This window comes from Oreochromis niloticus, linkage group LG2, assembly GCF_001858045.2.
Source record: "Oreochromis niloticus isolate F11D_XX linkage group LG2, O_niloticus_UMD_NMBU, whole genome shotgun sequence".
Lineage (NCBI taxonomy): Eukaryota > Metazoa > Chordata > Actinopteri > Cichliformes > Cichlidae > Oreochromis > Oreochromis niloticus.
In genome coordinates this window covers 6,407,320-6,694,169 of record NC_031966.2, presented here as the reverse complement: position 1 = coordinate 6,694,169, position 286,850 = coordinate 6,407,320, and the positions used below count along the sequence as shown (strand labels likewise).

The 286,850-nt window shown below is 42.5% G+C and overlaps 2 protein-coding genes and 2 long non-coding RNA genes across 8 annotated transcripts; 2 read left to right on the top strand and 2 right to left on the bottom strand.

The window, feature by feature from the left end:
- The first annotated feature begins 122,889 nt into the window (after nt 1-122,889).
- Nucleotides 122,890-246,921, top strand: glra1 (glycine receptor, alpha 1). Of its 5 annotated transcripts, none has more exons than XM_005453220.4 (11): nt 122,890-123,534; nt 146,977-147,101; nt 147,394-147,405; nt 157,158-157,196; nt 177,629-177,696; nt 192,972-193,195; nt 200,272-200,354; nt 201,668-201,805; nt 215,548-215,762; nt 222,211-222,357; nt 242,258-246,921. In XM_005453220.4, exons 1-11 carry the CDS (start codon nt 123,464-123,466, stop codon nt 242,540-242,542), a joined length of 1,407 nt encoding a protein of 468 aa, XP_005453277.1. In that variant the 5' UTR covers nt 122,890-123,463; the 3' UTR covers nt 242,543-246,921. The 5 variants fall into 5 exon arrangements, with proteins under 5 accessions (XP_005453277.1, XP_019218834.1, XP_005453278.1 ...); XM_019363289.2 differs by having other exon boundaries at nt 242,234-246,921; XM_005453221.4 differs by lacking the exons at nt 147,394-147,405; nt 157,158-157,196.
- LOC102078058 (uncharacterized) lies at nt 239,000-242,337 on the bottom strand. Its single transcript, XR_003221312.1, has 2 exons — nt 242,198-242,337; nt 239,000-240,909 (listed from the first exon to the last, which is right to left on the bottom strand). It is a non-coding gene; the product is annotated as an uncharacterized LOC102078058 (long non-coding RNA).
- A 7,801-nt stretch (nt 246,922-254,722) lies between the features above and the next one.
- On the bottom strand, nt 254,723-264,487 carry g3bp1 (GTPase activating protein (SH3 domain) binding protein 1). Its single transcript, XM_005453218.4, is given in 13 exon segments — nt 254,723-255,709; nt 255,712-255,819; nt 255,915-256,024; nt 256,104-256,229; nt 256,429-256,546; nt 256,937-257,041; nt 257,134-257,377; nt 257,557-257,650; nt 257,852-257,942; nt 258,039-258,212; nt 258,493-258,574; nt 258,699-258,815; nt 263,781-264,487. Coding segments are annotated over 12 exon segments (1,485 nt in total). The 5' UTR covers nt 258,794-258,815; nt 263,781-264,487; the 3' UTR covers nt 254,723-255,571.
- Nucleotides 262,170-264,413, top strand: LOC102077793 (uncharacterized). Its single transcript, XR_001224644.3, has 2 exons — nt 262,170-262,629; nt 262,729-264,413. It is a non-coding gene; the product is annotated as an uncharacterized LOC102077793 (long non-coding RNA).
- Nucleotides 264,488-286,850: the final 22,363 nt, after the last annotated feature.

Genomic DNA, 286,850 nt, shown 5'->3' with positions numbered 1-286,850 from the left:
ACACAGGGCTGAACGGTCACACAGAAACAGATAGGGCACATAAGGCCAAGGCAGGAAACAAGGCAACAGGAAGCAGCAACGCATGAAACACTTTCAAAATAAAACAAGAAACTGGGAACATCTTAAACTTCACTAAATCAATTCAAGTTTTCAACATAATTTTATTTATGTTGCACCAAATCACAACAGTTGCCTATGGGTGCTTTGATTGTAAAGGTAAAGCCCTACAATAATACAGAGAAAAGCCCAACAATCAGATGACACCCTATGAGCAAGCTCTTTGGCAACAGTGGGAAGAAAAAACTCCCTCTTAACAGCAAGAAACCTCCAGCAGAACCAGGCTCAGGGAGAGGCAGCCATCTGCCACCTCCAGCTGGTCGTGAGTGGAGGAAGACAGAGGGGAGAATTAGAAAATGTATTTCATGAATTTCTGTCCATGATTACATTAAAAGTACAAAAAAATACAGAAAATTGTCTTTTTAATGATGAAATGAGTTTGGTTGTAACAGCTATACCTTAATAAATGCAAACCCATTATGGTATTTAACAGATTGTGGATGGAATATTAACAATTATGTAAGAGAAAAATAAGAGGCTGAAGAAGAGGTGAAAATGAAGAAGAGGACCAGAGGATCCTTGAAAGTGTTTGATGAACAACTGCAGCCTATTTTCAGCTTGAGACTCTTCACGGCTCATAAACTCGCGGGAAGAGCAGAAAACATGTCTGTGTTCTCACTCAGGCCATCCCGTCATCCCTCAGACATGCCCACTGTCTGTGCCCACCGATGGTTTTTTCCTCTTTTAATTTTTTGCATAAAAGAAGTGATATGGCCTTCGTTTCATTCTTTTATTTTATTACTTTCATTTTCTTGTTTTTATGTGTTCTTTTCTCAGAGGAGTTCGATTCATCACAATGGAGGAGAGCAACAACAAAACCCAAACTGGGATGGTGGAGGATGATTTATCGCTTCCCTCTCTCTCTCTCTCTCTCTCTCTCTCTGCTCCACTTCTCTCTCTCTCTCTCTCTCTCTCTCTCTCTCTCTCTCTCTCTCTCTCCTACCATTGCTCTCCCGTTCCCAAACCCCTTCCCTTTCTTGATTGTTCCAATAGAAAGAAAGCATGCACCCTGGAAGTGTGGTAAATGAGCTCAGCATAGTAAATGTAGATAGAGAAGCTAAAGCAAAAGGAATAGAGACACTTCACATTTCGCTGCCAGTAGGGGTGGCTGCAAAGTTTACATTTACACCTACATTTTGGGGTTGATCATGTGCTGTGATTTACGAGGTGAAACAACAAAAGAGGCAGAGGGCTTTCTTTTTAACAGAGCACATCTGGTCTAATGTAGTAATACAGATAAATATACTGTTTCCCTGCTTGCTCCTACTCTCTGGAAGTCACTCTGCACCTCCCAGCCTTACACAGAGGCTGGGCTTTGTTGTGAGGTCAGACAAACCTGGTTGATGTGATGCAGACGGTGTCATGTATGAGGCGGTGCAGAGATGGTAAAAAACATTGACTGTTTGGATTCAGTCACTGAAGCTTTGTGAAAAATGTGTTTATTAGTGTTGATGATGCTGTTGTTGATATTTCATTGACATGGAGAGCACGCTTGTGCTCAGAGATTTCTTCAGATTTTTGAAATCTTTTGATAATATTATTTATGTTAATGTTACATGATGAGATGTTCAAAGTTGGGGGGTTTATATTGTACAGTAGATCGCACAATAATACATACAGAGAAAAACCCAACAATCATATGACCCCCTATGAGCAAGCACTTTGGCGACAGTGGGAAGGAAAAACTCCCTTTTAACAGGAAGAAACCTCCGGCAGAACCAGGCTGAGGGAGGGGCGGCCATCTGCTGCGACCGGTTGGGGTGAGAGAAGGAAAACAGGATAAAGACATGCTGTGGAAGAGAGACAGAGATTAATAACATATATGATTTGATGCAGAGAGGTCTATTAACACCTAGTGAGTGAGAAAGGTGACTGGAAAGGAAAAACTCAATGCATCATGGCAGCATTTTGGATTAGCTGAAGACTTTTCAGCGAGTTTTTAGGACATCCTGATAATAAAGAATTACAGTAGTCCAGCCTGGAAGTAATGAATGCATGAACTAGTTTTTCAGCGTCACTCTGAGACAGGATATTTCTAATTTTAGAGATGTTGCGCAAATGGAAGAAAGCAGTCTTACATATTTGTTTAATATGTGCATTGAAGGACATGTCCTGGTCAAAAATGACTCCAAGGTTCCTCACAGCATTACTGGAGGCCAAGGTAATGCCATCCAGAGTAAGAATCTGGTTAGATACCATATTTCTAAGATTTTCAGGGCCGAGTACAATAACCTCAGTTTTATCTGAATTAAGAAGCAGAAAGTTAGTGGCCATCCAGGTCTTTATGTCTTTAAGACATTCCTGCAGTTTAACCAATTGGTGTGTGTTACCTGCTTCATGGATAGATAGAGTTGCGTGTCATCTGCATAGCAGTGAAAATTTATGCTATGTCTTCTAATGATGCTGCCTAAGGGAAGCATGTATAATGTAAATAGAATTGGTCCTAGCACTGAACCCTGTGGAACTCCATAATTGACCTTAGTGTGTGAAGAGGACTCTCCATTTACATGTACAAATTGGAGTCTATTAGATAGATATGATACAAACCACTGCAGCGCAGTACCTGTAATACCTACAGCATGTTCTAATCGCTCTAATAGGATATTATGGTCGACAGTATCAAACGCAGCACTAAGGTCTAGCAGGACAAGCACAGAGATGAGTCCACTGTCAGAGGCCATAAGAAGATCATTTGTAACCTTCACTAAAGCTGTTTCTGTGCTGTGATGAGCTCTGAAACCTGACTGAAACTCTTCAAATAAGCCATTCCTCTGCAGATGATCTGTTAGCTGTTTGACAATTACTCTTTCAAGGATTTTTGATATGAAAGGAAGGTTGGAGATTGGCCTATAATTAGCTAAGACAGCTGGGTCTAGAGATGGCTTTTTAAGTAAAGGTTTAACTACAGCCACCTTGAAGGCCTGTGGTACATAGCCGATTATTAGAGATAGGTTGATCATATTTAAGATTGAAGAATTAATTAATGGCAGGACTTCTTTGAGCAGTTTTGTAGGAATGGGGTCTAAAAGACATGTTGATGGTTTGGAGGAATTAATTATTGAAGTTAACTCAGAAAGATCAATTGGAGAAAAAGAGTAACTTAACATCGATGGTACTAAAAGTTGCTGTAGATAATATTACATCTGTGGGATGATTATTGGTAATTTTTTCTCTAATGATAAAAATTTTATTTGTGAAGAAGTTCATGAAGTCATTACTAGTTAACGTTAAAGAGATTGTTGGCTCAGTAGAGCTCTGACTTTTTGTCAGCCTGGCTACAGTGCTGAAGAGAAACCTGGGGTTGTTCTTATTTTCTTCAATCAGTGACGAATAGTAAGATGTTCTGGCTTTGCGGAGGGCTTTCTTATAAAGCAGCAAACTATTTCTCCAGGCTAAATGATGATCCTCTAAATTTGTGACAGCCATTTCCTCTCCAGCTTACGAGTTATCTGCTTTAGGCCACGTGTTTGAGAATTATACCACGGAGTCAGGTACTTCGGATTTGAGGCCTTAGTTTTCACAGGAGCTACAGTATCCAGAGTCGTATGTAGTGAGGAGGTAAAATTATTAACAAGATAATCAACCTCTGTTGGAGTAGCGTTCAGATAGCTGCTCTGCTCTATGTTGGTACAGGGCATTGAAGATGATAACAGTGGGTGGATTATATTCTTAAACTTAGTTACAGCCAGTGTTGGGACTAACGCGTTATTAAGTAAGGCGTTACAGTAACTACGTTATTATTGTGGTAACGAGCACGGTAACTAAAACCAGGAACGCGTTACTCGTTACTGGGATTTAGATAGGCTCGTTACTCGTTACTTCGTGTGGTGGATATCGCGGAGCTTCCACAGATTCAATAACATTAGCAAGTGGTGGAAGCCAGCAGGTGGATGAAGGAAAAGGGAGGCAAGAGGAGAGACCCGAAGCGGCCGCCGGTCCGCGTGTCAGGTGAACTGAACTTCTGGTAAGAAGTTATGACCTGCAGTCTATCTGAGTCAGATATAAACCAAGTTTAGGTGGAGTTTATTTTCGGTATGCTGACATTTTCGTACTGCGTGCTAGCTAGCATGACGGAGTTTCTATACAGCTGGGTGGGTGCTATGTTACTGATGTTGAACTTTATTTTGTTCATACGGTTAATTATTAGAGTTGCCAACCGTCCTGTAAAAAACAGAATCGTCTGGTATTCAGAGAAAATATTACGCGTTTCGTACTGAGGTGAAAAGGAACACAGTTTGTCCCGGACTTCAGCTACAATGAAAAAGACACAAAGCTGAAGCTGCACAGCTGCCTCTTCTTCTCTCATTCTCTCCTCTCCTGTTTCTACTTCAATCACGAAACTGATCAATGATCAGCTGATCGGCTTTTCTCTCTTGTTTATTTATCGCCCACTTTGCGCCAGAAAGAGGAAACCAGCGGATGTCGCGTTAAACAACAGCAGCACGTTTAAGCTTGATCAGCTGTTGTTAGAATTTATTTAATATTAATTTCTAGTATCAGCTGATGTTTGCTGGAGCCACAGCTGTAAAGCTGCTGGTCATGATATCGGTTTGGTTATCTGGTGAGAGGGAAACATGAAGATGAAACCAGGAGATGTCCTTACTGAATCATCAGAGCTGAACAGGTGATGGAGAAACAGGTTTACCTTTTAGGTGACATGAATGAGTTGAAGGGAAGTTATGAACTGTTTCTGAGAGACAAATAACACCAGGATCCTTTTCTAAGTAGCTGACAGCTGGTAACTGTGCAGGGGCGGATCTAGCAAAGTGTTGCCAGGGGGGCAGGTAGGGCATTAACAGGGAAAGGGGGGGACAAGGAAATACTTTTCTTTATTATTCTCATTTAAAATGTCTCGCTTTAAAAAAAAATCATTATCTGAGTCTTACAACAAACAATTGATAGATTGATACATATATACCATCAGAACAGTGTACATCACTGTCACAACAGTGTTTGTTTTCATTCAAAGGCTTTATGATTTTTCCTATAATGGTGGGCCGGTCTCTAGTCAAAATGCCCGGGACGATTGTTTTGTCCCAGTCCAGCCCTGGATGCAGCTCATCTGCAGTCTGGTGTTACCTACATCTTCCTATTCAGAAGGCAGAATTTCCAAGTTCTGAGTACAATCAAAAGCACCACGACTGCAGTTTTTGTGTTGGATGTAAAAAGTAGGCTAGAATCATGGCGGCGGTCAACGACGGTCCAGGCGTGGGATTTCTCTCGTGGAAATGTGCACATTATTTTTTCCTTTCTATTGGTAGGTGGCACAGTGCACTTGTGGCATGTAAGCAAGCTAGAAGACTGACAATCTTGCTGGGTATCCAGTTACGGAAGCAACACATTAATAAGAGAATTCTGAGTAAAACCAAAGTTACTTTCCCTAGTAACTAGTTACTTTGAAAGTAACGAGTAACTTGAAGTAACTGAGTTACTTTTTTAGAGAAGTAACTAGTAATGTAACTAAGTTACTAATTTAAAGTAACTTACCCAACACTGGTTACAGCACTTTCAGAAAGACATCTACTTTGATAAAGTCTACTCTCCACTGCTGTGTAATCAATTATTGTAAATGTGAATGTTATCAGGAAATGATCAGACAGCAGAGGGTTTTCAGGAAACACTGTTACATGTTCAGTTTCTATGCCATATGTTAAAACAAGATCTAGAGTGTGATTAAAGTGGTGGGTGGGTTCTTTTACATTTTGAGAGAAGCCAATTGAGTCTAATAACAGATTAAATGCAATGTTGAGGCTGTCATTTTTAGCATCTACATGGATGTTAAAATCACCCACAATAATTATTTTATCTGAGCTGAGCACTAAATCAGATAAAAAGTCTGAGAAATCAGAGAGAAACTCTGTGTAAGGCCCAGGTGGACGATAGATGATAACAAGTAAGACTGGTTTCTGAGTTTTACAGCTGGGGTGGACAAGGCTAAGCATCAGGCTTTCAAATGAATTAAAAGTCTGTCTTGGTCTTTCGTTGATTAATAGGCTGGTGTGAAAAATTGCTGCCACACCGCCCCCTCGGCCTGTGCTTCAAGGTTTCTGGTAGTTAGAATGACTCGGGGGTGTTGATTCATTTAAACTAACATAATCATCCGGCTGCAACCAGGTTTCTGTAAGGCAGAGTAAATCGATTTGTTGATCAATTATTAAGTCATGTACTAACAGAGACTTGGAGGAGAGAGACCTAATATTTAATAATCCACATTTCACTGTTTTACTCTTTGGTTCAGATGTGGATACTGTATTGTTCTTTCTTTCTGATTTTTTATGTTTAAATTGTTTATTGCTGGTTTTTAGTTTGTTTTTTGTCTGTTTGGGAGCTGACACAGTCTCAATGGAGATGGGTTTTTGGGGGGGTAGCAGGAGGAGAGAAGCTGCAGAGAGGCGTGTAAGACTGCAACTCTGCTTCCTGGTCCCAACTCTGGATAGTCATATTTTGGGGGGTTTAATAAATTGGTCCATATTTCTAGAAATGAGAGCTGCTCCATCCAAAGTGGGATGGATGCCGTCTCTCCTAACAAGACCAGGTTTCCTCCAGAAGGTTTGCCAATTATCTATGAAGCCCACATCGTTTCCGGGACACCACTCAGACAGCCAGCAATTTAAGGAGAACATGCGGCTAAACATGTCACTCCTGGTCTGATTGGGGAGGCGACCAGAGAAAACTACAGAGTCCGACATTGTTTTGGCAAAGTTACACACCGATTCAATATTGATTTTAGTGACCTCCGATTGGCATAACCGGGTGTCATTACTGCCAACGTGAATTATGATCTTACTGTATTTACGTTTACCCTTAGCCAGCAGTTTTAAATTTCCTTCAATGTCGCCTGCTCTGGCCCCTGGAAGACAATTGACTATGGTCAAGAGAACAGAATCACCAATTACCAGAGTTTGATCCCCGGCGGGTGTGTCGCCGAGTGGGGAAAAACGGTTAGACACATGGACAGGTTGGTGGTGTACCTGGGGCTTCTGTTTAAGACTATGCTTCCTCCTCACCGTCACGCAGGCGCCCTCTTTCCCCAGCTGCTTGGGGTCTGCCGGGGAACAGCTAGCGGGGCCTACGCTATCTTCGGCTGCACCAGCTACAGGGGCCTGGCTAGCTACGGGTGAATGAAGGGTGCGAAGCCGAGTCTCCAATTCAGTAATCCTGGCCTCCAGAGCTGCAAATATGCTACATTTGTTACAAGTATCACTACTGCTAAAGGAGGCCGAGGAGTAGCTAAACATCTGACACAATGAGCAAGAAAGTGCAGGAGGGACAGGTGAAGTAGCCATGGTGCTAACGAGTCTGCTACGACCTAAGCTAAGCTAGCAAAACAGTACAGAGACAGTGAGTGAATACTTTGGCTATAAATTAGGTAGTGAGTACACAGAAAGGGTGCTTCAGATGAAGCACGTGAAGATTATACTATGAAAAAGGAATGTATCTAAAAGATTTTAATTAAATTGCTAAGCAGATAAGCTACTCAGAAACACCACTGTGTTTGAGCAGGAACAGGAAGTGATACTCTACCACAAAGCGAGCGAACACCAAGTGACAGCGCCACCAATAATTAATTCCATAATGTGTTCCCATCTCCTGACATTTTTTTTTTTTAGAAATGTTCCTATCAAAATTCAAAATGAGCTCATATTTTTAATGAAATAATAAATTATCTCAGTTTAAATGAGCTGATGTTTTATCTGCTTTGTTGTGAAAAAAAATGGGCTAATGAGATTAGTAAATCATTGCACGAGATTGTCTTATTGTAATCTTTGAAATATGGTATCTAACCAGATTCTTACTCTGGATGGCATTACCTTGGCCTCCAGTAACACTTTGAGGAACCTTGGAGTAATTTTTGATCAGGATATATCCTTCAATGCACATGTTAAACAAATATGTAGGACTGCTTTCTTCCATTTGCGCAATATCTCTAAAATTAGAAACATCCTGTCTCAGAGCGATGCTGAAAAACTAGTTCAGATATTTCCTCACATACAAGGTCTTGAATAATCAGGCCCCATCGTATCTTAATGACCTTGTAGTACCATATCACCCCATTAGAGCACTTCACTCTCGCACTGCAGGCTTACTTGTTGTTCCTAGAGTATTTAAAAGTAGAATGGGAGGCAGAGCCTTCAGTTTTCAGGCCCCTCTTCTGTGGAACCAGCTTCCAGTTTGGATTCGCGAGACAGACACTATCTCTACTTTTAAAATTACTCTTTAAACTTTCCTTTTGCTAAAGCATATAGTTAGGGCTGGATCAGGAGACCCTGAATCCTCCCTCAGTCATGCTGCAATAAGTGTAGGCTGCTGGGAGATTCCGATGATCCACTGGGTGTTTCTTCTTCGGTCACTATGTGTTAATAGACCTCTCTGCACTGAATCATACTTGTTATTAATATCTGGCTCTCTTCCACAACATGTCTTTTATCCTGTCTTCCTTCTCTCACCCCAACCAGTCACCCCTCCCTCAGCCTGGTTCTGCTGGAAGTTTCTTCCTGTTAAAAGGCAGTTTTTCCTTCCCACTGTCGCCAAAGCGCTTGCTCATAGGGTGTCATCAGATTGTTGGGTTTTTCTCTGTATTATTGTAGAGTCTTTACCTTTAGTAACATTTAGTAGATTTTTTTTAAATTTATTTACATTTTCAGGGTTTATTTGGAGATACCACCTCACCAGTCTCTGTGTGGAGCTTTACTCTCAGCCAGTCATCCTATCTCTAAGGATGAACCTAGACATCCTTCATAGGAAACACATTCTGAAGGAATATTTTCCATGTTTGCAAGAAGGTAAGACTTTCTGTTTGACATATCTAACATCACATATCTGTTTGAATCGTGTAGGAGGGACACACAGTTTGGTTTTGGGTTTTTTTTTTTGTTTGTTTTATTGTTCACTGCAGAAGCTAGCAAGTAAACGAGACAAATGATTGTGATACCAGAGGCTTACAGAAACATTGGAGTTGTCATCACTTTAAACAATAGGTTTTTCAAATGATTTATGAGGTAGAACATGTAGGATAACCACTCTACATTTTTGTCACACACTTTAAACTTTCCCCCAGTGCTGAAAATTAACAGCAAGCTTTCTATAAGAGCCATACCTGCCACCCTTCAAAATAATATGAATGATTTGTTCTCCCTTGTTTTCAATTTAGCAGACATATTATGAACTTTCAAGGAGATTTTTGCCCGGAGACCCTGCTAATTCCTGTCCCTGATTCAGTACATGCTTCTGCACAAAGTACAGTGTGAGATATCAGTGTCCATCTCTGGAGGGCCATTGTCCTTAATTAGAAGTGTGGTTATCTCCTTCGTTCTGCCCTTCATCATTAGCAGCTCCTCTGCTTCACACAGATGCTATGGTTCACTTTCAGTTCAGTCTATTCAGCTGAAGATGCAAAAAAAGAATCTCCTTTAGTTCAGCTGCTGATTTGTTGGTGGTAGGAAAACCCCGGGTAGCTCATAAGAAGTGTTAGCAAACTGCTGTGTACCTGCAGTGTTTTGTAAAGGAAAAGCAGCGTGAGGCCTACTCACTGTCAAATAAATATTCATAAACACAGAGACGTGAGAATATACCGGACTATTCAAACAGGACCAGGACACACCATTAATCTCATCATTACACACCACACTGTGACTTTACGTGCTGACTGGGCTACCAAGTGTCTGCAGATGTCTCTCTGAGGCTCCCACCATGAGCTGCGCAGCCAGCGTCCAAACGCTGTGCCGCACCTGTGACCCTAACATACCTGCACAGGCTCACAAGTGTTTCCAGTTACTCTGACTAATTAAACCCTTCCTGAGGCCGACGTTGAGTGAAGCTGTAATGGGAACTGGATGAGCAAGCATTTTGTTTCCTGCTACTCCGAGCAGAAGACACGGTGTGGACAGCACCACAGTTCGACTGTGGAGGACCACGTGACGTGAAGTTCAGGTTTGGACTTGGTGAACCTGAATACACGAATTTGTGCTGCTGTCACTTTGCAAACATCTTGACAGTACAGAGCAATGCCAGCAGAACTCTCCTCTTTAAAATGTACCACAAATATTAGTGGCCACTGTACTGCCTGCTCTGTTAGTGTGTGGTACAGTGTGTGTGGCAGTTCAGGCGCAAAACTATCCTGACCTATTAAACACAGGGAACTGAAACTACAGTTAGCACCTTCTCACTGACATGCAAGCTATCATTAGGGAGCATTATATTTTAAGCTCATAGAGCCTATAAGTTTATCTAAATGTCAGGAATGTCAGACCATACACATTTAAGACCAAATATAGTTCTTCAGAATCAGATAACACAGTCTTCAAATCTCATAGTTTGACTGCAACAACTCCTGCTTTCTGGAAACTACTGTTTTTCTCAAATGTAAACAGCAAACTGAGGGTACAGTTTAAAAAACGGGAGTACATGAGCTGAGATAGATACTCTGTTCATACCCAGCTGAGACGAATAACTCATCAACAGTAGATGGCGTCTCTCAGGGAAAAGCCACTCCAGCGATGTGGTTATACTGTAGGAGGAGCTCAACCTAGTCAACCAATCACTGCTCTTGGGTTTCCCATAGTCTTTGATGAAGCCATTAAAATGCCTGGCTGAGGCCAGATGGTCTGTCATTGTTGAGAGAGACAGAGGAGGATGGAAGGAAGGTGTGGAAGGAAGAAATCTCAGCTGGGAAAAATGGAAGGAGGGAGAGGGGGAATGAAAAAAAGAAGGAATAAAGGAGAAACAAATGAGGTCGTGTTTGAGGAGGGATGTCAACAATGGGGAAAGAAGAGGAAAAAAGAAAATAAGGACATATAGTATAGGCAGAAGTATAAAAGTTGTACATGAGATTGGGAAAAACGGCTGGAGATGGAAGTGTAAGGAAAAAGAGAAAATGAGATGTAGAGCAGGGGAAGGGGGAGGAAGAGGAAACAAAAAGAGTAAAAGGGAAGAAAGTTCCAAGATGAAAAATGTGTATGTGGAGGAAAACCAGTAGGATGTAGTTTAGTAAAATGGCTATTAATCAACATTTGCTAGTTTTGTACTAGATATGTTTCTTCAGTTTTTCATAAAAGAAAACAAACTGTACGTGGCCGACTAAATAAGAAAATGACCAAAGAAAATTGCTCCAGCTGCATTTCTTTGTAAAGTTTATTGGTATAATAATGAAATATGCTCAGAAAAGCAAGAAAAAATGCAATCACAGTCAAATATCACAAAGAAAACATGAGGAACTGTTTAGCAAAGCATTATGGGATGGAGAATTTTAAACTGGCCGTCTCCTGCACTGAGGAGAACCCACAGGTATCACAGACCACTGCTATAGCACAGTCATCAAAAGGTACACTACACCAGTCACCACCAATCACATGGTACACCACCAAAAATGTCACAAAAAGCATATTGATCATTTTTCCCCACGCAGCAGCCATTGTGGAATTGGCTCAGTTTGTCTTCAGTATACATTTTTGCTTTCTTCTGACCACTACTCAAGCTAGGGCCTTCATCTGGGTCAGAGTTTTCTCCAGGACCCAGGTCAGACTGGCTACTTATTCTTTTCAAATATTTATCTATTGCTAATATGCGCTGTTGTCTCACAGCATCACTATTATGTAATTTCTTCGTCTTCTTCTGTTTTACTGGCAGTTGGCAACCCATTTAATTAGAGCAGGTAGTTGTACTGCCCTCTACTGGAAGAGAATGTTATTGTTCTGCGCGTGATTCACACTGGTCGCTTAGGCTACGTTCACACTGCAGGTCTTAATGCTCAATTCCGATTTTTTGATCAAATCCGATTTTTTTGTCTGCTTGTTCACACTACAAATAAAATGTGACAGCAAACACGCTCTAGTGTGAACCCTCAAAGCGGCCCGCATGCGCAAAAGAAGACGTCACACACAAGGTGCTCTGTTTAGACCCAGAGCAAACAGTATTGTTTGACTGATATAAAGACTTGTTTTGGACTTTGTGTTTCCCAATTTTGCTTTAAGCTGTAAAGTTACTTTGTTATTTACATATGGCCTAATAATGATCCTTATTGCTGTTTGAGAGAGGAGCGGTGCTTCAAAGGATAGTTGCAGATTTCTGTCAGAATCTGCAGATTATACAGTACAAATAAAATGTTCACGTTTCTCCAATGTTGTCTTCCAAACAGTTTCACTGACATCTACACGGGATGGCCAGGAAGCGTTCGCGATGTCTTCTCAGGCGCTTCTCCGGCGCTGATAATTGGCGTCTGTCTTGTGTCAGTGACGTAAAAGACAGATTTAATGCGACATGACCGTTCAAACAGCAGTCGCTTTCTAAAACATCAGCTAGTATCAGATTCAGTACCACATACAAGTGACCCAGATCGTATTTGAAAATATCGGATTTGTGCTGTTCACACTGTCATACCATGATCGGATATGGGTTGCATGGCATCAAAAAAGTCAGATTTTATGCACTTTCGCCTGCAGTGTGAACGTAGCCTAAGAGTACTAATCAGGTGAAACCAGATAAGCTTTCACGGCACACCGGTTGGGAAACACTGCACTATACTGCCAAAAGTATTTGCTCATCTGCCTTCACACGTATTTGAACTTGAGTGACATCCAATTCTTAGTCCACAGGGTTTAACGTAATGTCAGCCCACCCTTTGCAGCTTTAACAGCTACATCTCTTCTGGGAAAGCTTTTCAAAATGTTTTGGCGTATTTATGGGAATTTTTGACAATTCTTCCAGAAGTACATTGTGAAGCCAGACACTGATCAGAATCAGAATCAGAATCAGAATCGTGTTTATTGGCCAAGTATATGTGCAGACAAATACAAGGAATTTGGTTCCGGTAGATGGTGGCTCTCGAGCACAGCAATGTAAATCACACACAGACACACACACACGTATCTATATAAACATTACACATGCATACACATACATACATAAAGCTGTGTAAACCAACTATAAATAACTAATATAAACGTATATACATAAAATACAGAAATGAAATGAGGTGGAATGAATACTACAGAATGTACATAAGGTGCATTTGCAGTCTTGCAGTGGGAGCAGTGTGACAGGTCAACTGTTTAGAAGGGAGATGGCGAGGGGAAAGAAACTGTTCCTGTGTCGGGTGGTCCTGGTCTGCAGGCTTCTGTACCGTCTGCCAGAAGGCAGCAGATCAAAAAGTCTGTGTCCAGGGTGCGAGGGGTCTGTGATGATTTTCCCTGCCCGTTTCCTGGTTCTTGAGAGGTACAGATCCTGAATGGAGGGCAGGGGGGCGCCGATGATCCTTTCTGCTGCCCGTACAGTCCGCTGCAGTTTGCACCTGTCCTGTTTAGTGGCTGCACCATACCAGACAGTGATGGAGGAGCACAGGACAGACTCAATGACCGCAGTGTAGAACTGGATCAGCAGCTCCTGTCGAAGACTGTACTTCCCCAGTTGTCTCAGGAAGTACATCCTCTGCTGGGTCTTTTTGAGGATGGAGTTGATGTTGGTCTCCCACTTCAGGTCCTGGGAGATGGTGGTACCCAGGAACTTGAAGATCTCCACAGTCGACACAGGGCTGTCTGATATGATGAGGGGGGGCAGAGTTGAGGGATGTCTCCTGAAGTCCACTGTCATCTCTACAGTTTTAAGAGTGTTCAGCTCCAGATTGTGCTGACTGCACCAGAGTACCAGCCGCTCAACTTCCTGCCGGTATGCAGACTCATCACCATCCTGAATGAGGCCAATGACGGTGGTGTCATCTGCAAACTTTAGGAGTTTTACAGCTGAGTTCTTGGAGGTGCAGTCATTAGTGTAGAGGGAGAACAGTAGTGGTGAGAGGACACATCCTTGAGGGGCACCAATACTGAGGGACCGAGTTTCAGAGGTGATCTCCCCCAGTCTCACTTGTTGCTTTCTGTCTGTCAAGAAGCTGGTGATCCACTGACAGGTAGCTGGAGACACGCTGAGCTGGGAGAGTTTGGAAGAGAGAAGTTCAGGCACGATGGTGTTAAAAGCCGAACTAAAGTCCACAAACAGGATCCTGGCATAAGTTCCCGGGTGGTCGAGGTGTTGCAGGATGTAATGCAGCCCCATATTCACTGCATCATCCACAGACCTGTTTGCCCGGTAGGCAAACTGCAGAGGGTCCAGCTGGTGGCCTGTAATGTCCTTCAGATGGTCTAACACCAGTCGTTCAAAGGATTTCATGACCACAGACGTCAAGGCAACAGGTCTGTAGTCATTCAGTCCTGTGATGGTGGGTTTCTTGGGAACAGGGATGATGGTGAAGCGTTTGAAGCAGGAGGGAACTTCACACAGCTCCAGGGATCTGTTGAAGATGCGAGTAAAGATGGGAGCCAGCTGTTCAGCACAGGTCTTGAGGCAGGAGGGTGAGACACCGTCTGGTCCGGGGGCTTTCCTGGGCTTCTGTTTCTGAAATAGTCGGCTCACATCCTCAGTGTGTATTCTGAGTTTCAGGGAGGAGGAAAGGGGGGTGAGAGGTGTGATGGAAGTCGTTGAGTCTGGATTGGAGAGGGTGATGGTGGTCGTTGAGTCTGAAATGGGGAGGGTGGTGGTGGTCGTTGGGTCTGGATTGGGGAGGGTGGGGGTGGTCGTTGAGACTGGATTGGGGAGGGGAGGGTGAAGGGGGGAGAAGTGGAAGGTGTGTTGGGGGTCATTGTCTGAAGCAGTGTCTCTGGGGAGGGGAGGGTGAGGCGTGGGAGTCTGTCCGTCTCAAACCTGCAATAGAATGTATTTAGCTCGTTGGCCAGGTCTTTGTTTGCTTCAACAGTGGGTGGGGGGCGTCTGTAGTTGGTGATTTCCTGCAGGCCCCTCCACACTGACGCAGGGTCGTTGGCTGAGAGCCGTTCTTCCAGCTTCTGGGAGTAGATCCTTTTAGCTACTTTGATCTCCTTGGTCAGTGTGTTCCTGGCTTGCTTGTACAGGGCCCTGTCACCACTTCTGTATGCGTCCTCCTTGGCCTTACGAAGATGTTGGAGTTTAGGAGTGAACCATGGTTTATTGTTGTTGTATGTGCAAAAGGTCTTTGTTGGCACACACACGTCTTCACAAAAACTGATGTATGATGTCACAGTGTCCGTGAGCTCATCCAGGTTATCAGATGCAGCTTCAAAAACAGTCCAATCAGTGCAGTCAAAACAGTCCTGTAGTTCCTGCTTTGGCCAAGAAACACACACACACACACACACACACACACACACACACACACACACACACACACACACACACAAAATATAAATACAAATTTGTGTAGACAAATACACACTGTCTGGTGTATTTGTACGTGTGACTCATCACTCTGATGCATTGCATTGAGCTTGATGATGTAAGGCTTTGATGCAGTTGTTCCATTCCATGACTCGATCTACGCACTGTTCTTGAGCTAATCTGAAGACCACGTGAAATTTGGAGGTCTGTAGCTACTGCCTTTGCAGAAAGTTGGTGATGTCTTCACACTACGCGGTTCAGCATCAAATATTGTAATACCACTAACAGCTGACTGTGGAATATTCAGTAGTGGGTAAATTTCACAACTGGAAGTGTTGCACAGGTGGCATCCTATGACGGCACCACACTGGAATTCACTGAGCTTCTGAAAGTGAGGATCTACGATACAATATAAAGCGCCTTGAGGCGACTGTTGTTGTGATTTGGCGCTGTATAAATAAAATTGAATTCAATTGGAATTGAATTGATATAGAAGCAGTCTGCATGTCTAGCTGCTTGATTTCATACACCTGTGGACATGGAGGTGACTGGAACACCTGAATTCAATGACTTGGATGAGTGAGTGAATACTTTTGGCAGTATAATGTATGTAGTGCCCCATTACCCTAATTTCAAAGCTGAGGCCCCCTTTTTTAATAATATTAATATTAAAAATAAAAAGCTTAATAAATATTATAAGCACTATTTACTTACTTTCGTGGTTTAAACTGGCATCTTCATTTAGATCTGCGCAGCTTGGCGTCTGTCTTTTTAAAGGCTTTTGATTGGCTCAATGGTTTGCTCCATTTTCTTCATTAGCTCAGTGTGAACAAAAGAGGAAGAAAGCTGTTTTTCATCCACTGCTGTTCACTGACTGAACACACACACACACACACACACACACACACACACACACACGGTTTATTTAGCACGCATGGATACATGGTAACTGATGGGGCTTTGCACTGCAGTCTGTTTAGCTGTCTGAGTGTGTAAACAGCAGAAAATATAGCCCTGCATCACAGATATGACAGCAGCTTCGTATTACAAGCGTGAAAGGATTATCAAGAGACGGCGTGAGTGAATGAAATTACATTAATGATTTAGAAAAAAAAGCTTAATGATTGCTGTAGGGGAAGATGGAGCTTGTGTAAATTAATGAACTGAGGTCTGAGGATTGAATGATTGGAGGTGTGTGTTGGACATCAGGTGACCTACAGAGTGAGGTACTTCATGTTTGTGTTCGAGCAAACAAATCAGTTCATGTGTTAGTGAACTGATGAATAAGCTGAGATATAAATTAATGAAAAAAGAAATGAATGGGGATGCAAATGATAAACTGCTGTAACAGGTAGCTGCTGTTCAAAAGCAAGAGAATTATGAGTCTGTAAGTGGTTAGAATGATGATTTAAATGAATAAACCGAGTGATCGGAGGACTGATGTATGACTGATGCTCGAGCTGCATCACTAAAAGTCTTTTATTTGAATGTAAGGTGGAAGCTGAGTTCAGCTGGAGCTTAGTGAAATTGGAAGTGGAGCAGAGGTCTGTGTGCCCGCTGTCAGCAAGGCCAGACGATGCTTTGCTGCATCAGGCAGGTCTGCAGGGAAAGGTGATTCAAGATGGGTGAAAAATGATTCTTTTAACCTCCTGTTAACTTTTCTCCACCTAGGCAGGGGCGGGGGTCTCATCTGCAGCCAACCTGGGGCTTCTGCTATCGCACCCTGAAATGTATATATGTCAGCGCTCTCTGTGTCCCCACATGGATGTGACCCGGATACATACCTAATCTGTCGTGGATCCACGAGGTTGAATCATGTGGAAATTATGTTACTGAGGTTACTGTGCTGCAATATTCCTGGGTAAGTGTGAACTAAGGTACCCTGTTTCACATACAAATAAACTCTAAATTTGTCTTTTAGAGTTTATGTGGATAAATTTGGAATGTGATTGGTTTGTTCATTTGTTTTAATGCTGACCACACCCCTGTAGGAGCTGAAACTTATTAGTGCTGGACCCCCAAGAAGTTGATTCTGTTCATCTGGACAGTTCATCCAAAGTTCAACTCTCCTTGCCAGCATCCTGACGTGTCAGTGGGATTAAGGAGGTCCTTGAAGTATTCCTTCCACCGCCCAACAATATCCTCAGTGGAAGTCAGCAGCACTCCACCCGCACTATACACAGGGTAGAGCACCACTTTCCCCTCCTGAGTCACCTCACAGTTTTCCAGAATCTCTTTGAGGCAGTCCGAAAGTCTTTTTCCATGGCCTCGCCGAACACCTGCCACACCCGTGTTTTTGGTTCTCTTCACCTCTGGTGTCCATCATCTTGGGGGTTACCACCATACAAACACCTTGCAGTGGTTCAGCAGCTTCAGCAATGGAGGTGCTGGACATGGTCCATTCGGACTCGATGTCCCCAGTCTCCCTCGGAATGCTTTCGGAGCTCTGGTGGAGGTGGAACGACCTCCTCATCTACAATCTTTTTGTGTTTTGTCTTTTAGCATCATACTGCAGTAATATTAAATATTTAAAAAATACATCAACCATCTTTTTAACAGAAAACTGGAGGAGATGACACAGCTGTTTTAAGCTTTTTGAGCTACAATACTGTGCAAAAGTCTTCAGCCACCGCATTTCTTCATCACATTCCTTCAGCTGGTCCATCTATTGTGATGGAGTGTTAGAGCCACATTAAGAGAATAAACCCATAATGTGGACTTTAAAGCTGTTCCTTCAAGTCAAACAACTGCTGTGGCTGCTATATACTCCACGATGGCTTGTGTAAATGAGTTAGTGAAACAACGTGATGTTGAGCTGTCTTATTGTGTCCTTATACAACATCATACCCCCACTGTACTGCGTGAGAGTGTAACCATGGATATCCTTGCATCTGTCCATTACCAGCTGTTTCATTATGTACAAATCTAGCCAACTCCTCCAAGTTTCTGTTTTTTCTTCTGTCTTTATCACCACACTGTGTTTATGTGCTAAAAGGGAAGTCATTTCCTCGATACTAAAAACAATTCTTAAGTTTAATTTCACTACACGAGGCATTAGTGAGATATAGCAGGCTTGGCTGTTGTTTAGACTGAAATGCCAACTTTAATCTCCACATTTTGACTTTATTCTTAAAATAAACAATAATAATCCTTCTATTTTCATTTTCTTTATATGGGCCTAATTATCTGTTGTTATCTACTGTTCACTGAAGCTTTATCATACATGGTCTCAGTGACTGTAAAGAAGGCATTCTTAATTTGGGGAAACAGGGAGAAAAGGCTGAGGTATAAAAATTACACACAAACTGGACTGATGGAGTGATGAATCCAAGTCATGGTCAGCATGTATGGAGGAGGTCCAACAGTGAGAGTCTACATCTGTAAAACACGTTGGAGCTCTGTCATGGTATGGGCTGATTTCAGCCCGTGGTGTTGGAGATCATGTCAAAATTGATGGAATTATGAATGCAGAAAGACTTTAGTCTGTATGTGATCATTAGACTTTTGTTCTTTTCAGTATGTCTTTGATCTGTTATGCAGAAGGCACTCTGACATTCGAATATCTAATATCCAAATATATCCAAAGACCCCACCCTCTGGGATCTTCATCAATATCAAAACCAAGATGTAACATCTGCAGATCCTCTAAGCGTGTGCTCCAAAAGCTTTTTTTGGTTCTGCTCTTTGGTGCAGAATATTGCTACAAGTCACTGTTTATAATCTGTGACTAAAAGTGGACCGGGAACTATGCGACACACAGGACACTCAACACATAGCCAATTAGTTTGCCATTCAGTCGGACCCACGACTCAGACTGCTGTCATATTTCACTTTCATTTTCTATTCTCTTCAAGTCAAATATATGCAGAGGACTGGAAAAAGCAATTTAAAAAGAAACCATCCTCACCTCAATCTCCATACTGTGGCGAGCTCAGACAAGGAGGAGACAGAGGTATCGTTTGGTCTTGCTTCCCGCAGAGTTATCCAGGGAGCACAGCCGTTTATTTGCATTCACCAGGAGAACACTGCCACTAGCCCAACTGCTCGGCGCAGCACTAGCATAACAACAACAACAAGAAAAAGGCGCTCTCTCTCTCTCAGAAAAACACACAGGCCGGAAGTGCGAGGCTGTGAAATGGGACGGTCTAGCCTTCAGATTTGTGTCACCACTGTGCCATCTGCCCCTTGCTATCTAAAATATAACAGGACACTGGCGTAAATTATCGACCATCTCACACTTCTGTTTAATCAGTTTTCTGGTTGACGTTTATTCAGCTGTTGGAAAATCCCGGAGGAACCCACCCGATGGATTAATATAGTTTTATTTAATCTAATAATCTAATAACTTTGATGTCAGCCAAACGGATTTACTCCGGAACAAATAAAACACAGAAAAAAGCCAAACAATTACATTTTTAAGTTATCCAAGTGACTTGTATATCATGTTTAACCTGAGTAGCGACAGACAACGGGGGTCTGAAAACGATGAAGCCGGGAGTCCGCTGCTCTCACCGGCTCGAGTGACCATTGAACCCCCGGCTTGCTATCGAGTGGGTGGGTAACGGACGTCTCCGAAAACGTCAGAGCACTTTTGCAAATATGCAATGTCTTGATAAACCAAGCAGATATTTGAAGTTTACACCGCTACTTTCTCGCCTGAAAAGATGTTAAAAGTTTATTTTGTGACCCAGAAAGATTAATAAGAGCAATATTAAAACTTAGTAGTGGCCGCCATTGTTGGAAACTGAAATTGGTTGGGTCGCGCTATGAATTCTGGGATATGGTGGGCCACGAAGGACACACCCGACCCATCCTTCAAATGCGGGGAAATGAAGGACGCGTTTGTCGGCCGCATTTGAAGGAGTTGGGGCAGCCTTCGTCGCCTGGCTGTGACGTAATCGGCCTTGAAATGCAGCCTCCGAAGGATGCAGCCTACGTTTTGGGACATAGCTACAGTTGCAGAGAGAGCGCGTCACATGGTAACTATGGCAACATAACGCTGCCGCCTCAAATAACAGAACACAGCTGTCAACAAAACCCAAAAAGCAGGCATCCACCTTCTGTGGCAGTGACATACATCCAATGGTGATTTAGGAGACACTCAGACTCTAAACGTCATCCCACCACAAGGAGCCAGCTGAGATGGTTCTCTATTGGGCCCCGAGGCAGATCCAGGGCACAACGGAGAGATTATATCTCTTGGCTAGCTTGGGAACACCTTGGTGACATTCCAGAAGTCATGGAAGAGAAGGCTTGGGTGCAGTAAGTGTGGTTAGTATATTGCCCCCGTAGCAGTCTAACAACCAACAATCAATAAAGCCCATAAACAAATATAATTGACCTTCTATAACTTTGTCTCTAAAAACCCTGATTCTGCATATAAATCCATGGAAATTTAAGGCAAGGGAGTGTTTGTGCAGAATTTGGTGACATGGAAGTGGGTAAGTAGTTGAAAGAGGACAACAACAGTTGCCTCAAGGCGCTTTATTAGACAGATTGGCAAAAGTCTATCAGATACTGTCTGCCAGAGACTTCTCTCTTTTAACCAAATGTTCTCAAATGTGTGCAGCAAAGTTTTTGAAAAACTGTCCACTGCCCAGACTGACGGTGATTGAAGAAACAGCTAGCATGTGCTAAAGCAAACAATGCTTCTATAAACCCTTTGTTGTTTGTCATTCAGGACGTCCACCACAGCCACTGATTGTTTATCAAGCCTGGAATGATGGTGGAATCTCAAATGGCCTGGAGACCTTCAAAAGGATGATTGGATCTTACTTATGAATCCGATTAAGACCAGCAACCTGTGATGAAGTTCAACTCATTATGACATTTTCCCATCACCTCTTCAAATCCCACCCTGAGTGATCAGATCAGCTTTTATGGGACTCCGTATTTGTATACAAAGCAGCTAGGCATGTTAGGAAGGATGGGATAAATTATGACCTCATGAAAAAATATTTTGCAGAGTAATAACTTATCGATGAGTGTTTGTGTGGCTTTCTGTTTATGTGAGTATTCATGATTAAACTGACCTTTCATGCATGTACACTTGAATATTTATATAGTTTTAAAAAAATGTGCCTTTTCACTACACAGGTCTGTTTGAATAAGTCTGAGGCTGCACACAAAGTAGGATATGAATAAAAAGAAAGTAAGAAATACTGTAGAGTATGCTAATGGGATCGTCTGTTTATGAAGGAAATATGTATTCAGCAAAAGCAGAAAAGACTCTTTGCTTCTATAAATTACTTTGGGGGCTCAGCGGCCTCTCTCAGGGATGCTGATACATCAGACAGAGATGGGGAGAGAGGGTTTGTGCAGAGAAAATGATAGATAAATTGAGAAAACAAGGCAGCCAACGAGAAAAGAAACCTCTATGTAGCTGATCTGTTTTTAAATGTTTTATATATATTTCATATATTGTCTTTCATAAGACTCTCTGTGCAATTAAAATATTATTTTAAAGAAATGCCTCCAAACAACACACTGAAGTAAGATGTTGTTGTGACTCACGTCAGCAGGGAGCAGAGGAGGAAACCAGCTTGTGTACAAAGGAGGAGGTCAGGGTGGATGGTTGGGTTAACCAGGAATAGACATGAATGTGAGAGAATGGTGTTCGTTTCTTGTTGAATAAGAACATTTAGTACTCACTAATGAAGTAATGAACATGATCCAAGCCAAAAAATTTCACACTTTTTGATCAAAGTTTTACCTTCTCAACTTTCTATTTTGGTTTCAAACTGTGATGCTCTGTGCACCGTATCCAAAAGTCTTCTTCACACTTTTCCACATTCACAATTTCCAACACCTTGTCCTGCTTTACCTGCTGTGCTGTTCACTCCTCTGAAGCTCCAGATGACCGAGTCATGTGCCCGCTCAATCACACTGACGTGTCAGCAGATGTTTCAGCCTCACAAGGACGGATAAAAACAGTCTTACTTTCACTTTTAAAAAAGCTGGTGGTGTTTGAGCTCCAGCTGACTCCAGGAATAACGTGGCAGAGTGGATGTGCAACAGCTGGCTACCAACTCATTTATTATAGCTGTTTCTCACCCACATGTAGGCCATGATGTTACATTCTTCAGTAGGAATGGAAGGTAATAATATTGCAGTGATTACTGAATACTGTACTAATGCAATATATTGTATACAGTTTCAGACACAGCTGGTATTGTGTTTCTCTGAGCAGATACTGTCCTCTGTCTTCTGCCAGAAGGCAAAGGGTCGCTGTATTAAAGCCTGCCGACTCTGGCCCAAGTCAATAACTTTCTCTACCTCTCAGAGAGAGGTAGAGAATGTTTTAGAAAATTCTGATGCTCTAAAATCTTCCACATTTGGTCTATTTTTTCCTCTTTGTCTCTGTATTTTGATTTGTCTATCTAATATTTAATATGTTGTCACAGTCCTGCAGTGCTCCTGGTCTGAGTAACCTTTTTATGTGTTTGGCCTCTTTAACGCTCTCTCTCTCTCTCTCTCTCTGTCTTTGTGTGTGTGTTTTACCACACCTCTGTTTTCAGGGGCATGATCCCTTTGAGATTCCCGCTCTTCATTCCAGCGCACCTGGAGTTAATAAGCACACCTGTGCTTCATTGGCTGTACCCCAATTCAGGGTCTGCAGCCTTAAAGGCTGCATTTTAAGGCCGATTACGTCACAGTGGCGCGCCGAAGGCTACCCCAATTCAAAGGCTGCTCAAAATGCGGCCCTCAAATGCCTCCTTCATTTCCCTGAATTTTAGGGCTGTGGCAGTGTAGACTTCGTGGCCCAACATATCCCACAATTCATAGCGCGGCAGTTGGTGTGGATAATTTTGCCGCAGACTGCAGAAGCAGAGCGGCCGAAGAGTAAACTGTGAAAAGTAAGTACTGAATATTATGTCACTTATTTATGTGCAAATGTTTAATAATGAGGAACATTAAAACATTACTGTTGGCCACATGTCGGCAAAGTTATTTGCCATTAGCGATGTTTGTACGTTCAGCTTTTACTTGCTTTTAAAGCCTTTAAAATATAATAATATAATAGTCGACCTTAATCTTACAGAGAATGTGATGATTTTGTGGATAATTAACCTCCTAAGACCCGAACTCTTCCACGACATGCATTTTTAATTTCTCTTTGATATTTGGGCATATTGGGGCCCGATGAATGTAAAAACAAAGAATTTCCAATTATTTTTTTTTTTTTACCTTATTTTTGGTTTTAAGAAAAATGAGAGCCACAAATGAGGATATTCATTTAAAATTTTGATAGAACAGTAGTATAATGTCCTCATAAGTGGATATCAGGGCCATGTAGAGCAAAACTGAGTATTTTGGTCAAAATGACCAAAAATGTGATGTCCACATATGTGGACGGCAGGTCCTAGGAGGATAAAGTCAGTCATATATCCACAAACACAACAAGCTGAAAGTCAGTGAATGCTGCTCGGTTTGCAGTCCTGAATATCACGGCACAAGCAGGATTCACTGCACTGTTAATGTTAGCTATGTTATATTGCTGCCTCTGTTCGGTGGTGTCGAGCCAAACGGACTTTAACGTGTGTTTGAACGAGCTGACAGTTCACTCGTTAAGCTGAAAGAAAGATGCTTTAATCACAGGAGTCACACATGTGTCCACTGTACCATCTTGGAACTCTTCTTGTTTAGCACTCGTAATAACACAAACACTAAATCCTCCTTCTCGTGTGCTGTTTTGTAGCAGTGTATACACCTGAGACTGTCACCTGTCTGTCTGTCCTGCACTCTCTCTCTCTTTTTCTTTCTCTCTGATTGTGTAATAAAAGTATGAACATGTATCTATAAGTTACACTTGTGTTTGAATCCTGCAGCTTATCACACATTTGATTTCCATGTGTGACAACTGCAAGTGTCCAGAGTGAGGACAGACTGAGGGACCCACTGCTGCACATCATCTGTGAGGCTTTGCACCCCTGATGATCCACCAGGACAAACTCAGCAGTGTATGAGGAAGAGGAGGAGGAAGAGCCAGCAGCAGCTGACAGATGGAGAGAATAGACAAACTGTTCCCTGTTTGTGAAGGACTGCTAGGAAAGTTTAAAATAACTAATTGTCTGTCCTGAATCAGTCTTATTAGGTAATGTTCAAATAATTTGATCATTCCAGTGTTTTCAGTGTGGGAGAAAGTACTCAGGGCCTTCAAGTTACACACTATGAAAGGCAGAAACAAGTTTAATATTCAGAAACCTAAAGTATGGATCAGCAGCAGAATGGACCTAAAAATAAATGTTTGTTTCAGTTCTATGAAGCTTTGAGTATTTTGGATTAGTAGCACTGCTGTGTTTGTTGCATCATATTGCTGTAATTGTTTATATGCTTTATATATTCTGAGGTAAGTTGATCTATAGTGTTACATCATATTCTATAAGGATGTTATGTGTTTGGATACCTTCTGCCCAGTTTGACCCATTTTAAGTTCTGTATGACTTAAAGCAGTTATGACATGATCTGATTTTCTCACCCAATAAAGGAATATTTAATATATCAGTCTACTCTGCATTCTATCAGAAACAGTTATCACAGCTCGTACATTTGCTTTTGTCAAAGAATTGTTTCAGCAGGCAAAGAAAGACACAACTCAAACATGTATATACATGGGTGATCTCAGTGGAGACTCACTGTTACGTCCCCCCCCACCGTTGAGGAGGCAAAGGTAGGAAGGGGACAGCAATACCGGACAACCACAATCAATGAAGGAGGAGGACAACAGGACAGTTAAGAATCAGGCAGGATTTATTGCTTGCTTGCCTTGATAGTCAACTTAACAGAAAGGTGGGGGGAGGACTGGGCGGTTGAGCCAAATCAAAGAAAGTAATAAAACAAAAAGAGGTCGATAGCTTCCAGAGCCTAACTAAAACAAAAAGGCAAAACAAAAGGCCTACCTAGCTGCTCGACAAAAAGTCAGTGAAAACATACAAAAGTGGCATCAACCGCATAACCTGGTGTGTCTAACAGTTTAAAACCTGCAAGCAGTGTATAGGGTACCCCAGCTTACCTGTCCAGCCTCCCACCACACACAATACAAAGAAGCCTGTTTGCAAATGTTTGTCACAGCAGAAGCCAGCAGCCACCAGCTGGCCAGGGAGCTGCTCATTTATAGTGGTCCTCGGCGTGTGATTGGCCAACTGGGCCCAGTCCGGCCAATAGACACATGCCAATCAACTTCGAATTGGCCAATAGGAGGAGGCTTGACACCTGAAAGATAAATAGAACACAACAGCAAAGCCACATCTCTTGGCACGTAACACCCCCACCCTTTAAGAACCAAACTCAGGGTTTGGTGACATCTCTAAACAGCACGGGAGAGTGCGTCTGCCACAATGTTTTCTGAACCTTTTTTGTGATGGATATTGAGAGTATAATTCTGAATAATCAGTGACCAACGCATAAGCCGCTGGTTGTGATTATACATTCTAGAGAGGAAAACTAAAGGGTTGTGATCTGTGAATACTTGAACTGAACTCTGACCTGACTCTATATAGACTTCAAAATGTTGCAAGGCCCACAACAAAGCAAGGGTCTCCTTTTCAATGGTAGAATACCTGAGCTGATGTTTATCAAACTTCCGAGAGAAGTAACTCACAGGATGGTCAATGCCCTGGGTATCCTCCCGGAGAAGCACCGCTCCGGCCCCAACTGCGCTGGCATCTATCTCCAGCTTGAATGGTAAAGAGAAGTTAGGAGCAGACAAAACGGGGGTGCAACAAAGTAAGCCCTTGAGGCATTCGAAAGCCTGCTGGCAACTCTCAGACCAAATAAACGGCTTTGAGGGACTGGTTAAGTCCGTCAGAGGGGCAGCAACAGAAGAGAAATTCTTACAAAATCGTCGGTAATATCCTGTCATCCCAAGGAAACGCCGCAGTTCTCTCCTGGTGGCCGGTTGGGGGAACTCCCTAATCGCAGTGACTTTGGCATCTGCAGGGCGCACTTTTCCCAGGCCAACTTGCTGGCCAAGGTAGAGGACACTGCCTCTAGCAAAATCACATTTGGCAAGGTTCAAAGTGAGAGATGCGTTTTCCAGGCTAATGAAGACTTCTTTCAATGTAGCCATGTGGGTTGACCAGTCACCGCTATACACAATGATGTCATCCAAGTATGCTCTGCAGTTAGGGATGTTTCCCAACACTTTATTGACCAGTCTCTGAAATGTTGCAGGGGCATTGCACATGCCAAAAGGCATAACTGTATACTGCAGGAAGTGGTCAGGAGTGACAAAAGCTGAAATGTCAGATGCTTGCTGTGTCAAAGGCACTTGCCAATACCCTTTTAACATATCAAGTTTAGTGATGTATTTTGCAGGCCCAATTTCATCGATACAGTCATCGATAAGAGGTAAGGGATGTGCATCTGGTACAGTGACAGAGTTCACCTTTCGGAAGTCAGTACAGAATCTTGGACTCCCATCTGGCTTTGTGTCTAGGAGACATGGTGAACTCCAAGAGCTGGAGCTTGGCACCGCGAATCCATTCTGAAGAAGATACTCAACTTCCTGTTTTATGATTTCCCTCTTTGGTGGACTAACCCGATAAGCGCGCTGTTTGATTGGTGTAGGGTTAGTCAGCACCACATCATGTTTTATGACAGTGGTTTGAGACGGGATGTCATTGAACAGAGATGGGAATCCCAATATGAGTTTTATGATATCATTGCTCTGTTCAGCAGGAAGGTGGGACAGGTATTGTGGTAGTGTTGACAATATCACAGAATTACCTAGTCGAGCACTTTGAGGCTCAGCACCCCTTAACACCAGCCCATCTTCATCTGGAATAATCTCCACCTTGGACACAGAAGCCATCGGGGATGTAACCACTTGCTCTGGGACCACAGATGGCACAGTTGAAGGTTCACGAGAGTTGTACAGCTTCATCATGTTGACATGACACACCCGAGTAGGACGTCTGCGATCCGGGGTCTGAATAATGTAGTTGGTCTTGCTGAGTTTTTTCTCTACAACATAAGGACCAGAGAATTTAACGGAAAGAGTGGAGCCAGGCACGGGTAGAAGAAGGAGCACTCTGTCACCTGGCTGGAATGAACGGTCGACTGCCCGCTGGTCAAAGTGTCTCTTCATTTTTGCTTGTGAAGTGGCTAGTGCATTCCTTGTTAGGGAATAAGCCCTCTTTAACCTGTCATTTAGTGTTTTCACATACTCTGGAAGGCTTTTGACGTTGTCAACCGGATTAGCCAGCCTCTCTTTAAAAACCTTTAAAGGACCCCTCATCTCACGCCCAAACACAAGTTCCCCGGGACTAAACCCCAGAGACTCTTGGGTTGCTTCACGACAGGCAAATAAAACAAGAGGAACACTTTCATCCCAGTCCCGTTGAGAACTATAACAGTGTTCCCTTAACATGGACTTCAAAGTCTGATGAAACCTCTCTAGTGCCCCCTGACTTTCAGGATGGTAAGAACTTGAGGTTATGTGTTCAATGCCCAATGTTTTCAGGGCTTGGGCGAATACTCTAGACTTAAAGTTAGTGCCTTGGTCTGTTTGCACAACCTTGGGCAGACCAAAGGTTGAAAAGAATCTCAACAGTGCTTTGACAACAATCTGAGCTGTAATCCTTCGTAGTGGGATTGCCTCAGGAAACCTAGTTGAAACGCACATGACCGTCAACAGAAACTGGTTTCCAGTTTTAGATTTAGGTAAAGGCCCCACACAGTCAACAATCACTTTTTGAAATGGCTCCTCTACTACTGGGATAGGACAGAGAGGAGCTGGTGGGATTATTTGGTTTGGCTTGCCAGCCATTTGGCATACATGGCATGTACGGCAGTATTGAACAACATCAGATTTCAGTCCTGGCCAGAAGAAATGTTTCAGAATTCTGCTGTATGTCTTGTTAACCCCCAAATGTCCTGACCATGGGTGGTCATGTGCTAAGGACAATACCTGGGTACGACAGGCAGTAGGTACAACCACCTGATAAACGGCAGAGCAGTCCGCGTCTTCTGAGACCTCACTCGTCCATCTGCGCATCAGTAGACCTTCATCTAAGAAGTAAGCCAGCTTTTTCTTCTTGGCATCCTGGTGACTGAGGATAGAAGAATGACACTTGGACAGGGTTACATCATTTTTCTGTGCAGTAATGAACTCCTCTCGGGAGACTGGCAAATTCAGGATTGGTTGTGTTTTGTCAGCAGGTGGAATTTTGGCCTGACCCTTAGATCCAGAGGTAAATGTGATCACGTCACCAAAGGGATCCAACCTCATAAAGGAATCGGCCAAGTCAGGGCCATACTTTTTTGTCTGGGCCCTCGTAACTACACAAGCTGGAAAAATGGCAGGCTGGTCTTGGGCTGAGTCAGAGTCCAGACTTAGCTCGGGTCTGTCTAACACTTCAGGAACGGGCATGACCTTGCCTCCAGCAAGGTCATTGCCTAGGATGAAGTCAATACCTGGGATAGGCAATGCAGAACGAATAGCCACTTTAACGATCCCACTGACTAAGGAAGACTGAATGTGAACAGCGTGCAAAGGGGCAGACACAAATCCGAGTTCCACTCCCTGGACAATAACACTAGACTGGCAAAATGACTCCTCTGAAAATGGTAAGACGTTTTCTCTAATGATGGACTGAGAGGCCCCTGTATCTCTCAGTATTTTTACTGGCTGTTGATCTTTTAGATTCTCAGTCAGAGAAACCACTCCCTCTAGAATGAATGGTTTGAAACAGGGATCAGGGTGGTTATTGTTCGGTTGAAGTGCCCTCCCGCTCTCTGTAGCTTTAATCAGTCCCATCCCTTTTGGTTGTGAGGATAGCTGCTGTTTATGCTTTAATGCCTGACAATCTGCAATGAGATGTCCCTTTTTGTGGCAATAAAAGCATTCACGCTCACCATGGGGAGGGGAAGGTAGTCTCACTGGCCTCGCAGCAGAGCGACCAGACTCAAGCTGTGCAGAGCGAAAGGCTGTGGGTCTATCTGGACGAGAAATAGGTGAAAAAACATTCTTATGTGTTAACACAAACTCATCGGCCAACACAGCTGCTTTTGACATTGACGTCACCTTCTGTTCATTTAAGAACCTTATGACCCTCTCAGGTAATGAATTTTTAAAATCCTCCAGAAGCATTAACTCGCGCTGAGACCCATAATCATCACCAACTTCGTTAGCAGCACACCACTTATCAAAAAGAACCCCTTTTTCATGTGCAAACTCCACATATGTTTGACTGCTGGACTTCTTGTGGTTCCTAAATTTCTGCCTGTAGGCCTCAGGTACCAGTTCATAGGCACGTACAATTGTTTCCTTCAACACTTCATATTTCATGCTCTGCTCTAGCGATAGTGAAGCTACTACCTCCTGAGCTTTGCCCACTAATTTACTCTGAAGTAAAATAGGCCACATGTCTCTTGGCCATTTCAGAGCAGTAGCCACCTTTTCAAAAGCGTTGAAATATGAATCTACCTCAGTCTCACGAAAGGTAGGTACTAGAGCAATATGTTTGCTAACATTAAAACTTTCCGGGGAGACTTTTGAGATTTCTTTAGTGGCATGTGTTTTCTCCTCTGAGGAGATCTTCAGTGCTTCTACTTCAAGCTGCTTTAACCTGATTTCTTTTTCAGCTTCTATCTCAAGCCTACGGATCTCCAGCCGGAGATCATAATCTGCTTTACGCACCTTATCCTTCTCCTGTGCCTCCAACTGTAAACGTAATAAACGAACCTTAAGCTTTGCATCACTGCTAGATGTCTGGGATTCTGGAGAGAAAGGCTTAAAGCGAGGCAGAGTTTGGGGAGCCGCATCTGACTTAATTTGGGCACCCGGAGGTGTAGCAAGTAGAGCTTGCTCTTCAGTTCTCTCTGGAGAAGCTGGGTTAGCAGAGGCTCCAGGGGAAGCTAAGGGGTCCTGAGAAGGTACCTCAGTTATAGCAGGGCTACTTAAGATACCCAACTCGATTAACCCCTCCAACAAAGCCTGCTTAATATCCTTCTTCAGTCCATATTTTGGTACGGAAAGTTTATACTGGGCAGCAATACTTAACAAGTCGTCTTTGCGACACAAGTCAATTTTTTCAACGCTAGGTTGATTAACAAAATCAAGCAGGTCAAAACTCATCTTTACCCGCAACCATGAAACACAGCCACCCTGAAACCACAACGCACTTTCATCAATTTAGGTTGTCCACAGCATAAACAGATCCCGGACGAGCCCCCACTTGTGTTACGTCCCCCCCCACCGTTGAGGAGGCAAAGGTAGGAAGGGGACAGCAACACCGGACAACCACAATCAATGAAGGAGGAGGACAACAGGACAGTTAAGAATCAGGCAGGATTTATTGCTTGCTTGCCTTGATAGTCAACTTAACAGAAAGGTGGGGGGAGGACTGGGCGGTTGAGCCAAATCAAAGAAAGTAATAAAACAAAAAGAGGTCGATAGCTTCCAGAGCCTAACTAAAACAAAAAGGCAAAACAAAAGGCCTACCTAGCTGCTCGACAAAAAGTCAGTGAAAACATACAAAAGTGGCATCAACCGCATAACCTGGTGTGTCTAACAGTTTAAAACCTGCAAGCAGCGTATAGGGTACCCCAGCTTACCTGTCCAGCCTCCCACCACACACAATACAAAGAAGCCTGTTTGCAAATGTTTGTCACAGCAGAAGCCAGCAGCCACCAGCTGGCCAGGGAGCTGCTCATTTATAGTGGTCCTCGGCGTGTGATTGGCCAACTGGGCCCAGTCCGGCCAATAGACACATGCCAATCAACTTCGAATTGGCCAATAGGAGGAGGCTTGACACCTGAAAGATAAATAGAACACAACAGCAAAGCCACATCTCTTGGCACGTAACACTCACACTGAGACATCAGTTCTCTCTTTATTTATACCCTGCTCCTTCCTAAAATATGTCAGGTCGGCGCCCCTTGTGTGTAAAACAACTCCTTACAAGGTGATAAGCATGAAACATTCTCAAACTGTTAAAAATAGTAACCGGTCAAGCTTATCTCAGCAAACTCAGCAAGGGTGGAGGCACCTGTGGTATTCTCTCATGCAAGCTTTGTCATGAAACACCGTAAAATAGGAGATTTAAATGAAGCTAAACAACTAGGGGTTTTTAACTACAATAAAGCAGAATACATAAAAAAAATCCTATAACATTCCCTCCTGTTTTAGCTCATTTAAACACGTTTCACACTTTATTTCCAAACATGTTCTCTTGCTCCTAGCATTTTCAAATATGTCATCATTATGTGTTACTTATATTGCAATCTAGCTTCACAGGTCGTCTTTAAGATTTTCTTCTTACACATAGACATCTTTGTCTTCAAAGTTATCTTCACTGTTACTCAGATCATTTTTGTCATCCAGTGGTACAGTAACATAAGCTGTCAATGATGTGGAAATCATTTTGGAAATCATCTTCCTGAGACAAGGGAGAATACATGTGGAGAATACACACAATAATACAAGTAAGAGTCCTATGAATATTAGACCTTTATACACCAAAACAGTCCATGAGCCATTTAGCAACCATCTCAACCAATCTGTACCCCCGTCTACATATTCCTTTGACTGCACATTCTGAAGCCTTTTTAGAACTTTTAATGCATCCGTCATGTTACTAGAATGTATGTTGTCAGGTATGTAAGTGCAACAGGTGGTGTTAAAAAGCACACATAATCCTCCTTTTTCAGCCAGCACAATATCAAGCGCCACTTGATGTTGCATGACCATTATTCGCAGGGCATCTATCTCCTCGTTTTGCTGGTCATTGACTCGACATGATGTATTCAGGAACAATCCAAATCGATAGTTCAATGTCTCGATCCTCAGCGCATTTTTCCCTGTGCCTACCCACGGAAAGAGTGAGTGCAGCACTTTCTGTCCTGTAGTCCAAAGCTTGAATTCCTGTGGGACGTCAGAGCCCCATATTGGGTCATGTGGTTTCGGGTCTGGAGTGTCAACTGATCTCTTCCCTCTTTTGAGTGATGTATCGTCGGAGTTATTTTAAACGTGTGATCAGATATGAAGATTGGAGCACACATACCCGTCCAGTTCTGGGGGAGAGTGAAATAGTCCCGCTGTCCACATAGCCAGGCCATTCCCTGCACCCAATAGGTGCCATTGGAAATGTCATTGTTCTTCACTGGTCCTCCAAGAGCATGCATCACTACTGCTTTGCAGTTGGTGGTGTTTCCCATGTCTATAGTTCCCTTAGACTGGCGGTAGCACAAGGTATGATCCCAATTTCCAGGGTTCTCGAGAAAGACTGGAAATGATCCAGCCTTGTTCCTTTGTTTCACCTTCAGGTCGACCCAGAACCATTCATCGCACGTGCCATTTCGTAATCCTATTTTCGAAGGTTTGTTGTGGTTGATCACAATTCCAGAGTACTGATACCCGAGACTGGCGTAGCTTGCTGCACACTTCACCTGAGTCATGTTCATTGCTTTGCCATACAATGTTGCATATTGTGTTGTTGGTGGCATATGTGAGCAGACATAACAGTCTTTGGTGGGTGTGCTGTCATGTATGTACCGATACCATGCGTTGTTCATCCAAGGGTGGATATTGTCTTGTATCATTGTATAGTGATGTGAATTATCATGTGTCCAGGCTCTTTTCTTGCGAGGTCCATCGTTCTTCCTGAGCAGTATTAGACATCCTGCGACCAGGGCTGCCAATGTCAGTGAGATCAAAAGCAGCTTCATGATGACCTAATACACCTGACCCCTCTGATAAGTAGACCAGAGGCGAGAAGCAAAAGGGCGGGATATACCCAATCAGCCCATCCTCCACCTTTTGGATCACCAGAGGGCAGGGGCGTCGGCGTCTAGTTAGTCTATGCTCTCACTCACTTTCTTACAGTGGCTTTGATGTATCCAGGATGGTCGCTCCACGATCTTACATGCTGTGGGAGTGGTTAGAAGCACTTGGTAAGGTCCTTCCCAACGGGGTGAACTCCAATTTTTCCTCTGGAGCACCTTGATTAGGATCCAATCACCTGGCTTCAACCTGCAACACACTGGAGAAAAGTCCTCTGGCAGTTTGTTATTCAGAACAATTTCTTTGTTTTCTAGCAGTTTAGTCATCCATTCTGCTAATGTGGTTTCTCTAAAAGATTTAGTTAAAGGTTCACTCGTTATAGGTAGTGGAAACGGTCTACCATGGATGATCTCAAACGGTGTGAGCTTCTGGGATCCTCATCCACATTTTTACCAGGCCTACACATTCAGGCCACGGTCTTCCTGTTTCTTCCATACACTTCCTTAGTCTCTGCTTGATTGTACCATTTGTTCTTTCTACTAATCCTGCACTTTGTGGATGATAGGCACAGTGGTTTTTGATATTAAATCCTAGTGCTTCTGAGACTTTGTTAATTACATCATTTACAAAATGGGTCCCATTGTCTGATCTCATCAGAGTTGGGATGCCATAAGTTGGAATAAAGTGGTTACACAAACATTTAGCAACTGAAATGGCATCTGCTTTCTTTACTGGATAGATTTCAGGCCATTTTGAGAATACATCTATGATCACTAATGCGTATTTTGAGCCTTGACATTCATTTAGTTCAATGAAATCCATGTATATTGTATGAAAAGGATGAGGCGGTGTAGGGAAATGACCTCTTCTTGGTCTTAAATTCCCTTGTGAGTTATGTCTTTGGCAGGTCATGCATGTTCTTACAAATTCTTTTGCTGAAGTTTCGAAATTTATAGTATAGAAGTGTTTAGTGACTATAGTCACTATCCCTCCTGTTGACACATGAGTAACTCCATGTGTCACCAGGGCCGCTGTTTTATGTAAGGACTTTGGTAGTATTGGTTTTCCGTCGCACATCATCAGGTCATCTCGTAAAATTGCTCCGCACTTTAACCATTTCTTTTGTTCATTTAATGGAGCTGATTTTTGTTCATTCTTCAGAATGTCTATTGGTATCTGTGTGTTTGTTTCCACTGTTAGTGCACTTTCTGTTTTATTTGCAGCTGCCTTCACTGCTTTGTCTGCAAAATTGTTTCCTTTGGTTATGTCTGACACATCCGTTTGATGTGCAGCACATTTGCATAAGGCTAGTTTGCTCGGTAAGGTTATTACTTCTAGCAGTCTTTTAAGTAAACTTCCGTGTTGAACTGGGCGTTCTGTTGATGTCACCATACCTCTATTCTGCCATATCTTGGCAAAATGATGTACAGCTGAATAGACATATTGGCTATCAGTATGAATGTTGATATTCTGTTCCTTATGCAGTTCACATGCTCTTATTACAGCTGTTAATTCTGCACTTTGTGCTGAGTGTGAGGAAGGTAGTGGTTTCGCTTCTATGATGGTGTCACGAGTTGTCACAGCATAGCCTACACAGTTCCGACCAAAACTATCTTTAGATGCTGAGCCGTCTACAAAAATGTCAAGGAAGCCAGGCTGTGGTGTGCTATAAATATCAGCTCGTGGTTTCGTTTCCTCATCTAACTTCTGCATACAACAGTGCGGTTGGCCATCATCTGGTGTAGCTAAAAGTGTGCTTGGATTCAGCTGTCCAGACTTTTCTATCGTTATGTGGGATTGTGACAACAGAATGCCCACATATGATAGTTGTCTGGCATGTGTAAGGTACGACAGGTTTGCTTGTAGCAGTTTTGAAGTTACTGCATGTGGTACTTTAACTATCAGAGTATGTCCTAAAACAATGTCAGCTGATTTCCGCACTGCCTCTGCTGCAGCTGCGCAGGCCTGTACACATGTCGGGAGGCCAGCTGCAACAGAGTCCAGCTTTGATGAATAGAATGCTAGTGGACGCTGTTTTTCACCGAATGTTTGTGTTAAAACTGCTTTCATATAACCTCCTCCTCCATCTACATGTAGATAGAACGGCTTATCATAATCTGGCAAAGCTAAAACAATATTAGTTTGCAGCACGGTTTTCAAGTGTTCAAAAGCTATAGATGCTTCTGTTGACCAGGTTACTTTATCTTTTAATCCTAAATCTTTTCCATAAATGATGTTCTGTAAAGGCTGTACCTTTAATGCATACTCAGGTATCCATGATCTGCAAAAGTTGCAAAGTCCTAGGAAACTCATCATTTGCTGCTTAGTCTGAGGTTTTGGAGCATTTTGTACTGCTAGCTTTCTTGAGTCTAGTAGTTTCTTTCCCTGTCCTGACAACGTATGCCCTAAGTATATAACCTCTGTTTTCCATAGTTGCAACTTATGTTGAGAAACCTTGTGACCTTGCTCGGCTAAATGATGTAATACTGTCAATGTATTTGTTTTGCAGCTCTGTTCTGTGTCCCCGGTGATTAGAATATCGTCTACATACAACAAATATTGGCCTGGAACTGGCAACTTGCATGATGACATTGATTTTCGGAGAGCTTCAGCATACAGAATGGGGCTGTTCTGAAACCCTTGAGGTAGACGCGTGTACGTATATTTCTGTCCATTAAATGTAAATCCAAATAAGTGTTGTGAATCTGGGTGTAGAGGCACAGAAAAGAATGCATTTGATAGATCTATCACTGAGAACCATTGTTCTTTGGGAGTAATCTGATTTAAAATTGTGTGTGGATTAGCTACAACAGGCGGTACCTGTTCCGTTATCTCATTAATAGCTCTGAGATCATGCACTAGTCTATACTTCCCTGTGTTTGCTTTCTTGACAGGAAATATTGGAGTGTTGCATGTTGAACTCGTTGTTTTTATTAAAATCCCTGCTTTTAGCATGTCTGTTATTACTGGTGTAATGCCTTCCTTAGCTTCTGAAGTAAGAGGGTACTGAGGTTTCAAAGGTCTATACATGGTTGTTGTTTTTACTCGTACTTGATCTGCCGTTTTAATCAGGCCTACATCTGTTTGACTTGTGGACCATAATGTTTCAGGCAGCTGTTTCAGCTCAGGGTATGTCTCCACTGTCACTGCATATCATTCAATGCTGGAGCTTAATAAATGAGAGTCCGCACAGTTGATAAGGTGTGTTGCAGGTTTAGCTGTCACTACCCAACCTAATGTGTATCTCATACATCCTGTTCTACAACCTTGCAACCAACCTTCATGTATGTCCTCAGTTTTTTCATATCTATCTCTCTCTACTTGAGTTAGTACATGGCCCAAATGTTTCCAATCAGTGACGTTGTTTCGTGCTACTGAGACATGTGGTTTTGCCATTCGGTTTAACTCTTGTGTTTTATCGTTCTGTATTACAGAGCATACAGCATTGCCGCTTTTAGTTACATATAGGTGTTGTAGAGTTAGTCTTTGTGGGCCTAGTCTGTGCACTTCTTTGTCATATGGAGGATCAGGACCTGGGCTTTGTTTAAATCTCAAAGTGTTATGATAGTCTGTGCACGCTAGTTGTTGAGAGTCTGGTGGCAAATATTTTTCTGCTAATCGCTGCAAAGGTTCTAATGGTGGCAGATCTAAAGTCCAATAGTAATGGGGCTCACCATTCCCTTTGCAGTAAAAAGAAGATTGGCTTGTTGATTCCTCCCCACACAACATTAACTCTGCATGCATACCGTTTTCACCAGGTACTACTCCTATGTTTAGTTTTTCTAAACTATCTCTGCCTAACAGATTAACTGGGCAGGATGGATCATAAATGAACTGGTTTTTGCATTTTCTACCACTCTTCCTTTCTTCCAATGTTAATGGTTCTGTGAGAGGCTGTACAGTTGTATGTCCTGAGGCTGACTTTACAATTACGGTGTCTACTGAAAATTTCAATCCCTTTGGTTTTTCATGTAGGACTGTTCTACATGCACCAGTATCACATAACATGGTCATAGGCTGACCATTTACGTGAATAATTATAGTAGGTTTATGCTCTGAATCTAGAACTAATTGTTCTATATTAAAAATGTCATCCTCTGCTTGTTCTTCTTCTTGTCCCTTTCCTAGTCAATCCTGCTGTTTCTCCCCTCTATTCCTGCAATCTCTTGCAAAGTGTCCCTCTTTACCACAGTTCCAACAAGTATTATCTCTCTCTCTGTCACTCTCTCCCTTTCTTCGATATCCGCCCCCTCTGTTTGCACTTCTAAAACCTCCTCTATACCTTCCTCTGTTCCTCTGCTGTCCCTGCCTTGGGCCTCTATATCCTCCTACAAAGGCTATGAATCCTGTTTCAGGATCCACAGAAAAAACGTTCCCTTTAACACACGAGTAGCGTGTTCTGCATATTGTAATGCATCAGGCAATGATCCGATGTTCATGGTCACCCAATGCTTCTCTACATATGCTTTTACAGGTGGCAAAAGGCCATTTAAAAATGCATTTTTTAAATGTTGTTGATATGGGGTGTCTGGGCCTTCCTCATAATTTAATCCTGAATGTTGTCTAAAAACTGGACGTAAGTGATCGAGGAAGTCGGATGCTGTTTCAGCTTCCTTCTGTTTTACTTCTCCTATTTTAGCATAGTCTGCTCTGGGAGCCAGTCGAACTCTAATCCGCTCATACAACTGTGTCATGGCAGTTTGTAGGTCAGCAGATCCAGGACCTAGGGCCCTACCATTTTCTCCTGATCCTGTGAAGTCTCCTCTAACTGTTCCCATTTTTAATCCTAACAGGTCTTGTATTACCTGAAGCATTTCATGGCCATTCAAACACCACTGTCTTCTAATTAACTCGACAGCATCTCTCCACTGTATGAAACCTTCATTTAAAGGTGGGACATCTTTGAGTACATTCTGTCTATCTTTTTGTGACCATGGTCTAAAAACAAATATATTTGGATCCTCATCTCGCTCATTATTTTCACCACCAGTTGGCTGTCCATATCTAGGATTGGGTTTGGCTATCATTGGAAACAGACCTGAGAGGCCAGGTGGATCTACACTGCCCCCCGTGTCTCTCCCGTATGGGTCTTTTCCTATGTCCTCCTGTGGGTTTCTACCTACAGTTATACTTTTTAACATGCTTTGAGCTTGAGCATAGGGGTTAGTTTGGGTGGTGAATGGATTTTTTGATTGTGGTTCAGGTGACGACGGCATTGGCACATAAGGAGGTGGCTGTGGTTTTTGTAACATCGTTTCTTTTTTCTTTTGTCTTTTCTCTCTATTTTCACTTCTCCTTTCTTTCTCCTCTTTCCATGCTTTAAAATATTGCAGTTCTTGTGAGTGTTTTATTTTCTTTTTTGGATCTTTCTCAGTATTTATTTCTGCTTGGAGGGTTTCTTTTAATTTAGTCAATGCGGAGGGGCTACATTTTCCCTCCCATGTGGGACATTTAGTTTTCTTTGGGTTCCTCCATCTGCATGCACTAATTTGTCCGGCGCCTGGACATTTTTTCTCTAGCCACAGCTCGTCAGCAGTGAGTTTCATAGCTTTATTACCCATTACGACAATACTGCAGAGCCGTCTCTGATATTAGAGTTAGGAGTGGTAGTTGACACGCCCTTCGACTCCAGCTATTCATGGAGCGGTGTCATCTTTACGTGATGAAACACGACCTTTCTCCCTCCTCACCAGTACTTTAGCCACTGACAGGAAATAAAATGACAAAAACAAAAGAGTAATCCAGCAGCGTACTGTGCTGTTAAAAATGATTTACTCTTCACACACAGAAAACACAAATATATAATATACAGTCGCGCAGATCCTTTCAGCGGATCAGTCTACCAGCCCGTGCGGTGGGCAAGCCCTAAGTTTTCTACCAGCCCGTGCGGTGGGCAAGCCCTAAATTTCAAATCCTTTCGGCGGATTAGTCCTATTTTAGATCCGTGCAGTGGATCAGACTCTCCAACCCTTTCGGCGGGTGAAACCTATCTTCGTTTTACGTGAGTGTATATGTGTGGGTTTCTTTACCTCACTGAAACGTCGCTGCAGCCGGTTTCGTTAGATTGTTCCACTGAATCCCACCGCCGTGGACCACTGATAAAAACACTGGCCAAGACCCGAATTTTTTACGCTCTTGGGCTTTCACCTCTACCTAGAGAGGGCTGTCGACAGACTTCAGTGCGGGCTCCCCACGGCGTCAGGAATCAGTGTAGATCTCTGGAGTCACAACAAAACAGTTGTTATTTTCCCATCCGGCTCAGAAGGACCAAAAATTATGTCAAAGAATTGTTTCAGCAGGCAAAGAAAGACACAACTCAAACATGTATATACATGGGTGATCTCAGTGGAGACTCACACTGAGACATCAGTTCTCTCTTTATTTATACCCTGCTCCTTCCTAAAATATGTCAGGTCGGCGCCCCTTGTGTGTAAAACAACTCCTTACAAGGTGATAAGCATGAAACATTCTCAAACTGTTAAAAATAGTAACCGGTCAAGCTTATCTCAGCAAACTCAGCAAGGGTGGAGGCACCTGTGGTATTCTCTCATGCAAGCTTTGTCATGAAACACAGTAAAATAGGAGATTTAAATGAAGCTAAACAACTAGGGGTTTTTAACTACAATAAAGCAGAATACATAAAAAAAATCCTATAACAGCTTTTTACACATATATGTAAGCATTGAGCCAAATTTAGTAATGCCAATATACTGACGGAACAACATTTGTCTGTTATATATAATACATCTATATATACACTGTCAAAGATACTTGAGTGTCTTTGAGTGAAGATTTAAGGTGATAGGAGATATAAATAACTGCAACTTGAATCTTTACTGAAGCTCAGTATTTGACACAGAGTTCACTCACATGAATTTCACTCACATGTGCTGTACCAGTGTACCTGCACATGTGATGTGACAATAGAAGTGATTTGATTTGAGAGTTCAAACTCACTGCTGTAATAACTAATAATGATTAATATAATAACTATAATATTGGCCATATCATATTTACACTGACTTTAGTCTCATGAACAACATTAACTATTTGTTATTTACTAGCTAATCTTATATGACTGTTCAGTACAGATATGAAGCCCAACAATCATATTTTACAGTCCTGTGGTCTCAGCCTCAGATACTTATTAAATCACACAAAGCTCATGTAGAAACAAACAAACGAGCAAAATATGTTCTCCTTCATTTCTGTCAACCACACGTTTCCAGCTATCATGGTTGCTAGGCAACCTGGGCAGCGCGATGGAGGCTAGACCGTCCCATTTCACAAGCCTCACACTTCCGGCCTTAGCGGTCTTTGAGTACGCGGCCCTTGAGGACCGTTGAGGCTGCGTACTTTAAGGCTGCAGACCCTGAATTGGGATACAGCCATCGTCTCATTCCACTGCCTCTTCTTAAACAGAGGAAGAGGAAGGAAGCCTGAACTTTTGGCTCTTGGTGTGAGAGAATGTGTTTGTGGATGAACCCTGTTTGTTGGATTGTTGTTTTGTGAATTTAACAGACAGTGTTTTTTTTCTTTAAGATATTGTTGCACATTTCCTGTCTGTAAATAAACTGTTGTACTTTTATTCTAAGAGTCCTGCAATTGAGTCCATGTGCACCATTCCTCTTGACAATCTATATACATCATCATCGTTTATTTATATAGCACTTTAAAAACACACCTGGTAGACCAAAGTGCTGAACAATACAACTATAAATAATAATATAAGAACTGAACAAAACAAAGAAAATAATAAAAATGTCAGTCACCCACAGAGTTAAAAGCCAGAGAATAAAAATAGGTTTTTAATCTGGATTTAAAAACCCGGTACTGATGTAGTTTGTCTAATATGAAGAGGAAGATTGTTCCAAAGCAACGGGGCCACAGTAGACAACGCCCTGTCTCCTCCAAGTTTCAGCTGTGACTTAGGGATTGAAAGCAGCAGTTGCTCAGCTGACCGGAGGGAACCAGTGGGAACATTAGGCTTCAACAAATCGGACAAATAAACGAGTGCCAAACCATTTAAAGATTTAAAAACCAATAAAAGAACTTTAAAACGCATCCTAAATTCGATTGGAAGCCAATGTAGAGAGGCCAAAACCAGAGTGATGTGGTCGAATTTCCTTCTACCAGTTAAAAATCGAGCCGCAGCATTTTGCACTAATTGTAAGCATGACAAAGTGCCCAGCCCACCCCCTATTAAAATGGAATTAAAATAATCCAGGTGTGAAGTAATAAAAGCATGAATTACAGTTTCTAAGTTACGTTTGGAGAGAAAGGGCTTGACCTTCGATAGACGTCTGAGGTGGTAGAATGCTGATTTTACCACCCCATTCACGTGGTCAAAGGTGTCAGGAGTTTTCCTGTATTGCAACTCAGGTCAGAATAAAAACGCTCAGACAGGTTTAATGTGTACACGGGTGAGACTCAGGGAGACTCGCACCCTGCAGTAAAAAGAAAGAGTCTTTATTCAGAGAGCACATACAGGAAGAGAGAAAATAGAACTGCAGGCACAGAGTGTAACTTCCCCATTTAGGAGTCTGCACAGAGTGTGACTTCCCCATTTAAGCTTAATACTGAAAGAGCAAACACATTTAGATAAAGAAACGTACTTTTAAGCATAACATAATAAAAAAATCCTAGAATCCTAAAAAATCTCTTAACATTCCCTCCTGTTGTACATATGTATATGTACATAGCAACCACTAACAGTGTATCAGCCTACAGCCACTTGTAAACATTATTAGCCAAGACATCATAAAATAGTGGGTTTCGTGAGTATGTTATATCCAAGTGTCTATCTCATTATCACCTTCTTCATTCTGTGACAGGGTGATGGTGATGCAAGCATGAATTGAAGCAGTTACCATTTTTGATACCATGTTCTTCAGACATGGTATGACACATGAAGTGAAAAGACACAATAACAGTATTATAACACCAACAAAAACAAGTCCTTTAATCAGCAGGGACTTCCAAGAGCCGCTTAAAAGCCACGTAAGCCAGTCTTCTGTGTTTGTGGCATAGTCTCGTTGTTGTGCATCCCGAAGTTGTCTGAGTGTTTTCAGAGCATCAGTCATGTTCGGTGAGTGCACATTATCTGGAATGTATGTGCAACATGTGTTGTTAAAGAGGACACCTTTCTCGGCGAGAATCATGTCCAATGCTACCCTGTGTTGCATTACTGCAATGTGCTGAGCGTCAATTTCCTGATCCCGTTCGTCGTTGAATTTTCATGAAGCATTCAGAACCTTTTGTCTTTCAGTCCAAAGTTTAAATTCCTCTGGGACATCGGAACCCCATATGGAATCATGCTGCTTGAGGTCTGGGGTGCTTCGTCTTTTCCTTGTTGTTGACGTTGATGTTAACGTGGCGTCCATGGTTATCTTGAAAGTGTGGTCAGATATGAAAATGGGAGCGCACTGACCTGTCCAATTCCCAGGAAGGATATCCCAGGCCATCCCTTGCACCCGGAAGGTGCCATTTGAGATGTTGCTGCTCTTCACGGGCCCTCCAGGAGCGTGTGTCTGTACTGCTTTGCAGTTGGTGGTGGTGTTTCCCATTGGCGTGGATCCGTTCTCTTGGCGGTAGCATAAGCTGTGGCTCAAATTCACATTGTTTCCAAGAAAGACTAGGAATGATTTAGCCTTACTTCTGTGCTTCACTTTCAGGTCAACCCAGAACCATTCGTCACATGTGCCATTTCGCAGTCCTATCTGGAGAGGTTCCTCATGGTTGACCAAGATTCCCTGGAATTGATACCCAAGGCTGGCGTAGCTTGCGGCACTCTTTGCTTGAATTATGTCCATTCCCTTCGCATACAAGGTGGCGTATTGTGTCGTTGGGGGCATATAGGAGCAAACATAGCAGTCTTTTCTGGGTGTGCTGTCATGTATATATCGATACCATGCGTTGTTCATCCATGGGTGAATGTGGTCTTTTGTCATGTCACGAAGATGTGAGTTGTCATGTGTCCATCTTGTCTGCAGGTGGTGTTGTTCATCTTTTTTCTTTCGGGTGAGTGTTAATAAACTCACCAGGAGTGCAACATTAGCCACTAGGAGGACGAGTGTCTTCATGATGACCAGACACACCTGTGACCTCCGATGAGTAGACTACCGGCAAGAAGAAGAAGGCGGGGTGTACCCGATCAGCCCACCCTCCACCAATAGATCATTATACAGGAGTTAGGGGTGTCGGCGTCTAAACGTTTAGGTTGTCACTCACTTTTTTGCAGGGGCTTTGATGGATCTAGGACGGTCTTTCTGCTATTTTGCAGGCAGTAGGTGTGGTTAGTAGCACTTGATAAGGACCTTCCCACCTTGGTGAACTCCAATTTTTCCTTTGGAGTACTTTGATCAGGATCCAATCACCTGGTTTCAACCTGCAAGACACTGGAGAGTTGTTTAGAACAATCTCTTTATTTTCAAGTAATTTAGTCATCCATTCGGCTAGTGTAGTTTCTCCTATTGACTTATCTATGGGCTCACTTGTAATGGGTAGTGGAAATGGTCTACCGTGAATGATCTCAAAAGGTGTGAGTTTCTGAGAACTTTGTGTCAGTCTCATCCACATTTTTACCAGGCCTATACACTCAGGCCATGGTCTCCCTGTTTCTTCCATGCATTTTCTCAGTCTGTTTTATTGTACCGTTAGTTCTTTCCACTAGTCCGGCACTTTGCACTTCCAACAGTGCACAGTGATGTTTGATGCTAAATCCTAGTGCTTCAGAGACCTTACTGATTACTTCATTAACAAAATGTGTCCCATTGTCTGATCTTATCAGAGTGGGGATGCCATATGTTGGAATGAAATGGTTGCACAAACATTTTGCTACTGAGATGGCGTCTGTTTTTTACTGGATAGATTTCTGGCCATTTTGAGATCACGTCTATGATCACTAGAGCGTATTCTGAGCCTTGGCATTCATTTAGCTCAATAAAACCCATGTGGACTGTATGAAAAGGATGAGGTGGTGTGCATTATGGGCATTATGTGCATTATGTTTTTGGCAAATCATGCATGTTCCGACAAATTTCCGAAATTTTATCTACCACTCCTACCCCCCCTGTTGACAATAATGCTGCTGATTTGTGTAGGGACTTTGGTAGTATTGGTTTGCCATTACAAGTCATCAAACCACTTTCTAGCTGTGCTCCACAGTTTAACCATTTCCTTTGTTCCGTGGTTGGTGCGACTTTTCATTCATTCATAAGCACATCAAGTGGTATTTGCATTGAGGAGACAGACATTAATGTGTCTATAGTTTGTTGTGCTGCTGCTTTTGCGGCTTTGATCTGCGAAGTTATTGCCTTCAGTGACCTCTGAGCAGCCTTTCTGGTGTGCAGCACATTTACAAAATGCTAACTGTTTTGGCAATATAAACACTTCCAACAGTGCCTTTAAAAGATTTCCATGTTGCACTGGGTTGCCAGTAGAGGTAACCATCCCCCTATTCTGCCAGATTTTTGCAAAATGATGCACAGCAGCAAAGACATACTGGCTGTCAGTGTATATGTTTATGTCTCGGTCTTCATGCAGTTGACAGGCACGTATGATGGCCGTGAGTTCTGCACTCTGTGCAGAGTGTGAGGAAGTTAGTGCTTTTGCTTCTAAAACTGTGTCTACTGTGGTTACCGCATAACCTACACAGTTCCGCCCAAGGCTATTTTTGGACGCTGAACCGTCTACAAAGACATCAACGACACCAGCCTGTGGGGTGCTGTGAAGGTCAGCACGTGATACAGCATACAGCAATTCTGATGTGCGACAGTGTAAGCAAAATGCCTACATAGGAAAGTTGTCTGGCATGTGTCGAACTTCTGAGTTAGGAAAAACCTTGCATTGCTTACAGTTCATAGCTCACAGCTCTAAAACTAGGCATCAGCAAATCATATGCCCAAATCATTATGTGTCACTGTGATCCACAAGTATGATCACAAATTTGTTTTCCAAACTTACTAAGCAAACAAAAACAAAACAAATTGCCTATGGCATCAAGGTTTTGCGTTCATATTAATTGAGTGTAAGCTGCTTTCTTCATTGCAAGTGTTTATTGCAATAAGGTTTAATTCATGCATCATATCACTGAGTTCTAAATTCAAATTATCTCTTCTGACCCTTCCCAAAAATAATTTCACATATAACAATTTGAGTATGTGTTGTCTGTTCATTAATATAGTTGTCAATTATTTCTGTCATTATTTTGACTTCTTTTGTTTATGACATGGCGGACATCTCTAAACAATCATGAGTTCAGCCTTCAATTTCTGATTAGTGTAGTTAATTCCTTATTTTCTTCATCTCATATATCATTGTACTGAGTTTGAGCAAACCTTAAGCTTGATTTAGACTACTTTCAATCTTCCACCTCACATCATAACTGACTGAGATGCCTCTTCTTATTAATAGTATGTCATTATTAATGTTATCATTGTATTGTTTTTCCTTTTTTATAACAGCAAGAGTATATTACAATACACTACTTTACTACTAATATACAATAGTATATTAGTTTATATTTTATTATGTATCCATCACGGGTCTGTGTGAATCTGCAGCTTCACACCTTCCCAAGCTGGAGACATTTGCTTTTCCTTGGCTGAACAATGACGCAGCCGTAATATACCTTATGCATCTCTCTTTTTTATTTGATATATTTTCGTGTGAATTATCTGGTTTCATGCATTCTATTCATTCTAGGCACGGTCGTCATGCCAACTATGTTTCATTGTTAATACCAGTTTACAGGTTGTTAACCTTCCTATTATCATGTTGAATACACTAGATAAGCTCTACTTTAATTTAAGTTAACCTTAATTTAACCTTTTGTTTATTCCACTTCATTCCTCTTTCCATGCTTTAAAATATTACAACTCTTGTGTATGCTTTGATTTCTTTTTAGCATCCTTTTCAGTATTTATTTCTGCTTGGAGGGTTTCTTATAATTTAGTTATACATTTTCCCTCCCACGTGGGACATTTAGGTTTTCTTTGGATTTCTCCATCTATATGCACTAATTTGTCCGGCACCTGGACATTTCTTTTCTAACCACTGCTCGTCAGCAGTGAGTTACCCATTTTAATCCTCTTAATTTTAATACTTTACAACTACACAACTGCGGCACCTTCTCTGGCACGAGAATCGAGAGAGGTAGTTGACACAGCCTTCTACTTTCAAGCTATTCTTGAAAGCGGTGTCACCTTTACGTGATGAAACACGACCTGTTTCTCTCTTTTCACCAGTACTTGGGTAGCCAACAGCAAACAAAATAGTGGAATAGTTCAGCCTCCTTATTGTGCTGTAAAATCAACTTATTCCACCAACAAAAATAAGACAACAACACCTTTTCAACGCGTACTACGTCTTACGGACCAGGTTTATCTTAAATAGCTTCCAGCCCCTTCCAGGCGAGCGTTTACTTCTAGAAACCCTTCTAAAATAGCTTCCAGCCCCTTTTTCAGGTGAGCGTTTACTTTTAGAAATCCCCCTAAAATAGCTTCCAGCCCCTTTTTCAGGCGAGCGTTTACTTTTAGAAATCCCCCTAAAATAGCTTCCAGCCCCTTTTTCAGGCGAGCGTTTACTTTTAGGAATGCTACCAACCCCTCTGGGCGAGCCTAGACATTTTACGCGAGGTGTCTGAGTGTTAATATTCACCTGGTTGCTGATTCACTGCCGGTCTCTCAGGTCTACCTCATCGACCCCCACCGCCGTGGACCACTTATAAGAACGCTGGCCAGAACCCGAATTCACGTCTCTGGACTTTATCCTGTACCTGGACAGGAGCTGTCGACAGACTTCAGCGTGGGCTTCTCACGACGTCAGGACTCAATGAGGCTTTCCTGTGGGGTCACACAAAAGTGCTGTGTCCCATCCGGCTCGAAGGACCAAGAAATGTCAGGAGTTTTCCTGTATTGCAACTCGGGTCAGAATAAAAACGCTCAGACAGGTTTAACGTGTACACGGGTGAGACTCAGGGAGACTCGCACCCTGCAGTAAAAAGAAAGAGTCTTTATTCAGAGAGCACATACAGGAAGAGAGAAAATAGAACTGCAGGCACAGAGTGTGACTTCCCCATTTAAGCTTAATACTGAAAGAGCAAACATTTAGATAAAGAAATGTACTTTTAAGCATAACATAATGAAAATCCTAGAATCCTAAATCTCTTAACAAGAGGTAAGTGCAGAATCGATCTTTACTGCAAGATTTGTGATCTAACTCTTCAAATTAGGGGTCAGAACAGCGAAATCAACATCTGGAGGGTCGGAAAATCGATTTGGGCCAAATAAAATTGCTTTCAGTTTACGATCGTTAAAATTTTAAAATGTTTGTCATCCATTACTTAACATCACTAAGACAGTCAAGGAGAGGTTGAATTGGGAAGGTATCCGCACGACTAAAAGGGAAATAAAGCTGGCAGTCATCAGCATATAAATGAAATGACACTGTTTTCGGAAAAGCGCGCCAAGAGGGAGAAGATAGCGAAAATAAAAGTGGCCCAAGAATAGATCCCTGCGGCACATCCCAATGCAGAGGGGCAACAGAGGATGAAGACCCCAACATAATGCAAAAACTCCTGTTAGACAAATATGATTTAAACCACAACAGTGCCAATGTCAAGTATCGCTGTGTGGCAGGCAGGAGTTGGACCCAAAATGCAGGCTCTCAGACATCAGGGTTGAACACAAAAATCACAGCTTTATTGTTGGCGTGGTAGGACACAAATAACAATACAAAACTAAACTGGGAAAAGCACAAGGAGACAGGGGAGAAAAATCACAGCTCTGAGGGACGACGCAACACTGACACAGAAACACAAGGCTTAAATACACTGGGGAGTAATGAGGGAATGACACAGGAGAGCACAGCTGGGGGAAATCAGAACTGGCGAGACAAGGAAGCAAAGTAGGATACACTCACATGAGACACAGACCTTCAAAATAAAACAGGAAGTATAACACCGAGATGTGAACTTGACACGGTGGAGAGAGCAACTAAGAAACACAGAGACATAAGCATAAGGCAGAGAACTCTAAGAACCAAAAGACTAGAGATGATAAATAATACACAGAGGGAAATCCTAAGCATGGAACACAAGAAACTAGACTCAAGGGAGTAACAAAAGACCAATAATGAGAACATAATTCAAAATACAGAGCGACAAAAAACACAGGAAACGCAAAACACTTCTGTCTGGAGCCCCCCCCTTGAGGGCTGGCTCCAGACAGAACAAACGAAAACAGAAAACAACCCGACCAGGGCGGGCCAAGACAGAGGGCTCGGAACAAAACAGGAGCACCAAGAGATCAAAAATGAAAAATCCACAAGAAACATTGGAGTTTGGGTCACAGTTTGAAAACCGTTCAGGAGACCGACCCGGAGGACAGCAACAAAGGGGTCTAAAGCAGTTCAGTTCAGGGGGTCGACCCGGGGAATGGCACAGGTGACAGAGCTGGCCCGGAGGCCGGCCGCGCGGAAGGCAGCGGCAGCGACGCAGGCGAAGGAGATCCGGAGGCCGGCCGTGTGGAAGGCAGCGGCGGAAACTGAGCAGGTCCGGAGGTCGCCCATGACGGCGATGATGCCCAGCCAGTGGCCTGGAAGGCGGCCGGCGATGTTGAGGCGCTGGGGCGACGGCGTGGAAGCCACAGGCGGAGGCGCTAGAGGCGACGGCGTGGAAGCCGTAGATGGTGGCACTGCTGGCTGGATAGATCCCTTGGACCCTCCGGTGGAGACCGAAGGCTGACGAGGTCCCTAGGACCCTCCGGCAGAAACGAAGAAGTGCTGGCCGGGCTCTCCAGAACCCCCAGCGGAAACAGGCTGCTGAACGGGCCCTCAGACCCTCCAGCAGAGACAAGGACGTGCTGGCCTGGCTCTCCAGAACCCCAGCGGATGAGGCAGGCGGCAGCGTGGGAGCTGCAGAGTGCTGGATGGGCTCACCTGAGCTTCCAGCAGGAGCTTATGCGGGGCCAGAGGGTATTGGGACCCCTGGCTGAATGTGTAGCTGTCCAGGGCACGGCTACAGGGCACGGCTACAGGGCACTGCTACAGGGCACGGCACTGCTACAGGGCACTGCGCTAATAATCCAGGTGCAAACGGAGCTGCTGATGACAGAGCTAATGGCTGAGCTACAAGTAGCGGGGCCGAAGGCTGAGCTACGGGCTGCAAAAGAGGTTGTGAAGATGGTTGTGGTGAAAGTGGAGCTGGCAGCTGAGTAGATGATAGAGCTAAGGGCGACTGAGTGGCAGAATGAGCTGAAGGCGACTGAGCTGCTACGAGGAACTGAATAGGCAAATGAGCGATGGACTGAACAGGTAAGTGAGCTATGGAGAGAATAGGCAAATGAGCGATGGACTGAACAGGTAATTGAGCTATGGATTGCATAAGTGGCCGAACTAAAGGTTGAGCTGAACACTGATTAGCAGACTGGGCTAATGGCAATATAGGAGGCTGAATAGCAGGCTGAGTTAATGGCTGAAGTGATAGCTGAGGTGAAAATGGAGCTAGTGGCGGAGTAGATGACTGAGCTGCGGGAAACACTAGAGACTGAGCTTCAGGCTGGGCAGCTAACTGAGCTTCAGGCTGGGCAGTTAGCTCAAAAAAAACATGGTCTCGGAATAAACTGTCTCTAAGTCAGGAAACTCTTGATTATTGTCTCTTTCACTCACCACAGCCGGCAACTCAGAAGTCTCGGGGTCCGGCTGTGGTGATGGGCGTCGTCGGCGTGATCGCTGCTTCCCTTTTGATGACAGCTCCGATGGGCCGGGCAGCTCCACGTCCGGCCAGTCGGGCAGGTGAGCAGTAGCAGCTGGGGGATGAATGTGGAGCTCATTTAGGATTAAATCCTGTTCAAGCAGGTGGGGCACACCTAGTAGCCAAGGAAGACCGGAAATTAAAGACTGCAGCTTTGTTTCCACAGTGCAATGAAACTCCCTCCCCTCATGTTCAAGCCAGAGTTGAAGGAGTTTCTCCACAGAGTAAATAATGTCCTGGCACAGATCTTCTGATGGGTTGAGTGCCACTGGGTCCATGTCTGGTCGCGTCGTTCTGTCAAATATCGCTGTGTGGCAGGCAGGAGTTGGACCCAAAATGCAGGCTCTCAGACACGAGGGTTGAACACAAAAATCACAGCTTTATTGCTGGCGTGGTAGGACACAAATAACAATACAAAACTAAAGCACAAGGAGACACAGGGGAGAAAACTCACACAGCTCTGAGGGACGACGCAACACTGACACAGAGAAACAGGGCTTAAATACACTGGGGAATAACGAGGGAATGAGACACAGAAGGAGAGCACAGCTGGGGGAAATCAGAACTGATGAGACAAGGAAGCAAAGTAGGATACACTCACATGAGACACAGACCTTCAAAATAAAAAACAGGAAGTATAACACTGAGATGCGAACTTGACACGGTGGAGACAGAGCAACTAAGAAACACAGAGACATAAGCATAAGGCAGAGAACTCTAAGAACCAAAAGACTAGAGTTGATAAATAATACACAGAGGGAAATCCTAAGCATGGAACACAAGAGACTAGACTCAAGGGAGTAACAAAAGACCAATAATAAGAACATAATTCACAATACAGAGCGACAAAAAACACAGGAAACTCAAAACACTTCATCAAAAAACCCAGGACCCTGACAGCCAAGTCAGAAATTCCCACACAATGGTGAAGGCGGGAGATCAATAGATCGTGATCCACTGTGTCGAAGGTAGCGGTCATGTCCAATAAAACCAGCACTGCATATCTACCACGATCAGTAGCTAGCAGAACATAATTCAAAACTTTTACAAGGGCTGTCTCCGTGCTGTGAAATGGCTTAAAACCTGATTGAAAAATTTCAGACAATTGAAAGTCGTTCAAGTAGTCCATCAACTAAGTATAAACAATCCTTTCCAAGATCTTACTTAGAAAAGGAAGCTTAGAGATAGGTCTAAAATTTGACAAGACTGAGGTATCTAAGCCAGGTTTCTTAAGCAAGGGATGTATAACCGTGTGCTTAAACTCACTAGGTACTTGACCAGACAGAAAACTAGTGTTAATAATGTTCAGAATGTGAGGTCCAATAATAGGAAATACCTTTTGGAGAAAGCAGGGAGGAACCACATTGTTCGGAGAACCACACGGTTTAGTATTTAACACTAGTTTCTCTAAATCAGGCAGCGCAACTGGTAGGAAGGCAGAAAGCAAACATGAGCAGGAAACATGCTTAGAAGGGTCGGGTATAGAAAGAGTTCAAGGTCTTACAGTGTGTTCACACCGAACGCGATAGAGGCAGCCAGAGTGTCAGGTTTACATGTAAAGTCAATGTAGAAGCGCGATGACACGCAATTGCGGGTCAAGTCCTTGGCCAATGGCTTCCCAGGGCAGCAAACATGTATATTAAAATCACCAAGCAGAAGGATCTGATCATAGCGTGATGCACAGTTGGCAAGCAACTCTAAAAACTCAGCTAAGAACTCCTTATTATATTTAGGGGGCAGATAAACAATTGCACACAGCAACGAGGGCCAGTGGCCCAGGTCACACAAACAGAGTTTGAAGCTGGTGTGGGCAGTCAATGTGGATAGCTGCTTAAACTCAAAATGTGTCTTAATGTTGCAGCTTTAAGGCAGGGATGACTCCGGGAGTTGCTTCCTCACTGCATATGCTTTATTTCAAAATCAGATCAATGACAAAAACATACAGCAGCTCCTCTTCAACTCCTAGCCCTTGGCTGCGGTGGAAAAAGAACGACTCCAGTCCCCTTCGAGGAACATACCTACAAAAGAGTTTTTCTGACACACCAATGGGGCGTTCAATGCCGTCTTGTAAATATGAGTACTCTGGCAGAATAACAGTTCAAATGAAAAATACACCAGAACAAACAAGCAAAAAAATAGAAGTGTGGGGTACCTTTGAACCAATGAACAAAGTATAACAATTTGTACTGTTTAACATAACCCGACCCCGTCAATATCTGTATCTCTCACACTCTCCCCCACTCGAGAAATGTTGTCCCGACATAAATGTACCTTTCAATCTACAATACATAGAGAACAATAGAATGGCATGGACTATTTACCAGGTTACATTACCCCATTTTTCTTTTAAAGTTACCCAAACTACCGTGCACTGTAGTTGTGTATACTCCTGATATAATCAGTATAGCTTTTTTTAGTCCAACATTCAATCTATCAAATTACCATGCTATTTGTACTCTCCTGTTAGGGCGAGGACTTTGTCCACATCTCATCTGAACACTAAGCATCTTCCCTTTACTCATACACATGTTCGGCCTGCAATCCATGTGTCACAATATTACAATCAACATAGATACATTTATTACCATCTGAAATAGGGGTACAAAGTGTAAACATTATATCTTCCTCTTTTACCAAGGTCGCCAGTAACCTTGAATATTCACACATTTGGTGGCCACTATTCTTTCTTCAAGACTTGGTTGTCCAAGTTTACTATAGGTCAAAGTCTGTGGTCTCCTCCTTTCTCTCTTTGGGTATGGACTTGTCTGTTCTGTTTCCAAAGCCTCTTCGACATCAGAGCTGCTGTCCACCTCCCCTGTACCCACAATAGCCACGTCCTCTGGTTCCATATTATCCATCTTCTCATCAGTTTGAATAGGGTCCCCCTGGCCATCTTCTGACATGTGGGGAAACTCATTTTGCTCACCTCCGTCCCTTCGTTGCATAAACTCTGCCGCTGTGGGGTCCAGTGTAGGTGAACACTGAGGCTTAGGATAAGGCCAGGTGAAAACCGCATCAGAAAACTCATCTGTGTCCTCCTCCTCACTCCCCACTTGTGACTGAGTCATGCATCTTTGTTTCCGTTTGTTATAATGTCTTTTCCTTGTTTTAGTACTAGTTACAGTTGCCTCCTTATCTGCTGGGAGCGGAAGAAAATCGCAAGGCAACAACATATTCCTGTGCAAAATCCTTGTCCTGCCTTTACCATTCTCTGGCTCTAACTCAAACACAGGACTGTCCTCCCCCTTTTGTCTTTTAATGATGTAGATGTTGTCTTCCCAATAGGAGCGGATTTTACCTGGCCCACCCCTCTCCACAACATTTCTAACAAGGACACGACTCCCTATTTGAAGTGATGGACCATGCACACTTTTGTTGTAGTGCCTTTTACCTCGGTCAGCTGACTTAGCTGCATTTTTGGAGGCGACAGTGTAAGCTTCAGCCATTCTCCTTCTCCATCTGTCAACATAGTCCTGGTAGGAGCCTGAAATGTCCTCCTGCTCAATGCCAAAGAGAAGGTCGACCGGTAACCGTGGTGACCTACCAAACATTAGGAGAAAAGGAGGGTAGCCAGTGGCCTCATTAACAGCAATAGTAGGCATGTACCACTTTATGGAGGTGGCTTTTCCAGTCTCTTTTCTGTTCCTCTGTTAGTGTTCTTAACATAGAGAGCAGGGTCCTGTTGAATCTTTCGGTCTGCCCATTTCCTTGTGGGTGATAAGGAGTAGTGTGTGACCCTTTAACACCAGCCAGTTCTTTTAAATGGTGCAATAGTCTATTCTCAAACTCTCGCCCCAAATCATGGTGTAATTTTTCTGGAAAACCAAACCTGAGACAATAATCATTGAATAGTTTTTCTGCTACAGTCTTAGCTGACTTATTTGTAGTTGCGTAGGCCTGAGCGAAGCGGGTGTAGTGGTCCATAACTACAAGTATGTATTCACCCCCCCCTTGCATTGCTCTAGGTGCTAAAAGTCAACTGAAACCAACTGAAATGGGTGAGTGGTCTCTATGCTCAACATAGGTGCCCGTGCCTGCCTGTTTGGCTTCCTCTGTTTGTGACACTCACAAACATTACTGACGAAGTGTTCAATGTCTCTTTGCATCTTAGGCCAAAAGAAACGATCCCTAATTAAATTTAGGGTCCTTTCTGATCCCAAGTGACCCATCTGTTTGTGTAGTTCATTGAGTACTAGTGGGTGGTAAATTGAGGGGAGAACTAGTTGTTTTTTGTGTCGAGTCTCTCTGAACATAGTTCCATCCTCTCTGATTTTAAGTTTGCTCCATTCTCTAGCCAATGCTTTAAACTCAGTGCTCTCAGTTTTAATTTCCTGTGTGGTGGGCCTTTTGTTTTGCACTACAGACTCATACATTTTACCTATCACGGGGTCTTGCCGCTGTGCTGCACAGATTTCCTCTCTCGGTATTGGCTGAATCATGTCCAACAGTTCCTCTGCTCGTGTTTGATGCTGAAGGGTGTGGAAGGAGACAGCGTTAAACGTCAGAGCTTCTGTTTGCTGCACTAATATGCCCTGCTGTGAGGCTGCAACCACGTCCTGGCTAACCGTTTGTGTACAGCAGTTCATATAGTCCTCAAAATCGAGGGGCATCCTGGATAAAAAATCTGCATCTGCATTTGTTTTTCCTGGCCTGTATTTTATCGTAAAGTTGAAATCTGCGAGCTCAGCCACCCAACGTTGACCTGATGCATTCAACTTTGCTGTTGTTAACACATAGGTGAGTGGATTATTATCTGTATAAACCACAAAAGATTGCGCATGCAGCAAATAATCTCTGAAGCGCTCACAGACAGCCCATTTGAGAGCTAAAAACTCCAGTTTGCCAGCATGCATATGGTAATTATTTTCTGGCGGTGTTAACGTTCTAGATCCATAAGCTATAACTCTTAACTTGCCATTACTGTGCTGGTAGAGCACTGCTCCTAACCCTGCTTGGGAAGCATCAGTATGAAGCAGGTCAGGGTAGCCTAGGATCGGAGGACTGGCCAGTTTATTGACTAAGTAAGAAAAAACCTGATGGTGTGACTCTGTCCATTTCACAGGGGCTGATGAAGGCAACTGTCCTTTAGCCTGTTTGTTTTTCTCCTTCCTTCTCTTGTTCTGTGTTTTTAAGTCTTGTGGGCTACTTTTAGCATTTGTTTGGACTGCTAGCAGTTCATACAAAGGTTTGACGATACATGAAAAGTCCTGTATATAGGATCTATAATAAGATAGGAAGCCCAAAATCTGTCTCACTTCCCCCACTGTACTAGGGTGTTTCTCTTTAAGTGACATCACGGAGGCGACCTCTGCTGGATCCATACTATGGCCATCTTTTGACACCACTCTACCCAAAAACCTGACCTTAGGCTTGAACAGTTCACATTTCTTAGCAGTATGTTTGACCCCATGCTTCTGATACCTTTGTAGCACGGCTCTTACATGCTCAACATGGTCCTCAAAAGATTTACTGTGGACCAAATTGTCATCAAGGTACGGTAGACAGATATCATCACGCAGACCCCAAAGACACTCCTCCATGCTCCTCTGAAACTCTGCTGGGGCGGAGCTGAGTCCGAATGGGATTCTAACCCACTGGTATAAACCCCAGGGGGTGATGAATGCAGTGAGTGGCTGACTGTCTTCGTCTAGGAATCCTTGATGATAAGCCTTTCCCTGGTCTAGTACTGTAAACCAGGAGCTACCAGTAAGGCTGTCCAAAATGTCCTGTATCCTAGGAATAGGATGTCTGTCAGGCACCGATTTGCGATTAAGTTCTCGATAATCCACACAAAGTCTGAGGTCACCAGACTTTTTCCTAACACAGACTATTGGTGACGAATAAGGCGACTTGGATTTTGTGACCCACCCTCTATTGATCAATTCCTGCAGGTAAGCTTTTACTTCCTGATGCAGAGGTTTAGGCACACTATTGTAAGTCTTTTGAACTGGTGTTTGGTCGTTGAGAGTGATGAGAGTTGAGAGTCATCCGAAGGCTAGGAATGCAGCCTACATCATTCTCATCTTTGGCAAAAGCTTTACATTCCTCCCTGAGCATCATCCTCACCGCCGCCTGTTGCCCGCTCGTTAGATGGTCCAAAACTACAGGAGGATCCCAAACACCGCTTGTGTCACCTGTGGGGGCTAATGGGACTTCAACACCTGCATCGTCTGCTGTTTTAGTTGTTGGAGTTTCTACAGGTTTTAGGGCAGCTGGGTATATTGCTTTTACACCCTCAATGTGCCCCAGGATAACACGCGGACCTACAGTAATATTATGGCATGTGGTGTTTGTGACAGATACTGGGACTGTGGCTGAGTTGCCCCTTTTTACTTTAAACAGTACTTCCTGCAAATGAAGCCCCTCAGGCAGGCTGGGGTTCAGAACAGGACAAAATAACATTACAGTGTCCTTGTCAGCCTGTATGCGTGTGCGACAGTGAATGGTAGTAGCTTCACTAGGGCCTAAGACAACTTTACTCCGCCCTGTCTTGACTTGGATCTCTTCCGAGGCTGTTCGATGTGTCTCTATCAACTGGATAAAAGTCTTAGCAGATCCCGCATCAATACCAAAAGCACTACTCACAATGTTTGCAGCATAGTCACTGTTTTTAATGCCCTGTTGTTTAAGTTGCTCATTGATGACTTCCTCTATCACATTATATCCAATAATAGGATCCTGAGCTACATTTGGGTCACTAGAGACCAATACAGGCACTAGGAGGCTAGAGCTGGCTGTCTCCACCCCAGTCAGTCTAAACTCTACAGGGATCCACCCCATAATGGTATTTCTGTCTGATTAGCTGCAAGCCCATTTAATGGTTCTGATCCTAAGAGTTCATCTATCACCCTGATAGTGGTGTGCGGTAAGTGCTCAACTCTCCAGCTCTCATTTATTACTGTAGCCTGTGCACCCGTGTCCCACAATGCAGTGACTGGTACATTATCAAAAGTGCATCTCACCATTTTCCGCCTACCAATCAGTTTCACTAGTTTTTGTCCTTGCTTATCTGATAGAAGGTCAGAATATCCCATGTATGACAACCACCCCTTTTTCTCTCTTTCACTCAAATGTTGTTCAACTAGCCTCATCGCTTTACATACATGTTTGTGATGGTGCCAGTGTTGTCCCTGACAGGCTTTAGAACAGTAACTGACAGATGAGCAGCCTGTACACCTCTGGAGTGGGGTGCTGACCGACTCTCTCTGGTGGCAGCAACCGCAGCGGCGGGACTCCTGATGTGGTGGTGGGGTCACTGCTGGTCCTGTGGCAGTGGCCCTCTGGTGTTTCCCTGCAGTTGAAGTGGAGCTCGGGTGTCCGCGGCAGCATCGGATGTCCTCTTTGTAGTCTGCGACTTGCCAGCATTCAGGGAGGCAAGAACCATCTGCCTCACCTCTGCAACCTCGTCCCTCAGCTCTTTCACCAGGTCGTGCATTTCGGGTGGAGGATGATTTTTCTTGTCTTCCTTGGTGGCGGGGATCTTTGAGCTGCTGTGTGGTTCATCTCTAGTATGTAGCTCATTGATTCTTGGTGGTTTTGTATTGTTCCTCTTTAACTTGTTCAGTCTTTCTGTCTCAAGATTGGCAGCTTCGTTTAGTTTCTCAATCAGCATTTCATCAGTCACATCTGGGTTGTCAAGAAGGGCTTTAATCTGGAACTTTATGTTGTCATTTTGCAGCCCAGTAATCACTGATCTCAAAAACTTCCTTTTTACCAGGTCCCGACTGTAATTTTCTGCTTCTTTATCCTTGGATGCGTACAGGAGGCGATCTTTAAGTTCAATGACTCTGAATAAAAAGTCTTGAGCTCACTCTTTTGGATCTTGAGAAATATTTATCAGTTTTTGGTACAAATCAGATGTGTCATCTTCTCTGTAATGTCCTTTCAATATTGTCTTTAACTGTGTGAGTGTCAAATCAGTCTTTATTTCAAGCATATCACGCAGTTTGAGACCTGGATTGATAGCTCTTATCACTGCTTCAATAACTTCTGACTCACTGTGGCCTTTGCGGAGTCCATTTTCCATCTGATGCAGCAGGTTGGTATAGGACAGCCGATCGCGCTGCCCTCCCTCTCCTATTTGGCCACAGATGCGAAACTCCCTGCGAATAGTCACCTCCGGTACTTTAGAAGATGGCAGGTTCTGGCCGAGGCTCGGAGCAGCACCTGCCATCTTGAGTTTCTGCCCTATCGCTCTAATTTCTTCCTGCAGCTCGTCTCTTTCGTCTGAAGGGCGGGAAAAATCACTCTTGGCCGCATTGTCTTTAGCTTTGTAGTCGCCCAAGAACGATAAGAGTTCTTTCACAAACTGTACAGCATCGTCTTGTGTATAACTGTTTTCCACCTCGTCCAGTTTATGTTCTATAACTTTCATCAGGTGGCATCTGGAAGTGTCTTTTGTGGGCTCATCTAGCGGTGTAGCAAAGCCTTTCACATTATAACCCACTTGTATGAGCTGATCACGACTTAGCTGGCAGAGTGTGGCGGTGATCTTATCTCGTAGGGCTTCTACCTCCATTGTGGGTACTCACAAGGTTGTCTTTAGTCCGTCAGATTTCAGGTCCGGTGCTTGAAGAAAGGTTTTTCTTCAGCGGTGCGGTAGCGCTAACGTTAGCCGCTGATGGCGCTAACCAGGCCTCTGCTTCACTCACGCGCTGGAAGTTCTTCAAACCTTCCTCCTGGCTGGCTCGCCATGATATGTTGCAGCTTTAAGGCAGGGATGACTCCGGGAGTTGCTTCCTCACTGCATATGCTTTATTTCAAAATCAGATCAATGACAAAAACATACAGCAGCTCCTCTTCAACTCCTAGCCCTTGGCTGCGGTGGAAAAAGAACGACTCCAGTCCCCTTCGAGGAACATACCTACAAAAGAGTTTTTCTGACACACCAATGGGGCGTTCAATGCCGTCTTGTAAATATGAGTACTCTGGCAGAATAACAGTTCAAATGAAAAATACACCAGAACAAACAAGCAAAAAAATAGAAGTGTGGGGTACCTTTGAACCAATGAACAAAGTATAACAATTTGTACTGTTTAACATAACCCGACCCCGTCAGTATCTGTATCTCTCACATTAAAAACAACAGCTAGTCCTCCTCCACATCCAGAGACTCGAGAAACATTAAAAAAAGTCACAGCCAGCCGGCAATAGCTCAGTGAAGGCGCTTAAGTCACCGGATGGAATCCAAGTTTCAGTCAGAAAAAGAAAATCCAGCGCATGGGAAGTGAAAAATTCTTTCAAAATGAAGGTCTTACAGATCTGCCATTAATTAAACATAACCTGAGGGGAACTGGGTCGGAAACTTCCGAAGCAGTAGCATCCAGATCCACCGGTTGAAGGTTAGTCTGCTCCACTCTGCGCCAACGCAGATGCTGAAAAGAAGGGGATTTTGCAGGACTCCTCTCGAAAGTTCCAACAACAGGAAGCATCCAGGGGTCCACCAGGTCCAAGGCACGCATTGGCACCAAGAGTCGCGGACAAGATCGACAAATGGAGCAGAGCTTATGTGGAAAATGAGAAATCCAAATCCTCAGCTTGACGAGGTAGCCACTACGGTTACCCCGTCTCCTGCGTTGCTTCCGCGAATCCGGTGGCAGTGGTAAGGAGCGCCAGTGTGGTGGTGTTACTACCAGATAGGGAGGCAGAAAGCCTTGGCTGTTGTTTCCAGGTGGATCTAAGATCTGCGTGGATTTCCAATAATGTCTGCCAATCATAAGACAATGTTGGGCTGACACGTTGCATAAAGTTAGCTAAGAACAATAAAATAAAACAAATAAAAGAGAGCAATAGGCAGCTTGCCAAACACACAGGCGCCATCTTGTCCAAAACATAAGCATCCTCCACATATATACTATATAATAGAAATACATATTACTGTGAATGCTTTTGTATCATATCTTTTATCCTGTCTTCCTTCTCTCACCTAAATCAGTCGCGGCAGATGGCAGCCTGCTCCTGGTTCTGCCATAGCTTTCTTCCTGTTAAAACTGAGTTTTTCCTTCCCACTGTCGCCAAAGTGCTTGCTTATAGGGGGTCATGTGTTTGTTGGGTTTTTCTCTGTATGTATTATTGTATGTCTACCTTACAATATAAAGCGCCTTGAGGTGACTGTTCTTGTGATTTGGCGCTGTATAAATAAAATTGAATTGAACTGAATGATTATGACTATATTTAAAACTAATGTAATAAAATATTAATGTTTCATGAAGATCGCTGGGCATAAAATCAAGTCAAACACGTGGAGCTTCCCACTGTGGCAAGGAAGTAGAGTACCTTAGCTATTTGCTGAATAGTTCTTAATACCAAAATCCAATATTGTTTTTAACTGAGAGTTAAGTTTCGGAATAAATCTGACCACTGAACCTAATCGGCCTGAGTCTGTCTGAACTAAGACCTGTATCCAGTGTTCCACCCACTTCTTCCTGACTGCTGTGTTCAGGCTATTACTGTCAACCCTTTTCTACCCTGTTCAAAGGTTCTCTTTAATGTGGTCTGATAGTTCTGTTTGCATGTGGCTTATTGAGTAAAGTCATCATGTGGGTCGATATCTCACCGGAGTGAAACACTTCAAGACAGTCCGGTTGCTGAAATATGTGTAATTCATTTTTCAACTGTGGCTTCTCATCTTAGATTGGAAGTGTTGGATTTTGAAGTCACACAAAATTCAACAAAAAATTCACACAAATCAAAGCACACACACATTTTTTGTAATTTGTCTTTGTTTATTTCTGCCTGCACACTGTAGTGCGTATCAGCACACAAACAAGAGCAGAATGGAAGGAAAGCAGCTCTTGCAAGCGTTTCTTTGAATGTGAGAGGAAGCCTAAGGAAGAGACACAGGGGTCCAGGTAGCCATCAGGTAGACTAGAGATGGAGCTGCCATCCTCCTTTGTGAGAGATTTCTTATTCCTATTGTTGCTTGTACTCTCATTTCGTAAGCACATTTCAGATGTGGGATTCTCACTCTGATGCTGTCACATTGACAGAAAAGAGAACAAGTTTTTGCTGCACTTTCTTATTTTATTCCTTTATCTCCCACCTATTTCTCATTTGGCTCACAAAATTGGTTTTGAGGGGGTTGATGTATCTTGCAACATTTCCATGATCATAAAAAGGGAATCAGCAAAGCGGACTAATACATTTTTTTTTTTTTAGTATTTCAACTCAGAAACGGTTAGTAAGGCAGAACAAAGTTTAGTTCGGTAGAACCAAGCATTATAGCAGTTTTCTTTTATTCCATTGATAAGTGAATAAAAATAAAAATAAAAAACACAAAATTAAATAAAATTGAAATCATTAAAAGGTTTTATGTTTTTTATAGCATGCTGCTGATGCTCTCATTTAAGACTGAGACAGTAATTATTGCCAGATTGATCATTTGATTACACTGATTCCTTGAGTGCTGATGGTTGGTTAAGTGTCTAAACCCATGATGCTTGTCCTGATCTATTTGACCTCTTGTTGTTGTCTGATGAGTGAAATCACTGCTTTGTTTGTAGTCTTCAGACTCATTATGTTAAGTGGAAGCTACCAAGGTAAAAACACATATCTTTTCACCTGAAGGTTTCAGCTGAGCTCAGGGTCCTGAAGCACGCTGTTCTCTTTGCCTTACTGTTGTGTCACAGGATCAAGCCTTCCTGTGCTGCCCTCATCCACAAGAACACACACACACACACACACCCAAACAAACAAAAAAGAACACACACACACACACACACAAGCACCACCGAAGGCAACAAATCTCAGAAAAATAAAGACAATGTTTTTTTGAACTCGAAAACAGACCGGCCACACCAAGACACAGTACCAACCAAACTGTCTTCCATCTAACAGACAAGAAACAAAATAGGTTTTGATTTGTCTGAATGTGGCCTTTGGCCTTGTTACTCTGTATCAGGAACTCTGTGACAGGCTGCTGAAAGAAAGGGACATTTTATCATGCTGTAGCTGACTGCCAGGGACAATGTGACACAGCAAGATAGACCAAAAGATTTTAGAAAGTTACAACTGGTTTCTTAAATGACTTTGGGAGTCATCTGAAACTCTACTATAGTAAAGTCAAACAGAAGTTCTATTTTAAAAAGTGCTGTGTCCCAAACCCTTACCCTAGTACAGTGCATCTGGAAAGCATTCACAGCCCTTCACTTGTTCCACATTTTGTCATGTTACAGACAGAACTGTATCGAGGCACAGATACAGAAACACTTCTGCAGCAGTGGCCGCCATCATCCATAAATGGAAGAAGGTTGTATTGCAACAGCAGCATCAAGCCTGAGTATGATACAACAACCTTGGCACATCTATTTATGGACAATCCATCCGGTTGGATGGAGAGCATCTGTGCACAGCCATTTTCAGCTCTTTGCAGAGATGTTCATTCGGGTTCAGGCCAGGCCTCTGGCTGGGCCACTCAAGGACATTCACAGAGCGGTCCCAAAGCCACTCCCTTGCTGTCCTGGGTGTTTGCTTAGGGTCATTGTCCTGTTGGAATATGAACCTTTGCCCAGTCTGGGGTCCAGAGTTCTCGTGGTCTGAAAGTCCTTCCACTGCCTTTCGACAAACTCCAGGCAGTCTGTCATCTGCCTTTTACTGAGGAGGGGCTTACATCTGGTGACTATGCCATAAGTTTTGGTTGGTAGAGTTGTGCAGAACTTTCTAGAAGGTTCTCCTCTCTGAGCAGAGCAACACTGAGGCTCGGTCAGAGTGATGATTAGCTTATTGGACACCTCCTTGACTGAGGTCCTTCTACCCCAATCAATGTTGAAGGCCACTGTGCTCACTGGGACCTTCAATACTGCAGAAATTTTTCTGTACCATTCCTCAGATCTGTGATACAATCCTGTCCCGGAGATCTACAGACAATTCCTGGACTTCATGGCTCGGTTTGTGCTCTGATAGAAATTGTCAACTCTGGGACTTTATATAGACAGCTGTGTGCCTTTCCAAATCATGTCTAATCAACTGAAATTACCACAGGTGTACTCCAATCAAGTTGTAGAAATATCTGACAGCTGATTGGTTGAAACAGGATGTACCCAACCTCAATTTTGAGTTTCGTGGTAAAGGCTGTAAATACTTGTGTGCTTGATATAGTTTTTTATTTCAAGCAAACTTTTTTTATTTTGTCATTATGGGGTATTGTGTGTGTAAAATTTTGAGGTGAAAATGATTTTTATCTATTTTGGAATAAGACTGTAACATGACAAATATGGAACAAGTGAAGTGCTGTAAATACTGGATTTAAAACCTTTTATTATTGTCAACAGCAGTTAAAGGAATCTCTATTCAGCTGTCTGTATTTTTTCTGGGACTCTACTGTTTTTTCTACTGACCACTTGTAGCCTTTACATGCAAAATAATTGTTGGCGATGTGCAGTGGGTATGTTTGGAGGGTATCAGCTTTCAGTTGAAATGCTGATATGGACTCCTGGAAGTGAAGGATACTACTGATTGATTGTCTATGGCAGTTTCCATTCTCCTATAGCAGATTTCCCATGTATCATATCTCATTTACACATGGTGGTAAATGGATTGTTGCTTATAGAGCATTCAAAGAGCTTTATACAACATCTCTCATTCACACAGGCACCTTTTTCTAAATCTAAGAGTTTAGGTATAATATTCACAATCTGCATTGGGAGCAAGGATGCTTTGGCACGCAGACTGGAGCAGCTGGGGATCGAACCACCAATCTACCAATTAGTAGATGCTCTACCTCCTGAGGCACAGTCACATCCAGTGTCATTGGCATAGGAGAAGAAGAATGCTTTGATACCACAAAATGGTTTCCCCATGTCTGCTGGATTAAGTACAGAATAAAAATTGTTCCAGCCCACCTTAACCCATGGATGTTACCAGGGACTGGTAAAGAATGAATGTTCCCTTAAAAAGGTGAAAAATCCATGAAAATAGATGGATGCGAATGTAACCTTAACAACTTTACATCCACCAGATTACATGTGAGTTTTAAAGCACATCATTAATTTCCACACCTGCACTGAACTAAACAGCTTGATAATATTTCCACTTCTTTTGTTGGTGCTTCTTATAAATATTAGTTATTCCACCATGTGTTGTCATGTCACCATAATGTAGACAACTTGCTGTTTTTTGGGGGGCATCAGGTGATACTTTTTTACTTTACTTTTTTATTTTTCACAGCAATGTTAAAGCCAGAGAATGAGGTTTCTAAATATCAGGTGCTTCTCATATCCAGCTTCTAACAAATGTGAAACACGAGAGCATACTCCTGAAAACACTCAGCTCTTTTACAAATAAGTTAATTTAAATGTTAATACTGCATGTAAATAAGTAAAGCCTGAATACAACGCCACCTCCACGGGGTAAACATTGCTCATATTTGAGCTTTCCACCTGCCGGAGGTTTCACCCTGCTAACGTGCAGAGAAGAAATTACATGTCAGCCACAGTGTCAGAATGATTAATTTGCCTCTGCATCACGGCATAGTAATCCTCCTCGCAACGGTGCGATCAATCACACAACACCCGGCGGGTCGCCATGGCACACGCCGCACAGCCCGACTGAATGCTGAGCTGAGATGGGTTCCTCCCATAATACAGTAACAACAAACAGCTTGATAGAGTGTGGTTGCCTGGTAGAAACAGCATCAGAGAGAGCCACGATTCGTATGTTTAGCTGGTTTCTGCTTCATCATACGTATAAAAGGAAAAGTTGAAAACAAGTGTCTCAAGATGGAAGGAGCTAGAATAACACCTATCTGATATCTGAAATTATAAAGAAGAAAGATGAGGAGGCACAGTGAGGAAAAACTGGGAACAGCTGAGAACTAAAGTGTATTTCTTGCTTGGAAAAGCAGAATACAGCCAAATGCTATATGACTACATAAGGAACAAATTACCAACTGGGAAAAACATCCAATATTTGATGAAAAAATACTGTTGGCTCTCAGCCTCTTAGTAGATGCTTAGATGGTTTAAATGGAAAAATCCTAGCTGACCTTCTCCTTGAATTATCACAATTCTGAAAATGACCTTGAGGTCAAGCTCACTGAAATTTGGACTTGTCTGAGATTATCATTTTTGATGTTGCCTCATTCTCAAGCTGTCGTATTCACAAACCCAAGTGTCCATGCCACCTGCCCACACACCAGCCCGGCAGGGTCACATCAACCTTTTAGGGCTGAGGGGTAAACATTGTTTATCATGAATCCATCTGTTTTGCATGTAAAGTGTCGGTCTTGCAAGAGCCTGACAAAAATGTTAGTCCAGTGTTTGTTTCTGAACACCAGAGAACGAATCTGAATTAGAAAATTCAGCTGAATTTCTGAATCAGCTTGGGGCACAGTGACAGTGGTAATGCTTTATGGTGGTAACCTTTTAGTGACTTCTGTTCACAACACACAAACTCTGGAATTAAAACAATAATAATAATTAGGACTGCATCTATCAGTGTGAACATTTCTGACTTGTTGCATTTTTAAGTATTTTCTTCATTTTATTATCATCTTGGTTTGATGGATTAATGAGATCTTGATCATACTGAAATGTTGCTCCATGTCAACATGGTTGTACCTATGACTACAGAAAACAGTCACTGGGTTGTACTTGTGCCTGCACGAAGGCAGGTAAACAGATGTTGCCAGAAAGTGAAGGGGTTCTGTGAGTGTTTGTATGAAAAAAAAAACCCTGTTGTGATGTTTTCCTTCGGGTTTCCTGAAGTTGAACAGTGGAATGGTTAGTTGGTAATTCAAACCAATTTATAGAGATCTAATAAATCAGCCTTCTTTGGTTGATGGAATAGCTTGCTAAGCACTAACTACAAAGCAATAGCAAACTCATTTACAAGTGGGTCAATAAATGGCTGTTAGAGTCACACTTTTTCCGTTTTGACTCATTTATCTTGTAAAACAAAAATGTAATGATTTAACTAATTTGACCTTTTCAGCAGAACACTACTAAGACTGGTCCAAAAATAAAACTTCTGCCAAACTAAATTATAACAAACATAAAAAGAGTCAAAGTGCGTCTGGATCAGGCTGTAAGCTCACAGCACACCCCCATTATTTAGGAGCGCAGGGCATCACACTGCTAACACATTCATTCACAGTACCTGCCTGTGTCTGTGCTATGACATACCAACACACACACACACACACACACACACACACACACACACACACACAGAGGAAAACACATCCCAGCTTGCACTAACCAGCCCAAGGCAATACTCAGCTTTACCACCAATAAATGGCATATTGATCTGACCATGTGGACGGGCGACTGGGGAATAAACTGAGCAGCTGAACTGACTATTGAGTTTCTGCAAAAAGAGATTATCGAATCCCTGCTGGTCTTCTCCACCTATCCAGGAATATTTCTGCGAGTTTTCAAGAGAAGTACTGAAGTATTTCTTTCAATAAAGTGTAATTCACTGGCAGAAGATACATTTAGATTAAATAAGTTAAAGTAGAGTACGTGCTTGTTTTGGATTCTGCTGCAAGAAAAAAAAAACAGCCAAAATGTTCTGCATGTAAACCTTGGTGTTGCTCCCGTATAGCCTACTTTACAGTGTTGATGATTAAACTGGTATTTTCTTCATTAAACGCTGAAACACATTTAAACACATTTGCGGAATAAGCTATGCCTTACTGTCAGAGGTGCCTCTGCTACAGTGTGAGGTTCAGACTGCTTCTGTGTTGGTTGTAAATCTTAAGCTTATTAGTGAGATTGTGAGTCTCAGTTTTGCCTTTTCGTTGAGGTTCTTCGCCACAAAATGTTACGTGAATAACACTAGTTGTCATTTCATGCAGGGCTTGTTTTCCTCTGCGTCTTCATTGGACCTGCATGAGAACACCAAAGAGTTGCGGTAAGATTTAATCATCACGTAAAACATAAAATATTCTTCACTGGGATTCAGGTGAAAATAAAAAATGCAGAAACAAACAGCGTCTGCACTCCTGTCTGTAACTCAAATGAATCAGAAGTTTGCACTTAGCTTGTTCACAGTCATGAGTTAACTTCTAAGTGAAATACTTATTGATCTATGCTTTCTGTAAAATGAACTAACTTGTGGGATTGCTTCTATGATGCCGCAACACTGAGGCACTTGTGTTCAGCACATGGTCAACATGGCTGCCATGCATTTTCTTAAAAAAAGGAAGTGGCAATGTCATGTGATACCTATAAATAAAGCTGCTTTTTACTAAAAAAAACTCTAAAAAACCATCCATTTTTTCCGTTAAATAGAATACACCATTCAAACAACACAGTTATTTAATTCTTAAATAAAGAAAAATCATTAATTCAACTTCTCTGCTTAGGCAGCTGGCCCCATGACCTGGCCGCAGATAAGCGGAAGAAAATGAATGGATGGATGGATGGATGGATGGCTCTACATAAACCTTTCCTCAGATGATTTGCTGTAGATGAACATGGTGTTTCCATGTCTTTGGTTCAGTAGCTTAGATTACTGATCAGTCTGTTGGGTATGCAGTCCTGCCAGCACGTGAGCCAAGTGAGATGACTATTTCTATTAGCAGAGCAGAAATTATGAACAGAAATGTGTTTCACTGATGTTCAGGTAAATGTTTATATTTTGAAAGAAAAGTAAAAGTTGATCTAAAAAAGCTTTATTTTGGGGTAGCTTTATTTGAAGATGCTGCAAAACATTGATTTTTTTTCATCATTCACTGAAAAAACCCCCAAAAACTCCTCCAAACTGAGACCTTGAATGTTACTCTTTATCAAAGTCAACAGTGTGTGTGTGTGTAGGTGTGTGTTGCTACATTAACAGCCACACATTTATGTTTGTTGCTGCGTAAAAGTGTGTCTATGTATGAGTGCATGTGTGGCTTAATGTGCCGTGCGTATAATTATGACCCACCTTGCCAAAGTGTACTTAAGACATCATGCTGCTCACCTCATTCGCAGGGATAATATGATTAAGAGCCACCTATGGCGCCTTGTGAGTGAGTGTGCTTGTGTGTCTGTGTGAAGGGGAACTGGTCAGCTGCCAAAAGCACCATCTTAATACGAGCTTCCCGCTCGTGCCCCTGCAAGGCCGAAGCAACACGGTGCCTGCGCCACACCGAGCCTGGCCTCCAACACGAGCCAAATCATCAACCGACTATCACCCTGTACAAGGTTACATTAACACTCTGAGGCGTCCAATCACATAATAGACTTCACACACTCCGGGGCCTGAGATTTCATGTTCTCGTAGGACAGAGATTGCCTTGCAGTCTGCTACGTGGCATTTCCCTCTGTGTCCCCTGCCTGCATGCTTCTGTGACACTCATGAGGTGAATCTGCATAAAGCCATCAACACTGGTACTTTTAATTCATTTGCAGGGATATAAAACATGAAAAGTTTAATATTAAATACCATAATACTAAAGATGATATACCAGCATATAAAATATTCAAGACATTTAGTTGGTTAAGAGCCCTAATGATAGAGAGCTAGGTGTGAGCCATTCCTCCTAATAGATTTTAATCATTAAAGCTTTAATGAGAGACAAGGAGGAGGTGGAGCGTCAGAAGGCGTTTTAACACAGCAGTTTCATATTATTGGGGCTTATTTTGAGTCTCCAGTAAAAAGAAAAGCATCAATCAATATGAATTTAATACTTGCGTCTGCATTAAAAAAATAGGTTTGAAACTTTTTAGCTCAGTGTTACACAAAACAAGGAACAAGAATCAGCCACTAATCATCAAACACACAACATGTTTTCTTGAACTTTTTCCATTTCGAGAATATCTTTGCAGTGTTGAGGAGACTTCGACATCCCTTGAATATTTTGCTATGAAGTTGTTATGATGATGGAGTGATTGAATTTAATGGAGTTTTATTTATATAGCACCAAATCCCAACTACTGTCACCTCAAGACACTTTATACTGTAAAGTAAAGACGATACAACAACAGAGAGAAAACCTCAACAATAAGATGACCTGGTAAAAGTGGAAACGAAAAACTTGTTTTAACAAGAAGAAGCCCCCACCAGAACCAGGCTCAGAGAGAGGCACAACCATTTATTGAAACATGTGCAAACATAAATGAAAATAAACTGGAGTTTGTACTGTTCTGACAAACTGCATGATGGATCAAATTCTGACGGTGTTTTTCTTCTGTTCTCATAATTTCAGCGGTTTTAACAGGATCTCCAACACCACCAAACCATGACACAGCCTCCACCGCGTTTCACAGATGGCTGTACACACTCACTGTTCTTCCTCTTTCATGACCTCCTCTGGGCATACTGATGAGGATTTGGACAAAAAAATGTAATTCTGATTTTCAGTCCAGTGTTTTTGTAATTTGGGTGCAGATTGATCAACTGAAAGCTCCAATCCATCTGTCAAGTCTTTGCTGATTCTTTTTTTCCTACTTCTTAAGGATGAACTTTCAGAGACTGTCCATCACACCACAGGCAACTAGTAATTAAGTGCCTTGTTTAAAACAGGTGCATTGCTGGTTTGTCCCATGAATTAGGAGACTTTTTAATGAATGATTCAAAGGTCTGAGTTTAAGTGACTTAACAAAGAAAACAAACATTAAACTGGAAATAGTCAGGAACAAAGTAAAACCTTAGAAATAAAATATAAAGAAAGAGAATTAGAAATAAACAAGGCTGATGTTTTTTCTTAGTAGTTTATCTAACTAACTTCTGCTATTCTGCTGTTAATATCATTTTTGACTTAGCTAGTTACGTAATTACCACCAGATAAAGCTAAACAAACATTTCAGTGCTTTTCTGTTTCACTTCTTACTGATTGATTGATTCTGAATGACTTTATCACTGGTGTTGCTTTAGCAGAGAGAAGCTAATTGGATCATATTAACATTGCGATTAAATAAAGCGGTGAGGTGCATGCCTGGCCTAAAGTTAATACAGTCACACCAGTCACACACAGTCACATACTGTGGAGTGTTCCTGGTCTGTAGGGGTCAGTATGTGTCAAAGTGGTTGAAGGAAGGAGCAGTGGCGAACCAGTGACAGGGTCATGGGCGGCAGAAGCTCTCTGATGTGCCTGGGGACCACCTGGCACCAGGATGCAGTATTGGAAGAAGGCAAGCCATCGAGGTAAACAGTATGTTCATTGACGGTTGGAGTGAAGGCCAACCTTAACTGCCCTAGTTTAAGACCCATTACAGCTAAGGAGAGAGAGTTTGGGCCATTAAATGCATGTACAGAGTACATGAAGATGAGTCTGAAGCAAGTCCTTGTAGCTTAGGATTCATCATACGGACCGGACAACCTCCTCCCCTGTAGACTGGTAATTTTCTCTGCACTGTCACTCTGAGACAAAGGTATGGTTTCTCCTTTTTCTTTTTGTGAACCATGAACTGGAGTCTTGGTTGGTCACTTTGACTGCTGTAACTCCTGTCAGCCTAACAGACTCAAACCGTGAAGTCACCTCCTGTCAACTATAGGACACCAGACAATGCACCATTAAAATATCCAAAGGACACTTTTGTGTTAGCCAACTATTAAAAATTGGAGCCATTTTCTTGTGAACATTGTGAATCTTGTGATATTTGTGACACAGTGTTAACCGTTCTAGAGGGGGAAGTGAATTAATATCATCTTAAGACTTTTGGGGTTTAAAGAGGGGTTTCATGTGGTTTGGTTCCCGTTCTGTTTGTGCTCTGAGAAGAATATGGTCTTTAAGTCTGACGTCATGGGTCCAAAGTCTACTTCAGGTCCCAAAGTCAATTGAACACTGCGGCATCACTGAGAGTTACTAAATTTTTTCATCTTTAATAAAATGATCAGTTTGTAACAATTAAGTTTAACATCCAGGGTTCCATGAAAACAAAATTTCTGAAGTTTAACAGAGTTAGAAGTTAGCAGGGAGTTAGCTCGCTAGTTTACATCTAAAGATGGTACACCATGTTCTGATGAGGGATTTCTGAAAAATGAAAGCTCTGCTATCAGTTCCGACATAAATGAAAACAGAAAACTAAACAGCAGTGACGTTTGTAGGGTTATAATGATGTGCTACATGGTGGCTAGCTACACAGCTATGGTTAACATAATATAAACACAGTGAAGCTGGAGGATGAACGCTAACTTTTTTCCACTCAATAAACGTTAATGCGAGGGCTTCCAATGGTTAGGGACAAATGCAATCGCATGGCAGGATCCTGTAAATGGACCAAACTTCAGTCAGGAATAGTGATGTGCGAATCATGAACGAATCGTTCAATACTCGAGAATCACTTTACTGACTCGTGAATCATGATTCACAAGCCCAACTGACTCACTGACTCATCCCTGTTGCTGTTAGCAAACTAATTTCATTAGTAGAAATATATCTAGCTTAAAATTAAAATTGTGGGGGAAAATACAACAGCCAGTTTCTTAACAAAAACATTTCTTCTCTGAAGTGGAAAAAAAAACCCTGAGTAGAAAGCTCACATCAAGACAATAGCTTCTCGGTTCACAGTAGCATCGCTCAGCTAACATGCTAACAGCACATTTGAGTCACCCCCTCCCTCCTGTGCTGAATCGTAGCACGAACGAATCACTCAGGACTCACTCACCCCCTCCCTTCCTGTGCTGAATCGTAGCATAAACGAATCACTCAGGACTCACTCACCCCCTCCCTCCTGGCTCACAGCTCCTCCTTCTTCTTCTTCTTGGTTGGCAACCAATGTTAAGACGCATTACCGCCCCCTGGCTCACAGCTCAGTGGACATTTAAATATATATAAAAATATATATTTGACACATTTGAGGAAAATACAAATAAAATAAAATAAAAATAAATAAAATAAATCTTCCCTTTAGAAAATTTTTTTTTACTCTTTTTTGCTCTATAAAAATAGTTGTTTTTCTTTTTCAATCACTCATCTTAGCAGTAGGATATACATGAAAAGAGAAATAAATTAAGTTTGAGTGAAAATGTACATTTTTTGCACTCTCTGGGCAACTGACTCAGTGACTCAAATGACTCAAAAAACCCGATTCACTTTGGTGAGTGACTCATTCAAACTCGATTCAGTAAAAAGAATCAAATTTACCATCTCTAGTCAGGAAAACAACTGAGAAAATCCATCCACAATACGAAGTTAGTCATTAATATACTGCTGCATGGGCTGGGCTGTAGTTACATTGTAAGGTTTTAAAAAACTGAGCTTTAAAATGAACAGTGGTAATAAAAACTGAGAGAGGCTGACAGTAATCACTGACTTTTTTTAGGGGCTTGTTCAAATTAAATAGAACAAGATACAAAGCATCAAAACCTGGTAAAAACACAACAGCCTTAATAAATAGTAGTTTGGACCCGGAAGCAGGGTTCATACATCATGACTTAACAACTGGATTGGCATCCCGCCCATATGGTTTAGCAAAGAAAATCAAAGGATTGTGCCAGACTAGGTTTCTGTCTGACAGCACAGTCCCCTCCAGGCAGCCACTGTATCTCGCACTGAAATCCTGGAGCCCCTCCTCCATACCCGCAGCAGTCGGACAGTGGTAGGAACCAGGGTCAATTGCACTAGGGAGGTCACGGACCCAGATCTTATAATCTTTCAGTCATTCACGGTAGCTTGTACCTTCCCACAATTTTACACAGTGAGAAGGATAGGTCCTACATAAGCACTGTTGCAGACCATGTACACCCTTTCATGGACACTGTACTCCCTGGTGGCTGCTACCTCTTTTGGCATGGTTTAACGAGCATATCAGTCAGTTTGAGGTGTTGACTGGGCCTCCACATTCTCCAGATCTCAATCCAGTCAGTCATCTGTGGGATGTGCTGGACAAACAAGTGTGAGCCATGGAGGCTGCACATCACACTTTACAGGACTTAAAGGATCTGTTGCTAACATCTTGGTGCAGATACCACAGCACAAAATCAGGGGTCCAACAGAGTCCTAGATGAGTCAGGCCTGTTTTGGTAGCAAAAGTGTGACCAACACAATATTAGGCAGGTGGTCATAATGTTGATCCTGATCTGAATAATATAAAAATATTATTAAACATAATTTTAGAATATCTGACAAAGGTCAGGTATGTGAACATAACCATGTCCAAACCTGAAAGCAAGAGAAGGTAATGATTATTGTTCATAAAAGCAAAATGCTATAATATGTCTAGCCACAGAAGTCTGTGTTCTGACTCTGCATGCACATCAAGCTGTGAAGCTTAAAGAGGAGACTTTGAAACTGTGAGCTGAAGTTTGTACGCTTGCTCTGACTTAGAGAGAGTCTGCATTGTGCTTTGATATAAAGGCATGTTTATGTATAAAAGGCTGAGACTCCAAAGTAGAATTACAGCAATTATCTTCCAGAGAGATGCTGCTCATTAATCACAGATGGAATGACCCAAAAAAAAACATTTAGTGAGAAGAGAGCGTGCTTGTACAAAATCACTAAGGAACAAAAATGGAGGCCGCCGCTGAATTTCTCAAGGTTACGGCCAAAGAAAAATGCAGTTCTATTTCTGTGGCATCCTTGTGCTCAGAGTGGATCAAGAACATTAGAAAAGACAAGAAGAGTCCTTGTCTCGTTTATTACGAAAGCTTTTTTGTCTGAAAGCGTCTCATCTGACTTTATGTTCCGCCTTCATGCTGCCGTTGTCCTCTAACTCGTGCCTACGTCAGTTAAAGGGCGACACTATTTCATGTGGTCATTTGGTGATGTTCACTTTCTACATTTAGCTTCAAGGATATTTCAGGATGTCTACCATCAGTTTGATGTGTCACTTTAACAATGTGACAAATCTCATGCTTATAATAACAATAATAATAGAAATACAAAAAGACAAGCAATGACAATAAAATCATACCTTGCTGAGGCTCTGTGCCTTTGAAAAATGACAGAGGGACATAGCTAGTAACTAGCTGACAAACATGGTGAAGCTTTTAGCTGCTGAAGAGCTGGAGATTTCCCTCAGGATTCAGGAGGAACCAAAGTTGAGACCAAAACATCTGAAAGAGAACTCCGGTGTGTCCGTATCATGATTACAACCTGCTTTTGTGAAAGAAAGAATAAGACTTTTTTTCAGAAGCAACTTTTTCCCAGATGTTCCTGCTGTTAGATGACAGGCTTTCCCGCAGTTTGTGTTAAACGAGTCTGTGTGGTTAAACACCACTAAAAGAGAGAAGGCAGGAAAACGGATGGAAATGAGTCTTGATGCATGCTCAATCATCCACGTAAGTAAATCCCCAAAAGCTGCTTCTGTTCATCTGGTCAATGAGCTTTGATTTTGGTTGTTGATCAATGGTCATGAGAAATTGCATATTAATGATCAAGGAACTGACCTCCCAGCCCATTGTCCCTTCAGTGGTGCTGGTTTCAGTCATTATGCAAATGTACTGTTTATTAGGGGTGGGTTTTGATTATCGATTTTCCAATTAAAATCGATTCTAGCTTGAATTACGGGAGATCGAGTCATTAAAATCCTGAATCGACTTTTAACAAAATTTATTTTCCCCGAAACGTCAGAATCTCAGGTTTAACCTTACAAAATTTCGACAACCACCAAACAGCTAAAACAGTAAATGAGAGCAGGTACACCTATTCCGCAGCAAGACGTGAATAAAAAGTGCAGACCCGCATCAGAATCAGTGAGATGTTGGCTTTCTCACCCGACGGCACGTACAGGGACACGCTGTCAGGGCTGATCGTCGGCTGGTCCGCGCTTTTTATTTACGTCTTGTTTTTGTGCTAGATTCTCAGCTGCAGTTTCATCACTCTCCAACCAAAATTGATTGAACCAGCAGCAAAAGAAGATCCAAACTACGCTTCACATTTCGCTTCACATAAACATGAATTCCCTCTTACTTTTGCTGTATTGCTTCCACCACAGTAAAATGACACTTCATGCACAGCTCTCTCTTTCTGTGTGTGTGTGTACTTTAGAACAGTTTCCCATCTAAAAATCTCTGTTTTCTGCATTATTCGCTTGCTTATTGCACAGGTCTACCATTATGTACAGCGCTGTCGGCCGCTGTTTTTTTTTTTTTGTTTGCTTTTTTTTAAAATTTAACTGACTTCCGAAAAGAAAATGTCATTGCTGTTAATTACTGAAGAAATTTAAACTTTTTAAAATAATGCGAAATTGCAAAATGCTTAGCTGTGTCTCTAAACCTCTGCAACTTTGCTCTGCTTCACTTCAGCAGCATCAGGAAAAATTCATATGTTCATTCATTTCTTCAGTTTTGGTTCTACTGCAGAATATTTTTAAGGTGGTTATCTGCTTTAAAAACCCAAGCCAGGAAAATCTCCTTCATGTGTTTTATGCTCAGTTACTTTACCACAAAGGCATCTGCTGTGATGCTTACCTTTGATAAAGTCTCAGAAGTGTCAGTACTGATAAATGATCAGAATTATAATATTTCTGAATTATAATATTTCTGGAAATTTTGCCTCTGTCTGAGGCAAAATTTCCCCGATTCAAATAGAATCAATCGAATCGAATCGTGGATCGAATCAAATCATTCTAGAAATGAGTGACGATACCCAGCCCTACTGTTTATAAGATTGGGGAAACATGTAGTCAGCTGAGACTGAATAAACGTTTCTCCTCTGAAAACGTTACGCCCAGATGAACAGAATCAGCTTTTGGGGATGGAAATTAGGTGCTGAATATGCAACAGTCCCTACTTTAGGAATTAAAAAAATCTAATTATTTGTCCTGCAAATGCTGATTAATGGGCGTTATGGGGGGATTCCCTGGTGTCGAGTGAATTTGTGTTATTGATAGAAATGACTTCATTTCTCATTTAATATCGTCTTTGCTGAGTCAGCACACATACAGACAGGTTTTCTTTCCATTTCCATTTTCCTGTTTGTAGAAGTGAGCCAAAGTTTAATGGGTTGATAATTCTGTCTGAGATCACCTGTTTGGTTACACTTCTAACAGAAAAACTTTATTTAAATATATCGGACACTGGATGTTAATATCCCAGATATAACTCATGTTCAGAACTTTGCACATTTAGAACATTTGTACATTTCTGTTTTGGGAGGATTTTTCAGGACTCATGTTCTCACCTTGTTCAATAAGGGTGGCCAGTGACAAGGAAGAGAAACTTTATCTTAGTTTAGAAGTCAGCATATAAATGAACTAAACTAAAAAATGCAGTCCATACAATCCAGTAGCTCACAACATTCTTGTTTTTCAGACTTTGTGAGAAAAAATGTTCTAATATCAGACCTCCTCCTGCTTTTCCTTCTGGCTCCTCTATGGTTATCAACCTGCCTGCGAGCTCACAGTGCCAGAGGAAATGTTGTGCAGCTGCTGACTGAGATCACAACAGTGTGTGTGTTGGAGATAATTATGTTTACCACACAAGATTCATAGGCTATATGAACTCATAATTCATATTTTGGGACTAAAAAAGCCCCATTGCTGGAGAAAAAGTACCGACCCCTGTTGGAGTGATTTCTCACCGAGTAATGTTATAGTTTGTTTCTTTTTTTCTGAATAAGTCCTCTGCTGCCTTCATGCTTTCACTGGGTGACAAATACTGAGGCAGCATGTGTCCTCTGTGTCCACACCTGCACATGTGGGCTGACCTGCAGTGTGTGATGTTTGCAGTTTACAGAAATCGTAAACTAATGCTGTTTTCTAAAATTCCTGCAAATGACTGTAAATGATGCCTTGGTATAAATGAAGATATATGTATATTTGTTTCACTGAGGAGAGACTGGCTTCAGAGTTCTCAGAGTTTTCTCATAACAGAATTCTTATAACGGAATAACAGAGGAGAGCAGCAGAAGTTTAGCACGCAGCCGCTCGCTGTAAGTTTGCATTTCTCTATATCTGAACTGAGGAAGTCTGCAGACTTGTGGTGTGAAATTAGGAAGAAATGAGTTTATCCTACTGTAAGTTTGAGGTCAATAGCTTGAGGTTACATAGATGCTCCTGTGCATCCCAAGTTTAGACTAGAATTAACAAAGTTAAAAAATACAGTCGTGCATAAGTAAACTGCCCATCATTGTTATCGGAGTGAGTTACTAATGTTTCCAGTACCAGTCAATATCTAAACTGACCTTTGTATGGAGGACAGATTATCGAAGCACAATGAAAACAATGCATTATGCAGAGAATAATGAAGACCAGTTTGTTCCATTTGAAGATCACCCTAAGGCCAAAACAGCAACGTGATAAATAGTTTTGATTTGGTCAGTTTGGCGTATCTCCCATTGTTCATTTGCATGCATGTTACTATTTCCATCTCAGTTTGTATATTGCAGGATATTCTTTTTATCTCCCATGGACTGGATTAAATTGATGCTTTTTCTTGTCGAATACAGTTTCACCCTCTGGGTAACTGTTTGCTTTATCTATCCCTGATTTGTGCTGACTGATGATGACATTACCTGACCTTGTGCTTTTTTCTTTCTTGCATTTTTCATTCACTTTGTGCAATAAAGTGTCAGAATCATAGACCTGTGTTCTAGATTTATTTTATGGTTTCTCATTCCCTCCATGAAGCTCACACTGAGACCAGCATGGAGTGGACATCAGTAGTGTTACTGTCATGTGTGTCATGGACAGTTATCTGCCTTTTTGACAGCAGATGGGCATCAAACAGGAAAAGACAGGAGAAATAAAACTGTTGGAGTTTTAGAGCCCCAACAGCTGCTGAAGTCAGGAGAGAAATTATAGAGTTGCCATGTCAACAAATGCATTCTTAATTAGCATTTTTACTCAAGCACCAGATGAGTGCCATTTGGCGGAGACATTTTCAAAACATGTGTGACTCCCAGACAAACATAAATGCACTCATATTCACTGCAGTTCTTTCTTTCCACAGCAAAAATCTTCCTGTTTAATTTGGAAGTCTGATTTGGGAAACACTGGACCTCTTTAAACCTCACATCACATATCCATCCAGCTTCACGCGAACATGAAGCTGTTCATTCGGGGCCACATTCAACTGTTAAACTGACCTCTGCATGATCACAAGAACATACTTATTCATGCACCAATGATTTACTACTAAATTCAGTAATCACATTACTGTTACAATCACGTTACATGTGTTACAAGCCTTCTTCAGTTATCTGAAGTTCGTGTGCATAGATATGAATATTACTTTTATATATTTTTATTTTGTACAAAAACTGAGAAACACAACTACATCCTGCATAGGACACCTGCACTATACAGCTAACACAACATCAACTCTTTGCAAGCATCTGCACAGACAGCATACTAACACAAAGCTGAGTACATGCAGACCCCAGCCCAGCAGCCAGAGCCTTCGTTTCTACAGTAGAATCACCATGATGACCACTGTGAAGTCTCTGGATTTCATCTTTGTTTTGTGTTCACATGTAAACACTAATAGATCATATGTGACCTCATTAAGATATTAGGATCAGTGTGTGCAACTGTAGGATAAGATTTATATTAATAACTATTAATTATGTAATAGTAATTATGACACCAACAATGCTAATAACACGACCGCACCTTCAACTCCTCAAAGTTTTAATGTCACAATGAAGGTGCATGTTTGCATTGTGTCCCAATTGTAAACACACATTGGAACACAGAGCTGTCCTCTGATTGGATCACTCACACCACATGTCTATGCAAGGTGTTTCAGGAGGCCAATGAGACATTTAAGATGACGTTTTTTTAATTCTGCCTCGTCAGTATTTCAGTTCTGCACCTTCATTTATGTGACTGTTGTTTCCCAGCTTCTTCCAGGTTTTCACAAATAAGACACATGAAGTAATAGTGCAGGACACACAGTAGAAAAGAGAACTGTGGTTGTTCCTGTTGTTAGCGGAGGGATGAGTGGGTAAAATATAAAAATAGTGTTTTAAGATTGCATCCGTCAGGCCTTCTTTAGCATAGATGCAGTATTTAAAGAAGGAATAAAGTCAAATCCCTTCGAGCGTTTCATTCCGAGGGATATTTAACAGTATGGTCATGTGCTGTCATCTCTTTGCCTTCTCTCCTTTTTTCCTCCCTCTTGAAATTGTCAGGCTTCTATTGCTCGCTTTATGTCCTCCAAAAAGCAAATCCAGAGCCATAAAAGGGAACAACAGCAGCATTTTACAACGCAGCAGATGTCACTGTGTTTCTGGGATGTGTCCTCATTTGGCAGCTCTGAGCACAGAAACTCTGCAGTGTCATTCTGTCCATCACTCGCTGTCTGGGAAACAAATGAGCAGGCACATTTCACACATCTAAAGCTCGACACTGTGATGGCTCCATTTACAAAATTCCTGCTGACATATAAAGTAAAAAAGCCGGCTCTAGCTGGCACTAGAGGCTTGTCTTGCTCTGAGTTGGTTGCACCACATTACATTGTAGGATGTTTTTTTTACTGCCACGGTGAAAGGCACGAGGAACACAAAAGCAACGCGGATCATTACTGGTAATAAAAGCAGCAGAAGGAAACCTTGGTTTCCTGGTTTCCTTTAAACACTATTAAGAAGTAAATGTTGTTAGAATGGACATCAGTCAGCACACAGTAAGTTCTTAGATATCTCCAGACATTAAAAAATATACCACAGCTGAGGGGTTTTTTGTATTTTATATTCAGATCTACAAGTTTTCGGATACAACACATATTTGTGATTTTGCCTCTACAACACAACAGTGGATTTTATGTCATATAATAAAGACGTGTTTGCAGTGCAGACTTTCAGCTTTATTTAAGTGGTTTTAGCATGATTTAACATGTTTGTAATTATAGACTTATGGAATTAAGCTTTATATTATACCCATTTTCAGAGGTTCACAAAGTGATTAAGGAGGGGTAAATAAAAACGTGTTTAGTGTAAAAGGTCAAATGGTCTGCTTGAGTAGTTTCTAGTTAAATATATAATATTGTTTAATTGTATTTTAAAACATTCATTTTCAGCACCACAGACAGCTCAAAAATAGCAGTGTGAGTGCGCTTAAAGTACTTTATGTTTACCAGAGAACCAATCATCTCTGTTTCCATGTATGTTTCAATAAATTGCTGGACTTATCTCCTAGTTTCCTTCAAAATAAGTAAAGAAATGAGGGCTAGCTCAAGAGTTTTGTAAAATACTCTATTTCCACATAACAACAAACTGAGATTTAAAAAAAAATGTTTGAATGGAAATAAAATCTAATTTAAATTAAAATAATGTAAGAAAAACATGTTGTTTCAGAGTCCCTGGATCGAATCTCGATGAGACACCACCACGAGAACCACAGGAGCTGATTCACATGAGATCAGTGGTGTGTCTAGAAAATCTTTGTTGGGGGGGCCAGGTAGGGGCACAGATTTGGAGAAGGGTGGCAGATGTAATTGGCAGATAATGTTTAAAAAAAAAATCTACCAACCGTTAACCATAATTCAATAACCCTATAAACCTAATAACCGAATGCGCTTTTAACTCTTATTAGAATGACATTTTGACCACTACGGTGCAAAGTTTTTAGATACTGCATTGATAAAGTACAAGAGATACAATCAGTGCGTTGTCAGTGTTTATTCAGCATTCAAGGACAGCAATATTTGCATAGTGTTTTTACTGGCATATAGTGCACATATGTTTTGGGCAAAAACATTTTTGAATATTAAAATACGAACATTTTTAACATACAATTGGCAAATTAGTCTATGCAAAACTTTATCTGCCAATTAAAAAAAGAAGATAATCTTCTTACAAACTGGTGTTTGATTTTGAAACAGGAAAAAAGTGCGGAAACAAATGAAAAGACTAACTTTTGAATGAAACCTGAAAGCAAGTAAATACTTTCTATGCTGCCTTATGGTAAACTTTGGTAATACTGATGTATAAAGAACAACACTGGCTGATGATGAAATACAGTCAGCTGGCATGGTGACACTGCCAGTATTAACCTGCAGGGCTGGACTGGGACAAAAAATCGGGCATTTTGACTAGAGACCGGCCCACCAGGTATTAAAGCCATAAAGCCTTTGAATGAAAACAGATGCTGTTGTGACAGTGATGTACACGGTCTTTTTGGTATATGTATGATTTCTATACATTTTACATCAGATAAAAACTTTGGTTGTAAGACTCAGATAATTATTTTTTTAAAAGCTAGACATTTTAAATGAGAATAAGAAAGGAAAGTATTTCTTTGTGCCCCTCTTTCCCTCTTAATGCCCTACCTGGCCCCCTGGCAAAACTTTGCTAGATCCGCCCCTGCACAATTACCAGCTGTCAGCTGCTTAGAAAAGGATCCTGGTGTTATTTGTCTCTCAGAAACAGTTGATAACTTCCCTTCAACTCATTCATGTCACCTAAAAGGTAAACCTGTTTCTCCATCACCTGTTCAGCTCTGATGATTCAGTAAGGACATCTCCTGGTTTCATCTGCATGTTTCCCTCTCACCAGATAACCAAACCGATATCATGACCAGCAGCTTTTACAGCTGTGGCTCCAGCAAACATCAGCTGATACTAGAAATTAATATTAAATAAATTCTAACAATAGCTGATCAAGCTTAAACGTGCTGCTGTTGTTTACCGTGAGATCCGCCGGTTTCCTCTTTCTGGCGCAAAGTGGGCGATAAACAAACAAGAGAGAAAAGCCGATCAGCTGATCATTGATCAGTTTCATGATTGAAGTAGCAACAGGAGAGGGAGGGGAGAGAATGAGAGAAGAAGCGGCAGCTGTGCAGCGTAATGACAGAATAACTCCAGCTTTGTGTCTTTGTTTCATTCTAGCTAAAGTACGGCACAAACTGCGTCTCTTTTCAGCTTAATGCGAAACGCGTAATATTTTCTCTGAATGAGGGACCATTCCATTTTTTAAGGAGCCGTTGGCAACTCTACTAACTAACCTTATGAATAAAATAAAGTTCACTATCAGTAACATCACAGCACCCACCCAGCTGTATAGAAACTCCATCATGCTAGCTAGCACGCAGTACGAGTTATTGTAACTGACTGTAAAAAGTCAGCACAACGAAAATAAACTCCACCTAAACTTGGTTTATATCTGACCCAGATAGACTGCAGGTCATAACTTCTTACCTGAAGTTCAGTTCACCTGACACTCGGACCGGCGGCTGCCTCGGGTCTCTCCTCCTCCTGCCTCCCCTTCCCTCATCCACCTGCTGGCCTCTGTGGAAGCTCCGCCAGAGCCACTACCAAACAACTGAGTTATTTTTACACATCGACCAGAATCTGGACAATCCACCACTTCTCATTGTTCATGCCGTTACAAAAAAAATAAATAAATAAGTCATCAGCCCACTGGGCAAATGCCCGGTATGCCTGATGGCCAGTCCAGCTATGTTAACCTGATACTAAATCTGCAGCTCCATACAGCATTGTTACAACTTAGATTATATCTTATAACTCATAACTCTTATGTTAGCTCCCCCCAGTAGCCTACTGTCTGAAATATTCGATGGCTGCAATAATTCTTTAAGTGTTATTTTTTCCTTGGTATTATAATTTCACCGAAGTTTACTAAACTCAACAAACTTAATATTACTTACCGGGACATTTATTCTGTCCTCATTTTCTTTCACCGAAAAATTGTTTTCTGCGATGCTGTCTTTCTCCTACCTTTGCTAACGTGATGCACATAGTGCAGAAGCCGATGCTGCATTCACTTACACTCGGATGTCTGAGCTTCACCGTGAAAACATAATCGTACATTTGATATTTGATTGAATTTTATTGTTTTAGCTTTGGGGTGGCACCTGGGGTGGCCAGTCTGGTTGGGGGAGTGGCCACCCCGGTGGACACGCCACTGCATTAGATAGTGCTGTAAATAGGGATGGGTTCTGACATAAACCATAGTAACCAGATCCGAAAGCAGCGCACATTTCGGTGCTTTTTTTCGGTGCTTTTTTTTTCCTGAGCCAATTCTAGCCAATCATTTTACGTTTCCGAGGATAGTAGGCGGGGCTAGGTACGTTCTTTTATAGCAGAGCTACAGATTAAAAATGCCCAAGGTGAAGTGATTAAAAGTCTGGCTGTACTTCACAGCAAAAGATGCAAACTCAGCAGCCTGCAACAAGTGCTTTAAGCTGATACTGTGCAAAGGAGGTAACTCCTCAAATCTGATGAAACACCTGGCGACGCATAGCGTTTTTTTAAAAGCCGAGAAATGCACCGTATTTGATAGCTTGCTGCGAGACCTCACACCGTGCACATCTACTGCGGGTGTGGTGCCTGTTATCGGACCCGGAGTTAGCAACATCCCCCAAAAACCCGAAGAGGAGAGTCCTGGCCCCTAGCCCTATCAGCGTAGCAGAAATGATGATGGATGATGATGGCAGCAGCAGCCGTTCTCCTCTGCGTGAGTAGCTTCATGTTGTTCGTGTGTAATTTACGTTGAGTATGCTAACCACGTTATTACATTAATGCATGTAAGGTGAACTAGCAAACACTGTCGTAGTTACATGCGGCTGTCTTCTTGTTTGATGGCAGATACTCCCTTCACCCTGGCCAAAAAGGCTAAAATGACCAAAGAAAAAGTGGAAAACAGTTAAACATGAGAGGTTTTTGGACAAAGTTTGTATTTTTTCCATTGTTTAAGCACTGCTTCCAGCCAAGAGTGAGACCATATATGCCCTATAGCTGCACAAAAGGCTAACATTGTTATCTTTTTACAAAAAAACAGCTAAACATGAGAGGTTTTTGGACCAATTTTGTGTTCTCCATTCTTTAAGCACCGGTTTGAGCACCGTTTAAGCACCGGCACCGTTTCAAAAGTACCGGTTTGGCACCGGTATCGGATAAAACCTAAACGATACCCATCCCTAGCTGTAAATATTCATTGTGATGTAGTCGACGGTCAAACTTCTTTTGGAAGATTTTGAAAACATTCCCTCTTTTTTCCCAGAAATGGCAACTCAAATTGAGTTTTAGATCACTGATGACAAACATTCATCTGTCATGCAAAAATACTAAGAAGTGTTTTAAAAAATGTTTTTTGTTCAGAGAAGCAAACGTAGGTATTTACAGACAGTTTGCTGTATTCTAAGCAAACCTCCATCTCTCTCTCAGCTCTGATCTGAACAGCCATGTGTGGTTTGTAAAGTCTTGGCTCGGACTTCGTGCACGACTAGTTCTTCCAACCTCAACATTTTATGAATATACCATCGTGGTTGCAAAGGGACTATTGTTATACATCCAGCATTCATAACAAACCGCCGGGGTAAGGTCTGCAGAGTTTCAGACGGTTTATCATGGCTAATACTTTTCTCCTTCTTCAGCAGTGCTGCTCACCATGCATAATTCAATTAGTGTCTCCAGCAGATTTTCCATATGTTTGATTCATGTCTTTTTTCTATCTTTCTGGTTCATTTCTACCCTCTTCCTTCTGTTTCTTTTTTTAATTTCTCCTGGTTTTCACTTCACAAGAACAAGTACCTGGGTTTTGACATCTTTCTTGGGTTTTTAGATGAGAACTGTAAGTCATGGTACGTGGATGCAGACAGCTGTTTGTACAATGTACAATTTTCCAGCAGACAAGTTCGAGCCACAGCGGCGGCTAACAGGGTACCCACTTGGCAGAGCTGATTGCGGTGTAATTCACTGTAAAAATGTGGCGATAAGAAGGAGAGAGAAGCAATCTGCTCAGTAAAGTCACATCCCTCGCTCCTCTAAATCAGCCCCTCAGACTTTGTCCTTTCCTTGCATGTCAGCTAGCTTGTTTTTCAGTGAAGAATTCCCACCCTGTTGCTTGCATCCATATTGCTGCATCAGCTGCTTCTTTTACCTTTTTACTGTTTGTTCTACAGCAACACCAGAGGAAAACATGGAGATGTTTGGTTGGATGCAGGTCATCTGCAGAGGGCAGATTCGAGTTTGTTTGCTGGTAACAGCTGCCTGACTTGTTTAGACCAGTGGTTAACCTCAGCCATAGGTTAAATAAAGCACTTCACATCCATTTTTGATTAACCACGGGGGGAGTCTTCCCCAGCTGTAAAAGGGTGAGAGGTGAGGTATGCCATGGACAGGTCACCAGCCCATCACCAGGCTAACAGAGAGACAGACAACCACCTACATACAATTTAGAACCACTAATTAACCTCCCATAGAGTACATGTCTTTACACGTTCTCCCTTTATGTGCGTGCGTTCTCTCGGGCTTCCTCCCACAGTCCAAACTGCACACAGAGGTCCACTTTAAAATAGCATATGTGCAAAAATTAAAGAAAAACTTAAAGAAAACACATCAGATTTAATGAAAAAAACTCATGCTGGCTGTCTGTACTGCTATGGACTGGGTAATGTGTTAGGAACAAAAGGATGCCAAATCAATTGATGGAAATGAAAATGATCATCCTACAGAGGGCTGACTTGAAGTCAAAAATGAAAGATGACGCAACAGGCTAGTCCATTTTGCCAAAATTTCACTGCAGCGACTCAGGATGGTGCTCAGTAGTTTGCACGGTCCCTGTGAGCTTGCATGCTTTTTTTTTTTTTTTTTAAATCCTGTTCTGTTTGGTAACTTCAGCTATCAGAATTGTGATCTGGATGCTCTTTGGTGCCAAACACATTTTCCTTTTGCAAGAACAGCTATATAAAATCTCTGTAGGCTCCTATTGTTCATGTGAATATTTTATCTGTTTATTTATTCATTTCTGTTTGTTTTATTTGAGGTATTACATTATATGAGGTATAGCATGATGATGTCTAAGGCAGGGGAAAATAAACAAAGGGTCAAGGGGATTGGGAGAAATGTAATAAAAGGATAGAGTACAAATAGAAATGCACAATAGAAATGTATCACCAACTGCTGCACCTGTAAGAAAAAACAACATATAGCACCTGTATGGGGTGGGGTCACCGCGCAGTACAGCCAACAAAGCCACATGAATAGCCTTACACACTGTAACCAATGTGACCTGTGCGAGAGTAGACTGGCGTGTGCACCACAGTAGACATCGTTCCAACAGACACACACATTAAAGGGACGAGCCAAACTGGTCTGGGTCTGAGACAAGCTGCACCCAGCAACGGTTGTTCACTCACCTCGATGCCCCACCCCAACCATTGGGCTTAAAGCCACCCACGAGCTCCAGAGGCACAGACCGCTGAACTGCTTTCAAGTTCGATATTTCTTTGTGTTTCTTGATAATGTTCTGTAAACAATATTTTACTTGTTTCTGATATTGTTTTTTTCTTTGACTCTTTGTCACTTCTCTTTTTGCCTGAACACTTTGACGTATGTGATCCCTTTGGATTAGCTATTAACTAAGCTTCATGTCCAGGGTTTGGGTCCTGTGCACCAGGGGAGTAGTAAGAGTAATGTGTATATCAGACCCACACCATCCACCCCATCCACCTAACCAACCCTAACTCTATTCATAACTCTATTCATTTATGCCGTCCTTTTGGTTCTTCTTGACGAGCTTCACTTAAAGTTGCTTGTTGTAATCTTGGTGGTTGGAGCACGTGAGCCAGAGTTAATCATCAGATTATGAAGCATTGTGATGCTGCCAGGAGACGCTGGGACATGCCATCACCTCCTCCCGCTCTCTGTGTGTTACTGTCTGTGTCTCAAACTTCTGGCTTCACACTGACTCATGTTTTATTCATGTGTATCACTAAGTGTATGTACACTTTTGTTCCATATGAGATGAGCAATTGTTTAGATGTTTTTGTCATTTTTTATTGTTTTTCTTTGAAAGAAAGAAATTATTAACAGTTATATCTCAATATTTGACCCCCTGCAGCCTCTGCCCTCGTACAATTGATTCCTGTGAGAGAAACAAAGCTCACTGTTTTGGGCAGATTTAGAGAGAAACATGAATAAGTGCAGTCTTCAGGAAAGTGAAATGCACAGTATGTAGATGTCTGTATCATTGTCCACATGTTTAACTATTATGTTCAGGATAGATGGGCGATAAATAAATAATAACAGATTTTTTTAAAAAGGCAATAATGAACCTTGAGAGAGAAAAACTGAGATTTATTTATATTTCCTTTAATTCATGCACACTGTTATGTTGTTAGGAGATCATTCCATCCCTATAACACAATTTCATTTTCAAAGAGCTTTTTCTTTTGAACATTGTTTTCAGGAGCCAAACTGTGGACTCAGAGAGCAGTGATGGTAATTCAAATGGTCCGTTAGTTGCTAAGCTACTACTGTTTTTAACCACTTAATACTGGAAGTAATTTTAGTGTCCTGCAATTAGCTAAATCAGACTGATCTTCTCTCTGGAAAATAATATAATTACTGCAGTTTTCATTCCATCAAGGAAAAATACTTCCATTTATCAGCTGTATAAAAGGGTTATGATATTATTCCTTATCAAGAGTCCATCCCAGGAACTACTGAATTCTGTAGTCAAGGATGAGAAATTGTACTGATGATAAAGACGTGATCCTCAACACCACACAGACTCCTTAGGACACATTAAAATACTCTGAAATGTTCATAAAGTAGTGACACTTTAAAAACTTGGATTTTGCACCATGAATCACTCAACAATCATTTGTGTATACCTACAGGCCAATTTATTAGGTACATCTTGCTACAGCTGCTTTAATTCTTCATGTCATACTCAAGACGCTGCTGGAAACATTCATCAGAGACTTTACTCCATGTTGACGTGACATCGTCACACAGTTGTTGGCAGCATCCACGATGACAATCTCTCGTTTCTCTGCATTCCAAAGATGCTCTGTTGGACTCAAACAGGTTTCTTGAATATGACGGTGAGTTCGCTGTACTCAGATGTCACCAGATCTGATATGTTCTGAGATTTCTGACATGGTCCACTATCCTAAAAATGATCCTGAAAATCTCCCCCACCATCATACCAGCAGCAGCCTGAACACTGATACAGGCAGGATGGATCCATGCTGTAAACAATGAGACAAACATTTGTTTGGACTTCAGCAGGTCGTCTTGACCATGTCTACATGTTTTAAATGGATCAAGTTGTTGCCGTAGGATTGGCTGATTAAATATAGGTGTTAACTAGCAGTTGAACAAGTGTACCTAACAAAGTGTCCAGTGAGTGCATATTATATTTCCATGAAATTTAAATAATTTTTTGTCCTCTGAGTCACTCAAACAGTGCAGGTTCTCTTTTGCATTTTGCAGAGCTGTTGCTATCTGACATATAGATGTAATGTGTGTTTCATAGGAGCCACGAACACACAGCTCAAGAGCCAGCGTCATCTGTCATCTGTCATCAGCTTCACTGTGTGCCCAGTCCTGCATCAGACTTTTTACTTTCTTTATATCTACAATAATGCAAAGAAACAAAAGCTTGTTTCCAGAAAGATGGAGCATGTGTTTATCTTCCTTTGAGGAGCCACAGAGTGCATTTCCCTGTAAACATGCCTCACCCTTCTCTGAGCAACATATGGCTATTACTCAGAGGCTCCCATTGCTTAAGCTGAATAGACAGCAAGAATTACATAACAGGTTAACTCACTGTTTGTGTGTTTTATATAATTTTACATCTGAAAAGCCACACATACACACACACAAACTCATATATGTAAGGGAGCTGTGTTTGTATTTCTGAAGGACGATATAAGACGCTCATAAGCTGAAATGTATCCTAACTTTTGCCCCTGACAGCTGTGTTTAACAAGCAGAGTGGATTTAATAATTTGTGCTAACAAATGGCTCCGTCGTCAGTCGCTGGCAGCTCTCCTCTGAAGAACAGCTCAGGGTTTGCCTGCAAGATAACAGCTGTTAGACGGTGTAGTCATCTAACTGGACATTAATGCAGTAAAACACCAGACATCCTTTAGACCTTCTGTGTGTGTGTGTGTGTGTGTGTGTGTGTGTGTGTGTCAGTGGTAAAGTTTCACTTAATCACTCGTCTCTATAAAGAAGACACACTGCATGATGACAAATAAATGTCTGCATTTACAGTTTTCTCTCTGTGCACCTCTGGACTGTTTCTCATGTCCCTTCTGTATTTCTTTTCTTTAAATTTCTCTTTGGAAATCTGGTTCTGACCACAGACGTGGAACTGACTACACTGAGATCAAACATCAAACATAGGACAAAGGATCTTCACGGATGATGACACCAAACAGAAGTGACATTCCATGTCCCAATTGCCAGTCTTGGTAGCCGGGGATTGGTCTACCAGGGCCTCCATTCCTAGCCGCCACCCAGGTCACAGTGCACCCGACCCTTACTGTGCCTCCTGCGGGTGGTGGGCCTGAAGGAAGATGGGCCCATGTCCCTCTTTTGGGCTGTGCCCAGTTGGGCCCAGTGGACTAAGGCCTGGCCACCCGAGGCTCACCCTCGGGCACCCTCCCCGGGCCTGGCTCCAGGGCGGGACCCCGGTAACCCTATCCTGGCAGGGTGAACTGATAGTTGTTCTTCTCATAGGGGTCGCCAATAAGTCCACGTCTGTCGCACACAGACTGCAGTCGGCTGCAATCATTGGACTTTGTCGTTTCCAAGCAAGCCTGCTTGATGAAGGTTTGATTACAAGCTGAAACGCTGCACGTTTGGCTTGCATGTCAGTATTTTTGTAATTAATTGAGTGGACTACAATTAAAAGCGATCATTTATCACATGAAAAAGTAGTATGTGAGATCCGCTAGCATAGAGCCCCTTAGCATTAATTAGCAAAGGTAATAGTGTTTACAAGGCTAAGCTAAGGCTAAAGGCTGGACCTCAAACATGCCCGCGTGGTCCAAGGACGAGCCATGGACTGTGGTGGAGCAAAGGAGAACGCCGTAAGAGAGACTGCGAATGGATGGCCGGAACATACAGACAGAAACCATCTGGCCGAAACAGCTACTCGTCCCGGGATGGGCGGAGAACCTACAAAGAGATGAAGGAGAGAGAGACTTTTTCCAACTGCGGCAGTGGAACTGGGGTGGAGAATCGCCAGTTGCTGACTGCTATACTGCCCAGTATGGAGAATGGCCCTGGTGGGATTGGAGATTTGAATGAAGGTAAGGCCGAGAAAAACAGTATGTAAAACCCATTTGGAGTGAACAGGCCAGACCTCCAAAGCACAAAATACAGTCAGATGATCCAGACTTTTCTGCTAAAGTTCGCATCATTCATAGACTGATTAAATCAGTGCATCATCTGAAAAATGTCTGACAAGAAGATTATCCTCCTTCTTTGAGCAAAATGGCCCAAAATTTAGCAACGGTTATCAAGCCAGCCATCCCCAATATGGAGACACAAGCTCTGATCGAGGGGAATGCTAAAAATTGGGCCCACACAGCCATATTAATCCTCCATGAACACTATACCCAGAATATAGAGGATGAAGTCCTGTATATTGGGAGGACAGGACTGGAGAATATACAGAAATGCATGTGGTGTAGATTGGCTATAATCTAATCTTCTATAAACCACCATCTCCCTCTGGATGCAGTTAATAAGGTGTGACAATAGTTTAATATTACTAGTTTCTTTTTTTCCCAAACAGGACTGGAGGTCTCCTTTTGAGATAGCATCATCCTGGGCCAAAAGGAATGTGGGCAGCCGTCTCCAGCCCGAGTCACTGGACCAGACCCAAGCTGTCATCATAGCCAAACTAGCAGTCTTGATCCCAGCCACCAGATCAGCTGAGCAGGAGGACACAACCAGTGAACCAGAGCAACATCCACAGGTTCATGCCCCACCTGCAACATGTGCCACATCCAAAAACACAGCCTCAACTATGACTGATCCCATTGTGGGGGACTGGTCACCCTTCGTAGACAGAGAGGAGGGGAGTGAGAGCAGCCTGATGAACACCTCTCCGACTAACTCACAAGAGACAGACCCCAACCAATCAGCGCCAAGAGACCAGAGGGCGAAAAGAACTCCCATCATGCAACACAAGACTTCAGCTGAGGAGGGATTACCTTCCCCTGCCCAGCCACCCCAACCTCTGGTGGAGTTGAGCAACAAGGTGGTGGATCTCACGGAGGGAGAATCCAACCCCTTAGAAACCATTTGGGGGCAAAACAACAAAAGTGTCCCAACTGCCTTAACTTTTAATTGATTTTTATGTCTGACTTGTGAAGGGAGCACATAAGTCTTTCAGCCACTGAAAGATTTAAAATTAACATGATTTAAAATTTATGTGTAGAAATTAGTGCTCTCAAAATTAACGTGTAAACGCAAATTAATCTGCCATCATGGTCAATGCGATTAAAATTTTTAACGCAATTAACGCATCTGGAGTACAGAATGACTCAAAATCCCTCAAATTTTTCTGTCAGTGCATTTGGGGCAGTTAGTCCAAGTAGAGTTACCTTCACACATGCGCAAATGGGCAGTTGATCTGGCAGTGACAGGCAGCTGAACCAATCAACTCAATATGGAAGATGATAAATGCACATTGGCCCTCTCGATGGGAAATTTGAGTATTAAAAAAATAATGGAACAGTCGACCGACAAAGCATTATGGACATTGTACCAGAAGGAATTTTCTTTTCACCGAGGCACTTCCAGCTTAAACTATCACACTGATGCGAAGCATACGTTAGCCGGGCTAGCACTTTGGCTAATGCGTCACCCAGCTTGCGACAAACCGCTCACGGAGCATCGGGGACTCAGTAAGTCTACCTCGGAAATATTGACTGACGCCAAGTGGATTGCAACAAACTGCAGACCTATTAATATCGTTGAGAACACGCGGTTTACATAGCTTTGTTTCCTCATTTCAAGGACTTGAAGTGCCATCCCAACAGTGACAAAGAGAGAGTGGAAAAATGTTTACAGAGTTTTTTGTTAACATGAATGTTCAAGGTGTTCAATAAACATGTTAAGTGCGTATATTTTCCCTTTTTTCTTGAGTCTGTTTGCTCATGCAAAATGAAATGCGATTAATATAGATTAAAAATGAATGCCTACCTGACCGCTTCATTACCATTTTCCAAACGCTGTACCGCAACTCCAGTTGTTGCGTCTGAACAGAAAACGGCATCACGGAATATTTTAACATCAACATGGGTGTGTGACAAGGCTGCGACCTATCGCCATTCGTCTTCAACATCGCCATCGACCATGTCATGCGCCAAACAATTGGACCAAACACGATGGGAGTCGCCAAACGCGATCCCCTGCAGCAGTTCACGGATTTGGAATTTGCAGACGATATAATCTTACTCGCACCAACGCTCCGGGCTCTTGAGCAAACAACCTCATCTTTGGAAAATGAAGCAGCCCCGACAGGACTCAGGATCAGTGGTGAGAAGTCGAAGATTATGCAAGTTGGTTACGCTGCACCATCAAACATAGTGGTCACTGTGAAGCAGCAGCAGCAGCAGCTAGAAGAGGTGGACAGGTTCGTGTACTTGGGTTGCACTCTCAGCAGTGATGGGGACGCGGAGCATGACGTCAAGTGCCGAATTGGGAAAGCATAGGCAGCCTTTCAACGATTACGACCTATATGGATGACCACCGCACTGCCCTTACCAACCAAGTTGTGGCTCCTGAAGACCATTGTTATACCGATGGCACTGTACGCAGTGGAGACTTGGAATTCGACTGCAAAGATCAACCACCAATTCGACGTCTTGCAACAGCGTTACCTTCGACGGCTGCTCAAAATCCCATATCTGGATTGCGTTACCAACGAGGAAGTATATCGCCGTGTGGGAGTAGAGCCGCTCCACGTCCAAGTCACCAAGCGTTGGTTCAGATTCGCCTGTCACATCCTTCGGCTACCGGGCCTGAGACCCACCCGCATCGCGGTTCTGTGGAACCCAAGGAATGGAAAGAGACAGCGAGGAAGACCCAAAATAACGTGGAGGAGTACGTTCCTTGAAGATTGACGCTCTGTCGAACTGTCATGTGATGAAGCAGCAACCGCCGCGATGGACCGAGTTCAATGGCGTTTTCTTGTCCCCCAATGCGATCGGTATGGGAGGATCTAAATCTAAAAAAATTATAAAAATGAATGATATTTAATCGTTATTAATCAAAATGAATCCACAGTAACCCTGTGATGAATCTGATTAAACATTTTAATTGTTTGACAGAACTAATAAATATTATGTATTAGTGTATACTAACCCATTAGTATTTAGGGTTTTTTAAAGTTGTATTTCACAGGAGAGAATCTTTGTTAAAAGACTGAAGAAAACTATTCAAATTCTCTTTGAATTTAAGCATACATTCTTTGTGTTTATTCTGCATTTACTTCATTATATTACATAAATATCTGTTACAAGCTTAAATATAAAGTTGAAAAAATGTAATTGCAACCAGGCTATTGATCAAGTAATTGCGATTAATCGTGATTAATTACAGAAAATTGTGAGATCAATTAGTTAATTTTTTTTTAATCTATTGACAGCACTAGTAGAAATATAAAATAATGGGTGAAGTCTGCTGGCGTTTAAGTCATATGGTCGACTACATGAACAGGAAACACAATCAATAACTCATAACTTGAACATTACTGGCAGCATCTATGGCTCATGTGAAACTTGAAAGCAGGATTTCAGCTCTGATTTCTGTGAAAGGACGATTTCTCACATGTCTTAGACCATCACCAGGATTTTGCTGGTTTGTTATTTGCCTGGCGTCTGCGCTGTTGGCTACTAGTTGGGGAAAGAAAGATTGCAAAGTTGTGATGTGAAAGAGCAGCTAATAAATTGTAATGGTGAGCCGGAACAAACCAAATGATTCAGCCGTGCAGGGGTGAGCACTGCCTGAGCTGCAGCACAAAGAAGCAGAAAACAAATTCCAAATGATTCTGTCAGTAACGCAGAGAGGCAATTCAGCAGAACTATCTTTAGCCTGCAAGAGGCTTACTGTACAGTTTTGCTACTGTAAACATGTTGAATGTGTGTTTGTGTGTGTGTGCGCGCATGTGTGTGTGTGTGTTTCCATGAATGCCTCATTTCTTTCTTTCTTTTTTGTTCCCGACCATTCAGCAGTCACAGCCCTCCTCTGTGCAACAACCGAGCCTCGAATTATAATTAAGGTGATACCTGTGGGGGTGTTTGTGTGTATTTGTGAAAGTGTGTGTGTGAGTGAGTTAGAGGGAGGTAGGAGAGGGTGGAAAGGAGAAATCGCTGCATAATTGTGTCCAGAAAACGTGTGCTTTTGTGTGTGAGTTGATAGCTTAGAGATATGGAAGGAGGCAAAGTGAACACTCATGTGCAGATTGCATTTTCAAAACTGTGTGTGTGTGTGTGTGTGTGTTGTTGTTTGTGTGTGTTGGCATCACAGCATAGGGGAATCCATCATCGTCAGGCTTCTATTGATGTGAATGTCGGACTCGGTGAGGACCAATCACACTGAGACGTTCCACAAAGCACTCACTATAATTAGGCACACACACACACACACACACACACACACACACACACACAAACATGAACTGTATCCCAGAATCTTGAACAATGTGCGCATGTACAAAATTGTTCAAATACACACACACACACACACACACACACGCAGGTCCTGGGTACACAGCAGTGACATCATTCATGTCAGAGTGACTCAGAGTAGTTCGTCATTTTAACTAAAATAAACTCAGAGCTGCATCCAAAGTCACTCTCTGCTTGTTATTTAGAGCATCCTGTTCACCTTCCAGCTCTCTTTTCATTTCAGTATAACACCCTGAAATCTTCCCATGGTTTAAAAAAATGTTTTGTGATATATTCATCACCTGTAGGTCGTCTCTGATATCATCAAACAGGTCTGATCAAAAGGTTCGGAGGGTGCATCTGCTGAGCACAAAAGGAGCAAAGCAGGATCCTGCTACAGACTGTACATGAAAGATGGAAGTCCTTGCTCTTACTGACGAATTGAGGGATGCTCGTACTGTAGCAGCTTGGCAGTCATGCAGTAAGTCGTACCCTGCTTTATCAACTTTCTGGAAGCTGATGGAGACCATAGTTTACAAAATGAAGCTCACGATGAATCCAGTGAGATCTGAAACAAGTGACTGATGATGAGCTCATCAGGAAAGTGTTACCATGGAGACAAAGTTTCCACTGATTTTTACACAAGAAGACAGGCGTCATTGGTCAGTCTTCTGGTCAGTAGAGACAAATACAAGTTTCAGAAACTTCCACATTGGCAAAAAAGCTACGTCCCTCTTTTGTATACAGTCACATGTGCCAGTGTTAACCTTTGAGTCAGGATTACACATCTGCGCATGATCAACATCTGCACCTGTGTAACACGTTTTCATTCAGACTGTGTTCTGGAGCTCGACTGTAACATCCTGAGGGAGTTATCTCTGCAGGGCTGTGAGTCACAGAGGCATGGCTACTCTGAAAAAAGTCCTAAATTATTTGACTGAGTGTGTCGTTTCATTTTCAAGGAATTAAAAAAAAAGTTAGGGTTAAAAATGTAAAATACTTAACTCTCACATGAGTCACCTCAAGTGCTCTGGCCAGTGTTTATCTGTAGTTAGTGTCAGTCAGATCCCCGTTTACTCATAATGCCGGGTGTGAAGCACTCACACTGTTTATCACACTGAAAGTGTGATTTTTAGGACACACCGCCCGAAGTGGAAGTGACTTTTCTTGTTAAAATAAGTTCTTTAAAAAACAAAAAATGATTGAATATGAAGGCAATATGAGCACAGAGTACAAACATGCTGAGCGGTTAGTTCAGTGAGAGAGTCAAAAACTAATGTGTACACTTATGTCTGCAGTTTTATTTTGTTAAATACGAACGAAATGATAGCAGAAGTGCTGCCACGTGTCTGGACAGACAGAGAGGACCAATGTGTTTATTTGGTAGTTCAATGAAAGGCTTCAGTCAGTTAAAATCTGCGTTCATGTTTGCAGTTTTGTCTTGTTATACATTATTTGAAATTAAAAAAACAAACAAAACGCTACATTTTCAGAAATATTTGTAGGTGTTTTCTTGTTTGTTCGTTTATTTGTTTTGTACTACTTGAACACTAAAGTGGCTAAAAGATGCTTGTATTTTCTCTTCCTGTTTAAGTTTTATGTAACTGTAGAAAACATTCAATAAAGAGGAAAATGATTTGTTTCCAAACATGTGACTATTGTTGTGTCGTTTCTCTTTACACACAGACAAGAAACTGCAGGGAAGCAACTTTTGAAGACCCCCTGTCCCGATCTTGATCGATTATTATGAATGCTCTGATAATTAACAGTAAAAGACTAATGCTTTGTTCTCGAGGACAGTTTTAACCGCTAACACTGGCACCGTTCAGCGTGCTCCAGACAAGTCCGTTCAGTGACTTCCTCTTCTCTCACATGTTGTTATTCTCTGTCTGCAGGTCAGAGCACATTCACACGCTACACACTTACAGACATCCACGACTATTCTAAATGTTTTCCACAGTTTTAAAGTTTGTTTCTGTGTGTGTACTCACATTACTCTCACTGTGGGGGACATTATTCTTTTTGCAATATTTGATGCCAAGATAAGTCTCCAGGAAATGACTGTATGTCAGTGCAATATCATCTGAGGTGATGGAAACACAGTGCGTGTGTTTAATTTAATTCATATGATTGTTGGGGTTGTCTTTGTATTATTGTAGGGTCTAAAAGTGCCTCGAGGCGACTGTTGTTGTGATTTGGGTCAATCTAATTAAACTGGATTAACATTTTCTTACATCACAAAGGAGATCCCGTTTTTAAAAAATGCCAGCAGTCAAATGAATATTAACACAGTCGACAGTCAGCTGAGAGTTGAAAAACACGATGAACTCTTTTTACTGTTGAATCAGTTCGACACGATGATGCTCCATCTCTCCAGGGGAAGTATTAGCATATGAAGCTCAATACTGAAACATACAAAATGTCTTGTGGAGCATAAAGCAAAGAAAGAGGAGGAGGAAAGTGACTCATAACATCATAACATGCACAATGAGTATTTGTTTTTATGTTTTATATATTTCCTCATTTTCCTACTTTTTTTTGTAATTTGAGAGTCAAATTTGCAGGAGGCAGCCGGGCTTTGCTTGTTCATGTGAGCCTTTTCCTCTGCACTGCCTACATCTGTTCGCTCTGCCCCACGGGAATACAGCTGGGCTTCAGCCTCCAAAGGACAATACGGAGAGAGGGAGGCACTGAATGACAAGACAGAGGGAGGCAGCGGGAGGATGAGGAGCTGAAGTGCATGAAGAGGAAAGAGAATAATTTCTGCTTTCATAAACTTCATCTATCCTGTACAAAGTCCCAGAAGTCAGTGCGCTAACGCTGTGGTAACTTAGATAAACACACCACAGAGCTGGGTGGATGTTTGCTCAGATAAACTGAGCTCAGTGTGATTATTTTAACCAGGAGTTGGAGAAACTGGCTTTAAATACAAAAGTGGAACAATTACAAACCCATGATCAGCAGCTGTCACTCAATTAAAGAAAAACAAACATCCTAATGAATAAAAGTCTTAAAAACACTTTAGTCATCATATGCAGAGCTACCTTCGAGCTCCTTCATGGGTAAAATTCGGTGGTGCTGGATGCACAAACTTCAAAGTGTTGTCATGTTGGTCAGAGCACTTGTATCGCCTGCAGAGGACATTTGATTCCAGCTCCTCGGTTTTCAAAGCATAAACTTTTATCCTCGTGGCACCGCAGGTACAAGGACACTTCACTTCTTCTTTGGCTCAGAGAGCAAACTGAGCAGAAAATGCTTACGACAAGAGGAACTGCTGGTCGCTACAGTTCATGCCCGAGGTCGTCAAAGTTTTGACTTAATCTGCCAAATGTGCACAGGAAGGAGAACCACACTAGACAAACAATCTTATGGTTATAGATATGGCTTCAACATATTTTTATAATGGCTTTTAATTCATATAAAACCGCTCACAGCTCTTCTGCAGGTGCTGACCTCCTCTTAAATCCATACAAAGTGATGTTGCTGATGACTTTCACCATCATCATGGCCGCTGATGTTTTCTCTAAGCTACTGTACATTTACACCACTGCATCAGAAATCATGATCACAGGGGGAGGTGATCAGGCCGACACTGAGCAGCCTTTGGAACGTGAGCGCAAATGACATCAAAACACAACACAGCATGTAAATGTTGTAAATATGACATGGCCTTTCAGTCATCAAACAGCAGCAGTTTTCAAACATCCTCATTATAACTTGATTATAAAACCAATAAAAAGATGGAAACACAACTATTTCTAGTTTTTTTTTTTAATTAAAATACAGAAAATGTTTGGGTTTTACATGATGGCCATTTAAAAGTTGTTATTTATTTTTAATTTGTGAAATTATGTTATGCTAATATTGTGACTTTAGTTTTACAGTTTTTTAAAAATAGAAATCACGTTTATGTTAAGTTCATTGATAAATGGGTGAATGACATTTTTCATTTGTCATATGCTGACAGCTGATCAACAGGTGAGATTCAGAGACTCACACGGTTCTCACAGTTAGTGTGAACGTCGCCCATATCCTTCCTAGTTCGACTTTTGTCTGTGAGAGTCGCAGTGACATGGAGAGCAGCTCATCTGGGCTGGACTGAGATTTTAGTCCACAGGATGTGATGTAACTCCTTGCTGAGCTATATCGGATGAGCCTCAAGGAAGAAAACCTGGCCCGCATGTGGAGGGAAAAGTAGATGAGCGGGGATGTGAGGGTATATAGCATTTTTATAACTTGTGCTGTAATTTGCATTTATTCAGCTTGACGTCATTGGACAATAAACACAGTGTGTTGAGCCTTTGTGTCAGGTCTTATTATCATCTCACTGTGTTTCAGCCAAAGCAGATATTCTAAAGAGGGTAGCATGATGTTTTTCTACCATATGACTCATGCAGTATATGTTGTTTGTCGGCCTCCTATTTCATTCTGTGAGTAGCACTGACCCCTTCTGTGTTTGCAATCAGCAGCAGGTTTGCATGCAGCCCTGCAGCACAAAGTTGGCGTGCTCTGACAGTGATGAGGTCAAAGTTCACTTCTCACTGTTCTGTTGTTTGTCTCCATCCACAGAAATAAATCTCAGTTCTGTTCTGATTTTTAGTCTTTCAGCTGAAGGTTAATAGGTGTTCTGTGAAATGTTGGAAGTGTAAAGTGATGTGCAGAAACAAAACCGGCCAATTAAGAATAAATAAAATTAAAAATATATTTCAGTTCATGCATGCTGCTATTCTCTATAACAGTACCGCTTAGTACAAGGTCACATAACACAACAGGTTCATATTTATTTATTTATTACATTAAATGTTATCTTATTTTTCCTGTTTAGGTATCTTTGCACAAGCTGACAGTGCATTTCGGGAATGGTTTTTAGATTGAGGCATCTTCAAACCTTCTGATCTGTAGCTCTCCACATTCACCCAGGAGCTCAGCTATAGTGAGAAATACATAAAAGCTGGTCATAACCACAACAGCTATGGTGAGGGCAGTGTGCCACTGCCTCCTGCTGAGCTGCTGTTTGCTGAACCACAGACATGTGCTGTTTGTGACTTTGCCTGTGTGTGAAGTTCCACAGCAGGTCAGCTGAATCCCAGGAGTGTGGTCTGTTTGCCAGCGGCTACAGGTGGTAAGTAGAAGGTGACACACTGCTGCAACAGTTAGCACTGTTGCTTCGTAGCAAGAAGAGCCGCTGGGGTCTGTCCACGTGTGCCAGCCTCCTCCTACAGTCCCAGTCTGTGTGCAACCTGTCCAGGTGTACCTCAGCTCTCACTCTACGACACCTGGGATAGGCTCCAGTGTGCTAAAGAAAGTTGATATGATAGTAACGTGGAAAAAGTTTAAAAAGTGATGGACACACATCCAGAAACTAATTTTTGTGAAACTTGACTTAATGTTTAAATATTAAACATTAATAAACAAAAGCAACACAAACAAAATGCTTTAAATGTTAACCCTTTAATAACTGATGATTGTTTCAGTTTTCTGACATGTGACGAGGTCAGTGACGTTCAGCGATGCATTCTCACATAGAAAACAATTATAATTAATGATTATGTATGGAAACATTGGCTTCCCACTAAATGATACCAGACCTTTTAAATCCTGAAGCTCATGTGTTGCACAGAGGTATAGCCGAAGGTACAAACACACTATTATCACCACGTTCCACAAAAGCACAAAACATTTGCAGCTAAAAAGGTCACAATAAAAACTTACAATCTGTTTTAATTAAGTCCTTATCAAGCTGTGCAATAACTTCACCCTGCAGTGTTGGAGTGTGTAAGCAAGAAAACAGCCACACAATTACCGAGAAGAGATAAGATTTGTTCCCCAGACAGCCAACAAACTGCACATTCATCCGGCTTCATATATTTATTTTTTTTAATCGTGTCTGCTTTTTTTTCTTCCTTCCTTTGCTTTACTTTTCAGCTCTCGAGCACCTGAGGGAAATGTAATTGCACCTTCCTCTTGGCAATAATACAAGCAGATTGGCTTTATGCATAATTCATGCTGTCTAACATGGCTCGTTGGATTTTAAAATTAGAGGTCATCGCGTGTTTTGACTCTGTGGAAATAACCTGCTCCACACATGCGTGTGTGTAAGTATGTGTGTGCGCATATGCACAACATATCAGTGTATTTATATGTGTTGATGTGCTCCAAACTAGAGTGTGTGGATTTACTGTGTATTTATATTTTTGTGTGTGAGCTGTTCGTTATCTCCCCGGTGGGATTAAAGCTTCCCTGAGACTGCACCTGGCAGCAGATGGCTCTGTGACCCGACTCCTGCCAGAGTTCAGTGTCACAATGTCAGGTCGCGTTCTGCTAATCTGAGCAGTCTGGCCAGGCCACAATTTAAATATTGGTGAATAGAACATCTTCTTTAATATACTTTTAATATAAAATAACTTAACTGTGTACTATTAAGACTGCATTTCAAGATCTACTGCTGTGGAGGACTCTGATAATTCAGGTCCAGTTTAAAAGAGAAAAGCTCACAGTAATCATTCGGGTGTTTTATGCAAGTTGAAGGTGGATAAGACAATGAACTGATATTTTTGTTCTTTATTTTACAGCTTGTTGTATTTGCTCACTGCAGCATCACAGCTGAATAAAAATTATTTTCTCATTTTTGTGGCAAAGAATTTCACGTTAAAAATACTCTCCATGTTTTCTTTTACAGTACTTTTAAATAGAGATACATAACATTCAGAAATTGTCATTAACTGTTGTCATGTGAACTTTTTTAATAGTGTGTGCTTAGATATGGGACTTTAAGGACAGCTTTCAATGTTTTAACATTTCCACCAGCCCGTACTCAGACATGTTTGGAACCTACAAATTACAGCTCTGAAAGAGACTGAAAGCTTCCGTTTTTTATCTTTAAAGTTTTTTATATATTCATGTTCAAACACTGCGGCAGGTTTCGGTGTGCTAAAAAAACGGTCTGAAAGTTGGTTGATGGACAGCATTTATTCTTTGTGGCCAATCTTTGGACAATAAACTTTTTATACAAATGATTGATGGGTGAGCAGAAGGCCCAGGTTGGTTTGAGATGGAGATGCATGTTTTCCATCTGACCCCGTGCTGTCATTCTCCTCAGGCACGCCAACCTTCACAAGCAAGACACTGTCAGACGCTTCACATATTACAACAACATAACGGATTCATGGTAAAAGGATCCAAATAACAGTATCTGGTGCATTGTTTTATAGAAATACAACAGAACTGCAGATAAAAATAATACAACTTCTAATATTTGTGCATAATTTGTGTTTGTGTGGCTTTCCTTTAAATAACGTGGAGCTGGGTGTTTGTTGATGTGCTGCTGATAGAAAAGCAGAACTCAGGTGTGAGCATACATGGGCTTTTTGCAGGAAATTCAACCAAACAGACAAAAAATATATATTGTATTCCAAACATTCAGTGTAAAATCTATATTTTAATGGAGCGTTGTGGTTCTTCCCAATCTTAGATGCGGTCTGAAGGAGTCTGTGTGTCCCTGTCAGTCAGTGTCACTGTTTAAAACTGAAATGAGCATTGTGAAGCCAGCGAACACACAAAACGTAGCATGTCTCCAAAAGTTGAATCTGTTCATCTGGACGTAGCGTTTTGTGGGAGAAACGTTTCGTCACTCATCCAAGTGACTTCTTCAGTCTCAGCTGACTGCAGGTTTCCCCAAACCTTATAAACAGTACATTTGCATAATGACTGAAACCAGCCCACTGAAGGAACAATGGGCTGTGAGGTCAGTTCCTTAATCATAATTATGCAAATTCCCATGACCATTGATCAACAATCACTGACCAAAACCCACTGATCAAAGAACACTCGGTGGACCGACACATCAAATTCACCAGGGAGGATATGAAAAGTGGCAGGTTAGCCTTCTTAGACTGTGAGATTTCCATCAGTAATGGGGGACATCTAAAAGCTGACGTGTACCGTAAACCTACGCATACGGATCAGTATCTAAGGTTTGACTCTCATCATCCACTGGAGCACAAACTGGGTGTCATCAGGACGCTACAACACAGAGCGAACACCATCCCCACTGACACAGCGGCCAGGGAGGCAGAAGAACAGCACATCAAGAAGGCCCTGAGTAAATGTGGTTATCCCAGCTGGACTTTTGTCAAAGCTGGGAAGGCACCTAAAGAAAGCTCCAGCCGATCCAGGAGAGAAGGACAACCGCTGCCCAGGCGAAAACCTGTAGTGATCCCATATGTGTCAGGAGTATCGGAACAGTTGAGACGCATTTTTTCTAAACACCGGGTCTCTGTGGCTTTTAAACCCCAAAATACGCTGCGCCAAAAACTGGTCCACCCCAAGGATCGGGTCCCCCGACACAAACAGAGTAACATAGTGTACGCTGTTAAGTGCCAGGAGGATTGCCAGGATTTATACATCGGGGAAACCAAACAACCTCTAGCGAAGCGGATGGCACAACACAGAAGAGCTACCTCATCAGGCCAGGACTCTGCAGTCTATTTACACCTACAGGCCAGTGGACACTCTTTCAACAATGAGGATGTACACATCCTGGACAGGGAAGAACGCTGGTTTGAGCGCGGAGTCAAGGAGGCCATTTACGTGAAAAGCGAAAGGCCATCTCTGAATCGAGGAGGGGGCCTAAGGGTACATCTTTCGCCATCTTACAACGCTGTGATTGCAGCCATTCCCCAACTCTCTGTGAATGGTACTCATGGCCATTGATCAGTGTTCTTTGATCAGTGGGTTTTGGTCGGTGATTGTTGATCAATGGTCATGGGAATTTGCATAATTATGATTAAGGAACTGACCTCACAGCCCATTGTTCCTTCAGTGGGCTGGTTTCAGTCATTATGCAAATGTACTGTTTATAAGGTTTGGGGAAACCTGCAGTCAGCTGAGACTGAAGAAGTCACTTGGATGAGTGACGAAACGTTTCTCCCACAAAACGCTACGTCCAGATGAACAGATTCAACTTTTGGAGATTTACTTTCCTGGATGATTGAGAATGCATCAAGACGTTTTAAAAACGTAGCATGAATATACATCAGCCTTCATCCCTGCTCGACATGAATTCACACAGATAAAAGCGTAGGTGCTGTTCAGTGAGTACCTCAGCCCTGGATCTCACTGTCCGTCCTAAGAAGTGAAACCACAACAGTGAGCATGTAGCACCGCAGGGTGCAGAGATAAAACACCTGTACGCTCACCCACAGCTTCTCCCGTGTCTCAGCTCACCTGGCGAGACAGCAGGTTTTCATGCCAGGCCTCCAAATTGAGTCCTGCTCTAATATTTTATTTAAACTTTCAACTTAGCATTAAGAAGCCAGCAAGCGAGTACATACACACACACACACACACACACACACACACACACGACAAATGAAAATAAAGGTTTTGATCTCCTGCAGTAAGGAGTCTGCTGGATCTGATGGGGCATTTTTGCTGGTATGGCGATGGACAGTCTCAGAACAGCGAAGCCCTCAATCAAACTGAAAGATTTGTGCATGAATATTATGTGAATGTATTTTTAACCCAACATGTCTCTCTACCACCAACATTACATCCTAAAATATAGGAATATCTTTTAGAAGAACGATGTTCATCCGCTCAGTGAAGTTCCAGAAACTAGTCATGCTCACTTTACAATCAGCCGAGTCCCTGCAGGCTGTCATATCCAGTAACTTTTTCCCTGCTTAGAAACGCAGCATCATTACTCTCTCATGTGTACAATTTCATATTTGCCTATGAAACAAATAGCCACATTTCACTGAAGGGTTTTATGTGATAACAGTGGTCATAATTGAGTTACCAGGAATAAACCAATTAAAATGTTGGAATTGTGCACACATATTGTGATGAGCACTAACTGTGGCATACTGTAGCCCTGCGGTGCACGCCAAATAAGAAAAAAAAGGTTTCATTTCAAACCTTTCTTGTATTTTTTTGTTGTTGTTGTTGGCTTCTTCTGTTACAGTTAAAGTTGCAGAATAAATGAGTGTCTGACTGGCCACCTGCAGCTGAACGGCTAAAAACACACGTCACAGATACAAAAACTAAACTTAACTCTTAAATCAGTGAATACGTTTTTCTTCATTTGCATCCACAGACGTATGGATTCCATCTCTTTAATGCTGCACTCTTCCTCCATCCCTGCTTTCCTCTCTTGTCCCTCTCCCTTCTCCCCCATGGAGCAGCCACTGTGCAAACCGTGATGTCAGGCCCTCCTGCTGCTCGTCGATCATGATTTTCCTGGTGGAGCTCTCAATAACTCAGTGGGCCCTCATGCACCATGAGAGTGCAATTAGGTCGACTGACAACTGCATTTTTCTCCTCCGGAATAAAGTGCCTCAACCCGTTGGCATTAATCTCAATGGAGATTTTGACTGATGTAATGAAAGGATGGTTTCCTGCTGAGCTGATGCTGCTGTACAGGCACCTGCTTCTCTTTAACCTAAAGGGGGAGAGGATCTTAAGAGGTTGCTTTATTTCTTTTTTAAGAAAGAAAAATGTTAAAACTGGGTCAGCTGTACTTAAGGCTAGCTCCACAGTGAAGTAAAGGTCACACCTTCTTTTTTTAAAATGTCTATGACATGAAGGCAGACGATGAAAAATGAGACCGTAGTGAAGGTGCTGCTGTGGAAAAGCGAACCTTTCACCGTGTTCCCTTTCAACTATATGTGCATTAAAATGCTGATTCTGCAGTTTTCACAATGCTTCTTTCCAGGCCTAATGCTATAACCGGTATATATCTTACCTAAACTATATGTCTTTTTTCGGTATATGTTAGTGTGCTCACAGTTACAGCCACGAGGCATGTTCTACTTCTGTTTCCTATTTTCAGAAGTTCATTTCAGGGTTGTGATGGCAACTAGGGAAAACAGAGCTAACCGGGCCCCCTGTCTCCAACAGCAGGGAAAAGGTCTTCAGCGGGCATCTTTATCAGGTATCCTGCAGAAGCTCCACCCAGCTGACCATCAATCTCACTGTCCATTTGCTAGGATCATTAGACAGTTGAACTCCTCCACCCAGGACCGGCCGTCCTTCAGCTGAAAAGGGCATGCCATCATTTTCTGGGATAGAACTATGGCCTCAGCTTTAATAGTGATGACTCTCATTCTGGCTGCCTCACACTCAGCGCTCAGTGAACGATAGAGGACCTATTGTGATGATGCCAGAAGGACAACAGAAGGCAAAGACATCACCTCCTGATCCCCCATCTCGTCCATGAAAATCCCAAACAGGAGGTCTAGCTTTAGGAAAACCCAGCACCCACCCTGAGCAGGTTGGAGTCAGAGCTGTGTTTGGATGCTCGGCACTAAGTGTACAAACAGCACACAGAAGCAACCCTGGGACCCAATACTCCCAAAGCACCTTCCACAGTATCCCTAGGGTACCAGTCCCAGAGCCCCCTTTGGTCAGAGCATAAGAGCGTAAAACTCACTATCCTAGAGCCTGGACTGAGCTTGTGCTGTTCCTCCTGCATCAGGGCTCGATAGTATTGATAATATTGTTTTCAGCCACTTGGGCATTGGTCACGGAGCCTTACAAATGAAATAACTGGCAATACCCCCTTCTTAAAAATCCACTCCCATCCTTGAGGTCCATGATATGTTGCATAGGTGTGTGCGCAACATATCATTGGCTGTCGTCAAATTAACAGGCTATAAAGTAACAGGGGACATCGGTTGGAACCTCTAACTGTTCAATAATTCAATGATGATTTTCATCATTTTCATCCTACAGAAACTACCTCAGGTATTTCTTACAATGACTAAGACAGAACCAAAACGCTCTAAACTGGCATCAACTCAGTGTTGGTGGAAAAGTTCCCTGTTATGTTCCCTGAAAAAGTCCAGGGGATGTGGGAAAGTAACAAAAAGGTTGAAAAATAAAACAAAGAAAAACTGTAAAGAAACAGTTTTTATTAAGAGTTAAACTGAAACAGACAGCTCACTATCACCATCAAAAGAGAACTGAGAAAATGATCGCTGAACAAAAGAGTAAGAATACAGTGACCTGATCAACAGCTTCCTCTCCACAGAGTGCACAGCCATACTGAAGTTCCCGAAAGAACAATGGAGTCTTGGTTAGGATCCTCTGAGAGTCCTGCTCTGTTAACTACAAACAGTTTGTGTTTGCAGTCCAAACGAGGATGGACAGAAGTGATGTCTTTATGATTTCTAATCTAAACTTATCCTGTAGGCAGTATGTCAGCATTGTACAGGGCAGTGAGAGTGCTTGTGTCAAAGTCAAAGCTGTTTCTGTTCTAAATGTTACAGGATGACCACATTGTTCTGTCCTCATGAGACTCGGCCATTGTTCTCCATCCCCTCCAGAGGACATTTGGCTTTTGATGCTGTTCTCATGCTGCTCAGGCTGTAGCCACTGTACTTGTTGTACTCTGAAGAGAACATTTTCAGCATCTCAATGATATGAGCCCAGAGGCAGTGTTTAGTCTTTTAGTTTTACAAACTGCACACTATGTAACAACAAACTATGATTTCACACTGTCTGTGCATGTTTGATGTTAGTTACAAATTTATTTGCACTGTTCTCAGGCTTGATTTGGTTTTACTTTGTTTAGATAAATCAAAGTTTGGAAAGAGGAATATATTAATGTGTATTTTCTAACCCTTTGTGCCAAAAGCCACCAGGAAACAACACCTACACCAACCAACCAAAAGGTGTGTTACATTAAAAACTGTGTTGTGTAATTGCAGTTAATGTGCAGATTTAACACAGATTCTTCGGTTCAGCCTTTAAGTGGAGATTAAGAATCGGAATTTCAGGACCACGCCTCCAAACACGCTCCTTCCGGTTCTCATCTATATAGGTTCCCCCAGTTCTACAAGCTGTTCATTCTCGTTTATGTGCCGCCCCCCCCCCCCCTCCCCTTTTCAATTCTTTAACTTCTTAACTTCTATTTAGTACATGCGGATCTGACAGGCCCGGGAGCCGCCGCCAGTCCCCTTCGAGGCTTTCCCCAAACTGCAGCTCAATTCATGTCCAAGCCATTCACCTTTACCTACTAAAATGCTGTCAAACTTAAAATAGCTAGTGAAACTTGTCAGCTTCCAGAATAATGTGCTTGAATTCAGGTTTGAGTATCACTTGAATTCGAGCAGCTTTTTTTAAACCATGATGTACATTTGATTATTAAATAATAATCAAACGACTTCCGAGTTTATTGAAGTGACTTCTGATAAGAGGATACTAACACAAATGCAAAGCAGGTAGTATCATCAAAGAGGTTCAGAGTTGATCTGTGGCAGCAGTGAGCAGCTGCTGCTTGTCAGTAATTATAGGCTTCACTCAGCGCAGCTGGAGGAGCCAATCCTGCCAGAGAAATGTTCTCAGTGACCAGTTTTACTCAAAAAAGAGAACAAAACTGGACAGGTATCGTCACTTTTATTACTTCAATATGTCTAAACTTTCTCCCAGAATACGCAACAGAAACAAGGAAAGATTTTCAGTCAGCCTGTGAAGAAATGCAGCTGTCTGATATAGCCTACTACTTTGATCCTGTAAAAGAAAGAGAAATTATGGATTAACACTTTTAATTTTCTTAACCTTTAGCTTTTGTACTAACTTTCACTCTTTTCACTCACTTTAAATTCTTTTCAGTGTTCATGTTCTGGGTTCTTGTTGAAATTATAAGGTGTTCCTGTAATTTGTGGCATTATTGAAAACATAGGTTTCTGTCTAAACTAAAAGCTGTGTAGTATAGAATAAAAAGATAAAAATAACAGAACATAAATGGTCTCATTTTCTGAGTTTATTTGCTAAAAGAAACGGTAAACCAGGGTTATATTAAGAACCTGCACAAAGTTCACATTCAGCTATTTTACTGAGTGCATTAAGTTCTTATAACTCGCTCCTCTTACTTTATTTTTAAAATTATTTTTCAAGGCTTTTTTTATTTTTATTGGGGTTGTTTGTTTTTGTAAGTGAAGCCGGTTTATCAAAATGATGGGGGACATGCTTTTAATCAGATCAGAATAAGGAAGGATCACTAACACAGAAATCATTCAAGAAAAGTCGTTTTTAGTCATTTGATCATTTTAATTCAACATAAGTGAAAATTAATACACAGTAGCAGACTTGCAGGCTAAACAAATCTGGCATACATTTAAATATTAATAATCCATCCATCCATCTTTATCCGCTTATCTGGGGCCGGGTCACGGGGGCAGCAGCCTAAGCAGCGAAGCCCAGACCTCCCTCTCCCAGACTACCTCCTCCAGCTTGTCTGGGGGAACACTGAGGCGTTCCCAGGCCAGCTGAGAGATATAATCTCTCCAGCGTGTCCTGGGTCTGCTCCGGGGCCTCATCCCAGTGGGACATGCCCGGAACACCTTACCCAGGAGACGTCCTTATCAGATACCCGATCCACCTCATCTTGCTCCTTTCGATGTGGAGGAGCAGTAGCTCTACTCTGAGCCCCTCCTGGATGGATAAACTTCTCACCCTATCTCTAAGAGAAAGGCCAGCGACCCTTTGGAAGAAGCCCATTTCTGCTGCTTGTATCCTCGATCTTGTTCTTTCGGTCACTGCCCACAGCTCGTGACCATAGGTGAAGGTAGGGACATAGATCAACCGGTAAATTGAGAGCTTCGCTTTTACACTCAGCTTTCTCTTCATTATGACGGACTGGTACAGGGTCCTCATCACTGCAGCCGCAGCACCAATCCGCTCGGCCAGGAGCAGAGGCCCTGGCGGACCAATCCCCGACTACCAAGACTAATCTATTTATAATATTTTACGGTCATATCACATAGGATTTGTGCTGATGAGTATAAGAGGATGGATGAGTGAATGACTATTCTTGGAGTGTCACTGTAGAAATATAAACTCATAATGAAGTTTGTCCACAATCATGTCGCCTGCATGAAACCTGGTAAAGCAAGTGGGCTGAAATATCTACGATGTGATGCTCCGTCTTTGGAACATTGATTCTTCACTTGTTTCCTGGACTTTGTGAAGATGTCCTGGAAAAGAGATGATGTAACTGTGGTCAGGCCAAGGGTATCTGCAGAACATTCAGGCTCCAGCAACTAGCTCCATCTAAAGGAACATGAGACAGAGGACGACAAGCAGAGGCAGAGAGACAAAAACCAAAAAGTCAAGAAGACACAAATCTGAAGGGGTTAGGGAGAAAAAGAGAGAGGGGTGAGAGAGGTAGGCTTAAGGTGCTGAAGAGAGAGCAGAGCAGGAAAATTCATCAGTCTGGCTAAATTAAGCAGATTACTGAGTGTGGTCCCCTGTGTCGATATGAAGGAACGCGCCTCCTAATGTGATTGCCAGTGACGGCCGCGTTGTAACTCGAGGTTGAGTTTGGATGATGAGAAGGGGGTTGTGGAGGATTATACGAGGACATTTACAATGTGATGATGCCAGGAGGACATTGAGAGGACAAGCTCAGCCGGTCAGCAGCTTCACCTGAAGACAGAGGAGTTGGGCGGACGAGCTAACAGCTAACAGTAGGAGCAGCTTCTGGGATCTGCCTGCAGAAAACATTGAGTTTATAGCACCACTCAGGTAAAGTTATATTTCCATCTGTGTTCTTACTGCAGCACCCATACGGCGTGCTGTTTCTGGGTAGCAGCACAGCCTTGGTCTGTGCGCCCCCCCCTTAACGTTGAAGCCAATATTAGAATTAAAGGTTATATGTTAATTCATTCTGTGTGATGTGAGCTTTTCTAGCTGTAAAAGCACTAAAAGTCATTTAAGGTTGAACTACGTCAGGTCTGTGCCTTCCAAGTGTCTTTCTACTGTTAAGCTTAAGCTGAGAACTCTGGTTTTCTGATAAAGCTCAGGGTTGGCTCTAATGACCTTTAATCATCTTTTAGTTGTGCTTTTGTAGGCCTCAGGCTGCTGCTGGACCCATCGCCATACTCTAAGCACCTCTCCTCTAATCCCCTCTCTTGCACTCTCCATGCATTCATGTGCAGCTCTTGCATGCCAGTAACTGTCTCAGTGTTGTTTCCCTTCACATTTCTGCAGGTTCTGTGAGCTGCCTGTTTCTGATCTGTGGTTGCTGCTGTGCTGACCTGAGTCTGTTTGTTCCCGCTCGCATCTTTGCTCTCTGCTCTCTTTTGTGATCTCGGGGGTTGAGACATATGACCCACCTGCCCTGAGGTGGTTCTGTTGGATGTTTCTTCTTGTTAAAAAGGAACTTTTCTCCCTGCTGTTGCTAAATGCTTGCACGAGGGAATTACTGGGGTTCTTTCCGTAATACCGTGTGGTCATCACTTTACTGTGTAAAATGTTTTAAGACAGGAAAATCTATAAAACGGATGAAATTTATGGAATTCCCATCAAATCAAACTGTAACATTTTTTTTATTAACATAATGAGAAAACATTATTAAACAAATTTGGCAAGTCCAAAGTCCATCATTAGAGTACGAAGCACCTTGAGGCGAGCGTTTGGTGCTATATGAATCAAATTGATTGAAATGAACTTAAATTGGGTCAAATCCATCTACAGGTTACAATGTGAAGGAAGGATACTTCAGGCAAGGAGAAATGTTTTTTCACACTTAGGCCTGCAGTGTTGCACCAAAGTTGTTATATAAAATAGATTAAAACACATTTTGAATGTTTGTTTTTCATTAAGAATGTAGAGTAATCTAATTTATAAAAGGTTTGGGGCAGGCAATTTAAACTTGTTTTAGAGTGTGGGCCATATCTAAATGTCTTAATCTAAGAGAAGTGCCACTTGAGCAGTATGCCTCAGTTTTACTATTTGATAAAGAAATACTGCTGTAGTAAACAAAGGTGTCACGACTGCGGCGGAAATGGTGAGAGAAGGACGCAAGTGCAGGCGCTGAGTTTACTGCAAGTGAGCTTTATTTACAGTGAGTGAGATAGAAGCAGAAAGTGGCAAAACTAAACAAAGAGCTAAACTGGGAGGCAACTACAGAAAGTAATACAAAGGAACCTGAGAGGAGACATGGCACACGGGACATGAACGCCTGAGACATGAACGCCTGAGACGAGGAACATGGACGAAACACAACAGACAAAGACACAGTGGTTAAATACACAGAGGGATAACGAGGGAACGAGACACAGGAGGAGAGCACAGCTAGGAGTAATCAAACATGACAAGACCAACAGGAAGCAACCACGGGACTATGAAAGTAAAACAGGAAACATAAGACAGGCACAAAGACACGGACTTCACACTGAAAAAAAGAGACATGACTGACAAGGGAGACAGAGGGAACATGGGTCACAGGAAGAGCACAGAAACCAAGAGACTAGAAATTCTAAATAATAATGAAAGCAAATAATAATAATAATGCATTGGATTTATATAGCGCTTTTCAAGGCACCCAAAGCGCTTTACAATGCCATTATTCATTCACGCTCACATTCACACACTGGTGGAGGCAAGCTACGGTTGTAGCCACAGCTGCCCTGGGGCAGACTGACAGAAGCGAGGCTGCCATATCGCGCCATCGGCCCCTCTGGCCAACACCAGTAGGCGGTAGGGTGACCATGGCTCAGGGGCAAAGACTATTAATAATTCAAAACACTGGGTCACCGACCGGGGACCGTGACAAATCTGTCAGCATGACTGAATGCGAAAAATTACACGTCTTTTATACTGTGGACACTGTACGAATTTAAATTTTTTTAACTTTTACATTTATTATTAGTTAATTTGTGCCAGATGAACGGCTGTCCCAGAGGTCGTTATCATTAGAGAAAAAAACTAAACTGCAGTTCACATTTTCCAAAGCCTTCGTGTGGGCCAGATTACAGTCATTGCCTGACCAGTTCTGGCCCCTGCACCTTATGTTTGATATCCCTGGTTTAAGATTTTATTTTTAAAAAAAGTCACACTCCCTCGTTTTTTCACCATGTTTCAGGAACTACATCCACACACTTTCATACGGCTGCATTTATCAGAATTTGTCTGATAATTGTCCAGAACTCAATTAGTGACTTGTTAAAAAGTCACAAAGTGGGTTTCAAAGTCAAAGCTGTGGACTTCTTGTTCCAATCAAAGGAATAACTGTTTTCTGTTCTGGCTTTGCAAATATTTTAGCCGTCATTCATTCAGTCGGCTTCATCCACTATTCTGTCATCTTCTGATCAATGGAAGCAATGCTTTGAGCCACCAAACTTACCTGGAGTTACGATCCAGACATCTTTCCCACCTCGTTGCCTGATTTACGATGAGTAATTAAGAGGAATGAGCGCATGTTGCTCTTTAAAGCACTAACAGTGTTTTGTTGTTGTGGACTCCCTCACCTTTCGGTCATGGTTAGCCTCTGTTATCAGAAAGGAAAAACGAACAGCAGAGATTTTCAAGAGTTCTTACACCCTGATACGACTGTCTGCCCCTGAAAAGCTTGACATCGTATAGTGAGTCAAAACTAAAAATAATATAGTGATCTATGGTTTGATGTTCATTTTAAAAAGGTTTTTGCCTCATTTCTCTCTTCCTGCTTTTCTCCTTTATCAATAATTTCCTTCCTGTCTGTGGGTGTGCTCGTGGTGCACACCCACAGACAGTTCAGAGTGAAACATCACCAACAGCTGGAGAAACTTTAAGGTGAACCTCAAACATGAAAACAAAGTTGGGGAAGGACGTGCTGAGTTGTGGAGGTAATGCAGGCATGCTGGTCATGATGTAAGTCTGCTGAGTCCTGTGATGTCTTCTGCTGCATCCACAATAGCTGCAGGCTTTTCAGTGTATTCACCAAAGAAGGCTGTTCAGAACTGGTGTGTGTGTGTGTGTGTGTGTGTGTGTGTGTGTGAGAGAGAGAGAGAGAGAGAGAGAGAGAGAGAGAGCTGCAAAGCAAACACTGCACCCTGCAAAACTATTTTTTCATCTCTCAGGCTGTGTTTTCTTTATTTACTCTCCATAAAAATATGCAATATCTCAGATATAAAAGGAAGAACAACTCCATGGCTGTAAAACCTGTTTGCAAGCTGTAAATAAATAAAACTTTGTTTCATGATGAAACAGTCAAACATAAGCCTGAAATAATTTTATACTGGTTGAATTTTTTTAATTGATGATTATTTTTTGTACAATACCTTTTTCTGTTTAATGAAGATATTGAACATTTTTTAATTAATGACACATTTTTCCCAGATCAATTCCACATCATCTAAAACATCTTCCACCATTAATAGACATACTATTGTTCTTCTACTCAGTGCAGTCCAATCACTTTTGTTTTGTAACTTCCTGTTAATTACTAACTTTATTACCATTTGCATTCTAAGCTTGAACTTGACCTGCTGTATTTAATTAATGTGTATGATGTGGACGAACAGGAACAAGTATTGATTTTCTGATCATTTACTGGAGAAAACTTAAAAACTGCATTTTCTTTGATCACCCTGTAGCAGAAGTGGCAGAGTGACTGCTCAAAACTAGTTAGAGCTTATGAAACTCTCCTTTTTACTTTTTACATTTTAATACCAAGCTGACCTTCCATTTGTTTCTAACTAATTTTCTTTCTGGATTTAAAACTGATGTGGTTACGGTTTTTAATGGAGCTTAAATGTGTTTTTGAAAGTTTAATGCAGATACTTCCTGTCAAAAGGTGTGAAATTTCAACCTGTCTCTAAATACATACAGAAATGATCATTATAAGATATTGCACATTGTATTGATGATCTTTCTGAGTTAACTTCAGTAATTAGTTCCTCCAAACCATTAACGTGTCTTTTAGACCCCATTCCTACAAGACTGCTTAAAGAAGTTGTTAACACAAACTTAACAACGTGGTGTATGCTGTACAGTGCAGCGAGGAATGCCCAGACCTCTACATTGGAGAGACCAAACAGCCACTTCACAAACGCATGGCACAACATAGAAAAGCCACCTCCACAGGACAAGACTCAGCAGTTCATCTGCATCTAAAGGACAAAGTTCACTCTTTTGAGGATGCCAGTGTTCACATTTTGGACAGAAAGGACAGATGGTTTGAAAGAGAAGTAAAAGAAGCCATTTATGTCCACTGTGAACGACCATCTTTGAACAGAGGCGGTGGCTTACAACACCAACTGTCTGCCATCTATAATCCAGTGTTGAGATCCCTTCCCAGACGCCTTAACACCCACTCACATACTGGGCCATCTGACCTCAGGAAATCACATGATAGGGTGGGGCTAGGTTTCACAGTGGGTTCACCCAAAACCTTGGCTGATTGTGACCTACACCAGTTTTCACACCTGGGCTCATATGATTAGGTAGAGGATCATTAGGGGGTCCATTGTCCCTCTTGGGGGGACACTCCCACAGGGCTTAAATCTGGGACTCTCCACTATTTGACCCTAGAACTGAAGAAGCTTCTCTGATGAGAGATGAAACTTCTTCAAGCAACTTAAAGATGTCCAGACGCTTTTTCTTTCCAAGCTCCTTAGACTGTGACTTGGTGCTCTATGGATACAGTTCAATTGAACTTGCTTCCTCCACAGTTTGAGGTTGTGAGAGCTCACATCTGTCTTCCTGCTATCCTTCTTGCATTTAGCAGGGTTATTGCTGTAGTTTTCTTTACAGAGGACAAAATTTCTTCTGACAATGTTGTTGTTTATCCTTGTTGTTTTATTTTATCCATATTACGTTCCCATCCAAATGTAATGAATTGAGAAAATTGGCAAAATAAATTGAATGCACATTTCCATCGACTACTGTTATGGAAATATTAGGAGCCGGCTTGTTGAAGTTAGCAGTTGTTGACACTATAATTTTCCAGCTGGGTGCCATTAAACCATTTTATAATAAAAAAGCACAAGATGACTTCATTAGGAGAAAACCAGTCAAACCCCAAACTGTGAAAAATTATATAAAATGAGAAAACATGATTGAAATTATGTACACCAATCAGCCACAACATTAAAACCACTGACAGAAAAAGTGAATAAAAATAATTAAATTGTAATTATAATACACTGTTCTTTGATCCAGGCATTGGGGCAGTAAACCCCCCATTAAGTAAAGAACAGCTCAAGAAAAGACACCAACATTTAGACCCAGACCTCCAACCTCCCCACATCCCAGACCGATCAAGCACTCATGAGATGTGGTGGAGGAGGCTAAAGCCATATAGCGTCAACTCCAAAACCAGAGAAAACAAAAAATCAGTTTTGTCAGTGTCCCAATCAAGACCTCACGGGACACCCCACCACGTCCTGTCTTCATGTCCCCTAGCAGCACCTTTAACAGCTGATCAGAGGACCATTAGAGTGTAATGACTTCATCTCGTGCAGTTTTTTTTCCCATGTCTTCCTGTTGTTAAAGTCACACGAGTCATGTACATCATCACTGATTTTTAAAAAATTGGTTTCCATTATAGTTTGCCCCTTTTTTCTTTTACATACAATGTAAACACAGTGAATTCAATGAATATTGCATCAAAACTAAAAATAAAATAAAATGAATTTAATATTTCTTTGTAAACTACATTCTGTGTAAACCATCTTGGTATCAAAAAGCTAATACTTGTGAGACTTCCTGAGCATCACAGCACATGCCATCGTGTCCAAGTAACTGGCGATGGAACATATTTTATTTCTATTTTATTGCCTTTGACCCCTTCTGCAGTTCTGCAGTAGACCAGAAACTCCAGACAACCATGAATCAACATTTGGACATTACTGGTGCAAAGATCTGCTGCACCAGAAACAGAACAAAGTTACAGAGGTTCCAGTAAAGACATATGTGTTCTGCAATTTTGCACTTTTCGGCACCATCCATGCAGGTTGAAAGTTCTAAGATAAATAAAGTGGAGAACAACACTGTACACAACGGCAGACGAAACAAGCAAATGAGACAGAAAACTGTGATTTTTTTTATTTATTTTTTTGATGGGAAACTGCTCTCAAAGCACGCAGGGACATGGAGTTGTTCAGCCAATGCTGTTTTATCCTTGTGGATTTAGGTTTTGGAGGCAAGACAGCAAAAGAAGGAAGAATTCATGACAATGTGTTTCAAACGAAAAGAATGGTTTTAGTCTTCTTTTGCTGGTTAAGATCATTTTGGTTGGAAAATGATGAAGGTTCAGCAGGTTAGAACTCTCTCTGCATCTCTCCATCTAATACACTGTACACACTGCAGTAGTCACACCCATTGCACACGCTCTACAGTAAAATAACAAATGACAAAGTTTCAAGGGTAAGAGTTAAATGCCAATCATATATATTTCACCTCTGTGATATTCTTGATATTTATATATTTAATTATATTTATCATATTATTTAATTAGTTTAGTCTGTTACTGTCTTGAAGCAACTGTAACTGCATACTTTCCTTAGGGATAATTAAAGTATTCTGATTCTGCAGTTTAGAAAATGTTTAATGAGTGTGCAGGTTGTGACTGGCCCATGTTTGATGAACGCACTATCCGGAGTTTGAGGCTAACGGCGTTCTCTAAAGGATTGACAGTCAGCGTCAACAACTGTTTTTTTCCCCCCTTTTCTTATTTATTCTGTTTTTGATCTAATATGCTGTATTCTTAAAGTTGCTGCCTTGTCCGATGTGACTTTGTTGACTGGCCCAAGATATGCATCTCATAAATACAAATCAAATAATCTCATTTTATATGGAAATGACGCAATGTAGGTGATTACTTTCACTGCAGTCTTTTATTTTGTAATGTATTTTAAGGATAAAAATGTAAATAGAAACATGCTGTAAGATCTGAGGACAAGATCAGTCGCACAAAAGAGCAGCAATTAACCAAGTTAAAGAAAGATCATTGTCATGGATAAAATAAATCAATGGTGACTTAGTTTGTATGCTAACCATCCAGCTGGACCTCGTCTCTGAAAGGATCTTTATGGCAGACTGCATACAAGGTGAATTCAAAGAGATGATTCAAACATTCCCATTTCCCAAACTGCCTCCTCTCACCTAGCAGGATGGCTTCTGTGTAATAAGAAGTGTATGTCAGTTGTATGAGCTCTACTTTAAATATAAAGAAGAACTGGAGAGCTACACAGAAGAATGATGTTGCAGTGGTGAGCCCATGGTGAGTGGATAAATCTGTCACACTGTGGGAAGCTACCAAACTTTTTGTGGGTTACATGGTAGAAGAAGTGCTGTCAAAATAAAGTGCCTATGCAATGAGGTTAGCTCACTGCTTCCCTTCACACTTCTCAAACTGCTCATCCTCATGTCCTCTCCTCTCCTTGTGTCTCCTCCTCACGTCCTCTGGAGGGAGGAGCTTAGACGTGAGGAGTCTAGGCAGCAGACACTACACAGAATGAAACATCTTTGCCTCGGAGACTCATTTTAAAACCATGCCAATTAAAAATGACCTGAGGCTCCGCTGGGTCATAAATAGCTTTGTCAAAGCCGCATTATTTTATGGTGGTTGTGGTATGTTTCATATTTAGGGCCACTGAAGTAAATCTGAAGCAGTGTGGCAGATATCGGACTAGTTCTTAATCACTGACAGGCAAAAAGAACAACTTCTGAATCCAAACCAGAAGTTATTTAATTTTTTACCCCTGAACGCCTACTAGGAGAAACTATTGAAGCACTTTTCTGAACTGAATGGTTTCTGTCATATTTTAGGCTTGTTTGTAGGACAAAATGCCTGGGTTTGCATCAGAGGTTAGCAAAGGTGGTCTACACCTGTGCAGATAATTTTGGAAAAGCCCAGAAACTAAAACCAAAACTTTAGTGATAAGATATCAGAAGTCATCATTAACATCAGAAAATGTCATCTTTATGGAGGAAAGAGTTACAGAGTCCTCTCTCCAACACCTGAGCATCTTCCACTCCGAGACTCTGAGATTGAGACTAATGCTGACTCACAGCAACGCACGCTGACGGGGATATCCAGACACAAGTAAATTCAGCCAAGAGGAAGGCAGAAAAGCATGAATGATACAAGGAACCTAAAGCTGCACAACAGGACACAGGTATCAGTAATTTTAATACTTAACCTAATATTTAACTTTAATAAAAACGGTCACCAGTAACACATGCAACCTTATTCATGGTGATGGAGTGTGCAGCTTCTGACTTCTGAAAAAATGAGATGCATGCAATAAAACATTTGCAAAGTGATATTTTTAAGAACTCCTTTTCTACCTTTTCCCATTACACTGATGCATGGTTTGCTGAGCTGCTGTTTGTGCACTGGATTTCAATCCAACTTCTTAAGAGATGATTGAAAAATGAAATATAAGACTTTCTGGGCAAAGTTTAGTTCTGAAGCTAAAACAAATTATGGAGATACAAAGATGGAAAAGTGGTGTTGAAAATGATGAAACAATGGGGAGAAACACTGCACAACATGGTTTTTTTTTGTTCATTTTTGTACATTAGAATCTGCAACTTATCCGCAGACCTAAGGACTCTACTTGGATTATTTTTCGTTAAAAACGTTCATAGGGAAACTGGAGCTACTGATCCGTCCTGCTGCTGAACATCAGCCTCACTCAGCGCACCTGTTCAGCTTGCAGCAGAAACAGTTAATGTGGTAAATGAAGGCCTTTGTGGATGGTAAAAGAGCACAGTGAACACACAGCAAATATCAAATATCAGCAAATATCAAAGTATAGCATATTGTACCTTGTAGAGTACAGCTGTTCTTGGGCTGCTGCTGTCAGACTCTTCACATTTCTCAGTGAATCAGAACAACTCCTGGACTTCAAAAACACGACTCAGCGGTGAACCTTTGCCACTACGGCCTTTGAATCGGGAGACTTCTTGTTTTTCCTGCAGTAACTTCACCTGCCAACACTGAACACCGGCTCCTTCTAACCAGGAGCTGAAGTTTGACAGGCCAAATTATATCCAGTCTCTTTAAATTGGGAGGTTTTCTGTTGCACTAAAGGATGTCTCGGTTCTAGCGGTGAGTTCTTATCTCAGGGGATCAAATTCTGCTGTTTTGTCAGAAGTGCTGTTGCAGAGATACACACAAGATGGGCTTCAGTGTTGGAATATATCACAAGTTTTTTTTTAGTCTTCTGTCAATTTTAGGACCTTTTTTTTGCTTTTTTTGATTCACTTTTTACTCTCCTGTTTGTGGTTGGTTTTGCAGTCTACTGCACATCATCAGCCCTGCATGCTGGACAATTATGCCAACTGTGTGTTTAATCATGGCACCAGAAGGTTCTTTATGTCCCTGGTTACAAAGTGAGAACCATCTCACTACTGCCACAACCAAAGGACACCTTGGCCTTATCTGTGAAAGGCAGGCAGCAGGTGAAATAGCAGTACTTGACACCCATGAATGACAACACACTAAGTATGTAAATACTTAAGATGTAGTGAGACACAACCATCAGGCGACTGGCATGACAGAGGGAGTCAGAGGAGAGGAAAACATGATCTACTGCAGGAGCAGCCGTGCACAGAAGAACAATCATATGTTTTATATTCAGTTTAAAACAAATGCAAATGAAATCAAATTTTCTTGAGCCCATCAGAAATAGTTGTAAATGTTGGCTGCGACTGAGCAAACACTGCTCGGAGATCTGTGCTGGGAGACTTCGTCTCCTGGGGTTAAATGTTTGAAGAGTTGATTAACTCTTTATTAAGAGTTCATCAGTGAGGGATTTAAACCTGGAACCTTCCAGCAGCACTGCTGTGAGCCACCTTCTGCAGGGACAGGTCAGCTGGGTTGGTCCACACACTTCAAATAAGAACAAGAGCCAATTACAGCATGCTGTAACTATAAATAACCACCACAGCACTTTACTCCACATTTACATAAAGAGCTATAATGGCTGTGTAATGGCTTAAATATTCATCATGTTTCCTTTGCATTCCACATACTGCTGAATTATAAAAGGAAAACTGTACTGATGTGAAGCCCAAAGATGTTCTGCAGAAAATCTACAGTATGGATGATAAAACCAAACAAAGCTATATGAAGAAATTCTATTTCTTCATGTTCAGCCTCCAGTCAAGACCACGCTTGATTCCACCTGATGTGCCGCAGCACATTTTAGGAGTGCCTGCAAGTAGCTCTCCTCTCTGCTTAACTTAAAGCAGCAGTATTATTACTGCTATAGGTTCAGTTTTTATAGAAGGCACATGACACAGAACAGATGAGATCAACAGGAAGTCAGACACAGAAAATTCAAAATAAAAGACCCTGTGCAGACTAAATGAGGTGACACCAACTGAAGGCGAGAATAAAACATCAAAAACAAGTAGTAAATATTGCCACAATCATTGCAATGATAATGAGACAATTGGCAGTAAATGAAGACCAGCTGATCTTTGTTATAATCTCTCCATAATTCTGTCAGACTCATGTTTCACATCTCAGCACTCTCGGTGTGAGTTTGAGCTTTGTTTGCTGTATACATTATTCATACTCATATTTAGTACAAAGTGTTGTGTTCCAACCTGTGTGACACATCTGTCTGTCTGTCTGTTTCCTTTATTTAGTCAGAAATGAGCCTGAGGTAGGAGCCCTGCAGACCGAGCAATTTTCCCTTTACACTAATGAAGACATCATATTCTTGTGTGTGTGTGTGTGTGTGTGTGTGTGTGTGTGTGTGTGTGTGTGTGCCTGCTCTTCAGTCACAGTATCGCTCAGCCTTGTGATTCCTTCAGTGCCTGCAGACATTAGAATCACAGTCACGTTCCAGCGGACACTTCGGACAAAATGGTCCTGAGGAGAGAGAGAGAGAGAGTGTGTGTGTGTGTGAGTGTGAGTGTGTGTGTGCGTGTGTGTTACTCTAAAATCACAGAATACATTTTTGGAGTGCCAACATTACAGTATTACACTGCACAGGATTAAAAACGCTTCAGAGTATCTTACTGACTGTATGACCACCCAGGTAGGCCTGCACTCTCTCTGCTGGTAAATTATAAGATCATTCTGAAAAAGCCTCTAATTTATAATAATTCTTATGTAAAACAAAGTGCCAATACCATGAGATGCACTATGTCATAAAAATCACAGGCGGTAAACAACCTGCTGCTAATGAAGACTCACTACAAGCAGTATTTAAGTGGCTGAATACTACTACTACTACTACTAATAATAATAATAATAATAATAATAATAATAATTGGTAATTTACTAACCCTAAGTGGAATTCATTGTATCCCATTTGTGTACGAATTTGGTGTATACAGCCAGTGCAGGCAAGCTTGCGTGCAGTCCTCTAAAAATGAGCTAGACTGACAAAGAAACTTGTTGTGTATTCTGACTGCGGTCTTCTCTGAGGCAAGAAGAAAGCTACATTTGGAAGCTTTCCATTAGCATCTGAAGATGTTTTGAGGGTCAACAACTGGCTGGAACTGAGTCCCTGCAGCTCATTTATAGGTATTAAATTCTTATTTGGTGGCATCTTACTCAAGGCTTCATATAAAGGGGATCGTCTACAAAGCCTCAAAATCTGTGTTTGGTCCTCCTGGTATCTGAATGAAAACAGACATAAATGAATAACCACCTTAGAAAAAGAAAAAAGTAACACATATTACAGTCAGCCCATAAAAAAGATGATCCCACGATGCCCCTTCACAGTTGCCTCCTCATGCACCTCTGACCTCCTCCACTTCAAATCTCTCCAATTTCATCTCGAGTTGCATCAAAGCCACGTCACAGAATCAATCTCATCTAAAAGAGTGAAGAGGAGTTCATCAAAGCTGCAGCACTTTATGATAAATAAGGAAACACTAAACAAAGACAAGTATTTGGTACTAAAGTGTTAATAAGTCATATTCAGACGTGACTCCATTCAATTCAACTTTATTTATACAGCACCAAATCACAACAACAGTCACCTCAAGGATTATATTGTAAGGTAGACCCTACAATAATACATACAGAAAAAAACCCAACAATCATATGAGCCCCTATGAGCAAGCACTTTGGCGACAGTGGGAAGGAAAAACTCTCTTTTAACAGGAAGAAACCTCTGGAAGAAACAGGAAAGTTAATCCTTTTAAACAGTGAAACGGATGCACTGTGATGACCCTTCGATCATGATAAGAACATAAAAATGAATCAGATTAAAACTTTGATCTCTTCTGCTCACAGATTTGCTTCATTGATTTGTGAAATCAGACAGTGTGCGCTTTTGCCTCCTCCCTCAGTTCAGCAAGAGCAGCTCGGTGTGTTTTAGTGAGGGCTCCTCTCCCTGCCCGTAACTCAGATCACAGACACGTGATTTATCACTTTTAGGAATATTAAAGGTCTGTGCGCTCAGTCTTTAGTAAGTTCGCTGATATTTCCTCAGGGGATCCGCGTATGAGGGGCAGAAGCTCATACCCAGCTAGTGACACCTCCCCCAGCCAATCATCGGCGAGCTTCAGCCCCGCGCAGCCCAATGGAGCGCGCTGTGGGCGTGTCCGTGCGCGGTGAGGGGCTTTTTCGGAGTTTGGTAAATGACTGCAGCAAGAAAGCAGACCGGAGCGCACGAGATTGTGTCAGCCTCCGTGTTTCACCTCCGTGCACGTGTGCGCGCGCTCTTCCGCCATGGAACGGGTCCACACGAGCCGGCGAGCACGTTAACGACACTCCGACGGGATTGCTTTTTGTTCTTTCTCTCGGTTTAGCGGAGCCGGCGTTCCGGTGCTGGTACTGGGGCGGGAGCGCAGCGGCGGCCGCCGGTGAGTCTCCAAGTTGAGCGGCAGCGGACAATGGGAGCAGCCGAGCTGGGCTGCTGCAGAGACCGCTACTACTACTGCTCACCCCGGGGAACCGCCGCCGAGCAGCAGGAGGAGGAGGAAGAGAGGGAGAAGAGGAGGCACACCTGCTCCACCTGCAGACCCCCTCTCCGAGCAGCAGCCCCGCGCGGGTCCGGGACGTGTGTAGGATGTGCGTGAGGAAAGCTGCGGCTCTGTCCTCGCGCTGGATTTGGGGAATATAAAGCGCACGTGCACGCTTCTCGAGCCCTCCTGAGAGCGCGAGCCTCCCGCAGACCCACAGCTGAAGGAACCGGAGGGGATGTGTTTCGTTCCCGCTGTTGGCGCCGCGGACCGCACGCGCTGGACTTTAGAGTGATTGGATGTAACTGTGGCTCAGTTAACAGGATCCCGTGATCTCGTCTCGAGACCCCCACCCACCCCCTCCTCTTCCCCTATTCTTCCCCTTTTCCCTCCCTCCCGAACCAGAACCCGGACGAGCTCCGTACCCGCTGCCCGCCTCTGTCCGTGGTCCTGAACACAGTCTCCTGGCGGATTTAGTGGATTGTTCCCCCCCCCAAAAAAACCCCTGCGTGGAGGCGTGAGAGCGGACATCAGCATGATTTCATGGAGACTGAGGTCATGAGCATCCCGCGGCTCGGCACCGGCGACTCCGGGATCTGAAACACACACACACACAGAGACACACACACACACACACACACACACACAAAAGGTAGAACATTTTCGGTTCACCTTGGAGGTCATAAACCAGAACCGCGACCCCCCCTTCCCTCTCACCCTCATCTTCCTCCTTCTCTTCTTCCACTAAAGGCTTTTTTTGGTCCTTTTTTTTTTTGGAGGGGACTTCATCCTCTCCAGAGTGTGACCCCCCTCCTCCCTTCCCACCACCTCCACACACCCCCCTCCCCTCCGAACAAAATGAGACTGGCAAAAATGTGCCGACTAAACGTGCTGGGGATCTATTTGTGGCAAACGGTTGTGTTTTTCAGGTAAGCAGAAGCATGAAATGGACTTCATGAGTGCAAAATAACGACGTGTGTGTCATTGCTTTTCAGAAAATGGAAAATATGAATTTGCATTTTTATTGCTTTGCCGCCCTGCTGTGGGGGGGGGTGTTTATGTGCAAATTTATGAAAGTTGTCTTTGGGTTGCGTGTCTCACGTCAGTCTGCATGTAAAAGAAGTTGAATTAAGTTGCAGTGAATCCAGGCAGGACTGTAAAAGAGGAAACAGCGACCACTAGCGGGCGATGTGTGTTTGTGGTGTCAACGGTCATGTTTGGGGAAAAGGCGCCTGTCGGAGTCACGTGCTCTCTGACACTCATGTTAAAGCAGGTGTTGCTCATAGCAGACAGTATGTGGAGGGGACATGGTGAGGTTTGTGAATACCTCAAACGGCTCAGAGCAGCCTTGTATCCTGGAAATCCACATTCCCCTTTGTCTCACTGGTTCAATAAGACAATCGCTTATTGTGAGTTTTCTTCTTTGATTAAGAGACAACCAGTAATCGAGCTCCTTGTACGTAATACAGCCAAAGAGGACAAATGCAGGAACATTGTTTCTGTTGATGGGATAAAAAATATTCAGAGACAGTGCTTTGTCAGCCATTCAATGCAAACATATTTTTTCATGTAGATTTCGAGGTCATCTCCAGGCCGGCTCCCTGTTTGTCATTGTCCCCCTTTCACAAACCTGCTAAATGATCCTGTAGCTGACCAGAACAGGAAGTGACAGCCATTGTTTTGGTGATGCAGATGATGACACTCTGTCAGCTGATGACATGGAGGTGATGATGCTCAGATGTTGTTTTTTTTAGATTGAACAGTTTTACTGAGGCTGAAAAACTTCAAACCAGTCTTCACCCTCCCTCCATTATATAATCGTTATTATTTGAATGACTGCTTTGGAAATATTGTTGACCAGATGACCAACAGATTTTTTTTTTAGGTTGCCAAGATGAGTCCAATTGTATAGAAGTCTGTGAGAAACGAGCCCACTGCTCTGTTGCTCTGTGAGCTCAGTAAAAATGGTCTCAGCAGCTGATTTCAAATCTTATTCAATGCAACAAGATATTCATTCTCCAAAGTTTGATCGCCACAGGGGTCAAAAAGATCCATAAAGCAGGTCATGCTTTGAGATGATTTTAACATGATGACTGACCAGTTTGTAGTCATGCTATATACGTAGATGATACAGTAGTTTCTGCAGACAGTTGTGCAGAGCAGAAGTACGAAGCGCCTTAGCTGCTGGAAAACATAAGAAGTGCTTCAAACTGCACTCTACTTTCCAATGTCACAGTTAAACGAGCCGGCTTTCTGATTCTGTGCAGCATGTTGGAAACTGAAAAGGAGCCTATTTACAGTCACCAGCTGTTTCTTCCAATTTACACTGAATGCATATTATAATATTATCTCTCAATATTATTTGCTGACGTGTTTGGGTCCTGTGTGCGTTCCCAGCCTGCAGGTTCCTGCACGTTTCGTTTTATTGCATCACACGTGGATCCCATTTCCCTGCACGTCGCCGGGATTTCATTATGTCAAGTATCACAAGTGTTTTTCTACCTGCTGTAGTGACTCCTTCCAGTGAATAAGGCGGCCATTTACCATGAGGGACATGGTGCTTTTGTAGGAGGGGGCTGCAGGAGTTTTGCATTCAGTGCACACTGTTTAGTTAATGAAGCAGAGTTGGGATATTGCCGTCTCAGCTCCTCACGCCTGGACTCTGCAGTTCCCTGCTTAATTGATATCTCTTTCCTCCATCCTGACCCAGACCCCCCCCCCACACCTCATTCCACATTCAGCCTCATTACTAAACATTGATTAGCCCGTCAATGGCTGGGGCCAGACCTGATGAATACACATTTAATGCCTGCACATATCTCGCTCTCTCACTGGCTCTGTCCACACTCGTAGTATTCATCAAACAGGCAGCAGAGGAGAGCTAGGAATTTAGATTGGACCCGCAGGAAACGTTCATCTCACGACCTGTTTCATCTTGCATTAGGCTCAAATCTGAGATAATGTCCTTTTTCCCTGAAAAAGTCTCCTTTTTAAAATCTAATCATTTGACGTTTTTAAGAAAATCGGGACTAAAATGTTTTTGGAAGAAACTATTTTACTTTGTCAGTGGCAACAGCAGCTACAACTGTAAACCCGTGAAGGTTTATCCAGTCTAAGATTCGGTTATTCCTCATCTCATGAACAATTCATTGTTTATATTAGGTTCTAGAAGGTTCTAGAAATGACAGTCAGTACCAACACAGCGTAGCTCGGATATTAATGTGGACAGTCGGCACGAAATTTATGATAGAAAAATTAATTTAAAAAAAAGAAAGGATTAAAGACTCAATAAAAACATTTTAAATAAAAGTACAAACAGTCTGTTTAAAGTGCACAGGATTTGCTGTCCAAGCTTCCTACATGAAGAGCAAATTCATGCAAAAAAAGATATATTTAAAATAATAAATGATACCTTTAGTCTATACTTCATCCAGAGCAGCTTCAGATTATTCACATTAATTGAACTGCTACTGTGGATGAGAAGGTGCAGTGCTACATTATCAGCCAACGCTCGTTATCTCATTGCTTCAATAAACTATGCAGGTGCAGCGCATGAACAAATACCTATTAATTAACATTATCATTAGTAATAAAGTCATGCTTCACTTATACTAGAGCAGAGTCAAAGAGCCTATTCATTGGCTACAGCTGTCAATCAAACCTTAAAAATAATCTAAACTAGTAAATTATTGTTTGTACATGTATGGTGTGTGCATAGTTGTTATGAAGGAATTAGAGATGTATGGAACTGAGTCACTGCTGGAGCCCCTGCTGGATGTTTGAGAAACTGCAGTTTAAACGTAGCAGTTTATATAGCTTATGTAGTAAAAGTACAACATACTGTAAATGTCCACAGTAAGGCTGACATTTCAATCTGTTATTCTCTCTTATGAGTTACAGGTTTATCAAAATCATTTAAGGTTCGCTTTCTGTCATCACAGTAATCTCATAGAGATGCTGAGCTACTGCTGAAAGCTCATTCATAATTTCTTGCAGCACGTTTTAGGACAAACTGCATGAAGTGAGCTGTAAATTTTGGATTCAAGCAAAGAGATTTATGCCTGGGGTATGTTCTTAATATTAAATAGCAGAGAAGAAAATACCAACAAACTGATAAACAATATTCTCACATATAACCCTCAAAAAATACTTGTATTTTTATTCTTCTATCAGCATCACTCCATCATTTAACCCCAATAACAAAAATATATTTCCCTTTAATTTCTTGATTTCTGTATGGAAATGAGCTCAGAACCTCCAGCAATGTCGCTGTGCGTTACCCATGACCGATCACACCGTATCTGACCCTGAATCGCAGGAACAGACTTAAAGTGCATGAGCTGAACATCACATGCTCCTCAGTCCTGCGGCACATCGTCTGCTTCTATTGACCGCTCGAGCAGGAACGATTAATCAAACGGGTCATTGCTGCATTTAGAGAATGCCAACGCACAAACCAGCAGGGAATGCCAATCAGTCACTCACAGTGATTGACAGGCATCGAAACAGCCGCCGACATGTCTGCCGTATCGGTTTTCTACCAGGCGGGAGGTCACTGGAACAGCAGAATCTTATAGGAAGCTCCGGGGACGGCTGTCCTCTGTCCACACATATCGATGTGTTTATTTTTACAAAAGGAGAAGCCACTCATCCTAAAACTGGAACATGTGCACAGTTTGTCATGAAATCTTCTCGAGAGAAATTTATATTTGGTTTCAGATGCAGTTATACAGTTATTTGTGATCTTAAAAGTGTGCTGGAGCAGGAAAAGGGGAATTAGATGCTTATCTGTTCAGAGTTTAGTTATATAAAGCCAATCGGGCATCTGTGGTGATTTGCAGGAAGGGTCGCTCTGTTTTTTTATGGCTTCATTTGCTGAATCGCTGCTGCAACAAAATAACCACCTTCAGGTTTTCAGCTTCTCAGAGAAACAAACTGCATCCCTTTATTTTTTTGATCAGCTGCACATCTGCCTCCCTGTGATAACACAGACTGATCACCTCCGTCGTTTGCGGGTGCTTGCACATGTTGTTATTATGTACAAAGGCAAGCGCCAGCCTTCAGTCTCTATCCTGAATGAAATGTGCAGAGAGTGACCTTTTCCTCTGTGCATTTCTGTTTTCAATAAAAATCTTTTTTAAATGGAAACACCGAGCAGTGGATTTAAGCATGAGTGGAAACAGTCACCTGCTGCTTGAAGGTAACCTTGAGCTGGCCTTGACGAGGCGGTCGTATGTCGGTATCTCTCCTCTTTGGGAGCGGGACGTACTCCGACCTGCTCACCTCCTTCATGTCTTAGAGTAAATTAAATCCGACTCTGTCAGTTCATGAAATAAACTGATGTTGAAATCTGGCAATTTAGAGAAGGTCATTCGATGGCTTCCTTAAGTGATTTCAGGCAGCAGATGTCAGACTGATATTAAATTGAAGTATTTTAAAGGGGTAGAGTGGAAACTAGGAGAGGAGGGACATTTTAAAGAGGACAGACTGACCCCGGTGGTTTGTTCATTAAATGAAAGGTCAGCTTTCATGTAGATGGCCAGAAAAACAAAGACGTGACAGAATGACTTGCACGAATGTCATGTTACCTGGGGTGATATTTCACTTCAGTCTAGTTCTGGCTTTCATTAGCTGTGTAAGTGTTGTGACTCAGTGCCGGCTGTCATCTGTATTTACAGTCACATTACAGACCTCCCTGCGAGTTCCTATAACAAATTCTGAGCCTGTCTAAGAACTTAAAGCATGAAGAGCAAATGAACGTCTGCCTGGGTTCAAGTTCAAGGTCGAACTTGAAGTGAAAAAGACGGGATGCACTGTTCATGAATATAATGTACATTTAAGTGGATACTTAACCTGATTAATGTGAATGAGATGCAGTTTTGACTCTCACTAAAATTCTGATGCAAATACATTTAGACCATTGGGACCTATTTTATTCTCTAATGTTCCAGCAAAAGTACGTCTTTATGCGGATGATACTGTCATATAAACACATGCTCCCTCCAAGTTCTTGTGTCCAGACAGCACAAGAACTTCAGACTGCATTTCACTCATTTCAAACTGCTTTGCTGCAATTAATTAATTATTTAAAATTCATGTTCTTCATGTACCTATGCCCACCACTGATGCTATTATGTTAAAAACTTGTGTTAAAAAAAAGAGAAACATTACATATAGGCTGTTTGCCAGAAATGTTTTAATTTCTGCTGCAGAAAAAGAGTGCAAAACAAAAATCCAGCCTTACTATGTCATGTTGATCAATATTATTCCAAAGAATACAACATTGACTGGTTAAGAAGATTTGATTTTTATTTTTTTATTTTATTTTTTTGCTTATTCCTAAGGATTAGAGATTTGGTTTAAATAAATCAGTGAATGGTGTTGGAACGCTCTGAAAAATTAAAAGGGTTAAAGAGTCAATCAATAAAAACATTTTAAATAAAATTGCAGAAACTATTTAAGTGAAATATATTAATTAGAGGTCCTAACAGTCTGTTTAAAGGAACATTTAATGTCTAACTCCAAGTTTCCTACATGCAGAGCAAATTCATGCAACTTTAGACCATTGGTCGTTAAGTAAAACCAAAAATGCAAAAGATATATTTAAAATAAATAATACCTTTAGTCTATCCTTCATCCAGAGCAGCTTCAGATTAGGATTAGGATTGTATAAATACAGGGTAACGAAATACAGTGATTATTCACATTAATTGAACTGCTAACATGGATGAGAAGGTGCAGTGCAACGTTATCAGCCAAAGAGTATGCAAAACAAAAATCCAACCTTACCATGTCATTTTGATTGATATTATTTTAAAAAATACGACATCGACTGGTTAAGAAGACTTGATTTTTTAAACTTATTCCTAATTCTTTCCTAATTCCTAATTATTTGGTTTAAAGAAGTCGGTGAATGGTGTTGGAACGCTCTGAAGTAAAGACAAAGCTTCATATTTATCAAACAGATTTTTTGTATCATTACAGGATTTTATCGAAATATTGTAGACTGTACTGCAACCCAGAATGTTCCCCTCATGTTTCCTTTTGTACTTAAGAAAGAATTCTGTGAAAGATAAATAATAAACTACCAGAGAAAGCAGATGTGTGACACTCAGGGTCATTTCGAGCATAAAATAAAGTGTTTCCACTTTTTACGCAGGATTGTTGTCCAGGATCTCCCAGGGGTTCGTTCTGATTTGACTTCCACAGCAGATCCAAAGCTGGGGAAAGATGAAGCAAATTAGTCTGCTGACATATCAAAAGCACGAAAGCCTCAAATTGCCTCTGAATGTTGCAAACTGCAAAATTGGACATCAAAAACTGAACCTTGCTATCACTCACACAATAAAATCTCCTCCATCCCGATTATTTTCACCTTCATTCTACAAGCTAACAAAAGATGAAGGGATCAAACTATTTGATGGCACACAGTTGGGGTTTCTTTTCCGAGTTGGGAATGCTCCCATTAAATCTGTTGGGTGTATTAAACATCAGCAATTGATAGTGAAGCATGGGAGGGAACAAAGGAGATTATCAGCTTTATGTGCAGCAGTTTCCAGCAGCTAATTCAGGATTCAATAATCCTCTTTTGATCCCCAGAGGGACAAAGATGTCTTTTATGCCTTTCTGCTGTGATCGTTGGGGTTCGCAGTTCAGGGATGGGGTCAGACCTGGTGCAGAGCAGGCGGGGTGAGATTTGCACAAGAGCACTACAGAAAGCAGTCCTAGAAATCATCCCTCGTCAGTTAGCATACTCACTGCTCAGCTGAATTAAAGCAACTGTTTCATTTATGCGTCTGCCCTCAGGCTGTTTCGTTTGTTCGTAGCCGATATTTATTACTCGCATCTCCTTTCATAACAAATCATAACATATATATTTTTCTCCTGTGATCAATTTCCCTGGGTCGTCTAATGAAAAACAATCGACTTCTCTGGTGGAGTTCACCATCATCTCTGCAATAATTAACTTCTGGGCAGGTTCATTTCCAAAACTTGATATATGATAATACATTATTGATCAGCAGACAGTGACAGATTTTCACCATAAATAACAGAGTACATTATCAATGGCCTCTCAGAGCTGTAACCGAGTTAAAGCAAAGGTGAATTCCTGGAAATGTCGGGAGCTGCTGTGCACTTCTGAAATTAAAGTGCTGCTGGACGATGGCAGAAGCCGTTGATGCAAGAGGAGCGTTTCTGAAGAGTTTTTTCTGACTTAGAACTCATTTAACGACCATTTCGGCAAACACTGCTCGTTCCTTTTGCGATGGGTTTAGTAGACGGAGAATATATGAAAACCAGGATGTGTTTTCACAACCTTCAGATCTGAAAATGAAATCCTATATTTATTTTAAATTTTAAATAAAAAAAGGAAGATGAGCATTTTACAGTCCTGCTGAATGGAGCAATAAAGTTCTATATCATGTTTAAAACATAAAAATGACTTGAATGTGATAGTAAGATAGTAAGAGATAATGTAAGGAAAGAAAAACAAAATATTAAGAAAAAGCATTGATACGCCTTCCTTCTGTAGTAGTTATGTGCAAGTTATGTCCAAAGTATCATGACTACATGCATTTTAAACACAGCAGCTCCTGATGGGAATCAAACTCACAACCTTGCTTTGCCTTTGCTCAACTTTAACACATTCTCGTATATTAGTGAACCTCACACAGAGACTGCTGCATGCAGCCACAGACTGCTGCATGCAGCCACAGCATGCTCAAAGCTGACTGTTCACAAGCACACGGCCAGAAACCAGAACACGTCAGTACCAACAGCCTCGTGCTGTCTTCACATCCTTCATCCTAGACCAGGGGTGTCCAACTCCAGGCCTCGATGGCCAGTGTCCTGCAGGTTTTAGACGTGTGAGCATATTTAAATGGCTAAATGACCTCCTCAACATGTTCTCCAGAGGCCTGGTAATGATTCAGGTGTACTGACCCAGGGTGAGATCTAAAACCTGCAGGACACCGGCCCCTGAGGCTTGGAGTTCCCCACCCCTGTCCTAGACTAATAAATGAACTTCATGCAAGTGGGAAAACCACACGTTTAAAAGTGTTACAGTGATGACATCACTATCAGTCTGATGTTGTTTGATATGAACATTAAAATGCTGAATACTTAAACACTAGGGTACGGCGTGTTTGCTGGGCGAGGCAGCCTATCTGTTAGTGCCAGGGAAGCGAGCAGCCCTTTGCTTTCCCGAGTGTTACTAAACGCCAGGATGAGATCAATTAGGGATTGGGGTCTTCAGAGGCTTTAAGAACATAATGAGGAACACTTAGGGCTAATGATTGGAGTCTTGCATTAGCCCACACCTCTCCTTCGCTCTGGCGTTTCTCTCTGCTCGCTGTGTGCATATGAGACACCGACGCTGGGCAACTCAGCTGTTTTTCCTTCTCCTCTGCTGCCTCAGCATTGGCCGCAGCTCTCCACAGCAGCACGGGCCAGCGCTGATCTGAAATAATTGAAGCAAATCCCAACTTTGATCACGGAGAGCCGGAGAAGATTAGACCCCGGTTGTGTGCCACTTATATCAGCTGACTGTGAACCTCTTCGGTCCTCGTGGCGCTGTTCCAACTATAGACGTGCATGTGTTTACATATCAAACAGCCGTGACAGAAAGAACCTCTGAGGCTGAAATAATAATACTTACAGTAAAGATACAGTCTGCAGTATTAGACCACTGTTTACTGTGGGACTGTTAATATCAGAGTAAATGCCTTGGACGTGATTTTTTGTTTCCTTTAGAACTTTGTCGAGGACACTTTCTGGTGATGCTTACGTTATGGGAAATGCAGGAAGCGTGCATGTTTCTCATCTGTTACTGCAAGTTTCAAATGTTTGTGATAACTGTGCTGAATATCAGTTATATTTTTATTGTAATTTCTGGTGCCGTCTTTGCCAGGACTCTCTCGAAAAGTGAGACTTTTACCTGGATAAAAAAGTGATATATATATATATATATATATATATATATATATAGTCTGAGGGGTGTTTGACCAATCACTCAACTCTAAAGTGGAGTGCGTAGAAATGAAATGATAATTTTTAAAGTTAAATGCAGCTGAAATATATCAAATCAAAAGTTATATATGTATATATATATATATATATATGTATATATATATATATATATATATATATATATATATATATATATATATATATAGGTGTGTGTGTGTGTGTGTGTGTGTGCGTGCGTATATATACATATATATGTATATATATTTTTTATATAATATTTTATATATTTTTTATACTTTTATAACAAGATTACATAGAATATTTACATGTAAATACTGAATACTCAAATAAATAATAAATAAATACTGTAAAATACTCAAAGCCATTATTTATTTGAGTGTAGCTTTCAGTTTATACAACAAATACCAAAAACTATTAAAACAAATGTATGAATGTACCTAGAGTGTCATCCTGTTGCTGTGCACGGTGTCTCCGTGCAGGGCTGTCGGTGTTGTGGAGCTATAAAAAACACGAGCAGCACCTGTGCACGTCTTCCTTCTTCTGTGTTGCTGAAGCTGTCACACAGTCCAGCAAAAGGACTTCTACAAGCCAGGCAGACAGCATTATGTAGATATTATTAGAAAAGACACTCCGTGGTAGCTCACAGCTGGAGTCTCTGTCTCCCACATGAGAAATTAAGGCCAAAATAGTCAAGCGTCCACAGCAGAGCTTGCTTCTAATTGTGTGTGTGCTGTATTATCCTCGTGCCAGGCTGTAGTGGCTGTGCCTGGTGAGATGTCAAGTGTCCACAGACATCGACGCCGGCTCCTCGAGCCTTAATGCATTTTTCCTGAATCTGCCTGCAGTTCAGTCAGTCAGACAGGTAGGTGGAATATTACGTTTGCTGGGTTATTCATAGAAACAGAATATCTACACATTCAGTGTGAAGAGCCTGTAATGACATTAAAGCAGGTGGGTTTTTAAAAGGACTCATCTGATCTGTTTGCCCAAGCGTTTATGCAAATGGCGCCGACACCTGGCAGATGTTTGGACTCGATGAATATGTATTTTGTGGAGCAGCAGAAAAAGACATATTCAAAACGCAGCTTTTCTCTCAGCGTGTTTGGGAAACGGGTCAGTTTGACTCAGTTTGACTCTGTTTTTCAGTGATACACAGGAACACTTGGATACTGATCATTTTAAACATGCTTGTCAGCAAACATTCATTGCGTAACTTTTCATATTAAAATTTTTGTGTTTGAGATGAATAATAATTATAAGATGACCAGACTCAAACAAATGGTGAGCGTAGTGTGTGGTGAGAACACAAGAATACTGAGATGAAGGGTCCAGATGTTGATCTCAGGCGTTTTACTCCCATCAACAGGTTTTAATTTCAGTTTTGCAATAAAAATGGCATGCATGGGAGAAGTGCTGGTTGTCTTACACAGAGACACAGAGAGGTATGTTGCACAGCTGCACTGGGATCAGACAGGGGTAAGGGGAAAATGGGGACAAAGAGGACAGGATTACATAAAGGGGGACAACTCACTGCCTGTGAGGCTCAAATCAGGGAGCAAGAGTCCCGCTGAGTTTGGATTACAACCATAGCTGCTATGAGTCTGGACCTTTAAACATCAGGTTCCAGCTGTGTGATAACTGCTGATTATTCTTTTCTCCCCTGCGGATCATCCAGGGATTTAATGAAACCTTTGTTTATTCACATATTTGAAAAGCCTCTCTTTGGGATTTTGAGCACTGTCTGCTGCTCTAACTCTGAGGGCTCAGCAGTCTCAGAAAACTGAGCTTAGGCGACCATTTAAGGAGGCAGCTAGTGGCTTTATCTATGGGGGGGGGCTGGTTTGATCCCTGGCTCCTCCAGTCTGCATGTCAGAGTGTCCTCAGGCAAGATACTGAGCCTCGAGTTGCCCCCGATGCATCAATCACAGTGTGTGTGAATGTTTGGGAAGGCACTTAGGCATGGATATGGGTGTGTGTGTGTGTGACTGAGTGAATGAGGCTGGTACTAAAAAGCACTTTTAGGGCTCAATTAGAAAAGTGCTGTATGTGTAAGAGTCCATCTCTTTAAGTAAGGAGAAGCAAACAAACATGAATCAAAAGGGGACGGTCCACAGACTTCCAAAATTGTTCCACAAAACCAAAAGTTCATTAGTTAGGAACTTTATTGTTGACCTGGTTTTCACACTTAATTTCATGTCATGCAGGAAACCCTAATCCTGCCTGTAAAATGAGCATAAAATGTGTAGACGCGATAATGTAAATCAATCAAACTCTTTATCCCTCAGGAGGAAATTCAGAGCACAGCATCAGGACATTAACCCTCAGAGCACCGAGCTGTCATCCCACTAAAATCACAGACTCTGTTATTTATCAGCTCCTCAAGTTTTCTACAGAGATCATGCTTTGAGTGTCTCATACGTGCGTTTCCTTTATCTATAACAAATATTTCTACATTTCTAAAACATTATATTTTCAGTGGTATTGGTTTTCAAATATTTGTATGCAAAAATGACTTTAAAAACACAAACTGTACAAACCAAGTTACATGTATTACTTTTTCTATGATTTTCACATATATACAGCTCATACTGTGGATTTTAACTGCTCTGTGATCACCTACAAATTCATTCTGTTTTTTTCATACTTTGTTATAATTAAACAATTATAAAATGTGCAATATTTGTGCTGAAACACTTGAAATATTACTGAAAAATCTGAAAACAAGGGGCCTAATTATGGAATAATTAACAACAGAATGATCATTGAAAACAAAGCCTATAATTTAATACACATGTCTTCAGGGTCAGAAATGACACTTATGTTAAAGCATTGAACAGTTGTAGGAGACGTAGATTCAACTGCAAGAAAACAACAAGAAATGAAAAATCACATACAAATATCCCATTCACTCTCTGTATACAGCAAACCAGTCAGTAGATCAGTTTTTAAATGTTTATACAGACTCTGTTGATACTATTTTGACTCTGTCAGGAATGACCCACAGCCCACGCTTTGTGCCGTAACAATTACACAATCTGAAACTTGATTATTCTCGAGTTTGAGGTCAACAAAGCCAGACTCCCCCTCCAAGAGTTCACAGTGTCAGTGTAATTCAGCCTGAAGTGTCACCTCGCGCTACACGTCCGGGAAAAATGATCTTTGTGTCGACGGCACGCTGGTGTAATCTGTGACTAATCTGGTTGTCATCAGCCGAGCTCTGTGCTCGTTCACTGCTAATTTGGAAGCATTTCACACGGGTCTTATGCTTTTATTGTATCATCTGTGCAGCGAGGGCCATGCCCAACAACAGAAATTTGTTTTTCTCTAAGAGCTTGATCCGATCTCACTCCCACCAGTCGTTGTTGTAAAGAGGATTAAGCGCCGATTCGTCACGTTGCTGCAGGAATTATCGGCACAGAGATAATCTTTGATCCACCTAATTTGTTGTCACTGAGAACAGAACTGGATGTGTGACGGGTCTCAGAGTCCTGATGTCTTCTTATTGATCGGCATTGCTTCATTACAGTTTTTGGGAGATGCCATTATCGTCGTTGTCCACAGGCATTCTGACGCGTTCTCTGAACTGTTGACACTTACAGACAATCATCAGCTGACCGCACATGCTTTGTCATTCAGTCATGTGACTATTTCAACAGGAAAGCAACTTTTCAAACAGACAATAAGCACAACAGGGTGGACAATTAGTGTGATTTGAGCTCAGCAGTCACAGTAATCTCAGATCATGATATCAGTTATCATAATCATATGTACTCATTTTAACAAGAGGTATTTAATTAAAGGGGGATTTCACAGACTTTCACCAGCGAGTGTGAGAACACATTCCTGTACCAAGTGCCAAGTTCAGGGACCATTTTATTTCTACAGCACCAAATCACAAGTCACTTTATACTGTAAGGTAAAGACCCCACAGTGTTCATGGGCTTAAAAATGTCAGCACTTTAAAATGTGATCAATGTGTAAACAAAAAGAAAGTATTCTGTGGCACTGCCTAAATAAGCTAAATCGCACCAACTTGTGGGGTCGTTTATGTTGACTTGTTTAAGAGTACTTGAGGAGGATAAGTCATATTAAATGTACTTTATATAGATTCCTTCAGTCTGGCGGGAGCTGACTGTGTTGCGTTAATGATGGACGTGGAGCGTAACTTGGAAAAACAGAAAGCGAGTCTTTATTTGTGGCTGATAACATGGGTACACAAACAGTGTAAAGCAAACAGGGACGAAACTAAAATAAAGCCTAAACTGGAAGAAACTATGACAGGCTATGAAACAGGGACATGAACACGATTCGGCACAGGTGTATGGGAGAAACTATGAATAGTCAACGTGGACAAGAAACATGAACATAACCTGAGCAGAATCGTGAAAGGTTTAATCCTGATGTGACATGGTGGGTAAATACACAGACAATCCGACAAGGACAGAATGAAAACGCACAGACTAAATACACACAGGAGTTGATCAGGGGAAGTAGAAACATGTGGAAAGAGCTGACACAACTGAATATCATGACGATGATGAAAAGTAACACTAACCACAATGAACATAGAAACAAGACTTCCTACCGGGACATAACGGAACACCGACATGACACGAGCTTAACAACATGAAAAATTACATGTTTAGACACACAAGCCAACAAGAGAGACCAAGAGAGTACTGATAATAAAACACTGAGGACAAGACAGCCCCTATAATACAGAGAACAGGAACAGACTCGTAACTAAGAATACACAGAATAACCTAAACTAGAATTAAAACTCAAGGCTACCTGATAATAATACTAGAACTTAACATCCTTTCAATATGCCTAAGAAATCACAAATACAACAATAAAGTCAAAGTGCTGGGTCACAGACTCAGCCCCTGACAGATTCAGATTTCAGTATTCAGATACTGACCAAGTGTGTGTACACATACAATGAACTGAGCTCCCACTAGTTCTTTGCTCTCGGTGTAAATAACAACATGCACAGCTTATTTATGGTTGCAAAGATGTTGGAATATATGGATAATTAGTTACTATATGTCCAATATATGTAACCTGTAGTTTGGCACATTTTATCATTAAAAAAAAAGTTCTAAACCTTAACCTAAAAATTAATTTTACATACTGTTATGTGTCGAGAGCCGTCTCAGGTTTTGTGCTCCATACAAAACAGTTTACAGCAACGCTGTTTTCTGGCATCAGATCCACAAACCTGAACGTGAACACTGACCTGAGCCATTAATGATCACAAGACACTCAGCAGTGCTGTCTCTTTACTGGTCAAGCTTTTACAGAATCAACCATAAGTACAACATAACTGAAATAACGACTACATTTGAACTCAAACATTAACGATCCTGTGAGTCTCTGAATAAAATCTGTTAAATAACACAAGCATGCACAGAGTTACTCAGCAGTACGTGAGCCAAAAATACAGATGGATCAGTATAACTAAAAAACCTATAATGGTATAGATTAAGATAAAGCACTAATTTAAATTAGTCCACTGAGGTGGTGTGCAGCGTCAAATGTCAGTATGGAAATTAGATTCCACATCATCACTTTGAACGCAGTGGCATCTTATCGTTGATGAAGTGAAAGGTGAAAAAAAGGACTTGGATAAGAGTTTGACTGAGGACAGTGTTGTTCCCATGGAGTCATGTTTTCTCCTACTGCCATACAATTCCACAGAGATGATCACATTTACAGAAGTGTAAGAATCACAGCCTTAAATCTCAGTTTTGCCCACACTGTGTGCTCAGCCACAATTAGACACAAATATCACTGACAGATAATTAAAGTCAGCTAGGAGACACATTTGTAGATTAAAAGTTTGTAAACTGGATTTAAAATAACCTTCTTTAAAAAATATATAATCAGCGTATTTGCCATTCTTGAGAAGACTTCATTGTCTTGGCAGTGCAAAAACCGCTGCTGTATGATTTTTCATATTACTGAGGTTTGCCAAAAATTGTACTTGTTGCCCCTGAAAATCTTTAATTTGGCTGAAACAAAAGCAATAAAACTTTAAACTGTTATTTATTGGAAACATTTACTATGCAGGCGATCAATAACCAATAAATGTTAGAGAAGAGGCTGTTGAACCTTAAACCAGACTTTTACTTTCTATATCAATTTTGATTACACTTATTTCACATGGTTTAAATATGCTGTATTGCATTTAAAATATTATAAATATTATCATATTTAATTAGAATACTCTGTAGAGAAAGCACAGACCACTTCACCTTTTAAGAACTTTTTCAGATTCTCTGCAGATTTGTACTTTTCTTTGCTTTCCATGTCTCAAACATCAGATTCTGTCATGCTGCACATTTGGACAAATATTCGTTTTATAAGCTCGGTGACACAGTCTGTGTGAAGTTCTTCGACATGCGTGTCCGAGTGTTTCAGATGTGTCGTTTCTGCTGACTTTTAAATAAGGGAAAATGTCTTGGTGTTATTGATTACTGATGACTAAAAGGCCTGCAGCGCTTTTCCAAAGTCTTCATCTCATATTTAGGTATCAGTCAAACAAAATTCCATTGTGGAAGTTACGCACAGGCGACGTATGCTGAAGGTGACACGTGAATCATATGAAATTCAGAAAGACAGCCATCCCTCTGCTCGCTATAACTGCCCTTAAAAAATGATCATTATTGTCTCTTTGATCTGATGTGTTTCTCATATATTTCTGTGCATCACATCATTTCTCTTTTAAATTTTTTTATAAACCGGAGCTCAAACGTGACACTTTCTTCTGATCAGACTTTAAGGTGGGACACGCGCTCTGTGCACTGGCATTTAAAAATCGCAGGCTGGCCAAATTCGAGGGTTTGCAACTAAAGGTCAGAATTCCAGCCTTTAAAAGGCCACAGATGGCACAAATTCTTCATGTATCCTGTTCCTAACTGGCCCAAAGCAAGCCTCCATCAACATTTGCTCCCAGTGTAAAACTGTGCAGTCTGAATCACGAGGCAGCAGACTGAGTCAAAATCCCCCCACTCAGCCTGCAGGAGATGTCATTCAGTCCCTCCAACTGTAACCTGCCTCTGTGTGACTGACGTGTGTCCAGCTAAACCCGGCTGGACACACAGCTTACATAAACCAATGCAGGTTATGTGAGGAAAGGCCAAAAATAAGTTATTTTGTACGTCACGTCGTATTTACATGTCTTAAAGGTTTGTATCTGTTTGAACAGGAGACCATGTCACACTGACGGGTCAGAGACGGTGATATTTCCCTTCCCCAGATCATCCTTTTTAATATTTAAATAAACATTCAACATCTTACAGGGAAAGATTTCACACCTTACAAGTCAACAAAATACCAAGAAAGACCGATAAACCTAAAGCTAACAGGCTAGCAGGCTAACACAGTAACATGTCAGGTTAATCAGAAGCCTGGATGAGACTCATAATGTGACGCTTACTTAAACGTTTCACTCTGATCATCATCATCAGTCATGATTCTTCTAATATAATTATCTGTGTTGTGATAGACGATCATTATAACGTCGTCAGCATCGCTGTCATTTAACAGCAAAGCCCGTCAGAAAGGAAACAAGGCCTCATCCTTCATGTATGGGCAGTGTGGAAAATCATTAGGACAAAATTATAAGAACATTAGTGAGAGGGCTTTCGTACAGTGCCAACGTTTCACATCGTAATTTTTCTTTTTTAGAATTGTGTTTGATTCACAAACACTTGATTAATAAATTTTTTATTCACATTTTCCTATAATATTTCTTTTCATTAATTTATTTGTTAACTTCCTGTTTGCATTAAATCACCTGATCACAGTCATGTGACCACCGTGATTCTCTTAACTCAGTCACTCTGCAGGTGCTAGCTTTCCAGTCTTTGTAAGTACACCTGTTCCGCCCTGCTTACAGCTCCCAGTCACCTGACACACAGAGGTTATAGGAGCTTCTAACAGATAGTAGCAGAAATCTCTGCAAAGCCTCCACCTGAGCTTTCTTTTAGCCATTCGATTAGCAATCAGCTCTTGAGTTTCACATCAGCAGAAACAGAGATGGTCTCTTTTGATCCTTCGTTGTAGGTGTTTTACTTTTTCCTTGGCAAACTCTGTGTGCAGTTTGTTTGTGGACGTTAGTGTCCAGTGCTCAGGTCCACCTGCTGGGATGTGGTGGTCTGGCAGTTGAACGTGTGCAGAAACATGTTTGTGAACTGAGACTCACCTGTGCAGTAAAACTGATCCGGAGAAAGAACAGTGACAGTGCTAAATCACGTCGGCTCAGCTGACCGTGTGGAGACGCTGAATAACTGTTAGCAAAGGCATCATTAGTCTTCGGTTGGGGGGCTTCCCGTGTTTATGTGGTTAGGTTTCTTCATCACGGTGATTATCATTCATCAGGCCAACTTATTTCCATCCCTGTCATTAATACTCAGTTATGATCATTATAATGTCATTATCACCGTGAAGATTTATGATTATCAACAACACCGTGAACTACTGTCAGCAATTAACACCACAGACTGATGGAGAGTGTGTGTGTGTGTGTGTGTGTGTGTGTGTGTGTGTGTGTGTGTGTGTTGAATAGGTCATGTGACTCTGCAGGCAGCTTGGCCGGTTACCTAACAGGACAGGGTGACCTTAGTGGCTGGTAGCAGTGTGGACGGAGACAGTGTCCAAACTTCCCTTACTGCTCCTTGTACTAAACACACAAACATTTACAGACACAACCACACACACACAGAGACATATGCACACTCACAGATACACACACTCAGAGACACACACACACTGCCCCCCCTTCCAGCATGATTTGTTTTCCAGTGTTTTCACTGATGAGGGCGAGCTGGTTGAAGGTGTGTGTGTGTGTGTGTGTGTGTATGTGTGTGTGTGTGTGTGTGTGTGTGTGTGTGTGTTTATTTACTTCATCGTCATGCTTGTGTACACATGAGACAAGAACTAGTGAGAGATTTGTCCCTTTCTGTTTTGTTTTCCAATCACGGCTCCATCATAATTCCCGTCTTCTCCAGGCGGACTGCGATTCTGATCAGCAGTTTCCTGATAAAGCGACAGCGCCGACCGCATTACGTGTTTATGAATTGCTAATGCCGCTATTTATCATGCTGCACGACACGATTTACCATATTGAAAGTCACGGTTAGCGGTTTTACATTTAGAAGGTGAGCGTGATCGACTGTATCATCTGTCATTTTAATTTATGAGAGATTAATGCAGCGGCGGCGCACTCCTCCCACACACTCATCAGGAGCTACAGCTAATGGTTAAATAATCATCATGCTCACATTTACTATTCAAACTGTAAGTTTGGAAACAGGAAAGTCACAACAGACCGTCTGCTTAAATGACCCTTTGAACTCAGCTAACTCTGAAATGACAAGAAAACAGCCCAAAAAGTCCCGTTGCTGTTGCCCCACTTTGTCGTCTGGACTCGAGTTTCTTAGGAAATAATTTTGTCTATATTCAATCATATCCTGAGCTGGGATAAAGTCCTGGTGGCTGAAAACGAGCGCTGAATGTTTGAGTGCTGTAAAGTGGGAATGTTCCAGCAGCAAAATGAATTATTCCTCAGAAACAAAATCCATAACATCTACTCACTCTGAGAAAGTTTGGTCCGAGTCGATCCGTCATAAAACATGCATGTCATTAAAATTCCCATTAGGCCCTTTATTTATGTTAGGTTTAGGTTCAGACGTTCAAAGAGGAGTTTGGTCGGCTTGATCGGATACTTGAAATAAAAATAAAATTTAAAAGAACAAGTCATTAACATTTATTTTTCAGGGACCGGGTACAAAAAACAAAGATGAAACATTGTACCAGATTTAGCTACTAGCTTCATCCATAGTCCCTAAGCAGGTAAAAAATGTATTTTATTATTATTATTTATTCTATTTGTGTTTAGAGAGAAGTGAGATGATTGTAGTCTGACGCAAGCTCAGGAACGGTCCACAGTGACGTATTCACCATTTTTAACTATTTATATAGTAACAGTTAAACTGTCTGCGTGTTTGTTTATTTATTCATTAAAAATCACAAATGTTTTTTTGTTTTTTTTCTTGTAGCAATAATATGATCATTAGAGTGAGTCATGGACCGCTGCTGAACCTGGCCTTAAAACACGTGTGTCCACACGTTGCGCTGATATGATGGATTAAATGAAGCTGAAGGACACTTTTCTACACTTTGAGTGAAAATTAAGAACATTTTTTAAGCAAAAAGACCAAATAAAGAAAATAATAAGATTAAAATGACAAAGATACACACGGGACCAAAGAGAAGCAAAACAATCCAATCAGTCAATAAAACTAAAAACAAAGAATGAGTTGATGTACTGATAGAAAGAGAAAGAATACATAAATTAACAAGTAAAGATTATAAGAGGAACTATTTAATAAAAACTAACTAAGGCCTGATTCAGAGCTCTGCGGTGAGTCTTTGTAGAGGTATGATGTAACTACGACATCGTTGTTTTTCAAGTCGTTCTTATTTTACGTCTTATTTATCTCCCAGTCCTGTCCCGGTGTTTTATCTGCGGTGCCAGCCGATAGAAGCACATTAGATGCGGGGACCTTTTCCCTCCTGGGTCCTTGCTCTTCGTGGGCAGTCTTTCCGGGGGGACGGACATCTTTGTCCCTCACGTTTTTCCACTTCTTTGTACACTCTCATAGTTTCAGCAATCTCCCTACAGGAACTTACTGACACGTTTCAGTCCTTATTTTGATGCGATGTTTATTGTTCCTTTTGTTGAAATGATGATGGTTATTCTCTTACTGATAAACTTAAAAACTGCAATGAAAAGGTAGAAATGCACAGGAGGACTCGACGGTGCTGAACAGATGTGCAGTCACATTTCCAGGGAGGTGCACATCAGGTTGCGGGGTAGGGTTTCAGAGGGGCTTGCAGTTATGGCGAAGATTTTAGTTTGAAAGCAGAAAGCCCCGTGGTTCTGCGCATCCTTTACTGTTGGTACCTTAATTTCAACTTCATCGTTTATTTTTCTTTTGTGTATTATATCAGGGATATTTTTATATTCGAGCTATTTACTTTAACTGTAGTACTTTAACTTGTTTGCTTTTTTGTCATGGAGCAACCGTGACCACATAATTTCCTCTGGGATTAATAAAGTATTCTGATTATGATGTTCAGTGGTTAACCCCTTTACTGTCATGATAGGTGCTAGAAAATTGCTCACATGCTTTTATCTACTTTCTTAGGGACACTGACATGGAAGAAAGTGTATTTTTAGAATTTAATTAAAATAATTACACTTAAAAAAATCAAAAAATATGAATGAGAATGAAGAACAGAAACTAATAGTTACCCAGTCCTCATTCAGTCCTCATTGCTGATTAATTCATCGACTCATTAGGACAAAGCTGACACGGTGAAAGGTTTTCAGAGTTCTTCCCATGTCTTCCTGGATAACAAAGCTCATCGTGGAGCTGCGGTCAGATGAAGTGGGTCAGCTCAGCAGTGTATTTATAGCTCGGATCGCACTGCTGTCCGTGCTGTCTCTGGACCCAGCAGGAAATGATGCAATGAAATACAAACTGCACTACAAGTGGCCACTAATGCAGCTCCACTGTCGGGCCACGGGTCAGTTCAGAGTCACTGTCAGTTCACTTTCCATCGAACTGAAGCAGCCAAGCATTTCACTCCAAATCCAGAGGCGTGCCTTTCCACAGGGTTTAAACAGGCTGTGGCAGAAGAACTAAAAGCCACATCAATAACTAATAATCAGCTCGGAGTCACGACAGCTGGAAAAGCTGCAGAAGCTTGCATTTGGTGCTCAGATCTGAAATATCCAAAGTTTTGGAGATATGTTGTTTTATAAAGTAAGGATGTTTGGAAGGCTTCAAGAGTGGGAAACAGATTTTTGGAATCTTTTAGAATGTAATTGTGATTTTTTACATGTACGAGTTTCAGATAGTCCTATCCTAAATACAGATTTTTCTTTCCAGATGAGAAGCTCTTTACCTTACACTATAAATTACCCTGAGGCAACTGTTGTTGTGGTTTGATGCCATATAAATTGAAGTGAGATTTTGCAGACTGACTCACTTTGATGGTCTGTGCCTCTCAGTTCATCCTCTAGCTTCCTTTAAATCCAGCTTTCCTCTGATTGGCCTCCTCTTGCAAACAAAGGTTTGAACAGCAGTGCGTTCACAGAACTTTGTGTCTGATAATATTATGAAGATACCGCCTGTGGGTGGCATCATGCAGACCCCACAGTTTTTACTGCAGCCTGCAGCTTTTTGTACCAGTGCCTGAGGCAACTGTTTTTTATTTTTTTATTTGATGTTATATAAATAAAATTGAATTGAACTGAACTTGTACGCACACTGACCTCATCATTAGAAATTTCCTCACCGCCATTATGAGAGAACTAATATGACAGAAAATAACAGAAAGCATAATAGGCCCCTTGTTGTTTAGATTTAAGCTCTGAGTTAGGAATGCTCCCCTGCAGTAAAATGCTGAGTATATTTTCAGGCCTCACAGTGGGAAGTTTAATGACTTGGACTTTTTGCCACAGTTGTAGGTAACGAACACAGCTCATCTTCATTTCATTAAATGCAGGAGCGTTTATGTCCCAAGCTGCACTGACATTTACTATATCTGTCAAGACCAATATTTTCAGCTGGGTCACCACGGTGATCCTCATGGCAGCAGGAGAGCCGCTTGGTGCCCGTTTGTCTTTCTTTGATGTGCCGTAGCTGTTCGCTTTGGTTTTTAGCGCAGTCCATCATCGTCTGTGTGTTCAGCGTTATTGACTGTTTGCTCTGGACTCGTCGTATGTCTGTGGGCTCAAGGCTGGGGATTTGGCATTATGCAGAGAGCATCTAATGAGCATGATGAGCTTAATAAGGTAAAGAACTGAACTGCAAAATCAATGGGAGCTGGTTAAGTGAATCAGAGCATTTGTTTGAGTAACAACTTCATGAAAAGAAAAAAGCATGTTTCTAGTAGCCAGGCGTTAAATTCACAGACTGTAAAGTTTTAATTAGTCAGTTTTTAATTAAAATAGATAAAACGAAATGAAATCAAATGAGGATAAATTTAATTTGATTTGAATCTGTGGTGTGGCCGGCAGCTGCTTTATGCCAGCAGGGATAACCGTCAGAGGACCAAAGGTGATTTTTAAGATATTTGATTTAATCATTTATTAGTGTGATCTACCTCTTTGTTAAAATGAACAACAACAACAAAGAATCTGCCTGTCAGCTTTTTCTCACACGGGTACATTTTAGTGTCTTAAATCTCTTTGATCTTTCAGAGATGTAGATTAGAATCACAAATGAACGTGTTTTGTTACCAAATTTGTTTAAACTAGAGTAAAAGATGTGTTCTCAGGCCATCGACAGCTCAGACTTACATGTGAGTACGTACGTTGGGGCTTTTCGTACACTTCAGCCATGCTCTGGTTCTTTCGTCAGATTTCCTTGTAACACATGACAGCCTGTGTTCATGGCATAACGACTCGTGATGGCTGCTTTTCATCAGTGTTTGAGAAACATCATGTTTGGGTGAAAGTGCACCAACTTGTGATAATTCTTTTACGGTGATGTGGTCATTGAAATGATGAAATGAGGTTCACGCAAAGTCTAAGGAGCTTGGAAAGAAAAGCTTCCGGACTACTGTCAATTTCTTGAAGACGTTTCATCTGAGAAGCTTCTTCAGTTCTCAGAGCAACTGGTGGAGAATCCCAGAGTTTAAGAATTTTGGACAGAGAAGACAGATGGTTTGAAAGAGGAATGTGAATGACCATCTTTGAACAGAGGGTGGGGCTTATGACACTGACTCTCTGCCATCTATAATCCAGTTTTGAGATCTCTTCCCAGATGCCTTAACGCCCACTCACATCCTGGGCCATTTGACCTCAGTAAATCACATGATAGGGTGGGACTAGGCTTCACTATGGATTCACCCGAAACCCTGGCCGATTGTGACCTACACCCATTTTCACACCTTGGCTCGTGTAGAGGTAGAGGATCAATCCATGACCCTCTTGGGGGGACATTCCCATAGGGCTTAAAATCTGGGACTCTCCACCATTTGCTCTTGGAACTGAAGGAGCTTCTCAGATGAAATGTCTTCAAGGAACTTAAAGAAGTCCAGATGCTTTTCTTTCCAAGCTCCTTAGACTACGATGACCTGGATGACTAAGAACCTTTACAGACATGTCTGCCAGTTAAAGGTTTGGATGGGAGGGTGTTATTGGAACAGAGTTTATGTAATCTTTGGGGTTAATCAGGCTCTTTTGGATCATTTACATGAAACGTAACTGTTTGTTTGTTTGTAACACTGCGAGGCTGCATAAAACTGTTGGGATCCACCATTCCTCTCTTGCTGACCATATCTACCTTTTTCTCTTCTAGCTTGGCAGCATCCAAAGAAGCTGCAGCAAGGAAAGCTGCCTCCCCGATGCCACCGTCCGAATTTCTGGACAAGCTCATGGGCAAGGTTTCGGGGTACGATGCCAGAATCCGACCAAATTTTAAAGGTAGGCGTTGCCACCAAGACTCAGTCGGATAAAACGGGAATGTAGCCAAACATACCCTGAAAAGACCTGCACTGTGTCTGCATTTTATTACCTTCTCTAAATGCCTGTTTAGCCAAGTTTAGCCAAGAATGTCACCAAAGAAAAAAAGGTTTGTATTTATTAGCTTCACTGAAAAAAGGAAAATAATATGTTTAGACATCGATGTTGCTGAAACTTTGTTGCTGTATATTTAATCACTTCAATGTCTCTGTGTGTTCTCAATTTGTCGATCTCCTATATTTGCCCTTTGCAGTATGGAACAAAGGTAATTCTTCCCACGGCTCAGTTTAGGTGTCAGACCCCAACCCCCCCACCCCCACCTTTTTTTCCCCTAACACAAGTCCAGCCTTGCACTTTTACCCACAATCAGATGGTAAGATGACAGAATCCCCAGTAAGGACTTTAGTAATCACAAAGCTAGTTGGCTACATTCCTTGGTATCCACACAGTATCCTGAGTGCTTGTTTTGGTGGTCAAGGTAATGTGCCTCTCTCCCATGAGTGTGCTGCTGACCATGACTTCATGATGATGATGATGATGATGATGATATAGTTTTAAGTGACCTCCCTGAATGGAAGCCCCCATAAAGACACATGTCAGAGGTTTCTACTTTAAACCTTCTTGCATTAGGAACACAGACTGGACATGAGAGAACTGGGGCAGCCCTCTGTATCCACCAAAGTCTATGACTAATGCAATGGGTTAAAAATACATTTACAGCATCTTTAAGCATCTGAACAGACAGACAAACTGATTTCCCCTCGTGCTTTTCTGACATTTAAGCCTTGCTGCATGTTTAAAACTGCCAGAACTGAGATTTTATAAAGTGGATGTGAGAAATTTCTAATGGCTTCCGTTTAGTTTATCGGGTCATGTGTACAAAATATTGGTACCCCGGTGATATTCCAGCTTTTATCAACACGTCTTCTTTAAGTATTAACCTTTAATCACCTGTTACAACATGTGCCTTACTTGGTATATATGGCTGCCAAAGCATTGCTACCCTTGGCACCTTGCAGTCCAGACAGTAAATCTTGTCCTACTGTCGTCACTTAAAGGATGAAGATTGGTTCAAACGTTAGTGAGAGGTACGCTCAGTTCCCCTCCAAGTCTGATCAGAAGCAGAGCAGTGGGATGTGTAACAAGTTCGAGTCTTACCTGGCAGCAGTTTGGTCTGCAGGAGGTTTAACATGAACCTCAAAAGCACATGGGAACCCATCCACCAATCACCGCACGTTTTAGGCGCTGTCCAAGTTTTAGTGAAAAGTGAACCTTTTCAGGTTATTATCAAGATTTGTCAAACCATTAATTAATAATTATAAATATCTAAATGGCCCTTACACTTGGCTCAATTTGATCTGATCTGTTTTATGTAAAATGGTTGTGATCAGATCAGCGTGTGTGTGTGTGTGTATGTGTGTGTGTGTGTGTGTGAACAGAGCTTCACAAAGGTATGAGACCATCTGTCAAATATTTTAGAAATGTTAAATAAAAATAACTAAAACTCATTTTTACTGTTCAGGGATGCAAAATAATAATGTGCTTTACTGCTTTTTCAAAAACTGTAAACTTTAAAATTCATTGATAAGATATTACATGATTATATTTTTAATTAAAGAACTTTACATTAAAACTTTACATTAAAACTTTAAAAAACAGGAAGCTCTCAGAGAGCTTCCCGATATGAGGCGGCTCTCATTCTTTTCTTTGTTCTTTTTAAACATACTTTAATAAACCCACTGAAACACATTTTAATGTACCCTACTAAAATTTTTGTATAATTATAATTTTTTTTTTATATGAATATAGTATATGTGTAGTATTTATTTCATGATTTATTCATATTTTAAATGTTTTGTAATAAACACCAAGTGTATTTTGTTTTATAATATAAATATATTAATAAGATAAACCTGTTCGATTAAAAATATACATAAAACAAGTCCTAATAAAATAAATGTTTCCAACACAAACAAGATTGACATTGAAAAGATGGGAGTAAGAAACATAGTTTTAAATAACTCCATAAATCATTATTATAACTTTGACCACATCAGTTTGTTGACCTTGAAGGAGAGGTCAGAGGTCAAATGTGATGTGACGTTTTAAACCTTTAGATGTTAAGATGAGAATATTTTAAGTTATTAGACTTTTTGTCAGTTTCCCACCAATAAATCATGAATCTGACCTTGAAAAATTGTTTTTTAACATGAGACTTCATTTGAATTCATTCTAGACAGAAACACAAAAACGCTGCGACACACAGAACCTGCCTGGTCCATTCAGGTCAACCGTGGCATAAACCACTAATTTGTTGGTGGTCCAATATATTTGTTAAGCACTCTGCTTGTGTGTGTGTGTGTGTGTGTGTGTGTGTGTGTGTGTGTGTGTAATATAGTAAGTGGCATGTTATCTGCTGGGGTAGAAAGAAGGTTCGCCTTCGTCTTTTCAATAACCTGAAAAGATTTCTGCCGTTCACTTCTCACCCAGATGTTTTCTGGGATCTCTGGCGGTGATCAAACCTGGAGGGATGACGTACGTTACCTAACGCTGCCTGCATCAGGTCAGCATGCGATGCTATTTGTCTGCTGCTCTGCATCTGCCCGTCGTCTCTAAATCAGAAACAGGTGAAACCTAAAGGTGTTGCTAATATTTTGTACACTGAGCACACAGGTACACAGAATGTGCACAAGTGAATCACAGCTTTGTTTATGAATGCTGCCATGGAGCTTCTCTCTTCTTCTTTTTTTCTTTGCTGAGCCCATAATGGTACGACCCATTATACGGTGATCTGTGTGAGCAGGATATCTCAGTTCATGCAGGACAGAGTTGAGAGGAGCGGAGGGTTTTCACTGTGACTAAGTGCGCATTATTAAACCTGCCGTGGCTGCAGAACGGCCGACCTGCCGAGGGTTTGCTCAGGTGTTTGTCGCAAGTCAATTTTGGAGATCATTTCTGTTTTTTTAATTTGATTTCTCCTCAGCTCTGCTTGGCAACACTCCCGCGTGATTTACTGAAGCTAGCACTGCACTGACCTTTACAAATCAGGATTTAAACAGGCCTGTGTGGCAGTTATTTGAATTTATAGCTTTAATCTTTTTTTCCTTCTTCTAATGCGATGTAATAAAAAATTTTAATGCAGATGAAATTACTCTCCGGCGCTGTGCCGCACACGCACAGAATAATAAGAGTCCCAGTGTCCCCTGTAACACAGACACGTTTATTTAAATGAGCTCAGATGTTCTCAAACGGGTGCGATACTTTCTGTTTTGGGGTAAATTTGTAACGAGCGCAGATCTGTAATGAAGATACGTATGGACGAGGAGGAGGAGCCCATCTTTTATATAATGTGCTCAGCTAATTGTGTCAGGGGCCGTCGTTAGCAGACAGCTCGATGTGAACTTCCAGACTCTGTCATGGTTGTCAGGTCGACAGAGTAACATAGCGTGATCTCTCCGACTTGCTCATTCATGCAGTCTTTTGTGTGTAAGTGTGTGTGTTTGTGTGCGTCCCTTACCAGCCGACTACACCCCTGCATTAATCACACCCATGAAATAAACAGCTTGACAGCTCGGCGGCCTCGTAAACTCGGGGGGAAAGAAACAACAACAAAAAAAAATGTACTTGCACAGTAGGGGAATCAGGCAGGGAGCAAAAAAAGAACTAGAATAGCACGGCGGGTATTATAATAAAAATAATCATCACCATAACAGGCTAAGTGGGAACACTTTAATAAGTGACGTGTCTGTAATGATGTGACATTCAGCACACGGATCGCTCGAACGTGTTTCCTTAGAAGATGTCAGATTGGGTTGTACACGTCACAGCTTTTTAAGGAAGGGATCCTTCAACTAGCATGCTTCTCAGCTGCTGTAGTGGAAACATCACCGTCACCTGTGCACATTCTCCAACACGGTGAAGACACACTGATAACTGTGTATTACCCTGAGAACACACCGGGTGCATCACACAGTTTCATTTTGTCTTTTGCACAATTTCCAATTTAGACCAGAACAAAGTTTTGTTTTTTTTAAACTAAAACCAGCAGAAGTGAACACATGCAGAGCTGCACAGCTATGAAACAAGCTGCCCGAGGAGGTCGGGTCAGTGCCTGAGGCGACTATGGCTCAGGAAGCAGAGTGGGGTGGCCACCATTTGAAAGGTCAGTTGTTCAAACCCCGAGACCATCCAGGTGACATCAGGCGGTCAACACAGTGAACCCCAAACTGGTCCTGAAGCATCCATCAGAGCGAGAGTGAGAAGGATTTGTGTGGTGCAGGATGGATGGACGAGCCTTGTAGTGTGAAGCACTTAGAGTGGAAACACACTAGATTTAGCTTCACTGTTATATTATTTATATGAATCCATTTTGGTGTCATTTGTCTTTTTTTAATATTGACCTGCTTTTCAAATATCTTTTTGTTTCTTGTTGTGTACCACCGTTATTTTACTGAATGGAACGCCACATGCTGTTTGAGATATTCTGTCTACAGTAAAACTGATGTCTATTTTATGATGGGGAACATAGGAAATGTAAATCTAAATTCACAACAAACTGAGGTTATTGTACTCTGGATGGCGTTACCTTGGCCTCCAGTAACACTGTGAGGAACCTTGGAGTCATTTCTGACCAGGATAGATCCTTCAATGCACATATTAAACAAATATGTAGGACTGTTTTCTTCCATTTGTGCAATGTCTCTGAAATGAGAAACATCCTGTCTCAGAGTGACGCTGAAAAACTAGTTTGTGCATTTATTACTTCTAGGCTGGACTGGTGTAATTTCTTAGTACTTACTGGGATTAAAAAGAGATATTTATCGTCCCTTCATTGACCTTGCTGATCTTGGTTGTTTCCAGAAATACATTTAAATTCCTTCTCACATCCAAAGTCCCGAAAGACGCATCATATCCAGGGCCCCTCCTAGTACAGTTACACCCCATTAGAGCACTTCACTCTCACACTGCAGGCTTACTTGTTGTTCCTAGAGTATTTAAAAGTAGAATGGGAGGGAGAGCCTTCAGTTTTCAGGCCCGTCTTCTGTAGAACCAGCTTCCAGTTTGGATTCAGGAGACAGACACTATCTCTACTTTAAAGATTAGGCTTCAAACTTTCTTTTTTGCTAAAGCATATAGTTAGGGCTGGACCAGGTGACCCTGAATCCTCCCTTAGTTATGCTGTAATAGGCATAGGCTGCTGGGGGATTCCCATGATGCAATGGGTGTTTCTTCTTCATTCACCACTGCTGCATGTCAGAAATAGTCTTTTCCCTCCTATTTTTCTTGTTTTCTTGTTTGTGGGCTCCCCGTGCTCCTCTTTTTCCCTTCTACACAGCATACATGCTCATCCAATTAGCACCAGCCATGCTAATTTTGCCACAGTAGATGGAGGGCAGGAGGGGACAGGATGGGGAAGTGATGAGATCTGCCCCGAGCTATGACTATGGCAGCACGAGAGGAAATTCCAGTGATCCGGTGCAGGGGTCCAGTGTATGGGCAAAAAGCTTCCAATTGATTTAGCGGGTTCCTCTGCTGGAGAGAGGAGAGCAAGCACTTGTGACACATTCAGGACGAGCTGTTTATAATCCATGACTTCATCCTACGTTCCTTTCTCTTTTCCTGCTTTCTCAGTTTTTACAGTGTTTCATTCAAACTTCACATCTGTCTTTGCCTTTTCTTTATTTCTGTCTGCTGCTTATAGCTGTGTTCTTAATTTTTGCTTCTGTATTAGTTTCCTTGCTCATCACACATCATTTGGTCTTATTTATTTCTGCATAGCGATCAGATCTTTTATTTTATTCTCTTATATTTTATTGTTCATTTTTCTTCCCTCTTCCTTTGATTTTCCTCATCTCTTCCTGCATATCCATTTCCCTTATTTGTGGTTGAAAGACAAGTTCATTAAAAAAGAAATTGTCCCCTATTTATCTGTTTAGCCCTCCTTTATTTTAGCAATCTGACTCTTGAAACATTTGCTCAGGTGAGCAGGTAGCAGGTGAGGTCATACAGGAGGGTTTTTTACTTCCTGAGACAGCAGCACCGAGCCCTTCTGATGTACTACCCCGGTAATGAATGGCCACACGGCGCCGTGGAGATAAAAGAGTGTGTATGAGAGGGAGAGATGGGGGGTTAGCGAGGGAACCAATGAGGGAGAGGAGGGTTTGTGTAATTCTTCTTGTGTCCGAGTGTGTGTCTTCGTGCGCACTTGATAAATGGCGCCAACTACAGCTGCGACTCTCCTCTCCCTCTCTGCCATAACCTTGTCCTTCCTCATCACTCAAGCCGAGCAGCAGCAAGGGCAATGACTCGGACCGAGCTTCTGGTTTCAGGCTCGACCTGAACAGGCCGCTGGCGAACCAAACTCCCCCCGCGTCTGCAAGGCAGGGCTTTTTGCCTGAGAAGACACTGAGTGTGTCACCAGCTTTAAAATCCGTGTGCGCTTCAGCAGGTTTTCATCTTCTGCACTCTTGAGCGGCCCCCGTTGTTGCTTCATAGCTCGAGTTTGCTCCTTGAAACAGTCCTTTTATTTTGTTTGGCAAAGCTCCCTCCTCCTGATATCAAAAACCAAAATCATCAAAGACCTCTCACTGAAAAATCATCACTGGGTCACTTTGCTTCTGAGCTCGGTGGTCCTGAGTAAATATGCACAGAGGACGAGAGATTCTTTTCTTTCTCCTCCTCTCTTTGTCCTTGCACAGCTGGAGGAGCTGTTGCTGCACAAAGCTACACAACTCTTTGCTTCTCTTGTGTTGTGCGACTCCCTCCTCCTCCTTCTCTCCTTGCTGGGGTTGAACGTGCCGAGGTGGGACTTTAGTTATTAGCTGTCGGAGCTTGACGTTCATTTGGTGTTATCAGCACTTGTTTAATGGCTACTTAATGGGATTAATGGGCATAAGGTAATGAGCGTAGGATGGAGGAATGGCTGCGGGGGAAAAAATGGATGGGAGAGCGAGTGGGGGGAGAGAAAGACAAAGAGAAAAACACAAATGGCCGACCAAGTTGGAGGGATTTGCCCACGATGGGAGATTAGGAAGAAGTGCAGAAGTGAAATGCAGGGTGTCGCACAGAACAGATTTGTGCTCGCTTAGAGCTGGAACTCTGATGCTAACACAGTTCCCAGCGGACCCAGTGTTCCTCAGTTATGTATTACACTTGCAGCAGTCTTGAATAAGCAGCTCTGGGATGCAAACTACAATATCTACACCCTCCTCTTTTTTCTCAACTCTACAAGGATGCAAGCGCTGAAATCTGTTCGGGTGAGTGGGCATTCTTGCCCAGAGGAAGGTCTCGTGGCTCTCTTAGTAGTCAAGGTAACGGCCCTCTCCTTTCCAAGCCAGGAAATTTGGATGAGGGATATATTGCAAGGAGCGAGGAAGTTTAATGTCGTCACAGAGGTGACTCTCCCCAGAGTTATGACAAAAATATTGATCACGGTTGAGCGTCTAGCAGGAGGAGGCAGAACGGCAAGGGCAGCAAAGAGAGGAATATTGAATGGGATGGCGAGGGCACCAAAACGGACCGAGAGGAGTCTAAGAGGTGGAGGAAAGAGGCGAATGAGAGTGCTTGGACTAATTTCTGCAGTCAAAAGTTTAAATCTGTTCATTATCGTGAGCCGAACAGGAAATGATCAAGCTGGTAATTAGAGCACTGTCAAATGAGCCATGTTGTCGAAATGAATGAATTCCCCTCCTCTTCTGTTTGCTTTAAATAGCTCACATTGTTGTTGTTTCTTCTTGATCCTCAGATAGCAAAAACCTTCTTCTTAGCTTCAGGCTGCACACAGCCACTCTGAGATGTGTAAAAGGATTCGATGGGTACATTACTCTGTCTTCCTCCCTCTGCAGTCCACCGGTCCGTGGCTAATAAGTTTATAAGGAGAGGAATACTGCCTTATAAAGGGCCATTCGGTCCTCCTGCGCCATCCCGTCGCACCTCTAATTACTAGCCAGAGGAAAAAAGGTTTAAGCCCACCAAATCCATTTAAATAGCCTGATGGAGAGGTTGGCATGTAATTGTTCACTTCCGCCACACAATCGGGCCGCGGGCTGCTGTTCTCGGGCTTTACGTGGCAGATGCGTCCAACATTCGGCTGATGGAGGGAGCCTGGGGTATAAAGTAGAGAGAAAAGCATTCGGGGGAAACCCTGTATTTGTCTGACAAAGCATCTTTGCTTCGAACGCAGAGGCGAGCTTTTTTCCTTTCCTCGGGTTTCGTTTCTGTACCTCTGCTGCAAAGCCAGGAGAATTGATTGTACACAGTGCTAGTAATTAGCTTGCGTTACGAGATCCCCTCTGCTGGCAAAGCAAAAGTCCAAAAAAACCAAAGCTGCTGTGGTATTAATGCCAGGATCAGGTGCTCAGATGTTCGACAGGCCGCCTGGCCGCGGGGCTAAGCCTGGGCTTAGCCCTGACACGGAGAGACTGTCGTGCACAGAGGAGGGAGGAAAAATTGCCTTTGGTGGATTCGGGCAGATTATAGAGTTAAAGTCACCTGTCTACAACAGTTCATGGTCACGACGAATACTTTCCATCTATCTTAGAAGCCATTTCCCTTTTTTTTCAAGCTGACAGTGACAGATTACAATATCGCTTGCAGACTTCTACTGGGTGTAGTTGCCATCCTTCACATTGGCAGTTGTCAAGTACAGCAAAGCAGGATGGGCCCGGTTTTCTCAGTTCAGTGCAGTTCAGAGACAAAATAGGACATCGATCAACAAACGTGAGCTACGAAAGGAAGACAATCTCCTCGGCGTGTATCGATAGGACGTTTTGTTGGCCTCTGTTCATAATTCTGAGTAACTGGAAGAGAAAATGTGTAGTTATAAATAGTTTGAAAAGAAATGTGTTTGTTGTTGAGTGCATGAGAACTGTTTAATACCTGAAGGTTGACTCTGACGTTATGTCTGATTTGGAAGTCTGTGATTTGCAGAAAATTAGACGGCTTGGTGTTAAATCACAGTTTAGCCTGCGGCTGTGAGGATGTGCTGATGAAGAAAACCTTTACTTTGTTTCCTTTCTTAAACTTTTTTAGACCAATCCGATGAGCCGCTGACGTTCAGTGGCACATCGGGCAAAGTCTTTGTCTTTCCAAGGGCGAACGGGGAAAGACCTCGGAGCAATGAATCGTTCGGCTTTAACTTCTGATTCCTTGACATTAGCAGGTTGGCATTTTTCCACTATCAATCAGCCTTGTGCAGACTAAAAGTTCTCTTTCTCAGCTACAATATAATGTGGCCCGTTTGTGAGAGGCTGTTACATTCTTGGGGGGTTGAAGTAGGACCTTTTGACATCCAGATGGGCTCCATTTCAGCCAAATGACTTCATATTAATAGGAAGAATTGGAATTACATCTCAGATTGGCGATCATTTATCCGTACCTTTGGGGTTAGCGCCATTTCTGTTGCCAGTCGAATTATCGATGGGGACGGAGAATCGGCTGCTTTGTTTCATTCGAATTGTTGTGAAATGTGTAAGTCACCGTCTACCCGTTGCCCAAAATTACCGAGGTCAAAAGCGTCCAGATAAGGGAAAAATCCAAATGAAGCCAGTTTGACATGTAGTCTTTGCACCTCCCCGCCCTCCTCCTCTTCCTCCTCTTTCTCTATGGCCTCTTGCATCTCCTGTAGTGCATTTTGCTAGTTTTACTTCAGCTCCTCTTGACAGAACTGCATTGCAACTCTCCTCCTCTTCATCTCAGTGCATCGCCTCTCCTGTCCTGCCCGCTGCAGTATGGCAGTAGATTGTTTCTCTACAGTCTCATGCATCCCTCCTTCCTGCTATTGCCTTCACAGTATGTTGCCCCCCTCTTCCCGCCCTCCCCAAGTCTCCCCCGCTGCCACACACTCACCCCGGCCGAGTGTTGGCAGAGTGTTGCGACACCGTAGATAATCGAGCCTTGCTGTCTTGTTCGCTCCTTGATAGACAACGCGGTTGTTTTCCTTAACCAGGACAAACAACGTGTAGTTGGTAACGTGTTGTTAGTATATGCTGTGTTTAATTCTCATCTTTTTTTTATTAGACCCCAAAGGCTCCAAAAATGAAGCTACTCACAAGAAAGGTACTTTCCCTTTTCCTGTTTCTTTTCCCCTTTTTTCTACTTTCTACTTCTGCTCTTCCCTCACCACCGTTTGTGATCGTTTGTCTTTAATGCAACGACGAGGCATTTTCCAGATGTTGACACCATTAGGAACATGAGGGAAATGCTTTTTGGTTAAACTGTGGAGATGTTTTGCTGGAGGTTTTATCAGAAAATGTCTAGAAATAACTAAGAAAACTGCATTTCAATATATCTGAAATATTTTAGGTGTGCACTTTTGACCTGACAGATGTTTTTCCTTTAGTGTCAGCCATGATTGTTTGCAGACGGTTGTGTCTGGCAATAGAAAACCTTTTTTTTTCTAGACAAATGTAGACACTCTGGTGATCACACCAGCAAACCTGTACTTCCCCTAGTGTTTGGCTTTAAGTAAACTGCATTCATCACAGCACTATAAGAACAGTTTGTACTAAATGACAAAGACATGGAGCCACTCAAAAAATGGACTTTGTCTGAGACAAGAAAACTGTCAGTTTTTAATAGTATGTGAACTTTCACACTTGTGTTTTCATATCAGTGAACTTGACGTTCATTCAGAGATACACAACCAGCATTAAAATTTCACACAGAACATTTTTAAGGTGTTTTTCCAAACTCAGCTACAAGAATGATTTATTTTTATCATCCTTGCGACTCATTTAATGGCACATGTAATAGGGTGTGTAGCAGTGTTGTATTCTACCTGCCGTCCTTATGTAATGCAGGAATGTGCAGTACTGCACAGCAGCCTGTGTCCTGGTAATTTTCTGTCATTAAGGTGTTTTTACAGAGGTTTATGTAAATTTTAAAATTCATTATCAGAAAAACAGTTCCTTCATTTTACAGATTTTTTATTGTGTACCTTTAGTGTGCAGAAAATAAAAAGTAAAGTTAGTGTAGTCTAGAGTAGAGCGCAGTAGAGCGCGGACCACAATAGCTTTGTAACCCTTCTCCCCATTTGCCCTGCATTTAAGGATCACTCTCATCTCATTTGTCCTCCTAGCTGAACATGCTAATTCTGGTAGCACAGCAGGCCTTTTAACACAGTGGCTCCTGTCAGTTGTAACTAATATCTGCGTGGCCCTAATTTGCATGCACAGACTCTAAGCGGTGATAGAAAGCCCCATACACAATCCGCTCACAGGGTCCGTCCTACAAATTACTGCTGCAGGACTTTCCAGACAATTACAGTTGGCGATGGAGCAAACAGCAGAGGTTACGCACTGGGTAATCTTATTGCTCGATGCTGCCAGACGGAGTCTGCAGAGTGCAGCGCAGGTTAAAAAAACGTCATTATTTTCAGCTGAATATTCCTGATCGCTATAGCAACAATGCTGAGGAAATAACGGAGGTCCTATTCCTCCAAATAGTTAGCCGGGCATCTAAAGATGAGCGCGGCAAAAATCGACCTCGGCAGTGGACGGCAGATGCGATCCTCTTGCGTCTGATTACTCTGGGTGAATAATGCCATTGAGAGAGACGCCTTTTGCAGACTAAAGACCCCAATTACCTCCTCCCAGTACTGTCAGCGTCACAGGAGACAGCGTTTATATTAGCAGGCAGCAGCCTGTCTGCCTCCGGGCTGCTGAGATGCATAACTTACACTCTGACTTGGTGCTAAAAATAAATAAAATGAATATATAAAAGTGCAGAGCTGATAAGAAATCATTTCTCTTTTTATTGTTCAAATAACGGGAGAAAAATTCCAGTTCACAGACGTGCTGGACAGGAAATCAAAGAATGTAGGTCGGACGTTAACGTGGGTCCGAGCTGCAGTCATATATTAATGTCTTATTCACAATCAACATAAAGCAGCGCGGTCATGTAGCAGACCTACAGCAGTGCTGTGAAGAGATGTCATGCATGTCATTGTGACCTGGAAAATGGAGCCCTGTGACATGTGTTATATCTGTTCCTGGTTTTTGCTCAAACCACAACTTCTTAACCAAGTGAGATGCTCAAAGCTAACCGAATGACACGAGGATTCAAGTTCAGCCCCAAATGCCAGCCTTGATCTCATGTTTGAAGGTTCTGGTTTCTAAAAATGTCTTTAACAAATAAATTGTTTTTACAAGAACAAAAGAAAAGTTCAGTTAGAGCTCAAGCAACATTTAGACTGATTCTGTCCTCTAATTTATCAAACCTGAAAAACAAATTTCCATATTACACCCAAAATAATGAAAGGGTACCATTTATTGATTGATTATTGAGCAGCTTTCAAACTGCTCAAAATCTGCAGAGCTTTTCTTAACAGGCTGCTCAAGAAGAAAGAAAAAACAATAACCTCCTGAAAACCAACAGCTAGCTTACTACAGCCAACTATTCATTCATGTTTTGATTCTCATCGCTCTCCAGGGCAGGAACGTCACACACTCTGATCTCCAGTGGGTGGGACGGGTGGAACTTACCGTCCTGTCGTGTAAACAGGTTTTTCTGTGAGTTATGTTAGTATCAGCTGTAGTATGATGATATTTCTGATCATGGCTCTGACAGGAAACAGGAAGTGTTTCACTTCCTTTGTCTGCATTTTCCTTTAGTGTCTTCACAGTGACTTTGAAACCTTTGTTGATGATTATCGATGTGCACTTTTGGTCATCACAAACGCTTATTTTTGCTACAAAGGAGTATGTAACTGGGATTTTTTTGCAGACAGAATTGGTGGAAATGTCAGTTTTAGAAGAAAAATGATTCATGTCAAAGCGAGAGGGGAATATTAGAAGAACAGAAGAAAGGGATAGGATTGGAAGAATATGTCAGAGGAAAAATTAAATTATGTAGAAAGAGACACAAAATAATAAGTAGTAAAATAATATAATAGTAGGAGTGGACAGACTAAACGAAAGGAGAGCAAAGAGGAGGGAAGGAAAGGATGATTAGAGGAAGAGACAAGAATGCTAAAGAAGAGACGGCAAAGAAGGAAGTTTGTGTACAAGGGAACAAAGAGGAGGTGATGACGGCAGAGGAAAGAAGGAGTCTAACAAAGCCGAGCACACGGAGGAGATGGAGGCGGAGGGGAAGACTAGAGGCTAGATAGGATGGAGAAAGAGGAGGAGGATGGCGGGTGGGGAGGTTTTACTTCCAGCGTGTTCAGCAGAATCCAGTCAGCAGGTCGGGGCTCGAGCCTCTCCATGGCCACCATCGGATTGGAGGCTCTGCTCTCGTGGGATGCTGAGTACATATTCCACAGGAGCCACCTCCTCACACCACAGCTTTATGGAGATTACTGTTAGACCAGGTTCTGGGCTCACCGTCCTCCCACAGATTCAGTCCATCTCCGCAGATTTACGTCCATGCGAGCGCCCATTTTCACGGAGGACGGCTCGTAATATGATTGCACAGTGCTTCAGAGAGGTGACACTTTAATGTGACGACTGCAGGTCGGAGCATATTGCGGTTATTTAACTTTTTTATTGAGGGCAAAAAATTGCTGCTATGTAGATTTATGCTTATCCGAGTGGCCTGTCTTATGGAGAACACCTTTCTAATGTGATTGCACAGTGCTGCAGAAAGCCAACGCTGCAGAATGATTACTGCAGGCTGGAGCACAGCGCGTCGTTTTACTGAACGTAAAGCTGAATATCCCCCTATACACAGTCGTTCCCATTCATGTGGCCTATTTTAAAGAGTATGGCATCGCTGCACTGTGATTTACAAAGGACACTTTAACTGCAGGGCTTTCCAAGACCACACGAATCACAAGTGCTTTGATCAAAATAACTAAAGATTCAAGTTTTCTTTACGAGTCAGAAATTCTTTTTATGCTTTAAATCCATGTTAACCTTCACAAGAACAACATACAGGCATGCATACTTGTGTGAAGCACTGAAAGTCTTATAAAGCAGACTATTGAAGTGTTGTATGATTTATTATCTCCATGTGAGGAAACAAAGAAGAACTTTGGTGTCTCCTTCTGTGGCTAAAGCAGCTCGTTTAATCTCCATTTAATATATTACCAGCTCCTGTGTTTGGTGTTCTGGGGTCATTTGAGTGAAAGTAATTTCAGACTTTGCAGGAATTTAGAGTAACTTATTCATGCTGCCAAAATAAAAGTATCAAAGTATTTCACAGTAAAAGCACCAGAGGGGAAAGCCTCAGACGATGAACATGAAGGACTGTGACTCTCTGTCACAGGCACTCATGTGAGAGCTCATATTATAGTTAATTACACACGCATAAATTACATAAAATTAACCCTAACTCTTTGTATATATTTTCACATATATTTCATAATTTTCTATCCAAATATTAACATTAAGTAGTGAAAATATGCTTTTTTGTGATGAATTAAATAATAAATAATGCAAGGAAACAGTTTTTTTTTTTTACTGAAGTTAAAACAATAAAAAAGAGTCAAAACATTTCATTAATTTTAGTGTTAACACAACTGCCTCTGTCTTTAATCCACACAGAAATTCAAAAAAACACAATCTTAGTAAAAAGGTCTGAATATGAATAAAAAAACGTTTTAAAGGTGAAGCCGTGTTCGTAGCTGAATTATATGAACTTGGAAAAGTGTTTTTATAAAACTGAATTGACCTGTTTTATCAGAGTGTCTGTGTGTGTGTGTCTGTGTGTGTTTGTGTGTGTGTGTGTGTGTTCACTAATCTCGAATGACTATCTACATTTCCCTCAAGATGATTAAAAGCATCGAGCTAACGGCAGCACATCACGACACGCCATTAAATCACACGCCGATTTATTGAGGAGATGACCATCTCTGTCTTGCGCGCGCGCACACACACACACACACACACACACACACTCTGCAAACACTCCATCTGCATGAGGGCAGCAAACAGGAAAGATCACGCACAGAACGCACACAGAAACTGAAACACATACACATCACTGCTCACATTTTTATTTTCCTCCCTTTTTAATCTCTTTCCCATTTTCACCGTGCGGCATCGCTACCTCTCACTAATCCATTGATATAAAGCCCGAGTCACCTCGTCTCTGTCGCCATCGCAGACCTGCTATTGATTTCTGTCTCCCTGCGGGCAGCCGGCTGCCAGCCTGTCATGTTCTCCTGTCAGTCAAAAGCTGGCAAAGAAAGCCCTGAAAGGTCCAGCGACTCATTTACCGCAGACTTAATTCACTGTCTGCCTATAATTAGACAAGATGATACATTTTTTGGTAAAGCAATTAATGTCACATTTGGAGTGGGTCCCCCTAAAATCAGAGCGCAGTTAGGTGTGGAGGTGTTTCTCCTCTGCCTTTTAAGACGGCTCCTGCAAGGAACTTTCTTCTTCAGGCCTCGTTCAGGTCGTCTTCAGCTGTGTGTCAAAGTGTGCAGCAGCCTCTTTCATTTGAATGAGGCCGTTAAATCAATGCAGCGGGGGTGTTGCAGAGAAATCCAGTGAACGAGGATGACAGGCCGACATGACATCATTTTGGTTTTATAATATATCCTCTAATGATTTCTGGGTATTTGATCAAAAAAAGAAGACTTTCTGCAGTGATTACAAAAGTGTCTGCATACTTCTGTGTACATAGTTCTTATTGCTCTGCAAACTCTACTTTCCAACACACTGGTGCTCCCCCCTGTGCTGACTGCGGGACGTCACCGGTGACTCAAACGTTCAGAGGACAGACTGCAGGAGTGTGACTGAAATCACGATCAGGCTCTGAACAATATCGGCTACTGAAGATGAAGCATCCGGTGCTCTTCCAGCAAACGCGAACTATCAAACTCAGTGGCTGTTTTTCATCTTTGGAAAGGCCAGCCTCCTACATAATTTACAACAACTGGCATTTCAAAACGTGACGTCATTACTCAGGAAGGACCTACGTCACTCATAAAGAAGAAAAAAGTATTTCAGCAAACTTTACCCATGAAAACAGATTAATTTAAACCCAATAAGATTCAATAATGTTTCATTAATTTCTCCTTTACATAGCATTGAGGTCAAGTGTGAGTCTGACTGATTTCATCCCAAACTGCGTCAGTGTCTGCCCTTTGTGCAGTCACTTTATTAAAATCACATATTGATGTTTTATGCTGCATTTCAACAAATGACCCAAAATACCAGAGATTACGTTCAAGTGAGGAGGATGGAGGGGTTTGCAAAATATATTTCCCTGAGTCCACAGTGCTTATTTAATCATTTACAGTGAAACACAGCAATGGTCAAGAAGTTCTTCCAGCCTCTACCAACTATCATCCCCAAAATATATCCCACCTCTGAGACTCTGACGCCTCTAGCTGGTCATTTTCTAGCAGACAGAAAAAACTTTAATGTGCTTGTTCAGCATCAGATTTGAACTTGTTAAGTGTAATTATTCAGATCACAGATTTAGCATAACCACACAAAAACTAAAAAGAACAAGTGAAACGTCCACAAACAGCAGCTTTGAAGAAATAAAAGCCGTCGACTCGTCTCTGACCACAGCATCCGGTCATTTTTTCTTATGACCTCATCCCACAAGAAGCTCCTCAAACATGAAAATGACACTGAGGTGTCAAGAAGATCAAAATGTGACACCTGACTGAAGACCAGATTTATGAATAGGCGCAAATTAAGCACAACAGCCAAAAACATCAGGGTGACTAAGTGAAGGGTCACAGCAGGGTCTGAGCATCCACCTGCACCGACTACACACCTGTCCTGAGAACATCTCCCCCGTTATTCTGAATAAATAAGTGCTTCCAGCAGCAATAACACACACGCGTTATCCTGCACAAAATTTTGTGCATTTTATCAATAATTAGACTGGATAAACCTTAGTAACATTGTTTCCAGGTGCTGGAAACGTTCAAACTACTGATGGTTTTCATGAACAGAAGTACATGTTACAGAAGAATCATGATGCTGAATGTCCTCTAACCTTCAAAAAGCTTGTTTTTATTTTGTGCTTAAACTGAATTGACTCTGTGTGTGTGTGTGTGTGTGTGTGTGTGTGTGTGTGTGTGTGTTTGTTCAGATAGTATGCATAAACAGCTGGAATATTGGAGAGAGGAGTGTTCACATGCAAACACATGCTGCTGGCAAACAAACACATTCACACACATTCTCACTGTAAACATACAGGACACACACACACACAGACACACATGCTGTCACACAGAGAAACGGGAAATGCTCACAGGCACAAATGACAATTTTCAGTAAATATGCATAGACAAACACACATCCAGTTGTTCTCTCACTACTTCACAAACACACGCGCACACACACACACACACACACACACACACACACACACACACACAGAGCCTCAGGTGTTTTCTGACCAGGCTGCTATGCATCCATCCATCTCTCCATCCTCTCCCCTCCGCCTACCTCCCACTTTGAATACATTTTATCTCGTAATGAAACTTGAACGCCCCGTGGCTGAAAGAGAGAATATGAATGAGAGGAAGAAGCAAAGTGACAAGAGACAGGAGAAAGTATCAGGAGAAAAGAAGAAATGGAATTATGAAAAAAACGAGGGGCAGAAGGAAAAAATGGAGGTGGAGGAAGAGTAAAACACACCATAATGGCATTTCTCCGCCCTCACCGGGGAGGAAAATGAAGTTTTCCCTAAAGTTCACTCCATGGAAGAGGCAATGATGGATGACTGAATATGACGGCGGGAGAAAACGCCATTCCTCATCTCACCACTGCAATTAAAATGTGACAGGAAATGGGGGTTTTTTCCCCTGTTGCTGATCTATTTACTTGCTCACCTAAAGGAAATCATGCTCTATAGAAGAGCCAGGGCTCCGGCTTGTATGTAGGACAATAATGAGAGAGTAGGACAATAGTGAGAGCTCCTATGCAGATGCTGTCGAGCACACAGCATCTGCATGGGAGTAAAGGCAGAATCAACCAGACAGAGGAGCAGACAGGTGCTTTGGTGTTCGAAACAGCTTTAAAGCAAATCGACATAATGAAGAGAAAAAAGTCTTTCATTGTTGAGAGCCAAGACGGACGGCGCTTTAATGTCTGAAAGCCTTCCAGCGTTTTTTGTCCCTTCCTCACGGCGGTTCGCAGCCTTGATGTTTGTCTCCTCCTCATTGACATGTCTGGATGTAATGGAGGGAAAAATGGTTAAAGAAGCAGCAGCAGGGAGCTGAAAGTTACCTATTTTACTTACAGAAAGTCGGGATAACCCTCCAAAGTCTGCTAGTTTGAGGGAAAATACTGCCTGTACATATGTATATATATATACATATATATATATATATATATATACATATATATATATATACATATAGCCATATTAGGAAATGCCATCAAATCAGGATCATTTGATCAGCAGATACTGACTTACCAGGGTCCTCGAGTATTTTAGGACTCCTAACTGGTCCTTAACATTAGAGTCAGACCTCTCTAATGGTCTGGTTGCTGAAAGGGAACGACAGCCTTCTCCCCAAATCTGGTGGAAAGTTTGAAGGCAGTGGAGGCAAAGACCCACCTAAAAGGTTTGGAACGGCAGTGAAAAATATCTTTGAAAAAATCCACTCTATATATTTTCCCTCTGCTCTGGTTTCTCCCTCCAGATGATTTTGGTGTGAGTTTAGGAGAATATCTCTTGAATATAATGGAACTAAATGTCACTAACACGATGGTGCTCAAAGTGCCAAAAGATGTATTTATGAAAAACAAATATATTTTGTATTTGTTTTTCATAAATAAATGAATAAAAAGAGAAAAAAGACTCCCAGAGGAAAATGTGAACTGGGCCTTTAATGTTCACGTTATTCACCCTGGAGTTTCCTCCTCCTCGTTGTATTCCTCTGGCAGCCAGTCAAGGTTCAACTGATGTATTTCTGACCTTTGTTTGGATTCAAAACGTCATCGTTGTATGACATGAGTTATTTCCGATAATTTCAATAATCACTCCTGAGTTCTGGTCAGGGAACATGGTGACTTTGTCGTAAAGTCAACAAACAGCAAGGGATGAAAATATCTTTTAAAAAAGTCAGAAGATGTAATCATAAAAATGACTATAGAAATAGCAATAAAGGGCTGTGTACAAACAACAAATGTGAAACATGGTCGGAGGGACTGCGCGGCTGTCGAAGGCGTGCAGGTACGTCGGTCCCACCAACCAGTGGCCAACATAGACCTGCAGCACCGACACCGTGTTTGAAGATCGTTTTCACAGAAGTGCAAAATCTTTTCGTGACTTTTAGCGAACTTTCTTCGAAGTTGTGCTGAGTAACTTTCAGGAATATAAAGCTCTCGGGGTTTGATAAAATGTTCATTATTTCTCTGTTTCACTATCGAGTCCGGGGATTTATGATGCTTTCAAGTTCTCTGGGAAACTCTTTTTTTTCCTCTAGCTGGCATTTCGGCTCTGATGTTTATGCACGGTGGATGAGAACGAGATGATCACTTCCTCAGCTGTCGCGTTCGGACGTAATGGAGGAAAATCAGCGATCGGAAAAGAAAAACAACCTTCTGGCTCTCTCCGTTTTCTCACTTTTCCCTCAGTCCTGCTCTTCAGCTTGCACGGGCGTGTGTAGGGAATATATATTAGTTCAATAAAAGAGTGAAACTGCTTTCCCCGGACCATATAGCCTCGAGACGACGCCTTATAAATATTTAACGTCTCGCAGCCATTGTGGGATTTTTTTTGCTGAAGGCAGCTCAATTGCAAAAGAGGCGATACTGCGTAATTCAGAGTATTATTCATTTAATTTGTAGCCTGTGACTTTTCTTCTCCCCCCGTCGCCTTTGCTTTGTTTAGCTCCATGCCATTTGTTGCTGGAAATAAATTCAGGCGGACCGCTGTGGTGCTGAGGTGTCACTTAGAGGACTGCAAATTGGGCATCAGGAGAAGAGAGAGTTAAATAAAGCATAGGAGAACAGGGCCAAGGCAATCCTCCAGATACCTGTGTTTTACAACCCTCCGAAGGCCTGATAATGGAGCGTAGCCCACTATACCACCTATACTCTTCGCTCTTGTAAAAGCACGGCGTGTGCTTGATTTATGCCGCTTCATTAGTTCCACTTGGTGGTCCAGGTATGCCGCAGTAGGGAGGTGCTGTAAAATGAAGATGTCAGCGAGGAAAGCTGATAGATTGACCGGTTAATTGGTCCCTGTAAACACCGCGCTGATGATTAGAGGTTCGGAGGACAAGGGTTAGGATGAGTCCCCAGAGACCGATCTGTCGGCACCGCCGACTCGATAAATACGTTGAAAATAAAGGATGCTGCAGTGGAAAAAGAATTTCGTCTCCTGGACGAGGCAGGAACAGGACGGGCGGCGTGTCGCCGGAGAGCACGACGGCAGTATGAAACGAGGAAAGAAGTGCAGCAGAGAGAAAGCTCGAGAAGATGTGAGCTCGGCTTCTTCCACGGTGTCGTCCTTCACCCCAGTTCCAGTTTTCCATAGTGAGCATTTACGTTTGATTGTGTGATAGTTGTGGCGATGGTAACTGAAGTGAGGGTGTTATGAAGGCACTGGAGGTGGAGAACGGTGGTGTGTTGTTGGAGCTGGGTGAATAATTGAACAGAAGGACTCGTGGCTTCATACAGGCTGTGATTGCACAGTGAGTGTCAGTGATTTTCAGCACTGGAGAAGAAATACAGGCTGTAGCTGAAGCTCATATTACAGCTGTCAGCTGGCTGCTGAGGAACCCGTCATTAAGACTGTGACAGCTTCATGGCCATGACAGCTTCTCCTGAAACACTCCGGGATACCTTTTTTTCCGTGAAGGAGGACTGTGGGTAGTTTACAGATGATAAAAAAATGACAGCAGAAAATATTCACTGCTGTTTGGTTGTTGCACCTGTTAACGTGTTGCCATTACTACTAGCAGGAGATATCTCCTGCCTCAGAAATGGTTGCATCTCAGATGCAATCGGTCCCCGTTTTCAAAGCGACTTTTGCGCATCAACACATGTGCAAATCTGTTGCTGTCTTCATACACAGAAATGCACAAGTTTACTACCTACACTCATTCCTGCCAGAAGCTCATAGATCTGAAATAGAAATCCTCCACAGAGAGTGACCATGCACGTCAGCAGCTCAACAGCAAAATGACAGAGGTGCTCAGCAAGCTTGCATTTATAAAGGAAAACAACCAAAATGTAACCACCTGAGTCAACCCGTCTGCTGCAAAGAGATGAGTTGCAACAGTCGCACTGCAGTTGTTTGGAGGTTGCCTCCCACCTCTGCAATTTCCTTGTAATTGAAAGTCGTCACTGCAACTAGCTACAGTCAATCACCAAAAACACATCAGTGCGATGTTTGCTAGTTGGGTTTAGCTCCACTGTGACTAAACTAATCCCCTCCCAGGAGATTACCATGCAGCGTTAACCTGATAGATAATGTATGATTTGCATTTAGCTCCACGTCACTCTTTGCGAATGAATCCACAGTAGGGATTGCTGGATTTAACCTCTACACTTCCACTTCAAATCAAAACGTAGATCTGCTCCTGAGACTGAGCCGTGCCTGCTTTACGGCGCCACCGTGTGTTAAACAAGGTGGAGGACCGGGTGTCGTCGTCTGAGTCATTGTCGGCAGATGGGGATTGAGACCCCTCGAGAGGCTCGAGGACACTGCGAGGACTGATGCGAGATCTCAGAGTGTCACTGGAGGTTGATTAAGAGGGCAGCGATGTCGTGTTCGTTGGCCAACATCATCTCTGAAGCCTGCGCCAAGCTGCTTGGATTCATTTGATAACCACGTATGAAATATGCATCTTTTTTGTTGTTGTGCATTCAGCTACATAAAAAACGATTTGGCAGAAGAACTGCAGAATGAGGCTGACAGAAGGCTGTGATGGAGAGTTCAATGATGCCAAATCCAGTTCCTTAATGTCTGAATAAACTGGTTTTCTTGGTCTGTGAACAGCAACAGAGGACAGAACTTCAGTGGAAGAATGAAACCTGATTTGGATTTGTGCTTCTTAGTTTTTGAAATAGATGGAAAATCGGCAAAGGCGATAATTTGATAATTCTTTGAATGTGTAGTGTGTAAACAGAGCTGGGCTGTGTGTTACTGGACCAGAGTTTCACTGCTTGTTTCCTGCAGTCTTTCACATATGGCACATGGCGGACGTGACATACCATGCTGTGCAGCGGATGCTTTGCCACGATGGAAGTGGGAAGCCTTGTCTTGGGGTGGCGATGAGAAAAATCTGCCAAGCGGTCGTGTTTTCGGCCATCTTTAAACTTCCCCTCAGGACGTGCTGATGCAGAAACACTGCCACAGGCTCATTCCACAATCCACAGCTCCTAGTGTCAGTTGGCAGCGAAGTGTTTGTTTCTAGCATCAGTTTAAAAATCACAGTGAGGGTGAAATGTTAAGTTGGCTCCAGTCTGTCGAGGGTATGGTGCTGAACTATTAATCATTAAAAAAGCAATTACACATGCTTCCCCGGCAGGTTTATCGGGCTGCCATCTTCATGTTATCTCTATTTAGACCCATCTACTTCCTGGATCACCACCAAGCTCTTCTTCCCCTGTCAGTTCTGATTCACAGTGAAAAATGAGCAGACGATGATGACCGGCAAGTACAACACTAAGAAATGAAAGACGCTTGAAAAAACCAATACGGTTCACGTCTGGCACCAAGCTAAGTGGAGTATTTCTCATCTTTTGAATGAGGAAACTGGCTTTTTTAAATGTAGGTACACCTGTCCTTTCATTCATTTTTCTGCAAGAATTCATGGTGATCTCAGAAGCATGTTGTGGTTGTTGCAGACTGAGGTATCATGAGATTATCAGTGTTTCATTTGTATTTAACATATTTTGTTGGTGTGGAGTATGCTGGTGTGCCACAGGCATTTTTTTCTACCTTACTGACCACAGATAACTTTATTCCTCTTAAACACCCCAATAAACATCAATAATCAGCCAAAGCACTGAAGCAAGTTTACATCAGCTTCCCTAAAGTCACTGGCCCAGACACCACACATACCCAAATCTGACCATGACCGGGGCAGCTGGGGCTCGGGTTGGCGAGCGGGTCATCTACCGATCCAAAGCTTGGTGGAGCAGTCCCTGCCCCCTTCAGTCCATGTGTTGAAGCACCATTGGGTAAGATACTCAACTCTGATTTCCCCCGAATCATTCCTTAGATAAATATGCACATAAAAGTACTTTGATATAGAGGATGAATGAGACTTGTAGTAGAAGGTACTGTGTGAGTACCAGCCTGTTTACCATAACTTGGCTCAGATCAGCAGAGCGTCTCAATCAAGGAAACACAGCAATTATAATCCTCATATTTAAATTATTTTAAAGAATAAAATAACTGGATGAATTTATTAAAACATTAAATTCGTCCAATCATTTTTGAGCATCTGATAAAACAATTACTGTGTTTTATCAAACTGTGTTTTAACAGTTTGATTTAAAATCCGCTGCGGTCATGTTCAAAACTCATGAACCTCACTGAAAACGACGGGAAAATCCTAATGAGTCCTCTTTAAGCTCGTGTGTGTGGCATGCAGGGGAATCACACACACACACACACACACACACACACGCGCATCCACAGAGCAGTGTTTACAGCATCTCTGCAGGAAATGGCTGCGGCAGCTGCAGTTAGCAGAAGTGCTGAGAGGCCGAGCCAGGCCGGGTGTTTCGTCCTGCTTTATTGCTGCTGTCACTTGTTTTTCATGGAAATGGAGTTCAGCTGAAAGAGAGCAGGATTATTCGAGCCGCTCCACCTCAGCAGACTAGCATAGTCGCTAGTGTTGATTAGCCTGTGCGTGTGTGCATGTGTGTGTGTGCTAACTTTGACAGTGGACATGAATATTTGTAAAAGCATTCACAGAAATAAAAAAATTCAAATTTTGTTCAAACCTCAGGCACTTTTACGGAATGTAGCCTAATTAGTTCCACATTCATTATTGAGAGAGTTTTATTAGTTTAAAAGAAAAGTTCCACATCTCCTTGCATTAATCTGACATTTCAAATTTGCTTCTATTTTACTTTTTAATAAATACCCGTCGCTGCGGTGAGCTCTGTGTGATGTTCTGTAGCCAGCAGGGATGAAGAGCCGTGTGATTAAACTTTATCAGCTGCAACAGTCGTGTATGTATGTGTTCATGCATGCCTCAGTGCACCTTCATGTCTGTGCACTGTAGCATATGCTAAGTGTGGGTGTGTTTATTTTAGCATACGTGTGTAATTGCGTGTATTGTGCTTGATAAGTGACGTTTGTGTATTCTGGTATTCAAGGTTACTGTAGTAAAAACTAAAACCAGATGTGAAAAAAAATTTTAATTACCTAAAATAAAAAGTAGACTTCAAACTAACTGAAACAATTGTGTGAAACTAAAAAAAAATGTAATTTAAAACTAATAAAAATGTGTGTGTGGTGCTGTCTTTACACAACTGAACACAGAGCCATCCAAAGAGCTGAGACTCACATTGTTTTCAACATTAATATTCCCCTTTGATGGTATTTCAGCCACAGCTGGACAGACCATTAACACCAGCATGACCATTAACATCAGCATGTGTGTGAGGATGGAAGCCTTACACCGCAGCCGACACCGCTTAGAAACATCAACGACCATTTTTTTTTAACATCCTGTATAATCAAAGTTACAAAAGGTCGTTCAGGTTTAGGTTTCTGAACAGTGTGTACATAAAATCTGCATAAGAACAGATAGTTCCGTTAATTGAAATTGCTCACATGCATTTTAACGAGCACTAATTAAAAGAGTCTGGACTCAGAAATATGTCAGCACGTGATGAGATTCTGAAACTGATTCTGTCTGCAGCTGAAAGCAGATGGTTTAATTGAGAAATCTCCCTTTCATTCACGATGCAGAGAGCGCGTTATGTAACCGTTCTCATGCCTGTAGAAGCGCACTCACGTCTGCTCTCGGCGCTTGGCTCGCACGCTGAGGCCGATATAAGCTACAGGATCCTGTGACTCGGTGCCAGCCCGTCCTCTGTGACACTTAACGAGCTGCTGCTTCTTCCTCTCGTCTCTGTCTTCAGTGGGAAGCATTAATGGAAAACCGTCTCTCTCTCCTCTCCTCTCCTCTCCTTCACTGCATGGTTATTAAATGAACCGCTGTGGTGGAAAAGAAGGAGAAGGAGGAGGTTTTCAGTGGGTATTAGCTTCTCCTTCTCCTCCTCAGATTTTTGTGTCACGTGCTCTGAGGGACGTCAAGAAGAAAAGACAAATTGCGATATCCTCCACTCACCACCCTCCCGCCACAGAGCAAGAGGACTTTGAAGGAGGGATTGTGAACAAAGCCGGGATGCTGAGGAAACGTGTCAGAGGACTCGAGTTAGGCCTGAAAAGCCATTCTGAGAGAAATCACGGTGATAATGTAATACCAGCCGCTTTATGGATAAACCCTGCGATGCACTCAGAGCCTGGGCTCGCCTTGTATCACATAGGTGCAGTCGGGCAGGGATGATGGTTTACCAGGAGCCCACTTGTCTTACACACAAGTTTTGCTACACTTTTTAAAATATGCAGATTTTAACAAAATGCACAATATTAAAATATGGATACAGAAAAAATGAACGTGCTGCATAATTTATATCAGTGCTTGAATTAATCTTACACGTGACAAAATGCACAGACATTTTTACAGACATTTTCATTCAGTGTGTTTAATTACAGACTCAGTAGGTTTTATATTAAAGTGTACACACATTACATAAAATATTACCCAGTAGCTTTCTCTGAATCATATGTGTGCGTGGTATTTCATCATATATTCCTCCAAAATCCTCTGCTCTTTACAGATACAGGCTGGAAAACATATTTCGATCATTCAGGCACGTTAATGTATCTTTGGTTTGATGAAGTAAAGCATGAAAACTATTAACATTAGAAAAATAGAAACGCTCCCTTTCAGAGGAGAGACTGCAGCAAAACAATATTCTAAACTTGTGGAAATGAGAGAAGCCTGAAAGCCGACGGCTCTGATCTTCTTCTTCTCGCATTTTAAAGTTTGTATTTAACATCGAGGGTGTAAATCTGAAGCATACCAAACACATAAGCTGCATATTTACATGCTTGGAGAGCTCTGGGTACCATGCAGAAGACAGATGACAGATCCAGAACAAACAGAAACACAGCAGAGTCGGTGAGTGTTAGACGTGACTGTAACCAGCATTAATCTTCCACAGTTCCCACGGGTCTACTTCGAGCATCCCTTATCTATCACATCTGAAGTAAATGAACCCCAAACGCTGGCAGGTTAAATGTCTTCCTCTCCTCCTCCACCCGCAGAAAGTGGTGATTTCTCTTCACTTTCATTTGCCACAGTGGAAACAAACTAGGTTAATTTAATATCTCCATTTCTCAGTCGCTCTTTCTGCTTCGCCCTCGTTTCCTCACACGGCCACGTCACTAATCTGTCGTTTGCGTAAATATGATGCTGTACATGTCACATGACCATCCATCGCCTGTGCCAGGTTCTGATGATCTTTTACCTTTTAACCATACGTCGTCAACCCGGTGACTTAACCGCAGCTGTGTGTGTGAATGTGATATTCCTCCCCGGCAGCCTCCGGCACTCCTCACACTGTGACAGGGAGCATAATTGGCCTTCAAAATAATCCAGACCCCTTCCTTCATTCCCAGCTAGCCGCCAGCAAGTAGAATTAGACATCGAGTTTAACCAGGGACATTAAAGGCAGACCGTGTGTGTGTGTGAGACCTTAAGTTACATCAACATGTGTGATTCAGCCATTTGACTCATTAAAAATCACATGCATTTTTTTCTAAGATCTCTAATGGGAAATGGATTAAAAATAATCGGATTACAGTAATCTGTTTACAAAAATGTATTTGAAATATGTAGGCAGTTATTAGTGTAATTATCTCACAGACAAAGAACTGATGATACTGTGTCAGCAGACTTAAATCCAATACAAGGAAAATGCTGCATTTGAGGATCAGCCTGCTCCTACTGGAGCCGTGAAGTTCTTTCAGCCTGATGAATGGAAACATGCAGACTGACTGTGATACAGCATGATATCAGAGCTGACGAGGCCTCTGTGATTGGTTCTACTGGGAGGATTTCTATTGGTGTAGTACACCAGCAAGCGTGATGTGCTAAAAATGTTTATGAGGAAGGTCAGAGGGGAGAACACTCAAAGGAGTGATTTTTTTTTAAATCAGGTGTCTGCAGTGGAGATGTGTATGTGAAGACTTTAGTCCAATCAGCCGTTAAACAGAGAAGGTTCCCCAAAACTGTGTTTCAGTGAGGCCAAATTATTAGAGGCGGCCTGAAGAATCACAGACCTGCAGCTTCAAGCTGAAACTGGACGCTAATTCACAAAACCTTTCGTCTTATTAATCCTCACATCTAATGTTTTTAATAAATGTCTTATTTAGGTATTTCAGTAGTGTTTTGTTGAATCTGTGTTTCAGTATTTAGTTTTATTCCTTGCACCAGCCGTTATCACGCCACCTGCTCTTTCAGCGCTCATGCAATAATCTGACTGACTGAGGCTACAACAATGATTTTTTATGGTGTCAACCTTTAGCATATTAAACGTTAGTTTCATATTTGAAAATGGACTTTTTATTCTACATACATTGATGCAGCTTGACTTGGTTTTCAGAGTTCAGCCAGATTATAATGAGTGAAAGGAAAGAGAAAAAACACTGACTTACACTGTGATGTGTAATATTTCTTAGTACAGAAGCAGTGGTACAAGAACGCCGCCTCAGCCACAGGGTTACTACCGTTGGCTGGGCCGAGGCCCTGGCAGATGGGTTCGCTCTTCTGGTTCACATGTAAGCAGTGAAGCAACATGTATGCTAAGCTAACACTCCAAATCTATGAAGTCTGTCATCTGAGTCTTGAAATGGGCGTGAATCCGCACACAGCTCAGCAGGTCAATGTGTTTCAACAATGCTGTGAGATCGGCAGACAGCACTGAGGCTTTAGAGGAAGCTGGAGTTGATTCGGTGTGATTGGAACAGAGGAGAGCTGAACTGTTGGGTCGGTGTCCGTGCTTCTTACTGCATTTGTGTTTGTAGAATCCAGTGAGGCTGCTGACTCTCACCTCGACTAACTCATCAACCTTGAGTGCGGCGTCTCGTCTCTGAGAGGAGAGAGGGCAGACTGTCTTGGTCATTATGATTCCCTTTGAAAGGACACTGTGGGTTTTTTGACACCACTCGAGTTTGACCGACGGGCTTTTCAAGGCTCGTGGGGATGTGTAATTGGTTTTCTTGTTTGTAGTTTTCTCGAGTTGTAATGAGATGTTTGCGCATTTTCTCGTCTCAGCGGCTCTGGGACAAACTTCCTGCTGTTGTCAGGCAGTCGGACGCCGTCAGAGCGTTTAAGTCTGGAAAGCGAGTTGTTTATTCAGCCAGTGTTTGAAGCCAACTTTCCCGCAGCAGAAGGTTTCTTTCACTTTGTTTACTTCCTGCAGTCTGCCATCAACTCGCTTCAGCTTTAATCTTCTGTGCTGCTTTAATATCCGGCAACACGCAGACTGATACACTCAAACACATCCACTCAGTTTACATCGATTCAGAACACAAGAAGAATCTCACGCTGTAAACCAACCCCGACAAAGTGCAGCGATTATCAGCAGCGAGGAGAATGTAAAGCAGGAGGCTGCAGACACCGACCAGGCCCTGCATTCTGAGTAACACTGATTACCTCTCCATCATGGCACCTGTTAGTGGGCGGGAGATATCAGGTGATCATCAGAGTTGATGTTGGAAGCTGGAAATATGTGTGAGCGTGAGTATTTGGCTCAGGGCTCACTGATGATGCACGTGGGAAACGAAGGCTGGTTCGTGTGGTCTGATCCAACAGACTGGTTGCTCTAGTTCACTCTGCAGTAAAAGTTCATGCTTGTTCTGATAGAAAGGAGTCAGAATACACAGAGCGTCACTGTTTGTGTGCATGGAGCTGCAGATCAGTCAGGGTGTCCATGCTGACCCCTGTCTGCCAGCAATCCGATCTTTAAGTGATGATGTATGAACCCTGCTTTCGGGTCCGAACTACTCTGCGTTTATTAAGGTTTTTGTGTTTTTAACATGTTTTAATGCTTTGTATCTTGTTCTGTTTAATCTGAACAAGCCCCTAAAAAAAGTCAGTGATCACTGTCAGCCTTGCTCGGTTTTTATCACCACTATTTATTTTAAAGCTCAGTTTTTAAAACCTTACAACTGCCTTGTAACTACAGCTCAGCCCATGCAGCAATATATTAATGACTAACCTTGTATTGTGGATGGATTATCTCAGTTGTTCTTCTGACTGAAGTTTGGTCCGTTTCAGCATCCTGCCATGTGATTGCATTTGTCCCTAACCATCGGGAACCCTCGCGTTAACTTTTATCAAGTAGAAAAAGGTTAGCATTCATCCTCCAGCTTCACTGTGTTTATGTTATGCTAACATAGCTGTGTCACTAGCGATCACGTAGCACATCATTATATACCAGCTAGCCCAACTTCAGTAACCCTACAAACGTCACTGCTGTTTAGTTTTCTGTCTTCATTTATGTCTGAAGTGACAGCAGAGGTGTCGGTTTTAATCTTTCAGGAATCTCTCAGACAGAACATGCTATATCATCTTTAGATGGAAACTAGTGAGTTAACTCCCTGCTAACTTCTGACTCCATTAAACTTCATAAATTCTGTTTTCATGGATGCCTGGATGTTGAACTTTATTGTTACACCTGGTAGAGCAGCCACACCGATCATTTTATTAAAAGTGAAAGAATTTAGACAGTTTGTAACTCTCAGTGATGCCACAGTGTTTATTTGACTTTGGGACCTGAAGTAGAGTTTGGGCCCGGAAACGGCTAATGATGTCAGACTTAATGACCGGATAGGAACGTGAGCATCAGAACTGGACCACAGAGCAGTGGAAGAAGTTGGCCCACTCTGATGAATCGTGTCTTACATCATGTGGATGGCTGGGTGCGTGTGCGCTGCTTACCTGGAGAACACCTGGAACACCTTTGAGGTGTTGACTTGGCCTCCAGATTCCCCGGATCTCAGTCCCATCAAGCATCTGTGGGATGTGCTGGACAAATAAGTCTAATTCAAGTCTAATCTGCTGCTAACATCGTGGCGCAGATGTCACAGCATGCCTTCAGGGGTCTAGTGGACTCCATGGCTTGACGAACCGGGGGGAGTAACACAGTATTAGCCAGGTGGTCGTAATTTTAAGCTTGATTTGTGTGAAAGATCAGTTTTCATGCCTAATTTTAATTAATTTCCTGAGAAATTCAACATGTCCTCAGTGAAAGCAATCAAATTAATGAAAGCTCTTTTAGAAGTGGAACGACATCTAAAGATTCATCAGAAATTATTACCCACAATGCACACATTCACTCTTTACAGCTTCTATTATGACTCAAATTCATACTGCTTGTAGTGTTGAATCCACGTTGAGCTCTCCAGTCAACTCTCATGAGCAGGTTTCCGCGTTCTGTGAGGACGAACACGTCTCCACGTCTTCTGTCTGCATAAATATTGTGAACTCTAACTTCTCGTGTCTCTCTGCTCCCTCTCTGCAGGTCCGCCTGTCAACGTAACCTGCAACATTTTCATCAACAGCTTCGGGTCCATCGCCGAAACAACAATGGTGAGCTGATTTATTCTCCATATCACAGCTCAGTGTAAAGACTTTCACATCATATATCTTTCACTTTTGTCCATGTGGATTCGGACGGTCGGGCAACTAATGGAAACTGTCACGTCTCGTCGCGGCTGTGTTTCAGCTCGGGTAACTCCGCCCTGAAAAATTCAATTAATTTAAGCGAAAGCTCTGCCGATATTCAGCCCATCCAAAAGTTTCACTTTTATTTCCCTTTAAAAATTAAAAGCCTTCTGCCCTGTGAGCGTTTCGAAATTTCTCTGCCTCATTGACCCCGTCTCCCATTTGCAACACTTCATTTGTTAGAGCGCATCACTGCCGCGGCCATTTGCATAACAACGTAGCAGCCGCGTGCCTGTTCGTACGCAGTGGAGTGGAAATTTACGCTCAATCATTACACAGAAAATCCATTAGTGCTAATATAACTGAACCAGCAACCTTCACAGTGCAACATGGCTCAGAGCTGATATGACACCAACCAACCTTTGTGTGTCTTCGCACGTGTGTGACAACAGAGGCTATTTCAGCATCCGCTGCCTCTGTAAGTGTTTGTAAAAACGAGGCACGCTCGTGCCGCTAATCTTCAAAACATACATGAATCACTTCTTCATCCAATGAGAGCTCTGAACTTGTCAGCTGTGTGAACCTTCTGCAGGGCCTCGGGCACATTCGCAGATTAAACATCGTTCAGCGTGCACACGTGTAATGGGGTGTTGTGTTTTTTTACTTTGAGGAATTTTGCATCTGGTAGTAAAAGGCTGTTTTGATCAGCGTGACCAAGCACCCCAGAAATTTCCTTATTTTCCTCCCTGTTTGTTAAATTCTAAAGCTGCTTGGGCAAAAGCAAACACACAAACACTCCTGTGAAACAGCCCACAGCTCCCTGTCTCTGGCAGGTAGTACTGTTTGAAAAACTGGTTTTCACGGCTCTAAAAGTTGAAGGTCAAAGGAAGGTTTTATGTTCTGCCGTCCTGTTAGCAAAAAAACATTGTAAAACCACCAAAACAAAAGTGCATTTTTCCTGCGAGGCAGATCCAAAGTCTTTCAGTTTACCTGTGTGCCTGCAAGCCCATTAAGTTGACTCAGTCTGACACGCTGTACACGTTCCTGCTGCTGCAGGAAATACTGACAGTGGTGTTCAACAGCGCACCGTTTCCCACTGTTTAACTACTGTTCCAAACAGAAACACAGTGTCCTGCTGGTAGGGGAAATTGCGTAGCTTATTTTGAAAAATATATGACATTTATCTGATCCGAGTGAAAGAGCTCGGGTAATAGAGGGAGTCAGGAAAGTTGTGAAAGACAAAAACTGTATTGTTTCTGGCGTTTAGCTTTAATCCAAAGTGAGGCCGCAGTGTCAGCAAAACTCAAAGAGACAGCACCAACAAATCCCAGTGAGATGCATCCGTTGACCATTCATGACAGCACCTCACTCCCAAACCACAGGAAGTAATCCAGGATTTTCCTTGATCTCAGATTTGGAGGCCTCAGATCTGCTCTTGCGATTGCTACTTCACAGCAAACCACACCAGAGTGTGCAGAGTGGTTCTCACAAAGCCACACACAGATCATTACCAATGAGCATACACCATATGGACAAAAGTACTGGGTTACACCACTTCATCTGTGAATTCAAATCAAGTGCCTGGCCATGCAGTCTGCCTCTACCAAGATCTGTGACACAGTGAGAGGAGTTCACTGAGCACGATACAAGACAGGAGGCCACAGTTACAGCCAGTCAGTTCAGGAAATGTGTGTCCTGTTAGATATTCCACAATCAATTGCATGTGGAAGCATTTAGTAACCACAGCAGCTCACAGCAGGCTTGCAGCTGAGGCTAGTAATGCAAAGACGCTGCAGAGCTCCAAACCTCCTCTGGCATTAACATCAGAACAGAAACTGTGCGCCAGGAGCTTCGTGGCTGAGGGGCTCCTGTAGGTGTAATGTGAAGGTATCCAGTGATTTGCCTCATATTACATTATTCCTTTAAAAATAAACAAAATACCAGGAAAAAAGAGGGACACACACGGGAGAATAGAAATGATAAAAGAATAATGTGTTTTGAAGAAGAAAGGATGGAGGAAGGAGAGAAGAGCAGAGAAATGGTAGAAAGGAAGGATGAAGGAGGAAAGGAAGAGTGAGGCAGAGCCGAGCAGCAAAGGTAGACTTGAAACAAACGTACTTCTACAAAGTAAACCAAATTGTCCCAGCATGAACATCCCACAGTACACACACACACACACACACACGCACACACACTGAATCTGATGGCTTCTACAGATCCTCATCATGCAGAAAAAAAATCCAGATTTTCTCTCTCACAGAAGCAAAATCAATGAAAAAACTGAGGAAAAGAACACTTTGCAGCAGTATTATTCGTTAAAATGATGAGCAGAAGAACACAGAGAAACTTTTAATACCTGTTCAGCTGATGTCCCGCACCCCACCTGCTTCAGTAAAGCTGAAACAGGTGACCTACTGCACAGGCCTGAGCTTGAATCCACCCTCCTCCTCTCTTTCCCACTTTTCTTGTCCACTCTCACTTGCCCTGTCATAACAGGGGCTAAAAAGCACAATTAATATTTACATATAAAGTCAGAGCTATGTCATAGATGTAGACCACACATGGAAATGCTTCACGCTCTGGACACACCATCTATAGACCAATGAGACCAATTTGTGCTGGTTTCCAGTCGTTTTTCTTCAGTTCGGTGTTCCCACCCATATGGAAAAGAAATAGTAAAAGCTTATAAAAGACTTGCATAAGATGTGGCCTGCTTCATATAATGAATAATATAAGGCTTATGTGATTTACTCATGAAAGTGGCCACTTTCTCATTACTTTTATATATTGTTTTAGGAAGTATCCAAAACATACAAGTTTCATTTATATAATTTTTCAAGGGATCTTATATCTGTTTTCACTCTTGTATGATTTTCATACAAGTTTCACACAAGACAGATACAAACTTTATAAGATTTATATATATCTTTTCCATATGGGCAGTGCTCGGATAAAGTTCTGTGAGTAAATGAAAACATGTCGAAGATCCAATGTGAAACAGAGACCTGAATGAGTTTTTTGATGATGATATGGAAGCCAAATATAACAGACCATTGAGTCAGTCCACGCACTGCAGACCACAGTCAGAGCTGGTGCTCTAATCTCTCAAATGGTGGATTATAGGCAAAAGCAAAGTACTGATATAATTGGATTTATCAGCTTTTATCAAAGCAGAAAATCCATTTTAAACCTCAGGAGGCGAAACACAGAGCGAGCAGCAGCAAGGACGCTGTTCGCTGCAGTGTGTAACTACACTGTCCTCCATGCTCAACACACACACGTCTAGCTATGTTTGTGAGGAATTTATTTTGTGTTCCTTACCCAGAACCATCACAAAACCAAAACCAAAAAATTTCTAAACCTCTAAAATGTCCTCGACGGGTCTTCACAAAGACATAAGTGCACACGTACATGTATCCACCGAGTTACTGCGGCGGGTCGCTGATAGATGGAGTGAGTAGAATGGCGCAGTGCTCGCTAAAGTCCCACCGGTACACGGCTCTATTCCTGTTTCAGCGCTCTTTCCACTCACTCTCTCTCTCACACGCACACATAAACACGTGCACACACACACACACACACAGACACACACACACACACACAATCTCTCTTCATTCTTTCACACTTCCTTTGTAGCACACAGCGTGTAAAACACACACACTGAAACCTTAAATGTCTGATTACTGATTATTGGAATATTCCAAAATCATAACTCAGACATGTATTACATTAAAAAGTGTTGAGCTGCTGTTTCTTTTCTTCTTAACACAGTTCATACATTTTGATATAATTTCGAAGGGGATGAAACAACTTTTAATTGTAACGAAAGAGCCTAGCCTGGTCCTGGGATTTCAAGTCAGGTGTGATTTAATTCAGCTCAGGTCTGGGACAAAGTTTAATCATCACAAGTGTGAAAGCAAAAGAAGTAGATGTGAATCCATGCAGCATGACAAACTGCTGGTTTTATATTTTAATCGCGATATTTCTGCACAGTGAACTCAGCCTGTTAATACCCAGAGTACACGTTTCTAATACCAAAGCATATGACAAAAAATATAAACCATGTGATCATAGTACGAGAGTGAGCTTCAAGCTTTTCTTTCATATATATGTTAGGTTATCTAAAATGTTATCCTCATGTGCACTAATGAGTTTTATCTCATTAATTTGGACTCGTGTGCATAAATGTGCGCTACGTGTGTTTGTGAGTCATCGAAGGAAGAAATCTTACAGTAAAGTAATCTGCCGTGTTTTTGTCTGTGGAGTCAGAATAAAGGAATAACTTTGTGAAGTTTTGTCAGTGAAAATGCATCAAAATATTCATTTTGTGTTCATTTCATACAGCGCTGATCTAAATGTTACCCCGGGACAGAAAACCAGATTCATTTCAGATATATAACCGCTGTCTTCCACTGATGTGCTGCAGCTCTGTGCCTCCTACTTTTCTTTCTCACATGTCTACAAAATCATCATTTTCCAGTTTTTGATTTGTGACTTCACATTCATGGAAAACTGTAACCATCTCAAGGCAAAAGTTTCTCATCATCAAACAGGTTTCAGGTGGGTGATTTAATTAGAAGGTTAAATTGGACACGCCAAGCTCAGACGGTCCAGGTCTAACGCGTCGGCGCTCTCCTCGCCTCTTTCGAGATCCGGGCAGAGGCTTGCTTCCTGGATTTCTCGTAAACTGTTCCGACATCTCATAGAGCTGTGGGCGCTGCTTTGGCTTTTTCCCAGGCCGCATGCTGAAGACAGCATGTTTCCCTCGCCACGCGCAGATGTGCCACCATAATGTGCGAGCCTCCGTGACCTCCTACCTCCTCCTGAGCGCCGTCCAAGGAGATGGCCGGATGTTATGACAGGCGTGGAAGTAGAATGTGGCTGCTGCTGTAGTTGTTGTTGTTGTTGTTGTAGGAAGAAGAGAAGGAAGAGTATTGCATCCTTTCATGCGTGGTTTACTGCCTGAGTTTAATACATGCTGAAATGAGCACGGTATTGTGTAAGTACAGCAGTTCCTCTGCTGATGGTTTCATAACAGCACATCAACAGTAGATGGTAATGTCAGGGTAGCACTTAACAGTCCGACGGCCTCATGTCTCGTTCTCAGATGGAAGGGTTTAATATGAAGCTGCCTCAGTATCAACGTTTTTAATAAATGAGTCATCTGCTCTCCTAACACTGAACTGTTCCCTGAAATGAATCGTTTGTGCATTCAAATTACTTTCCCCTCATTTCGGTCCGAGACAGATTTGATGTCCGCTTGCTGATTTCTGCATTTTAATGTTTGTCCATCTGCAGCCACAAGGAGCCTCTGACTCATAATGATGAGGTTTTATAGACCAAATGAATGTGCAGTGTGACCACTTTTTCCAGTGAAACAATTAAATGCTTTCAGGGCATTTCAAAATAAAATATCTTTGTAGATAGAACATTAACTGCAGGATGTCCGTGTCTCTCAGGCTGAGAAAGCTCATAGTCAAAAATGCAAGTAAACCTCATTTATCCATTTTGGAAAAAATGATATTTTCAGTTCATGAATTGAAAGGAAAAGCTGCTCACTCTGCTCACTTTCAGAATTAAAATCACAGATTGGATTCTGTTAGGACTCTGAAGCTCATTTACACACAATAAATCAGGCTTAACATTTACTATATACTGCAAACTAAGACATGCATTTTCATTTTTGGTCACTTTTAATGTTTTTTTTTTGCAAATGTATATAACCATAGTTTAATCCTTTGTAGACTGTGAGGAGAAAGAGTAGGCTCAAAGAGTTAGGGTTAGAGTAATATTAGTAATAGTATGCAGTCGGATAAATGATCATAAACGTACCCTACCATTGGAAACTTGGTGCTGTGACCTCACGTCCACGTGTTGAACCTGAACCACATGTTGTTACCAGTGCTTCTGAGAGCAGTTGGACGAACAGACTGGTACGAGTTTGTTTATGTCTCATATTTCTTAAAAGGAAATGGACATGTGCGTTATTCAATGTGAGCACATAGATCCAGTGAGTACATATTTCAGATTTACTCACACAAACTGGCTGCAGGTTAGAGATGTTTATAAACAAACAAAACAAAAAAAAGGAGAGCAAATACAAACATCAGGAGCACAAACATGACTGGACAGTGACGTAACCATAACCATAACCATAACCGTCTAAGGAGCTTGGAAATAAAAGTTTCTGAACTTCTTTAAGTTTCTTGAAGACGTTTCATCCGAGAAGCTTCTTCAGCTCAGGTATTTAACCCTAGTGGGAGTGTCCCTTAAGAGGGTCATTGGCCCACTATTGATCATCTGCACCATCACATGAGCCAAGGTGTGAAAAAGGTGTGGGTCATTATCAGCAGAGGTTTCAGGTAAAACCATTGTGAGACCTTACCTCACCCCATCATGTGACTTACTGAGATCAAGATGTGAGTGGGTGCCTGGGGAGGTTCTCGGACTGTATTATAGGTGGCAGACAGTTGGTGTTGTAAGCCCCACCTTCAGTTTCTCTGAAGGTGTTGTTCTGTTTGTGCTTCTGTTTCTCCATAGTTGGTTTCTGACCTTTTGTCCTGTGTGTCTTTGCTGATTTGATGATAACCACATGTTTTAGGAGCTTCCTTTACAAGTGTGTGTTCCCTCTTTTTCCCTTCGGGCCTAGAGGGAACATTTTCTGCCTGGTGTTGTAGGGTCCTGATTACTCCAATTTTGTGTCCCACGGGTGGTGGGAGTCAAAGAGGAGGAATTGGTCTGTGTGTGTGGGCTTCAGGTAAACTTCAGTGTTGAGGTTTCCATCCTCCTCCATGGACACAGCACAGTCCAGAAACAGCAAACTGTTATCCTTTGTGTCTTCCCTGGTGAACTTTATGTTTCTATCCACTGAGTTGATGTGAGCAGTGAAGGCTTCTACTTCTTGGGTTTGGATTTTGACCCAGGTGTCATCCACGTATCTGTACCAGTGGCTAGGCGCTGTCCCTCTAAAAGAGCCCAGAGCCTTTCTTTCCACTTCCTCTATGTAAAGGTTGGCTATAATAGGTGACACTGGAAGCCCATGGCACAGCCATGTTTTTGTCTGTAGAAACCCTCGTTGTGTTTAAAATATGTGGTGGTGAGGCCGAGGTTTAACAGTGTGCAGGTCTGATCGGAGTGAAGCTGGTTCTGCAGTCTACACTGCCTAAGTTGTAGGTATGCCAGTGAAGAGAGCGACCACATCAATGGATACTATGGTTTCACCTGGATCCAGAGTAAGTTTCTGGAAATTGTTGGTGAAGTCAGAGGAGTTTTTAATGTGATGGGGTGTGTTCCCCGCAAGGGGCTTAGAAATGTTGTAGGTGGCTGAGTTTATGCTGCTAATGGGTCTAGGTGGGACTCCTTCATTGTGGATCTTCGGAAGTCTGTAAATAGAAGGTATATCATCCCCTGGGTACAGACTGGGTACAGATTCACAAAGCTCATAAACAGTTGAACACAGACAATCAGTACAATGACCCTGAGCTCGAGACTTTTTTATTTCGAGTTTATTTTTTTTAAAGGGTGAGTGTTAGCACAGTTCAATAACCTCATGTAGCAAACACTATTAACGCCGTTTGAGTGTGGCATGTTGTGGGTTCACTGAGATGACATTGAGCTGCAATTCACTCATTCACTCAACACATACATAATAAAGTTAGCAACAAAGGCAAATGAATATAAATAAACAGTGTAAGACCAATTCACAGTGGTAAACCAAAACATTGAGAGGGCATTTGTTTCCATTGAATTTGAACATGTAGCATTTTCCAACCTACTGCAGCTACAGTTGCTGCTAATCATCAAGCAGCTTTGCAACCCCCCTTTACTCCAACATTTCATTAATGTGTTGACTTCTACTCTGCTCATAGAACGCCATACCACTGGATATACATTACTGCAGATGGATACAGTAATCTTCTTTTGACTGCAGAGAAGCCGACTGACCTGACATGTGCATGATGGCTGAATGTTGATTACATCTGCCAGGTTTGGGTGTTTTTACCCATTTGATTGTGGTGTAGAACTGCACAATGGGGCACTGGTAATAGTGGAGTCCTGTGATCTCTAAGTGCCCTTCTAGTTATCTTTGTTTTGAGAAACTTCATCAGGTTCCTTTCTGCCCAGCTTTTGCCCTTTCCAAGCTGATATCAAACCGCAGGCCCGTCAGTGACTGATGGTCCTGGCATACACTCGCTCTGCTCCTCTGTATTTCCTCGTTGGCTCTCTGCATCAACAGACGCTCCTCATCTCGGCTTCATTTCAGGATATTCATCATATTCTCAAGCAGAAGAAAAGGCGACTCGTTTGAAAGGTCAGGCTCATTTGTTTCATGTGAGATATTCAGTGTAATAAACAGTGATAAACGGCGAATGGGCCTCACTGGGGCTCACTGGGGCTGATTGCCATGTGACTGCATTTCACACACATACACACATGTACCGCACTGTGCCTCATTGCTCCTTTAAATGCCACCCGCCGGGGCTGCTGGCACGCCGTACCTCGTCCCTGTGATGCTTTTCTGCTACGCCACGCCGCTTAATGATGGCTCCAGCCTGGCCGGAGCGGCCAGGCTCCATATTCTGAGAATAATTGACAATTAGGGAGATGGAGGGGCAAGCTAAATGCCACCCCACACTCAATACAGAGACTCCATCTCTGATTGTGAAACAGGGAATGGAGAATGGGTGGTGGAGGGGTTATACAACAAAGCTCTGCGGGAGCAGCGGTTCATATCTTCTATCTGGATCGATTGCACTGCACATGCAGAGAATTTACAGAGCAGTGTGAGAAGGGGGGAGACATGGGGCAGAGGCAGAAATGTGTTGATACAGGTGATAAAATACAGGGAAACCAGTGTAAAAGCTAGTTCTACTCTAACGCAGAGAAGAAGGGAACGATCTGAGGCACAGAAAAAGTCAGATGATCCTTTAAATGCTCAATGATTTACTTTCGTACAGCCACTAATTACAGAGATTCAGACAGCATCTACCGGAGACTCTCCACCCATCCCTAACCTTCAACCAAACCGTGGTCTTTATGTAATCTCAGTCAAATTATTTTTATACCTAAACCTAAATCAGTTGTCCATGTTGTGATACTGCAACCACATTTCCCACACTGCATTTTAATTTTGAGGTGAAATGAAGTAAAAAGCCTTTTGAGTCGAGGGGAGACAGACTGTTGTGTTCAGTCAGGTCTGACTGTGCGAGAGACGGTGGAGGTTAATTTCTGTGCTCTGTTTTTGATCTGAAATCCATCGATTCAGACTGCAGCTGGATAAAACCTATTGAAACCAAAAGTGAGCATTCCAATATGTGATCCAGATGAGCCATAATCAGCAGCACTTATGAGCACTGTGTGCTGACAGATCCAATCAGAGGAAAAACTGAAAGTGAACATTCAGAGCCGCCTGAATGCAGAGCTCCTTGTTTAAAATATTGGCCATATTTGGTGAGGAAGAACATTTAAGATGAGAATTGTAGGAGGCGTCGAGATTTATAGATTGCACAGAACTTCTGTATACACTAACAAAACTAAATCTTCCTCCTGATTGTCCTTTGTGGCCAGGATGTGTAATCATGTGTCATGAATAACACTTTTTTGTCTTTTAATCAAATGTAATAAAAAAATATTCTCTTCTTTTGATCGGCCATTAAGGACAACATTTCCATCTGTGTTCTTCACCATCTCAATCCACTTCCATATGCTATGATTTCTGGCAACACACAAATCCAAATCCAATTTATTTATATAGCACATTTAAAAACAAAAGGTTTGCCCAAAGTGCTGTACAAAAACAAAGTGTAAAACACAAGATAAAAACACTGACACTTACATAAAACATAAAACACATAAACTATCAATATAAACACAACACATACAAATATCAACTCACACCAGTCTGAACTCTATCGAAAAAAGGTGTGTTTTCAAAAGCGTCTTAAAAACAGGAAACGAAGATGCTCGTCTAATATTTAAAGGCAGCGTATTCCAAAGTTTTGGGGCCATAATTGAAAAGGCTCGCTCTCCTCTGCATTTGAGCCTTGAGTTTGGGACAACCAACAGCAGCTGGTCAGCTGATCTGAGGGTCCGTGAAGGAATATAAGGCTGAAGTAACTCGGAAAGGTATGGGGGAGCGAGACCATTAAGGCATTTATAAACCAGTGTTAGGACTTTGAAATTAATTCTGTGATGAACAGGAAGCCAGTGAAGAGAAGACAGGATAGGTGTTACATGTTCATTCCTGTGGGTACCAGTTAAGAGGCGGGCAGCAGCATTTTGAACAAGCTGAAGACGAGCAAGAGAACCTTGGCTGACTCCAACATAAAGTGCATTGCAATAGTCAAGCCGTGTTGAAATAAAGGCATGTATTACGTTCTCCATGTCACGTCTTGACAAAACTGGCTTCAGCTTTGCTATTTGCCTCAGCTGGAAAAAGCTTTTTTGCAACACCGAATTAATATGTTTGTTCAATTTAAAATCTGAGTCCATAATGACTCCCAAGTTTGTCACATGTTGCTTGATATAAGACCCTAGCCAACCACAATTTACGATCGGGTTGCATGAAATATTATTAGGTCTAAATACAATCACCTCTGTTTTACTCTCATTGAAACTCAAAAAGTTCAGAGCCATCCAAGCTTTGACATCTTCAAGGCAGTTTAAAAGGATTTGGATGGAGCCTGGGCCATTTGGTGCTAAAGGCAAATAAATTTGGCAGTCGTCTGCGTAACAGTGAAAGGATATTTCATGTTTTCTATAAATAGACCCCAAAGGGAGCGGGTATAATGAAAAAAGAAGAGGGCCAAGGATTGAGCCCTGGGGCACCCCACAAGAAAGGGGGGCTGAGGTAGACTTGTAGTCAAGACCGCCTAATCTGAGACCAAGACAAGACCAAGACCAGAGGGTATTGAGACCAAGACAAGACCAAGACCAAGTAGACGAGACCAAGACCGAGACCAAGTCGAGACGAGACCAAGACCAAGACCAAGACCGGGACAAAAAAAGTCTTTAAACTGCAGCCAGATGCTGCTTCGCTTACGGGTGTCAGGCATATTTATGTGTTTTTGCTTTCGCACAGCCCTCCTCACCACTGTCTACTGTCTCACTCACTTACTGAGAGGACAGACGCATGCTCCACTTGACTGTCGCGTCTCTCACCCTCTCTGTTTTTCACATAATGATGTTATCCTATATCCTCGCATGTGATTGGCCACAATATGGAGGGATTGGAGCATAGCTAAGCCACTGTGTGAGAGCTGAGCAGCGAAAGGAAATTAAGTGAGGGTAGAAATGACTGAAAGATTATAAGGCTCTGTTTTGAGTTTTGTTCAAAAAAGAATGACTTCATATAGGAAAAAAAAATCACATATGCAGGACACCTTAAACTAGTTTTTTAATTAAGCAGCAAGGCAGAACAAAGTCGGGGCTGTATCAAGACACAGGGACTAAACCCCAATTCAACCAGACCCAGAACTGATCCAGAATTAAAACAGGACTACAACACTTCAAAATCAGGACTACTTAGGACTTAACCAAAACAGAACCAGAATCAAAAGTAGATGATAGTAGCACTAAAATCATCATAGACCTGCACTACACTTATTTTTTAATTCTACCAAAGTACACTATTTAGATTCAGAAAAGTTTATATAATTATTTAGCCTTGTTGTGCAAACAAGCCTGCATAACTTAATAAATATAGAATTTGAAAAGTAACAAATGGTATCTAAAAAGTTACACTAGGCACTAGATACATGTTCTGATGAGTTTTGGCAAACAACCATTTGACTAACATGTGTGTCTCACCTGCTCTTGTTCCATCTCTGTTCTGTCCTCATTCTCCTCTCTCTCTCCCTCTCTCTCCCTCTCTGTTCCTCTCTCTCCCTCTTTGTGCTGACAATCAAGCCAAACACCAACATCATCAAATATACAGTGGAAACCAGATATTTACATACTCTTCAGATAAAAACACAAACACTTTTTTAATTGTAACATCAAATCAGACTAAATGTTTATTTTTTTAGAATGATAAATATAAAAAACATATTTGTTAACTTTAAGAGTAAAGAGAGAAACTATCTGTATTTCTTAATTGCAAATGGCACCAAATTGTATTCAAAATTGAGCCACATGTATGGAGGTCCACAATTCTTTTCCTGGTGTTTTGGTTGACATCTCTTGATTTTCCCATGTCAAAGAAACAGGCTCTGTGTTTTGCCTTATATGCATCCACAGGTGTGTCACCAATTTACTCACATGGACTCTACTAACCTATCAGAAGCTTCTTAAGCTCAGAATGGAATCGTCTGGAGTTTTCTTAATAATTAACAATAAACTTAGTGTATATGTACTCCTAAATTTGATGAAAGTGATTAAAATAGACAGCTCTCTCTTTTTATTCTGACATTTAACTAATTCAAAAGATATTTCAACATTTATTTATCTAAAACAAAACAAGTTTACTCTGAATTGATGTTTAACAGTAAAAAAAAAAAAGGTTTTATGTTTTCTCCCTAAAGTGTGTGTAAATATCTGGTTTCAACTGTGAATATACTGCTGTGTATTGAAATTCCTCGTTTTGCACAGAAATATACTGAACAACATACAAAGCATAACATATAAAATAACATCTACCTGAGTTTTTTCTTTGAAAGAAGCTCCTTATGTCCATTGTTGTGTTCATCAGTACATAACTGAAACTGATTCAGAGTTTGTTTAGCCGTGGAGGGTAACAACTGAAAATATGAAACGTAAGCTAAGACTCTCTAAAAAAACAGCATTGTTGTTCGGCTTTTTATTTATCCATTTGTTGATTCACTCGAAGAGCAAGTAACGCAACCAAGTGATCAGTTTGATATCAATCTTTTGTGATACACCGTCATATTTACATTATTTGTACAGTACGAATGATTTGCTTTGGTACCTGGTCAAACTTAAGCTCTCCTCTGTCTGCAGCAAACTCGCAGGCAGCAACTTCTCCCCCCTCGCTCACATGCGTGCTGCGCTCAGTCGGCTAGTGCCTGAGCTCGGATCATACCAAAATTAGGGGGAATTTACAACGGTGAGCTCTGTGCTTCGTGTGTTGTTTTTGTTTTATACAGTTGTCAGTCAGGCATCTAACTAACAAATTACACTCCAAAAGACCCCATGCTTCTGAAAAAATGACCCGGGCTTAGGCCCAGTAAGCCACCCCCCACCCCCGCTCCGCTGATGGTTGACTCCAAATCTCCCGAACACTATGTCAATTTCAGAACGCAAGACCGAGACCAAAGTCAGTCAAGACCAAGACAAGACCAAGACAAAAGTCCGTCGAGACCAAGACGAGACCAAGACCACGTAAAAGTGGTCTCGAGACCGGTCTTGAGACCAAGGCCGGTCTCGAGACATCCAACTCTAGGCTGAGGTGGACTCAAAATTTTCAACTTTAACGCTAAACATTCTGCAACTCAAATATGAGAACAAGTGCAGAAATACAACCCCAAGAACAAGTGCAGAAATACAAATAGAGATTGTGAAAACAAAAGCACAAAGCCGAGTAGTTTGAATACCCTGAGGCTGAGCAGGATCTGACAGATCACACAGGTTCACAGGCAGGAAACAGATCTGTGCTGTAGCTCAAGGCTACAAGTCACCACCATCAGTAAAATCTCTTACATTCACATAAAGGAGGAAATGACATATGGATAAAGACCCATAACCACCCGCTCATCCAACCGAAAAGCTCTGTCCATCACTCCGTCGCTGCGTCTGCCTGTATCTGTCGATCCGGTCCTCCATATGGAGTTACAGCTTCGTGAGTCAGCGGTGCGGTGACCCTTGACGAGCCTTTTTTCTCCCTTTTCCACATTTTGTTTCTTATTTTTTAAAGACAACATTTCCCCGTGGATATATTTTACATCCTTCTGTTCAAAGTGTGTCAGTTGTGCTTTGTAGTTTTTGCTATTACGTGTTAATTTAAGGCTGAAGTAGGCAAAAAAAAAAAGCCAGAATAACATTACAGCATCTTTCCTACTGCTCTCCACTCTCTGCCCTGAGCATGTGTGTCAGCATACGACACCAACACATCGTAACAAACCACTTCAACACACTTACATGTTCAAGGAAATTAAGTTAGCGGATTATACACAGAACAAGAACAAAGAGTCTGAAATCCAGCTGTTACCAACTGCGTAACTACGGTTTTATGAATATGCTTCATCCATATGAAGACGCTTTTTTAATATTCATTATCAGACTCTACTTTTAATGAGTTTTCTTGCTTTTCTGGGTTACTCTACAAGGTTGGAAAAACACCTTTTCTTGCAGGATGTTCCGGCATTTATTAGACTTTCTACTACCAGCAGCCACATGCACACAGATCTGCATTTGTAAAACGTCCAATGGAAACTTCACTTCTGTAAAAACACTGAGCCAAAGTGTCGCTCATTGGCGAGATTTTGTATGCAAACCAGGTGAAGTCTAGTTTCCTTTCAAACCACTTCATCTATAAGACATAGAAAGGGTTTTTTTGGAGGTTTTGCCCAATCATTGCCCAAAATTACCACCCACTGAAGCCTTTTCTCTGCCAAAGCAGTTTCCTTCCCACCTGCCTCATCTACTTCAGGGAGAATTTGGACCTCCAAAGAATGCAGCAGTGAACATTAGAATAACATGAGAGAAAAGATAGGACTGCCAGACTGTGAATGTGATAGTAATGTGGACAGTTGTGTATTCCACCAGGACTAACTATAGTGGCATGCATTAATAAATGAGCTTCAGACCAAAACTCCACAGAGTAGAACATACATCACCACTGAAACATGTTCTAAAGGTGTAGTTACTAGTGCTGTCAGCGTTAATCTCGTTAAAATGACGTTAACACCTTAACCGCATTAACGCTCGCTAACGGAGATTTGCCGCGTTAATGCGGTTAAGGCGTTAATGTCATTTTAATGAGATTAACGCTGACACCACTAGTAGTTACTTCTTCTATACCATCCCAGTCCAATGGAAGTCTTAGTTTCAGGGGAGAGTGTTGTAGTGATGGAAACCTAAATTCTTATTCTGTTAACTGCTGAAATGTTCTTCAAACCTTCTCTGAGCTTTCAAGCCCGATGTTTGAAGATGTTCAGTAGAAGCTGTTGGATGCTGCTCAACAGTTCCTTCTGCCTTCTTGCCCATGCCTCTAACACTTCTATATCCTCTGTGTCTCCTTGCAGGACTACAGAGTGAACATCTTCTTGAGACAGCAGTGGAACGACCCTCGGCTGGCCTACAGCGAATACCCAGACGACTCGCTGGACCTCGACCCCTCCATGTTGGACTCCATCTGGAAACCTGACTTGTTCTTTGCCAACGAGAAGGGGGCCAACTTTCATGAGGTCACCACCGACAACAAGCTGCTACGCATCTCTAAAAACGGCAACGTGCTCTACAGCATACGGTGAGTGGAAGATTGTTTTATATTCCAAATGTGAGAGAGAGTGGTTATTAAACTGCTCACTGCAGTATCTTTGTTAAGATTTCTGACTGTCTCCTGCTGACAGAAACTGAGAGCATTGACCTCATCACAGGTGAAGGTGAAAGTTTCATTTATATAGCGCCGCATCACAACAGCAGTCGCCTCAAGGCGCTTTATATTGTACAGTAGAAACAGAGAAAAACCCAACAATCACATGACCCCCTATGAGCAAGCACTTTGGCGACAGTGGGAAAGAAAAACTCCCTTTTAACAGGAAGAAACCTCCGGCAGAACCAGGCTCAGGGAGGGGCGGCCATCTGCTGCGACCGGTTGGGGTGAGATAAGGAAAACAGGATGAAAGACATGCTGTGGAAGAGAGACAGAGATTAATAGTCTGAGCCTCTCTGCTTAGACTGTGGCCTGGACTCGGATGGACTGATAGCGAGCTCAGTGCTCCTACAGATAGATCACACCTGTACATGAACAAATGTGTTTGGCACAACAAAGCATTCAGACCATCTTTCTGCTTGCTACAACTGCTGGACAGGACGGGTAAAAGAGCACATCAGGAACTTTATAATTTAGAGAAGAGCGATAAAGAAAAGTTTCACACCGGAATGAAGAAGAGGGTTTATAGGATGGGATGTTGTACTGAAACAATCAGTTATAAAACTGTGATAGGAAATAAAAAGTGACTGTCCTGCTCTGACTTCCTGTTTATTGCATTTCACATACCTCCCTCCTCTGCTTCAGAATTCTATTATTGCGTCAACGTTGGAGGTTTTTATTTCCTCCTGAGCTCTACTTGCTCACTTTTTTTCTCTTTTTATCTCCAAGACATTCTTTTCAAGGCTCTCAGAGTTATAGCCTCCTTCAGCTGACAAACCTTTTAGCCTGCCGGAGCCTCCTCCTTGCTTTTATTGCGTTTGCTCGGGGGCAAATGAAAAAACGCAGCAGCCATGGTAATCTACTCTGCCTGTTAGTATTCCAGCAGTGTGCCTGATCCATTATCAACCTCAGTTTTCACCTTCGTGTCCAGCAGCAGGAGGAGGAGTGAGATTGGCCCTTCTGCATTCTGCCTCCTCTGCTGCTTTCATTTTTTTAAACTTGACAACATCAGAATGAACCCTCGGTTGATCAGCTTGATCTCAGAGGCGACGACACGACTCGGGATATTAAACCATCCCGGGGGAAGGGGGAAAAGTGGGTGCTGTAAATGCTGTTTGCTTTTTTCTATCATCATCACTCATCGGCAGAGCAGCACAAAGGGAAGTCATGACTGATGCTTGCTTCTCCTCCGAAATGAAAGCAAAGTTTCTGAGACTGGATGGCCATACTCGCATGTAGTGCAATCTCCCGCTGCACTTAAGACACAAGCACAGGCTAGCACTGAAGTAATATAGAGTCCCATTGGTGCATGGGGGGTACTTTATCAAAGGGAGAATTTATGCACTGGCACCAGTTTGCAACTGCAGTCAGCAACACCCTACAAAACAAGAGGGAGACCCCGAAAGATCAGACTGTCCCCCATTAGCAGCACTCCGCCACAGTAGAGACAAACTCTGTTTCAACAGGAGGAGGCCACCAGCAGCACCAGGATCGGGGGGGGGGGGGCACAAACGGCAAACCTGAGACCCAGCAGCTGCAGAGAGCACTCACTTTCACAGACAGTGAAGTTAAGAGTGTCAGAAATATCAGGTGTGGGTTTGATCATTTCTTCCCTCACTGAAATCACCTGAAGAAGAAATTTGATGGTTTCTTTTTGACGCAATCTCTGTAACCTCGTGCCTTCTCATTTCCACCCCACCGTCGCCGAGGCTCATTCTTCCCTCCAAGAATAAATGATGCTTCAGATACCCTCTATTCCACTCTAACTGGGGCCTGGCAATCTCACTCCTCTTTCCATTAGATCTGCTCAGGCTGTTCCATCCCAGCCGTTGCTATCTAGGCGAGCTGCAGACAGATCTCAGAGACTCTGAGAGAAAATAACTTAAACCTGGAGATTTTATGGACCTCATTGAATCTTCTATCAGGCATTTGCCTCCAGCTTAACTTCAGCAAAAATGGAATTTTTCCATGACAAAATCTGCCTGCTCCATGCACTAGGAAATGATTTTCCACCCTCGCCTCCTTCACTGGTGACATCTCTCTACCTCATGACTTTGCTCGCTTCTTCACTAAGAAGGTAACAGATGTTAGAGGTCAAGTCAGTGAATCTTCTCCCACTGAAGATGTGTCACCGCTTTTCTGATCAGGATGTGTCCAATTATCAACTCTTGAGTTATCGCCTAGAATTAAGGCATCTCACCCCTGGTCGTACCAAACATCCTCCATCCATACATCTGGCTCCTTTCACACGTATGTTGTGTAGATCCTGACTCGTGAGAGCTGATCCATCAGCTGTTCACTGAAGCCTTGCCAGAAATGGATCAGTGGAAGGGCGGCTGTCAGGAAGACATTCTTAATGAAGAGAAGCATTTTTCAGCAGGACAATGATCCGAAACACCTGGATAGAAGCACTATGGATGGGTCTCCCCAGAGCCCGGACCTCAACTTTATCAAAGCAGTGTGGGATCATCCTGACAAAGAGCAGGGCAAAAGGCGGAAACATCCATTCAGCTTTGAATGTCCTTCAAGAAGCCTGCAGAACTTTTAATAAAAGTGGTTATACCAATCATTCTCTGTCAAGCTTGTTAGAGTTGCAAAAACTGTTTTTGCCTCATGTGCTGTATTTCCATGTATGTTTCAATAAATTGCTGCAGCTGTTTCCCATTTTCCCAGCGACATGGAGGTGCACCCCCAAAAATACAGATATGCAATCTTCACATTTACCATCAGCAGTGCTGAAAAAAGATTTTTCCATGTCATCCATCTTGTAATTAATTTGAAGTCCAGCTTCGTTTTACAGTCTCGGAGAACAATGTAAAGCACTTCCTCTGTCAGCATTTAGGTGTCACAGAGCGGCAGAAACCACCGAGCTGAGTCCGTCCCTGAGAAAGTGGGACATCGGTGAAAGCTGCATCACGTATGTAGCACGAATTCAGCATCCAGTGAGGCACTTGTAACAATGTGCCGACGAGGCAAAGTTTATCTGGAGCATCGGGTGGACTGGACGTGTGTCGTAGCAGAAGGAATGAGCGTGTGCAGTGAAATCACCTCCTGCCTCCCTCCTGCACTTCACAACAGCTCGCTCAGCTCACACTCTGCACACACCAAACTGAACTTGGTGCTTTTTCCAGGTTTTCTCCCTGAAATTAAAACCGCAGCGTAACATTTGATACAGAGAACACTTTGATATTTATCGTTATCTGGTAGGAAGCATGTCACCTGGATGTATGTGCTCTGAGTTTTGAGGTTAAGATTAAGTGAAATTAGCAAAACTACTATTTGTCATTTTTGACAATCTGCCAGTTTATCGATTACTTGAAAGATTGAAACAGTAGATTGTAGTAGTGATAGTCTCTACTGAGTTCAGTCTATAATTCCAAGGAGTAGATTTTTCGACAGCTTCTCTCATTAAAAAACTCCTCAAACAAGTTTTATTTTAGCTGATGGATGGAATTGCATGTTTTAATTTCACTAATGGTTCTTTTTACTTATAAAATTGCTTTTTGCGTCATTTCTGGGAAAAACAGATTTTTTCCAGAGATGCCCCCCCCCCACCCCCACCCCCACGTGTCAGCAGTAATTAGTTTCCATGGCTGAGAGTCAGAAACTTAAAGCGTCTCCACCACATTTTAATTTACATGGCTCGCTCTTGCATGAAGCTTATTCTCATGTTCTTACATGTCAATTCAATTCAATTTTATTTATATAGCACCAAATCACAACAACTGTCGCCTCAAGGCGCTTTATATTGTAAGGTAGACCCTACAATAATACACACAGAGAAAAACCCAACATTCATACGACCCCCTATGAGCAAGCACTTTGTCGACAGTGGGAAGGAAAAACTCCCTTTTAACAGGAAGAAACCTCCGGCAGAACCAGGCTCAGGGAGGGGCGGGGCCATCTGCAGCGACCGGTTGGGGTGAGAGAAGGAAGAGAGGATAAAAGACATGCTGTGGAAGAGAGACAGAGATTAATAACAAGTACGATTCAATGCAGAGATGTCTATTAACACATAGTGAGTGAGAAAGATGACTGGAAAGGAAAGTCTCAATGCATCATGGGAATCCCCGGCAGCCTACGTCTATTGCAGCATAACTAAGGGAGGATTCAGGGTCACCTGGTCCAGCCCTAACTATATGCTTTAGCAAAAAGGAAAGTTTTAAGCCTAATCTTAAAAGTAGAGATAGTGTCTGTCTCCTGAATCCAAACTGGAAGCTGGTTCCATTCTACTTTTAAATACTCCAGGAACAACAAGTAAGCCTGCAGTGCGAGAGCGAAGTGCTCTAATAGGGTGGTATGGTACTACAAGGTCATTAAGATAAGATGGGGCCTGATTATTTAAGACCTTGTATGTGAGGAGCAGGATTTTGAATTCAATTCTGGATTTAACAGGAAGCCAATGAAGGGAAGCCAAAACAGGAGAAATATGCTCTGTCTTTCTAGTCCCTGTCAGGACTCTTGCTGCAGCATTTTGGATTAGCTGAAGACTTTTCAGTGAGTTTTTAGGACATCCTGATAATAATGAATTACAGTAGTCAAGCCTGGAAGTAATAAATGCATGAACTAGTTTTTCAGCATCACTAAGAGACAGGATATTTCTAACTTTAGAGATGTTGGGCAAATGGAAGAAAGCAGTCTTACATATTTGTTTAATATGTGTGTTGAAGGACATGTCCTGGTCAAAAATGACTCCAAGGTTCCTCACAGTGTTACTGGAGGCCAAGGTAATGCCATCCAGAGTAAGAATCTGGTTAGATACCATATTTCTAAGATTTTCAGGGCCGAGTAAAATAACCTCAGTTTGATCTGAATTGAGAAGCAGAAAGTTAGAGGCCATCCAGCTCTTTATGTCTTTAAGACATTCCTGCAGTTTAACTAATTGGTGTGTGTTACCTGGCTTCATGGATAGATAGAGCTGCGTGTCATCAGCATAGCACTGAAAATGTATGCTATGTCTTCTAATGATGCTGCCTAAGGGAAGCATGTATGATGTAAATAGAATTGGTCCTAGCACTGAACCCTGTGGAACACCATAATTGACCTTAGTGTGTGAAGAGGACTCTCCATTTACATGTACAAATTGGAGTCTATTAGATAGATATGATACAAACCACTGCAGTGCAGTACCTGTAATACCTACAGCGTGCTCTAATCGCGCTAATAGGATATTATGGTCGACAATATCGAACACTGCACTAAGGTCTAGCAGGACAAGCACAGAGATGAGTCCACTGTCAGAGGCCATAAGAAGATCATTTGTAACCTTCACTAAAGCTGTTTCTGTGCTGTGATGAGCTCTGAAACCTGACTGAAACTCTTCAAATAAGCCATTCCTCTGCAGATGATCTGTTAGCTGTTTGACAACTACTCTTTCAAGGATTTTTGATATGAAAGGAAGGTTGGAGATTGGCCTATAATTAGCTAAGACAGCTGGGTCTAGAGATGGCTTTTTAAGTAAATGTTTAACTACTGCCAGCTTGAAAATACTGTCGGTATTTTCTGCATGACCAATCTACACAAATTGGCCTCCTACTACTAATTATTGGATCTAAAGGTTTCCTTTTAACAGCCAAGAAGCTGCATTTATATTTTCCCAGTTTCTTGTAGTATCAGGAGCCGTCTCCTGTGTTGCCCATATATAAGAGGTGCTCACTGTTTGTATAAGCTAAATGATACCTGCATCAGTGTGAGCACTGTCAAACCTGCCTTTGGGTGATCAGTAAGACTTTTTTTTCCTAGTTTCTGAATTAATAAAATAAAAGTAAATTAATTAATGTCTCATACAGCATAGTTTTTTTAAATTAACATTCATTTTACCTTTACATTAAAGTTCCATACTGTCAGGAGAAGTTTAAGACTAGTCTCCAAAACATGCAAACCACAAAGGTACATAATTTATTTTGTGAGCCAAGAACTTCTTCTCTCCTATTCAGTCATAACAGGTCGCATTTATTTCAATAGTCTTCAAACTGAAGGTGAGAGACTGTTTGTTGGGGATTATTTCCAGTCTGGATTAATCCACAGTCGGTGCTCCAGCTCAGTTTGAGGCAGCAGGAAGGTGTCATAGTGCACACTCTGCGGAGTGTGCACTCAGGGTGACAAGAGGAATGTGGTGCAGTCAGTAAATAGATGGCTGTGTTTCTTCAGTGAGTTATTCAGTGAACCATGCCACCAAACAAAAAGATAAAACAGACTCAATAAAAGAACGATAAAACAAAGTTCAAATTGTTCAGGCAGTGTGGAAAGTTTCCTTTGGCACTAAAGGCACCAGTGACCCTTTCTGCCGACCGATTTGCAATTCTCATCAAAATTCAGTGTCAGTGACATAAAAACACGTCTGTGTTTAAATAGTTTCATATGAAAAACCTGAAAATGGCACCCGTCATCAGACGCTGTTTTTAATGATGGGCTGCTCAATTAAATCCAGAGGAAGGAGCTTCAGACGAGTTCAGCTACTTTCATCTCCAGTCGAAATGAATGACGTTCCCACACAGGAGGGGAAGACTGGTGTTTCTCAGTTATGCTTACTAAATGAATTTATTGATTAGATCACTTATCAAACTTGTTGCATTTGTAATCAATTAAAGAACTAATTGCTCCGGCTTTCAGTTCATTCACACTTTCATGTGTTTGATGCTTTAATTGGTTTGGCTCAAATGAAGTGATTTTTTTTTCTCATCTCTGCAGAGCTCATTTATTATTTCTGCTGCTTTTATCTTAGCATAAACTGAGTTGTTTATCTTTTGTAAACTAATAATGATTCATTTAATCAGTTTTTCCACTGATGATTATTTCAGTCTGAAATTTCAAACCTTGTGAGGTGTCGATGTGGTGATCTGATAAAACCCGAGGTAATCCTCTTACTCTAAAAGAGTGTGTGTGTGTGTGTGTGTGTGTGTGTGTGTGTGTGTGTGTGTGTGTGTGTGTGTGTGTGTGTGTGTTTGCAGAATAACGCTGGTCCTGGCCTGCCCCATGGATCTGAAGAACTTCCCAATGGACGTCCAGACCTGCATCATGCAGCTGGAGAGCTGTGAGTAATTACACACACACACACACACACACACAAAACACACACACACATCATTCGATCAGTAACAGCAGCTGGCAGAGTGAGAGATATGGTATAGATTTTTCTTGTGGTCTTTTTATTGTTGAGCGGACGTGAGAGGAATCCCAGGAGCGAGTGTGAAGTTCAGAGAGCGTCAGTACATCTGCAGAGGGTCAGTGATCGTAAATCAAAGACAGAACAATGCAGTCGTCTCTGAGTTTGTGAAACAGACACCTAAACATCATAAAGTCGCTTGTTACTGCTGTTTATAAACTAGTTTACTAGTTAAGCCACTGGTTAGTTTTAGGGCATAAAGTAATTCTCTGTATATATTACTGATATTTACACTCCCCAGACACTTTATTAGGCACACCTGTTCATTAATGTTCATTAATCTAATCAGCCAATCACACGGCAGTAGCTCAGCGGTGAAGACGAGCTGCTGAAGTACAGACTGAGCACCATAATGATGAAGAAAGAATGTGGCATGGTTGTTGGTCTGATCTCCAACCATCTCTGAGCTCAGAGGAAATATCCAGCCAGCAGCAGCTCTGTGGGAGGAAATGACTCACTGAGGTCAGAGGAGGATAGACAGACTGCTTGGAGCTGATAGGAAGGCAGCAATAACTCCAGTAACCACTCGCTACAACCAAAGTCTGCAGAAGAGCATCTCTGAACCTTGAAGCAGATGGGCTCCAGCAGCAGAAGACCACACCGGTGTCACTGCTGTCAGTAAGAACAGGACACTGAGGCTATGGCTAACACAGACTCTCAAACCTGGACAACAGAAGCTGGAGAAACGTTTCCTGGTCTGACGAGTTTAAAGCATGAATCCATCCTACCTGTGTCCGTGTTCAGGCTGCTGCTGGTGTGACTCTCAGTACCATCGTTTAAACTCCACAGCTTCCCCAAGTGCTGCTTTGGTCTTTTTTGCTTGATTTTCTTCTTTTCTGTGTTCCCTCTGTCCTCTTTCCTTTCTTTGTCTTCTCTTCTTTACGTCCTATTTTCTTTCTTCCTTCCATTCTTTTGCTTTTTTAATTGAAAACACAGAAGCCTTTAAAGTTTCCCGAACACTGAGCTCAGGCTTTCTCCCACACTACTTCAGTGGATTTTATTGCCAATACAGAAAATATTTGATATGTTGTGCTGAACTGGCCTTTTAACCACTAAAACTGCAGGGTGTGACTTTGCACCCCTGCCAGGTACAGAGAGGTCCAGTTCCTCCTCAGAGGATGAGGACTGACCTCTTCAGCGATGAAATAGTCTAACCTCCCGCTCGTTGCTCTCTCCTCCAGTCGGCTACACCATGAACGACCTCATATTCGAATGGGACAAGAAGGGGGCCGTGCAGGTGGCCGACGGGCTGACGCTACCTCAGTTCATACTGAAAGAAGAGAAGGACCTGCGCTACTGCACCAAGCACTACAACACAGGTGAGAGAAACTGATGCAGCTGATGTCCACCAAACGTTTTTACTGCTTGTTGTAGGAGGAAGGTTGGGATACAGAGGTCTGAACCTGGAGACCTGCCCCAGTCTTCATCTTCACTTTTAGATGCTGTTTTCTCTCATATTCATTCCTTGGTTGGGTTCATATAAAATGATGTGGCTTGGCTGTATGCACAGTTCTGCATATTACAGGTGGAGTGAGAAACACATGGAGCAGCCAGGATCTTCGTTTGTGCTGCGGTTGGTTCGTTAGCGGAGCTACGGAGCAGCCAGAAAGGACCACGTACATACAGCATCTGTGTAGTGACGTGAAGCTGAAACCCCATCTTATCTTAATGACCTTATAGTACCATATCACCCCATTAGAGCTCTTCGCTCTCACACTGCAGGCTTACTTGTTGTTCCTGGAGTATTAAAAGTAGAATAGAAGGCAGAGCCTTCAGTTTTCAGGCCCCTCTTCTGCGAGGCCTGAAGCTTCCAGTTTGGATTCAGGAGACAGACACTATCTCCATTTTTACGATTAGGCTTCAAACTTTCCTTTTTGTTAAAGCATATAGTTAGGGCTGGATCAGGTGACCCTGAATCCTCCCTTAGTTATACTGCATAGGCATAGGCTGCTGGGGGGATTCTTCGGAGGTTTCTTCCTGTTAAAAGGGAGTTTTTCCTTCCCACTGTCGCCAAAGTGTTTGCTCATAGGGGGTCATATGATTGTTGGGTTTTTCTCTGTATGTATTATTGTAGGGTCTACCTTACATTATAAAGTGCTTTGAGGCGACTGTTGTTGTGATTTGGTGCTATATAAATAAAATTGAATTGAATTGAAACTCATCTGAGCCACTCAGGTTCCCCGGACAGAATCAGCGTCCCCCTAATGCGATGGGACATCTGCATAGGCTGCATACCCATGATCCTTTGCTCTGCATAGCCAGAACAACCCAAACAAATACAGAATCCTTTTTCTTCCACTTATCTAATTCAGGGTCGATGCCAGGGCTAACACAGAGAGAACCATTTGTCAATATCAACGATTACTTAAACGTTTCAGTTTCCATGAGAACAACAGGATAAAACCATCTCAGAGCTGGGCTGTGATGCTGATATTATAAGCAGAGAGGTCTTTTTATTCTCCTTCTGCTGCCTCAGAATCCATTTTCTGTTCATGCACTGACAGATTTTTTTACACATTCAGGTGATCTTCTCGGTTCCAACTGAAAGCTTTTGGAAGAGCAAATAATTGGATTTAATCAGCAGGAGGTTAACTGATCGGTATCCAAGCTTTCCTGATACGTTACGCCAAACAGCTGCATTCTCATACTCTCTCTCCGTTGCTCGGTGAAATACCGAGCTTAGCTCAGCGGGAGCACCGGTAATGATTTTGCTCTCAGAGCTTCCTGTTACCAGCTGCAGGTAAAATGTGCCTCCCTGAGCTACCTTACCATCAAACTGCTGTAATGCTGTGTGCATAGGAAATGTGATGAAGTTGACTTGGATATTTTCAGTTTTGAGGACCAAACCTGCCTCAAGCTTCAAGCTTCAGGTTGAATTTTACGGTTAGGGTTAGGCTGCGCCTCAGCCTTTCTCGGTCTCTTTGTCTGGTTCTTCCTCCTCCTCCTTCTTTCTGTTTGTCTCTGGTTCAGGAAGGAGAGGGTGATATCTCACAATTTACTGAAAGAGATATTCTAAAATCATGTAAACAGGAGAAATGTGCTGAAATCTTGCATGAGTCAGAGACAAGTCTTCACTTTTATTTTATTCTGTGAAATATGGAAATAAGTGGACTGAAAGTTTGTTTTCCTGGTGTCATGAAGCCCTCAGTGAAGGGAAAACACTGTAGGCAGCAGAGCTAGTTTGAAATGATGGATTTAAATATTTTGTCTGGTTTCATAACCAGAAAACTATGAAATTAAAAAGACGAAGCATCATGTGCAAAAATATAAAGAGGGAAATACTAAATAGGAAAAGATAAACAGGAAGAGAGTGATGAATCGCCACAACACCGATCGTGCCACGTGGACACGATGTCAGGTAACGTTTTTTACAGCACACATGAAAACATGAGGAGGTGACCCAAAGTGCTTTTCAGTCAACAAACACAGCCGTATAAAAATATACAGACACAGACACAGTGACAGCACTGAGCGGGCAGCGAGAGAAACACGAAATCACGAAACCAAAAAATCAAATACAAGAAGAGAAACCACAGAGGAGCTGCTGGAGAGGACGGGGGCGGCTGCTGCGCTCCGTTTCTCCCTCCAGGTCCTCCAAGCATGGCTGAAAACCATCTGTCCGGTCCACACAGCGAGCCCACGATCCTTACACTCCAGAGAAAACACCAAATATAAAAATATAAATCTGTATTATCTGCATGAGCCGGCAGCCTAAAATAAAAAGGCATACATAGCTATAATAATAATAATAATAACTTAGATTAAACAAAAACAGAAACATTAGAGATTGAAGAGTATGTGAGGTGTGAGGGGGCGCAGTGATGGGGCATCGTGGAGCTGAGGGTGGAGGAAACACAATTCAGGTTTTTGTATTTTGGGTCTAAATTATAAAGAAGAATGATCAGAATGACAAACAAATTCCTCCATATAATAACTGAATAATCTTTTACGTACTTTTACCTTTATGTCACACAGTATATCAGAATGATTTATTAATTACATCACTTCCTCTGTGCATGTGTAACTGAAACATCTGAACCATCTCAAGGTGCAGCTGTCACAGGTTGTCAGATTATAGTTGCATCTGAAACTTATGTTGAGCTTTATTAAGAATTCTGACAATTTAAATTTGTCAAAATCAAATCAGAATTATAGTTTTTTTTTAGTTTACATGAAACTTATCTAAATTATGGTTTTATTTAGAAATTTATTTTATTCTTCAAACTGGACTTTTTTCTCTGGCGGTCACGTCATTGGTGACTCCAACTGTTTGCGGCCGAAACCGTGGACCAGCGGAGACGGCGTGATCTCGTACTGGTGCTAACGAGTTTCCACATCACAGGGAAACATTTCTTTCCCTGTGATGTGGAATGTTATTGTGATCCAGCTGTAGCAGCTGCCCTTTACTGCTGTTCTCACCGAAGCAACACAAAGACAGTGAGTCACAGTGTGAGGGACACATAATTCAACAAAAACACAAATGTGACAGGTCCATTTCTGTGTGTGTGTGTGTGTGTGTGTGTGTGTGTGTGTGTGTGTGTGTAGCAGGCTGATTAGTTCCCATTCAGAGGCATCACTCACACAGAGGTTGACATCTGCTGTCGACACTCAGGAGATGAATGATCCTCCTCCAGACGAAAAGCCTTGACACAACTCTGCACACACCCACCCACACACACACACACACACACACACACACACTCTTCCTCATACACACACACAAAGACAATGAAGTGATGATAATCCACAGCTTTGGTACATGAATACGTATCAGCTGTTTCCTGGTTCTTCCCCGAATCACTGCAGATAAAAAAATGTGGTTCAGGTGCAGTGTGGACATCAAATACTGATAGAATCATATTTCAGTAAACTGAAGTTAGTCTTTTTTAAAGTGAACTATTGATGAATGACAGCAGAAAAAATTTACACCAGACTCAAAATAACTTGCTGTTATAAACCGGCTGTGCAGGCAGGCAGATACTGGAGGATTCAAGAAACAGTGATGAACTTAAAAATGAGCATTTGTAGAGCAGGAAACCCAGAACACGGAGGCTCAGGGAAAACTCACACTCAGGAGGAACAGACACACTGATCTCAGACAGCGAGGGGACAGGTGAGGTAAAGACAACACACAGAGAACAGCAGTCACCAAAATAAAACAAGAAGAGAGCCATGATACAGAGACAAGACCAGAGGAACAGACTGAGAACACAGAGGACCGTAAGGACCTCCATAACTCCGTGCTTCTCAAATATTTCCTGTTACGCCCCCCTTAGGAAGAAGAAAACATTTTACGCCCCCTACTCTCCCCCGCAACCATAAATAATATAATTTGTCTATAAAATTGTTATTATAAGTACATCTCCGCATAACATTGTATCCTTATTAACATTAAAGAAAAAAAAGAAAAGAAATATAGATTAACTTAAAACAAAGTACATGTAGTAGTACTGCAGCTCTCTAAACTACTACTACATTTTAAATTGCATTCATTTGTCTCAAATAAAATAAATCCTTATTTAAACTGTAAAACATTTTTTGACCGACTTGAACCAACTTTTATTCGGAAAAATAAAATTACAAACACTCCGTCACATTTCCTCGTCTTAGCTTTTGGGAGACTTTCGTTTGTCCCACTATCTCCGTCTCTTTGTCACTGTTAAATATTTTTCCATTGTTTACTGCACTTCCTATCCACTGCTCTGTGCTGTGTGTGTGCGCTTGGTGCAAAAAACCCTGCCACCTACTGTAGTGGATTTGCAATTACACTTTATTCTAGTAGGGCAAAATAAGCATGTTCCCCGCCCCCTCCGAGATCGCACCGGGGCCCCCCCTGTAATTGAGAAGGACTAGAATAACTAAAGCTGACAACTGAAAACACCATAAGACACTTATGTCAAACATCTTTATCAGGAAGTAAACACAACACATAACACAAAAGAAAAAGTGGGACTATAACCCACGGCATAGAACCCTAATCCCAACATAACCCCAAATATAAAACTACAAAGACCCTAGAACCTAAAAACTTGTTTCTTTTTAAAGAGGTTAGCATCGCTAATCTGCTGTAACTTATTTCTTTCTTTAATCACAAATTTAAAGAAGCATGCATACTCGGGGTTGAGAGGATGAAGACAGACAAAGACACGCTGTGGGAGAGAGTCAGAGATGATTAATAACTAATTCCTGCAAACACAGTTTATTTTTTTTAAACTGTATTTCAAACAGTTTGAAATTCTGAGTGCATTTAAAAGCATCATACATCATCCGCACAGTTAATGGATTGTCAGTATCAATATTTAATTCAAAGACTCAGAGAAAGCTTTAAAGACTAAAGATTAAACCCAGAGCCCAGAGAAACAGCACCTCTCATACTCAGACTCACCTGAGTCCATTTTACTGGAGAGGGGCTCAGAGGGGCATTTCATGTTAGTACAGCAGAGACCAACAGCAGACTTCAACAATTATTCTGGCTTCCTTAAAAACTCTGAACAGATTTCCTGCCACCATGAAAATGCTTTAGGTGAGCCAGCGTTTTAGCCACACCCCCAGTGTTTGGCAAATAGGCTGAACGCGGCAGTACCAAAACATCGAGCTAAAAAGCTCGGTGTGGAGCCTCTGTGCACCTGTGTGGCTCGCGTCTGCGTTTTCACGTGAATTGTTCAAGGACAACGTTCTGCCCCGCCCTCCCTCCTCTGTATCTCCTCTGTGACAATCTCTATCTGCGCTCGCGTACGCGTGCGCGCTGCCACGAGCGTGTGTTGGCGTGCGTTTGCCTCGCGTCGTCCCAATCAAGCATTAAGAGGGAATTAAGGTGTCATTGTTCCTCAGATTTATTAGCTGCAGTCTATTGTGACTCCGGGAGCGAGGGAGCTCCCCCCTCCCTCCGTCCACTCCAGCACACACAGAAAAAGCCCTGTTTGAAATACTAATTACGCTTTCTGCTGCATTGCAGGGCACTTTGTTTCTGGCTAACGATACGTTCGTGCTACGCTTTCATGAGGTAGCTGTTAACAGCCTAACACCTGCAGGACAGACCGGCTTCTCTCGGCCTTCACCTGTTTCTTAATTGACATCGCCATGAAGAATCCCCACCGTCAGCCCGTCCTTATTCCACCACGTCTCCTGTTGAAAGTGGCTCGGTGCATCCAGCGTCTTTATCTCTAAAACTGATGTTTTAACTTTACACATCTGTACAATCGTCTCAGTTTCATTAGCTCTCCAGGTTCATGCTCCTTGTTTTTCATTAAATGTTGTTTTTGTATAAATTAAGTAATGCAACACACAAGCAAGTACCTGATATCATTTTTTCGGTACAACCTGAGATGTGTGGACACACAGCTTCGTCTCATCCCGGGGTTGTCAATTAGTGCTGGCCTGGCTCATCGACCCGGCCCCTGTCCTTCCTGCTTTACAGCATCAGTAGAAGAACAGGGTTACTGTTCTTAAGGGGCGTGTTTTAACTAACTGAAGCCTAACCAGGTATTTGCCGTGAACCAACGAGCGAAGGAACAAGAACAAGAGCGAGTGAGCCTAACAACGGTTATTTTAACCCTTTCTACCTGTGAGACTTTTGTCCCCACCGGCAGCGGCTGTCATTAAAACACAAGCTGAGCAGGTTTCAGTGTGTCGAACAACATCCTGGTTATGGGGCTCAAAGTCTATACAGTTCGAATCAATGTTTGAAGATGTGCTCCTGGCTCATAGCTTAAAGACTGTTTGTAAGACGGACTGTAAGACAGTAGGTCAAGGTCACATCAAATGTGAAAATCGGTAAACCTTCACATTTACAACTGGGTGAAGTAAAAGCTGTGCTGGAGGTGTGGGCTCCGTCCATGGAGCTTAAGACTTGAACTGTAACTGGATGTTGATTATTAGCAGTGCTCGGGTCGATACTGAAGAAGAGTCATGTTTTACGTTGTTTGTTTTATACTACAGTAACACGTTTTAGCAACTGAGTTGTCTGGTTTTACTCGTCACTCTGTTTCCTCCTTGAACAGGAAGTCTCGATGTTTGTGTGGCTTTTGTGAGAGGTGGGTAGTATATAATTACATTTACTCAGTTACATTTACTTGAGTACAATTTTTGGCTACTCTGCCCACCTCTGGTTTTTGTGCATGTCTGTCTTGAAAAAGAGATCTCCATCTCAGTGAGACGACCTGTTTCAATATAGGATTTAATGATAACAGTAATAATAATATTATTAATAATAACTTGCAACAAAGTTGAGAGTGGTTAGTTTGACTCTTTACAGGCTCGTCGCTGCCACGTCGCTCTTCGTGTCCTCCCTCGCAGCTTCAGCTGTGGCTGAATGGATCTGGCTGTTTATTATAGCAAACATTCCTAAAAATAAAACTCTGAACGAGGACCTGACAGAATCTTCTCCTTTGGCATAGCTGTCTTCACCGTTAAATTGCCTTCACTGTTCAGGAACAATGCATTTTCACTTTTGATATTTCCACATTTGCAGTTTATAGAGGCAGACAGGAAACAGAGTAGCAGGTAGAGCGCAGTTAAGGAAATGCCAGCCAATCAGAATGAGTTCTGAGCAGGTGTTTAAAACAGGTTGCAGGTTGGTTTTTTGTGATCGATACGAGTTTTTAAATATTTAAAGACAGCAGCAGGCGTGCTGGTGCGTCTTTGTTGGTGTGTCTCTGATTCTCAGTCAGGCCGAGAAGACGGAGCGTGACGTAGTACAAAAACATGTAAACCTACAGACATGTCACCTCTGCTGCAGGGGATGAGTGAATTTACAGACTTCAATACACACACACACACACACACACATGAATGCTGTGAGTTCATGTACAGTGTTAAGTACAGCAGACACACACACACCTTCCACACAGTGAGATATGGGCCCGGCTGAATAATTTCAATCTTCTTATCAGATAGAAAATATGGACAGCACTTAAAAGCTCTGAAGTGTATCACAGCTATAAATCAAGTCCACCCTCCTCCTCCTGCTGTCGTCATTCTCTCCTTCCCTCTTGTATCTTCCTCTCCTCCTCATCCCTCTCTCCTCTTGCTCTATCCTCACGTTTCTCCGACTTTCCACTTGACATCCTTCTTCTCCTCGGTCACTCCCTCCTTTCACTCTTCCTCTCCTCCTCTCTCCAGTCTTTTAGGGTTAACTCTAACTGATGAGGCCGCCGTGCATTGATCGTCTTTGATTAAATGGATCTTCGGCCATCTCGCTCTCTGTGGTTTATTATGAGACCCAATGTGCTCATTACATTACAGAGAGACAGATGGACACAGTTAGTGTTGCTACAGTGCTGCAATGTAAATAAACCCACTGCAGTCTGCACTTTAAATGCTAGAATTTCAGATTTGAAAATAATGTTTAACCTTTAACAGACCATATATAAGAACCAGCCTGTTTACCCTTTACTGTCATCCAGAAATAAAAAACTAAAGCATTACAGCTATCACTGTTAGGACCCCGACGTGGCTAACTAGCATAAGCATAATGCTTAGCATACCATTACTCATCCATCCATCTTCTACTGCTCATCTGGGTCCGGGTCCCAGGGGCAGCAGACTCAGCAGAGGAGCCCAGCACTAGGACATCCTGAAACACCTCATCTCAGAGACGCTCACAAGGCATCCTGGTCAGTGTGGAGAAGCAGCAGATACCCTACGGAGGGTACCCAGAGCTCATGGTAGCATGTGAGGACAGCAGATTAACCATTAAAGCTTTAGTTTCACACTCAGCTTCACCACAGCAAACCAGTACAACCAGTCCAAATCACCACAGAAAATAAACCTTTACATTTGATTTACAAGTTGTACTAACAAACGTGTTTAATTAGCTAACTTCAGGTGTTGGTAAGGTATCACAGAGGCATTCAAACTGATATTAGATGATTTGTCTGAATGTGTTTACAAGCAAAGACACTTTTCAGATGATAAAATATTCCCAAATCTCATGCAGTGATGTGGTGATGTGGACTGGCTGTACTGGTCTGCTGTGGTGAAGAGAGAGGCGAGTGTGGAAGTGAAGCTGTGCAGCTATGCTGCTGTGACCAAAAAAATTAGATACAAGTGCAGCAGACTCACTGTGAGCCAGTTTTGACAGGATTGGACAGATAATGGATACAACTTTTGTTTTTTCAATAGGAAGAGGGCCATGTGACACATCAAACTTATTGGTAATGTCACAAGAAAAACAATGGTGTGCTTGGTTTCAACGTAACTTTATTCTTTCATGAGTTATTTACAAGTTTCTGACCACTTATAAAATGTGTTCAATGTGCTGCCCATTGTGTTGGATTGTCAATGCAACCCGCTTCTCCCATTCTTCACACACTGATAGCAACACCGCAGGAGAAATGCCAGCACAGGCATCCAGTATCCGTAGTTTCAGGTGCTGCACATCTCGTATCTTCACACCATAGACAATTGCCTTCAGGTGACCCCAAAGATAAAAGTCTAAGGGGGCCAGATCGGGAGACCTTGGGGGCCATTCAACTGGCCCACGACGACCAATCCACTTTCCAGGAAACTGTTCATCTGGGAATGCTCGGACCTGGCACCCATAATGTGGTGGTGCACCATCTTGCTGGAAAAACTCAGGGAACATGCCAGCTTCAGTGCATAAAGAGGGAAACACATCATCATGTAGCAATTTCAAATATCCAGTGGCCTTGAGGTTTCTATTGATGAAGAATGGATCCACTATCGTTGTACCCCATATACCACACCAAACCATCACTTTTGTTGGTCCAACAGTCTTGGAGGGATCCATCCAATGTGGGTTAGTGTCAGACCAATAGCGGTGGTTTTGTTTGTTAACTTCACCATTCACATAAAAGTTTGCCTCATCACTGAACAATATCTTCTGCGTGAACTGAGGGTCCTGTTCCAATTTTTGTTTTGCTCATTCTGCAAATTCTGTGCGCCGATCTGGGTCATCCTCGTTGAGATGCTGCAGTAGCTGGAGTTTGTAAGGGTGCCATTTGTGAGTAGCTAATATCCGCTGAAGGGATGTTTGACTAATGCCACTCTCCAGTGACATGCGGCGAGTGCTATGCTGTGGGCTCTTGCTGAATGAAGCTAGGACAGCCACTGATGTTTCTTCATTAGTGACAGTTTTCTTGCGTCCACATTTTGGCAAATCCAACACTGAACCAGTTTCACGAAACTTAGCAAGCAGTTTGCTAACTGTAGCATGGGAGATGGGTGGTGTTGTAGGGGGTCTTGTATTGAAATCTGCTGCAATGACCCGGTTACTGTGTTCACCAGATATCAACACAATTTCGATCCGCTCCTCACGTGCAATGGCTGTGAACAAAGAGAAACTTGTAAATAACTCAAGAAAGAATAAAGTTACATTGAAACCAAGCACACCATTGTTTTTCTTGTGACATTACCAATAAGTTTGATGTGTCACATGGCCCTCTTCCTATTGAAAAAACAAAAGTTGTATCCAAGATGGCCGACTTCTAAATGGCCACCATGGTCACCACCCATCTTGAGGAGTTTGTCCCCTCACATATACTAATGTGCCACAAACAGGACTTTAATATCACCAACCACTCCCATGTTATTACGGTGTATCCATATAAATGGCCCACCCTGTATAACCAGGATAAAAAACACAAACAGGAACCGAGACCAAATTTTCTCAACTTTTAAGGGTGTTTGCTTCCAGGTTTGTACAAAGTAAGGATGATGTCAGAAATAATGTCATGAATACTTTTTTTATTTATTCCAAATAAACTCCAGACTGCATCCTGTAAACGGAAAAAGATGAATGACTGTCTTTAATGTTTCTCGAGGTAAACAGTTTTGAAGGTGCTTGGCAGGGAGGCTCAGATCTTTTGTGAGATTAGGCTGTCTCATGTAAAACCAGACTGACTCTGTGATTTTTGAGATCAGGCCTCTGTGGGGGTTCTCGCCATCTGCTGTAGGATTTTCACGTTTTCTTGTGTTTGCAAAAGCTTCTTTCTGTCGGGCTCTATGTTCGAGACCACAGTGATGCTGCAGAATGAATTCAGATAAGCATCTAAAAATGTAAAGTGCCTAAAACTAAAGCACAGTGTGTACTTATACTGCTGTGCAGTCTAGTACAGCATGAGCAAAGGGATTAGGAGAAGTAGGTCCTGACTCTGTTCTTCCTAATCTCTGCACTCCTTTTTCACGGCAGCATGCTGTGAGCATAAACATCCACGGCTTCCCCTCAAAAGAATGAGCAGTGCTTCTGGCAGGTACAACAAGGGAAACGCATCAGCGGGCTTTTAACAGCACGCTGCATGTAGTGCGCTGGCTTAAGAAGGCAACAAAGTCAAGTTAAAGTGCTGCTTTGTGAGGCAATGTAGGACAAAAGCATCCAGTTCACAGTCCTACGTCTCGACAAAGACAAATAAATTCATTTTTCTACACAGACACAACAAGCATGCCGGAGAAACACTCAGACGGATAAGATGGACGTGACTGTTTGATCACTGATTTATGAAGATGTGTTCAACTCTGAGCCTCCTGAATGAGTGAAAAAAGGCAGAGTGCTTGTGCCTGTTGGGGAATAACAGAGTTGGTCATGATTGTGGGAGTTATTCACAGATGTACTTTTCCAAAACCAACAATCCAGCAAACTGGCCTGCTTCAGTCAGCATTTAGACAGATTTACAGAGAAGAAAATGCAAACGTCTCAATGGAGCCATCTTCGTTTGGAGTGGAACCGTCTGAGAGTACGCACCTTTACTCCCCGCAGTTAAATAATTAGTGCTTTCCCTCCTCTGTCTTAGAGTTGACGGGTTTCAGCTGACTGCTTTAGCCTTTTCTAAAAGAAAACTGAACAGCCAAAAGCAGCAGGACGCTGCAGGACATAAAGCTCATGTAAAGATGAGCACAATGCTGAGCTAGCCGTTATAACAGATGTGTCTTCAGTGCAGCTGACATAAAGCGTGGCTCAGGTCACCAGATACTTTCAGAGCATCTTTTCTTTACACTTTAAACTCCAAAGGTGACCTCCAGGGCTGCAAATGAAGCCAGCAGCTGCAATTCCTCTACTGTCCACTAGAGGCTCCAGCAGTTTGTCAGTCTCCATAGACTCCCATGTTGAACCTTTATAGCAGAAATAAGCATGTTTACAGCCTGATGCTGTTTTTGTCTTTATAGATAATTTCTTTCGTCATGACACCTGCACAGGGGCAGAACTCACCTGTTTAACTTGGACTGTAAACGGGATATTTTGATTATTTATATTGAGCTGCTGGTCTTGATAAACCTGATTATTCCTGGTTGTGTTTAGCTGCTGATTGATTCGTGTATTAAACACAATGCCTCATCTTCTCTTTCTTAGACTAAAATAAACTGTGCACTTTGTCCTCTTGAAGCGATGAAAAACGCTGCTGTGCTGTGAAGATGGAAATGATTCGCTCCTCTTCACACTCTGTGAGTGGCAGGCTGAATCCCAAACCTCCTCCTGGGTTTGTTTTCAGATATGCCACATGTTTGGCTTCCTTTGATATTTGGCGAGCCCCTGTACGTCTCTCTGATTTTCTGCTTTGGCTTAGCGTGAGCACTGAAGGAAGATGACATTTTGTCTCAAAGACGTCAGCGTCGTCTCTGTGGCTCGTCCATTTTTTGTCTGAGAGCTCCTTCCGTCCTTCTCTTACTCTCCCCCTCGCTCTTGTTTCCTTGCTTCCTCCAATCTGTGCTTGTTGTTCTTTTAATTTACCCTCCATCTCATCATTTCCACCTGTTCTTCAAGGAGATGTGCCTTTGCCAGTGTTTAATGTGCCCTTTCAAATGAAGATAATCGAGAATTCAGTAACACTCTTCGGTGATAATGGAACCGCACCACCTCGGGGAAACTGATGAAAGAACATTTCGCTTTTGTTTAAACATTGACCAGCATCGTTTCTTTTTCCTGGAATCAGCGCTGTGTGCTTTATGTGTTGCAAGTTCAATCATTCTCCAAATGAGATTTCCGTGTGAAACAGAACACCTACCGACACAAAATAACTGGCTCCATGAATATAAAGCTGTGGAGAGAAAATCTTTGAAGTGTCATAAGCCATCTCATTAAAAACCAAACCAGATGCTTTCAAAAAGGCTGAAGATAAGAACAGCAAAAATGAGCACTGTTACTTTTACATGCAGCAATCTTCTGTGACCACCGTCTCTTGCTCTGAAACTGAACTCAGGGCTCATGGTTGATCAGGTGATTCTTCGGGTTACCTCTCTGTTATTGACACAGAACTTAAAGTTAATCCCTTAATCCCTTAATCCCTGATGGCTCAGATGTTTAAACTGCACCATGCACTGCCCATCTGCAAGCCACTTTGCAACCCACCTCCACCCTCTGAAACACACTGAAGTAGAATACACAGTTGCAGGACTCTTCATGACAATAACGAAGATGATTAGTGTTGTGAGAGGGTGTACTGAATAATCAGGCCCCATCTTATCTTAATGACCTTATAGTACCATATCACTCCATTAGACCACTTTGCTCTCATACTGCAGGCTTACTTGTTGTTCCTAGAGTATTTCAAAGTAGAATGGGAGGCAGAGCCTTCAGTTTTCAGGCCCCTCTTCTGTGGAACCAGCTTCCAGTTTGGCTTCGGGAGGCATACAGTATTTCTACTTTTAATATTAGACTTCCCTGACCGCCCTGGCATCTTTCCTGCATGCACCCTGCAAATCAACAACACGAGCTAAAGGTCCACACAGTTCTATAAGATACAACAACAGTGGGTTTTGATGTGTTAGTATGTGATGAGCTGAGACAAGAATGTGTTAATAATAAATAAATATATAGTAATGATTTTTGTGCATTTCAAATTATGGACTGAAACCATCATCTTCCAGCTTTAAACCAGCAAACAGAGGCTGGAGGACTCCTGTGTGGCTCTGAGCTGGTGTGCTCACTCAAAGCAGCAGTAACAGGACATTTGTCACCCTCACCATTCTCTTTCTTCTCATTTGACAGGACGAGCCCAAAGAAACTGCTGTCCTTTCTCACATCGTCTGCTCTCTTTGCTGTCTCATATCTCTTCACCCACAAACTCCGACCTCACCAAAGACACTTCTTTGTCCCCCCACCTCCCAGGTAAATTCACCTGTATCGAGGCTCGTTTCCACCTGGAGCGTCAGATGGGCTACTACCTGATCCAGATGTACATCCCCTCTCTGCTCATCGTCATCCTGTCCTGGGTTTCCTTCTGGATCAACATGGACGCCGCACCTGCCCGGGTGGGCCTGGGCATCACCACCGTGCTGACCATGACCACGCAGAGCTCCGGTTCGAGAGCCTCTCTGCCCAAGGTGAGGACAAATCACTCGCTATTGTAGTCTGCTTGGACTTCATGAACATACCTTATTTCTAATTCATTTATTCCTGGACTATTAGAGAGCAGCTTTGCATGATTCACAGTTTAAAATAATCCTTTCTCAGTGCTTGTTTGAAACGAGCTGTTTTAGCTCCTCCCCCTTAAAATGATTTTCCATCTGATTGGCTCCCCCTCCCAAATGGAAGGTATTAACAGCAGGAGGGTGCGGCTTTTACACTCATAGCCAGGTGCCTGAGAATATAATAATGTCATATAAGGACATCATACAAAGCCATGAGTAGAAAGAAACTGTAATGCTCGAGGTTTTGCCTCATTATTGGAAACTGGAACAGCTGACAGGAAATAAGAAACAGCAGAACGGAGCCACTTTAAAGGTTCATATTTCTTAACCCTGTAACATTTCACAGGGTTGTGTGATTTTTTTGAGATCTCTGTGTCATTAATTATTTTATTTTTTTTGCCTAAAAACTGCAAAAATACAGAAAAATAAAAAAAATTTAAAAATGTAAAACTCCTATATCCAGACTTTTATTCATATGATGGCTTTCCAATGATGAGATACAAGAAAGCCACAGGATAATTACAGAATTAGCTATTTTATGCCTTTTATGTTCCAGTCCAGTGTTTGTAATAAGCTAATCTTCTACTGCTTCTTCTTCAGTACTTAGCTCTGTATAAAGACAGAAACAAAATCATCTTATTCCTGTGATGAACTTTCAGGTTTGAGCTGATAGTTTATCAGGAAGCTTATTTTCACATCTGTTGACTTTTACCTTTATAGATATTGTTTTTCATCCATGACACCCCAAAAACACCAAAAGAAAGTAAAATATGAAGCAAAAGCAGGAAGAATTTGTATGCATGACATGCAGTTTAATGACTGATGTCTTTCCATCCCTGTTGGAAGGAAGGCCTACAGCTTTTTCTGATAATTAAGGGACATAAATGACAGAGGCAGTGACAAAGACGATGTAGACAGGGGGATTAAATGAAGAAAAGATGGAATGAAGGGAAAAGATGAATCAATGGGAGTGAAATAAAAATGTCCTTTTCCCTGACAGAGACAGAGTGGAGGAAAGACGAGAGGCAGACAGATGGAGGGATGAAAGAAGGAAGAATTTTAAAAAAGACCTTTAACAAAGAAGGTTCAAGGAGACAAAAATGGAGAGAATACGTTTTAGAAAGCGAGAGGAATCTTTTACTGCCAGGGATTTTCAGATTAAAGTGAAAAAATGGTCAGGGTCTGCGTGAGCTAGTAGGATTGTATAATTACGTCCAGGAAAGCTGTAATCCCCAACACACACACACACACACATACACACTCTGTTTGTTGACATTAGGTGCTTCATGCGCTCTAAAAATTGAACAAGTGAACCGTGATTCCTCTGCAGTTCAACTGTCACAATAATGATCACACAGCACAGCTGAGCTTAGGTGGGCATACTGCTCCCTCTCTCTCTCTCACACACACACACACAGTGTTCTGTGAGTGTGTGCGATTGATAGCAGACACACACACATATGGCTCTCTTCACATGTTTCTGCTGCAGCGAGTCAGATCAGAGCAGATGTAAGTGGACACGAGGCAAGATCTCTGCTCAGCTGATCATGCTGTCCATGTACAGCAAAATGCACACACAGTACGACTCTCTCCACGTCTACTTATCGTACCATTACTGGGACACATGTTGTCGTACCCTCTAAGCTCCAGCCGCAGACCTGGGGCGGCTGCGGTTCACCTGTAGCAGTGGACTTGTCCTTTTTGGTACCTGCCTTTCAGAGAGTTGCTGACTTCACCGATTCAGATCAGGCCGCTCTCGTCTCAGGGCTGCAGATCCTTTTTGTGAGAAAGCACAGACGTCACAGAAATATGCAGACGCTTCCTTCAGTGCTGCTGCCAGGATACAAACAGCGGCCATGAGCGTTACGGCCCCATTTGAAAGACAAAGGAAGCAGGAGAGGTGGGGTCGGCGGAAGCTTCTCAGCAAACCGACTCCACGCTTCTGTCTCCACATCTTCACTTTCATTTCCTTTACCTTCACTCCCTCTCTGCTCAGTTAGTTTTAAGCCCCTGAAAAATGTCTGATCAGGTTTAGGAACAGCCTGAATACATAACAATAACCCAGCGTGTTGCAAGACATGTTTAAATTTCTGAACAAGCATCCCTCTGTGGGGGGCCAGGACCGAGACCTCGGTACCAGGTTATGAAAACTTTGAGCCCCTTCTCTGACACATCAGGGATGATAACTGGCTATGTGGAAACTACATCCTTCTTTCGTATTTATGATGATATTTCTTTTCTGTCTCTCAGTGAAGAAAGGATCGATGCATTGATCTTCTGACAGGGAGCTCAGTTGTGATATGCGTAATGCTGAATGAACAGCTGATGCCCCCTCAGAAACCTTCAGTCCAGTCGTGACTCGATGCTGAGGAAGCCTCTCTCAGAGTTCTCAGAGTGCTGCTGAGTCAGCAGAACTGTGCTGGAAATCTGAACAGGTGAAGGATGACTGCAGGGAGATCTGTTGTTATGTTCAACTTTGGTGAAATTAAAAAAGAAGGATTAAGATGGTCAGATTAGCTTACAGTTGATTTTTTGTGTCTCCAAAGCTTCATCGACCCTTTTTATCTGTCTGCGCAGAAAAACGCATCATCTGTTCAGTACTGAAAAATGATCTATCCATCCATCATTCCCACATTTTCCCGTTCCATGCATGTTGTGTTCCACTAGCCCACTTCTCAGTTTGTCCTCTTATCCTGAAGACTTGATATGGAGCTGGCTGATCAGGCCACATATGACCCGGTATGCTTTAGTTATCTGTCGCTTATATTAGGTTGGGATTAGCCTGGGGACATTTCATAGATGCGTGAAAGGATTGAAACTCCAATCTGTTGTTCCTCAGTGTTCACACTAGACTATCCAGCTACTCTACTCACGCGCCCCAAACGACTTCCAAGCTACCCCATGCCCTGAATCCCTCTGTGAGTGGGTCACACAGAGACGAGTAGAAGCTAGGCGATGTAGACGTCCTTTTTCCAATATGCAAACACATGTCTCCGCTGTGTAGGGACCGCCTCCACCCACACGGGCTACGTCAGCAGTACGTTGCTGTGCTGTGCTGACCACGTTCCTCTGTCACGTTGACGTCACAGCGATGGAGGGTGCTATCTGGGCCAAGACGACCATTTCTGAAGCCTGAGCTTTAGGCTCCTGTGGATTATTCTTACACACATTTTTATCTCATTATTTGAACCTGTGGAATCATTCAGTGCAACATCATTGTGGCAGAAAATAAGGGAAAATCCTCCCTCTCTTGCTCAGTTGGTCAGCACTTTCAGCTCATGGCCCTCCACTTCTTCTCCTTCTTCTTTTTTGATCGTTGCCCTGTGAAGCATGCGTACAGTAACACAGCCTAAGCTGCTCAGCAGGTCACCACTGCTCAGTTTGTCTGTCAGGAGCATTCAGCCTCACACAGATCATACTGCAGCACCGAGCTAACAGTCGCCTGTGGACTCAGTAAAAACACACGAGTCACTCTCAGGATGTAGAGCGTGAGTTTAGTGTTCTTCAGTCCTGCCAGATTTCATAGCTAAGCAGAGTCTGTGAGAGCTAATTTAAGAAATCTGTACCAGCAGCATAAGGAAAACTGTGGTCACTCATAACGCTTCATGTTGGCAGTAAAACAAAAACAGCATCAGGAAATAAAGTGTTGTCCCACAGTGTGGTGCAGCATCTCTCTCTCCATCTGCTTCATTTACCTCGCTTAATGCTCTGCCTTCCCAGAATCAGCACCAGAGAAGGCACTATTTTAGAGAAAGGGTCATTCAAAAGCTTCTTTTACTTCTGGATCTGCCTAAGTTTATGAATATAACCACACAGTCCAAAATAAAGCAGCACAGGACCCGAAGCTGACCTCTAAAATCGTCCATGCTGATTTTATGAGTATGTATGAAAAGGTAACATGTGTGCTGGGCAGGATTTGAAGATTGTTTCTACTGCTTCACACAAAGGAGGAAAGGCTTCTTTAAGTGCCTGTGAAATCATTTTTGTGGGAGAGTCATCCCCGTCTCTCTGGCTGGATGACCATCACCGCTGAGCGCGCCCACTGAGCGTTGAGGCCTCTCGGCAGCTCGGGGAGGGAGTCGCTCAGGCGTTCGAAGATAAACGTTTTCATGAACGGCACAAACGAGCGGCGATGATAAGCACTCTGTGTTTGTGTAAAGTGATCCAAAGTCATAGTTTAATTGGATTTTAAACGGCTGATTGTGGGCTTCCTCTCTGCGAGACAGAGCAGGTTCTCCCTCTCAGGCTGCACGCTGTAATTGCGTTTGAAGATGAAAAGTTGTAATGACAGGCCGGGCAAATGCACTCAAATAAAGGTACTTGGCGGGCAGATAGCAATCATACAATGATCCAACCAGACTTCATTTAGCCCGTATTATCTGGACAGTCCTCGCCCTGGCCGTCTTGCTGTAATTTCACTGGTTCTGTGAGCTAGTTGGGTCCTGTGTTGTGTTTTACGTGCACCTGGCTGTGCATGCAGTCAAGTAAATCTAATAGTGTAGAGAGAGCACCTTAACCTCGTAGTCTAAGCTCAAGACAGTGGGAATACCTTTACACGTATGCCTTTACTGCGATAAAGATACAGAGCATCACTCATTCCTGTGCACTCAGATATTGCAGACAAATGTAGAAATGAGTACAGATTATCAGACCACTATGAAATTAAAGTATTTTAATGTATTTGGATGCTTAGCTTATTTTACTTTTGCACACAGAAACCAAATTATTTCACTAAAAACAAAAACTACCAGGGTAATGATTACCCCTGATGCTAACAGTCCTTTTGGCTGGATAACAATCAGGGCTTTGTGCAGGCCGGTCAGTAACGCTCACTTTGGTCTTCTGGAGGTCGTTCTTCACCAGGAGCGACATATGTTTTGGGTCGTTGTCGTGTTGGAAGACAAAGTGATGACTCAGACCCAGTTTAGCCGCTTACTGTGAGCATCACTGATTCTGTTTCTCAGGTCTGGACTGGTGATGCTCAATTACGGCTCAAACCCTGCTCAAGTTTTTATACCGAGTGTAAACTGGAAGATAACCGTCAGTTTGAACTGGATTTTACAGCTTTGAGTGTTACAGAGTTAAAGCACATCATTGCACAGCAGTGCTGTGTGCTGTGGCTCAATGAAAAGGTCAGTTTTTCAGGAGTAATAATATTCACCCTGCTCACTGTTGTTTTTTCTTAAATCATTCTGTTATTGTGTGCAAACTGGAATCATTTATGCTTTCTGAAGGAAACCAGTATGTTTCGAAATCTTGTTCGTCTGTTAAAAAGCACTTAGCCAAAATCTGCACATTTCATAGGGGAAACAGATTATTTGGATTTTTAGGTCGTTTGTTTGACCCTTTAGAGCAGGGGTGTCGGACTCCAGGCCTTGAGGGCCGGTGTCCTGCAGGTTTTAGATTTCACCCTGGGTCAACACACCTGAATCAAATGATTAGTTCATTACCAGGCCTCTGGAGAACTTCAAGACATGTTGAGGAGGTAATTTAGACATTTAAATCAGCTGTGTTGCATCAAGGACACATCTAAAACTTGCAGGACACCGGCCCTCGAGGCCTGGAGTTCGACACCTGTGCTTTAGAGTGACCAGAGGAAGCTCTATAAGAACAGCGTATTGCTTCAACAACAGCTTACACTGATCGGTAACACTGACTAAAGACCCAGTCAGTGAACATCTGTTGTGAAACCTCGAGTTGAGGGGTGGAGCCAGCTGTGGTCACAGTCCAGTGATCATACCCTGGTTTATCTTTCTGTCCTAACAATGACTTTAACTTATCAAATTTACTGAAAGTAGCTGAGCTGAAAGTACTGATAAAGTATGGCGAGTGTTTACTGAGATCAGGTTAGCAGTAGGCACTTTTTACTTTTCAGACTTTAATGCACATTTTGGAGGGGAAATGAAATATTATAAAATAAAGTGGAAAAATGAGCAGAAAATACCAAATTTCAAATGAGAGGGAGCGTCTCCTGAGATCTAAAACCACAGAGATGAAAATAAAAAATAATGTATTTGTTCCCACATATATAATGTGATTTATGCACTCATTGTATTGTACTTATCTGCATCAGTTACAGCAATAAATGTTCCTTTATGAACACTTGTTTTCATGACGCAGGAGCATCATTTGGTGTAAATTGCTCATTTGAGAAAACATTTGGAGTTTAAAGTCATGAACTGAAAATGAAGCCAACTTTCCAAACTTTCTCTAATCGACTGCCTCCAGCCTCAAACCAAACAGGGTGAAATGATCTTTAGATGCTCGTTAGATCTTATTAGGGTTTCTTTTTTTATCAGCAAGTCAGACACAATGCACAGAGACCCTCTGACGCCCTCTTCCTTCCCGTCTCCACTAACAGGTGTCGTACGTAAAAGCCATCGATATCTGGATGGCCGTTTGTCTGCTGTTCGTGTTCTCAGCCCTGCTCGAGTATGCCGCCGTCAACTTCATCGCCCGCCAGCACAAGGAGCTGCTGCGCTTCAGACGGAGGCGACGACACATGAAGGTGAGCCGCCTTGAGCATCCATGGCACGACCTCACCTTTAAATTCATGTTTCCGTGCATTTTTACATCTCCGCACTGAGTCTGTCCTTCATGCAGAACTCTGATGAGTTATATTCAAGAATTAGTTTGTTCATATCACAGAGGTGTCTCTGAATAACCATAAAATGAAGAGGAATCATTTTGGGGTTCTGCTTTTTGTTCTTCACCTGATTTAAGTGCATTGGATTAACAGAAAGGTATCTTTGGAGAGGAAATATGAAACCAGTTGTTTTTTTGATGGTCAGTCATTTCACCAGTCCCAGCACGAACCGAAGCACGAGAGAAACTGATAGTTTAGATCTACAAATGTGCAGTTTTTACAAGTAAAAATGGAAACTCACTTTCAACACAAGAAAACAGTGTGTGTGTGTGTGTGTGTGTGTGTGTGTGTGTGTGTGTGTGTGTGAGAGAGAACACCAAAATCTCAGCTCTCCTCCATCCTCAGGCCTTCTGAAAAATTCACGCCGTGTTTGATATTAGCTTTTTCGCAGGCAATGCTCGTCATCACCAGGCAGAAACACAAAGCATCAATGTTTGATGGGAATGATTAAAGGCTGAGCCGCGGAGCAAACACAGACGAGGCTCATAATGGATCCACGATGTAAAAGAGAAGAAAGCACACATTAAAAAAGAAACTCTGCTCAGCTCTCAAACTTTTGTTTGTGGAAATGCAGCAGTCGGAACAAACAGTGCAGAGTGTGCTGCAGGGTTTTTTGTGTGTCTGTGACATCACGTGTTTTTAATCCAGGTAGTGCTGGAAAAATCATCCCAGCGTGTTTCATTGATTTCTGCTCAGATTAAACACGTGTGGTCAATAATCAGCTAGAAAACAACATCCTCTGCCTACAGATGTTCATATACAGATGTTCCATTAGTTAATCTGAAGGAAGCCAAACCTTTGAAACAAGTATGCTAACAAACATTACAGACATGAGGCTTTTCTGTATCTTTTTTTTTTATTTATTAAAATAGTAAGCCATGTAGAATAAACAAACTAGTGTTTATTTTTACATCTGAGTATTAATCCATCCATTCACAGCTCCCTGGTGTTGTTAAAAAATAAAATGTTGAGCTATTGTAGGAAGTGACATGTATAAAATCTGCCCCAGGAGCTGGCTAAAATTTGGGAGAGCCTGTGAAAAACATACAACACTGATTAGATATTTTTATCACAAAAAATTGGATAATCACATCAACATCCTTAGTCTTTCTTCATTCTGACATCACTGTGAAGTCAAAAACAAATAACTCCCAAAACAGCCTCCATTTTTTCATTAACTGTCAAACTGCCTAAAAAGATATCTTCTGATGAAACGAAGATAAAGTGGAGACCTGAAAATGTGTTGCTTTATTTAATTCCTCAACACTGTTTTTGGATATTTGGTTAAAATGACAACACACAAAGTCAAATTTCCCCCGGAGGACAGTTCAGACGTATCAGAGCCTTTTTTTTTCTTCTTTGCCTTCTTTCTTCTACTTTCTTAGGTTAGCGTTTATCTTTGCAGCATTTAATCAATCAATTCTATATGTCCAGTTGGATTTATCAGCACCCGGCTGCTGTATTGAATAAAAAGTAAAGCTGTCAGGCCTGCGGGGAGCTGAAGTGCTGCTTGACAGTGAAACTGGTGGTTTGTGTGGGTGAAGGGCAGGGAAACGCAAACGCCCACAAGAAATGCAACATCGTGCCTGCAGTAAACAATCCATACAGCGTTCAGTGTGTGTGTTTGTGTGCGAGAGAGAGATTGTATCGTTATAGCTGGTGAGCATGCATGAATGCATCCGTGGGGGCTGTCGTGCATTTTGCTGTTGTAGGGCATGTGTTTGTGCTCGCTACTCCTGGAGTCGCCTGATTGAGTCATGTATTTATGAGGACCTTGTGTCCTCGCGGGGTGACAGAGGTCCTGCCCAGTGAGGCCATTGCATTGTAGACATAAGATCAAGATTAGACTGTCAGTTAGTTTCAGAATGAATGTAATCAAGATTTAGGCTGGACATGCAGAAAAAGGCGGGTTTAAGAAGTTTACATTCAAAAAAGTTTTGAGTTCATGTTATTAGTGATCATTATTATTAATACTAAAGAGCCTTTCTGCATATTTTTGTGGGTCAGTTCAGTTTTATTCAAATACCACCAAATCACAACAATGGTTACCTCAGTCGCCTTATTCTGTAGAATAAAGGTCCTGCAATAATACAGACAAAACCCAACAATCAGACGACCCCCTATGAGCAAGTGCTCAGCAACAGAGGGAAAGAAAAACTCCCTTTTAACAGGAAGATACCTTGGGCAGAACCAGGCTCATGGAGGGGTGGCCATCTGCTGCGAAGGGTTGGAGGTGAGGGGATTCAGTTCGATACATTTCAATTCAGTTTTATTTATATAGCGCCAAATCACAACAACAGTTGCCTCAAGGCGATTTATATTGTAAGGTAGACCCTACAATAATGTATACAGAGAAAAACCCAACAATCATATGACCCCCTATGAGCAAGCACTTTGGTGACAGTGGGAAGGAAAAACTCCCTTTTAACAGGAAGAAACCTCCGGCAGAACCAGGCTCAGGGGATTTTAGTGTGGTTTTTCAAACTCAGGAGGAAACTTCAGCTTTAATCCAGTGGGGACGAGGCGTCTTATCAACGTCTCAAGATGATGAGAGACACAAGTCCAATCTGATAATGATCAGGATGACGTGTAAACAAAAGCTCAAGAAGCTGTGGAAAAAAATGTTCTCTCTGTATATGTATATAAAAATGTCTGAGCCACAAGCAAACAGCGGTATTCCCAAATGAACCCCGCTAACAGAGTGTGATTGAATCCTCCCTCCACAGAAATCTCAGTCCACAAAGGCACAGTGAGGGAGAGAGAGAGGGACGGGAGGCCGGTCTGTGGAAAATAATATAGAAAAATAATCCAAAATAAAATTTATAAATCTTAAATCCCATTGTGGTAATCCCCAATCCCCCTGAGCAGCAATGGGAGGTGAAGAGGTAGATTAGCAGTCCGGCTGCCGCTGCACTTTCCAGGGAATCAGACGCTCACTCCTCTCTCGGCCCACAGAGAGAGAGTGAAAGAGGACCGCAGGCTCAGGACTGACCCACATGTGCAACACCAAACCTTTTGCATACGTTTTTTTTATCGCACACTCTCTGTGTGGCCCTGCGATGGAAGCGGGGTGAATGTAGGCCATCGGCCCATTATGCAATTTGAGCCTCATACACGGCGGCCCGTCTGTCGGTCTTCCTGCCTTTACATCTGGCCGTTCGGAATCCTTAATATCTATTTTAAGCTTGTATTACAAAATAGGTGAATTCATGTTCTGGTGTTCTTATATAACATCATTTGTTTTTCAGTTTTTGTGTCATGTTGTGTAGTCGGGTTTTTGTTGAGGTTGTCTGAGGTGACCCTTCAGTCACCAAAAATCCTCTAATGTCATTTAACGGTTGACGTCTCTGCAACGAGCGCAGAATTTTGTACTTTCTTATATAAAACAGTGTTTATTACATTCATCACCAACAAAATGGAAGAATGATTCAGGTGGGAATAGAGACTGGAAAATATCAAAATTACAACAATTTCTATATTAAAACAGATCTAGGCTGTTATTTTTAACTATTTTGGTGTCACTAATATTCAATGATGGGAATAACGGCATTACAAGTAACGGCGTAACTAACGGCGTTACGTTTTTCAGTAACGAGTAATCTAACGAATTACTATTTCTATCGTTACAACGCCGTTACCATTACTAACAAGAAAATGCGGTGCTGTCGCATTACTATTTTTCAACAAACAGACGGTTGAAGCTGTCTTCAGCTTACCGCATCTTATATCAGTTGCACGGAAGTAGCTGTCTATGTAAGTAATCTGGGCGCTACAGCTTTAAGCAGCTGCGCGCGCTCCCGTGGGCGGCAATCACTTTCTAGCAGATGATCACTTTTTGGCACAACACCTGCAGCTAGGGGGCAAAACAATCGCATGAGTGCTGCTGTTTGACTGAGGAAGAATAAAGTAGTCGTGGTAAGCCAATCACATGACCACTTCAAGATGACAAACCAACAAGGTGATATATACCAGTTTTTAAATTGTGTTGATAGGCCACGTAAAACCAGACTCATGATAAACAATATATACGCGGCGTTTTTTCCTGAATAGTTTCGTCATGTTTACTGTCTAACGACAGCGCTAGCGAGCACTCTCTGCTTATGACCAAAAAAAACCAAAACCAAAAACAAAAAAACAGCCCTTTCGTGTTGGTGGAAAAATGCACCATGTCGACCAATCAAAAATGATATGGCAACATGACATTTGGTTGTTTAGGAAGAGGGAGAAGTTTTAGGAGCGACGGTGAGAGAGAGAGAGAGAGAGAAAGACAGCAGAGAGAGCGAGTTTTGAGATGTGAGAGATTTGTGACGTTTAGCATGTTTGGAGTGTGTAATTAATGTGTTGTCTTGTGTAGTTAGTGTGTAGTGTTGTGGATAGTTTTGTGTTGTGTGTCAGAACAATGAAGTGACTGCTGTCTCCAGGTAGAAAACAGGAGTGATAAACCTCCTGCTGTCAGCCTGCAGGTATCAGGCTGTGATGTTCTCCTTTGTAGTGGACAGAAGCTTTACAGAAAACAAGCCCGGGATCAGTCAACTCATTTTGCGGGTACAGTAACCCTATTTTCTGGATGTCCACCATCTATATTGTTTTAAACTCCATCCTGGAAGGTCAGCTCCTGCCAGATCCTGATCTCGTCTTATTGGCCTCTTGTTGTGTGGAGTTGGACCGAGCCAGCCCAATAGCCTGAACTCGGCAGCCTGAGCCCGACAGCCCGAACCCCACAGCCGTAACCCATTGGCCTGAACCCGATGGCCCAAACCCAGCGACCTGAACCTGACAGCTGTAACCCAGCGACCTGAACCCCACAACCATAACCCAACGGCCTGAACCCAGCAGCCTGAACTCGACGGCCTGAACCCTACATAAGAACCCTGCCTGAAATAAAAGGTGCTTACCTAAGTCAAGTATTTCAGGCGTGCACTTATGTAAATCTACTTACTCTCCACCACTTGTGCACAACTCGTCTCATCACAACACCTTAACAGCAAGAGACTACAAGGACTTCTAAGGACGCAAAGAAAACAGAGATCAATTCGAGGTATTTGCATTTAAAGCAGGATTTTGCCGAGAGGTCTGCATAATTTGGTGGAAATGGAGGAATTCTTCAAAAGTATAAAACAACTTAAAATTCAGCTCCTTGGGTCTTTTTACTTTATTTCAGGAACAATAAAAATGGAATAAAATGATCCCTTAATAAATGTATGAGCACCCTCAATAAGATCATCACCATTAATCCCGACCGCTGTGAAGGAAATCTGATGACAGCGAAACCCCGTCGGCACACAGCGAGTGAGAGGCATGCAGTCCTTGGGCGTCACTCGTTCTTAATTAACCTCTCTGGCCAGTGCTTCTAATGTGAGTCTAATGTGATCCACAGCCCTCCATTACGGCTGCGAGAGGGCTATCAGTCAGGTTTAAGCTCGCTGCAGAGGAAACTGTCACCGCTGCGCTCGGGCACGCATAAACCTCACTAACACAGGACTGCTCGGTCAAATCTAAATTCCAGCTGAGATGTAAAAATAACCACAATCTAACCATGATTATAACCTGGTGTTTTAGAAGCCCAGTCATTAGCACAGTTAAATCCTGTCCTCCTATATTTACTGCATTTGCTGTCCCAGATATTGTGATGTGATTCGATGATAGGGTCTTTTGTATTATTGTAGTCTTTACCTTACAGTATGAAGCACCTTGAGGCAACTGTGATGTGGGTATAAATAAAACTGAATGAATGAATTGAAATGAACGATAGCTTCAGGTCATCACCGATGATCATATACACCTCAGGCTGTCGACTTCTCAGAAAGTGACTACAGCTGGATTAAAGGGTGAAGTGTTAAGTAATTAGCTAATGCTTCCTACCTGCATTAGACAGATAAGCCTGTTATGCTAAGGCTTTAGGGAAAACAATGGTTGGAGTCTGCAGCACAGCCTAAATGATTGTGACTGTGTGTGATGAACTTACCTGGTCACTTTGAGGATAGCAACCAGGTCTGCAATAGGGGCTGTAACCACCTCAATCAGAGTAAATTTGGCCATCCAATATGGCGACTTTAATAAGCTGGAGTCAGCCTGCTATCAGTTTATCTGTCATAAATCAGCGATTAACTGTGATAAATTAACAAAAATCACAAATCTGTTGAATTTCTGTTACATAGAAACGAACTACATTCAGAACCTAACAGAGAGAAACAAGTTCCTCCACAATAGTGACAAGAGAGTCCTTACTGCAGAATGGCCATCCAACTAACCTGAAAAAACTAGAATACGAGTTCCACTAATCAGCTGGGACCTCGTCTCTCTGTGTCGGACTGAGATTGCTTGGAGACAGGTTGCCTCCAACTAAGTGTTATCCCACTTAAAAATTCTGAAAGTGTGACATGTTCCAGAGAAGGCATTTGCAACCAGTTACAGGAGAACAGAAAACTGGTAAGATAATCAACTTCCTCACGCCAAACACAGGCTCTTAGTATTACTGTTGTTGAGTTGTGGTGCAGTTTGTGATCACATTTATGCTTCAAAGAAAGTTGTATGAATGAGATGATCTTGTTAAACAAAGGTATAATATAATATTGGTATAATATAACAGAGGTATAATATACTTTTATTTTGGACAGAGATTAATTTCCATGATAATCCAGAGCTGCTGGAAAAGACTCTGTTAGTGCTAATTAATATACAAATGAAAAACTAGAATTTCACTAACGAAAACAAGAGTTATAGGCAAGATCACTAAGCAAAATAAAATGTAAATTGATTGGTTTAAAAATCCTTCTAAAGACATTACAAGCAACGGTTTAACCCGTGTTTCCTTCACAGTTACCACAAACTGGTTGGAATTATCTACAGGGACCAAACCAGTTTGTGTATGAGGCTGTAAACACATTTATTTCTGCTGGAAGGTTTTAACACGAGAGTCTATGAGGGCTGACTCACTGCTGCCCCTTCGGGTCATTAGAGGTTTTGGCTTCTTAGTTTGATTAAATTTTGAGGTGTGACTGCCAAACAGGTGCCCTCACTGTCATGTGATCGCTAGTCTAGAACTAGTTTTCTCTGAGCTTATTCGTGCAGATGTTCAGAGCATCTTGCTGCATTAGCATGAAAATTAGTGCATCACTTCCAGGCACTGACAGCAGCAGCTTATAAGGTCACGGTAACAACTTCACAATCAGCGGAGGGCCAGGTGGCACATACACAGAGGCACATATGTGACACCAGTGCACTCGTACGTGTGCTCAGTCAGTGCCGTGACACTCGGGCCAGTCCAGAGCGAGAAGAAGCAGGATTCAGATGTTGCTCGCACATATAAATCTTCGTACTGGGACACGTGAGGATCTGTGGTACTAGTTAAATACACTTCTTGAGGGGTTCCTGTCATCTAGTGGAGTGATTCCTTCCTGAAAGAGAAGAACCATCTGTGCTGACTTTAGCCCTAATATACATTAGCTGTGTTTTAAGGTAATTACAATGGTGAGCACATGCCTTCCTCTGAGTGTGGTAATTGTCGTAGGACGATACATTGTAATGGATTAGAGTAATTATTCCCCAGAGCGGTTTGTTTCCTGCCATTCTGGCTGCAGCAGAGATGAAGCGCTATGAGCTGCAGCTGAGTACAGTTGGAAGCCGCTGCAGTCAGAGTGAACAATGTCCTCGAGGACTTTGTGGCTTTTATGCAACTATTGAGATGCATGCTGTAAAAGTGCTTTGAAGCATCAAGTGCACATATACAAAAGTGAGAGTGAAAGGACAGCCAGCTTGGGCCTTGATTTCTTGAAGCAATACTTGAGATTTTCTGGGGACTGGAAATCTTTGGCTGAAATCAGCAGGTATGCAAATCCAAGTGAAAGCTGCAGCCTGCTGTCGCTCTGCTCCCCGCCCCGAATCGTATTTCAGCATGGGACGGAGCTGTGTTTGCGGCACAGGTAGCCGCAGCAGCAGCAGTTGGAGGAGTCCCAGTTGTGCTGATTTCTGTGGTTTCTACTCTGATGTTTTATTGATTTGTTAGTGACACTGATAGTTCAGGGACAACGAGACAGAGAAAGAGCAGAAGCAATTGGACTCAGGATACCTGCTTCAGAAGGACGTCTAATTAGAAAGACAGAGCGAGAGGGCATCAAATAGACAGATACCGCAGCCCTGTGAGAGCAAACGCTGCTGCCAACGTCCACGCAGAGAAACATCCCCCCCTGCTGGGCGAGCACAGCTACTGCACGGGGATCAGATCAATAGCGCCACTCATCCTTGAAGGATAGGCCCGCCTGGCAGCAGCTCGCTTGTTTAACACAGACAAGCTCTCCAGACTGAAAACGAGAGCCTCTTTAGAAATCAAAGGGAAGTCAAACATTACTGCCTCTGCCTCCGCTTCAATCAGGACTGTCTGCAGTGCCTTCCCTTACAAGTTCACAGCACCAAATTCTAATTAGTATTAAGACGAAGAGAGGCCTTCGTTAAAAAATTATTTGTGAATTAGCCACTGTGGAGTAGAGTGGCTTGTGTCAGATACATTAAAAGTGACTGCCCTGCGTTACATCCACAGTCAAAGTAACACAAACACTCAAGCACATCGAAGCAGCGAGCGACTAGATTAGATTAGATAAAACTTTATTAATCCCTCGGGTGGGTTCCTCCGGGAAATTCGGTAAAGCACACGACGGTCCTCTTCTGCGTCTCGCTCACCTTAAAAACACGAGAAAAGAAGGAGAGCAATTAGATGACGCTTCCTCCCCTGCAGCTCGTTCGGCCTTCTGGGAAGAGAGATGAACATTTGGAGAAGAGGCCTGGGGCACATGACCTCCCCGCTGCAGCCTCCGTCCCACTGTTTTATAATGACAGCGCCTTATTATGGAAACTGACATCCTGATTGATCGGCTATAATCAGCTCGTTAGCCATGATTAGGTGTTTGGGGGGGGGGTCAACATGCTGGTTTCTCTAAATGCCGTGGTCTCACAGGCTGTTCGCCAGCTCTGAAAACAAAGGCAGATAAGAGGGCTCAGGGATTAGGAGGCCCAAAGAAGCACGGTGAGAGCGATGAGCCATACGTGGCGGCTGAACCTCTGGATTGACGGGCCGGCTGTTGAGTGGTGTTCGGCACTCTTCCCCGATCAGGAAAATCAAGCAAAGTAGTGATTGACTAAGAAAGTGCTTATAGTCCCTTTTTTCATCAAGCTGCTCAGTACAAGTACAGATTTGTACTGATCACACTACAACACCATGCAAATTTTTATTTAAATATCCATATTTATCTGCTGGACAAGGAAATGTGCCGACCTCTCGCCCTTATTGTAGTGCTGAAAGCCTCGGGATTAGTCAGACATGAATTTGCATGAGGCTCTCCATGTTTTCTCAAGAATAAAAGGATGACCTCTTGGCCAAGAGGCCATCCCGTACACTGTACCATCTACTGTGAGCTCCTCCTGAGCTGGTTTCTACCAAAAAACCCAGCCTGTAAAAGGAATGAAACCAGAACAAGGACATGTAATCCTGATTAAACATGTAATAAAATGGATATCAGCCAATCACACAGATAAGAACCTCATATGTAGATGACAATAAATGTGTGTGCTCATGGACCATCACGATGTCTCAAGCTCAAAATAACACAGAAGACATTTTTACCTTGTCTGTCGACGGTCAACCTTCAGCTTCAGAAACTGTCCTCACCTGCATTAAAAGCTAAATTAATGCCAGCATGAACACTAACTGACACCAAATTGCAAACCTCAGATTGAGTGAAAAGGTGACGTGGCTTCCCCGAAAGATATTTATGTCACACATGGTTAAAGTGCAAAGAGAGGAGATACAGGAAGAGAGCAGCAGATCGTGTGGTTCATTATTCCAGGTCACACAGGGCACTCCAATGGGAACAAACAGCAGGGATGCAGAATAAATATCATCACTGCCAAAGTTTTACAAAACATCATCAGGAACATCCATAAACTTTCTTCGTACAGCCTTCTGAAAAAATTAAAATGTACAGCTCTGCTACCACTTGAGATGTAAATGAAGACAGAAAACTAAACAGCAGTGACATTTGCAGGGTACTGATGTTGGGCTAGCTGGTATATAATGATGTGCTACGTGGTGGCTAGCTACACAGCTATAGTTAGCATTATATAAACACAGTGAAGCTGGAGGATGAATGCTAACTTTTTTCCACTTGATAAAAGTTAACATGAGGGTTCCTGATTGTTAGGGACAAATGCAATTGCATGGCAGGATGCTGTAAACGGACCAAACTTCAGTCAGGAGAACAATTGAGATAATCCATCCACAATACGAGGTTAGTCATTAATATACTGCTGCATGGGCTGGGCTGTTGTTACATTGTAATAATCCTTAATAAATGTAGTTTAGACCCGGAAGCAGGGTTCATAGGCAGTGTTGGGAAGGTTACTTTTAAAATGTATTCCACTACAGATTACAGAATACATGCCCCAAAATGTATTTTGTAACGTATTCCATTACGTTACTCAATGAGAGTAACGTAATGGTATTCTGAATACTTTGGATTACTTAATATATTATCATGCTGTTTACAACTACATGAATGTGATTTATTACTATTACTGAAGGTCCGCGGTTCCGAACCGTAGTAAAAGGACCTCTGGCTAATACGTCGGGTTCCGTGTCAGGCTCGTAGCCTAAAACTAGCTTTACTTTGTTGTCTGGGTCAAGTTTGCTAGCAAGAGACCGAGAGAGGCATTGAAAGGCTTCTCCAACGGAACTTATTGTTTCGGAGGAAAACATGAACACAGTGTACAGTTGAGTCTTAATACCTTACTTACAACTGGGCTCGTCAGGCACTCTTCTTGGCTGCAGTGGTTATTATTATATTTACATGCTTCCAGCTCCCGTTTCATCTCGATGACAACTCGTACTTTTCCACTCCCTTTTTCTCCCTCCTCGCGCTCACAGACACATAACGGGTATGGCAGTCCATTCTCCCTGCAGCACAGACTACACTGCCCGTGAGGCTACATTCTTTAGGGCTATGCCTGTAGCATTTTGCCTATTAGCTTAGCACAACAACAACAACAAAAAGGCGTTCTCCCACCCAGGAAACACACAGGTCGTGTCCAAATTCATGGGCTGCATCCTCCTGAGGACGCATTTGTAGACCGATTACGTCACAGCGACGCGCCGAAGGCTGTCCAAATTCGTAGACTCCTCCGAATGCAGCCGACAAATGCGTCCTCCTTTTCCCCGAATTTGAAGGATGGGTCGGGTGTGTCCTTCGTGGCCCACCATATCCCAGAATTTATAGCGCGGCCCAGCCAAACTCCAGTTTCCGGCAATGGCGGCCGCTACTAAGTTTTAAAATTACTTTTATTAATCTTTCTGGGTCACAAAATAAACTTTTAACATATTTTCAGGCGAGAATGTAGCTGTGTAAACTTCAAATATCTGCTCGGTTTATCAAGATATCACATATTTGCAAAGGTGCTTCAACGTTTTCGGAGACGTCTGTTACCCACCCGCTCGATAGCTAGCCGAGAGCTCAAGGGTCACTGAAGCCGCCGAGAACGGCACAACTCCCGGCACATCATTTTCAGATCATGGCGGACTTTCGCTAGTCAGGTTAAACGTAATATATAAGTCACTTAGACAACATAAAAATGTAATTGTTTGGCTTTTTTCAGTGTTTTATTTGTTCGTGAGTAAATCGGTTTGGCTGAGATTAAAGTTATTAGACTAGATTAGATAAAATAAAACTTTATTAATCCCCCGGGTGGGTTCCTCCTTGGTTTTCACACAGCTGAATAAACGTCAAACAGCAAACTGATTAAACAGAAGTGTGAGATGGTCGAGAATTTACGCCAGTGTCCTGTTATATTTTAGATAGCAAGGAGCAGACGGCCGAGTTTATTAAACTTCACCGAGACAGCGGTGACGCAAATCTGAAGGCTAGACCGTCCAATTTCACAGCCGTTTATTTCCGGCCTACCCAACCTTCTGAGGACCCCGCCCACGTAGACCGCGAAGGCCGGGTCCTCAGGAGGATGCAGCCCATGAATTTGGACACGACCACAGTCGCAGAGAGAGTGTGTGTCACCCTGTAACCATGGCAACCGTAACGCTGCCGCCTGGAACAACAGAACATAGCTGTCAAACAAAACCCAAACAGTCCTGACCCGTGACAATATGATACAGGAAAATATCGTCGTGCAATCCATTTATTTCAACAAAGTAACTGTATTCTAAATACCACCTTTTTAAACGGTAACTGTAACGGAATACAGTTACTCATATTTTGTATTTTAAATACCTAACGGCGGTACATGTATTCCGTTACTCCCCAACACTGTTCATACGTCATCACTTAACAACCAGCTAGGGGTTCAAATTTGGACTTTTTAATTTGCCTCATTAGAGCATCAGTCTGACAGATCTGTCAGTCTGAAGAACTGCAGCCGTTTCATGTAATGTAGAGGAGCAGAAACCAGCAATCTGTCTGATCATTCGCTGCAGGAAATTTCAGTAAGGGCATTCTGGGTAAACTTCAAGGCTCATGTCACCATAACGAGCATATGAAGGACTGGTTTTTCCCTACTTTTGACACTGTGACTCCTCCTCCTGGGTCAGAATCACAATCTTTGATATATTTGGTTGCAGTTCTTTACAAGTGTTTTTCATGGAGATATTTTCTGTGCCCAAATCCAGGATTCATCCATGTTGGCAGGTTGTAGACAGCAAGCCTGTTCCCTAACCCTCCCCCCACTAGCAGCTAAACGGATCAGCTGCTAGTGACAGACAGACAGCCTGGTCTTTATGAGGAATTTCATGAAATAACAGCACCAAATTATTTAACAGTTATCATAAATGTTAAGGTTAGCCGTTTAGCTATTAGCAGTTACGGATATTGCCGCTTGTGAAGCTATCATTAAGGTAGCAGCTAGCAGCTGTGTTTAATTTGAGAGCTGGCCACAAACACGATCCGTCCAGCCCGTGTAACATCTGTAACTTCATTATACAAAGCTCATTTAACAGAATCACAGTTAGTAGTGTCTACAGAGTCTAATCTCTGTTCTCTTAAAGTCTCAGACTGAAGAAGAAAAGCGTCTGTGCCTCTTTTTTAATGAAAATGGTCTCAAGTGTTGGTATCAAGTTTAAAATGACTTGCTTACAGCATGAAGCTGAAAATTATTAATGATCCACATAAAGTTTTACTTTTCTGCTCTGAAACTTCACTTATAAGTATGCACAAGGACACAGGAACAAATAAAACTTAATATGAATTAACTTAATGACTGAGTGTCAGTAGCTCACGAGGGTACTCTCTGCACTGCTGAAGATGAATGAACAACTGCAATTTAAATGTTCTGAACACCCATGCTCACACAGCCCTGCTTCGATATCTCATTGGCACAAATACACACATTTGCACCTGTAACTACGGCAACTGAAAATAACATGTTTAAGATGGCTGATGTGGGCGTTGTGTGAGAGAATGTGGCTAATCAGAGCTGCAGATGATTGTCAAACAAGAAGGTCTCACAGTTTCTCCCATCTGTGACAGATTTTAATAATAAAACTTAATCTTTGTTAGAAAACTGCTCAGGTATCCGTGGGAAGCTCATTTCCGCCACCTGAATGGGAAAATGACTTGAAACTGAGAAAAGAACTTGGAATTTCAAGTTGAAGTGAAAATTGCTAAAGGGTAGGCTGTGACGTGCGATCATTCAGTTTCATATAAAGCTCGGTTCTTTGTACTTGTACTGTGATGAGTCACAGGTAAAGAACGAGACCGAGCAACAGCTTCTAAATCATCATCAGTATCATTCATCAGGAGCACAGAAAGCAGCAGCTTCCTGTTTTTTTTCTCGGACATTAAAAGGGTTGTACATGATGAATTCCAGCCCAGGATCAGACTGGAAATGCAAAGACTTATCAATTATTTGACAAAAACCTCCTGAACCAACTCCAACTGTGAACTGCCATGTGCTCTACTCAGAGGCAGCTCCCACGACTTTACATTCCTCAAATTCAAGTTAAAGAGCTGCTGTTTAGTCATGCTACAGGAGATCCATAATGCAGTGCAGCGTGAGCGGTCAAAATAATTGAAAACAGCAACTAGTTTTTTAAAAGTGCAGTTGCCACACCCACACCTGATCACACCTCGTAGGTTTGATGTCTGCCGCAAAACCTGAGTTACAGCAATTATGGCATCAGAAATAAGAGAATAGCATTTCGTCAGCCCACTGAGTAAAGCCAAACAGGAATGAGGATGAGGAACAAGAGGTGGAACATGGAGGGCAAACAGATCTGACAAAGGGAAAAGTGAGAGTACAACTTTGAAGGCCAAGAAGGCCAGAAGTGCGAGGCTGTGAAATGGGACAGTCCAGCCTTCAGATTTGCGTCACCGCTGTCTCGGTGGAGTTTAATAAACTCAGCCGTCTGCTCCTTGCTATCTAAAATATAACAGGACACTGGATAAATTCTCTACTATCTCACACTTCTGTTTAATCAGTTTTCTGTTTGACGTTTATTCAGTTAGTTTAGATAATCCAGAACAGCCAGATCAAGTCCAGAGCTAATTTCTGACTGGATGACTCAGGCCACAAATGAAATGAAACAATGAAAAATATTTTGGAAAATATAAAAAGTGCCGAAGCAGCCTTAGAGCTGTGTGTGCTGACGTAACGGACCCACGTTACCACAAACTGAATGACATGAAGAAGAAGCTCAGGAATGCATTTGAAGCATCAAAAACCTCCCCTGCAGCTGGCGTGCTTCCTTCTACCACACAAAACTGTAAAAGTGGTGCACAGCAGCATCTTCGACAAACAGCCACACTAACCTTCTCAGGATGACAAATATGTTCCCGTGCCCGAGCGCAGTTATTTCACAGATAAAATCAAATCTATGCTGCAATGTAGAATCCAATCACAAGTGGCTAGACAGGAAATGGATCCCGGACGTATTTCTAGGTGTGAAGTGTACTCTGTCATAGCCGGATATCAGTCTCAACCTGCTGCTTATAATAAACTAAGTTGGGGTGAATTAAAGGCACAAAATGCCATAGGTACGAATGGAAAAGTTCACATTCCTTGGATATTCCTGTCAGCACACCAGAATCCACTCAGCACTGACATATTGATGCTGAAACGTCCTAAAAAGCCTCAAATGGCCTTAATCGAGGCGAGAGGCAGAAGGGAGACAGGGAGGGGAGGTGAAGGGTGGTTTGAGATGGATCCACCGGAAAATGGATCGGCCGAGGCAAATGTATAATATATTTCCTTCCCCGGCGCTCGCCTGGAATTGCTTAGGGGGGAAATCATAAAGCGAAACGCAAGCCAAGAAATTCCTCCTCCAGCCTCTTTCAGCAGAGACTGATGCTGGCGTTAGTTGGGGCTGACACCTCTCTGAATCCTGTTTTATGTAAATGTAGGTCTCTAAAACAAGTATCCAAGGGTAATGTTAGCAGAGGAGACATGGAGGATGGCAGGCCTGATGCAGCTCGCTTTCAGCTTCCTGTTAATCTGCTCGATTAATCACATCAGCTGAGGCGGAGATAGAAACGCTTCAATCCAGAGATGAAAGTGTGATGGATGAGTGAGCTAAGAGGTCCTCCTGCTCTCTTTTCCACTCCTCTTTTAGCATCTTCCCTCTCCTCCGCTGCCCCAGCTCAGCTCCTTTCTGAGCATTCTTCTTTTCAACATTATTTAATTCCCTTTTACCTTCTTTCATATTTTCTTTCCATTTAACTGTCCTAGTTTTCTATCTGACCCTAGTCTTGTCTATTGTTTCTGTTCTGCTCGACTATCCCGTCTGTTTCATCCAGCAAAGTGTTCATCTACCAGGTACAGATTAAAGACGAGTCCAGTTATTATGATAAAGTTTCACGTGACAAAAGGACAAGATGATGCTGAGAACATCACACAAGCTTCTCTGTCACCAGTACACCAGTACCAATACAGATCTGGGAACCTTCAGCCAGCTCTGAGTGCCGACTCTCAGCTTCGGTTCAAGGCGGTGAACAAAGAATATTCACTAGGAAATGACCATGTAGTCCCTGATTTCAGGAACATAAATCATACACAAAGTGTTCATCCTTAACACTTTGTGGAGAGTTCCCCAAAAAACGAAACTTCCCGCAGGAATCTGAGCAGCGAGTGTTGTTACGCTGCTTCTGTCATCCAACAAAAACCACGGGCACACTGGAAGCCGTACATCACGCTGCCTCCACGTGGGAGACCTTCTCGGCCTTCTCTGTAATATGTTCTTCATGTGGTTCGTTTAAAGGCTGATCTTAGTTGCAGAGCTGGTCTGACGTCTTTCGATGTATTTAAAAAATCTAATCTGGCCTCATTGGCCGATGATTGGTTTGCCGTAGAAAAGATCCAGCGATCATCCTTGTTAGGATCATATTTTTATCACCACGCTGGCCTCGGGAGTATGGTTGCGCCACTCCTAGTGTTCCTTTGTTTAGCATGAGGCTAAAATATTAACCCTGACCTGATGTGGTGGACATTAAGTTAGGGATGCACTTGCACTGAGAGCTCCTTTGCACTTGTTTACACAAACAGCTTGCAAATGTAATTGCCACAGTTGGAGTAGATACTACACCGAGTTTGGAGCAGACTTGTTATCTGCTTCATTTATGAAGAGAAGAGCACCCTTTGGAGTGAACTGGCTTTAACGGTCAATGTCATATTTGTTTTTGCCCCCCTGGGATTAAAGCAGAGTCTGCACTTGTGGCGGTGCAGAGACCAAACATCTCACGGTCCATAACTTTCCAGATTTCGTATGTGTGTAAATATGTTAGGATTCGATTTTTGGGCTGTATCAGAGAAGAGATGTTAGATGAGCTGGATCTTTTGAGGCTCCTTCATAGAATCCAAAGGGCAAACCTTAATTCTCCTTTGCCCATCCATCCATCCGTGGACTATGCGGGCCTGGAGCTTGTGTGTTAATGGAGGACATTTTTATAATTAGGCATAAATGTAATGAATCACCTGGTCCATGCGGAGGCGTTCTTTGATGGGTTCCTTCAGGGGCCTTATGAGTTCTTTTCGCCAAGTCTGCAGGCTGCAGGTCTTCCTCCCTTGTCCCTTATTGTTCTCCTTCTCTGACTTCCTTTCTTTTCTTCATTACTCCACCTTTTCTTTCTCCCTCCACCGTTCCTCTCATTGCGTCTCCTCCTCATGTTCCTCCGCCCTCCACATTAATCACATGGCAGGCAGAATAAAGCAGAGCATCTGTAATAGTTTAGCAGCGTCACTGAAGGACAGGCAGAGGTCGGCTAGCATCACAGCTAATGTATCGACATCTAGCACGCGCGGGCGTGTGTGTGTGTGTGTGTGTGTGTGTGTGTGTGTACATGTATTAACAGTAATAGATGGCTTGGTGTGCATGCAAGGACAGAACGGGGACATGAGGCACTAAAAATGGATCGTTACCTGGTGGTCTAACACTCACGCACGCACACACACACACACTCACACACACTCTCAGTACATCTCCCTCCCCCGGCTGCGCTGCTTTATTTGATCGGGTTTTTGGAGGATTTTTAACCCTTTTCTCTGTGTTATTGATGATGTCAGGACAAACAGGCTCATTATTGACTCTTTTTTAGCCCCTCCCCCCTGCTAGAAACCGGAGGCTGGTCTAACTGAAGAGAACTGAGGCGCCTGTTTGGTTGGCAGCTTGATTTGTTGCTGCTGCAGAGGTTTTGCATCACTTTGGTCCTTCTGCTGCCAACAGTTCCTCCTCCTGCTTTCGATTTTGCTCCTGCTTGTTTTCCGATCATAAAATGCTTTTTTTTTTTCCTTTTCAGCCAAAATGAACTGGAAAGATTCCCTGCTGATAGGCTGCCACACAAACTCCCACAGTGGCCTGCGGGAAACACAAATGGCATTCAAGCGTGGACTTTACAACCTCGGCTTTTATCAAAAACTCTGAAGCCAAACAAAGACGACTCCTTATCATTGGACCTAATTTTTAATTTCACGGGTGTTGTTTTAAGTTTGAAGGACATTCTGTGCTGTTTATTTTCCTCGTTTAGTTTCCCCACACGCCCTCGCCGTCTCTCAGCCCATGTAGGCCTTTGTGTTGGAGTCCCTGAACCAGATAAGGAAGTCATTGTGTCTCCTGTAATGAAAAGGCAGGGTGAGTGTGGCGATAGGATTTTCAATATCTTGCCGCGCTCGGGTGAAAGTGCCGTGCATGCGCTGTAACCTTGAGCACGGCACACGTCAATCAATCCAAATCCATTCACCCGCGTCCTCCCGCTCCCCTTGGCGGTTGAGATGAGCGCACGTGGCGTCCGGCGTCAGCTCCTATCGATGACTTCTGCATCTGGGCTAGTTGGATCGGCGGCGAGCTTTGGGGTCTTTCTGTGTGGAGTTCGTCCCCCTCCACGGCGCTGCCGGGCCATTCAGTCGAAGTAACAATCGATGACTCACAACCAACCACTGGAATAGCAACACAGGAATTATCACGATTTAGTGGTGCAGCTATTAAAATTGCATCTTCTTTTCTCAAATAGCTGACGGGAACTTGAATAGAAGACACCTTGTTTCTCAAACACACTGCTGTTCATAAGATATATATAACAGATACTTCTGTATTCATTGCTAATATTAATAAAGTTTAACACATTTCTATTTAATGCCATCAAACATGGGCACACCAATCAAACGTGTCATCAAACTGATGTTAAAGTTGTGCCCGCCTACAATCGAGGCGCGGTCAAACCTGCTGCCCAACCAAGAAGTATCAGTCAGATTTATTATAGTTAAAAAAGCAAATCCAGGCTGCCCATCTATGAAAAAGATGATTGTTACATATCCATTTCATTATGGTGGCCTTTGAGGCTGGTTTGTTACAAGCGTTTTCTTCTGACTGATGAAAGGATCATATAAATCATATAAAAGAAACAAATTTTCCATGCGAGAAAGTCTAAGAATGATGGGACTGTTTTTTAACTGAGGTCAGATGATCCAAACTGGAGCAAAACTCTCATCAGTTGCCAAAGGTTTGGGTTTATTTTACGACTTCCCTCTCAAAGTCATCTTCTCATTTCTGCTTGGACCAATTTTAGCACTGCTGCTGATTTTAGATTTCTCCCTGAAGTCCCCGAATGACTCTTTGCTCTTTGCCCAAAATGCTGGCCCTTCAACTTGATTTTCATTCTGGTCACACAGATGAAGTCAAAGGGCCATTTTCAGATATTCATTTCTGATGATCATCCACACAGTATTGGGTCCATTTACCGTCTGCACGTTTGAGGTCATGACGAAATGTAAGAGGTCAAAATGGGAACTGCATGGAGTGATCTAAAACTAGAAAGCAGTGGTCCACAGGTGTTGCAAGAAGATTAGCACGAAAGGAACATTCAGGGGTCAAACCAGGGGGAGTTTTAGCCTTTTTAACAGGATGGAATTGCACAGAGATGAATCAGATATTCTATATTCTCTCTCTCTCTCTCTCTACATATACATATATATATATATATATATATATATATATATATATATATATATATGTGTGTGTATATATATATATTCTTCTTTTCCTCATTATTTTAATTAAGACAGCCAACTGAGAATGAGACACTAATTCCACCTTAAATTTCTGGTTTATTCAGACACACGGTCATGTGATAAAGTACTTCACTTCCTCGCTTTTCATTTTCACTCCACGTCATCAGTTATTTGGTTTGCATGTCTGCACATCTCTGAAATTCACTCACACACACACCTCTCAACAGTAACGTCTTTCTCTGGTTCCTAACAGCCTGAGTCTTGGCCTGTGTTGCAGGAGGATGAGACGGGCGAGGGCCGCTTCAGTTTCCCCGGTTACGGCATGGGCCCCGCTTGCCTGCAGGCTAAGGACGGCATGGCCATCAAAGGCAACAACAACAATGCCCCGACCTCGGCCGCGCCTGAAAAGAGCATCGAGGAGATGAAGAAGCTGTTCATCAGTCGGGCCAAGCGCATCGACACGGTGTCCCGCGTGGCCTTCCCGCTCGTCTTCCTCATTTTTAACATTTTCTACTGGATCATTTACAAGATCATCCGCAGCGAGGACATCCACAAGCAGTAGTGGAGAGCTGAGGAGGAGGACGAGGAGGAGAACGGTGCAAAGAGAAGACAGAGAAAAGGAAACAGCGCTGACTTCGGTGCGAGATCCGTTGCCCCTTTTTTCCACCGAGCGTTCTCTCCTCTTCCTCTTCCTTCGCCTTCATTTGGTCGAGGAAAGTCGCTATCTTTGTGGCGGTCGCTCACCACGGCGCCACCTGACGCCTACAGACATGATTTCAAATATTTATTATTGCTTTATTTTTCCTTTAATCTCCTCTCCTACCCCGAAACCTGCCCCGTTCCCGTCTCCTTCCAGCTCCTGAATAATCCGGACCGGTGCAATAGCAATGCAGTAAAATGCATGATATATGAATGTGGCAATATATTCAAGAAACGAAAAGTTCAACTTTTGCAGGCATCCCAGCAAAAACTGTGTGGGAGCAGTCGGACTGAACAAGCGAGGCTTGTAAAAGAAATGTTGTGTTTGATTTTAGCTTTTTGTGTGACGACAGATATAATGCTATGTGACGGGTGGGGTGTGCGAGAGCAGCGGTAGTGTAATATACTCATATATATTATTATAACTGGGAAAAAATAGGATGTTTGTTTCCACAGGTGGGCCTCTGGATTTAAAGGATTTTTCACCAAAAAAAAGAAAAGAAAAGAAGGCGGGCCGATCGGTGCTTCCATTGAACAAAGCGATGCAAAGGTCGCGCTTTCTGTATATCGAGATTTGCTTCAAACGTGTACTGCAAGCACTCCTTAAAGCTCCCCCTCCCTCCCGCTGCCATCAAGCACCGTGAAACTGAACCGACCTGTCAATCACACGACTGGACGACATGGGACAAACTATCTCATTTATCCGTGCTCAGCGTGTTCCTCTGCCTGTCCTTCATTTCTGTTTTTTCGGTTGTTTCTTAATGAATTTCTGTGTCGACTCAACGCGTGGCTCCTGCGGCGCTCTGACGCGCAGGAAAGAGGTGCGCTCTGATGTCAGCAGCTGATATCGCCTCGCGGGCTCCTGGGTTTTTGAGATTTTTGGTGAAAGCGGACAGAGAACTGCTTGAGCGAGGGCGTAGCAAGAAGCGAGGACTCGCACACAGACACGTTTACATCTTCAGTAGTGCTTCCTTGCTTTGACCCCGCCTTAACGTGACACCGCCCATCCCGCTCCCCTGTCGAGAGGACATATGTTACCTTAATTAACTGTATTCCCGCCTCATTCGTATGCGCCAACTGTAGCTGCAAACCTCATAAAGCTACGCCGCCATCCACATGCAGAGGCTGTGATGAGCGGATTCGTCATTCGAGGCTTCATAAGTGTGACTAATGATTTTATTCGTTTCTTTTTTTTTCTTGTACTTTGCACCAGGCTTCTCTATGCAACGATCAGTATATGCAAATATGATTTTTCCCTCGTCTTAGCACCCTCATCCACATCCCGCTGCAGACAGCGAGAAAAGGTCTTTCATGCTTATTGGTCAGAATGGAGACAAAGGTGTTGCAAACTGCCCAGGCACTTCTGCCCAATGCACACGGATCAGTAGATGGAGAAAAATATATATAAATATATGTGTGTGTATGTGTTAAACTAGAAATCTGAAGGAAGGAGGTGGAAGGAGGAGAGTGATGTGTGTGCAGTGAGAACTCTGACAGGCTGTGATGTGAAATGTTCTTTTTTTGTAGCAAACATTTAATCAATCTCACACTTTCTTTTTCTGCTTCTTACACAAAAACCTGCCTTTGCAGCCAAACCTCAAAGGAGCACGTCGACGATTCTTTCTGAGACACCGGAAGGCCTGGCTCAGCCGTACTGCCCAGTGCAGAACCATTTTATTAAATTCCAGCTTGTGCGCTGGTTAAATTAGCCCGATGTAGCTATTATACATTATAGTTTGTGTTTCCTGGTTCTGTCCCAGTCCTCAAACATACTGTAAGAGTCTTAGAGAGAGCGGATGAACATTTTCGATTATTCCTCTGATAAGCTCTGATCAGTGAGCCACCAGCTGAAAGTCAACCAGCCAGCTAGACCTTCCTCACTCTGACAATAAAACATGGATTATTTGTTTTAGTCTAAATATCAGACACGGGGAGATTGGCACAAAGTGCATCTCCACTGTTAAGTGAAACAAACATTACGCTGTCCGACTCTGCATTGTGAGAAAAAATACGATTTAAGAGGCTATAATTTCATATTCCTTTTATTCTCAGAGACAGAAATACAAAAAATGGATGATTTCTTCATTTCTCTCCTCCTGCTGTTGAATCCATGAATCCGCAGCAAAGGGATTCCTTAAAACTCATTTGGGTTTTGTGTCTTTTACAGAACATCTGATGTAGATTTTAATTTAATGAATTCACTTTGTCTCAAAGTACACTGCGAGCAATCCGAAGGGCTATGCTCCACCTCTCCCTCTGCTCACATGATCCCAGCGTATTCTGACTTTAAAATGGAAGTGCCATAAAATCTGCTTCAGTCCAAACTATGCATCTCATTCACCAAATCATTCCCAGAAAAGGAAAACTGCTCAAAGCTGGAACCTCAGAGGTGCTTCGGTTACTTACAGAGGCTGTTTTAATTCCACATGCGTGGCTGTGTTTCCGTGAGCTCCGGTTGAATCCCCGCCTTCACCTTCTCACCCACCTTATCGTTCCAGGTGGGCACGGATTCAGATTCAGACTAAGAGCAGATCAGTTGGTTCAAGCAGGGAAAGTAAAATGGTGGTGTTTTTTCTGAAGACCCACAAATATGCATGTTAAATGACGACCTCACCCAGGTCCAAAGTCACACTTGTACTTCTCTGCTATTGATGTATGTGAGAGCAACGAAGCAAAACAAGCTCACTGGGCCTTTCAAAGGCTGCTGCGATGCTTCTCACACAGCGTTCTTGGTTTGACCAAAGTTCTCCAGAAATCACCTTAAAGCTAATTCCAGGTAATAAACTCTTTCAGGTACACAGGTCAGAAAAGCAGGCGCAGTACTTAAAAAGTAAACCGTTCAGTGCTGCTGAAAGGAATATTTTATATTTGTGTACAGGGACAAATCAACGGCGTCTTAAATGGAAGTGTTCGACTTTTAGTCCACCTGGCTCAGTCGTGGTGAGGCACACAACAAACTTTAAAATATCTTTTCTAATAGAGCTCGAGGTGCAGCTCTTCCCAGCAAATTAACTTATGGATCCGAGCACGCTCGGCAGGAAAATCGTATTTTGCAGACTTGGCAGCTCCTCCGAGCGACACGTATGATGCAAACCGCCTCTGATGGCCTCTGTTTGCAGCGAAGCCTCCTCTGTGGTCACGGCCTGCACCCAGGTGGGAAACCTCAGCGGGCTAGGACGGCTCCTTTTATCTTCTGTGCCAAAAACACAAGGACATCAGTCGCCCGTTTTACATACACACGTACATCTTCTCGTGCCATATGGGGGTTGAATATGCAACAAAAAAAGAGGACCTAGAAGCATATCGTGCATCCATTCAACCACCATTTCCCAGCATTTACGGCCCTCCCCTCAGGCGTGGGTCTTGTGCGTGTCATAGTTGTTGTAGAGCTTTTTGTCAGGCCTCATGCCGTCGTATTAATCATTGTTCTCTGTGGGTTTGGGGGGAGGGGGGGGGATACTGTGGGTTGGTTTTGCATCGCGATGTGATGCAAACTGACAGGATGAGAGAGAGGGATGCATTTTTAGACGTTTATGGATTTTAAAGTAGCATGGTTTGATTTGCCGATGATTAACGATTCACGGGCTTTTGCAGGGTTTGTTTGATTCTCTTGTATTTTATTGTATGTACTATACAACCCGATGACCCCGAGGCAGAAGGAGAAAAAAACAGAGACTCTTGAACTGCTGTGAACTAAAGGAAACATTATTATGACGATTCTTATTATTATTATTTATTTCTTTACTTTCTTTGCACAAGTTGGAATGGCCTTAATTTTGCTTTAGTTGCTTCTCTCGTGTATTGGCACAAAGTGCACCTGTTTCGTTTGCCGAACTTACGGTTATGCTCATTATGACGCTTATAATCTGAACGTGCACATCAAAGCAGAATGAAAAAAAAAGTTCAGCAAATCCTTTTTATTTTTCATTAATCTGAGAATCAATATTTTGCATGAATATAAATAAAATGGCAGATATTTTGGCTTGTATAAAAAAATGTGAAGCAATTTGAAGAGAAAAAAAAAGAATGTACCGTTTCTGCTGTATCTGTATATATCTAAATATTTACTGAAATATGTCATACTACTAATTCTATTAATGATTAAAGGTTTTCTGAACAAAAATCTCTTTACCTGTTTTTGAACATTGTCGAGGTTGTTGGAGTTGGATCTTCTGCTTTCTGTTACTCGACTCAAGGATCTGTGTAATCGTTCAAGAAAAAGTATTAAAAATTGCAAAGAAATCCCGGCTGCAGGCTGTTTTTATTTTAATAAAGGTCAGACTTCTTTGTTGTGTTTATCATGCTTTCAGGATTTCTTTGTCTCACCTACTGCTCACGCAAAATTCCTGCAATCAGAGTGCTTCATGCTAAGCTGCAGACAAGGGAGCAGGTCAACCCTGTGTCCTAAAAGTTGACGTTAGAAGTCAGGAAAATGCGTGAGTGTGAGGATTTCCTCCAAAACTGCAGCTTTTGTGAAGTGTTCCTTGTCTACAGGGGTCAGTATCAGTGGTGAATCGGTGACGGGGTCGTGGGTGGAGCAGCAAAGGCTGGGTCGTGTGCGCCGACCCAACAGATGAGCTGCTGTAGCTCAGGTGGCCAGTGTCAGAACACACAGAGCATCAGTGACCACCAGGGGAACACCTCGCACTAAGGTGCATTAGGAGACGGTGGGCCAGGGTCCCTCTATGTGTCTGAAAAAACAGGATCAGAGGTTTTGATGGAAAGGTGCGACTGCTGAATCCAGGAATGTGGCATGTGGCTGTGTCATGTACATGATGTACTCCAGGTAATGATGTTAGCACCTGGAAAAAGTGGAGAGGAAGAACTCCTTTTTAACAGGCAGAGACCTCCAACAGGCTCAGGGAGGGGCTGCGACCACCTGAGAGCACGGAGGAGAGAGAAAAGAGAGTGTAACTAAGGGAGGATTCGGGGTCACCTGATACAGCCCTAATTATATGCTTTAGCAAAAAGGAAAGTCCGAAGCCTAATCTTAAAAGTAGAGATAGTGTCTGTCTCCTGAATCCAAACTGGAAGCTGGTTCCATAGAAGAGGGGCCTGAAAACTGAAGGCTCTGCCTCCCATTCTACTTTTAAATACTCTAGGAACAACAAGTAACGTGGGAGAGTTAAGTGCTCTAATGGGGTGATATGGTACTATAAGGTCATTAAGATAAGATGGGGCCTGATTATTTAAGACTTTGTATGTGAGGAGCAGGATTTAAATTCAGGGAGCCAATGAAGAGAAGTCAGTATGGAAGAAATCTGCTCTTTTGAATGAGACTTCCAGGGCAGGTCCTTTAATTATTTTATTCCCATTAACATGTCTGCATGGCTCTTACTGTAAAACACAGAATTTACATAGCAAGAGGAAAGTTGACGTCATCATTTGGACCTTATCTCCTGCCGTACTCTTTCACTGGTGTTTGGAGAAGGACCAAGGTGGATACAATATAAAAGGTGGATATAATATATATAATATAAAAGTGGAGGCAGCCATTATTGTCTGGACTGCACAAGTGCACACATTTCATTGGTGTAAAGTTACAGATTTGTATAGGAATCCACGCCTGGAAGCAATTTAAACGTCTGCAGCAGGACCACAGGAGCTCCACCTGAGCTTTGTTTTTAATCCCTACATGTTTGAGATTTTGGGGGTTTTGTTTTTTTCCCCATCAGGATCTGAGGATAGATCCAGAAAGCTCCAGAGAAAGCTTCTAAGTTAAGTGTACACTATGTTCCCCATTTTCAAACAAACTGGAGCTTTTTCAACAGGTGGTCACAGAAATAACATGACTGGTAAGTTAAACAGCAGTAGAGCCCCGCACTTTCACCAGTTCACTGTTTCTTTCCAGACTGGCCTCCAGGAGTCGATAATTACCTGACAGAAACCTGTATACAAATCTTTAAAGCCACAGGGCTGTCGGGCTCGTTGCTCATCTGTTAGTCAGCCTGCAGCCTGCACTCAGGTGGGAACTGCACTTTCAGTTTGACCTGGTTTTGAAGTTTATTGCAGCCGTTCCCGTGGGTCAGACACGGAGTTTGGTTTCTTTTGGTTAACAGTCATCGTGTTGTTCTTCCTCTCTGTGTCCGACATCCCAGCCAGTAGGAAACATTCCCACAGTGATGGCAAACTGGACCTCAGACTGAAGCTCATGTGTTCAGTAATGAAGCTCTGTGATCACTCATCTGCCTTCTGCTCTGTTCTTTGCTCCAAACCAATTGCCCTTCTCACTTTAATCTCACTCTGATGTCATTCTTATTCATGCAGCCCACCTCCTCCCCATTTCCACCTCCTCCAGGTCCCTAGAGAACCATCCAAGCCTCCAACACCAGTGTCTACACTGCTGAGGATGCTGTCCTGCTGTGATGGCTCATCAGTCTAATCACACAGCTTAACTGAATTCTGTATCCCAGTGAATCATGTTCAGGCCTTAAAAAGGAGAAACTGTTTTGAAAGTTCTAATGATTGTTATAATGTTTGTGATTAAAATGTTTTAATCAAATGTTCAAGGAACATTTGAAGCATCTTTATATTTAAAAGAAACCTTCCTGTAAGCCGTCTTCTTGATCTGCAGTGTGAGTGAAAGCAGGATGTTCCCCCAGCAGCATGCAGAGCTGCATAGACTTGAGGTCAGGCCGAGTATGAAGGACCCCGGGTGTGGCAGACGGAGCCACAGCCGAGCGTCTGAAGGTCAACTTTTAATAGTGTTATAGAAACTGTGCCTGGGGGGGAGGGGCTCATTCTCAGGATCCCTCAGTCACAGGGACAGATGAACTCTATACACTCCAGCTTCATGAAGTGTCAGGCGAGCTGGTTTCAACAGGAAATCAATGCTAATCATGTCGATGGGAGCACCTCTTATATGTCTGCGGACTCCGCCCAGCACTGTGCTGAGAAATGATTCTCTGTGTGTGTCCAAAAATTGGACGTTTACTATACTTGTGGGGACCAAATGCCCAAGTTTGAAGGCATCTTTGAGGCTCAAAATGTGGCTTAGTGTCAAGGTTACAGTTAGGTTATGGTTAGGTTTGGGCCCAGGGTTAGGCTTAGGCATTCATTTTTGAGGGAAAACATTATGTCAATGATTATGAAAGATATGAAAACACGACTGTGTGTGTGTGTGTGTGTGTGTGTGTGTGTGTGTGCAGTACGAGCTGTTAAATCACGGTGAGTGGATCTGGGTCAACACGACTGTTTTACTAACAGGACCAGAAACTGGGCACAGACATGGTTGCATGTTCAGAGTCTGTTTTCTGTTAAAGGGAGTTTTTCTTTCCCCCAGTCGCCAAGCACCTGCTCATAGGGGGCTTCCTGATTGTTGGGGTTTTCTCTGTATTAATTCAATTCAACTTTATTTATACAGCACCAAATCACAACAACAGTGGCCTCAAGGTGCTTTATATTGTAAGGTAGACCCTACAATAATACATATAGAGAAAAACCCAACAATCATATGACCCCCTAAGAGCAAGCACTTTGGCGACAGTGGGAAGGAAAAACTCCCTTTTAACAGGATGAAACCTCCGGCAGAACCAGGCTCAGGGAGGGGCGGGGCCATCTGCTGTGACCAGAATCACTGTGGGTTCTTTACCTATAAATATAAAGCATCTTGATGTTACTGTTGCTGTGATTTGATGCTAAATAAATAAAATAAAATAAATTCAATTAAACTGAAGTTTCATGCTCAATTGGATTTAAGTCAACTGATTTCAGACCCTTTTTTTTGGCTTGGAGAAACTCTCTTGTTTCTCTCATCCTGTTGCAGATTTAAATTCAGGGAGCCAATGACAGTCCCCGCATGAATAAAGCACACCTGAGGAATCCCAAACAGAGGGATGGCCTGAATGATGGGGACTGTGTATGAGAGTGACTGACTTTAAAGTGAGTACTGTGTGTTCTAATTGTGTCTGCTTACAGTGTGTTTGAGTGAAACCTCCACACTGGGAGCAGAGGGCTCCCTCAAAGACAAACGTGTCTTTGTCCCAAACATCATGGAGGGCACTGCACTGACACACACACACTGACCCGACGCGATCCAAACCAGCTGAGCTCATGGTCTGTAATCATACCACACTCTAATATATGAATTTAATCTGGTATCAGTAATGTCACCATCATTCCTTTAAAGCTCATGCAGGGTCATTAAAGATGTGTTGGTCACATTAATACTAAAACAAAGTTGTCAGAGCTTCATGAATGTGCAGCTCCGGCACATCAGGCTGTCTGATACACCACACTGGGTTTTAATGACTCAGAATCAGTGGTGGTGATGATGATTGCAATTTTTGTGCCAAGGGATGCAAACCTTTTTAAATAACCACTCATTAATGCACTCATTTATTTGGCCAGTCAATGATCCGCCAGCTCTACTGGGTAAAATCAAAATATGTGCTCTTGTTGATTGGTGCTTTGAAAGATTCTTTCAACAGGCAGGTTTAGGACACGCTCAGATTTCCCGTTTTCTTACATGATGCGCGTCATGCATCGTTTAGATCAAAGGTGAATCTGCTTTCCTCCTAAAAGCAGCACAGGTTCACTCTGACCGCCTCAAATTAAAGACTGACTTCCACAGAGAGGTCAGAGGTCAATGTCAGCGACGGGACGGCAACCCCACAGCTGCTCAGCTCTGGATCTCAGTGCGAGTAGAGTGTGAAACGGAAGTTTTAAACAGCGGCAAGCGGGCACGTCTCTGATGTATAATGCACGTCAGCTGGAGGGCGGCTGCAGAAACAAATGAGCAGGTGTGAAGGTGACGGAGGTCTGATAGGAGGCGGAGAGGAGCACACTGACAGGTAGCTGTCTCCTGGTGGGTTCGTTTACAGACTTAAAGGTGATTTATTCAAACTGATCCGAGTTTGGGCTCCATTAGTGTCGCTGGATGAATATTGGACATTACTTTTACATCGGTTAGATCTGTGCGAGCTTTCTGGTACCACCTTAAAAACACTGCACCCCTCTGGTTATTAAAGTGTCAGGTAGAGGAGCTGGCAGGTAATAAAGCACCTACTCCAAATTTGAACAGATCCCAATGAATGAAATCAACGTTTCATTTTGAATACGTTTTCTTTGTGGAGTTTTGTAGACGATCAATTTTTAAAATGAAAGACGTGTACAAAACAAAATAATAATAATCACAGTTTAATCCTACATGACAGCAGAGGAGAACAGGAGAGCGTCTCTATAATCGCTTCCCCCATAAACATGGATGAATAAATGTTTGTTTGTGCTTTTTTATTGTTTTTCTGGTTTGTTTTCTGCATGTCTATTTGTTCTCTGTGGGTTTTATGTGGAATTTCTTGAGGACAAAGACACTAAATTTATTTAATAGGTCAGCATTGCTCCCTCGCATCATGTAGATCAGGGGTGTCAAACATAAGGTCCAGGGGCTAGAATCAGCCTGGCAAAGACTCCAATCCAGCCCACTGCATTTCCAGGAATACTGCTGGGAGTCAGCCGGCCTTTATATGGTGCACTCATTTGGATTCAAGCGCTCCTAAAATCTCAAACATTTTCTGGTCTGAAGCTTCTTCTAAGGTTACCCCGCAGACCAGCACAGCCCCAGCACCGCTTATTTATTCAAAACATTGATAGATTATTTTGCATTTTGCACCAAGGGAGTGGCACTCCAATTTCGTTGTACCCTGTACAATGACAATAAAGGCTATTCTATTATACTTTATTGATCCCGAAGGAAATTGGGTGGGTTAAGGCTGCTAGCTTCAGCCAGTGCCAACATGAGCACCCCTTCTGACCATATGTAGATTACACAAACATCACATTGGGAAGACAGGTCAGAGAGGTACGAAAAACAGTGAAATACACAATACATAAGGAAAGAGGAGGAGAAAAAAGGAACTCCTTCCAGACTGAGCTCCTTAGGGAGAGCAGTTTGAGAATAGAAAAACAAAACAAAACATGTCTTATGCCTGTTATTCACATCTTTATTAAAAACAACTTGGACGATGACGTTGTGTTGTTCAGAGGTGGTGAGAGGAGAGCGGACTCGTTAAAGCAGCCCAGGTCAAACCGGTCAGTACAGAAATGGATGCTGCTGTGCACATCACCTGATCACCTGTGGAGGGAGTTATGATGAAATGTATGGAGATGACCGCGGCCTTCCACAGTGAACTGAAGAAAAACACTGATCAGGGAATAAAGAGAGGACCTCTTTGATCAGGTAACAGATGAAGCTTTAACTGCACGTATTTCTGTTACCGCCCTGACTGATGAAACCATGCTTTCATTCAATTCAATTCAATTCAATAAAACTTTATTGATCCTGAAGGTTGACCCCAAAGGAAACTGGTCATAAACCAGTGTTAACCTGCTCTTCTCCTTCTTTTGTCCCTAGCTGGCAGTCGGTAAGGGAGGTCATCCACGAAGCCGATATGTCTCTGTGGGCGTTGTAGGGTTTCCATCTTGGTCAACACTGCACTTCCAGACCTTGTGGTCTGTGGCCTTGACCTTTGCTTGCTTGAAGGTTAGATGTTGTCGTTTAAGATAGTCTTCAATTTGCTCGATCTAAGTCTTCTTGAGCGCCAAACCAAACCAGCTCTTCTATCGAGGGCTGCTGGTGACACTGACTACGTATCGCGCTGTTGCTGAGCCGGTCACAGAGGGACGCTCGGAGAATCTGACTCAAACGGCACATTTGGAAGAGCTCGAGCTTGTTGAGGTCGTGCTTGAGGATGACCCAGGTCTCGGATCCATAGAGAATTACCACCAGTGTGCGGTACAGGCGGATTTTGGTGATGAGGGTGAAGTTTGTCTTCCTCCAGACGCACCATTGGAGGGAGCTGAATGCCGCCACTGCTGCCAGCTGGTCAAATGAACACTGCCACACATGTAGGGATGGGTATCGTTTAGGTTTTATCCGATACCGGTGCCAAACCGGTACTTTTGAAATGGTGCCGGTGCTTAAACGGTGCTCAAACCGGTGCTTAAAGAATGGAGAACACAAAATTGGTCCAAAAACCTCTCATGTTTAGCTGTTTTTTTGTAAAAAGATAACAATGTTAGCCTTTTCTGCAGCTATAGGGCATATATGGTCTCACTCTTGGCTGGAAGCAGTGCTTAAACAATGGAAAAAACACAAACTTTGTCCAAAAACCTCTCATGTTTAACTGTTTTCCACTTTTTCTTTGGTCATTTTAGCCTTTTTGGCCAGGGTGAAGGGAGTATCTGCCATCAAACAAGAAGACAGCCGCATGTAACTACGACGGTGTTTGCTAGTTCACCTTACATGCATTAATGTAATAATGTGGTTAGCGTACTCAACGTTAATTACACACGAACAACATGAAGCTACTCACGCAGAGGAGAACGGCTGCTGCTGCCATCATCATCCGTCATCATTTCTGCTACACTGACAGGGCTAGGGGCCAGGACTCTCCTCTTCGGGTTTTTGGGGGATGTTGCTAACTCCGGTCCGATAAAAGGCACCACACCCGCAGTAGATGTGCACGGTGTGAGGTCTCGCAGCAAGCTATCAAACACGGCGCATTTCTCGGCTTTAAAAAAAACTTGTTGCAGGCTGCTCAGTTTGCATCTTTTGCTGTGAGGTACAGCCAGACTTTTGATCGCTTCGCCTTGGGCATTTTTAATCTGTAGCTACTGCTCTAAAAGAACGTACGTACCTGGCCCCGCCTACTATCCTCGGAAACGTAAAATGATTGGCTAGAATTGGCTCAGGAAAAAAAAAAGCACCGAAATAAAGCACCGAAATGTGTGCTGCTTTTCGGTCTGGTTACTACCATTTATGTCAGATGGCACCGGACACCGGTACCCATCCCTACACACGTGTCCATAGACCTTGGCCTTGTTATGGTTTAAAAGAATAATTTATAGTTTTTTGGATTAAGTGAAGATAAGACTTACTTTTTTTTTTAAATCAATTAAAGGCATAGAAAGAAAAAGATCAGTATTAAAGCTTCTCCTTCTTAAACCGTCCATGTTCCTGGACATGGACACGTGCTGCCGTCCACAAACACGTTTAACTCCCCGTGCATCCGTCCACAGACTGAAAACAAGCTCCAAAACAAAGTTCAAAACAGTAATTCACTTTAATTTAGTTCTCTCGTTGGCCGGTGAGCTCGCTTTAAACATGACAAATGAAGTGCATCGGTAGAAGCCTAACAACGGGTTTGGAAACATGCTCCATTCAGACACGTCTGTCAATCCACATATTACAAGCCAACATTATTATTACTCAAATAAAACCACTATAGTTCAGCTCTTGACCTGATAGAAAAAAAATAAGACAGATCCATCGCTAGATACAACGGTGGCAGCAATACACAGGATTGCCCAAGCAGTAAAGTACACGTTCCTTTAAGAAACAGGGAGAGAACGCGAAAAACAACACCTAACCTCTGGGTTCATTATCCCCAATTCAAGTAGTATTTACCCTTTATGTGTTTGCATGTTTTGATTTGTTTAATAAATTCAAGTTCAGCATGAAAAACAACAAAAAACAGACAAGAGTCCAAATAATACATGTGTTGGTGGAAGTCAAAGAAGAGGAGGAGGAGACGAAGGGAGAAATGAGAGCGACGTCCTCAAATCAGCAGGTGAGGAGGAGGAGGCTGGAGTGGAGGGCATCTGGGGAGGAGGAAGAGGCAGCCATCTTCAGGAGAGACACATGCTGCTGAAATCAGCAGGAAGGAGCGGGCGGAGCTCTCGACTAAACCTGCGTTGATTACTGAAACCTGTTTTGATGCTCCTGCACCGGGAGGGAAACGAAGAGGAACCACGACTGCACAGAGTTCCTTGCTTTTCCCTCCCAGGACCGGAGCAGAGAATTTGGCCGTGTCCAATCAGCTCCTGCTGCAGGCAGGCACACACCTGCTCAGGTAAATGACAGTAATGAACTCAGGTTCAGAGGCCGGGAGCCTCACTGGCGGGGGGCAGGGTAGCGTCCCTCGCTGGGTCCGGCGCCCCGTCCGGAGCCGAAGCTGGGTTTCTGTGACGTGCCTCCGCGGGCCGAGGGGCCCCGGGGTCCCCCGCTGCCCCAACCCGCTCTCTGGGCCCGCCGGGGCCACCGGGGCCCCGAGGCCTGGCGTCCCGCCTGTCGCCCTCTCTGGCTGACCGGGTTTTCTTCTCCTCCACGTTCAGGCGCACGTCGCCTCGGAACTTGATGGGCTGAAGGAGAAAAGAGGCGTTAAAGCGGTTGTCACGGGCCAAGACACAAACAGCTCAGCGTGAAGCTCCTCGGCTGAAAGCATCAAAAAGCTCACCCTGTTACTGAGGATCTTCTGGACGGGCTCAGAGTCGTCGAAAACCACAAAGCCGAAGTTTGGAAGCTTCCCTCCGCTGTTGATCCTGAGCTCCAGGACCGTCCCGTACTCTGAAAGATCCAGTGAAAACAGTCAGATTTTACACCTACAAACAAAAGAAAAAACAAAGTTTCACCGAATCCAACTCACGCTCAAAGAACTCCTTCAGTTCGTTCTTGTCCACGTCGTGAGGCACGTTCCCCACAAAGAGTTGGTGGGCATCGGGATACCGGACCACCCGGCGCCCCTCCGACTCACCCTGCTCTCCTTCTCGAGCTGAGACAAACAAGAAGAGTCCTTTTCAGACAGAGCTTCTCAGTGTTCAGCAAAAATGACAAACCCAAACACCCCGAGGAGACCCCGCTGTCACAAATCAGCCAGGGACACCTTTGCAGCTGAGCTCCTCTGAGGTGCTTTGTGATGTTACGTCTGGTCTACAATAAAGGCCTGCTGCTGCTGACAGGACTCTGCGTACCTGGTCTGGGGCCTCTGTGAGCAGGCGGAGGACCTCCCGGCCTCTGTTCCCTCGACCTCTGGTCTCTCTGTGGTCTCTGTGCTGGTGTCTGGGACTCTGACTTCACTTCAGCTCTGGGCTGTAAGAGTCGAAACGCATTTTAAAACAAAAAGTTTGGTTTCTGGACTCGAGGCTCTGATTATCATCACAAAGGTGCTGCTGGCAGAAGCTGTGTCCCCTCTACTCTCAGAGCTCTGCCATCATCTTCTCAGTGTTACCCAAGAGAAGCGATTACATCATCAAGTGAGATTAAATCTGCTTTTAAAATAGTGACACCTGCTGCCAAAGAGTAAAAGGACAGCTATCTCCAGAAAAATGCTGAGAGAGCAAAGTCTTTGTGTGAGACTTTATCATATTGCATGTTTGCTAATATTTGACATGAATGTTCATTCAGAGCATCACGGCACTTCTGAACCCACACCTGTGACATAAAGCCTGAGGAGGGTTCTGAGGGAGAACAGGGACTCACCGGTGCTGTGGGGGTGACTTTGACGACATGGGGAGGGATTCCTGAGACAGGGACAGCCCCGCTGGGAGGGAGGTTCTTACTGGTGACCAATGCCCAGGAGAACGGCTGGAAGACACGAAGGAAAGAAATCAGATCCTCGTGTTCGCCACTTAACCTGATTCATAAACGTCACCCTGATTGGCCACACAACCACCTACCCTGTTTTCCTCCGGGGCAGCAGGGGCGGGCTCAGCGGGTGCAGCGACAGCTTCTGTAGCGGGTGGCGCGGCGGGGGCGGGGCTTTTCTCTGTCTGCTCATCACCTGTGTGCGCGTCCGTCTGCGTGTCCGTCTGCGTCTCGGGCTTCAGCTCCACCGCCTCGGCCTCCTTCTCTGCTTCCTGCTCTGGTTCTGGGCTTGCTGCCACCGCTTCCTCCTCGTCACCAGGAACGGCTGGCTCTGAACTGGAAGCGAAGAAGAGAGAAGTTCACTTCACTGGAAATGCTACTTGTGGCAGTTTGCTTTAGAACTCCAGTAAATAAAACTGTGTTATCATCTTCTTCCACAACCCGGGTGCAACTCTGGGTTCTGTGCATTTAAATATTCAAGTTTAAACCTCGCCAAGAACGTGAGTCTCATGTACCAGGCTGCTGGGTCGTAGAAAGGAGCCGACTCCTCTGGAGCCACGTCAGGGGAGGGAACCCTCTCCTCCAGCTCCTCGACCTCATCCTCGGACTCTGAAAACCAAAACACGTATGTAACGGTAAGTACTGACAGCAGCAACACTGAACTTCCTCCACCTCTGCTCTGAAAACACTCGACTCACTACCCGAATATTTTCATCCCCATTTAACTGATCAGACATATTCAGGATTTCTTCCTCTGATCTCTGAAAAAGCCATGAATCACAACAAAAACAGAACTGGACGTGTCCTCACCCTCAGGCGGCTCAGAGTCGGAGTCGCCGAACACTTCGTCCTGGTAACGGAACACATCATTGTGGACGTAGAATTTGTTTGCAACGGTTCCCTGAAGGAAAGAAAAACCCATCAATCAACACTTTCTACTGCGGATTCAGTCACAGATCACATGATAACAGGCCGAAGGCCCGATGGAAGTACTGACCTCGGGCGCCAGCACGAAGGTCTGCATGAATTTCCTCATGGGCTGCATGTTATTGGACAGCTCGCCCATCACCTGCACCACCACACCCTCATTCAGGGTGGCATGAGCGTCCACGTGTCTGATCTTGGTGTGACAATCTCGGAAGCTCAGAGCCATCACCCTCTTATGGATCTCCTGGAAAAGAGAACACAGAGGCAGAGTCAGACTTCCCGCGCCCAAAGCTGAAAGCTATGAACTCAAACCAACTTCACGCTTGTGGTCAGACGTCAACCGGAGGACGACGCCTCGATCAGCTTATCATTCAGGATGGGCCAGCCTCGTCTGAAATGAGCCTGCGTGTGTGTGCGTTTTTAAGCTGTAACTATAACATCTTACTTGTGGTACAGTTACATGTTCCTTCCAGCTCTGTGGAATTGACCTGAAAGCTACAGTGTGCCAGCTGAACTTTACTTACAGATTGTCCGTAAACGGCCTCCGCTGGTTTGCCATTGCTGTCCAGGCCACCATGCACGTAGGATGAGTTCTTTCCATAAAACCTGAGTGCAAACAGCAGAGACGGGTTTAGTGTGTGCAGGAAGACATTTACAAAGACAGCGGGCGAGCGCGTGACGCTTTAGTCACTCCCTCGTATGCTGACAGACAAACAGCTGCCGGCTGTACCTGTGCAGGTAGTCGGGGGCCTGGTTCAGGAGTGTGTAATACTGTCGGACAAACTCTCGCCCGACCAGCTGGGCACTTGGCTTCTCCATCACCATTTCTTTGGTCAACTTGAAATCTCTGCAGAGAGAAAGAGCAGGTTGAGATCAGCAACAGGACAGAAGATATCACTACAAACAAAGAAAGCTCCGCTTATCCCGACAGCTGTGAACAAATTCATCATGGATGTTTTAGTGCCACAAACACAGAGACATGAGGACTGCACAGACTGAGAAATCTGCTTAATGAAGTCACTCTGAGCTCAGCAGTCTCTTAAACGTTGATCATTCAGAGCAGCAGACCCTGTGGGGTAGAGGAACTTAGTTTCAGGTGCTGATGAGCTGCTCATGCAGACCGACTCATCGCGTTCAGCCTCGGCCTCTACGCATTTGTGACGCCTGTAATCAGCAGAGCCGACCCATTCTGCCTCGTCTGTGTGCACCGACGTGAAAATGGCCGCGGAGACGATTTTCACAGGGCGAGGACAAACCTGAAACACCCCCCTGCCAGGTCCTCTGCTGCCTTTCCTTCACATTGGGAACTTTCTGAGATTAAAATGCGATTGAGGCTTTTTTTATTCATCAAATCTAAACTGACAAGCTGTGGTCTGTGCTGTCGGTGATGTCAGTCGTCTTCAGCTGCAAACTGACGTCTGCTGTGTGGGAGTTTCAGCTGAGGGCAAGATTACTGATGAAAGTGATCAGGCAAGTTTGTCTGAGGGGTGACTGATGCTGAGAAGTGCAGTGGAAACACCTTTCTGATAGGGCTGTTCGATATAATGATATATATCGGATGACGATATGATAACATCTATCGTTTCATATTACGCTATCATTTGTTTCGTGGTGTCGCAAAATAAAACTGTTTACGGTAATATTTTTTCAGCGTTTTGATGGTCACTGTAGTGGTTGTATTAATTTAGTAAAGTTCTCTCTTTCTCCTATATTTAAAATAACCACACTACGGACGGACAAACGAATCTTTTTACGCGTAGTCGTTAGAACCTGGAGAACAGAGAGCAGTCAGGTGCTCAAAATAAACCTTAAACACAAATGTTAGAACAAGCTTTTACCAGCAGCACAACAAATACTAAATAAATATAAATAATAAATATAAATACATAAATAATAAATACTCACAAAGAAAACGGTGGCCGTTACAACTTATGTCTAAAAATGTTTAGTTTCATGCATCGTTCAAAACACTCGACTCCAGGTACACGACGCCCAGCTGAAAACACTTCACGCAAGTCGAGTTGCCCGAGATTCACAGAATTAGCAGAAAATGTAAAATTTTATTCGGGACGTTAAGTGTCTTATATCGGGATATGAGATTTTGGTCATATCGCACAGCCCTACCTACTTTCTGACACACCTGACTTTAGGCTGAAGGTCTTTTTAAAAAACAGTTTCTTCTGTGGCAGATATCACATCGCCCACGGGAAACTGCACGAACGCTGACTATGTTTTGGAATGGCTGCAGACTATGGCTTGTTCAGATGTGTTCTACCTTACCTGTAATATGACAACTATGATGCAAACAGACGTCAGAAGCAGGAAGTTCGCTGCGCTCCACAGACACGCCTGACATGCTCAGACAGACCTGCATACTTTCCCTGTTTCCTGAACATTTGCAGTTTTTAAAATGAGACCTACTCAGGATTTTTCCACACAAAGCTGCAGAGCTCGTCAGACTCGATGGATCGCCTGCTTCATGTCTCTACTGGTACATTTACTCTCTGTAGCAACATGAATGGAGTCTTTAAGGAAGACTGGAAAAAGTAATTCCTGCTGTGAATTCCTCAACAATCAATCCCACAGGAAACAACCAGCTGGGTCACTTTACTGTGGCAGAAAGAGCTGGTGGCTTTTATTTGAGGGTCTCTGGTAAAAACATTTCCAGGGTGTCCACCTGTGAAGCCAGCAGACCGCTTGGCCTCCTCATCTGGATATTTTTAGACAGAAACCACGGCTGCTACATGAGCTACTTGCCGACTCTACCCACTAACCTCTCTCAGTGTAACACTAACAAAAGGACAAAAAAGCTCAACACGGACAATGTGTTAGCATGTATATCTAATGTTTATTTCAGTAACAGTTTTGGCTTTAATCTGTGTTCTGTTGTCCAATATTTATTTAATGTTTTTTTAGGTTTAATAAATAAACAAAGTCTGAGTAATTACATTAAATAAACCTGATCTCAACATCAACTGAAAGAACGGTGATGAACATCTGTCATGATATCCTGTGTATCGAGCAGCTGCTGTTCTATCTAAGCCCAGTTAGCCTTACCGAACCAAGAACTACAACTTGCAGTTCCTCTAGCATCCAGCAGGGGCTCCAGCAGCAACTCTATTAAAATGAACATGTTTACAGCCTGAAAACAACCAGTCTGTGGTCTCTATAGATGAGTTCTACCTTCATAAAAGCTGTTTAAACTGGACTAAGGTTTGCATTATTAGGGGTGTGGCCTCTGACAGGTGGTGGTGACACAGGTGGCCTGCACAAACATCCTAAATCACGATTCATGTTGCTCTGAAATGGCTTTGAACTGTACACAGTGTGCAGACTGTCCAACTTGGGTAAAATCAAACAAAAATCAAAGTACTACAAGTATTACATTTGGAAGGTTGTGCAGATTACACCGGCCAACGAGTATTTTGCTGCTGGGATTCGTTCACCTGTGCTTTCGTGAATTTCGCTTCCAGATTCCAAATTTAAAAAAAAAAACAAAAACGTTTTCTTCAAGCAAGTCCAGGTTTTTAGCTGACTCAAAAAAAAAAAAAAAAAAAAGACGGTGACATATTTCAGTGTTTAACAAGTTTGGTATCCAGAAAAGTGAAGGCAGAATAAAAGCAGGCATATTTGTTGCCCCTGAACTCCGAACCGACACTGAATCCGCAGCACACAAAGTACTAGTGGACGCAGAGTGAAAGCAGAGAATCACGCTGATGAGTGTGAAACATAGCTCATCAGATGATTCAAGACTCATGTTTCTGTCACCAATAAGCATGGGGAAAGGTTTCATCTAGACATAAATGTGACCGAAGACCGATATCAGGGAAAATGTAATCCAGGCATGACGATGACTGCTGCTGGTCATCGCAAAGAGCGACAGATGCAATGAAGCGCTAGTGACTCATATACTTTTAATCTCTTGTTTAAATAAATTGATAGAAATTTGCTTTAATGCATCTCTCGCTTGTTTTCCCCAAACCACTGAAGGCGCAATGGTCTCCTACTTCCACACGCCAACATCATCATCTGTTTCACTACACCAGGGGTAGGCAACTCCAGGCCTCAAGGGCCAGTGTCCTGCAGGTTTTAGATGTGTGTTGATCGAACACAGCTGATTCAAATGTCTAAATTACCCTCCTCAACATGTCTTTAAGTTCTCCAGAGGCCTGGTAATGAACCAATCATTCGATTCAGGTGTGTTGACCCAGGGTGATATCTAAAACCTGCAGGACACTGGCCCTTGAGGCCTGGAGTTGCCTACCCGTGCACTACACCTAGGAACCTCATCTGAGATCTTCCTCTTGTCCTCCCACCTAGCAGCTCCATCTTCATCCTTTGTCCAGTGTATCCACTCTCCTTTGACTTTGAGCTATCCCTCTGATGGACTCATTTCTAAACCTCTAAATCCTGATGCTTAAAATTAAATCTAGCTTAGGTGAGCCTAACCATACTGTGGATATCCTGCTCGAGCATGCTTGCCTGTCTTTATACAATACCGTCTGCAGGCATCCCTGGATGTTTCATGTCTGCTGCTACTGGACATGCGAAACCTGAAGTGCTCTTTACCTGGGTCTTCATTGGCCTACAATAGTCATCTGAGGCCTGCAAGCTGATGTAGGTATGGCTGATTCGCATACAGTTAAGGTAAGGAGTCAAAGGTATGTAACACAAGTCTCTTCTTTGCCCATTTTCATGTTTTTGGACATTTGATAAACTTTAAATCCATTTTCAGTTAATTAAGCCCTGCACTCTTACAGTTTGTCTTCCCCCTCCTTACCCCCTCGGCTAGCCAAGGAAGATGGCCGCCTGCCCTCAGCCTGCTCCTGTTGAAGGTGTCTTCCTGTTGGGGAGAATTTAGCCCCCTGCTAAGACCGGGAGTACACGGGATCACTGGCCTTCTCTCTACCTTCCACCGCAAAGTGCTGTGCAGTTAAATGTGCACACCTGTACACACAGCACGAGCCATCTGTTGCTGTGACACACCGCCCAGCCCCCCCTGGTCCACCAGGCTTTAAGGTGGAGTAGCCCAGCTAGCCAAAAAACGTGCCCCAATGCTTCCAGCTGGCTCTAGCTTATCGATCCGAGCTCCGCGTGAAGGACCGCGCTACACGCACACAAAGGCCGCGGTGTGCCCGCTGCTCGGAGCCGCTCACCAGCCTACCTACACGCGAGCCTCGGTGGACTGTCCCATAGATAAACGGGTTCACATGGCACGTTAGCTGGCCCTCTCCGGAGCCAAGCTGCGGAAACTGAGCGAACACACGGCTCCCAAAGCGAGGCAGGGCGAGCGGCGGCCGCAGCACGTGTCCCGGCCGGCCACCCCTCCGCTGCTGCCGGAGAGAGCCCCGCTAGCAGCTCCGAACCGGGACCGAAGGGTGAACCAAACACGAAATTCATGTTTAAATAATTTAATTTAAAATGTGGGGATTAAACGACAAAATGGAGCGGAAAAGGAGGCAGTCACGACCGAGCCACGGCTAAAAGAGAGCTACATGTGGGGGGTGGCTATATCCTGGAGACCAAACAATCAAGCCGGTAGCTGTATTTCGACTTTTTCCACGCAATAACAGTTATTACACCATCCGATGGCAGTTGGAAATACTCAGATACTGTAATTTGCAAGTAATACACCATTATGTATAATTATACTCTTGTTACAATGTCAATAGGATCGCTAACAGCAACTCCCAGTCTACACCAGGATGTAGACGGGGCCTGGAAGAGCGATCCAGTTAATAAAAAAACCCAGGTGATATAAACTAATCACACACAGAAATGTTGGATTAGATTACAAAGAAACGTAACTTACCACCGGATGAATTATTTTGGGGAAAACTGCGCTTTACAAACAGGAAGTGTCTAAGAGTCACAGCAGCGGCTGCCTGATCGCTAACGGCTTCACAACGTGCCGAAATGCTTAGTACCGGCCTTGGCTCCACAACCGAACATGATATTCTGCCCGCCTACGCGACTGCTACCCAATCAAATTCACGCACTGCGACTTATTCACCAATAGTTGAACGTGACTGCAACGGCCCCTTACGTACAGCCAATCCGGAAGCGTCTCCCCCCCTGCCTGGGTTCACGGAGCGTGCCAATAACGTCACAGTGTCAGTTGACGGTACGATGGTTTCGCGAACAGGCGACTGCCGTTTTATTGTTAGCTCGCAGTGCACCGTTGCTTACCCCCGCCTGAGGGCGACAAAGGCTTTTGTTGTCGAACCTGGGAGCGAATGACTCATCCAACCATGCGGATTTTAATTCATTTTAAGCGGCCTAATGTGATAAAAGGAGGCCGTGGGACTGAGACATAGGCTTCACTCTTTTCAGATCAGAAGAAGCTGGATGCAGCCTGCTTTAGGACTGTTAAACAAACTAATCCAAACTCAAGATCCAATGTGGGGCTTTTCTGCAGCCATAACCCTAATCTCACCGAAACAAGTGCAGAGTTTCTTTATCATTTTCTGTTCTGTGTTGGTAATAATTTTAATAAACATGAGCACAAGAGAGAGGAAGACGCCACACAATGAGCTGAACATGAACTTGTTTTTTAATTCCTGCATTTCCAGTTTTTGCCATTTGTATTGTGTCCCTTTGTATTTCCCTCACGATTTCCCATCATCACCCCCTCCTCTCCACTGCGCCCCTTCAGTGTTCTGTTTTTTGTGTGCTACCCCAAAATTTTTAGTGCCCACCCATCCCCCCCATATGGTCACCCATATGAAAAAATACTAAAGCCGCCCCTACAAGGGTGCAGCGATGTAACCACAGTTGTGATGTTTGCTTCGAGAGCGTTGATGCGCAAGTATAGAGAAGGTCAGAAGGAGCTTCACTGTGTCTTTGTTGGGCTATAGAAAGCAGAGGTCGTAACAGAGGAAGTGTGGCGTTGTGTGAGGGTGGTTCAGGACACAAGTGAGGACAGAGACAGTGATGAGGTGTGCAGGTGGAAAGGTGAACATGGAAGGAGCAAAGGTAGTAAAGATGGATGAGCTTAAATACTTGCGGTCAACCATCCAAAGAGGTGAAGAATAGAGTGCAGGCAGGGTGGAGTGGGTGGAGGAGAATGTCAGGGGTGATTTGTGACAGAAGTAAACAGCAATAATGAAAGAGAATGTTTAAAGATGGAGGTGATGCTGTGATGGATGGTTTGGAGACGGTGGCACTGACACAAAGACAGCAAAGCACGAGGTTCATCGATGTGGTGAAGGAGGACATGCAGAAGGTTGGTGTGACAGAGGAGGGTGTTGCTACGTGGAGTCTCACTGTGGTTTACTGAGATGTTTCAGACGTTTGCAGGATCAGGTTGCTGCCTTGCGGTGTTTATCCGCCAGCTCAGGGCCTCGTTTAGATCTGGACGCTCGTTTGAGCCGTTCACCTGGAGATTTATGTGCGTAAAACTCTGATTATTTGATTATTGATTACTGTGGAGTGCGGCACATGTGAACAAGAAGGGCAGGAGAGGCTGTAAAGCTGCACACTCATTGGCTCATACAACTCATGGCATAATATACCAATATTTTATTGAGTATGACCCCAAATGAGTGGCTGTAAGACCATAAACCCAGCAGAGGTCAGAGAGTTGTTGTCCCGTACACTTCCATAGGACCAGAAGACTTTTTGTGACCACAGCTGTCGTCGTCTGGTCGTCTATGGTGGCCCGAACAATTCAAAAGCTTTTTGAAACGACGCACCGCCCATCCAGGTTATCTGCGACAACCAGACAATACTGTCGTTGTTCGGTGCAAAGCGCGCACCAACCAACTTGGTTTCCTCTGAAGCAGGGAAACGACCGAGTACAACATGTAACATCTCTGTTTAGATTTCATGATTCATTTAACTCATAGCTTTAAACTTTAATCTCAGGTGTGAGCACATATAATGTAGGATACATGCAAATATAACGATACTAGATTTGTTTTCATCATCAGAACATTTGGATATATGTGCAAAATAATATCAACAACATATGATGCTCTGCCAATCGGTACCAAAACAGCCATCCAAAAAGCTTTTTCTTGGAGCAAGATTTCTTTTTCAAAGACTGTGTACAGTCACAACATCATTATTTTTCACTGTGTTCATTTAACATTTTTTAAAAAAGGTTTTTATGGCTTTTTAATAAAATCTCATTTACCTTTAGCTGTAATTATGTAACGAATTAAAAGGAACCAACAATAAAAAGCTAACAAGTGCTGTATAATTCTTCTTATTCCAGCTTTTTACTTACTGTTCTGCTTTCATTTAAAGAAGCCCAGCTTTACACAGAAATTAGTTTTTACCACTAGATGGCAGTAGAAACTTTGATAAATGGACTGGTTCCTTTTCTAAGATGTGTCGTTCTACCCAGCAGGATGCCTTACAGAGCAACTTGGGTTAGTCTCCAGGGGTATTTGGCATACATACTGGAGCAGCCAGGGATCGAACCACCCACCTGTCTGACTGACACAACAGCAGTCCGGGCAATCGTTTCTTCCCTTAAACCAGGGGTGGGGAACTCCAGGCCTCAAGGGCCGGTGTCCTGCAGGTCTTAGAGATTACCCTGGGTCTACACACCTGAATCAATGCTTAGTTCATTACCACTCCTCTGGAGAACTTCAAGACATATTGAGGAGGTAATTTAGCCATTTACACTTTTTCTGAATTGCTAAAACACTAAATCCCATTGTAAAAACTAAACTGTCAACTATGAAAACGCTTTCATTAAATCAATCCCACAGTTGCCAAAATCTTAAACACTATTTATCTGGTTAGGACACCATTTGCAACTCTGAATCTCCCATTTACCAAAACTCTAAACACATTCTCAAACACAAAACACATTTAGCAGTGTGGTGCACTTATACCCAGAATGGTGCACACAGGCCACAGAAGTTAAACACAACTAGCAAACTGTTTTCATCATTAACACACTACCACTCAAAATTGAAAACATGTTGCGACCTCTTCTTCTGCTTTTTGCTAGACTGAAGACAGCTTCATCCACAAAGATGTATTCATGAGGCCTAACCATTGAGTCAAGCTCAAAGATTCTCTGTACACAACAAAGTAATTTTAGTTCTGTAAATGAAATAGAATAATGTATACATGTGCTATGTATACAAGTATACTTATAACTAAATGGTATTTTGTTTAGAATTGAAAGACGGCCACATGAGGGTGGAAGAACACGCACGTGCTCACAACACCAGGAGACACCTATTGTGGATATGGTCCTTCAGAATAATGCAATTTGACTGCATGAAATACAGCACTGAACTATAGAAGACAACATACATTTTGAATCTAGCAAAAAGGAGAAGAAAAGGTCGCAATGCCAAGGGTCAACATGCCATTATTGAACTGCCTAGCCAGCGTGGTGGAAATGTAACTATCCCCATAGCTGCAGCTATGGGATTCTCCACAGTCATGTTACTGTTGGGCCATAGAACACCAAACTTCTAGCAACATTCCTGGATGGTCTACGGGATGCTTTGCTTGAGTAGAGAGATCGCAAGCAGGCAGAGCATCCCATATTGTTGGGTTTATATTTTATTATTGTCATTTGTATTGAGAAACATGTAATCATTTGTGTTTAGAAGTATATAGTTGATGGCATATTGAAAGAATGTCTCATCCTAGGAGGTCTGTAACAACTCTGTGTAGCATGAAGAGGGGAGTGTGTTCACTCCTCTTCAGAGTGTTCTGGCATAGATCACACGCCTCCTAGGAGAGGGGTATCTTCTCTTGCTGATATATGGTATAGCAAACACACGTATATATGTTTAAGCATAAGAGCCCTTTGTTCAGATGTACCGCTAGACTCCTGGCACCAGCTTTGGGGAGTCTTCACGGGGTCACATCTTGACCCCACACATATACACACATATACACACACACACACACACACACACACACACACACACACACACACACACACACACACAGACAAGGTACTCTTTGTTCACATGTGTACCTATGTAAGATGTTATATGTTAATGACCCTATGCATATTCATGTAACCACAATAAAAGGAGTGCTATGGGGAACCTGGCTGAGAGTCTGACGGAGGTCAAGTGGGTGGAATGACACTTGGCTCCAGGCAGGTCTCCCTCATGCATGAATTACACAAAGAACTCTGCCTACTTGTGTCTTGTTTTTGCTGTGTAGCAAATTGTCCTGAACGTTCCAGCGAATAGGTTTATAGCATAAACCTATCACATATCATTTGGGAGAATGTGAGCTTTCACTGAGGTCCAAGAATACGCAATTGGTTTCACAATGAGCAGCATTTTATCAATGCTTTTTTTCCAGCGTACTCTCCCTTTTGAACCCTACTGAGGCGTTTTTCTCAGCATGGACATGTAAAGTATATGAACGAAACCCTTACACACAGGAAAATCTACTTCAAGCATTGAATGGAGCATGTGGTGAGATAGGAGTGGAATCTTGGTAGGGATGGATTTGGCATGCCAAAGGATTCTTTCCTCGTTGCTTTGCAAGGGAGACCATAGCATGTGATGTGGATGAAGTCTTGTGGCCTGACCCAGCACAGAGACGTGATGCTGAAGCAGATTAAATTATCTGGATATGCTGTAAAAATATATATATTTTTTTCATGTATATGTAATTATTGCAGTTCTTTTTTGTTAAAATGTGAGTACAAGAATAAATGAATGAATAGATAAATATTATTTTTCCGCTATCCCACAGTGTTTTGTATTTATTTCTGTAGTGTGTAACTGTTGCTAAGTTGTGTTTGCACATTGGGTGGTTTTGTGTGGCTTTTGACAGTAGTGCTTGATTTTGAGTAAAGTTAAAATAGTTTTGGGTCAAATGTTTGGTTTTGCAAGACAAGTCGAAGGTTTTGTGTGTGTAGCTTGAATTTTACAGTTTGTGTTTAGTGTTTTGAGACAAAGAGATAAGATTTTAGGAAATGTGTTTTAGCAATTCAGAAAAACTGTAGATCAGCTGACACATCTAAAACCTGCAGGACACCGGCCCTCGCGGCCTGGAGTTCCCCCACACCTGCCTTAAATGATCCCCTTTAAATGTAAATGATCCAGTTTATCCACAGTAATTTTGTGCAAAAACAAATTTAATATTTTACCTCATGCTAAGTTTATCACCAGAATCAGACTCTCATATCAGGTGTACAACTTCTACATTTGTTTGCAGTGTTGGTGTGTTGGGCTGAAGCAGGGCCTAGTGATAAAAGTAAGGCTTTAGTAACTGGCTCATTGTGACAGCAGAAGCTTCACTTTAGGAGAAACATAAAGTAGATTTCTTTTACAGAGGCAGACAGTGGTTATTAACAAAGAATGCTTGCATTTTAAACGCTGCATTAGAGGCATTTATTAGGAAGATGAGAAATTTTTGGCATCTGACAGCTGTTAACAAAAAATCTGTGAACCCGGCCTATAACTTTATACTTATTCCAGATGACTCTGGAATGCACACCAAGCCTTTGCAGCCTGCTAAAGATCACACATCCTATCACTACACAATTGATTATACACTTCTAAGCATATATGGTTAAATATTTCTAAGCATAAATGACAATCACAATACAAAAACCTAACAACTTCACTTAACTGTTTTTTTTACTAATGTTATATTTCAAGTAAAATGTGTCCCTCCAACAGACGGCAGCAGTGATGGTTTGTTTGAAAAGCTGCTTCTGTTCCTTCAGCTCAAGGCAACATGTTATGACATCATCATTTACAATGTGACAGTAAAAATAAAGAGGGACTATCGTAGTGTTATCTTCAAACGAGTCGCTGCCATGAAAGGGAAGTGTAAAATCTGTATTTCCAGTTTGGATAGCAGTGCGCTGTGACCGATTGTGCTACGTGCTGTCCGTTAGACCATGTGGCACGATTGATCTTGCAGGTAAAAGTAGCTCACTGTAACTTCAGAAGCAGCTCAAAGCATGAAGAGAATTTTTTTTACTAGAGGAAAGGATTTAAAGCACAAACAGTTTTCTTCAGAAAGAATAAATGATTCCAGTTTGCACACAATAACAGAGAGAATGGACAGGGTGGATACTCTATATTATTATTATATTACTCTATTGAGCCACAGCACAAAGTACTGCTGTGCAATGATGTGCTTTAACTCTGTAATGCTCAAAGCTGTAAAATCCAGTTCAAACTGACGGTTATCTTCCAGTTTATGCTCGGTATAAAAACTTGAGCAGGGTTTGAGGCGTCACTGAGCATCATCGGTCCAGACCTGAGAAACAGAATCACTGATGCTCACAGAGCAGGAGTGGATATACAAAGTCATCACAGCGGCTCCAAGTGTGAAGAACTGGAGGGGGAAGCATCGTCGAGAAATTCAAAGAGAGTCGCACAGCACAGAAGAAGCCTGGCAGAAGAATTAAAGACTCTGAAAGAAAACTAGTGAGGGTCTAAAGAGCCCGGAACAACTGCAGAGACACTCGTGGATGACTCAGCCGAGTTATCAGGCTAAAAGGCCTCACCACTGACTGTTAGCATCGGGAGCATATGAAAAAATGAAGGGGGGATAATATATTTGTTATCATCTGTATGTGTTCAGGGAGTTTCTACCTTTTTAACCACAAGATGGCGCTACAGTATTAATGTTTGTCTTGCAGAGCCTCTTATGTCTGATACAAAGAGGTCACAATATAAAAAACAGCCAGTTAAATAATCGATCCTGATTTTTTGATTAATTCATTTTACTTCATGTGCATGACGTCCAGTCTGACCAGTGAAACCACTGATAATGAGCAGCCTTAAGGGAAAATGGGCTCCTGTGTTGATTTGGCTGCTTTGGATTGTCAGAGGAAAGTCCAAAAACATGACCTCTTCCTTTTCTGTAACTTTACCCTTTGGCACGTGTGTTGGCCAGAGTGTGGCCTTTGTGTGGCCTAGTTTTTTTGCCCCGGACCGCATGTTTAACATCACAGACCTCAGTGTCACTAAAAAACTGTAATCATGCACTTATTTGAATATTTCTATAATCCTGCTCACACCTGTCAGGTTTCTGCTCTCTCTCTCTCTCTCTCTCTCTCTGTGTGTGTGTGACAAAGCTGTGATTTCCACCTGAGTGACAGAGCGAGGTAGAGCCTCAGGGTTGATGCTTTCCCACCTGTGGCACTGCTTTCAGCACAGAAGGGTGTGCGTTAGAGTGCATGATCAGCTCTCTTTGTTAACAAAGGAAAATCCCCAAATTAGGCCTTCAGGTCCTGCACACTAAGCTGTGGTTCCTCTGCCTGCCTGGCATCTTTTAATCCCAAAGCCTTTTGTTAATCTGAATAAATACATATATTATTTGACTGATCAGTGCAGTACGACCGCGGAGGAGGCGGTTAGACTGCTTTCTGCTCTGGAACAAAACCATTCATGATTTTTGTCCTTGAAGAGAGGAGAAGAGCTCCTTCTTCCCCTCTCTGACAGTTTTTGTGGGTTTGGTGAGCATCGCTGTCTCCGTGAAACTGAGCAGCATAAAAACATCTCTCACAGCACGTTTCGGACAATCTTCAGTTGAAGGACTTTGTGTTCCTCGCTGCCTCCTCACCACTCCGCTTAGTTTAGCTCTTTTCAGAACTCTCACAGAGTACGCAGGACTCAGAAAGATGGAGGTCAAACAACAACAAGGCTCTTTTTTTTGTTCCTACATACTGAAGGTTTCAGCTGTCACGTGTTGGCTCAGGTTCAGAGTGAAAACTCCCAAAAAGTGCCAGAATATGCCCAGAATCTATTGATCACGATATATAAACCGTGTACAGCCACAGAAGTCTTACAGTGTTGCATTGACTGAGTTTTACTAACAGCAGCTTTTTGCATCTGTTTTATTTGATTTTATTTATACAGGTAGTCCCGTTAAGACTCAGTGTCTCATTTACAACAGAAACTTGTTTCACACAATCAAACTAAGATTACAGTTAATAGCTAAAGACCCTCCAACACTGGAGAGAAGACTTCAACAATGTGACAGTCCCTCGTGAGCAGGACTTGGCTATAGTGAGGAGGAAGAACTCAGCTTTTAAAAATGTATATGTTTAACTGTGTTTTTCACAAATGGAACAAAGTTTGAAGGAATGGGAATAGTTGCTCATACATGTACTCAGAGAATCAACGTGGATAAAAATAACATAGGAAACCAACCAAAGTGTCTTGGATGTTACTCACTATGATGACTGTGTCATTCCAGGTCGCCTTTCAATCCTTTATGAGTGTAAAAGATCGGATGTGTGGAGCACAGAATGTGGAACCAAATGAGTTCTGGAAAACAGAACTTCAAAAAAACTTCTTTAATACTGCAAATTCACAAAAGGACAAAATCCAAAACTACAGAAGGCCAGGAGCGAGAAATGCAAGTACTAGCAATCTTCAGGGAAACACAGAACAAACGACCACACAACCACATATCCAACGTACACTCACAAGATCTATTCAATTCAGTTTTATTTATACAGTGCCAAATCACAAATCACAGGGCATTCCTCGCTGCACTGTACAGCATACACCACATTGTTAAGTTTGTGTTTAGGAGTTTTGTCTTTTGGGTGAACCAGTTTTTGTCTGAGTGTGTTGCTGAGTCTGAAGTACTCTGGGATGTTGTGCTTGGAGAAAACTCTCCTGAGTTTCTCTGATACACCGGCTACATAGGGGATGACAATGTTGTTGCGTCTGTCTCAGCTGTCTGATCTTCTTTTCTGTGCATCTTTGCTGACTTTATAAACGCCCAATTAGGATAACCGCATGTTTTAAGTGCTTCCTTTACATGTGTGTGTTCCTTCTTTTTCCCTTCAGGCTTAGAGGGAACATGTTCTGCCCGGTGGTGTAGGGTCCTGATTACTCCAAGTTTGTGTTCCAGAGGGTGATGGGAGTCAAAGAGGAGGTACTGGTCCGTGTGTGTGGGCTTCCGGTAAACTTCAATGTTGAGGTTGCCATTCTCTTCAATGTGCACAGCGCAGTCCAGGAAAGGCAAACAGTTATCCTTTGTGTCTTCCCTGGTGAACTTGATGTTTTTATCCACGGCGTTAATGTGCGCAGTGAAGGATTCCACTTCTTGTGTTTTGATTTTGACCCAGGTGTCGTCTACATATCTGTACCAGTGGCTGGGTATTCTCCCTTTAAAAGAGCCAACAGCCTTTCTTTCCACTTCCTCCATGTAAAGGTTGGCTACAATAGGTGACACGGGGGAGCCCATGGCGCAGCCATGTTTTTGTCTGTAGAAGCCATCGTCTCCACTGCCTCCGTGGTGGGTATGCAAGTGAAGAGGGAGACTACATCAAAGGACACCATGGTTTCATCTGGATCCAGGGTAAGTTTCTGGACCTTGTCGGTGAAGTCGGTGGAGTTCTTGATGTGATGTGGGGTGTTCCCCACAAGAGGTGCAAGGATGGTAGCAAGGTGTTTCGAGATGTTGTAAGTGGCTGAGTTTATGCTACTGACAATGGGTCTGAGTGGGACACCTTCTTTGTGGATCTTAGGAAGTCCGTAAATGCAGGGTATGGCATCCCCTGGGTAAAGGCAGTGATATGTAAGGCGGTCAATGATTTTGTCCCTTTCAAGGTCTTGAAGGCAAGCTATAACTTTTTTTTTGTAGCTGCTTGTGGGGTCTCGCTTTAAGGCTTCGTTGGTATTGTTGTCACTGAGGAGAGTAGTGATCTTTGTGTGGTAATCCGTTGTGTTTAGGACCACGGTGCACCTTCCCTTATCAGCTGGTAATATAGTGATGTTGTGATCTTTGCTCAGGGAAGCGACGGCCTTCTTTTTCTTGTAATGTGAGGTTAGACGGAGGGACTTTGGCACTGGAGAGGGTGGCTGAGAGTTTCATCCTGATCTGTTCTGCTTCTGTCTGTGATAATTTGTTAATCCGTATGGCAGTTTCTGTGGCTGTGATGAGGTCCACTATGGGCAACTGTTGCGGAGAAATGGCAAAATTCAGTCCTTTGGCTAGTACTTTCTTTTGAGGTTCAGTGAGATTCCGGTCTGAAAAGTTCTTCACTCATTTTTCCTGACTGTCCTCAGGTGTGTGTTCTTCTCTGAGTTGTGTAGATTCAGACTGAGGAGTGAGTGTTTTTGAAAGCAAGGTGTGGAATTTCCTGCGTTGTCTTTCTTTTCCTATAGAGTGTTGGGCCCACTGAGCCTTGTCCACAAACTTGTAAACCTCTTCTAAGATTGGAGAGGGTAGAAGGGTTCCCAGTTCCTGCAGAGTCTGGCTAATCTTGCTCTGGAGGCCATCTATAGTGAAATCGACCTGTCTTATCCTTTCACTTAGAATCTGATTTTGTGCTCTCCGTAGAATCAAGTCTGCTCTGTATCCCCTGACAGTGGATCCAAGGCGCAGGCTCTTAGGAACAACTCTGCTTTGTCTGCATCTCAGGTTGAAACGGAGATGGTTCCTATAATCTGCTAGTTTCCTTGATTCCCTTTCATACTCCCGCACCAGTTGAAGGGTGTTCCTCCCAAAATGTACGGCAATATGTCTGTGAAGGTTATCAGTCATCCAGGTCATCGTAGTCTAAGGAGCTTGGAAAGAGAAGCATCTGGACTTCTTTGAGTTGCTTGAAGACGTATAGACGTCGCCTCAAGGTGCTTTATATTGTAAGGTAGACCCTGCAATAATACATACAGAGAAAAACCCAACAATCATATGACCCCCTATGAGCAAGTACTTTGGTGACAGTGGGAAGGAAAAACTCCCTTTTAACAGGAAGAAACCTCTGGCAGAATCAGGCTCAGGGAGGGGCGGGGCCATCTGCTGCAGCAGTGATCTGAGGGCGAGTCCAAGATTTCATCCTGATACCTGATGGCAGTCAGGCCTCCATGGATACGCCTCCCCACCACCAAACCGGTCGTGCTGAATGATGTTACAGGCAGCATGATGTTCTCCATGGCTTCTCCACGCCCTGTATGGGGGTTTCTCATTGTGGCCCTCTCTGTGTTAATCCTGGGTCTGCATTGAGGGATTTTTCATTTTCACCTGATAAAGATCCATCTGTGTCTGATGGAAACCAACCATCTGCACTATCTTCACGGCGTTAAAGTTTCACATTATTATTATTCTTTCTAATGACACGTGTCACGTCAGTGTCCCACACTGTAAAGGAAGAGTGTTTCCTGCTGAGTGTTGTAGGTATTTGCTTCCAGGTCCTGTCATTTACTGATAAATCCATCACATTATTAACACCACTGAAGGATGTCAAAGGAAGTGGAGAACGAAACATAAACTTTGGCTTTCCGAGCAGTAAATTTTTCCACCGATCACTATCTGAGACCCCGATATTGACTCCTGTGGTGAACTCGGAAATATTTGACTGTATTGAAGGTTTTGGCTGGCTGTGTCAATGTGGGAGAGTGTGCCGCCGGAGGGGAACACCTTCATAATCTTAAAATCCTTTAAAAACGTGAGAAGTGATCAATTGAGACAAGACTGGTCTCGTCCTGATGGGAGGTATGTTTTGTGTTTTGAGGACCTGTGAGAAAATGTCTGTATTCTGAGGAGAAACCCATCACGATGGTGACAGCTGGAACATTTCTGTGTTTTTAACCTCTGAGTAGTCTCGTATTTCTGTTTCAATCTCATTCTACAGCTTTCCATCAGAGTTGGCCCACTGGTGGGGCGAGGAGAGTGGAAGTATGTTTAATCAGAGTGTCCTGTGTCCCGTGGGAGTGCTTTGGGAGGGTGGGTTAGTGGACCTGTTGTTACAAGCTGTTCTGTTCACATTACCAATGATAAATCTGCCCGCTGTCAAAGAAAACTGCAGATGCATCAGTTCCATGAATGTGAAGCATTTACAGACTCAATCTGATTTACAGTTCAGGTCACAGTCAGCTGCAGGTTTTTTACTTCTTGCTCTCTTCTTCTGTGGTGCTCCTGATGTGTGTCTGGTGTTGGTATCTCTAAGTTTGTGTTTCACTTTGTGCTCCATCAGCACTCGTGTTTCTGGAAAACGGCAGAGTGTGACAGGCGCTCTTCCGCCCACCTCATGCCAGCGGAGCGCTCTCATTCAGAGACAAAGGCCATCTTTGTTTCTTTGAGCACTGCATAATTTACACACACACAGACACAGTCACACAGACACACTCTCACACGCGCACACACACACACACACACACACACACACACGCACACTATCAGCCGTCACTTTTCTGTTGCATTCCAGCGATTGCAACACTCAGCATCTCTCCTTCCTCAAACATCGAGTTCAGCGCTGCACACATGTCGGTCACTTTCATCTCGTTAAGCTACGGTACTCCTCAGTATATGTGTGTGTGTGTGTGTGTGTGTGTGTGTGTAAAAAGGCGAAGCTAGTGTGACTGTAACAGACAGCGGTATGCTGCATGTTTTTACTCATCCATTTTTCAGTACACTGTGTTCCAAATTATTATGCAAATTGTGTTTAAGTGTCATAAAGATTAAATAAGTTGTTTTTCAATTAAATTCATGGATGGAATTGTGTCTCAGGGCTCTTTGATCACTGAAATCAGTCTCGGGCACCTATGATCATTAATTTGACAGGTGAGCCCAATTAAAGAAAAAAACACTAAGGAAGGATGTTCCACATTATTAAGCAGACCACCATTTTCAAGCAATATGGGAAAGGAAAAAGGAACTCTCTGCTGTTGAAAGGCGTGAAACAATGCCTTGGACACGTAATGAAAACCTTGGATATTTCACAAAAACTTAAGCGTGATCACCATAATGTTAAGAGATTTGTGGCTGAGTCAGAGAACACACGGGTTCATGCAGATAAAGGCACAATGAGGAAGGTTTCTGCTAGACAAATACATCAATTTAAGAGAGCAGCTGCTAAAAGGCCATTACAAAGCAGCAAACACATATTTGAAGTTGCTGGTGCCTCTGGAGACCTGCGAACGTCAAGGTGTAGGATCCTCCAGAGACTTGCAGTTGTGCATAAACCTTCTATTCGGCCACCCCTAACCAATGCTCACAAGCAGAAATGGCTGCAGTGGGCCCAGAACTACATGAAGACTAATTTTCAAACAGTCTTGTTCACTGATGAGTGCCGTGCAACCCTGGATGGTCCAGATGGATGGAGTGGTGGACGGTTGGTGGACGGCCACCATGTCCCAACAAGGCTGCGACGTCAGCAACGAGGTGGTGGAGTCATGTTTTGGGCTGGAATCACGGGGAGAGAGCTGGTCGGCCCCTTTAGGGTCCCTGAAGGTGTGAAAATGACCTCTGCAAAGTATGTGGAGTTTCTGACCGACCACTTTCTTCCATGGTAGAAAAAGAACCATGCTTTCTGCAACAAAATCATCTTCATGCTAGACAATGCACCATCTCATGCTGCAAGGAATACCTCTGCATCATTGGCTGCTATCGGCATAAAAGGAGAGAAAACGATTGTGTGGCCCCCATCCTCCCCTAACCTCAATCTTACTGAGAACCTTTGGAGCATCCTCAAGCAAAAGAGATATGAAGGTGGGAGGCAGTTCACATCCAAACAGTAGCTCTCGGAGGCTATTCTGACATCCTGCAAAGACATTCAAGCAGAAACTTTCCAAAAACCCACAAGTTCCATGGATGCATAAATTGTGAAACTGCTATCAAATAAGAGGTCCTATGTTAATATGTAACTTGACCTGTTAAGATGTTTATAATTGAAATAGCTTTTGATTTCAGTAAAATTGATCTACTAATGCTGCAAATTCAACAAATGACCATTTTCAATTCTCTACAACCTATAAAATGTTTTGAAACTCTGTGTGCGTAATAATTTGGAACAATGCATTTTTGATTTTTTAATTTTGAAAAACATACTGTTTTCATTTGGAGGTTTGTTCAGTAACATTTGAATTATACTCTAATGGTTGATGACTCGAAAATTATGCTGACTGTCATTTGAATCGACTATTTAGGAAAATCAGAGAAAAATATAATTTGCATAATAATTTGGAATGCAGTGTAAATTGTTTATCAGAAGAGTTTCTTGTCCATCATGGTAGTACAGTGGTTACACTGTGGCCTCACAGCCAGAAGGTCCTGGGTTTGAATCCATCATCTAGTGTGGGTCTTGCTGTGTGATGTTTGCATGTTCTCCCCTGGTCTGCGTGGGTTGTCCGGCTTCCTCCCACTTCCTCCTTCCACAAGCAGTTAGTGGGATTAAGTTTCTAACTTGGCCATAGGTGTGACAGGTGATCACTTTGAAACAAAGTGACCCCTGAGAAGCTTTTTTCAGTCATTTTTCTCATGGAGGCACAGTGCTACAGTGGTTACAGGGAGGCCAACAGTGATAGCTGTGTTTAGGGTTCGTCTACTATTCCGAAGGTTGGTGGTTTGATCACCTGCTGCTCTGGTCTGCATGTTGACATGTCCTGGGCAGGATATTGAACCCAGAGTTGCCCCTGATGCACTCATGTGTGAGTGTGAGGCACAGAAAAGCAAAGCAACCTGTTTACAAACTTGCTGGTTACAAAAATCAGAATGTGCATGATGAGCTCCAACAACGCCGAATTGCAAAGCATGCCAGCGTCTGTGCTGTCATCGTTGCAAGGATGACACCAGCAAGCCAGCAGCTGCTCAGCTCACAGCACACACACTGGTTGTGCTGGTTGTGGCTCAGTCCACACGCGCTCTCACTACCAAGCTCTTATTTTTTTAGGTTTGGCTCTTTTTTCGTGACAGCGTTGAGTTGTGTTCCCTCCCTAAAAGCTCAAACCATCTTGCTGTTTAGTTCGATGACACAAAGAGTCTTTATCCAACAAGTTCTGTTCAGAGGAAGTAAGATTCACAGGTCTGTGCAGGTGACTATGTGGAAAGATTATCGGATTGCTCCAGGTCTCTCCTGCTCCACTTCAGGTGGCATGTGACAGTTGGCTGTCGGAGTCGCGATTTATTAATCCCAGCCAGATTTATTCGTGCTCAGTGTAAATGTCACCGCTCAGATATGGATTCACAGGATTCTCAGGTCCACACGTGAGCTCTCTGTTCCACACTGACTGAGTGTCAGCGGGCCGTGGCTGGGCTCACTTTCCTCTCTTCGTGCCAGAGTCTGATGGTGTCACAGTGTTCATGATGAAGACAGTGGAAATTGAATAGCTTGTCTTTAACCTTGAGTCCTCATGAAAAGCTTCTTCAGAAGCAATGAAGTTATTTTTCTGCACACTTTGAGAAAACTTTCTTTGTTGTGCAGTACACTCATAGAATCAGTGGCATTGGAGACTGAGGGGCCTGCAATGTATTTGAGAAATACATGCTTGGAAGGTAAAGAACTTTATATTCATCATGTTCTGTGTTAGATGGTGGGATATGGTGTTTTGCCCTCCCCTAACTTTAGCCATTTTCTCTTGTTTTATATTGTATTCATGGTTCATACTGCACAGTTCTGCTTTTATACTGATGCTACAGTGAAATGAATATTTCTGCTAAGTGAAGGTGAAGAACGTCTTTATCAAAGATGACCTGACTGCTGCATGAAGAAGATTCCTAAATGAAGCTGAAGCTTCATGAGCTTGCTCCATCCTCACAATAAATATCAAACTTTATTCTCCAGTCATTTTTCCTTCATCAAGGCTGTGTCCAGGCAGTTCAGCTAATTGGAGTCCCTGAACCGGATCTCTGGACGGTGTTTCTGCTGTTGGAGCATTTTTAATGACATCATCCGACCAATAACATGGCTGCTGTGAGATCACTGTGCTAAGAAACCGTACAAAAGGGCTGAGCTCCAGGGAGGGAGGGAAGGGAGCTCTGGATCCCTTCTTATGTGGGCTCGGTCAAGCCTCGCAGTTCTGTTACCTGATGTATAAATCATAGCAGATAATGCTGCATTATTGCTGTGATTCATGCCGGCCGGCTGAAGCTGAATGAGTTTATCTGTTTCTCCATGAAGTTGCTTTGACAGGAGCCGCCCAGGGGTGAAGGCCGGGGGTGATCTACATTTAGACTCTCAGATTAAGTTTTTTACTACCATGGTTATTTATGGGTAGAGGGGGAAGCTGGCTGGATGGTTTCTTCATGTGTTCGTGGTGCTGGTGATTGCATTTGAGGCTCCTCTGTTCATGACATCCACCACACTCATAATTTTGTCGATTAAGCAATATCTGATGTTAATTATCTGATAATTGTGAAAAATAATTAACTTTAACCATGTTATTAGATCTGTAGCCAAGAAAATATGGTCTGTGCTGTGTTTTCTGTCATTTTGGCAGAATGAGAGTGAGCTAAGTTCAGCTGTGAGGACTAGCTGACATGATTACAATTCAGCTGGTGTGCACAGAGACCAGCGAGAGCTCCAACTTTAAGCATCAAGCAAACGTGCACGTAAGCATGTGCTCACTTTCTCTGTGTGTCTTTCTTCTTCATCTGCTTCCAAGGTGCACAGAGAAAGACGACAGTGTTCCTTCAACTCTGAGTTCAACCTTCAGTCTGCGTACTCGTGACTTGTTGCCTTATAGCTGTGCAGAGCATGCTCCCTCTGCAGTCATGTTGGGGGAGACCTCCACAGCGTACCATGTCTCAGGTTGCTGTGGTTACCTGCAGTTTGCAATGAAGACCCCAACTTGTCTGCAAATATAAACTGCTTGGCGAGCGGTAGTGAAACAGTGAGAAGCAGGATTCCTTTTGAAAAGTGTTGGTTGCAGTGATGCAGTCGAGCACAGCTCATTACCAGGTTTCACAGCATTTTAGGGAGCAAATGGTCTGCCACGTAAACTACGGCCAATCACAGCGTAATCGTAGCAGCCAGCGTAATCACAAGAAGCTTTTTTTTGAAGCATCCTGTCTGAGATTTCACTCAGGGACAGCCAATCATTCCGATTCGGTGTGGTAACAGACAATCTGAGCTTTTGCTGTGATTGTCAGTGAGTTAGAAAGCTTCCAGCTGTGCGGCTGTGTTTGTCAAACTCAGGATGGATGCTGCAGATCGACCAAAGAAACTGCAGCAGGTTGCAGCATATTTCCCGTGCTGTCATCGTCAGGCCAGAGGAGTTCCAAGTATCTGAGCTATTTTAGGACAGCTGGGTCCATTAACATGAAACATTTCATGTTCTGGGTCAGTGATACAGGAAGTGTCTGGAAAGGCTTAAGGAAAACTGAAGGTTTTGGCTGGACTCTATGGGTTTGTTGCCTGAACGAAGCATTAACGGCAGCTTATAGACATTTTGTGTATTGATCTTCTTCTTTATCCACGCCAGTTAAATCAGGAGACACACAGGTTTAACTTGCTAACAGATTTTAGTGACCTGACACTAAGTGTAGCTTTTATTTTTGCCAGGATCTGTTTGCTTTTAAATGCTTAGACCTTACTCTGAGTGTCCCAGTACCAGTGAAAGTTCACTTTTCTGGTAAATAAAACCATTTCTGAGGGACAGAAAAGTTAGGTTTCTCTGAGAGGCGGTTAAACAGCTGCCAGTGTGAGAGTGTTTGTTTCGTAAGAACTGCAGAACTGGATAAGCCATCATTTTAAGTAAAGCTCCTCCCTGAGTACATAATACAATACTGAGGCAGATTAATGATAAGATGGAGGGATTTGTATGAGGGGAGTTAGACAGGTATGGAGTTGCTCATTCAGACTGTTGTCATTGGGAATTCATCAGAAAGGAAAACAAAGCGTTCAGTTCAAACTGAGATGAATGACTTGGTTTTAAGCTAAAGTTCTTATTGTCTCGATCCATCAGCTTTCAGAGCACATCTGGAGCCTCCATGAAGACCATCACAGACATTTCTAATCAAAGAGCAATGACAAGAAGACCAGTTGCTGATTACAAAAATCAGGATGTGATTAAAGTTGCAAAAAACAGAATTTGAATATGTTCAAAATATAATTTTTTAATTTTAAAAAAACAGAACAAACTCACTTTCCTGATTAGTCTAAAGGTCTCAGCCACTGGTTTCAGGTCGAATGTGATGTTCATGCTCTAAAGAGTCCGAAAAGCTGATTATCCAGGATAGGCAGAGAGAGAGAGACATTATCTTTCTGATGAGGTCTCCTTGGAGCTTCATAGAAGAATCACTCTGGGCTCAAACAAGCTGCTTTCCATGTTAGCTTTGGATACCCTCGTCCTGGCTGGGATCACTTATCAGATCCTCTGTCGGCTGGATAGAGGGATTCAGTGGAAGAGCGGTCCACTGGCAATTCGACTCCAGCAACCAACACAAACACTGGGAGTTTACGCCCACTATCGTCACCCTCACAAAGTGACATCATAACTGCTGACATGCTGGTTGGACAGAGTGAACTCTGATTGGTCTTTACTGGAAAACGCTCTACGACTGTTTCCTGTTTCGAGCGCTAATCAACGCTTTAACAAGAAGCGCTTCTTGAGCTCCACGTTTCATAAATCCTCCAAACTTTTGCCTGCTGTATAATTCTCCATACTTCTAAATTTGTACGTTTATTCTGAGTTGTGTTGTTGTAGAGGATGTGATGAGGTAACACGTTATTATTGTCCCACCATGTTTTTTATTCTGTGCCAGGAAATAAAGAAATAAGTAAAGAGTGTAATAGTCTGTCAGCTCTTCATTTCTGTCTTGTCTTGAATATTTGGCCTGTGGTAAGACTCAACAGTAAAAGGCCGATCATCACAAAGTGTCCAGATACCGACATTCAGACCGAAGTACTCATAATTTATTTCCATTCTGAGCTTTTCCAGTGCTGTACTGACTCATGCTGTGATTTAGTCACCTGAACGCATCACCAGCCTGATCAGTGCTGCCATTTGAAACACTCTAAAGTATAAAATAAAAACCTCTGGCGAGGTTTGCAGAAAAGAAACCAATCCTACAATGAATGCATAACAAGCACTGAAATACAGTGTAATTAAAGATGAAAGATACATTTCAATGCAAATGGTTGATTTGAGCCAATCAGTGTAACACCTACATGTAGTGAGTGCATGCTTTCTTCCATCAGGGTTTGTCTGATTTTCACAGAGTTGGAGACAAAAAGCTTTGATACAGGGAGAGGAGAGAGGAGGAATCGCTAAATCAGAGTGTGATCCTCTAATTACAGCCCAAAGTGAGAGTGTGTGTACCTTTAAAGAAGGAGAACAATAAGCAAAGGTCTAAAATGAGGGGGCAGATGAATTGTGTGAATGTGGTGAGCAAAGAATGAATGATTGGACAGTCTGTAGTTGGAGCTGTAATAGTTTGTGTTCATAGTTTTGTACAAATATGACTTTTTGGGACTTAACAATGGCTCTATTGTTACGAGGAACCATAAAAATCCCTCTTCCTCCCTTTGACATTTCTCATATCTCTAAAGCGCTCCTCCAAAGGATGATTGTTGCACTCGTTTGGTGAAACAGAAAAGGTGAGACGCATCTTCCGTTTTCAGCAAACAAAAACCTGCTGTAAAAATACGACACAGAGGACTGAAATGGGTTTTTGCTGCCTTTCATTTCCAGACAGAACGTAGTGGGAGCTGCAGAAAACATCACAGACATCACAGCATGCTTTAATAGCAAGGGGTCTCAAACCGCAGTATGGAGGCTTTTCCTAATGTTGATTTTACATTTAAAAAATGATTTTTGGTGCTTTACACACACCCCAAAAAATCCATTTCAGTGTTGTAATAAAATTAGTTGCTTTTTGTCATCTTTGCCAGGCGGGCAGTCAGGCAGGTGTTACGGACACCCAACACGATAGCTCAAGAACGAGGCAATGATTTTTAAATAGATACCATAACTGCATCTCCTTAAAATCTCAGACAAATTTGAATCTCAGTGACCTGGACCTCAAGCCCAAGGTCACAGGTCAACTTCTCTGAAAACAAATGTAAAAGTAAATGCAATAACTCAACAAGTAAGTCAGCTAGAAATGTGAAATTTATACCACAGGTGCATCAACTAGGAGGCTGAGGGGTGGCGCTGGCAGCTGTCACTATTTTTTAATTGTTATTTTTATTATTTTTTTTAACCAGTTTTATTAATTTCACTTCCTGGCACTGAAGAATTATAAACTTTATTGTTTGTAGATGGCCAGAAATATAAAGATTACAGCCTTTAGTGTATCAATCATTTTTCAGTCCCTTTGTTAGATGTGACGTCATTAACGGTGCTTCTAACTGCATTGGTACCTGGTAGCTAGCTACAGTTGGTTAGGCTGACACATTAGCAGTAAAGGTTAATGTTGAAGGTCCCCGATGGGTAGGTCAAACGCCATGCCGGGTTGAAGACACCGAAACGGAGCGAATTTCAGCTGAGAGAACATCCACAGCGCTACTCGCTGTGGAAAAAACCCTGACACTAAAGCTAATGTCACATTAAAAAGAAGAAAGTATCGCCCAACGCAGGTGACGCTCAGACTGGAAACGGCTGATACGTCAGCAGGTAGCAGGAGGATATTTAAAGCACAAATCTACCAAAGGAAAACCCCCACCCTGGTGGCCTGTATCAGGACTAGAATGGCTTGGAGAGGGTCAGACATTTAGATCTTATTTTATCTCTTGATTGTCTTCCAAAGAAAGTTTCATAAAACTCAAAAAAAAGTGTCACTGCTTTTTATTCCTGTCAATACAATATGAGGCTGTCACTGGGGGTCTAAATGAAGCACTAATAGTGGCAGGTGATTTTTTTACTTACTTTAATAACATTTAGTTTATTATTACCGACTAATCTGTGATTTCTTAATTTATATTAGCTCAACTTTCTGTATATTTGAAAGCAGCTGGAAAGAAAGATGATTTATAGCTTTAATATGTAACCCATGCGAAATACAGGGCTATTAAATCCCCTTTTGTCATCGAGGGCTATTGCCTATTATTGTCACACAGGGGTGCTTTGATGCAGCTACAATGACCTTGCATCTCGTGCACAGGAAGCATTGTCTGTCTCTACCTGTGAGATCCTCCCTCTAATGGCCGTCAAGTGTGTGTGGGAGCATGGCACAAAGTATCTCAGCATGCAGTCCCACAAACCAGTTAATGAGACCAAATAGTTTTTACATATCAATACTAATAAGCTGCTCTTTTATTAGGCCATGAACTCTGACCACAAAGGGAATAGCATCTGTCGAGTTATTGTGTTGGAAAATTCCGATCAGTCACATGTTTTTGTTAGCTAACTGTTAAGTTTAGATAATGTCTTTTACTAGCCAATTAAGCTCAAAAAGAATTAAAAAACACAATCGGGAGCTATGACAATGTAGTGTGTTGCTGTACTTATCCTGTTGTTCCTTACGGTGTGGTGTAAGTGTTGAATGTTCTAAGCTACAGATGTTACTGCCGATGCTAGGTGTGATGCTAGCTGCTATGTGCGGTTAGCCAACCACCCCACAAGCCATATCACGATGGGGGAGGTATTTAAATATAATTAATTGCTGTGTTTGTAGCAAAACGGTTCAGTCTTAATAGAAACAGCATATCTCAGGTTTAAAAGTATTTGCACTGTAAATTACGTAATTAAAAGGTAAGGATGATAAATGTCACTTTCACTGTAAACAGTGATTGTTACTGTTTAAGCTGCTTATGTTCTTTATTTTGACATAATTGTGATAAAATAATTTGTTACTGCTAAAAACAAGTTACTGTAACTGTGGTAACTTGGAATAGCTAAGAGAAATACAATTTGTTATTAATACATTGGGAATCAAAGTACACTCTTAAGTATTTGGTTATACATGATGGATAATGTTTGTTAAGATCCATTTTGGAGGAAAAGAAGTTAACAGGCTCATGTTAAGAACCCCATATAGAATGGAAATTCATTGTCCTGTACCATTTGTGTAGACTGTTTTTTTGAACTGCTAGAAAGGATCCTGGAGGAACCACTCATGGCGAGTCCATCCCAAATAAGAACCTGAATAATCGTGAAATGGTGTGGCCAGCCATGTGATCGGATTATAGGAATTGCCTGAAGAACTGATTCAACCCCTACCTTGGATTTCAGATAAGCCCTATGCACTATTAGTCCTACCCAGGTAGTAGGTAATAGGGTTTGGACACTGACATTTCCCTTACAGTACACCTGTTTGGGTTTCAACAAACGTTAAAGGACAATTCAGACTTCAGGACTGGAAGACTTCAATTTGTTGTATTCATTCAAGAGAGCTCCGATGCAATTCAGTAAAAGTCTTTTCATTTTAGTGTCTTATTTTATTTGGTTTTGTTTTACCCTTAAAGAGCACTATTACTGTGTGATTTGGTTACTGTGATTGTAACTGTGTTTATGGGTTGCACTGAGGTAATAAAGGTCCCAGTTGTTCACTTCCAAGCCAACTCCTTTTGTGAGTCCCCAAATCAAAGCCTCCGTCTGAACCTAGCTAGATGTCTAGGGTCTCAATTTGAATTGATATTGTACTGTTCCTGAGTAGAGGCACTACAAATAGTTGATAGTTATTGGTGTCCTTTTTTGAAACATACTGATCATCAACAACTGGCAGCCTCTTCAGAGGAAAGCGAAACCAAGTCCAACATGTGAGTGCAGAGTGCAGCCCACAGGTTGGTGGGGGTGGGGTTCATCACCTCTGCTGGCCTTTGTGTAAAAGTCGCTGCACCAACACATTTGGTGAAAATCAGACTCGGCATATCAACGCAAACAGCTCATACTCATAAACCAGCTGTCAGCACGGTGGTGGAGGCGTGACAATGTGGGCGCGAGAGGCCATCCATCCCACAGCTAAAGCTTGGATCAAACTGGGTCATCAGCACCACAGTGGTCCTAAAAATGAAATATGTGTGTGTTCTGAATATGAGCAGGAACAGCTGACAATCCAAATATCTGTTTTTTTTTCTCCTTTGGCAGTGAGGTTGAACGAGTTTGTTCATGTCAGGCTGAGAGCTGATTGTAAAGTCTACAATATCAGTCACGGTATCAAGGACGCAGTGTTTTTAAAAGAGCTGCGCATACCCGGTATAACAACTAGCTGTACCTTTTTTAATACCTTTAAAACAGATGCAAACAGAATTATGTCCAATTGTTTCTATGGAAATATCAGAAATGGATTAAAAAGCATAAAGCTG

Coding starts and splice junctions, on each gene's coding strand:
- glra1 (XM_019363289.2), top strand. CDS start 123,464: ATGAGACTGGCAAAAATGTGCCGACTAAACGTGCTGGGGATCTATTTG. Junction 193,196..200,271: donor AACGTGCTCTACAGCATACG/GTGAGTGGAAGA, acceptor GTGTGTTTGCAG/AATAACGCTGGTCCTGGCCT. Junction 215,763..222,210: donor CGAGAGCCTCTCTGCCCAAG/GTGAGGACAAAT, acceptor CTCCACTAACAG/GTGTCGTACGTAAAAGCCAT.